Genomic DNA, 258,074 nt, shown 5'->3' with positions numbered 1-258,074 from the left:
TTGCCGTACACTTGACATATCTGACGTTGAATATTCTCAACTTTCCTCTTTCTTGTTGTTGAGAACCAAATGGCTGACCGCATTTCATAGTGGGCGAAGCGATTAGCTTTCTTAAACATTTTAATCTCACACTGCGAAGGGTACTGTAACATAAGCGAGCTTTCGAGATGGAAAATAATCAGACCAGTGGTCTCTTTAATATTTATTTTAAAACTTAAAATTTTTTTTTTAATCTGAAAGGTTTCAAATTTTAAATTACGTCCAAAGGGGCGCCTTTTTTTTTTTTTTTTTTTTTTTTTTTTTAACGTTTTGTGCGTTACCTTTATTTATGAAATATCACGTTCTTTGCACTTAAACCATAAAATTCAGTTCAATAGCAATGTCTCAAAATAATTTTAAAATGAGCGTATCTTTAGGATTTCCGATACACGGTTCCGCGCGCTGGAGATAAAAAGGTCCCCTTCCCCCGGTAGAGTGTTGCCATTGCTCCCTTTTAAATCGTTGAGTTTGTAACTCAAAAATTTGTTAAAGTTTTACAAAATATAAAATCGATCCTAAAACAAATTCCAAATTTCAATTTTGATCTTCCGCATGCCCATATTCGCAGTAGGATTACTTCATTCAAAATTCGATGGCTCTGGGTACCGTTGTTTTATCACAATGCGAGAAATCTACATACATTTATGCAGATTTTTCATTATATATTTTTTTTAAAATATAATGCAGGACTCTAACATTGGGTGGCAACAGTTTGAAAAGTGAAACGGACATTTATAGTGATTCAACGCAAAATCGCAAAACGAAAGCAATAGTCCTTCAGAGACAAAGCCCCTTTGGACTAACAAAGATTTCTGGGTTAAAGTAAAACATTAGCGCAGTTACAGAAAGGAAAGACACAGCTTTGTTTTTCAGATAAAAGCCTTTTTTTACCTTTTTCAATTTCGTTTCAAGGAAAACGCACAAGGGTGTGTCCTTAACAAGTTTATTCCTTGATCACTTTCCGGCTATTTCGGCGGACCCAGTGTTTTTTTCTCAAGAGAACAAGTTTAATATTGTCCATATGTTATAGCACAGACTGACCGGTGAATGCAAATGGCGCCAGATTGTGCCGGGAGCTTTGACGTGCACTCATTCTCATGCACGCGCATAATTTCAACAGGCGCTTACAAAAGGTTTGGTTTGGTTTATTTAATTATGGAAAAGCCCTCGAGGACTATCTTCCCAAGTGAACTGATGCCTTCATGGTGGCCTTCATAATGGAAACTGGCTCGTATATACGTTACACGTAGAGAAAACCACGAAAACGCCCACGCAGCTAGCCCATTCGCCTGGAATCGAGACCAGATCGGAACTACTTGTGTTCAATGACTTTACCGCTCGGTCGTTAGCGGGCGCTTACAAAAGGATCTTGTTTTAAAAAATAGCATATGTAGCTTATTGATCTTGTTACATTTAAAGTGCAGTCCACATTTGCAGTAGGATCCAACTTTATGAGATTTAGTTATTTTTATAATTAAAACATAGTATAGAATGCTAGCTGTATTTAATGTATTTTATCCTTCTTACACGATTTTAACAAATAAGTTAAAGTTAAGTTCATTTATTGTTCCTTTTTTAAAAATCTATAATCTCCTTTCCCAATTAAAACTTAATTTGATTAATCAAACATTTATGCTATTTCCCTCTAATAAAACTCAAAAAGAATCTACTGATACTTGCAACTCTTTTTGTTTTTGCTGTTATTCAATGACATGTGCAGAGTAGGTACTGATAGAAAATAAAACCACGAAACAAAAGTATTGATGCAAATAAATATTCTGAGCAGTCTCATTTTATACTATTCGGCTATTAGAATTGAAATGCCTTTTAAGATATAAATATTTCTTATCACTGAGAGAAAAGCGAGTGCTGTGGGTCATGAAATTTTCTCATGATCCGAAACAAATGCAAGCGTGGGTAATGCAATAATAGCTACTATTAACTTCAACGAACATGTAAAAGCAAAAAATTGTTCAATTTGAATTTATATATTAAATAAATCATGCAACAGCTCTCTGCCTAGGCCTCTGTGAAACACTTCCAGAGAAGCCTTGTATTTACATCACACATAGGGAGAAACATGAAATTCCCCGTGAGCAGTCCCATTAAGAGCCAGGAACATTAAAAAAAAAAAAAAAAAAAAAAAAAAAAAAAAAAAAAAAAGAATTATCGAAATCTTGAGAATTTAGTAAATCGCTGCTGATCAGATTGTAGAGTCATTAGGCTATTTTGAATCAGGAGAGATGAAAAATGTGCAGTCCCATTGCCGGGACTCGGACCTTGGACCTTCCCAATACGCGTCGAGTATGCTTCCAGTTACACCACGAAGGCATGCGAGAGGAGGAAAAAATAACTTTTTTAAGGGGCGAATAGGGATTAGGCGACCCAATCGCCAAATTCTGGTGGCGACTAATTATTGTTCGCAACCTCCTAGTTCAGGCGCCCTTTGGAGAGTCATTAGGTTGTTTTGAAGCAGGAGTACATGGAAATATGCAATGTCCTCGCCGAGACTCGAACCTGGGCTTCTCGAATACGCCCCCAGTATGCTACTGTTACACCACGAAGGCATACTGGAAGGAGGGAGAAAATAACCTTGTAAGAGAGCATTAAAAGCAATGCTAATACCTTAGTCAGTTTTGCGTGATCCTATAACATTAGCAATGATTTTGGAAGAAAGCCAGTTATATTAGCAATGATTTTGGAAGAAAAACTACTATTGAAAGAACTATATTGCATTATTTTGCGAATTTAGATAAGGGGATGCTAGTCTTTAGAATGAATATCTTGACTATTCGCATACTGCTTTCATTCTGAAGAATTAAGAGACTTGATTGAATTGCTTCATCATCAAATAGTACAGCTGATCACAGGGGGTGTTCATTGCCCGTTACTCGGCCGTCATTTAGAAATAGAATTCCTTCTGATTAACAATAATACCCGTAAGGTAAGAAATAATATTCAGTTGGTAGTAATGTTCGTAAGGTAAGAAACCTTAAAATATTGATGCCTCGCGAGCTTAATGATCATTAAAAAGCAAAATAATTCTAAGTTTGCTGAATCTCGCCTGAAAAATAGCAGATAGGAAAAAGATTTACTTCAGCGTTTAGTGACTTCTGAGTAAAACTGGATCTCAGGCGACAATTGCAGATATCCTGCTCAATGTTTAGACAAAAGAAACTCCGAAAAATACTCCGAAGCCATATCCAAAAGAGATATGTTGTTTGGATATAGAGGTGGCTTTATTATACGATGCTCTTCCTAGTGCTATTCCTAGTTCATTATTCCCAAAAAAATGAGACCAGTGCAGAAAATTGGTATTGGACAGATATGCAGAAGCAAAATTTTTCATTAAGCAGCTATTAAATATCTGTCAAGAGACATAATAAATGTTTATTCTCAAAACAAAAAAGACACTAATATTGCTCTAGATTTCCACAGTATGTGGTAAGCGAAACTATGCTCCCTCTTACATATTCTCCGAAGCGTTTACCAATGGATTATTATCGCTTGTCACGCGTTACTTTGATCGGAAACGCTTTGCCAATGACTTCTATCTATCAGTTACATTGAAGTTACCAGGCGGTTAAAAATCCAATGGCATGTATAACTTGTACATCAGTAATAATGTTGTTGATGATTGTCATCATTAAATGAGTTTGAAGCTACTCCTTTGTTTTTTTTGTCAAGCATCTTTAAATTCAAATCCTTTGCATGCATTATCATTTACTTTGCTTTATTTTGCCATGCTTTCCTGCCAGAATGCTAATAAACTAGCTCGCGTGTATTCACATGAGGTAGAATGAAGTGCTAGTTAAAGGAAGTTCTTAGAAGGTAATTTTTAAAGCGTACTTATGCTTGCTTGAAGGCCACTTTGCTATTTTGAATTTTGATTCTGCGGCGTTGAGTGCTTCTAGCCATTAGGATTATTTCTGCCCACTTCTACGAGTCACAGCCTTCTTGGCGTTAAATTATCTTGTGAGCCGTCAGGCTAAATTTACTACCGTTTATTTTAAGTTAATCGTTACCTATTTGAGTTACGCTAGAAGTGTTGGCTTTGTGTAAGCTAAGTGAGGCCATCTGTGTAACTATATTGATCGAGTAAAGAGTTCTTTACACCCTTCTTCTGACTTTCTGTTTCTATTAAGACTTGAGTATAATTCCTTATACAGTCTTGTAGAGCTCACATAGAAGCTTATCTTGTAAAGCACAACATAGAACTTTAAGAATTACTACAACTGCCGTTTCTGTGCAATAACATTCTTATGACTTAGCAGTTCGACAAATTTAGAATGGCCTGATTACTGTTTTAGAAATGTGTAAGAGATGTATTCTAAACGGGAAAATAATCATTTGCGATGAAATGGAAGGGAAGCACGCCAATGTATAATTTAAAATTAGGCTAAAAAGAGTTTTCTTTTGGCCAAATTCTGTCAATTACAAAGCACTCAGATATAGGCCTCGCTCCTTCAGAATTAAAAAATTTGTGAAATGGGAGGACTGACAACCATTTTTATATCGAAGCTTTGTGGATAATTTTTATTGAACCGAAGTCAAAATTGTGACCAAGTAAACCTTTTCTGTCTACTTACATTGCCATATTAAATCCTACCACCCTATTAAAAGAATGGCTTCTTTTTACTGATTTCAAAGTTTGTTCTTAAGATTTTGCCTTCTCGTGAACTCAATTATTTGAAATTGATCGCAATTTCCGGAAGATTTTCCCTCGCAGTCGCTGATACATTAAAAAAAAATTTCGTTTTGCCATCAAAAAATGCGTATAATTTAATATTTCATAGAAGGAAGTCGTGTGGTATTCGCATTAGATTTCTTAATTTAAAAGTCATATTTATTTTAATAAATGTTCAATGATTAGTAAAATATAAAGATTAGTTAGAAATACGAAGTTTTGAAATTTCGAAAAATAATAGATTTAGCCGGGAATTAATCTACTACTGCTTCCAAAAGAGCTGGAAAAGACTTTTTGACAGTTCAAAGGAGGAAAATAAGATTTAACTGCAAGCTAGAAACGTTATAGACTGAAATTTAGATTTTCTTTCCTTCCCAGTTTGAATAATTCATCAGAAGAGTGAGCTATCACTAGAAGTTTCTAAGTTAATAAAAATGTTTTAAAAACATTTCGAAAGCATTCCGAGGAAAATTTTTTAAAGAAGACAGAGTAGAAAAAGAATTTCAAATGAAGTTATGAAGGGTTATTTTTCGGAATAATCCCTATTTTACTATAATCAATCACTATTTAATTTATCACTATTAAATCACTATTTAATTTATGTATGTTTATTTAATCACTATTTAATTTATGTATATTTATTTAATCACTATTTAATTTATGTATATTTATTTAATCACTATTTATATATATATTTATTTATCTGTACATTAAATTTAATCTTTCAATATTAGCCTTTACTTAATATTTCACATTTGTTTTATGATTAATTGGTGTTAAAACTAAAAATTCATTATTTAAGGAAAAAAATTGCACGAAGAACAAAGGAAAAACCATTAAGTCCGTTCTATTCTATGATCCGTATCTAGTTTATGTGAGTAATCTAAAATGCCGCATACAGAAATTTTTAGTTTTAGAGACACATTCTGTAACCTGATAGATTTTCACCAGTTTTCAAATTTCCTTAGTTTAATAAGAGTAGGTACACACTGCGGGGAGGGGGGGATGGGACAGTTCTATATCTTCCGGTCTACTGGGCTGATTGACGAAATTCAACCTGCGTTTTTCATACCTCGAAAGTGCGACTTAGGATACGCATTAGATTTATATATAGCATTGTTCTAATACAGATATTTTGACATAAAATCGGACTTTATCTGAAATGACATGCCATTTATTTTTCCATATTTCGATTCTACGACTCAAATTATGCATAAATATTATATTTTATAACTTCTTAATTTATAGCAACCTATTTTCCCTTCCTTTTTTTTATTGCGAACGAGCGGTTAAAAAGTCATCATTCTTTGTTTCAAATAATTTTAACAAAGTGCGTAAACCACGTTTGGCGTTATTATCGCTTATAAGAAATACGCCACATTTCAAAACGCGCCAATATGTAAATTTACGTATATCCTAGGAAATTTTCGAAAACAAACTCTAATTTTTTGCACGTATGCTTAGCAATAAATCTACTTTAAGATGATTGTACAAATTTATTGGTTATAATTCAAAATTTTTTCGAAAAATTTATAAAAATTATTTTTAAATACAAATTTTAAAAAATAAATCATAAAAAAATGGACGAAATTTATTTGGAGTGAACTTAAATTTCGAATTCTGGAAGAAGGAGTAAAGTAAGTTTAATAAAAAAAGAGAAATTAGTAAGTAAATACCAAATTCAATTAATATGGAGGAGCTAAAATTTTGAAAGCTAATTTTTTAAGAACTACTCGTGCGATGTTTAGAATATTTGGCAGTTTGGCATAATTTGAGTCCTAGAATCGAAATATGGAAAAAAAATTGTCATGTCATTTAAGAAAAAGTCCGATTTTGTGTCAAAATACCTATATTAGAACAATTGCATATATAATTGTAATAAATCTAATACATATCCTAAGTCGCTTTCGAGACATTCAACGCAAGTTGAATTTCGTCAGTTGGCGCAGTAGAACGGGAGATGCAGAATTGTTACATTCTCCCCCCCCTCCGCAGGATACATGTGGAGTACAGCCTCAGTTATCCGAGCTGGGGGAAACCAGAATAAGACTGTATCATCAATTTGGCCAGATAACTCATCTGTCTGTTTAAAAACGGTATTTTTTAAAAAACGTAAATAATATTTATTAATAAATAAGTAATATTAATTGTTCAACTATGTATGCTTTAACTAAATAGAAATTCATTTCCAAACCTTCCCCTCAGGGGGCTCACTTTTGTGAGTACGGGTGTGGCAATCCCGAGGTACCCTAGCCCTTCAGGGGATCATCTTCTTGGTGAGACGGGTGTCACGATCCTGGAGCCCCAGTGATCTATTCTCTTTTCCGTCTCCTCTCCTCTTGGCTGGAACTTTTCCCCTTCCCTTCTCCCTTGTGGTTTCTCTCTACGGAGTTTGGGGCTCGTCACGAGAGGCTGGAACAGACCTTGTTTCTAGTTTTCGAGTGGCGAGAAAACTGCCCACGTGTTTGCCGTGCGTGGAGACCCGTGTCGCTGGAAAGGAGGGTCCTGGTAGTTGAGGGGCGAGGTACTGTCCCCAACACACTGCTTTGGCCTCTGCTTCAGCTAAACGGGAGGCACCTTAGTCGTCCTCACGGGTGTCAATCGGCTGGTCACTAGTCCTTGTGTCAGTGGCTTGGGGTCAAGCTCTCGGGAGTACCTGCTTTCGGGAAAGCCGACTGTGGGGCTTCAGTTTGCGTATAGGTCCGGCTAGCCCTAACACAGGAATCTGTGTTCCCTTGTTGGGCTCCGTGGTGGGCGGGGCCGTCGGACCTGAATTTTTTCTCTTTCAATTATGGCTTCCCTTTTCATTCTTAAAAAACCCGATTTAAATGACACCAACCAAAATATAGAAATCGTTGACAAATCAATTAACAAGAAGATCTGGACCGATGAAAATGCCAAAGATACTGAAACTATTGACAAATCTATTACCAAGAAGATCCGAACCGATACAAATGCCAAAGAATCTACTGATTATCCACGCTTCCTTGTTATCTCTAGTCCTTCTGGTGAACTGCAAAAGATGTCTCCTTTTCTCGTAAATAAATATATACATTCATGTATAGGTGAGCCAAGGAACATAAAGCGTCTCCGGTCAGGAGACCTGCTTATTGATACCATGTCGGCCACCCAGTCTGCTTCTCTTTCCCGACAAACCAAATTTGGAGAAATATCTATAACTGTGTCAGCGCACAAAACACTTAATTCTTGTAGAGGTGTGATCTCGGAGGTCGACCTTCTGTGTGTTTCAGAAGAAGAGTTCGTCTCCGAGTTAGCTGACCAAAATGTCTGTGGTGCTAGGCGGATCAAGATGCGAAAGGAAGGTAAGTTGATCGATACAAAACACGTGATCCTTACCTTCAACACGTCTGATCTGCCTAAGAATATTAAGGCTGGATATCTAAATCTTCCTGTAAGACCTTATATTCCTAACCCTATGCGATGTTTCCAGTGCCAGCGTTTCGGCCATTCTAAGATGACTTGTCGTGGCAGCCTCACATGCGCCCGATGCTCACAGATTGGCCACGATTCCGAAAATTGTACCGCTGCGCCTTCGTGTATAAATTGCAAGGGTCAGCACCCAGCATTTTCACGCCTGTGCCCAAAATGGAAATCCGAAAAAGAAGTACAGACTCTTAAAGTTACCAGGAACATCTCGTATGCTGAAGCCAGAAAACTAGTTCAAAGCACACAGCTCCAATCAAACAAATCTTATGCCAGTGCAGTTAAAACAACACGTAGCATTGCCACCCAAACCTCAATAGGCACGCATACTAAACCAAATAAAACCCAACCGACTACATCCACCAAGAAAACAGAAAATGCAACTCATTTAATACAAAAAAAAAAAAGAAAAAAAGAAAAAAAAAAGAAAGAAGAAAAAAAAAAAAAAAAGAAACAGTCATTCAAAGTAAACCTAAAACTGAAAGTCACAAAATAATTAATAAAAATAGAAGTCCTAGCAATAGCTCTCTTGACGATATGATTTCTGAATCTGCGGATTCAGACGGTATGGAAGTAGAAGAGGGTCTAGAAGTTCCCAGGCATCTACTTCCACGAAAAACCAAACAAGAGCACAGAAAGAACAAAAACCAGTCATAATGGCCACCCTCGTCTCATGGAACTGTCGCGGTTTCCACCGAAATTTGCTCGACATCAAAGCCATAATTAATGCTTATCATCCTGTATGCTTCGCAATACAGGAAACAAATCTAAAACCAAAACAACAGGCAAAACTTCGGAGGTTTTCCTTCGTCAGGAAAGATAACCTTGCAGGTGAGCGTGCCAGTGGAGGTGTAGGTCTCCTCACCTCACTGGATTATCCCTCAAATGTTCTTTCTTTGACGACATCCCTCCAAGTTGTCGCTACTCAAATAAATTTTGATATTGTTGTTTCATTTGTTTCTTTGTATTTGCCTCCAAATGAGCACATTTATCAGCAAGATTTAAATAATCTAATAGAGCAGCTGCCTGAGCCTATTATCATAATAGGAGATTTTAACGGCCACAGTCCGCTCTGGGGTAGTAAAGATACAAATTCCCGAGGAAGACAAATAGAGCAGATGATCGAAGATCATAGCCTTTGTCTCCTAAATAATGGGCAGGATACGTACTTCCATGAGCCTTCAAGGACATTCCACGCTCTCGACCTTGCCATCTGTTCACCATCTCTGTTGCCATTTTGCACTTTTAGTGTCGGAAATGACCTGTACAACAGCGATCATTATCCCATTTTTGTATCTCTTGCACGAAGAGGAGCAAACCCCATGTCGAGACTCCCTCGGTTTATACTGGACAGGGCAGACTGGGAACTCTTCTCTTCCTCCGCAGAGCTCACAGAGGAAATGGTAGAAGATGTGCATATCGATGACGCTGTGGAAGCTGTTACTAATACTATTATTCAGGCAGCTATGCTTTCGATTCCTAGAACATCAGGAAAAATACTAAAATATTCGAAACCGTGGTGGAATCGCGGCTGACATGAAGCACTGAAAAAACAGAAAAAAGCACGGGGTATTTTTCGTAGATATCCTACTCTGCGAAACCTCATAGCCTTTAAAAGAGCCAAAGCAAATGCACAAAAAGTAAGAAGGCAGAGCCAGAGGGATTCCTGGATTTCATATGTGTCGTCAATAACATCCTCCACGCCTAGTAAGCGGGTTTGGGAAAGAGTTCGTAAAGCATGCGGCATATATAAAGACCACTCACTTTCCTTTTTGGAAAAAGATGGCCGAGTGATTAGCTCCATAGAAGAAATTGCAAATACTATTGGTGAGACATTTGCTGCCGTTTCTTCCAGCAGAAACTATTCACCTGCATTTCTCTCTATCAAGCAGTACTCTGAAATAAATCCCATCGCATTCAACTCTTCCAAATCTGAGCCTTACAATAGAGACTTTACTATGCTTGAATTAAGGAGTGCTTTATTGCAGACACATAGGTCTTCTCCGGGTCCTGATGGCGTGAATTACGAAATGCTAAGCATCTGTCCTATAAGTCACTGACTGCCATTCTCACTCTTTACAATAGAGTGTGGAAGGAGCGTACTTTTCCCAGTGCATGGAGGAGAGCTGTTGTCATTCCTATTGCTAAGCCAGGGAAAGACCCAAGGAATCCCTCCAACAATCGGCCAATTGCCCTTACGAGTTGCCTCTGCAAACTGTTTGAAAAGATGGTAAACAGCCGCCTAGTCTACTTCTTGGAAAAAAATAATATTATATCCCCTTATCAGAGCGGTTTTCGAAAGGGAAGAACAACTGTAGATAATATGCTCCTCTTAGAGACATCTATTCGAAAAGCTTTTGTAAGAAGAAGTCACCTTGTCTCAATATTTTTTGATATTGAGAAAGCTTATGATAAGGCATGGAGATACGGTATACTTCGCGATCTTCACGAGAGTGGCTTGCGCGGCAACCTACCAATTTTCATTCAGAATTTCTTGAACCCTAGAACTTTTCAAGTAAGAATTGGCTTTGTTTTGTCAGATGTTATTGAACAGGAAGAGGGTGTGCCTCAAGGCTGTGTGCTTAGTGTAACCCTGTTTAGTTTAAAAATAAACTCTGTATTAAAAGAACTTCCTCCCACCATCTTGGGATCTCTATATGTTGATGATCTGCAGATTAGCTGTCGAGGGGCAGACATGAGATATGTTGAGAGGCAACTGCAGATGGCTCTGAATAAGATCCAAGAATGGTCAGACAAACAGGGATTTACATTTTCGAAACAGAAAACTGTGTGCGTGCACTTTTGTAGGAAGCGTGGTCACCATCCTGAACCTGAGTTATATTTGAATGGTACAATTATTCCAGTTGCGCCTGAAGTAAAATTTTTAGGAGTGACGTTCGACCGAAAATTGACTTTCCTTTCTCATGTTTTAAACCTGAGAAAGAAGTGTCTAAAAACACTAAATATATTAAAAGTGTTGGCGAACACCTCCTGGGGTGCAGAGCGTTGCTCCATGCTTCGCATTTACAGAGCGCTTATCCGCTCTAGACTGGACTATGGCTCAGTTGTTTATGGATCCGCTCGGTCATCTGTTTTGTTAAAACTGGATCCTGTTCACCATCAAGGTTTGAGGATTTGTTTAGGAGCTTTCAGGACTTCTCCTGTCCAGAGCCTGTATGTTGACTGTAATGAACCATCACTTTATCTGAGGCGTGAACAATTGTCCCTTTTGCAATATTTTAATATACTATCCCAACCTGAACATCCCAATAAGCTGTGCTTACTTAATGCTGTGTGTAACGCGTTATTTGAAGCACGTCCATCTTGTGTTCCTACATTTCTTTTAAGAGTTCGTCCTGTCATTGAGGAACTTTCCCTCTCTGATATGCACCCCCAAGCAGTACAGAATTTTGAAATCCCACCTTGGGAAAATGCACGGATTCAGCTTCTTGATGTTTTTAAGTATCATGTGAAGGCAAGCACTAACGAGATTATTTACAGACAACTCTTCGCTGAGCACAGGAACAAATATAGCAGTTATCTTCCAGTTTATACAGATGGGTCCAAGTCAAAAGATCATGTCGGGATGGCATTTGTAATAAAAGACCACATGGAGGGCAGACGCTTGCACAATGATTTCTCTGTCTTAACATGCGAACTAACTGCGATATATTATAGTCTTTTATACATCTCAAGGCTCTGCTACAAAAAGTTTATAATTTATACAGATTCGTATAGTGCTCTTAAATCATTAGAAGCTTTTCCTAATACTCAAAATCCAGTAATAGTGGATATTCTCAAAATACATATAAACTTAATGAATCGTGGATATGAAATCCTGTACTGCTGGGTTCCCGGGCATGTGGAAATAAAAGGGAATGAGCTGACAGATATCACAGCTAAATGTGCTGTTGAACTGTCCGGTCGTCTCATCCCTTTTGCAGACATCTGTTGTGTTGTGAAACAAAAGATCCGAAAAAAATGGCAGCAACTTTGGGATGTTCAGCTTCAAAATAAATTAAGACATGTAAAACCTAGAATTGAGCACTGGGAATTTACCAAAAATCGTAAGGAGGAAGTTCTTTTGACTCGCCTCAGAATTGGTCACACTAGAGTGACACATAGCTACCTTTTAAAAGCTGAAAATGAGCCTGTTTGTTTTAACTGCAATGTTTGTTTATCTGTTCGTCATATTTTAATTGAGTGTCCATGTTTTAATAGGCTTCGCCAGAAATATTTTAATAGCTGTGACTTGCCTCTCGACCGTTTAATCGGAAGAGAGGTCAATTGTGGTTTGTTTTATTATTTGAAAGAGACTGGCTTTTATTACCAAATGTAATTTGTTTTGAAGACTGTGTCTTGAATTTTAATATGTGCTTTTAATTTGTTTCATATGACTTCATCCTCTGGATTTGGTACATTTGTTTACTTGTTTATTTATTGAATTTTAAGTCATCAATTGTAATCATCCCATCTCGTGTTTGGCCCGCTATAATCATCTTTGGTTTTTGCGCCATAATCTCTCACTCACTCACTCACTCATTTCCAAACCTTAATTATTTAATTTTCATGTAAAGTTACATAGTTCAGCTAATGGAACGGATACTTGAGCACAATCTATCCAGGTTAAGTTGATCTCCGCAATGCTTCTGTGCATGTGCGAAAAAACTCGTTTGCAACAAAGAATACTCAGGTTTGTCAAAGACTGAGGTGTTGTCCACTATAAGACAGGCGCCTGGGCGTTAAGCCGCATTCTGAATATAACGCATAGCAATAAACATGGATGGCATTTGTGGCATAACGTAAGACATTTCAAATGTGAAAGAAAAATTTCGTGTGATAAGCAATTATAAGTTCTTGAGGAGTTTACTTCAGAGCTAAAACGTGCAAAACCTGGGCTAGAATGGCGTACGAAACTACTGTTCAGCAAGATGGAAGCAAGCATAAGTACTTGGAAAATGACCATGCTGGTTAGTAGCTTGAATGCAGGAGTTGAAATGAGCTAGAAATCTGGTAAAAGTTTAACCGAAATGCGTCGGTTTATTTCATGTTTTGATAAGATCCTGCCGCTCCAGTTTCTCGTTTTTTAAATGCTATATACTACAAACACAAAATAAATACACACTGGGATGGTAAGAAAATTTCAAGTAAATAACACAGAGTTTACATGAAAGGGAAAAATTTTAGAATCCGTCTTTTCTGTGCTCGGCACGTTTCCAATAAAAGCTTCACTATGAAAGAAACATGGAATATGATAGAGTAGACAGAGTAGAATTAGTAAATGGCAGAACTAGATATTTCATGAGTTAACAGAGATGCTCATGAAATATCTAGTTCTGCATTTACCAATTCTACTCTGTCTACTCTATCGTATTCCATGTTTGTTTGCTAACAGAGATGCTGTTAACTCATCCATGTGTGCTGGGAAAAGAGCCATCGGAAGGGTCGGTTCGAAGAAGCACGCTCGTCATGCTTGTATCTTATTTGCTCACTTTTCTGGGAGACTCTTTGCTGATAACTGCTCAAAAACGTTTCAACGAATTTGGGTGATCAGATATCTTTCAGACGGTTCTAGGAAAAAAGCTCACAAGAATAATGCTCACAGAAAAATGCTCACAGGTATAAATGCTCACAGGAAAAAAGCCCACACAGAAATATGCCCACATAGAAAAAAGCTCACATGGAAAAATGCTCACTTAGAAATATGCTCACACGGAAAAAAGCTCACACAGATGTATGCTCACATGGAAATAAGCCCACTGATAAATAATTCACATAGAAATATACCTACATTAATGAATCAATAATTAATCGATTTGAATATCGTACACCTACTTGAATTTTCTAAAGAAGAGTTATTTAAATTACCAAATCATCTATGGTATATATTTCAAAAACTTTATAACTTATGTGTAGATTCAGTTGCTACACAAGATTAACAAATGGGCCGTTTTGAATTGAAAGGAGAGGAGAAAGGAAGTAAACATGAAACAGAATTATACAGTAAAACATTATTATAATTTTAATTGTTAAAAAAATAAAAAATATAAGCTACACATTTTTAATATAAACATTTAGAATAATGAATAATGAATGAGAATTTAGAATGATTATTTTATTTAAATTACTTAAAATATTTAATTTTATCATCGATTTCATCATTGTTTCTTACATGATTCACCATTACCAAATGTTAAGTTTTTCCTGTGGGCTTTTTTCCTGTGGCATTTTTCCTAGAAACAGAAAGAACACCGTAAAAATTTTTTAAAATGCTGCGATTCGTGAGCATTATTCGTGAGCATTTTTCCATGTGAGCTTTTTTCTGTGTGGGCATTTTTCCTAGAACCAGTAAGAACACCGTAAAAGTTTTTTTAAATGCTGTAATTTTTTAAGTTGACATTACTCGATAGCATTTTGATTTTAATTTGTTGGGTAAAACTGAAAGAAATTCCATATGGAATTCTTTAGAAATTGCCTTTTCTATTCCTTTTTAATCATTCATTTGCCAAATACAATCCATTCAGAAAAAGGGGCAAGGCGATAACGGCGCCAATGTTGATTCCGCTCCGAATCCGTCGCATATGCTCGTCCTGTTACGTGCAACTCTAATGTCCGCAGGCTGTTTCCAGTCATCCTAAATGACTTCATCTCCCGGTGACATCATCCATCTTAACACTTGACATCGAGAATCACTATCGACTGCTCTTTGAAAGGCAAAATATGCATGAAATACACGATACAGAAACTATCGATTCGAGCCAAAAATCGATATAGTTCTGAGAAAATCCATGTCGTTCTCACGGTGCTTCTCACCTTGAAGTTAGTGGATGAAGAGAAGAATTTGAAATGACAGGTAAATTAATTTTTTTCAGCTTTGTTTTCTCATCTTTTTTTTTTAACTCTGTTTTCACGTAGAAAATACGTTTTTTCTGTGTGTTAACTAAATTTTGGAAATGTTTATCAAAAGTTCTTACATAACATGAGAAATTCTAAGATTGCGTTTTTAAAAATATGCAGATTATTTTCTTTTTACATATTTTTATACATTTGGTGACAAAAACTAACTAAATGTTTCTCTTCCTTATTTTTTACACTTAGGAACCGAAAATAGTGTACCATAGATTTAATTTTTGTGGATCTGATAATTAAATTAAATTGAAATTTTAAATGATTTTTTTCATTGCAATGTTAATGTCTTCAGTTGAAAAAAACTTGAAATACGGTTGCCCTACTTGAAATACAGTAACATTACTAGCTTTCAGAGATATTTTTCTTTTACGCTAAACCATTCGTTTGTTAAAAATGTTAAGCCATAAACATATTTTATAATTTAAAATACTACAGTAAGCAAAGACTTCTTACTTCACATTAATTACATTACATCACATTTTATTTTCCTACCTAAAAACCTTACCGTTTTCCCCAACATGTGCGCTTTAAAGTTTCAACCTCAGCCCGCTCACAGCAATATAAAAGTATTTTTAAAAGCTTTCAGAATATGTATTCATAGTTAGTTATAGCTATCAAAATTTCGACAAGTTATTACTTCCTATAAGTTATTATTTTAACAGTTATAGTGAAATTACAAAACGTAAAATAGTTCATTTAATGTCAGTTTAATATTTTTCATGTGATGTTATAAGACATTCTGAATTTTGCAATAAATCTCTTGCAAACAATAACGTTAACTTTGCCGCGATTACGTAGGTATAGAGCTGTTTAAAAGTTTTTTAATGAAATATTTTTGGTTACTTATAAATATTTATTTATAAATGATTCTTCATATATATTCTTATGAATTTCAAAATAAAGTAATTAAAAGTAAATTAAAAAATCCTATGACTTGCGCTAAAGCTGCAAAATAATAAACCAATAATTCATAATAATTTATAATAAGAAAACTTTCCATATCCCATCTCCAAGGAACACAAATTTAAAACCATCAATGAAAAAATTTTCTAGAATTGGGTTGGGTTGGGTTATTCAATTATGGCAAAGCACACGAGGGATATCTGCCTAAAGGGAGGGATGCCTTCGTGGAGGTCTTTTTAAGGGAAACTGGCTCGTATACACTTCTAGAATTGAAATTAGTATTTTAAATAATTTCAACTATCTGTTTAAAAATCTGCAAAGAAAAATCTTAATTGCAAAAATACTAAAACCAAAAGTAAATCGTAAATATTGAAAAAGTAGCTATTGTCATTGATCGCAGATTAATCGACTTTTTATATTTGTGTTCCTTAGAGATGGTATATGGAAAGTTTTCTTATTATAAATTATTATGAATTATTCTTATGCATTCATATTCTTGATATCTAACACCTAAAGCGCATATAAGACAAAGGGATTAAAAAATTTAAAACTAAACTTACAATCAGAAGCTTAAAATTTCTTTCCTTTCTCTCTGGCTTTTTTTCGATCTAGCTTCATTAATTTCCCTTCATGTCTGAATATTTATGATCAGTATAACAACGGATCTGCATTTTGTTTTGAACTATCATAAATTTGTAAATGATGTCACATTTCGTCAAAAAGAAGGCAAAGGAAATATTTTCTACACCAGAAAACTTCAGGAATATCAAATTCAGCTAATTATGTAGCAACCTACAGTGTCTCACAAAAGTGTTCGCAAACTTAGAGAATTTGCAGAAAAAGCGCTGTAACTCGGAATTCAATTTGAATATAAAGCCCAATATTTTTTCATATCATCTCCAAGTGACATTGAATACAGCCAATTTTAAAAAATTCTTAATACTAACTTATTTTCTTTTTCTAAAATTGAAAATATGAGAAGCCACAGATAAAACACGCAACAAGTGTGATCGTACACGGAACATTTTCGTAAAACTTTAGAAATAAAAGTATCGTCTACCATTTTTTTTTTATTTTTGCATTTTGGTGGCGTTTAAAAAATTGTTTGGGTTTTATTTTTGCTTGTTTACTTCGTTATATTTTACTTGATATTTAAATACAGCTCGTAGGCGAAAGGAAACAATGAACAGCATTTGAAAATTCATCATTGTCATCATAAGGATGGAAATTCGATTCGGGATATGGCTAGATTAGTAATGAATAATTACATTATTCAAGTGTAATGTGTTACGCAACTATTACTAAAATTTCACAATATTTATTCAATTTCCCCTCTCTCTATATATATGTATATTTGTGTGTATATCTTTTCATGTATACACGGCTTTCCAAAAATCAAGGAAAAATCACAAAATTTGCAATAACGCATTCAAGAGTAAGCCATTCCGTATAAAATTTCAATATGGTGTCTAGAAAGAGTGGCTAAGTAAGGCTGCATTATGCAAATCAGTGGCGCTGTGATTGGAATATGTCATCTGTGAGGAGCATCAAATTGCATTGAGAGCAAGCTAGCAAATTTCGCTTTGATGCTCAAATAAGAAATGTGGGATAGTAATTTGTAGTAATGACCTCAGGCATCATTTGCCAGAAGAACTGAGATGGAGAGCTAATGGGAGACTAGACGCAGGCAAATTCAAATAGAAGTGGTCAGATGGGTAAATGTGAGTCCTTCTGTGGTTCATAGATTTTGGTAACAATTTCTAACCACAGATTCGGCATCAAAAAGGTTAATCCAAGGACGGACAACCGCTATGACGAGCGTCAAATACTGATATTTGTTGCTATGAGCACGAAGGAATAGAACCTTTTGCTGCGCCCACCTTAAAGCTGGTGTCAACGTCAAACGTGCGTAGAAGGCTTCAAGGAGGTCTGCACGTGAGGGAGGACGACCAGCCATCGGCGTGCCGCTCGCGCCACATCAAAGAAGGGAACATTTGAAGTGGGCACGTCTGTCCACTAGACGGTTGATCAATGGAGGACTGTTCTCTTTACGGATGAGTCCAAGTCTAGCCTCCAAAATAGTATTAGTCGTTATTTGATTTGAATAGAACCTAGAATCCGTTATCAGCCATGAAAAAATCCACGAGAAGATGCGCATACGGAGGAAACAGTGTCTGTGTTTTGGGTGGACGCACAGACCCCCATACCCTTCCACGTTGAACCGTGAATACTCAGGCCTACACAGATGACATATTTGATATTTATGTGTGCCCTTATGCCGGGGTAACAAGTAATGATTTCCTGCTACAGGACGACAACGCTAGACCGCACAGGGCTCGCATCGTGGATGATTACCTTCAGCGGCAAACAGTTCAGCGCAAAGGATGGCCAGCTCGACCACCGGACCTGAATCCCATCGAGCATGTTTGAGATGTTTTAGGAAGATGTATAACTGCTCTCGGTCCTCCTCTCCAGACCCTTGCCACGCTTGCAAATGCTTTGCAAGAGCAATGCGTCTCACTTTTTGCGGAACTGATAAGACTGCATAATTGACAGCCTCACATCATCGCTGTATGTGCTGTATTGCTTCCAGAGGAGATCATACTCCGTACTGAATATAAATTTCCTAACTGATACGTCCAACCAAACTAACACGCCCGATTTTCTCATTTTATACATATGATAATTTCTATAACACCATAATTTTCTGGCAATTTCTTTTCATGTTATTTTATACTTTACTATGTGTTGTATGCTGTGGGTCAATTTCATTAAATTGTACATGTGAACGTTTTTGAGTAATCATCATTTTTGTGATTTTTCCTTAATTAATGATAACCAGTGTATATACATATGACACATATGACACATAAAAAGTCACCCGCATTTGAGGTTGGTTTTCTTACATTATATACAGATACGCAAGAAAACCAATATTACAGGTAAAGAGAAAAATCTCTTAGCCTGAATTTAAATGGAAGGTGCTTGAACTTACAGGGGAAACTATAAAAAATGTCAACTTCATGGTTTCAGCTAAATGTACTGGAAAGTAAAACATAATTTTCTTATCTATAATAATAGTCATAAGCAACTAAAAAGAAATCTTGAAGTAACAATAGCATAATTTAATCAAAACTGTCATAAAGAATTTAAGCGATTTAATGCAATTATTCGTATGGGTGTTATTTCTTTTGTTATGAATTCTGATTAAAGTTCTGTCAGTTGGCCGATACACTTCTTATATGGGTACTAAATTATTTAATTTTTAGTCGAATATCACAGTGAAACAAATTAAACATTTTTTTATACTTATATATATGTTTAAATTGTTTCACTGTGAAAAGGCCTAAATTGATTAAAATTCTTAGAAGAATATTCTAAGAATTCTATGAAAATATTCTGAGAAAATTTTTGGTCTTCTTGAATACCAGATATCCAAACCTAAAAATTATTTGACTTTGGGAGGTATACATAAAATCAGCTTTCAGCAAACAGTACCATCGGTAACACAAAGGATAAATAATGAAGAAAATGTTTATATACAGGAAATATTTAGCCAGAAAATTACAAGCATAATGAATCAACCGGAACTAATTAGAAATATTTCCGTTCGTCGCGGTAACTAAATTACATCTCCATCCACATTATGTTTTGTGGACGATGAATAAAAGGAGTGTATTAACTGTTTAATTTAATTCTCAGGATATAACAGGTATTGTCTTGAGCTATTTGTTTAATTTGTGATGGTTATTTGCATTGCCTGTTAGATTCGGCTGTACAATAACAGTCGTTAAAGTTGTTTTCCATCACATGACCAAAATTAAGAGCATGAGAAATAAATTACATGTTTGAGTTTCAGCTTTTGCTTCTGAGAGAGTTGCTTATTGTTACCGAGAGACGATACAGTGTTTATTATTTTTGCGATATTCAAAAGAAAAAATATTCTACGACTTGTACTGAAATTAAAAATTTAGTTCTTAAAATAAAGGTTTATATTAAAGCTAATCAAAAGTTCTTGCATTCTAAGCATGCATTTGCAATGAAATAATGCATAAAATAAGTAAATTTATTAATTAATAAAAAGTTAACAATAATGCAAAATATACATCAACAATCTGAAAACTTTCAGATTTTATATTACGAAAAATTAAAATCTGAAAACTTTCAGATTTTATATTACGTCCAAAGGGGCGTTTTTTTAACGTTTTGTGGGTTACCTTTATTTATGAAATATCATGTTCTTCGCACTTAAACCATAAAATTCATTTCAACAACAATATCATAAAAAATAATATTATATCATACTAAAGAATAAACGTGATTCTCGCATGAAGATTATTTGTCCAAGTTTGTCTTATTTTTATTCACAATACATCTCATACATAAACATATTAGACTGAAATATAATCCAAATATAATTAATCAGGTAATCCGAGAAAAAGAATAAACTAACCTAGTAAGAAAAAAAAAAAAAAAAAAAAAAAACGTTATATTCCAACTAATGATTCAATCAATGCAATTTATGCCGGAATGTCACTGTGAGCACGCGACGTATCCGGCTCAATGATACTTATGCCGCGAGGACACGTCAATGTGTAAATTCAAGGCCGTTATATTCCAAATTCTAAATATTTGTTTATATAAACATTTATCGCAAGGCCTTCTGGGAAATAGATATCAGACGACTGCAAACGCACGATTGCCCAGAGATCACATGATCATTTTATTTTCAACAGTTTCAAAAAGTGAATCGACGCAAAATGCGAAAACGAAATTAATAGCCTTTCTGGGCAAATTTCCCCTTTGGGTTAAAAATATAAAGAAATACAAGCAAATGAGCATAAATATTTGCATAGGTTAAAACTGCATTACTCCTGCAGTATTAACAGTAGTCTCGTAGGTATCTGTAATCTGTTTTCCTATGTTAAGGGCATCTTCAGTAAATTCTTTCTGTTTATTTTAAGAAAAGAGAACTAAATGATTTTTGTATAATTTGCTGTCATGGTTTCGGTATTTGTACCTCTTTTGCCAACACTTTTGAGTGAGTATATCTAAGGTTAACCAAATACTCCCCTAATTCGAAATTTTTTAAAATTTTGTTAGCATATTAATTTAAATTTTCAGAAAAGGAAAGGAACTACTTGTTCTGAGTCGAAAATGGCGGGCAGGCAGCTGTACGAAACTGCTTTCGACAGCACGGCGAGTCCACTGGAAGCCGAGGAAGAACCTGAAGATATCTTGGAAACCAGCCGACGTCTCTGTAGTCCTGATCCCAACCATGTTCAGATCCAAAGACCATCTCCTGCTTCTTCAAGGTCCAGCACAGACTCGGAAAGAGGGTCAGGGAAGAAGATAATGAGGAGATCAACTCTTCACAGTCCAGTTTTACCTCTCAAGCGCATTTTCACACCGTGGACAGACAAAAAAGCGGATAAGTATGTTGATTTGATATAGCATTTGAATGTACTTTTCCAAATACTGCAGATGCTGCTTGATACGATCACGTTTATTGCTATTTAAATTGCATTAACAGAAAGCTAGCATTAAATAATGAAATAAAGTACCACTTGAAAATGTCAGTGCTATTTAACTTGATTTAAAACACGCAGATGATTAATTTTGTAGAATTTTAATTTGAAATATAATCTGAAAAAAATTCATTAATGAATTCCCTGTAGCTGTTATGCAGCAGTTAGTTTTTTAAATGAGTCCTATTAATGATGTTTGTGGAAATTATCTCACCGATGTTGTACCCTTAATCTCAATGTGCAGAGTTCTTCTCACATCAGAGTATTATCGGGAAATTTCTCACAAATGTTTTGTATTTATACTTGTTGATAAAGCAATTAGAGTTGTCTATTTTTATCTTCAGTACAGAAACTTCACATTGCATATCAGTTGGAGAGTTGGATCTTATTCTTTAACTTCTTTGCTTCTTTATCTATTCTTAGAAAGTTCTTAGTTCTTCTTAGAAAGTTCGCATGCTTACGACATTTCTTTATGGCCACTTCTGACATGATATTCAGGGTACAAATAGGGCGCAGCCCCATCCACCTAATCGACAAGATTTTATGACAAACAAGGGCTGCGCCAAGCAAAAACCACAAACGAGGGCATCCAGCAACCCGGCCATGTCCCGGCAACAGGCAGTAAAATTAAAAACAAACCTAAAAACTTCAAAAACTTCAATTTAAAAACACTATAATCGGGAAACCAAAGGGTGTTAAGAGCCCCGGGTAACAAAAAACATGTAAAGAAAACCAAGAAAATAAACTGGAAAACATCACAATAGGAAAGCAAGAAGAAAGGAAAATAAAAACTAATCAAAATGATGGTTAGTAAAAACAAAATATAAGGAAAGGACAAAACAATTACAAACCACTCATTCTCAGAACAAGCAAAAGACCAATCAGCACACTTCAAATCGATCGATGTAGAGTGTAAAAACCTCCAACCAACAAAACCATCAGCAAAACCGGAAAAATAAAATCACAGAAATCCAGGAACCGCCATTACCAATAATCCGCCTAAATATGACTAGCGGAAGGATCATACCAACAAGCCGCTGTGACACTAGTTATCAGCGGCATAATAAATTAATATATAATAATTACATAAAACTTAATGGCAGTAAGTAATGTTTCAATGTGTACATTAAGGTAAGCGTTATCTAAGAGTTTTCTCTTTCAGTAAAGTAGTATACAAAGTAGTATACAAAACAAGAATTAACATTGGTAATTACTCCATGTGATAACCATACAAAACTATAATAGATTAAATGTGTGGTTGGAAGTGTAATTATACAATAAAAAATACCAGAAGACAAATCATTTTGTTCTACAAAAAACCAGAGCTGCAACACTCTGAAAATTCTTAAGCTTATAAACTATACATTAAAAACATTGATTACACAAGATATATTAAATATATCAAAAAACAATGAAATACATATAAAATAAAAAAATTATATAAAAGCATAAAATACACCACATAACACGCTGAATAAAATTATGTTAAAATTCCATATAAACACCAATATCTCAATCTGAAATTATTGTAACACAAAATTTAAAAACAAACTTTTATCAAATAAAAATACCAACATCAGAGCGATTATTATTTAGAAAACACATAAGTTCCCCTGCAAATTTAAATTCTTTTTCAGCACCTGTAAAAATCTTAATAAAATTATATTTTTTTCGTATGTCATAAGTAAGTGTACATTCTTCTACATAGTGCCTTACCGATCCGACAACTTCACAATTATGACAATATTCATTCTCTTGTATGCCAAATCTTTTAAGATACGCCGGGAAGTGCCCATGTCCAGTAACAATTTGATTAAAATCCAAATGACAAGAAATACTTTTATTAAACATAGGTTTTAAATAATAGGCATATTCTTTTCTTCTATTCGAATTATTCCAATTATCATACCACAAATCAATATAATACTGTTTGATTCTAGTAATAACCATTTTTCTTGAAGGCTGGACAACGGAATACTCCCTGGAAACATCCAAAGTCGCCTCTTTGGCCAACACGTCGGCCCTCTCGTTACCTTCAATACCCACATGGGACTTAACCCATCTAAATTTAATATCATGCAAACCTTCAATTTCTTTATATAAACACTTAATATCCATAACTAAAGAGTTATTACAATCGTAGCTTTTCAAAGCCTGTAATCCAGATAAACAATCACTATAAAGTACAATAATATAACTCTTAGATAGGTTTTTCTTAATCCATTTCATAGCAAAATAAATAGCAGCAAGTTCAGCCTGAAACACAGAATTAAATTTTTCTAACTTTATCTTTGAATAATCAATTTCTATACCATAATAGTAAACAACAAAAGATAGGCCAACACTTTCCCCAAACCTAGAACCATCAGTGAAAATATCAAGTTTACCAAAACAATCAAAATTCATTTCATAATTAACGCTCATTCTCTTGGCTGGGTATATGCAGTAAGGATTAACATTATAAAATGCAGTACAATAAGCTAAATAATCACCATAGCTTATTTAGCTTATTGTACTGCATGCTTATTTAGCTTATTGTACCATGATATTCCACCATAGCTTATTTAGCTTATTGTACCATGATATTCCACCATAGCTTATTTAGCTTATTGTACCATGATATTCAGGGTATATTCAAAGATTGAGGACATCAAAGAAGTTAATTTGCTTCTACACATTTGTTGTGCCACTACACGTTTATTCAAAATTACAAACCCGATTTTAAATGGATTTTTATTAACTTAGAAGTAGAGTGATAAGTAATACATGAAATGAATATAAAAAATCCCTGAATTTTATTTAAGAAAAATTACATGCTCAAGCAAACAGCATTAAGCTGAAAGAAAATTTGTGTCCAGTTTGCTCTAGCATTCATATCTTAGTACCTCTACAGCGTTATTGAGTTTTCAGGTTTATTTAATTAATTATGGCAAAGCACACTAGGGCTATATGCTTAAGGGGAGGGATGCCTTCGTGGAGGACTTTCTAAAGGAAACTGACTCGTATACACGTTACATATGGGGAAAACCACGAAAACGCCCATGCAGCCAGCCCGTTCGCGGGATTCGAACCTCGGACCGAATTACCAGTATTCAGCGACTTTACCGCTCGGCCGCTGGTGGGCTATTGACTTTTCAGAGATCACGTAGAATTGCGCTCAGAGATAATGTGATTACAAATACAACATTTTTAATGCATTTTCAAGAACAAAAATTGCATGATCTTAAGCTGCAACAACGTAAGAAGTTTAGTTTTCGTAATATTTACTGTGACGATTCAACGCTAAAGGAACATATTTTCAATAAAGCAAGCATGGCATTCTACATTTTTGGCTACATTCTAAAATTCTGAGTGTTTTTTTTTTTTTTTTTTTCTTTTTTTTTTTATTATTATTTTATGCATATCGAATTAATACATTTTTGTTCAGCATGAAATGATTATTACCTGGAATCAGATAATCATTTTAAATGTCTGCATTATAATTTTGTTAAAGTTCCAGTTTCTAATTTGATGACATCTTAAGAGCATGAAATGATTATTACCTGGAATCAGATAATCATTTTAAATGTCTGCATTATAATTTTGTTAAAGTTCCAGTTTCTAATTTGATGACATCTTAAGAGATGTAATTAAAAAACATCAAACAATGTGCAACATATAATGGTCATATGCTTTTTTATAAAAAATGCCAGCTATGGCATATAAACAAAGGAAGCATACCGGTATTTCTAATAGAATACTGGGAAGGCAGAAAAGAAGCAGACTATTAAACCGTGAATCGCTGCAAATAGTTCATAACGAAAAAAAAAAAAAAAAAAAAAAGATTAAAAGATTAAAAGTATACAAAAACAGTATGTGATTACGCATGCTTAAGGCATGCATGAAGACATGTTTCTTTTGAGCAGGTGAGAGGTATTATGTCTTATGAAAACATCTTAAATACCATAAAATCAAGATTTTCTTCTCAGTTGACTGCATTGAAATAAATGTACAGCTTCATCGTAAAATATTTCGCCACATTTCTATGTAAATTGCAAGAACATATTAAGAGAAATGAAAATAAAATGTAATTATTACCAGAATTGTAAAAAATGCAAAATAAATTATACTAGAAAAGGTAAAAGGTAATTATTAGTTTGAAAAGATATTTATTTTTAGAGATAAAAAAGTTAATCTTGAAACTTGACACTATATTTTCGCTGCATTTTGTATATCTTTACACTAGGGGATCTGAAACACCAACAGAATGTACGTTACAACAAAGTGGCTCAAATGAAGACAAATCAAAGACATTTTCGCCCTCTGTCGAGTTTAAGAAGCTGGATGTCGCCGACGAGAATAAAAAAAATACAGCTGAATACTTCCCTGCCAATTTAAACTGCAACCAGAGGGCTTCCAATGATGCCGAATGTAACGAAAATATAATAATTGAAACTTTGCCATCCACTGCTCTCAACCACTCGCCATACGGAAGCAGAAGCTTTACCAAATACGGTAAGAAAATTTTACTGCTGTTATTTCTTTACTGAATGAAAATTATACTTTAAGGTAGAAAAATAAACCTTCATATAAATACAGCAGGATGAATACGAAACCCTTGCAATGATGTTTTCTTTCTATATGGCATTTCAGAAGAAAGTGGCATTCTCAAAAAACTTCAATAAATTTGATTTATTATGTTACCTTGCTGATTTTACCCGCAATTAACTTTCGAAATCACATTTACGTGAATTAACCCTAGATATACATTTGATGGAACAAGCGTTAGTTTTAACTTGCTTAACGTGTGTTAAAATTTTGTTTTAAGACTTAAGCAAAGAATTTTAAGTCATTATTGCTCAATAACACCAAAATTTAACTTAATGAAGTTGAGAATTAAGTATTAAAAAAAGAACTTCGAGGTAATATATATCGTGCGAATAGGTACAACGATACTCGTCTCTTGAAAGTGCTCGCTTTTATATTTAAATATTGTAAATTTTTTGGTTATAGACGATAATAATGTTAAAGACGCATCCTGTCAGGTGAATTTTAAAATTCAAATAAGAGGTACATCATTCAGATCGCTCCTTCCAGGGGAAATTTTCAAAAGTTGTCTATCAGCTGGATTCGTATTCAAGAAAGGAAAGTCCTGTTTCAAGTTCTAGTAAAAACATGTTTTACACTATTGTAAATATTCAAAGCAATAGTGAAGAAGAACTTCTTAGAACCACTTCTTAGAAGTGGAATGAAATAAAACGGGGTTCTAAACCAGGATGGAATTTCCAACCCTTAAGGGTAGTTTCATAGTTTCATGGGGAATGTAAGCAGCCTTCTGTTCACCTAGTGATTACTACCTTTGCACTAAAGATACTACTTTCATTTTTTTCCCCCTAACTTTATTAAGAACGTTTTTTGGTGGAAAACTTTCGTTACAACCAGATAATACAATTATGTATTTACCGATACAGTAAGAAATCCGATATTATGTAGAATACCTAACATTCTGTTGATACATTGTACATAATACCAATTAAATAGAAAATTGTATTAAAACATAAAATTTCATTATTTAATCTTAAATTAAGTAAAAACATTAAACGATTTAAGAAATGTGATTAAAAAAAATGTTGAAATAGACTGTTAATCGAACACAAAATTGTGGTATTTACTAGACAATCACTTATCCATTACGCTGAAGTAATTTTGTTGCAGAAGAAGCATTTATACATTTTCATATGCAATGCAAACGTTTATTTAAGTTTTTCGGTAGTAAAAGCTGTAACTAAAACGCATGGTGTCGCAGATGTTAGCACATTAGTCTAATAATTTTTATATAGATTCACTATATGCAAACAGAACAAAATCGGTGAATATGAAAAAGACAGAGAGAGAGAGAGAGCTCTTGGCATTCTTTCCTTGTTATACTCCTATTATAATCCAGCGCTAACAATTAACTTTCTCTATCTTCCTTTCCCTCAGATTGGCTTTGTTTATGCTTGGCTAAGTTAAATACAAACTGCATAAATTTAAAATCAAACATAATTTTATCTTTCAGTGAATCTTTTATGGAAAGTTTTAAGAAACTGGTTGTGAAAGTTGTATCACAAAAAGAATACGAATTACATGCTTTCTGCAGAATAATTTCCTACTTTTGCAGCACAGTCCTTTTCCTTTCTTACATTAAAAAGGACAAAGTCGCTTTAATTAAAATTTAATCTGAAATCTAAATATATATGTAATTTATAAACAGTATGAAATTTCAAAATGGCGGATCCTTATTGCATTCAACATGCTCTCTGAGAATAAGAGAAAATTTCCTTTTAACGGCTTGCTTTTTTTCCGTAATTTTGACGCCGGAATGGCTTTGTACGAAACCGGTAGTTTCATTTCCGCTTCTCCGAGATGGAAGCAGCTCATCGGAAACGGTTTGTATTTCGTTGCTAAGTTCTCACCGTATAATGATGCACTTGTAACCTACATTGTGTATTAAATATTCGAAAGCTAGATAAAAATTAGTTTCTAATTTGGCTGTTTTCTAGCTAAAAAACTACTTCAAATTCTAAACGCCTGAACCAAATAATAATTATAATAAATCTGAAAGCTTTCAGATGCTATATTGCGCCCAAAGAGGCGTTTTTTTAACGCTCTGTGTGTTGCCTCTATTTATGAAATATCATGTTCTTCGCAATTAAACCATAAAATTCAATTCAACAGCAATATCAGAAAATATTTAAGAATAATATATCTTTAGAATTTCCGATACACAGTCTCGCGCGCCAGAGGTAAATTTTTATTTATTTATTTTTTGGTACAGTGTTTTGCAATTGCTTGCTTTGAAATCGTTGAATTTGTTAATCAAAAATTCGTTAAAGTTTTACAAAATATGCAATAGATAACAAAAAAAAAAAAAAAAAAAAAAAAAAAAATTTCCAAATTTGGGCTTTTTGATGCCCATATTCGACTGAAGGTCTAAGCCATTCAAAATTTGATGTCTCTAGGTACCGTTATTTTTTCACAGTGAGAGAAACATACATACATTCATGCAGATTCTTCGTTATTTAATTTCTTTAAATATAATGCAGGGCTCTAATATTTGGTGGTAATTATTTGAAAAGTTAAACGCCGTTGTATAGTGGACGATGCAAAATGCCAAAACGAAATTAATAGCCCTTCTGGGCAAATTGTCCCTTTGGGCTTGCAAGGTATATTTTAATTTTATAACAGTTATTTTAATTTTAAAGACCTTTCCTATCAGTTCTTGTTTCCATTTAGAATTCGCTATGCAAATGAGTTAGAACAAGTTTTTAAGGAAGGTTCAACTAACTTCGATAGAGAGTGTGTAGAGTTCCTCACTTTGTAAATGCTAATTTACAGCTGAACGTGAAGAATCTTAAGAACTGTTAAGCGAATAATCGCTTGAGTTCGTGTGACAAGAAACAACAAGATGAAAGGGTAAAAAACCCTTTATTATTCAAATAAGATTTAACAGAACTCCGTCTTGGAGTGTACAATAAAAGCCGACACTTGGGCTTGAACTTAAGAGGCTAAGAAGTAAACTAAAACCAATTTTAAATTATAGAGATATAGCCGAAGCTATCAAGATTCTACCCGAGTTGGCCTCTTAACTCTTAATTCACTGCGAAGCTATCAAGGCCCTGAGTACGGCCGAGCGTAATAACGGCTTTGAGAGAGAGTAGCCCAAAAGGCGAACGCGAGCTAATCAGAAACTCTGATTCTCTCTTACTCAGCAAGTAGAACTTCGCGGTTAAATACCGCTCTTCCTCATTATGTACTCAGACGTGATTCCAAAACTACGTTCTGGCCGGAAGTAGTAAGTTGAAGTTAAGGATTTGACAGGAAAGGAACTTTAACTCAAAATTTAACTGTTAATAAAATTAACATAATCCTTACAAGTGCTAGGAATCCTTGGTAGCACGTGTTTGCCTTCGGCCTAAGTCACACTTGAAGTGTTACGCGCGGCCGTATTATTACGTGCCTTTTGATATTAGCCGGCTAGTTTAAATTGAGGGCCAACTACGTTAGATACTTGTGTTCAGCTTCGGCTAAGTCTCCTTTAGTTCGTTATAGATTAGTTTCTTATTTCTTATTCTGAGTTAAAGCCCCAGTAGAGGCTTCTTGTAAGCCCGGGAAGGGGCCGTCTGTTATTCTTATTTGAGTGAGATAAAAGGGTATTTTAACCTCTCTCTCTCTACGTCTTTAGTTGTTTGAACTCAACGATAAGTCGCTACATAGTTCACTAGGTTCCTCGACGTTCATTTCAGATAATAGTGAAGAACCCCACAAGCTAAAAGGGGGAGATTTTTATTTTCAAGCTAACGACGTATGTACGGATTTTAGGTAAAACCGTTAAGACTAATAATGACTACATGAATTAATGTATCATAAAAGCAAAATAGTTTCACTATAGTGAGTAATTTCGACTTTACTTTAGAGTTCAGTTATGAGAACTTTCAATTAGTAAAATCAGGCTTGGTTTTATTAAGACAATCTGAGGTCTCAGATGTAATGTTCTTTTTTCTGTTTTTATGTGGGGAAAACTGAATTATAAGGTATTATAGAATAATTTTCTGATCCTTTTAAAAGGGATCCAGGTCTATAGGCCTGGGCGATAATCAGGTCTTGAATTCAGAGATCTTCTGTAATTTTCGTGGATTTAAATATCAGAATTATTCCTTCTTCCGCTAAACAACGGCTATAAGATGTAACAGATGTTGACTGTACTAGGTTTTAATTTTATATTTAAATCCCAACTTCAATGTATGATGTATTCCCCAACTTTTATATATGATTCATATTATTACTTTTCGATCACTGTTCTTAAGACAAGAGATCTTTTCAAGCCACGTACTTGATAATAACAATTATCTGAAATTTTAATGCACGACTACTAAATTCAATTTTGCTTTGGTTAGGCGTGGAATCTACAACATACAGCAACGCAAGACTCGATTTCGAATTAGAAAATGGTGGTGATACGTCCAGCACAACGACAACTTTCCTGCTTGCCAGGGCTTCCAGAGATGATATGAAACGCAGTAATTTTGATTCTAAAACAGGTACAGTATTTTGCTTAAATATTAGATAAATATTTAAAAAAGAAAATTAGTTGTAGTATATACGTCTTAAAAATACATTATCAATATTAATTTACACCATTTTATACTCAATTTGCGTATTATGTTAAGAACCTTTACAATACGTTCAGTCTTTTAAAAAATCATTGCTGTTAAATGATGCTAGTTTCGTTATTTTGTTGATAAAATTGAAGAATTATCTTTTAATACGAGAGGTGCATTTTCTCATTAGGAGTAATAATAATGTATCACTAATTTCCTTTTCTATATATTTGATATAAAACTACTTGGATTTGCGTTTTTAATTTCTTCTAGGTTTAATTTGTGTATCATTTTATCATATTTTAAGTAAATTCAAAAATCAGTCCTTACGGGCCCTGCAGTATCCTAGAAACTTATTCTCATTACAGTGATAAAATACACACTGATACGATTTTGAAAAAGAAGAAGAAAAGCTTTAAAATATTGCATTAAAGATGTGGATCTTATGTCAGAAAAATAGAAATTAATAAACATCTATCTTAGGGCATGTATCTTTGACTCTAACATTACTACTTTTAATTTTTCTTCTGCTAAACTCACCCAGATTACTTTTCAGTTGGTGAAGCAAATTTTTATGGAGTTTTCCACGTTCAATAATATATATATATACTAGAAAGCCCGGCGGTCATACGAAATGACCGCTGTTCTGGATATTATAAACTGTAATTAAAATGATTTATGGAAAGGTGTCTGCTAATTCAAACTGAATTACCCAGGGCAGGCGGCGAGCACGCCCCTTCGCTTACCGCCCCACGGGGTTTCCCCCATCTACTTGCTTAATTGCTTAAAGTTGAGTGCAATTGAGGAAACCACTGACGGTATATTTCTTAAGAGCCACCGCTAGCTCAATAAATAAAGGTGATTTAAATAATAAAATGCTAATTCACATGTCAAAGATCTCTTTGTACACAACATTTGTTGTGTAGATCTTTCCATCATTTTTAAGCTCGCCTTGCAGAGGACCATCAATTATTTTTAATCTTACGTCCGTTCTTTCACGAACTCACAAAGTCTTCGTTCAGTTGTAAACCATTTAAAAAACAGATTGCTAACGCAAACAAATGTTCACGTTCCCCCTGACACGCTCAATTTGCGTTCAGCTGAAAATTCAGTTTAAAATACAATGTCGGAATAAAATCGGACAAAATTTTAAACTCTTTACGCGAAAGGATATTTAGCATAGGAGTTTGGGTAAACCTACCTGATGAGATGTACTACGCACAACTCGTTAGTTGGTTTGGTCTCTTTTAATTTCTCAACGTTGCAAGTTTCTAGATAATTCATATGTAAATATAGTTAAATGCATAATAAGCAACAATTGTATAAATTAAAAATATTTAAATGTTCTTAAATAGCATGATAATTTAATTAAAACAATGATAATTGCATGTATGGTATCAGTGTATATGGACTATTTGAATGCCGTGGCAACTTCACCCCATTGGCTAGTACAGTTACGCAAGCAACCAATAAACTATCGGCGACAAACAGACACTAAAGCCGCATATATATAAGATATATACATATATATAGAGAGAGATTTATAAGAAAACAAGATGTTAAAAACTTAGCTAAGGCCGTAAAGAACATTTGAACTACCTATCTAATTCCTGATATCACATGTTAAACAATGTCAAATCATCTAAATCGAAGTTAAATCAAAATATGTACGCGAGAAAAAACCTATCCAATCTACATATAACAGAAAACTTGCACAACAAATCAAAAAACGTACGCGAAAAAAACCTATCCAATTAACAAAAAATAATAGATATATAAATTTGGAATTTAACAAAGAAAATGTTTGTTAAATTCAAATTTCATTCCTTGCAGCAATGGCACAAGAGAATTATTTAAATTTAATTTTACTTTTTTTTCTTATGAAACATATATATATATATATATTATATGAACAGTTGATACATACTGATGAAACAGAAAATTCTGAACATTGAATACGATATCGGTGGTAGCATTATGCTGTAGAAGACGAAACCGTGAATGAAATTTGACACTACTTCAGTAAATTACGTCCGTGTATCGACCTCTATGATGATCAGTAATGCAGCTTTTCAGATGCCGTGCCATAGTATAACGACGAAAGAATGTCCAGTCATCTTGAGTCCATAAATTATATTAAGACTTGTAGAAAAAGCGATTTGCGCTCATTCAGCGGTCCTGTGCCTTCTCTCTATGTACGACTGATATTACTGATGGTCTATGGAGCTAGTGTAAAGCTGATTACTATAAAGCTGCAGTACTAGAATACAGGACTGGTACAAGGCCTTTAAAGTGATGGAATTGATTTTATTAACCTTGGAATTGTCAGACATTGTCTAATGTGCCACTGTCCTCTACTATTACGATAATATTATGAACATTATAGCATTATTCAAGGGTCGTTTGGATTGGGGTCTATCTGAACTAACGGGCACATCTGATATAGTCGACCCATCTCCAAAACCAGTTTTTCTCCACAGGGGCAGCGAGCTGAAAAATCTGAACTGCAGTTATAGATGAGCTAGACGACACATGGAACTACCTCCGTTAGATCTAATAAACCCCAGTCTAATGATAAGGGCCGTTCCCACTGGCGGAGTCAATTCCACGAGTCGACTAGCTTCGCTATGCCTTCAGTTCACATTCTTTAACTTGTTGGTTGGTTGGTAACGGAGGACGGGGACGCCTGATGTCTAACAGAGGTGCCATATGGGAAAAAAACTGGTTTTGGAGATGGGTCGGCTACGTCAGTTGTGTCCGTTAGCTCAGATAAAGCCCAGTGGAAACGGCCCTTTACTGTCAAGTTTATTTATTCAATTATAAAGGACCGTTCAAACTGAGGTTTATCTGAGCTAACGGAGTCAGTTCCCTTAACGTAGCTTATAACAAGCAAATGAAAAAAAACCGGAAAAAGATGCACAATTTTCATCTTTACGATGCTTGATCAAGAACATCTGATGGAAGAATAACTGTCACAGAGGTTTAAACTGCAAGTTTAGGGTATGTCGAAGAAAATGGCAACAGAAGCTGCAGCGAGATGTGGATGAATCCAACATTTCATCGTTGCAGGTAGTAGAAGAAACTTGGTAAAACATACGGAAGAAAAACGTTTTTCGACGAGAAAAAAAAACTAAATACTCACATTTGGCAGAAAACGTTTTGTCGTTTGTAATGCTCACTATCTTGTAATCATGGGTATGATTAATTCTCGGGATGAGGAGATGCAGATGAGATAAAATGATTGTGATAATTAAAGATAAAAGGAAGCAATCAAGATTTTCGAGATAATGCCAGATATGGTGCGCGCATTTTATGCATAGGATTGCTTTATCGGCATGCCGTCTCTGCAAGACAACAATTGAGCAACGTATTACATGTTTCTCATATACGTTCTTTTTTCTTTCTCCTAGTTATTCCTCAACAACTATTATCCAAACACCTGCCTTCGAAACTGATGAGCACACAATGCTCTGCCATTCAAGTATGTAATGTAACATTATATTAATGTAACATTATAGCAATAACAAAATGCAAGGAAATATTTTTATATTTTTCACCTAAGCAACGAGGCCTTAAAATTATTTGTACTGTAATTATTCATTTTGGTGCGGCTCAATTGTTTTTGCTTAGCAAGCTAAATCTCACAAAAATAAGATAATACATAAATATCTCAAATGGAAATGTTCGATTATTTATTTATTATCGCTTCTAGTATTTGATACATGAGTATTTGAAAGAAAAAAAGGAAAGAGAAGAACATTTTTTTGATTCGAAAAGAATCAGCTCAAACTTCGTTTGGGTCAGTACTTCAGTACTTATGAAGATAAGAGAGAAACCTAGTTAATGGAATCAACATTTTCTCTCACTTATGAATCATGAACATTTTCCCTCATTTATGAATCATGAACATTTTTCCTCACTTTATATAATGAAATTTTTTTTTTAATTTGTGAAACATAAACATTTTTCCTCACTTATGAATCACTAACATACCGGGTGACCATAATTAAACAGACAGTGCTCACAGTGTTCTGTAGCGTGATCTATTTGCGAGAATGACGCCACATTTTGTAGGGAGATTAAACAAGACGGGGGACGAAGGATTCCGCGAAAAAAAATTAGTTCCAAAAGTCACCGCTAGGGGAATATTTGGCGCTGTGTAACAGAAAATAGAGTGTTAACAAATGCAAATTAATGCGGAATAAAATTTATCGTAGGTCTATTCTTCTAAGAGAAAATTACCCCGACAGGACCGGAAACCTGTTCTGTTACCGGAGAGAAATATCGCCACATGTTGAACAGCTTTGTCATTCCGGCTCTTCAACAAAGACAATGCCTGGGGGAAATCATTTTCATGAAAGATGGGTTTGCCTTGGTCCTCCATACGTTGCTGTATGGGTGCAACAGATGCTACGACAGAAATTCACAACAGAAAGAGTCATTAGCCGCTACTTTCCAACTGCATGGCCACCTCGGTCGCCTGATCTTACCCCATGCGACTTCTGGCTATGAGGTTAACTTAAGTCCAAGGTCTATCAAGGAGCGGTCCAGGACCTGGCTACGTTAAAGGATAACATATCACGGACTGTACGGGAGATTCCTGCAGACATGTTACTTTCTGCTCTTGTGCATACTGTGCACAGAATGCAATATGTGGTCCAACAACGGCAGCCACATTGAACCTCATTTGAATGCGAAGTAAAAGGTAATTTCCGTATTGATTTGCATTTGTTAACACTCTATTTTCTACACAGCGCCAAATATTCCCCTAGCGGTGACTTTTGGAACTAATTTTTTTTCGCGGAATCCTTCGTCCCCCGTCTTGTTTAATCTTCCTACAAAATGTGGCGTCATTCTCGCAAATAGATCGCGCTACAGAACACTGTGAGCAGTGTCACTTTAATTATGGCCACCCGTTATTTCCTCACCTATAAATCATGAATATTTTTCCTCACTTTATGAATCATGAACATTTTTCCTTTCTTTAAATCATGAACATTTCTTCTCACTTATGAATCATCAACAAAGACCGTCAGTAAAAGTTGTTGACAATCAATTAATACTAATTCAGAAGTCAAACAACAAAAATCAGCGTTATATTTTCAAATTTTCACAGGAATAGTTTCGATCGTTTTACCGAACCACCATCCTCAGCTGCAAAAACGCAAATGAACGAGATAGGATATGATAATTAGATAAGATAAGAAAGCCTGGACAGAAAATAAGATAGTGGCGCTATCTGTTGATGAAACCAGAACTAAAACATAATTTCTTCAAAGGCCGAAGGCAAAGATGGATTGGAATTAGGATCGTTAACTGGAACAGAAAGATTTTTTTGAATGTGAAATGCCTCTAGAAAATCCAGTTCTCCAATGGAAGATGTTTTTGAATAATTTTGGCAGCAGAATTGAAAATTGAATTGTGTGATTGATTGATTGTGATTGATTGATTGAAAGTGTGATTTTCGGACCAACAATGTTGAGCAACAGAAGACTTCTGTGTTTCCTTTTTTATAACATATGCCTCATGTTCCTTGACGCGAAATTTTAAGGCTCTCTTAGTTTGGCTAATGTAAATTAAACCACACTGGCAAGGAATCCTATAAATACCACAGAATTTCATATCCGGAATGAGGTCCTTGAATATGGAACTCGTAATTTTATTGATGGGAGAATAAACGAAAGTTAAATTTCTGCAAAATATGTGCAACTTTATAGCTAATTGATGGAAAGAAGGGAATGACAACAGAATTTTTATATTCTCCTAAAACAAGAGTGTGCCTTTTAGTGTGTTGAGATGAGAATTTTTTAACTGCTTGATTAATAATGTTGGGTGAAAAGCCCCTGTCAATAGCTATTGCTTTTAAATAATTTAGTTCTTCATCAAGGGATAGTTTGGAGGAGCAAACTTGAAGAGCACGGAAAACATAGGTATAAAATGAAGCTAACTTTTGTTTAATCGAATGACATGATTTAAAATGTGGTGGAAGGCAAACCGATGAAGGTTTACGGTAAACCATTTGGATGTGTTACGTGTGACCATAATGTCGAGAAACGGAAGAGAATTGCAAGTCTCAAGTTCAAAAGTGAACTGAATAGCAGGATCAATAGAATTCATTGTTGAAAGAACTTTATTTAAATCATCTTTATTACTTTCAAACAGAGTAAAAGTATCGTCTACGTAGCAGAACCATACAGGGAAGTTTAAAGTTTCAAACAATTTTTGATTCATAATAATGCATGCAGATATCAGCCAGGATGGGACTGAGGGAGCTTCCCATGGCTAATCCCTCAGTTTGCTTGTAATATTTATTTTGGATAACAAAATGCGTTTGTTTCAAACAGAGTTGAGTGAGAGAAATTAGCTCATCAATTTCAATGAAAGAGAAATGAAATCCGCGAAGTCTGGTTTCTAGACATCTTAATGCACCCTCCATTGGAAACATTGGTGAATAATGATTTTACATCAAAAGAAACAATGAGTAAATTTCTAGGAGAAATGTTTTTAACCTTTTTTACAAAGTCTATTGAATTTTTATGGTGTAAGTGTTATTGTCTAATAGAGTTGAAAATCTAGAAACTAAATATTTAGCTAACAGACACAAGAGAGTACCTAAATTTGATACAATAGGGCGGAAAGGAATACCACTTTTATGAATTTTGGGAAGAGCATATAATCTGGCACAATTCGCAACAGATGGGATAAGCGAATGTTTTAAGTTGCTTAAAATGATTTGTGAAGATTTGATCGCCGTTTTTATTTTTGACAGGTCCAAAGGTGAAGGATCTTTAGGAATCGGATTATATGGTCCTTCGTTTAAGAGTTTAGTGACAATATCTGGCCACCTAAAGGCACACTCTTGTTTTAGGAGATTATAAAAATTATGTTGTCATTCCCTTCTTTCCATCAATTAGCTATAAAGTTGCACATATTTTGCAGAAATTTAACTTTCGGGTTGTTTACTCTCCCATCAATAAAATTCCAACTTCTATACTCAAGGACCCCATTCCGGATATGAATTCCTGGGGTATTTATAGGATTCCTTGTCAGTGCGGTTTAATTTACATTGGCCAAACTAAGAGAGCCTTAAAATTTCGCGTCAAAGAACATGAGGCATATGTTAGAAAAAAGGAAACACAGAAGTCTTCTGTTGCTCAACATTGTTGGTCCGAAAATCACACTTTCAATTTTTCTGCTGCCTAAATTATTCAAAAAACATCTTCCATTGGAGAACTGGATTTTCTAGAGGCATTTTACATTCAAAAAAATTTTTCTGTTCCAGTTAACGATCCTAATTCCAATCCATCTTTGCCTTCGGCCTTTAAAGAAATTATGATTTAGTTCTGGTTTCATCAACAGATAGCGCCACTAGCTTATTTTCTGTCCAGGCTTTCTTATCTTATCTAATCATTATATCCTATCTCGTTCATTTACGCTTTTGCAGCTGAGGATGGTGGTTCGGTAAAACCATCGAAACTAGTCCTGTGAAAATTTGAAAATATAACGCTGATTTTTGTTGTTTGACTTCTGAATTAGTATTTGTTCGGCGTGTTATTGTATCTTAATTAATCAATTAATATTTCATAACAAATCATTTTTCTTCTCTAAATAAATAAAAATTTATATTTATCATTTTGAAATGTTATGTAATATAGATGTTTCTATTTTTAAATAATTTTATCTTTTCCAGCTACAAGAAACAATTTATGGCTCGATTTCAGTCGAGCTCCCAAGCGTATGAGGCGACACTTATGCTTAGACATAAACGGAACACAGGATGATATTGAACCAACAGCATATTTGTTAAAACAAGGGTTTGTATTATAATTTTATTTAGATTTAAAAATTCGATTTTGAAAGCATAAATGATTAGTAAATTTCTGATTTAAAGATTTAATTATAAAATTACTTGTAAGTAAGGAGTTTTATAATTTAGTTTCTTTTGCGCTGTGCGGACATTCGTTGACAAATGAAATACTGTTTTTTCCCTGCATAATTTTTCATAAAACAGTGAAACCTCGGTTCCTGAATTTAATTTTTTGTTGAAGGCCATTCGTCAACCGAAATGTTAGTGAGTCGAAACAATTTTCCCCGCACGAATTAATGTAAAATGGATTAATCTGCTCCTGACAATGTTAAATCAAGATTAATAAATTTGTAATTTTCTGGGTCTGATAACGCCGCAGCTGCTCAGAGCTCGCCATTTACAGCACTTCTCCAAAACTATTCATGGTTATGGAAATCCCTTTTCTTTAACTCATTTTCTCAATTATCTTTAGTTTCTTGCCTTCAAAACCCATTCAAACTTTCCAAAGCCGACCTTTGTATTTTAACTCTTGATGTGAAGTTGTGGTTACCTGCAGTCAATAATCTTGTACAAAAAACTTTGAACTGCTCTTTTGAAGTTTATTTAACTGAGACGTGAAGTCGCTTTAAGATTGAAATTAAGCCTTCACGAATAACATCCATATCCATCCATTTTGTTAAACAACATTTTCATTTCTCCTTTTAGATATGCATTTTAACAAAACAAAAAAAAAAAAAAAAAAAAAAAAAATCTAAAGCATATGTCACGAAAATTAAAATAAATACATATTCTTGAGACATCAGAATCAAATAGAGCTTTAACAATTGCGCTACGAAGTCGTATATTACCTTCCTCTTATAATTTACCTACACTAAAGCCTTCTCTGGAAAGATAACTGATTTTTGGGGGTTGAAAAGTTGGTACTACTACTATACACCAAAAAGAATTTACATTTATAATTTACATATTTTTTTTAAGAATGATAATTACGTTTCTAAATAAAAATAACTTGTATATATATTAGCTAAGAAGTGTTTTCCAGAAGAGATAGGTTGTTCTTCAAAGTGATAGAGAATCATAGAAGAGTAATATAGTAAGAAAATGCTCGCTGTTTAAGTATTAAAGATTCCAAATGAAAATGCTAGTTGATAAAAATTGGATGTATTAAATTATTCAGTTCAAGGCATGAGGTTTCGAATTAATATTCAAGCACCAAAATTGCCACTTGCGTAAATATCAGATGCGTATACAAATTAGAAGAATGCTAATTTCAATACTTGTTTCCTAAAAAAAAAAGTTTCACGATTTAGCTTAAACAACAAAAGAAATATCTTACGTGCATATTTTTGTCTTTTTAATAAAATTTAAATAGTTTTGCTTTTTGCAGATGGTATCATGGTTCGATTAGTCGCGCAGACGCGGAAAATCTACTGCGTTTGATGAAAAAAGGCAGCTTTCTGGTTCGTTGCAGTGAAAAACTGAAACGGCAATATCTACTCTCGCTCAAGTAAGTTTCAAAAATTCTTACAACCTTGTAATTTTTCATAGGTGTACATCATTACTATAGCAATTAAAAATGCTAATTGTTAGGTTAATTAACTCTGCGAAAACATCAGTCTGTACTAGAACTTGCATTGCGACAACTTCGCATTAGGACTAAATTATAAATTAACGTCTGCTACTTGACAATTTTGTTTTTGACCGCGTCTGGCATGAGGGGCTCATCTTCAAGCTTATCAGTTTGGGACTTCCTAGAGAACTTATTCTTCTGATGTTTCCTTCTTACAGAACCACACATTCTTCGTTGCTCAAGGAAATGAAAAATTTACTTCAAGACCCATTAGATCCAGCGTCCCAAAAGGGAGTATCCTCAGTCCAGCGTTTCATCTTTTCTACATCTCGGACTTTCCGCACAATAGTTTGGATAATTATTCTCTGTTAGCATGTTATGCCGATGATACAGCGATTGCAATTAAATATATCAATGCAAATCATGCTATCGACAAAATGCAAAATTATCTTTACGCTGTAGAAGATTGGTGCACCAATCGGCGTGTAAAAAATTAATGCTATGAAATCGCAACTTTTAATCCTCAGCAAAACCAAGAAGCAACATTGTTTTTAAAGAACTCTTCCTTTTCCAAAAACCTGTTCCTTTGGTCACAAAGGCTAAATATTTAGGCATCATTTTAAATCAGACTCACTTGGTCCAACCACATTAAAAGTGTCAAGAGCAAGGCAATTGGTATCATGTGCAGATTTCTCCGTCATTCGAAAATACTCTAATCTTAGCTTGCATACCAAGAGACATATCTATATTACCTTATTCGACCAATACTATGCTATGCTGCTCCTGCTTGAAATACGGTTACTCAAACTCAACTTCATCACCTGCAAGTTGTTCAGAATAAATTTTTGCGTATTATTACTGACTCCCACTATCTTATTCGTAATGAACTTTTGCATAGAGATTTAAAGCTTGAGACAATTCCAGATTATATCAGAAGATACAATGAAAAATTCTTTACCAAAGACGTGCAATGCGACTTCGTAAATTATTCTCAAGTTTTTAATTATGAAATTCTCTTTGAAGATCGAAGCATCCAGCCACTGGCAGCACACAACTTCATGAGCAGAGATGACAACTTTATCACTTAGCTCCTCATTTGTTAGCTGTTTATATTTCTAACTGATTTTGATTGATCAAATTTGATGATTTTGAAGATCTAACTGATTTCTATCTGATTTTGATTGTTGTTTTTCTGCTGTTTGAATGTAGTTATTAGGAATTTTTGGTAGCTGATGTTGTGTTGTATTATGCATATTGTGTTGTAACTTTGTAGTTCAGGTTGTTGTAGTATTGTTGTTTTCAATTTGTGTTGTATTTAGTTGTATTGATTGAGGTAGTATTGAAGATTTTGAGTTTGTTATTGAAGCCAGTATTGTATTTTATATTTCTCTTATTGTTGATATTGAACCTGCATTGTCTTAGATCGTTCTGGAGAACTCTGCTCGCTCGTCACGTTTTAAGAACTTGTCTGATAAAATTTTTTAGCTCCTTTTGGTACTTCTCTTCTCCCCCCTTGCTCCGTTTTTTTCTTCTGAGATTGCTCCACGTATGGATTTTATTATGTTATGTGCCCTAGGGCTTTATTTCAGGAACCGGCAACATTGCTTTTCACAATAGTTCGGTCTAATATCGAGTTTAAGACAATTTTGTTTTCCCGCAAAATGGCACTTTTAAAGAAGCAATGGATAGAAGGTTGTTTGTGCTCTTTCCGAAGAAAATTATTCATATTTAGTTATTAACAAATTGCTGTAAAAGCCACGGTTTTTCAATACCTAAAGCTACGATAGGTAATATTGCACACAAGAAAGGGAGAGGAAGTCAAAGTTTGGCTTCAGTGGAAAAATTGTTCGAAATACATATCCAAGGGGAAAAAAAAACTGAGTGTTTCGAATTTTGCAAAGCAAAGATCTTAAATGCTAAAAGAAAATCCGCCAAGTCAAAGGACATTTGCAAAATTATTAAACTGCTCAGTGTCAACAGTAAACAAAGTGATTAATGCTGATTTGAATCTTAAAATAGAGAAAAAACATAATGTGCATCATCTTCTTCCACGACATATTGTCGAACACTGTATGCGCCGCAGAATTATTTATGAGAAACATTTATCCCGGCAAAAAAGGAAATCCATTGTCAAAGTATATGAACCTTACATGCATTTAAATGACTGCAACAAAAAGAGATTCGTTTGTTTGTGAGATCTCATATTTTTAGCTATCACGCAAGGAAAAGATCTTACTAAGCCAGGCGACTTCTCGCATAAGCGTGAAGAAACAGCACACAGGGAAATGGTTTAAATTGCCCTTTTATTTGATTAAACTCTTTAACAAAAATGCACGTACTTTTTGCTGACAACAACACTGACTACTTACAGTGAGAAGGTTAATTAAGAATAAATTAACAATAACTTAAATGGCAAGGAATAATGCAAGACTACTAAACTAACAGGCTGACCTAGCAACTCACTCCGGCGACAAACTTTAAATAATGGCCGGAAGGCATATCAGCAACTCAAAGTAACAGCAGAAAAGGTAAAATAGCAACGTGTGCTATGCCAAACGAAATCACGCTTTGACTAACTTTCTCTTTTTGCCCTAACTTTCTCTTCTTCATTTTAACTTGATTTGCTAACTTTCTTTTCTTCATTTTAACTTGATATGCATCCTGGTGAGGAAATGCGAGGGGAAATTGAGGAGTTCAGAAAAGATAGCAAAGATTAGAAAAATTTATTATTCAAACTAAGAGAAACCTGCATGTTATCAAAAAGGAGGAAAAATTCTTAAACAAAAATAGTTCAAACAATCTAAAAAAGATTTTTCACAGGGATGTTGCTCACTTTCATATAACAGCAACTTAAAAATGAAGAGAGCAGAGAATAATGTTAAGATCAACTCAACATATTATGAGGAACATATTTTATACCCAATTTTTAAATATGAAATACCTTCTCTTTATCCACACTGCCATCAATCAGTAGAAATGCATCAATACAAAGCAAGGAGGCATAGGCAAAAATTCACTGTTAATTTTTGTAAAAACAAAAACAGATGTCAAAGCCATACCCTTCACTCATATCCCTACTACATCTCCTGATGTGTCACGGACGTATTTTTATGCTTTTTGACTTTTAAAAAGCGGATTTTCAAACGTCGACCTACAACCCTCCCTGGACTTTGGAAATCTGCTCATGAGGAATGGGATAAAACACCTCTTCCAGTACTACAAAAGTCTTCATTGTCTTGGAAATTACAGTGTATAAAGATACTGAAGAATAAGGGTTATCAAACAGAACATTTAAAACACAAAAAAATTAGGTCAAATATTTCTATAAATACAATGAAAATTGTCTAAAAAATGTGCAAACAGCCTCTGTTATTAAGACAAATGCAATAAGATACTTTCGAATTTATGCACAAGCACAAGATTCATCTAGCGTTTATTTCATTCCAACTAATGGCAGGATGCGGTACAACCAGATCAGAAGATTGCATTTAAAATAAAATACCATTTCATAATTTTTATTTAAATTTACTGAAAATTCAAATTATAAGAAACTCTCAAACCCAAAACCTGAAAATTGATGGGTGGTGTGCAATAAAGTGCAGTATTTGCAATATGGAATATGCAAACCTCATAGCTTCTGGTAAAAGGCTATTTATCCTACTTTTATTATGACAAAAATAATACATTATGGTAAATATAATTTCAATGTCAAACATGGTTCTAGGCATGTTTAGTATTTTTCATTAGGCCATATACAACTAACATAATTTTACTACCACCTCAAGAAAGGAGTAGCCATGCACTACACTCTATGGCAAGATTAGATGTTTCATTATTCAAGGTAACTCCATAGACTCTTATCTTGGCATATGCCTACAATTTCAAGCCCGAGATTGAAGCTATTTCGATTAACACTTCAATACCTAAAGTAAAATTTGAACAAGCATGGTTTGCTTCATATATGATTATACAGTCATTATATTTTTCAAAGTGAGAAACATGAAATGGGAAAATATGCAATGCTCTCTCTAAGATTTTAACTTTGGACCTCCCGACTGCTAGCTGGCCATGCGTCCAATTACATCATGAAGGCACAATGTAATAATAAAGATAACACCTTACATTTTCCTCTACTTAAGCACTGAATGGGGAGGTGGGGACTCATTAACCAAACCCTGCTTTTGATGAATTATTGCCTGCCACTTATTAGGTTTGTCAGAGAAAGAAAGGGCCTTTGCTGAAATTCAAAATCGGGACCTCCTGATAACTACACAGACATGCTTCCAATTACACACCACAAAGGCATGCTGCAAGGAAGGAGAAAATATCTTTCACATTAAATACATTATGAAACACAGAAGGAATTTGTTTATTACCATGCTTTGAGTCAAAGAACATTTTTTGTTACTGATTTATGTTTGTAATCATTATACTTTACACCAATATCTGGATGTCAATTCATAATATTTAGATGATCCTATACTTGTTCGTAATGAGTCATCTTCTATCTCGTTTTATTGCAAAGTAAGATTTGAAAAATTTCCTAATTTTCAGCTAGATGTTATGATTATTTAAAATTCAATCAACTATAACCACTTCACTAGAGACAGACTTAACATGTACATCCCAGAACCATTTATTCTGAAATAACAGGGATGGATGCAAACTTTCCTTTGAACTCTGTACAAAAAATTTCTCATTTTCTAATATTCTTACATTATTTCTGCACCTTCTTTAGGCTTTATCTTTCTAATGCATCTTATGATGTTAAAATTATTTAGAACTGTAATATTCAAAATATACAGTTTTATTCAATTATTGAATTATTCAATTAAGAGTAATTTAAAAAACTTTATAATTATTTTATATACTTATCTTTTATAGAAGTTCCAGAGGAGTTGTGCATGTTAAGATTATACAGTTGCCAAATGGAAAATATGTGATAAAACAGCAGACCCAGTCTTTTGATTCAATTCCACAATTAATTCAATATTTCAGTACGCACATACTTAATATTCATGAAATGAATGTGTATTTGTCTCATCCAGTAATAGAGAAATTATTGTAAACATTGTTGTCAATAAAGATGTATATTTCTTTTTATGATTAATTCTTAATATTGTTCCTGCTTTAAATTATCTCATGAATAATTTAATTTCAAAATTGTAAAACTCTGTGAATTTTTAAAAAGAAAATGGTATAATTAATGCAATAAAACCATCAGAAAATTATACAACACACTGAACTTTAATAATTGATGAAATCAGCTTCTATTTTTGGCACTGTTTTTTATTTAGATCATCAAAAAAATATTAATTATTTGATAATGCTGCAGTTAGTAAGTTAGTAATTCCAATAACTGCCAGTAGTTCTAGACAATAAATTCTTCCCGGAATTCATAAGTTGGCATGCTTTTAATCCAGAAATAGCTTTACACCTACCAGTTAAATAATTAATTTCCAGATTTCTTCCCATTACTCTTCCATACTAACACTACCTAATCTCAATACTCCTTTAAATTCGTCTCTAATCCCCCCCCAAAAAACTTAATTCAATCATATTTCCTTTTAATGCTATTATTGATAATACTTCAGGAGAAGCATACTTTGAAAACTGCTCTTTCTAGGTACTGAAATGAACGATTCAATGAGACTCACCAGGCTCTCAAACCATCTTCCTACAACTGCTACTGTTAAAAAAATAAAGTTTAAACAAAAATTAGTTTTGGTAATTGATAATTTCTTCTCAGTCTTACATCTGCTGATATTTTTATACAGTATTCTAAATTCCATTACTTAAAAAAAAAAAAACTGTTTTTTATGTTTTAGCACATTATTAACACCTTACATCTTTTTGATGCTAGGAAAAATATGAAAAATACCTTTTCAATGATGAATAGTGCTGATTCCTCTTTTCAGTTCCATCTTAAAATTAGATTATTCAATTCCTTTTCTTTGACTGTAACAGCACACAATAAATCCACCTTCAATGCTACAGAGCTTATCAAAATGCTTTTTTTAATTTGCTTTCCTCTTTGTATTAAATTTTACAACTTTGTTATGAAATAAATCATTTCCTTCTACTTTGTTTTTCTATGCTTGTTCTTCAAGTTTGCTCAACTTGCTTATTTGGGAACTATTGGCCTCATCAAAGATTTTTCTTATATTACTATTGTTTTCTACTTGTTATTGGCAAAAAAATGTTCACATTTTCCTCTTCGAGTTAAAATACATGACATTCTTCAGTTAAACGTAATCACAGTAATTCACAAAAAAATAAAATCTGAAAGGTTTCAGATTTTAAATCACATCCAAAAGGGCATTTTTTAAACATTTTTGTGTGTTACCTTTATTTATTAAATATGATGTTCTTTGCACTTAAACTATTAAATTCAGTTCAAGGACAATATCGCAAAATAATTTTAAAATGAGCATATCTTTAGAATTTCTGATACTAAGTCTCACATGCTGGGAATAAAAATGTTTTTCCTGTACAACGGTGCCATTGCTCGCTTTGAAATCGTAGAGTTTGTTAATGAAAAATTCGTTAAAATTTTACAAAATATGAAATTGGTAATAAAACAAATTCCAAATTTGGGCTCCTAGATGCCCATATTCGCTGGAAGATTACATTATTCAAAATTTGATGGCTCTAGGTATCGTTGTTTTATCACAATGTGAGAAACATACATACATTTATGCAGATTCTTCATTATTTAATTTTTTAAAATATAATGCAGGGTGATAATATTTGGCGGCAACAATCCGAAAAGTGAAACAACGCTTATAGTGAATAAACACAAAATGCAAAAACAAAATTAATAGTCCTTCTGGACAAATTGTGCCTTTGAACTAATAATCGTATTGTTATCATTTTCTTGTCTTTTCTAATAGCAATAAAATTACATAAACATTGTAATGTTGAAAGTATTTTTTCTACTATTAAAAAAATACTGTAATTCAATCCTTAATGACATCAGAAAAGAATTCCTGGAGAATATACAGCATTTCTTGAAGTAATATTTAATTAACATTGGTTAATGGGCCACTAGAATAGATACTATCTAACATTGCTATGGAATTTCCCACAATATAAATCATCCAACAAAAAAAAAGAAGAAAAATAATACAGTTTCCTTTATTAATGACAGTTAATTTTTCAGTTAGTCTTCTAATTTTTCTTTCTCTAAAATTATCCAAAAGATTTCAATTAGTAACTATGTTTAATTACTTTATTGTAGCATTTATTTTGTTTCTTTTTCAATAAATAATTTAATTCATACTGTTCCCTTACAGAGTTCAGATTAACAGTTTGTGTTGAAATATTTCTGCGCTTGACAAAAGTAGACTCGTACCATTTAAAAAGAATACATTTCACAATTTCTTTAATTAATACTATGACCTCTCACATCAAAACAATATATATGTAATGTACAAATAAATAGAAACCAAAAACTGGATTACTAATATATATTGCTAAATTAAATATACATCTTATTACCAGTGATTGTTAGCATATTAGTAGTAAATCCTTAACCCAAGAGACAAGGCAAAACATGCCAGAGTAAAAATTTACAATTAAGTAAAACAGCAACCTTTTGTTTGATATAGATTTTAATTAAAACTCTACCAATTTCAAAAGCAAACATATAAAGGTCCCTTTTTGTCAGAAGCAAAAAGAAATTCTGTGAAGAAGGGGGGGGGGAGTTATGACCATACCTGTCCCCAAAACAAAGGTCAGAGCAAAGAGAATTAAAGTGTAGCACCATCTGTCCAGGGAAACAGTACAGCAACATGACAAATTAAGATATTAGAATTCTACAAGAATTAAGAAAGCCTGGATTGGAATTAATGTTATTAATTAAACAAGATAACTTTTTTGAATGTAAAAAGCTTCAAGGAAAAGCAGTTCATCAACATTAGAAGCTTATGGATAATTTTTGCAGACCAAAGTCAAAACTGTGATTTGCTTTCCAAGTATGATTAGTTAAGGAAGATTAGTTTATTTCTCCTTTACAGTCCTAAGATTTGTGTTTCTTAATATAAAGTTTTAATGCTCTTTTTTTTTTTCTCTCTCGCTCATATTATTTGGCCATTAAATCTCAAACCACAGTAATACAAAATGATATAAATTTCCCAGGAATTAAAGTCAGAGATGGAACTTTTAAGAAATGGACAATAGATTTTATTGATAAGTTAGAAAATTACTTGAAAGTTGAACTTCTGAGACATCTGTGTAATTTGTAACCAATAAATGGATGAAATGGAATGACAAATCAATCTTACAGTCTTTCATCTTCTGAAATAACATATGACAAAGTATCTACTAATTTCATCAAAGTAATGAAAGTAGCTGTTTCACATGCAGAACAGAATTAATTCCATTTTATTTGATGATGACAAGAATGTAAGGATAGCTTTTTCTTTTTTGTGCATATAATTAACATATTCTATACTACATGCCTTTTCAGAATGTATTTAACTCTGAAAAGATTAATGAATAAATCTTTTCAGAATTTAATCTTTTCAGAATTCCTAATATTTTTTTACAACTGCTGCACTAATAAAAATTAAGTTATTAGAAAAATTATCTTGGAAATCTTCAAAATGTACTGAAATGTTTTAACACTGGATACATTTTCTTAATTTATTTAAAAACTAAATTGCTTTGCAATTTCAAACATTCCTGCTTTGAAATATTTTATTAATTAAAATGAGACAGTACAGAGTGATTAGCCCTCAGTAATTTTCTCTTTTGCTCAATGAAATGCATATTTACTGTTCGAAATTTCTTATCTTTACCCTCCTTTGTCAAGGTTCTCCCCTTTTAAAGGTTGCTATTATTTCTTTAATTTTATTCACTTGATCTTATAGCATACTGCTAAAAAAAAGGGACAGTTCTATATCACCTGTTCTACTGGGCCGATACACAAAATTCAAATTGCAGTTTCATGTCTCGAAAGGGCGACTTAGGATATATATTAGATTTATATATAGCACTGTCCTAAAATAGGTATTTTTACACAAAATCGGACTTTTCTGAAATGACATGCCAATTTTTTCCATATTTCAATTCTACGACTGCCTAAATATTAAAGTTTTTAAAATTTGGTGCAAAATTTATGGAGAAATTAAAAAATTTACATTGGCAATTTTTTTTTCAGTTTGTGCCAAGAATTCCCTTTTTATCTGAAGCAAAAAAATTCTGAAAAGAACCATGACCATATCTGTCCTGAAAACAAAGGTCAGAAAAGGTCACTTGGAAAATGTCTTAATTTATAGCAACCTATTTTCCTTTCCTTTCTTTCATTGTAAATGAGCAGGAAAAAAGGTCATCGTTCATTATTTCAAATCATTTTAACAAAGTGCGTAAACCACATTTGGCATTATTATTGTTAATAATAAATATGCCAAATTTTAAAATGCGCCAATATATAAATTCATGTATATCCTACGAACTTCTGAATAAAAAAACTCTAATTTTTGCAGGTATACTTAGAAATACATCTTCTTTAAGATGATAGCAAAAATTTTATTGGTTATAATTCAAAATTTTTCAAAAATTTATAAAAATTATTTAAAAATACAAATTTTAAAAATAAGTCATAAAAAATGGGTGAATTTTACTTGGAATGAACCTAAATTTCAAATTCTGGTAGAAGGAATCAAGTACGTTTAATAAATCTATATAAAATTAAATTAACATTGAAAGGAGGAGCTAAAATTTTTAGAGCTAATTTTTTAAAAACCGCTCGTGCAATTTTTACAAAACTTGGCAGTTTGGCATAATTTGAGTCGCAAAATCGAAATATGCAAAAAAATTGGCATTTTTTTTCAGAAAAAGTCCAATTTTGTGTCAAAATTGTATAATTACTATATATTATTATAATATATATATTAGAATAATTAATGCTATATATAAATCTAATACATATCCTAAGTCATGCTTTTGAAGCATGTAATGTAATTTGTAAATGTAAGTTGAATTTCGTCAATCAGACCAGTAGAACGGGAGATATAGAATTGTTCCTTTTTTTTTTTACTGCGCAGTGTACATCCTTTTTGATAAACTTTTTTAAGTGCTACTTGTATACAACTGCCGATATACTAGTATTACCAAGAATGGAAAAATAACAATAATGCATAAAGTTACAATTCTGTCAAAAACAGAATTTAAATCCATGTAAAATCTGGCTTTGATATAGCTTTAATGACAACACTTATTAAATTTTTCAATACAAGGTTCATGTTGTCATTTCTGACAAAATCTCTAAATAAACTACCTTGGCATCACAAGATTTGCCTCTTTAGTGGCTAAAAGTTTTGAATAGCTGAATGATATTTGTCCTAAAACAAATTTTGAGAAAGATAAATGAATATATATTTCACAAACCTGGAAATTCCAGAGTTGCAGAAAGTAAAAAGTCATATGATAAGTTCAATTATATACAACTTTCATTTCAGAAGTTTCAGATTTAATTACTGGCTAAGACACAAATAACAGAAACTTGAGTTAATTTTGAGTTAATGATTCCAACTATATCATCTTAGCTATTATATAATTTCTTGCAAAGATTGAATAAATATTTGTAATAATTATATCAATGTCTTTGATAAAAAAAATTTAAAAAAATTATAGAAAAACTTGAGTTACATTAACAAGCAAAAAACAAGAGAAATATGCAATACAAAAATATATTTATTAATGAATAAACTGTAAAGTCAAAAATATTTTATACAGAAGTCTCACGAGTAAATTTATTTACACTGCCACCTGATGATGCAAAAGACTCAGTAAGAAGAGATTTTGTACTTTCATCAGCTTGTGCTGCCTCCTCTAACTGGCTAAGGTTTGATTTATGAATAGCACCCTTTGACTCCAAATTTTTACTTGATTGTATAATACTATAATAACAATAAAATTATAAGAATAAAGAAGTCATAAAATTCAAAACATAACATTTTTAAAGAAAGATATCATATAATAATCAATAAATAAAGCTATTTAATATTCTTTTACTAATTAAAATTAATTGGAGCTACGGAATGCTGTTTAACGTGTTCTTATTTAGTATTAGCAACTTACATCTAATTGCTTAAACATTACTTTATTTGACCTTTCTCAGTAAAATAGATACAGGATGTCTTTAATTTAATAACTTGACTTAAAAAATAATAAGAAAGAAACTTGTATAATAAGTATTAAAAAGCAGTTAACTAGGCATAATTTATTAATTCAATCGCTAAGCATTACAGAAGTGTTCATAGCATCCTCAATACAGATAATGAGAAATGGCTGTATATAAGACACTCGTAAACTCTCTATGAATAGAAACTGATATACTGAGAAGGAGTCATCTATTTGGGACAAAAACTGATTAGTGTAATGTATTTGTACAAAAAAGAAATTATCATTTTAGAAAAATTCAATGGTTAATTAAAGAGCTATCGAAAATGAGTTATCCAGTAAAACACTGGATTAATGCTCACCTCTGGCCTTAACACAAGCTTCTGCCTGGCATAGCACTGAGTTAAAAAAACTGATAGATGTGTTTTCCAGTATCTCTCGCCAAAATATCAGAGTGATTTACTCAAAATCTGGGATGGTGGGAGGTATCTCCCTATCAGCCCTCAAGTGTGCTCTATGGGGGAAAGATCTGAATACCTATATATTTAGTGTGCAAGAAAGGTATTTGGCAAGCACAAAGACTATCAGTAGAAATGCCTAACATGTCCACTCCAGCATTACCTTCTTGAAATGTAAGTCTGCAATGGTACAAATGAAATGGCGTCACAGTGAGTCAATCATAACTCACCAAAGTAAGAAAGACGATTACAGAAGAGATTTGGCTATTTAAACAAACTGCATCCTCGATTGTAACTTCTTGATGTCAACCTCTACAAAATGCAACAATAAAGGTAGAATCCCAGTGCTAGCCTAAGTGTCTTCAGACAATCCTGCAGTGATTAATGAGACTTATCAATTACATAAGATATTAATGAAGACGATTTTTCTCCAGTCTCATGGATCTTACTTTGTATGATAGAAATGAACTGGATGCTGTGACAGCTGCTCAGACAATCATTTTGTCTTCCTGGTTTATTGTAAGCCTTTCTTAAAATATTTGCATTATTTATACCCTATACAATTCTAAAATGAGGTTACAATAATAGATTATTTTTTATATCCTTTATGAAAAGCAAAATGTTCTTATGCTACTTTATACCACAAATGGGAAATCTTCTTATATATGAGAGCCATGTTTTACCCAATCAAAATTTATTCAACTATATAGCAGCAAATGAATATATCTCTCTTCTAGTTTTCCCTCCTACATATTAACAGAAAATAAATCGTAAATAAAAAGGACATAAAATAAAATGTGCCTTAATGTAACACCAAACCATATGCTGTATGAAACAAAAAAAAAGCAGATTTGTTGTTTCATTCAGTAGAAATAAATAAAAAGTTCAAACTATTGAGTATGAAATCCCCACATCTCACCTATATTAAAATGTTTGAAAATAAATTAATTTAAAAGTAAAAAAAAAACTTAACTGAAAGATAAAAGAGCTAAGAAAACCAAACTTACTCATTTTGTACAATATGAAGGAGCTCTCGAAATTGGCAATATGTAGAATACAAAAACTCCTACAATAAAAGAACATAAATTTGAAATGACTCATAAAATTAGCAAATAATTTTTTAAAAAATTTAGTCACAAATTCAAAAATCTAATAATTCTTTATCTATTGAAATAATAATTCTAATATTCTAATATTCTTTATCTAATATTCTATATATCTTTATTCTAATATTCTATATATCTAATATTCTTTATCTATTCTTTATCTGTTGAAACTACATGACCATACGATCATATACAAAAATCATAAATTTTCTTTTTAATCAAAAAATAATTTTTATATCAGGCATCCAATTATCATCATATAAAAAGGAAACAGTTTTATAATTTGTGATGTATACTTAAATTCTGAGAAGTAAAGTTTGTCCAAGCAGTATATAAAATGATATTCTTATGATCAAATGCTTGTGAATTAAATAAATAAATAACTGCTTTTCAGAAAGCCAGAAATTTAAATTACTACGTCACAGTATGTTTGATGGAAATGCATGTAAGTCCATTGCAATGAACATGAAAGCTAGTGCTACAAAAACATTACTAAATTTTAAAACATGCAATTGACTGTACATTGTGACCACATGCTTTTGTTAAATGGTACGTTGAAATATCAATTAACACAATACACTTATAGCAACATTTCTCAAACTTTTTTTTTAAGTGGGGACAACTTTTATAAATTAGAATGTTCAGCAGACCGACCATCTTATTCTTGAGCCCTTCCAAAGCCATTTTTTAGTATGTATTACATTACTGATCCTTTGAACTATTATTGAATGTAATTAATTAAAATTCATTTAATTTTGTATCAATATTAAGTAATTGCATTAACATCAGAAAATTCATATTTGTTTTTTATAATTGACAGTTGTTTGAGTTTGGATAATCTTTATTTTATAAACTAAAAATTAATAAATGTAGGCACTTACATTAATGACATGGATGAGAATGTTGATCCTTGTATAAGTGTTCTGCGTTTGAATGTACACTGATGAACCAAAACATTATGAGCATCCCCACATTTTCAATAAACTTATCTGAATGGCATGGAAGACACATGATTAAGTGGGAATGGTATTATCTGCTAGAGAAGATAAGCAATTTTTCTTACACTTACTCTTGAGAATGACGAGAAAGGCTGCTGATCTAAGCAAATTTGATAGAGGATAGATTGTAATGGCTTGAAGAATCGGAACAAGTATCTCTGAAACTGATAAGTTGTTCATGATCTGCTTTTGTTAGTACTTATGCAAAGAAAGATAAAAGATGGGGAAACCTGCAGTAGAAGCCAAGGTGTTGAAAGTAAATGCATAACCAAAGAAAAGGAGGTTAGAGACTGTCCCACTTGGTACAGCAAAATTGGCACCAGGCAGTAGCTCAGCTGACAGCCCAATATAATACAGGTCCAAGTGCAAGTGTTTTGGAACACACAGTTCAGAGGACACTATTTGGATAGGGGACTGCTCAGCAGACATCCCACTCATGTGCCTCTGTTAACCAAGCATCATTATCAAATATGCCTACAGTGGAACAGGAACATCCAGACTGGACCATGGATAAGTAGAAAACAGTTGCCTTGTCAGATGAATCACGATTTCTCATTCATCTTGTTGATGGTCATGTCAGAGTATCATCTTCCAGGCGAACAGTTGTTCCCCTGCACAGCAGGCAATGCACAAGCTGGTGGTTGTGGTATTATGCTTTGGTGGACATTCTTATGCACATCTCTGGGACCCTTAATTGTGGTAGAACAGACCATGAAAAATGCAGACTATCTGAACATAACTGCGGATCAGTTGCACCCTTACATGTCATCTGTGTTCCTAGAAAAGTGTAGCTAGAAAAGGAATCTTCCAGCAGGACTATGCCCCATGTCACAAGGCTCAAATTCTGTTGGAGTGGTTCAAGGAGCATAAGGGTGAATTCCAATTAATGTCCTGGCCACCTAACTCACCTGATCTTAACCCGATAGTGCACATTTGGGATGTCATGGAGAGCAGCTCAAGAGCTCAAACACTGCCATGTTGGAATATCTCGACTTAGAGTGACCACTGCTTAGACATTGGTACAGCCTGTCTCCAGCCATCTACCAAGAACTTGTGGCATCCATGCCATAACAAATTGCAGCTCTTTTGCAGGGCAGAGGTCGTGCAATGCAATATTGAGTAGCTGATCATAATGTTCTGGCTCTTCAGCTTATACTGGTAAGCTTATGTCTAAGATCCACATATACATCAAAACCAATTTTTACTGGTAATGAGTCCAACAATACCAGATATGCAGTGAAATGATGCAGAGAATCACCTCAATCACGGTGCTTTAAAATCACTCTTCTGTTGCTAAGACTAGATGGGGAAGTAAATAAGTAGAGTAACTGGTAATAAATGACATGAAAAGGTAGGTAAAGTGATAGATGATTACGATATGCAATTTCTGAACTCTCAAATTTTCAGCTATAGTGAGGTATATGCAGTTAATTTGAATTTTATTTTCTGTCAGTTAACAAAAATCTAGGAGGAACATGTTTTTAAGGCCATTTGTAATCTATGAACCACAGATTGAGAAACGCTGCCCTATAGGGTTCCTACAAAAATGCAACTTTTGATTTCCCTAATTTTAAAAGACAAATTGTGAAGAACTAAGTATGGGTGTCCAAGCAACACCATGCATTTACAGAAAGGTAAAATAACCAGAACATTATAAAAATTTAATTAATCTAACTCATTGTTGTGCAGAGAGAAGTGAATAATAGCTCACAAAAAGTGAAGATTACAGTTATGGATTGATAAAGTGATATCAGAAAAGAATGAATAAAATACTTTCTATAAAACAAATATACTTACCAAACAAAACAAAGATTCAGAACAAAGATACAGAAAAGATACAGTTCTAAAGGTTTGCTTTTTTTTAAAGAAAGATAATTTTTGTGCATTGGTTACTATTCAAAACGTGAACTTCCTGCTAACTATTGCATAGTATTTCCTCTTAACTTTTTGGATAAAATTCTGGTTTTCCCTGACTTTTTGAGAAATGCTTATATTTTTGCTTACTTTCCGTGATTTTCCACGTGAGTGGGAATTTTGTCTTATAACAGCTAATATATTTTATTGATCACACACACACACACACACACACACAAAAAAAAAAAAAAAAAAAAAAAACTAAATTATGATATATAGCCAAATGAGATACAATAAACACATTATCCTTCATGGAAGCTTCATCATACCATTTTAATTGAACATAGATAAATCAGTACTCTTCTGTTATCGTGACCAGGTTCAGAAATGTTTGTATGTGTTCATGTATATACATACATAGTATGTGTATATGTTACAGTGAAACACCGAAATCTGGAGAATATCGACTTTCACCGGTGAATGTCAACATTCACATAGTCACTTGGTGTATGTACGAAATACTTTCCAAATATTCTTATTTCTGACTTACACCGCTCAATGTTGACATTCATCATGTACTAATGGTGAATGTTGAACATATAACAATATTACATTTTCTTCTCTGTAATTCAGTCGTGAATAAACGCACTTGAGACTTGAAATAAGAACTTAGGAACATAAGAACCTAAAACACAATACATTCAAAATGAGAAAAGAAAATAATAGAAGTTAAAAACTTACTTAATTATACAGTACGTTCTAAATGAGAAAATAAAATAATAGTAATAAAAAACTTACTAAATTATGTGATTCAAATTTTATTTATTGCAACAACTTAAACTATTATGGCACTTTATGACCTCTCTTTTCGACCTACACCAAAGCATAACTGTGATTGTCGACATACACCAGTGAGGGTCTGAATGTACAAGAATGTAATGCAATATTCGATCTTTCACCGACGTATTTGGTGAATGTTGACATTCTCAGGTGAAAGTCGACATTCTCCAATTTCGGTCTTTCACGGTAACATATACACATACATGCACATATATACATACAAATATACATGCATGCACATTTCTGAATACGGACCCGATATCAGAACAGTGATAAATCTCACATTATCACGCTATTCAGATAAAAATAAAGTTCTGATATTTTTCTTGGGTCAATGACATATGCTTTATATATACATATGTATATGCTTTATGTATACATATGTATATGCTTTATGTATACATATGTATATGCTTTATGTATATATATGTATGTATATATATATATAGAAGTATAATCAGGTCACACATGTAGCAAACTTATGATCATAATGAACAAAATGAACAAAATGTTAGGATGATTTGAATTTATGTATATTCCAGTATAATTGCACTAAAAAAAACATTTATTATATAGGTACGTCACACAAATTTTGATAATCACAGAAACATTTTCTTTTGCTTGGGTAGTCAGAAATGCCCGATCCTCCAATTAATTAAAAATGAAAAACTGACTTATTACCATCTTTCTGAGATCAATGGAAACAAATAGTTTTAATGCACTGATTATTCTTGAAAAAGAATACATTAAATATCAAAGAACTTTTAAAACAAATGTCACTTTTAAGGTTTATAAATGCAGTGATAAATGTGTGGTTTTTAAAAGTAAAAACAAATATATAATTACCTGCATATTAGTAAAAAGCAATATAATAACACATTTTCTACTATATTTCACGTATTTGTTTAAATTAAATGTTTTTATAAGTCACTAGTAATATATCCATTTTTTCGCATGGGAAGAAGCCAGAAGTATTGGAAAAGTAGTTATGAGATATTTAAAATTAGTAATAAAAAATGAAAATCATAATAAACCCAATTTTTCAATATAAGAATTAAAAAACATGAGCATATGTAGGTTGACAGATCAATATCAAAAAAATCACTTCAACATGAAATAAAAAATTTTGAAACTGAAACTGAATAAAAGGGTTTTGAGGTATAATAATCCTCTTCAGAGAATCTATGTTCCAAATTTTGTAGCTCTAGGCTTTTCCATCTTTTACCAATGTAACACATATACTTATTAGAAGACCATTCAGAATTAATTTTAAAATATGTGATTTCCAAGCAAGGTCACACAAAGATTGAAAAGGAGAAAACTTCAGAGATGCTGTGAAATCATAATGCAATATACTAGAAAGAAAATTTCAGAAAAATCAACTAGTAAAATTTGTATTGTCTTTTGTCTAAATGAGAGCAAAAGGTTGGTTTTATAAACATCAAGATGTTATAAATGCCAAAATTTAAAAGTATTAAACAGGCAACGATAAAAAAAATTAAATCTGCCTTAAACTTAATATTAACTTAAAGGAACTTTATTTTAAAGATTATTTTCTAGTTAACCTGATGCTTGAAATCATTTGCATAATGCTTGAACCATTAGATTGTATTAAATGATTATGCATGTAAAACAAATCATTTTGAAATTAAATAAAAAATAGAAAAAAATGATATGGGAAGATCTAAATTGAATTTTGGAAAAAAAAAAAAATGTCCAGAAGTAAGTCTCCCCTCTTATGCAAATACCCACAAGTTCTTTTATTATCAGATATCAGTGGTTCTCAACCTGCCCATGCACCCTTTTTTACTACAGCTAGAAGATCCCCTTTTCCTCATTCCAAAAAAGTTAATATATGTATGTATTATTTTTTAAAGTTTTTTATGAATTAAACAATAAAAAGTACAGAAAATAGTGATAAATTAGTCAAATAACTGATGATTTGCAGGAGGGTTGGGTAAATAATGCAAGAGTACTAGTTATTCTAGCAATGCATCTTTTGTGTTTAATGCGTTGACTAATTACTAAAGTTTAGTAATTAGTACAGTTTAGTAACTTTTTTTTATTGTTTTTGAAGTTTTAAGAAACTGTTCAATCACATGAATATTAATTCTAAAACCATATTCTAATAATTTACAATAATAATAAAAAAGGAATTAATATAAATTATTTCGTAATGTCCTTTATTGTAATATAACAGAGCTCGCAACCCTAGATTCAGTAGGCAACATACACATGCAGCTTATTGTAGACATTAATATGTATGTCATTGGTTGGTTTTTACTGGCTAATTTATTGACATGATGAATCTATTATTATCGAGATTATCAACTGAAAACTCCACGAAATTGTTGAAATTTTTTATAAATACTAGCATTGCAGTAGTTTATATTGATCTTTTACACACAATTTTATATCAGTCAAAGCCTCAAAATATAAAAAAAGTCAAAAGTTTTGTTTTTCCTTAAACTTTGTTCATTAAATAGTGTGCTCTTTTATTTTCTTTAATGGTATTGTGTAAAATCACTGTATAATAAATCAAGATATTGATGCTTGGAATGATTCATACAGCAATTTTATATCATCATGCATTTTAGCTCAAAATAAAATTATTATTAAAATTCTAGAAAACAGTTATAATACAACTAAATAAGAAACTTACACCTGGCTGATACCTTGCTTGCTCATACAGTAAAAGAAATGTGTTTAATGTTTCAACAGTAATAGTGGGGAATGTATCATCTTTATAAAGTCTAAAAAAATATTCCAGTACATCCTCTTGCACTTGACGAGATCTTTTATTACTTGTTGAACTAATCAATTTACCTAAATACATATATAATATTAAAATATGAGTAACATTCTACAAATAAAGCCAAAAATGGCACCAATACAAAATTTCATATTTAACTGAATTTTAAATCATATTTCCCACTGCTGCATTTCAAAAAGAGAAAATACATAAGACTAGTAGAAAAACAACTTAATAACCATTGAACTATAAATTTAAAAAGTATATGCGAAAATTTATCTATTACTCATTGACGCCATGTCATTTCTCAGAGTTTTGGCAAATTTTAATTAAACAATTACTAACCTCTAAAATCACCTACATTTAGAATGTTAGGATCTATCCATGAGAGAAAAGAAGAAAACACCTTTATGATAACATTCAGTTATCTATATACCTTTCCTTCTCTGTGTTCTAAAAAAAAAGTTATGCTACATTCTATACTTGGAAAATAAGTACACAAGTTAAGCACATCTCAAGAATCAATACAGTGTACATGAACACTGAGCCAAAGAATTCTTCCATTCAACTTCTTTAACTGAGCTGTCAAATACAGCTCTTTTCTTCGCTGATATTATAATGGGAATTTGAACTTTTTGCTTTTCAGGGAGAGGGGTAAGCAGGGAGAGGCAATGGATTCTTATGCACTTGAGGCTTATGGGCAGCATTTAATTTCTAAAATCAGAAGTGCTGGATCTTTAAGGAAGACTATTAGGAAGGTAGAAAAAAAAAATAATACATAAATTAAATAATTAAACCAAAATTAAAAGAAATATAAAGAGATAAATTGAAATTTAATAAATTATTAAATTATTTATAATTAGTTATATAAAAAACAAATTACTGGACCTAATCTTATTTAGGGCTTTGGCTCTAATTACAATTCCGCTCAAAAGCTAAGAAGAAGTTCAGCCAATCTCCGTCTGAATTTAAGCCCCAGTTATACGTATAATGTGCTATTTCAAGGGATGATTGATACAAAAACTATTCTTTTTTGCAACACACCAATGAAAAAAGATGAAATAATTAACACACCATTAAGGAGTGTGAATTCTAGAAACAGTATGAGGATATGGAAGGAAGTTTTAACGAGAAATACAGCTTTGTAAATAAAATGCAAGACTACCAAGAAGTCAAGGCACAGATGCCCTGTCGATATGATCTAGCCCTCAAGTAGAAATTTTTCCTCAATATGATTCATTAACATGATAATATACATTACTCCTCTGTACTAGTGACAGTAGTTGTTTCCTGCATTCGGTCACATTGTTCAAAAGGTCTACTGAAGGTCTGCAGTAGGAATTCACTAGCATGGCATGTGCACGACCAGGGTATCACTTTCAGTATTTTCAGAAGCGAAAAATTTACTCGCTCTCATAAATTAGTGCATTTCCTGGAGGATAAGTCTTTAACATGTGAGCGGGAACTTTTCTTTCCTTAAAAGTCTCAAACTCTGTCGAAGATTTGTGTCCGAGGGAAAGACAGACTTGCATTCAGAAGTTAAATAGATTTTGTAGGCATAATTGTTATTAAAATGAAATTTGTCTGTTGAAATTGATGTTTGCTTACAGAAAAGAAGTGCCAGAGCCCTTTAATTTAGGGCTCCGGTGCACTCTGCCTAAAATTATGATTTATCTCAAAAACTGAGAAGGCTCCAGCGTAATTTAAAGCTCTGATTATGGAAGATTCATTTTTCAGGGAATTAATTTTTTTTTATCTTTATCAGGTAGTTTGTTTGAATATAAATTGTTTTCAACAGCAATTCACTATTTTAGATCTAATATATTAGGTTTTGTATGCATGATCCCGTCATCAGCGTGCGAATGAGGTACTAGTAATTGCATCAAAACTATAATAATATATTATTTATTGTTGGTTAAAACTAGTATTTACAAGCTACCAAAGTATCTTTTAAATGAGTAGTTTTGCATTCTTTAGGTTATTTGAAAGATTTATGATATTCTTTATAAATACTATTGAATCTATTTTGGAACCATATGTTTTATGGAAGAAATTAACACACTCTCACTAGACAATAGATAAAACTGATTAGTGACCACTTTTTCCCTTTTTTGAACAAAGGCACAACTTCTCATAATTTTCAACCTAACTCTCTGCATTCATTGTTGGTGAAAATTTACAGTGATAAAATTTCATACCTACTATGTTCTGCATTGAAGGCAATGTCGCTAGATCATACGATTTTTCACAAATTTGCTATTTTTGACAAATTTATACTACTAAAATATGTCTAGTGATTCTGCAAATTGTCAGCAATTCTATTAATTCCTTGTGCTACTTTTCACCACATTTAATTTTTTTAATATACTGTAAAATGCATAAATGTTAATATATCCATTAAAGTTAATTTATAATAAAAAGTAATAATTTATTTAGGCCTTAAATAAAAGTTGTCAACTGACATTCCTTTGATTGTGGCCCAACAGCATTCAGTTTTGAACACTAGTCGCTAATGTTTTCATGTGCTTTATTAATTGCTTTGTTTAATATTTTGGTGACCTGTGAGTAGGATTCCAAAGCTCAAGTCAAATTATAGCTGTGTTAACTAAAGTGTTAATTATGAAATAACATGAAAAAATTCAGCACCACCTTTTTAATTGCTAGACTAAAAATACCCATGTTTGAGAATTTTCTAAAGAGAATGAAAACAAAGAAGACAGCTTATTGCAATTTTTTCTGTATGTGTGAACTGAAGGCACATATTTAATTGACTTAATGAAGCATAGTATTTCTTTACAGCATAGCAAAGTCTCATATTTGAAAACAGAGACAGTGCTCACTGTAATTGTTCTATAATATATTTTATTTCAAATAGCACAAAAATGTGAACAATCCAAAAGTGAGAAACTATCTTAACAATATATGTGAACAAATTAACTGAAAAAATAGCAATATAAAATTAACTGTGAATGAACCAAAAGATTAAATGGAGATTCAAACAATAGAAAATTAGCGATCTAGTTTTCAGATTTTCATCAAACCTGTATATCTGTAGTAAAACATCGAACAACTGAATTATAATCCAAAACTTACGGAATCCATGAAACTGAATTGATGATGACATAACAAATTGTGTGAGCCATACACTTATGAAGGGACAAAAAAATCATGTGATCTCTAGCATCACATGCAACTTTTTTAATCTTCTCTTGCAACTTTCGCTAAAAACTTTCTGACCACACTGATGGAAGGTAAGATGAACATCACTCAAAAAATACAGTATGGATATAACTAACTCAATATCTACTGAGTATAGAACAATTTGTACCATATGGTAAAATCAAGAATCAATTATTTCTGCTCATAAAAAAAGAAAAAAAAAAAAAAAAATTAGATATCGGGGAAAAATGAGAAAAACTAAATATGAGTATGTTAAAAAATCAATGCTAAATGGTTTAGCATTCAAAGAAGCTATGATTTGCCACTATTTAGACAAATGTCTCATAAAAAGCAAATGAACTTTCCAGGCACATTAAAGACTAGCCTTTTTATATTTAAATGGCTAGCAAAATAGGTTCAAGAAGGAGAATATTTCTTCACAAAATATTATGAAAGGATCAGACAGCATTTCAAAATTAGATGTCAAGAAATGGAGTGGGTTTGGAATGATCTCCATTACTTGTACTAAGAAATGGAGTGTATCAGCGTCACTGAAGCTTGGCTGTTCTACAGGATGGTGACAACTCAAATAAAATTTAATGACCAAAAATGCGTTGTTGGAAAATTGCCAAAAATGTCAATCGTAGATTTTACACATAATGAATGCCAATCAGCATCATAGGCTTTATGTGACTGGAAAATCTCAAAAGTAAAGATGCTTAAAAATGTTTACTGTTTCCTATAAAATTAATTGTAAAGCATGGATAATGTCAAAATTGTTTGAAATAAAGTTACCCAAGTAGGATAAAGAACTTTCAGCCACAAAATGGAAGATTCCACTAAAATAATTGGCAAATGGGAATTATGGACTACCAAAGGATTATTTTGCTCCATAACATTTTTTTCAGGAAAGGATATTTTTTTTTTTTTAATGTCTTCTTCAATTGCAGCTCTCTTACTCTTGCTTTGCATTATCAGCCATTTCATTTTGTACTTTGTATTGTAAAATCAAACATTTAAAATTTTGCTAAGTTAATATATATTTACAAAACTTAATTTGCCATTGAATCAACACCATTTTTTTCCCCAGCTCTGAGACCAAGGCCATGTGACTCATGCCCAAATTAAACCATACTCGTGAACTCTGATCACTGATCTAATTGATCATTGTGCTAGTAGGCTGCAGACCTAATGCATAGATGGACATGTCTAATTACACCTTTTCCTGCATAATGCAGTATCTCAGGAAGTGTCCTCACATTGTATGATGTTCATAATTCTGAATATGAAGTTGTGTATCCTTTCCATAACGAAAAGTCATCAATTTGAGAGACCCAACTTCCACTTCCTTTTCTGCTATCTACTGGTATTTATATACAGAGAATGGTAATAGCACTGTTTGAGGTTCATTATCTTACAGTTTAGGCATGACCTTGAAGGTCTGCAGCACTTGAAGACTGAACTAAAGTTTGCAGCACAGAAACTAAATACTACATTTCAGAATCGAAAATGCATTCGTGGTTTTGAAATCAAGAAAGAAAAGACAGCTTTTAATGTACAAATTTTATTTTTTATATTTGAATCAAAATTGAAAAGGTAAACAAAAAATATGTAAAATTATACAAATTTTCAAATTTTATTTAAAATATGATAAATTATAAATAACTTACATAATTCCCGCACATCATCTACAGCTTTCATTCTATAAATATGTGGAGGGGATACTAAAAAAAAGATATTTAGCTAAGAATATTACTTAAAATATTAGACTAATGCTGTTACATTCATAAAATATATAACATCATATTGTACATGGTCAAAATGCACGATTCTGTTAAAGAACATAAAATCATTTATTCAATAAATCATAATCAAGCAATAATTTGTAAAAATGAGTTTTAGTGATCACTTCAAATAAAAACAACATATTGATAATTTTAACTGAATATTAAGTATTTCATGAAATATGCAATTTAATAAAAGATTTAAAAGCAATAACATAAGCATTAAAGAAACATACAGTAAGCAACAAGATCTGGATCTTCAAACTGTTCACGAATTGATTGTTTTAGAAGCCACGGTTCACATCTGATTTTATCAATTACATCCAGCCTTCTTTCAATTTCTAGGGATAAACGCTATATGAAAGAAACAGTCACATTATTAAGAAATTCATTGTTTCACTTAAAATTATAAAATGTAGTTTGTTAACTATTACTTTATTTATGAAAGCTCGATCATACTACAGATTTTTATAAAGGGTTATTCACAAGTCTGAGAAACATTTAAAAATTTTATAACTCATAAATTACATATCAATTTTTTTACATTAAAACAGAGGTAAAGTCAGCAAATTGTTTTACATATTTCACAAATGCTCAACATGTTCATCTTTGCAGGTAAAAGAAACATCTAAATGTCACTGGGAGGATTTACTTACATATACTGGGAAGTTTTTGAATGCCACAACTGAATGAAAACAGTGGTAGTTAACCAAAACACTGTCATTTGAAAAAATATCTCGGTTATAATTTGCAACAAACTATATGCTAGAATAATTTCCTAGAATATCTCAATTAAATTTCCCACTAGCAAGAAGGAACTTCCAAACCTGAACTCTCAATTTTTCTAAAAAAAATTATACATGTGAATCTACCTATAAAAAAATACATAACTATAAAAGGATTACTGCTAATATTCTACACAAAATCTCCAACACATTGATAAGTATGAGATTTTTGTTTGCTAATGATGAACGTTCTGTGTGTGTGTGATTATGGCAAAGCCTCGGGAGCTATCTGCCTAAGGGAAGGAATGCCTTTGTGGAGGACTTTCTAAGGGAAACTCGCTCGTATACACGTTACGCATGGGGAAAACCACGAAAATGCCCATGATAAATGTTCTAATGAAGTTTAAAAATTTTCCAAAATCTCCGAAACACCAATTACTACTACACTGCCAAATACAGTTAGATTTACATATTTTCAACTTCATTTTCATACTGATTCAGCAGTCACTTTAACTTATTTACCATATGCTTCTAAGTGAGAAAAAGCATTTGTAGCTATTGTGTATTGCTTTATTTCTAACAATTTCAATGTTTTATAGAAAATGCTTTTTATGTTTTTCAGTAAATTTGATGCATTTTTAGAAGCAATGAGCAAAAAAATTTAGGGTTGGCAAAATTTTTAGAATTTAGGACCTACAGAGATTATACCAGGTAGCGAAATGACCTGTGCTACTGTGAAAAAGATATAGTTTCAGTTGTGTTCTAATTGAAAGTGCTCAAAGTTTTCAATTATTTCTTGTGAGTTTATATTTTAATTCTGTTCAGATGAAGTCTTTTCATTAAAGTTTTATAATTTCACTTACGTTTTAAATTCTTTGGATAAATAATGTTCTCTTTGTTTAAAGATAAAATTGTGATTTGAATTTTTTACTAAAGTATTTTATTACTTCACTTACATTTTCAATTCTTTGAACAGAGTTAGTTCTCTTTATTTAAGGTAAAAAATTTTGATCAGAATTTACTTTGTTTTCTTCGGTACTGTTCGGTTTTGAGGACCGTAAAAAATCGCACACTATTGTTGATGTCAGTGCTGCCAAAAATAATTGTTGATGCCAGTGCTGCCAAAATAACTATCTAAGATTGATGTTTTAATTTAGATGAAAAGTTAATTGCATATAATACTTTTTTATTATTATAATTTATATAAAAAAGGGTAAACATGACTGAATGGAAGCATAAGAGTAAATAACTCTTTCAGATCATTATTATAACTTATATAAAAATTGTTAAGCATAACTGAATGGATGCCTGCATCACAATTTCACTACCAAGTTATCACTAAAGTATAATTTCATCTCGTTAGTTGTTCAAACATAATTTTCTATAATGAATGACGCCTTTTCTATGAAAAAATTCTCGGTAAAGTGCAGAATCGCCCATTTATTTGTTTGCCGCTTTTTACAAGAATAAAAACAATTGGATTTTTGTCAATTTTCTTTTACTTTTGAAGTGAAAATAGATCGATGTGTACATAGATAAAGTCAAGGGTGTGCGCAGTGCCATTTTTGTGCAATTCTGGGATTTTTTTTTTTTAAGTGAAAATAGGTCGATGTGTACATGGATACCGAGTATGTGCAATCCTTAAAAATGCGTCAAGCATGATTTAAATGTGTGAGCATTTAAAGGAGTAATGATTTTCCCCGATCATGCAAATAAAAAAGCATGGATGACATAAGCGTTAATGAATGATTGGTTTGAAAATCATTTTATACCTGAGGCTTGGCAACATTTGAATTCAGTCGGTTTACCTGATGACTCAAAATTAGTCCTGATTGTAGACAACTGTTCGACTCATACTTCTTAGTTTTAGTTTAAAGATAATGTATTCGTATTATTCTTCCCTCCAAATTGTCTGTCATTCAGCCTATGGATATCGGAATAGTGTGTGCGCTGAAATGCAAATACAAAGTAGCTTTTTTAAACTCCATGTTAAATTTCTTGAACAATGGCAAGACTATTTTTGAAATATTTTAGCATAAAATCTGCTGTGTGGAGCATCACAAGATCATGGAAGGATGTGTCTCCAGATACATTAAAAAGTGCTTGGCATAATTTATGGCCAGCTGCTGTATTTCATGGTGAGGACGATGAAGATGATAGCCGCGAATTTGAAAGTTTTCGGATATCTCAAACTAAAGGTGAAGTTCTCCAGTTAATGGATTTTGTAAAGAAATGTGGAGAAGCGTTAATAAATGAAGATGATATAACAGAAGTCTTTCAATATGATAACAATGCCCTAATCATCAATCAATTAACGGACGGTGAAATCTGTAGTACGGTTCTAGATCCAGAAAATACCGCTACCGATAGTGAAGAAGTGACAGTGAGGTTATTGAAAACAAAAAAATTTCGATTGACACGTTAGTCGGTATTCTCGACAGCAATTACAGGAGTTGAACAGGGGAACTTTGTAACTGAACAAGAAATTATGTCTGTTTATAGAATTAAGGAGAAAGCATTAGTACAAAAGACAAAGCAACTTAAACAACTTACATTGAAAGAAATGTAACAAATAAATACTGAAAGAAATGTAACAAATAAATATTGAAAGAAATGTAACAATTAAAGTAAACAAATAAATATTAATCTTTTTTTTTTCTTGCAAATTTTGATACAGTTTAGATCATAATTGCTCTTTATTTCATATTTTTAATTGTATAATTTCTGCATGCTCTTTTACCAAATTTAAATTGATGATCTATTATCTGGAAAAATCCCAAATCCGGAAACGCCAAAGTCCCAATGAGTCCAGATTTCGAACTTTGTATTGTATTATATTAGCAGCAATTCACATAACTGGGTTAAGTCTACTACAACAATTAGTACATCACAAAACTTCTTTGCAGATACTTTTGACTTGTCAACCACAAAATTGCAAACCTATTTCAATTCATTATTAACAGACATTACAATAAATATAGTAGAAAGTCTGATATCTGGACTCTTTGGGATTTTGGAGATTCCAGATTTGGGACTTTTCCGGATATTAGATTCATCAAATTTAAATCTAGTTAAAATAATATGTAGAAATCATAAAATTAAAAATATGAAAAAGTGGTTTATGAAATCACGAAGCATTTAGAACATTAAGGGAAGCAAATTTACAAAAAAAAAAAAAAAAAAAAAAAAAGCTTAGTATTTATTTGTTTACTTTATTAAGCATTTCTTTTAATGTATGTTATTTAAACTGCTTTGTTTGCTAAAAAATTATCAATTGAAATTTTTTCATTCTTGACAAGTGTCACTTTCTTCAACTATGAGTAACGTTTTCAGGATTTAGAACAATAATATAGATTTCGCATTCCATTAGTTGACTAATGATTGGGGCATTATCATTGTAATGAAAAACTTGTTATATCTATTCAGCTTTTGTTTGTCATATCTGAAAAACCATCAAATTGGCATCTCTCATCATAGAGCTGAACTAGTCACTAGATTCACTATACAGTAATAACAATGGATCATGAAATTGCCAACTAAAGACATGTTGTTCCCCTAAATTTTGTTTTGCTTCTATTGTATGCTGACAAAAATAAGCCTGAATTATACTCAGATTAGTTATTTATTATACTTATGCCTTTCTTCCTGCACATGTTTAAGGCTTATCCGAGTTCTGGATAAATAATTACATATACCCAAAGCCTAGGGCAGTACTAGACCAGTGCAGTTTTTGCAGGTCATAAATTCTGCTACCAAGTGCCTCCCTGAATTCTAAAAATGGTGCATCTTAGTGCATTCACTAAATTCCAAAGATCTTGTCATCCCTTAATTTTATTACTCAGAGCTTCTCCAAATTCTAAAAATTCTGCCTTCCTTAAATTCTACCAGCTGGTGTAGACACATCAGTTCAAGTGACAAGCCTGGGCTTATTTGAATAACAAAACAGTTATTTTCTTTTCAAACAGCACTAAATGTAATTATTTGGCCCCCACATATCATTTAAAAAAGCTATTTTTTACATATAAAAAGAAATCTCCATAAAATTCTTCTCATCAACATACTCAATACTTCACAGTGCAGTTAGCTTAAATCTGTAATCATCGTAAAGCTTAACTTACACATAAAAGGTTATCATGCTCTTTGGTATTAAAAAAAAATTAGACATCGTGAGTCATTTCTCAATCTGCCGTGTGTTGATAGTTATATGGCGATAAAAGCAAAGAATAACGAATAATGATTTACCAGGTTTTTTTCAGGGAATAAATTATTCATTATGTGTAAAATCAATGCTGTTTCGATGTAAAATATTCACTTTGAAATGTACGTCAAGCAAAAAGGAACTACGGGATTCAACTATTGATCACACAGACTTATGCTAATAAATGATTTTTTTCTTCAATATGCCGGTATGTTATTTAGTGCTGAAGTGAAATTAAGAATCATGACTCCCCACATGTGTTATTATGAAAAATTATCAAATGCACATGCATAAAGCATACAAAAGAAATTTGTATAGCCCCAGAGGCCCAGATTTTAGATCATTCCTAATACTGAATATCCGAATTTTGGCCTTTGTACCACCCACCAGTGGCTGTGCAGTAAAGTTGCTGAGCACTGATAGTTTGGTACAAGGTTCAAATCCCACAAAGAGGCTGGCTGCATGGGCATTTTCATGGTTTTAACCATGTGTAACATGTATACAAGCCAGTTTCCCTTAGAAAGTCCTCCACGAAGGCATTTCTCCTTTTAGGCAGATAGCCCTCGAGTGCTTTGCCATAATCAAATAAACACCAAACCAAACTTTGGCCTTTGTACCATATACAATTCTGGAAACTGATATAAAAAATTTACCTTTGGAGCATCAACACCAACCATAACATGAGGACCACATCTAGATTTCAAAGCAAATCTTGTAATTTGTCTTTTAGCAAATATGAATAACAGTATGAAGGTCTGTTTAGGAAAAAATAACAAATAACATAGATATTTTTCAAGAAGATAATTAACTAAACAATATAACAACAAATGCATGCAAATTCTAAAATATATATATATATATATTAAATAAATAACTCAAAACTATTTTAATGGTTGGGCGGTTAATTACAAAGTATGAAAACTTTATTTTCTATACTTGATACTTATATCATTCTCTGAAAATTTATATGATATACCTTGATTCTGCTTGCTGTACTGGATTACTCAATCTATGGACAACTAAATTCACTGTTTTTATTTCAATTACCAAAGTTTCAGGAATTTCACAGCATTGAAGAGTTATTGCCTACTCTTTTACCCCTGACAACATAACCTCTACCTTCTCAGTCAATCCAGCAAGCTTTTTATTTTGCTGGATTTATATTAATTCAGTATCTTATTATTTAGTCTATAGTATCCCTTTCACTTTTGTCAAGCCCTACCACAGGGATGTCAAACTCATAGGTACACTTTGGCCAAACAAACAAGGTTTAACTTTAGACGGGCCGCAAAAAAAAAAAAAAAAAAAAAAAAAAAAAAAAATCAATATTCATAGAAACGTAGATTTATTTCGAATAATACAATAATAAACATACATATATATTTATATAGAAAAGAACAAGAAAAATTTAATGTTTACGTCCTGATACTTGACATCTCTTCTCTGCTATTATCTTTCCTATTTCGGAAGAAATTTTGTTTGCAGTGATAACTTTCAACGCTGACCCAAGGTGAGCATCATTAATACGGTTTCTAATAGGAGACTTATTACCTTTCATGACTGAAAATAACTGCTCTCACCGATAAGTGCTACCAAACATGGAAATAATTTCATATGCGAATTTTCGAGTATTTTCAAACCTGGCTGGTAAATATTTGTAAAATTCAGGCACGCACACTTCAATGAATTTTGCTTTCAAATTTGAGTTGCATTGAATCTCGATCACCTCCATTTGCATATGGCTGGGTACTGAGTCAATACTTATTGAGAAAATCGAAGAAAACAAAAAAAAAAAAAAAAAAAAAAAAAAAAAATTGTCTTCGAAGGAACTAAAATTATTAAACCTCGTTTCAAATTCAGTTGTTAAATTTGCAATTTTTTCTGCATATTTTTGATACGAACAAGTATCATCTAAACTTGATTTGTTCATGCTGCACGTCGGGAAGTGCGTCAAATCTTCATTTTTAAGTTGTTTTTCCCAAAGAACTAGTTGACATTTGAATGCTTTAATTATGTCAAACATGTTCGTAATGATATGATCTTTTCCTTGTAACAATAAATTTAAATCGGTTAAGTGTTTGGTTATATAAACCAAGAAAGATAAATCTTGTATCCATATTGGATCATAAAACAAACTTACATCTTAATTTTTCATTTTTAAAAACTGACATACATCTTCTTTCAAATCTCAGAATTGTTTGAGAATCTTGGAGCAAGATAACCAACGTACCTCGGTATAGTAGGACAAACCCGAATATTCACTATCTAACTCACTTAAGAAAGCAGTGAATTGACGCTGATTTAAACCTCGAGATCTTATAAAATTTATAACTTTTTTTATATATGACAAAACATTCTCCATATTTATTACTTTTGTGCATAGAACTTCTTGATGTATAATACAATGCATATGATGAATGTTTGAACCGTGAATTTCACTAAGTTTTTTTCTTAGTAATGCTACAAAGCCCTTGTTTTTCCCGGTCATTGATGGAGCGCCATCTGTAGCTACAGAATTTAATTTTGCCAAAGGTAGATTGTATTTCTGCAGAAGTTCAAAAACACAAGTAAATATATCTTCTCCTGTGGTAGTACCAGGCATCGGTATTAGTTCCAGTAATTCCTCAAAAATGTTAAAATTCTTGTCACAAGAACGAAGAAACACTGCTAATTGAGCTTTGCCACTAATGTCCGTGCTCTCGTCACAGGCAATGGAGAAACTTTCGAAACTAGATGATTTTGCTTTGATCTGATCACTTAAATTTGCGGCTAAATCAGTAACTCTTTCCGCAACTGTGTTTCGAGACAATGAAATGGATTGAAAAGCCTTCACATTTCCAGGACAAACAATTTCTTCAGCTTTCATTAGGCATTCCTTGATGAAATCACCTTCAGCAAAAGGCTTCGAATGTTTATTTATCAACTCGGACAAGATGTAGCTTGCATGTACCGCCGCTTCACTTTCTTGCAATACTTTACTAAACATGGACTGTTGCTTTTTCACTCCTAACTTGAGCTCTTTCAACTTTTCTTCTCTCATTAATCCTTCGTAATTGTTATATTTCGATTTGTGTTGTTCGTAATGACGTTTAATATTATATAACATTGATACATTAATAGTATTATTACATATCAAGCGGATTATTTTATCTTTTATTTCACAGCAAAAATATTCTAATTCCCATTTTACTTGGAATATTCTATGTTCGTCAGCGATTTTTCGTTTCATTTTACTACCACTTGGTTTTGATATAGACATACTGAATACAAAGGGCTGGAATAAACACGGTTAACGTTAACAAGTTAACAAAAATTCATTCTTTCCACAAAAGATAAATCAAAATGCTGAAATATTTCTTCAAAAATATTCTAACAATATCACAAAATGTTAAACGTTTAGCAAAAATCAATTCAAAACAGAGAAACTAATTCTATCTCACAGCGAAATCGCTACAAATCAATCACAGCATTTAAGTAAACAAACAGTTCGCTAGAACTACAGCTACTACTGAGATGAGTTGTTTATTCTCGGCTTTTATAGGCTTTATAATTAATTTCTCGAATATACTGGAAACATCTATAAATATCTGGATTTTTGTGGATGGCAACAGCAATTACGAGATATTTATTGATTAGGTATTAAATGCACGCGCTTTTCTATTTTAACCTTCGGACGCAGCTGTCTTTTCAAAAATCGTCTGCGTTGCTAAGGCAACATGAAGCAAATCTAATTACAATTCTAAATAAAAAAAAACCCAACTAAATAAATAACTGTGAAATCCGTAACAATATGAATTAAGTAATAATTAATAATAAAGCAAAGTACATGCACATGCATGCACCAATATATCATACAAAACTATGATTGGAAAACTGAGACCATGAGTTCGGCCACATTCGGCTATCAGGGAATGCGTACAAGTTCTGAGTGCACGTGCCCCCCAAAAGCCGAAGGTAGCTGAAAGCAAGCTATTCACACGCATTTGTAATTTAAGTAGTGTGTGTGTCAGCTCGCTGTGAGTAATCTAACAACACTGAATAAATTATCGTTAAGTACTTAGCAGTAAACATTTCATTTTTTTCTTTGTCGATATGTTATTTTATTATTATATTTGCCGATATATTGGCCAGGCCGCAAAAATATTTGTTGTGGGCCACGAGTTTGACATCCTTGCCCTACCAGGATAAAAATTAATATATATATATGCAGAGAATTCTTGATTTTGACATAAAACCTTTTGCACAGATTTCTGTTTAAAAACCCCTCCCTGTAACTGAAACGATTTACTGGCTCCTCCTTCATCACATTATTCTCACTGCCTATTATGCAGTTATGAATAATTCAGTTTAATACTTCATTGTCACCACTTCTAAACTTTCAACTATACTTATGTGACTACTGTTTTTTCAATTTTTGAAGGTGAACTTATATTATGTACATTACCCTTATTCATTTGGGATTTGTACTTATCCTATTATTCTTACTTTTAGTATTATTTTAGATTTAGTGTACCGTTACTTTGGTAGAACTTTGTTACGGTATATGATTTGATACTCGTGATATTAGGGGGAAATTATGCTATATAAATAATTGCTATTTTGCTTTATGGCATTTTGTTGTACAAAACATTCAAAACACCCTACTTTTGCAAACCGGGAGAAACTTGTATAATTTGTTGGCATTTTCTGATTATCCGCACTCTCACGAAAAATCACCAATTAGTGATGGCATTGTTACATGCAATTTTTTAAAGGCAATTAAATGTCTTCATGTTTCAAATGAAAAGGAAATAAAACTATATACAAGCAGATATACATATAAAATTATATATTAGAATTCATACAAAAAAGGGGGTGGGAGTAGCATATCTGTAGACAGACATTCCGTATCAGAAAGAGGAAATTAATTAAACTATGTGCTTGGAAACGGAAGTTAAAATACTTTGGAAGAATTAAACAAAACGTTTTATGATATATTAATGACAACAAAAATCAAAAAGAAAAATTCATCAAAAGAACAAACACGTTCATACATTTGCATACGTATGCAATATATTAAGGATAAACATATTAAACGAATACATACCAAACTCCCAAATGCAATAAACAGAATTACAGCTATCCCAGATAATTGATTAGCCATCAACTGACATGGAAAAAACTACGATAAGCACATAAAGCATTATTCCGATGATTTGACATGTTTCAGGGAAATTAAAGGCATTAACTTTATCATCAGGAACTTTCAGCTAAATACTTTACACATGAAGTAAATAATAACTAATCATGGAGACCTAATTCAAAAAGTAAACAATTTTTAAAAGAAAGAAGTACATAACAAAACTCTGCTAAAATTTTCTTAGTAATGCGCTAAGCATAGGTCTTTCAGCCTTCTGTAATACAGTTAAAGGAAAATGAGAAAAATGTAGGTACCAAATATCATTTCAAATTCGGGTAAGGCTCCTCTAGGTATATAGGAGCTAGGTCGCCGCCCAACCTAGCTCCTATATACCTAGCTCCTATATTGGTTAGTGTTTCTGACTGCCGCGCCGAAGGGTCCGGGTTCGAATCCCGGAGCAGGCATGGATGTTTGTAAATGTTTAATAAAAAGTTGTAAAAACGTTTGTTGTTAATTTCAATATTAACGCTCACGGATTGGAGGAAACGGCGTTCCTTCTTTCTTAAAAAGCAAGATTGATACAGATACAGATTCGGGTCACACTCAACTTAAAATTTACATTGATATCATTAGAACCTACACAGTCGGTCAGAACTCTGTACATGCAGTAATTGAATGGTGTAATTATTTGGTGCATCGATCCCAATCTGTTTCGAAAATAAATGTAAAATTTCTAATTATTTATAGGTCCTATTGATTTAAGTTAATATACTAAATTTCAAAATTAGTTCCCTACTATGACAGTTCACTAGCATAACACTTGACAGGATCCGAAGTTTGTGATTAATTCTACTTTCATGGCTTTAGTGTATAAAATTCTGGGCCTAGTCTGGATACCATCGAGACGGAAGAAGAGTCGTTTTTTGCGATCAACTCGACAGAGAGCGAATCTCGTGTTATCGTTTCGAGGTAAGGCTGAATCACCAACTTTTCTCTCTTGGCGAGGGAGTGAACGCGCTGCCAATTTTGGCGCGTTTATCGCACACGCTGGCTGAATGTCTGCTGTTTTTTTAAAGATTTATTTTATAGACGCGCGGCATTCAGCATATAAACTTTTCGGATAATTTATTAATTCTCGAATAGTATATAGACGTTTTAACTTAAATAAAAATTTCGCGTATATTTTGTAAACATATTCAAAATAACTTATTCTTTAGATGTTTCAGTTTCGTTAGCAGACTAAAATAAATAAGATATGAATAAAAACTTTCAATAGTGTCAAATGGGGAAATAATTAAAGCGTAGAGTGTGCAAATAAATTTATCTTAATGACATTTTAACAAAAATTTCCATAAAAACACTGTAAATTCATACTAAAAAAATAACTTAAGAATATGTTGTCATTTAAGTCTGAGGTATATGGAAATAATTGTGCAAGATTCTGAAGAAACACTTTCTTTTAAATGTGTGAAATATTTCATAACATATATGGAAGAAGAAAGTACAGCATTCTGTGTTTTGGATGCTTTTTATCAAATGTAATATAAATACGAACTAGAAACCGTAATAAAAAGTCCTTCCTCTTCAATCAGATCACCTTTGTGTTGCATTGTATTTGTAATACTTCTAAAAATCCAATTTTTACCTAAATTAAAAAACAGTTATTCCATAAAAGATAATAACTTTGAATGTATATAGAATGAATTTTGTAATTTGAGTTATGTTACAAAATAATTCATAGTTTATATATTTTATACTAATAATTTAGATAAAACCTGTCCAATTTAAGAATGTGTGTTAACCACATTCTTAAATTGTAAAAGGACGACTTAACCACATGTAATTCATTTCAAAGCATAAAAGAAAGCTTATTTTTTATTTTACACAGCAACAGCATTTTCATGCAGTCAGGTTTTTTTAACTGCTAGTTATTATACATAATACTTAATTTTAAACCCATTCTTATTAGAAAGCATAACTAAGAAACTCTTTTTAAAGCACCACAGTGATTGCAAAGAATGTCGTTAAATTTACAAAAGTATTGAAGATATATTGAACAGCATTATAACAAGAAAGTACTGTACAAAATATGTAAATTGCATAACTTCTTTTTTAGTATTTGCATAGTTTCCTCCAAATGAACCTTAATGGGAAGTTATCTTGTGAAAATTTAAAAGTATTAAAATGGCCTCTATTTAAGATGTAACTGCATTTATAATTATTTTGTAATTGCGAATAGATTATATTATTGCAATTAGATTATGCACTTACAACATAATTGCATAAAGTAATGAAATTAAGAGTTCACAGATACAATGTAATATAATTACAATGCAATTACCTAAATTGTAATTATAATCACTTATTTAATACCACAATATTATTACAATCACAATGTAATTTAAATTGGGTACTATATTTGCATACCCTCCACTCAAAAGGAGGTACTGATAAGCCTGGAAGTTATTATCAACAAAAAGCCTGTTCAGGACAGTTTGATGACAATTTCCACCGGGCGAAAAGTACATTCTTAAGCCCAGGCAAATCATGACAATAAAAATCATTTAGTCTTATGATTCACTATATTTTAAACCCTAAATTTGAATTCTGCACCAAATTATTTACCTATATTTTAACATACTTTATGAATTATTAGAAGCGATATGGCAAATATCTTCTAAAAATAACTGTAAAATATTTGTATCCATTAATTGATTCAGATACACACTTTTATTATTTAAGTATATCAAAATAACAGTTTCATGTTCCTGAAATACAAAAATTATGGAAAAAGTTAAAGTAATATTCTTAGAAGCATATGATATTAGTCACCAGATGCAAAATTATAGCTAATTTTTTGCTCTAAATACAATTTTATTACACAGTAGTCAAATGTATAACTTAATAACATGTTATATAAAAAATTAATGATAATAAGTTTATCAGAAATGAATTAATTCTGCAAATAAACTTTCTGCACTTGAAAATTTTCTACACCTGAGGGGAGGGAGAGATCTAGTAAAATTAGATTTATTATAACTTCAGTTGGACCAAACACCTTCTCTCTATATATATGCATCACTAAAGAAATAAATAAAATTATCATGCTTAAAAAACAGATATACCATACCAGTTTTTTTCCCCCTTGTTACCCTTTACATTGAGAAATAACAAACACTGAAAAATACTATCCTTGAAATTTTGTTTAAATGAAGAAACAGACACCATCTTTTTATTTAAGCATTACACTTCAAAAACAGATACACATACCAATTTATTTTCACTAGCCTTTATACTGATGACATGCCATATAAAAATGAAAAGAATTATCCTTGAAATTTAGATAAAATGAAGTAACACAATGGGAAAATTTATGCACACGGACATCTTTTTTCTATTGCATGCTGTCTGACATGATCCACAAGTGCCTAAAAATGTACCCAAAGAAACGCATTTCAATATTAACAAAAAATTGTTTACAGATTAAAATTCATTCATTTCATACCACTATTATAAAGATCATGCATGAAACAAATCTGCTTTCCCATACTTTTAAGTAAAACTTTTATACTGGAAAATAGACTATATTTCTATATATTAGAAACAAGAAAATACTAATTTGAATGTTCTGCTTTCATTTCTAAATCTTTACTCCATTGCCAAATTGTATAATACTGTGATTATAAATAAACTTGCACAATCCTTGCAATTATTGAAGTCAGATTATATATATTTTGTCTCACACTATTCAATTTATTCTATTGACTTCAGATGTCAATGTCAAAATTCTGGAAGTTATTTTAACCAAGAAACAGTAGTGGGCACCGTGCATAAACAACTCATCTAACTTTTTAACAATAGTGATTATAAAATAAAGAAAAAAATTACATATCATTCCAACGATATTGCAACTATAGTATAATGTTACATATATCTTTAGCAAACATTCAGATTTTATCTTGACTTTCCAAATTATTATTTATTTTTTAATAAATTTCAATATGCTAATGATTTTCATGTTACATTACTATAAATTCCACAATTAGCACAGGAAAGCAAAATCCGCGCTTTATATTAGAAGAGAAATTTCTTTTCCACATTCAAAACATCTACATTGGCGATGTTTGGCGACGGGTACATTAACCCTAGACTAATTTAATTATAGCTATTATTACAGAAATTAGCAGATACTCAGGTTATTGTACACAAGAATTTCACTTTACTTGCACATTATAAACATCAGAGAAGATATAAACTCTAAATGAAGGCGTAATTAACATTATACTTACTAAGCAAAGTTCAGCACCTGGACCAGGTTTCCAATTGTCTCTTCGGCAATTATTTACCCATATTTTTCTTCTTTCTTCATTTTTAGGAAATTTTACCAATGTATGACCTTTTCGTGAATGATTTGAACAATTAATAGCTGTACATCCGCCCATTTTACACAAAAAAAAAACACAAAAAATTGTTGCACCGTAACTACACAGCCGCCATTAAATCTCCCACTTGGGAGCGCGAATGCCTGATGATTCAGCCTGGTGTATAGGAGCCTTATTTCGAGGATTTCTGAATAGACGCTTCGACAACTTTTCCGTCAGCTGTGTAGCTGGCATATTCACAAAGTATAGACCATTTCTGCTACGGTCTGCTCTCATTGGATGAAACATCTGCTTGACGGTGAGTTTGGAATGGTGAGTTATCGCCCTGTATGCGTGGTAATTAACGTCAAACAAATCTTGTGGGCTTTCAGTAAAGCGGGGAGAAACAGAAACAGCCAAACAAACGGAAACAGCGTTTATTTCATTCGATATTTTTTTATTTTATGAATGGAAGCTAAGGTGAATTGTGTGGAATATATTTTAAATGACCTACTTATCTTATTAATAGTTTATTTGTATTAGAATTTAAACTATTAAAAATACGATAATTGTTTTTCAAGTGTTTACATGTTTTATTCTCGCGAAAAAAACAGCTTCCTTTTGATCGTTTTAAACAGCCAACAGCCAGCTGAGATGTCCTGTAGAGCAGGATTGAATATTTGTTAATTCTGTTCCTAGGACAGACTTGCTAGTTCTCGTCATTTTACATCATTTGTTAAATGAGCTGTGTAGGGAAGTATACAGTTGTATGTTACAAAACCTTATTCATCTGTTTAGATAAAACATATTCCATGACTATAGGTTCAGTTCAAATAGCATGTTAAAAGAACTGAAGGCTTAAAAAAAAAAGGAGCAGTTAAATTTATGTGCAGATTGAATTATAAATTTATATATATTTTTTATATTAGAAAAATATGGCTAATCTTTGGAATATGGTAACAGGTAGTTTGGCGACATTTTGGTAAGGCGATAAAGGTTATTACGTAGGACTTGAGCAATAATCTGAAAAGTACACAGTTCGAATCACAGATTATTTTGTCTCAGAGAAATGAGAGATCATGAGACATGTCATGTGACATTTTCCGGAAAATTCCGATCGTGATTTTAGCTAATAAGCACTTAGAAACAATTTCGCTGCTAAAGTGCAAAATCGCACATTTATTTGTTTGGCGCTTTTTACAAGAGTAAGAAGAATTGGATTTTTCTCAATTTTCTTTGACTTTTTAAGTGAAAATAGGTTGATGTGTACATGGATAAAGTCAAGGGTGTGCGCAGTGCCAATTCTGGGATCTTTTTTTTAAGTGAAAATAGGTCGACGTGTACATGGATACCGCGTATGTGAAATTCTTAAAAACGCGCGAAGCAGTGGGCGATTCTGCACTTTCTCCCAATTTCGCATCTAATCTTCGTCATGATTAAGCACTTTTGTTCCATAAAAGTTCTAGCATAAACGTTATTCGGCTAGCAGATTGTTGGAAAAAATGTTGAGTAAAAAAAAAAAAAAAAGGCAGTTTTCGGATAACGCTCTTGGCGACCTCGCTGCGGCGGCCGGTGGTGGCGATTTCCGCCAAACCCGGCTACCGACCCCGACAACTTTCTGCTGACATTTAGGTTACTGTAGAATCCGGAGTATCGGGAGGGATTTAGGGAAAACTTCTGAGTGCTCATATTGAAGGTCACGTGACCATTTCTCTTCGCTTCTGCTGCGTGGTTAGAAGTTGAGAAGTTTGTCTCCTACTTGATCGGAGCGTAGGTAAATAAATAATAATGTTAAATGGGAATTAAAACCGATAATTATTTTTGGCGCATTTCTGAAATCCAAGATGGCGGCCAAAAACTCGCCAAATTCAGCCAAGAGCCGGTTATCCGAAATGAGCCAAAAAAAACATGCCTTTACTTCGTGAAAACAAAATGGCGTCCAAAAAAAAACCTAGCAGGTTGCTGTAGCAGGGTTGGTCGCCAAAGTTTCGCCAAGTTACCATAATCCGAAGATTCACTAAAAATATTTATAAATTCATCCATCAATATTATGCAGAAATAAAAAGTACAATTTGGTATAGAAAAAGTTTTGCAAAAATATTTTTACTTCTGTGTATAATCACCCTCGAAATCAATAAAGGTTTTACTCAAAATCTAAGCCAAACTGATGCTGTATTTTTGCATTCGAGTGTTTTTCTTTCATTTAATCATCTGTTACTAAAATTATCTTTTTTAGAAGTGGATAAATTTAGTGTTTAATATATTCCTAAATTCTCCAGCCATTAAATTTCTTCATTGTATCTATATAGATATTGCTGGTTTTACCTAAGACAGATGATTGTGGTCCTGAATAAAATAGCTGAAATTGTGGCTGTATTTTCACAAATCCAGAACCTTCAGATCTGAAAAATTACATGTATATGTTACCGTGAAAGACCGAAATTGGAGAATGTCGACTTTCACTGGAGAATATCAACATTCGCCAAATACGTCGGTGAAAGACAGAATATTTCACTACATTCTTGTATATTCGGACCCTCACTGGTTGACAATCACAGATATGCTCTGGTGAAAGTCGAAAAGAGAGGTCATAAAGTGCCATAATAGTTTAAGTTGTTGCAATAAAGAAGATTTGAATCACATAATTTAGTAAGTTTTTTATTACTGTTATTTTATTTTCTCATTTAGAACGTACTGTATAATTAAGTAAGTTTTTAACTTCTATTATTTTCCTTTCTCATTTTGAATATATTGTGTGTTTTAGGTTCTCATGTTCTTATTTTAAGCCTCAAGTGCGTTTACTTGCGACTGAATTACGGAGGAGAAAATATAATATTGTTATATGTTCAACATTCACCATTAGTACATGGTGAATGTCGACATTGGTGTAAGTCAGAAATAAGAGCATTTGGAAAATATTTCGGACATACACCAAGAGACTAGGTGAATGTTGACATTCACCGGTGAAAGTCAACATTCTCCAGATTTCGGTGTTTCACTGTAACATATACATAATCATGATTATGTACCATGTTAAGCCATATTTATTATGAATAGGTAATCTTGAAGATAAAAGTCTATGATTAATTTTTGATGGTGAGGAAATTGCAAAGATTATTAGGAATTACAGAAAGTTTAATTCATTAAAAAATGTTTAAATATATTCTGAAAGAGGCATGTATAAAATAGGTTAGTTATGTGGGGGAAAAAGACCCTTAAAGAACTCTGTCTGTATCAAATTTAATGGCATCAATCTCACTCTGCATTGTGAAATAACTGCTTTCATTGGTTTGATGAAATAAAACAGATAATTTGCTAAATGTTGTTTCAGCAGATGAAAATATTTCTGTGACAGCAAAAATTTAAAAATTACCAAATAGATAATCACGTTTCTTATACAGAAATAGTTATGAAAAAAAAAAAAATTATATTGTAAACTTTTGGTCTGCTGAAGTACTGAAGCTAAAACAAAATGGAATACAGAACTATGTAATATTGCCATGTTAATTAAATTTGCTTAAGCTTCTTTCCTTGAGCTCACGTAATTTTGGCATGGTTTATCGAGGCACATAAAGAATAATGAGATTCTGAATTAAGGAAATACATAATTTTTACTCAAAGAATCACTACAAAATTTCAACTGCTATGTACCTTTGCTATACCTTTTTTATTGATATCAAAACTTGAATGAAAATGAATATTAAAACATTGCTGCCATTAAATGGGTAACACCATGAAGTCAATGAAATGGCATGACATCAAATGAGAAAATATATATATATATATATATATATATATATATTTATTATTTATTTATTGCACATAAACAGTATGACATAAAGACAAAATGATTTAATTTGTAAGCATTCTGGAGATTTAAGGGGTGCAAAATTAGTAGAAACAGGTAACACACCTGGCAGCTAGAAAGGCCCTTACCCCATTAGGCATGGAGTCAGACTGGGCTTGGATGACAGAAATGGGCAACTCATTCCATGCTACTTCAAGTCTATTAGCTGGAGAGAGGTGGCGGGACAATCTCTCAGCAAATCCATGACCAGATGTTTTCGATGGGTGACAAATCTGGAGACCGGGCAGGCCAGAGCAGCAGTCGAATAACATGTGTATCGAGGAGGGTCAGAACACAACGTGCAGCATGTGGTCTCGCATTATCTTATTGGAACATTGTGTTTGGTGGTTTTGAAGATAATGCACAACCACTGAACATAAGATGTCAGAAATGTACCCATCTACGTTCAAATTACTGTCGATCCGAACTAGAGATATGCTTGGTGTGTACTCAATGGCTGCCTAAACCATCACACCAGGTGCTGGGCCCCTATGTCGATAATGAATGCAAGCAGGTGACATGTGGTCTCCTCGAACACTCTAGGCACGTATACGGCCATTAGAATACTGCATGTAGAACCGGGACTTGTTTGAAAAGGTGACATTGTGCCACTCCTGTTGTCATTTGGGGTACCAGTGTCGGCATCTCGCTCTGTGCTGCATTGTCAAGGGAGGACGAAGTAATGGTCCTCCTGCTAATAGTCCACGCTGCTGCAAACAATGACGCACCTTACGAGTTGATACTGGGTGTGCTGCAAACATGCCCATTTCCTGACTAATGGTTCTTGATGTGGTCATATGATTTTGCAGGGCTAACCTCACAATACGTCTGTTCTGTCTGGCGTCAGTAACGGAAGGGCTTTGAGATACTGCATGTCATTCAGTATTACCCTCAGCATCCATCGGTTCCATATTCACATGATAGTGATTGGATTTCGACCAATGTCAAGTGTGTTGTATGCAAATGTAGGAAAATAACACTTCTCTGACTCTATTTTATTCCTTACAATGATATATGTACTTATTTATAATATTTATTTACATTTTACATGCACATCATCCCACGATAGAATACCGATCTTTGTTTTTCGCGGGGACGAGAAAGTGTTGCCATTCCACTTTAACTAAATTAGAAACTTGACGGAACTGAAACGACGCTACACAGTGCAACCAGCTATATCACGGAACGATAATCTCACTTTTGATAGGCAACAATCCTGCCTCTACTGAATTTCAAAACTTGCTAGTAAGCATTTTTCTCTTCTTATTCGAGACATAACACAATATTCGGAGCAAATTCCAACCATACAAAGCATTTTCTGAATGAGAAATCCCCTACATAACTTTTCTTTTATGCAGTGCTTCAGATGTCATTTCTTTCTACTGCATCGTCTAAATGCGCTGAAATACTAATAACTTGCATATCCCTACCTCTTCTTCCTTTCATGTGATTTTTATGCTCGTCAGATCATTCCTTCCTGGTGTTGCAATTTTAATAGCTAGCAGTGTAGTTATAGGAAAACATAATAATGAAGAATTATTCTTCATTATTATAATAATAATGAAGAATTATTTCTTAATAATAATGAATATAATTTCTATAATAATAATGAAGAATTATTTCCTTGTTAAGAAATAAATATTTTAAGAGTTTCAGTTCCTTTATTGGTAGGAAAATCAAAAGAGAAATGTGGAAGGAGAGTCCTTTTGAATTTGTGCAGTCTATTCTACAGTAGAATCTGCAGAATAAAGTTTCAAATATTGTAACACTGCTAGTTGTGAGAAGAGCTTTTCTAACTGACTATAAATCTTTATTTTGCATTTAAGAAATCTTTCTATATTGTTTACATAACAGTACTGGAGCAATCAAGTAGACTTCTATGATGTTATCAAAGGTTTTGAGAACCAAAAAACAAGCAAAATAATACAATTTTGAAATGTTGGGAATTTTCTTAAAATTCAGATTTTTCTTCAAAAATAAAGAATTTGAATTTATCTTCCTATATTTCATTTTGACACCTTTTTAGTTATTTGTAGTTAAGAGGAGCACCTAATGTTCTAGCAGTGCCACTGACCCACTGTTAAAAGTGTATTTAATTTCATTGGCAATATTTTACTAGAATTTAGAACAACCTTGAGTAGTGATAATCTAAACAAATCTAATATAATAGTGATAATCTAAACATGTATGTAAAGACAGAAATATTATTTATTTTCATTAAACCAAAATAAATGTGGATTAGGAAATCCATCTATTAGTAAAAATGTTAATTTATTGAATTGCCAGAATTCTTTACATTTAATGAACTATTCTCCTGTTAGCAGTTTCTCATCTGTTAGATTCCACGCCTGTTAACATGCATACTTTAGGCTCTAATCTTAATACTTGAAGAATTAAGGTAAAAGTCATTGTCTACATCAAAATGTTTGTTGATCATACTGAACTTTCAACTGTCAGCAAAGAAAAATATTAATGCAGCTCTTCCCAGAATTAATCCCCCCTTGAAAAGCAAGCTAAACTTAGCAATTATTTTATGAATATTCAGAAACCAATAATGTAAGTAAGTTTGTAAAAAGATGTAGTAAAACATATTTTAATATTTAATTAATTAAAAAGCATTATAATTTTCCCTTTGGTAATGAAATTCTTTGAAAATTTGTGTGTACGCATATATGTATGTATATCACATTAATGTTGTGAATCATATGAATTTATGTCGCATTTTTACTCCAAGGTAGTTTTGAGGATTTTTTAAATGGGCTTTGATAAGACCTTAATTAGATAATGGAAATATCGGGTTGTCTGGAAAATAATGCAGGTTTTTGCAACTGTTTATCTTTCCTGTGCATTTTTAGCAACAAAAATATTTTGTTGCTAAAAATGCACAGGAATTTCTTTTATATATAATTTTGAAGCTCTATTTTTCACTCTATATTTCTATAATAATTTTGTTCCAAAATTATTAAAAAAATTATTTACTAGATGTTTTGGTTTAGATATCAAAACAAGATTTTTGGCAAATTTACTTTTATGAGTACAAGTTAGGCCACAGCGCAGCATAAACAGCTCGAAATGTCAATGAAGTATGGGCGAGAAAAGTTTTACTGAATCTACAGTTCAACAGTGGTACCAAAAGTTTCGCCGTGAAGAATTTGACCTGGAAGATCAAGAGCATCATGGATGCTCTTTAGCTGTTAATGACAACGATTTGAACACTTTAGTTGAAACAAACCTGTACAACAACTGTTCGAGAGCTTGCGGAGGAGCTTCGCGTAAACAAAACAACAATTTCTGATCACTTGAATCGTATAGAAAAGTCAAAGGAGCTCGATAAGTGGGTGCCTCACGATTTGAGTGAAAATAAAAAAAAACCTTGTTTTGAAGTGTCGTCTGCTCTTCTTCTCCACAACAAAAATTACCCTTTTCTTGATGGAATTATTACGTGCTATGATAAGTGAATTCTTTATAACAATCGGCAACATTCGGCTCAGTGGTTGGATCGCGGTCAGACACCACAACACTTTCCAAAGACAAATTTCGACCAAAAGAAAATTATGGTGCCTGTTTGGTGGTCTCATTCACCACGGCGTTCTAAATCTGGGCAAAGCAATTACGGCAGATAAGTATTATCAGTAAATCAACGAAATGCACCAAAAATTGGAATACATGTGCCAGATATTGGTCAACAGAAAGAGGCCAGTTTTTCTCCACGACAATGCTCAGCCACACGTGTACGTTGTGCAGCAGACTCTACAGAAATTGAACCAATTGGGATATGAGACTCTTCCTCTTCCCCCATATTTGCCTGACCTCTTGCCAACAGATTACCACTTTTTCACACATCTGGATAACAATCTGCAGAAGAAATGCTTCAGAAGCCAACATGAGGCCAAAAACGCCTTAACAACTTTATCACGTCCAGAACTCCATAATTTTATTCTACCGGCATAAATAAACTTATATCTCATTGGCAAAAATGCATTGATTCATCTGGTGCTTATTTTGATTAATAAAATTGTTTTTGAGTTAAGTTATGATACTTTAAAGGTATAGGCTAAAAACCTGCATTATTTTCCGGACTACCTAATATTAAATAAAGAATAAAAAGTAGGCCAATGGAAACAAAAATAATAGTCTGATACCAATTTAATACACTTATGTTTGTAAAAAGTGCAACAAAATGAAGGAATTGTCGTAAGTGAATGAAATTTATTTCACATATTACTGATAGTGGGAGAAATAAATTATCATATTTACAATAGGAAAAAAAAAAAAAAAGAATGCCAGAAATCAGTACTTTGTGTGTCCACCATGCTGAGCGATGAGAGCCTATACATATTATGATATTGAATCATACAGGTTCTGAATGTAATCCTGGGGAATGGCATTCCATATGGCTTTGACTTGATGCCAAAGTTCAATCTAAGTGTGTGCTTGACCAGCTGTGTGAGTGAATGGCCAACCGATGAAATCCCAGACATGCTCAATGGGCGACAAATTCAGGGAATAAGCTAAGAAGGGCATTTTCTCGATTCATAATCAGATACCAATTTCCAATGCCAAATGACTCAATATTTTATAGTCAATTTTACAGTATGGGTTTTAGCATTATACTGTTGAAGAATCACATCAAGCTTATCAATCAATGCATGTTGTCAGACAGTTAAAGCCTATTTCATATGAAAATCCCAGATGATAACAAGAATCAAGTTGGGTTTGAAAATGATTGGTAGCATATCACCTTAATACAGATAATCAGTATACAATCACACAGCTAACACATAAATGCCGAGATAATTTTTGTTTTACAAAGTATTTGGAAATACCTTGTCTTAATCTGTGCAGTCATCTCTATCATCGCAATTGCTGAAATATACATCTATTATGCAAACATATAAAAAAAATTTAATCAATGAAATATAGAAAATTAGAACTTTCTTCAATAATGATGACTGCTCCAGAGACTTCTGCACCCAAATTTGCTAAACTTCCAAATATATTGATTTCTATTAAGTCATTTTCTATCCATGAATATGAACTGTGTAAAAATTACATGTCAGAAATACTGATTTTAATAAAAGACCATACAGTTCAAAAAAATAGTATTGCCACATATTATCAAAATATTAAAGAAACTGGTAGCAGATTGCAAAGATGTAAAGCAATCCACACACCCTGAAGATATTAGAAAGAAAATGCCAAATGTATACACTCCCCCAAATTTAAAATTTACCCAACAAAAATTATATAAAACCACTAAATGTAAATAAAAATAAATTATCCCAATTTGCAAGAGCAAAAATTTGAAAAAGAAAATTTATTAGACTTTAATTTTGATGTTGATGATATCGATAGAAATCTTCCTCCATACAAAAAGGCAGCAGCTGGTGTATATAAAATCCCTTATCCTTTACTTATGAAATCAAGTTGTGTTTCTGATGACAGGAATTACATATTACATTTTGCTGACATATCTTTAAATTTATTAGATCTAAAATCTTTATATCTTATGATACCAGCCGAAGAAGTTGAAATTTTAAGTGCCATATCTTGCAGTTTTGGAACTGGCTGGTTTTATGATACCATTATAGATGCCTTTTCTAGTATTATTTTAGATTCAAAATCATTGTCTTTTAAATATGGCCACACACAATATATATAGATGGGCAATTCAGTAGTGAATATACAAGTGAAGTTCAGCTAACTATAGTGGAATTAATTTTCATTATTATTAATGTTAGAGATCAGACGACAGAAGACTGGATAATGTCAAGTCCGCCGCCACATGTAAACCAAAATGAAATTATGAGCTGTGATGTGTTTGTATGCTTATCAAATTAGAAATAATCTTGATATAACATGCAATCTGAATATTTTTGAGTTTAGAAGATTTATGTACGATTTGTTAGGAGGAGACTGTTTGGCAGGTGATAAATATGTGCCTGTGATTTAGATTTTGTCTGTGACGTCGAAATTTACATGTCTTAGATAAGTAGTGAACAGTGACACGCAGCATTCTTTCAGTAGGAGGAGATTAAGAACAAAAGACACATGCTGAATATTTAAAAAAATGAACACAATATCTCTAACAAAATTAATGGAGGGCCATCGATCATTTACAAGTGGGCCAAACATAATCCGTTGTAAAGGAAGAGTTAGAAGTTTCTCAAAGTGTCATTTTCAGACTATGTAATCTGTTTTTGAAAATGGAAATGCTCACTGAAGATCAGGACAAGATTGTATGGAGTGAGGATGCTTATTTAAAAATGCGGCCAAAAGCCATACTTAACACTAACGGCCACAAGAAATCGCAATATGAACGCCCCTTTCCTGCAACAGCATTTTCAGAGAGCTACTGTGGTACCAGAGTTTTAACTCTAACTTTTTGAAATCAATTCCAATATGTGGGTTTGTATGCTCAAATATCTATTGTTTGTGTTTTGTTGACACGGGACCACCGTGCTGCCAGTAGAAGTTATCCACAGAAGCATCTCAGATGGGAATGAGATGAGTAGAGCAACATGCTCTTTACAGACGAGTCTCGCTTTAGTGTACAGCTGACAATAGGCGGGTTCTCATCTGGGAAGACCTACCATACAGAATACTCCTACATTTGTGCATTGAAAAAAAATCCTGATTTGGTGGAGGCGGAGTGTGATAATCTGGGCCAGTATTTCTATCCATGGCCGTACCTACCAGCACATGATCAGGAATGGCGCACTAACATCTCAGCGATATAGGGATAAGATCCTTAGACTTATTGGTCTTTTACACTGCACCAATCAGGAATGAATTTATTCTTATGAATGATAATGCCAGGCCACGTCCTGCAGAGTTCTGTTTCGATGAAGAAATCCTTCAAATGCTGGTATACTCATATATAGTAACAATCAATTTCAAAATTTATAATGTGTTATGTTAAAAACAAATCAAAATCTTAAAAAATTTTAATAAATGTTCAAGATTATAAATATTATAGAAAATAACTTCAGAAAAAACATCATTAAAAAATTACAGAATATTAATAAAAAAGGCATTTATAAATACTGAGTAAAAAATTATTTCATTATTTAAAATTTATGTACGATTAATTATTTATATTAAAATCTTTAATATACTAAAAATTGTAAATTTTAGTATATTAAAAAATTTTAATATACTAAAAATAGTCAAATTTTACTAGAAAACTACTTAATAAAATCAAGAAAACTACTTAAATAAAAAGGAATATATAAAGGTCCACAAAAGCCTAATGTGGCCATCATTTTCCCAATTACTGGTCATAGACAATTACAAAAAGTTTCAAATGATGCAAATACCACAATTTGTCATTTTTCAATTAAAAAAATCAATTTTGTAAAAATTACGAGATGTAATTTTTTTATATGTGCCCTCCTCTTTATGTTTAGGAAATATTTACACTCATTATTTAAAAAAAAAAAAAAAAAAAAAAAAAAAAAAAAAAAAAAAGTTTCACTCCCAACATCATAGTATTTATGCTTCTATAATATTAAACATAAATTATGCTTATGTTATTTATTGAAAATGAGAAAAATAATGTTAAATGCAATATTATAGATTTCAATATATTTATTTAAACATTTGATTTTATTTACAATTGGCATAGTAAAATATTATGAAATGCTTCTCAGAAAATGAGTATAACAATCAAAGATGCTAAGATTTTAACCATTTAAAAATATACACACACTCTTTATATAAATAACAATGAGTCACAGAGAAGAAAATTTTTTTTTGTCTTAAAATGGTAATTTATTATATATGATGTTGAATAATGATTATTCTTTAAATGTTACATATTTAAAAACTAATTATTCAAATTAGACAGTAACAAGACAGCTTCATATTTATTAATTCCAACATGCTACTTGATGGCATTATGTAAATCATAATGATTTTAGAATTATTTTTAAATGTGGGATAAATATAAGCAAAGTTACACCTTAAGAGATATACGAACAGCAATTACACTCAATTTCATACATAACTGAGCTTTAGATTCAGATAATTTTAAATTAGGGTTAGAAATAATTTATAAATAACAAAGTTTATACACAAAAAAATTCAAAATTTTTTAATTGCTCACCAGATATCAAATCACCAATAAAAAAGTACACCATAAACTCCAATTTACTGAAAACTACATAAAAGATAATATCAATCAGATACGCTCAAGCTTAAATACTGTATATAACTAAAATGCATAATTTTTTATCTATAATTTAAAAAAGACAGGGAAGTTATTTTATATACATTAAGGCTACTTTGTGTAAATATTAATTTTACCAAAAGTTCTCCTGCAAGAAAATTGAATTACGTTTTTCCTTTATCAGCAAACAAAAAATTTTTACAATTTTAATAACCATCCATTAAGCAGCAGTAATATTTAATTATGCTTAATTATTAATTCAACTGTTGCTCTGAAGCCTGAACATTTAGAATTAAAAAATGTCAGTAATATTGTGTAGGTTATTAAAATAAGATATTTTTAAAATGCTATATAAAAAACATTTTATTGAAAATACCAGGAGTGGTATAGATCTTTGAACACTTACTGTAAAGGCTCTCATTTTTGTGAGGCTTTAATTTTCGCGAGCCCGTCATAATTGTGAAAATTTAAGCCTTGATAATACTTTTTTTTTTCTGCCTCAAATAATAATAAAAATTCAGAAATTTTTCACTTACCCAAAATTTAATGATTTATTGCACAGTTACAAGCTTTTTCTTGACAACTTTCTTTCTTATAACTATTTTTTAAATAATATACAACTATATTTCTCTAATATAAAACAATAAAATTAATAGAAGGCAGCTCATTCACTTAGAATACTATTTATACCAGCTTCTTTGAAGCCATTCAAAATTATCTCATGTTTGGCTTCAATGCCGTTAAATACGTGCACAAGCCTAGAAGCGAGAATCGGTTTCAGTCGTGATATTAGCAAGTTCACAGATTCTTTTTCCTTTAGAAATTGAAGCTCATTAGAATACCACTCAATAAACTCATTCTTGAGCAAACACTTGAACTCGTCATTTACAGTTAAGTCCAAAGGAAGTTTCTTAAAATGCTGTATGCAAAAGATGTACTTTTGGAATTTTTTAATACTCAGGTACTTTTGAAATTTTTCAACTTTTGGTTCTGTTCATATAAAATTCGCGAGAAAATTTCAGCTCATGAAATCACCAATATATTCATTTTTGCGAAAATTACGGCCCGCGAAAATAAGGGCCTTTACAGTATTTAATAATAGCGTATAAAGTTTTCTATGACCTCATCAGTGACTTTTAATCAACAGGTATTTTGGAAAAGCAAATAACAGATCTCAAATTTCTAATAATATTTTATATAAAAAGAATATCACTTAGAATATATATGGTATTAGAAACATCTTTTATTAACTAAACTCGAAATATTCATAAAAAGTATAAGTCGAATATTTTACAAATCAAATCTTCTTTAATTTATATCAGTTAGATATACTACAAACTATAAAGCCTTAAATGATCAAGTGCATTTATTGCTCTTAAATTGTTGATTAAGCAATTAGAGACTGATCAAATTAGAAAGACACCATTTTACAAATCACAACAGTCTGAGAAGTGTTTATGCATAAGGTCACATACAAGACACTTTATATTATGTGCAATGGCATTACTTGTCAAAGGACATGGCAGACAAATGCAGGACAGCATAACATAACAGTCCATTAGTGAAAATTTAGAAAGATCCCATTAATGACAAATATAACACAAAACTATATCAAAATTCACTGGTCACATTTAGAATGAAAACATTTTAAATAATGAACTTAAGAACATCATGAATGAAAATAATACTAATAAATATAATTGTCTCATATTCAATAAGTAACAAATCCCAATATCCTAGTATTTAAAAATAAGATACAGAAAAAATGTTTTCTCATGCAATTTTTTAACTACTTTCAGTTACTCATAAGTTTCATTGTATATTCTTCTTTGTCACAAATTATGCATGAAATATAGAATAAGCATGCTAAATTGATATGAAAGTAGAACACACAAATACATACCCAAGGGAAAGAACTTTCAGTTACAAATTTCATTATTGGCAAATAGTTATTCTACTACAGGAGTATGATTTAACAACTCAAAAATTATTAAAATACTAGGTCTTAAAAACTTGATATTATAGGCGCCATGTGATTTGTATAGATCTTCCTTCGTTTGGCAATCAAAAAGATTTCAACTTGCCTGGATAAAGCTATAGTATACAATGAAAAAAATATCTATATATGATGACTCATAAACAGAAACAGCAATGCTCCTCATATATTAGATAGGATTTTTTTTTATTACAGCACAATACTTGAACAAAGGCTGCTCAAGATCATTTATAAAATATTTGACAGCTAACAGTAAAAATGGATAATCAGTATCTCTTACAATACAATAATGTGTAAAGTAGAGGATTTATTCAGTTTCCAGAAATGGCAAACAACTGTGGTTAAATGATTTTCACAGCATCTTAAAAACAATAATGTTTCTAAATTGCTTGCACTCATCAACAACTAGCATGCATCATTGTTGGTCCACAAATAGTAAAATAATGCAACAGCAGCAAGAAGTGGACCAGCCACAACTCACTGGTGCTGAGGTTAGCAAAGTGTTGTTGCACTTTGTACACTGCATTTTGTACAAAGCAACAGAATGAATTACACACAGGTATAACAATAGTGAAATTAATTATTACCTCAAAAGATTTCATTTTCCTTCTTTAACAAAGGATTACATGATTGCTAATACAACATGCAAAAGATTGAGCATAAAAGACTACCACACTGAAAATAAAAGACCAGATCTGAAAAATCACGACTTCTATTATAACAACTTCTTATTTTGGGCACATGTACAAAATTTTCAAAAGAAGCATTCGCATGTGTCAGACTGTGGAAAAAAAATAGGCACATGAACAAAAAATGGAGTTTTGTGCAACGTTCCTGGGAAACTCTCAGACTCACAAATCAATAATAATACTTACTAGATGAGAACTAGTAATTACGTATACTTCTCTAAGGTTGCTGCATTTTTTGAAAGAAATCCAACTTTTCACGACGTAAATCTTAAATCTATTCAAGCATTTGTGGTCTGAGATGGGGAAGTGCATTTACGAAACATCACCTCAAGCACTTAATTGAATGATTTACAGCTAACATCAAAGTTTCAGGTTTCAAAATGCACCAAATACCAACCAAAATCTCATATCATCCATGTCTTAGTAAAAGCAAAAAGTGACAGAAGACTTGATATTGTTTTTGGTAGAAGACTGTAATATTTTGATTGATCAAAATATGTTGTTTAATATACTCCAGAATTTTGATACTTACCAAGAGATGACAACACTCTTTTCTTCATTTACTTATCTTAAATATAGAATGCTGAGAGTTCACATCCTTCATTTTACTACTTAGTAGGGGAAGCCTTCCTCACACACAATATAAAAAGTTTGAGCATTTATTGTCCAATTAAGAGTTTAATTAAAAATGTCTGAAAAATATTTTTTCAGTTTTATTGTCAATATCAAATGAAAACATCACCGGACTTTTTTTTTTTTTTTAAATGAATTGAATTATTTCTTTGTTAAGAAAAATACAGCACTTATTTCAATTGCAATCATATACTATTTGCTCAGCAAAATGCAGTTAGATATCTAATATTGCAATTCAACCAACTTCAATTTATACTAAAATTCCATATATATGCATATTTTTAACAACATTAATAATCATACAAAGGAAACCTTTATTATCATGAAGTAGGCAATGCACAATTATTAGTGCATACTTTCCAGTAAAATCAAGGCATATTTAGTAATATCCCTGGGACTCTACACAATTTATAACATAATAACAATATCATATCCACAGCAAAATTACTGTGATTTTCAGTAATTATGTAATCTTTAAACAATAACACATTTCTCACTTCCCAAATACTCACATTACCAATAACCTTTTCAAAAATAGTAAAATATTATTTCAATTTTAAAACAACATTTTTATTAGAATCTGGAGCACCACCAATTTCTACAAATCGGCTTTCATTCTGCAGAGCGGAGCCAGAAGTATCTGCATTAAGACCAGGATTGTGCAAACCATATTCAGGAATATCCCCATATTTTCCAACTTTTATAGGAGGAACATCATCAAAAACTTTTAGCATATCAGGGTAAGATTCCTGGAAATAATCTGCTTTCATCTGAGGAGCATATTCTTTATAATTGCTGGAAACATTTTCATCACTCATTTTTCGAGTCAGAGGACTTGAATCTACATTATCTTTAGAAGACAGCAAAACTCGAGAGCGACCTATAGCATAAATATCAAAAATTATACCATATAAAGAAACATTTCAAGTTTAATTAATTGAAAATAATTGGAAAAAATTATTCACTTTCATTACAGAAAAAAATAATAAAAATATAAGCAAGATGCACCATATAAAATTTTTAGATACAGAAATAATTTGTTTTTATTTATTCCCTATTCATTATAGAAAAGTTGTCATCATATCATTTGCTTTTAAGGTAAACAAGTAAAACTAAACTATTTAACTGTATTATTAATTCTTTGTATTATTATGCTATTGCAAAAACCTGATTCTCAATGGAAAACATTTCTAGTATAAGCACTCAATGGATAAGGTAGTATAGTGTCTCAATGGATAAGGGCACATATGCTGAAAGTAATGCAATGTTGACTTGTCTAATAGCATTCGAAGTGGACACCCTGTAGAGTTAGATAATGATGCTTTAAAATCACTGGTGGAAACTGATCCCAAACTGAGTATGCAGGAAATAGCAAACATTCTTCAGGCTACTTGGGCAACAGTACAAAGACATCTTCAAGAAATCAGGAAGGTTTACACACAGGGCATATGGGTTCTATGTCTACTGTCAGAGATGAATATAGAGCAAAGGCATACAATTTGCACATCTCTATTGTGCAGACAATAAAGTGATCCATTTCTATGATGGATTGTTACTGGTGATGAGAAAGGGATCTTATACAACAACAACAAGCACAGGAAACAATGGCTTTCTGCAAATCAACTAGCTATACCCACTCCTAAACCATCCTTCAGTTTATAGAAGGTGTTATTGTTCATTTAATGGGACTGTGGTGGCACAATTCATTTTGAACTATTGAAACTGGAAGAAAAAGTTAAGGCTGAATTGTAATGGCAACAACTAGATATATTACATACGAATTGTTGGTAAAAATGCCAGCTATGGTGAACAGAAAAGGAGTAATATTGCAATACAAAAATGCCAGACCACATGCAGCAAGATTAACCCAAGAAAAAATAAGGCAGATAAATGGAGAGGTTTTACCATATCCACCCATATTCTTCAGACATAGCACCATCATAAACAATTTTCATTTATTCTGATCCATGGAACATTCCCTGAATAAAAATATCGATAATGTGCGAGCTCACCTAGAATAATATTTTTCTTCAAAGCAAAGAAAATTTTATGAACAGGGGATTGAAAGTTTACCAGCAAGATGGCAGAAGGTATTAGATAATGAAGATTACATAATCAACTGAAGATAAATGTAAATATTTTTTGTTGTTGTTGTCTCTGAAATAATTGATTACTTATGGGTACACCTTTCAGTTCCATTTTTGGAGCACACCTTGAAATAAGGAAAAAAAGAAAGGATACAATATTCATCATTATGGACCGGATTAGAGTACCACGTCAAAACTTTTTGTAAAACATGCAAAAATTGTCATTTGAAGAGTCCAGGAGAGAGATCAGACCAGATTTCCATAGCACCTCTCTGAAAACCAGAATTACCTTTTGAAATAGTGAACATTGACATAATTGGACCTACTGAACTTTCTTCTGCTCGAAAACACAAATACGTGTTATGCCTGATAGATCAACATTTTCGATAGCTAGAAGCAATCTCACTGCAAAGCTTGACAGCAAAAGCCACTTGCTATACACTTTTAAAGATATTTATGTGAACAGGAATTCCTAATACAACAGCAAGTGACAATGGAAGCAACTTTGTTTCAAAATTAATTTAAGAATTTCAGAAAAGACTAAGTTCTCATTCTAGATTCTTCATCTCTACTTACAGAGCTTCAAATGTATTGGTTGAAAGATGTAAAAGGTCCCTCAAGCAAATGTTACATCATGTCATCAAGACTGTCCCTTCGAATTGGGAACGACATCCCGTATTTACTCTTCGCTTCTCAAGAAGTAACGAGCTGCACCACCAGAATCTCATCATTTCAGCTGATTTATGGAAGACATCCAAAAGGTCCTTTAGCAGTATTAAAGACTTCATGGTTCAGAGAAATACTTACCGATTAATCTAAGTGGATTGTAAGTGAATTACTTACAGCATTTAAATATAAAGTCCGAACAAGCAGCCAAACACGCCAATTTAATTGCAAGTGAGAAACAACAAAAACATGCTGAGTATTTTAACCGAAGATCAATGCCAAAAAATTTCAAAATTGGGGAACAAGTCTATTTATTCATCTCTTCAGATAACTCATTCTATGTAAGCTGGTTTAAACCAGGAGGAATTGTTAAGTCATTGTCTACCTCATTCTTATAAAGTACAACTACCTGATGGAAAGATACAAGCATGTGCATTCAAATAAAATTCGAAACTTTCAAGTTAGCATCAATGCAGTTAGAATGACTTTGAAAGCAAAGAATTTGGAGAAATTATAAATTTGCCAAGAAAAGATTTCTCAAGCCTGTGGAAGATTTAAAAAAATAGATGAGAATTTGAATTTAGACAATTAAAAGCCCCAGCAAAGAAAGAAATTAATCACTCTCCATCAATCAACACCAAGCATTATTCGACGGAAAGCTGAAAATAGCCAAAATTGAAGCCCATAAAATTAGATTAATACTAAACATAGAACGAAAAGCAACCTTACATCAACTGGATTCCTGAAGGACTGCAAACCAAGGTTGACAAAGAGGTAGAACATTTATTAAAATCAGGACTAATAGAAGAAAGAAATGCCAAAATAGCTCACCTAGTAGTTTGTGTAAGCAAGAAAGCTGGAGATATCAACCTGTGTAGACTATACAGCACTGAATGCAGTGACAAATCTGGACGATTTTCCTGTGGAAAATACTATCCATTTGATATACAACACAGGAAAAGTCATAACAACACTGGATTTACTCAAAGGACATTGGGCTACACCTATGGAAGAATGAAGTGAAGAATACACATCCTTAAAACTCATTGAGGTAAATTATCAATTTAAAGTACTACATTTTGGTCTAAACAATTTTCAAAAGCCTATATTGACAATATGCTCTAATGATTTCAATACTTATCTCCAAAACCCGGATAAAATTTTCACCAAACAAGAATTATTTAAATTTGCTATCAATTTGAAAAATGCTCTTTTTCAAAACCACAAATTAAATATTTAGGACATATAATTGGATAAAGGAAACATCAAGCAGATCCAAAGAAAATAGAGGCAATCAAGACTCTGAAAACATGGAAATGAAGACTCATTTCGGCACTTTTCTGTTTCGCCAACACAAATCTCGCCAATTAGACTTTATTGGTGAAAACACACAGTATACACATAAAAAGTGTTGACAAATGTTAATTCTAAGACTTTTTTATTTTGAAGGTATAAATATTTTAATGTTGTTTAACATTTTGTAAAAAAGCCATTAAATAAAGAAAATAAATTTGTAAAAAGACATTAATTTAAGAATTTACTATGCTTTCATCGTACAACACCCTAATTCGCCGGTTCACATCACGACACCAAGTGATCTCATCTCACGTAAACTACGCTACAAAAATCTAATTCTTTCAGTAATTATCTACATTAATTTCAAGTTAAATCTTAATTTGGAATACAAGTTTAAATGCAAGTTCAATTCTCATTAGAATTGATGAATTTAACCCTTGACTTTGCCTTTTCTATATTTTCACTATCCGGTGAGTGTGTGATTGCATCCTAATTGACTTAATTACCACCTGCGAATGGCCTTAGGGCATAAAATTGAACTATCTGGTAAAAATTCAATGTAATTGTATGCCAGTATTGAAAGAAACAATCAATCCCATAAGAAATGGCTGCAACTTGTTTTGAAAATGTAAAAGTTAAAGTAAAAGGTCACCAGTGAGGATATTTTGTTTGGCATTGAGTGTACCATTATATTGGCGACTTTATCTCCTGCGCCAGCAAAACGGAAAAGTACCCTCATTTCAAAAGCTTTTTCAGACTGTGTAATTAATATTGAGATTACATCGCAAGGCATGCAGAGATTGCCTACCCCCTCATGAAAAAGAAACAACCTGAAATACTCAAATGGAGAGAAGTTCATGAGCTAGCATTTCAGCAAATGAAGGAGCGATTAGCAAAATAGATGGAACTGATCACCCCAACACCACATGATCCATTTGTCATTCATTCAGACACATCACAAGTCTGAGTAGATACATGTTTATCACAGAAAAGGGGAGAGAACAAGTCCCTGTATGCTACGTGAGTAAAAAATTATCAAAACCCCAACAAAGCAGTCAACTACAGAGCATGAAGCTTCTGCTAATGTATTGGCACTGAAAAAGTTTGAACCATGGATATTTGAAGCATTTGATTGTTGTTGTTTGATTTTTCAATTAATGCATGGATATTTGGTTCAGTTGTAAAGACTGCAATGGTGGGCCACAGCATTCCAGAATTCAGAAATTGTGCATTGCCCCAAAAGAAATCTATCTAGTGCAGACCAGATTGCCCCACCAGTGAACTTAAGGATACGTTTAACTTTAGGATATAACCATAAACGTTTACTTACTGTTTATATTTGTACGACATTTAGTATAATTAGTAATTAATCAGTTTTCTGTCCTTAATAATTTTACAGTTTTGTGAAAAATAGATATTTATATAATTTGAAATAAAAGAGAAGTAATTTTTTGTGTAACAGACATTTAAGATAAGTGGGTAAATTTGTTTGAATATTTTTTCAAGGATAACAATTAATTAAAAAAAAATTAATAGAAACTGTTTTAGGATTTAAAAAAAACTCTGCGTGATAAATATTTTTTAATTTCATGTATCTGAAAAGAACACAATTATATACCTATTTAAGTAGTGTGAATAGATAAATTTTAATAATGTTTTTAATAATAATCTTCACACATTGAAGCAGAAGGCTCAATTTTACTTGAAGTAATATTTGCATGGATATATTTTAATATGTTTGTAAAGAATATCACCTCATTTTCTTTTTGTTAAGAAGTAAGATATTGTTATAACAGTATTTGGAATCATTAGTGAAAGTTAAAAACAAGTGTGTATCTATCTACATTTATATAGTATAATGATATGTAATTATACCATTCCAAATATTTAAATGTATATGTAGATTTTTTCTTTCTTTTCTTACTGATCACAAAGAGTTGCTCGATTTTAGTTCACAGATTGATGATTGATTTGTAAACAAAATCAACAATCTTGCAATGGGGATGTAGTATCCGGTAATTGTTTGGCGATTAATAAGAGGCGCTTGGTGCGTTTGCCTCTTCTTCTGGGAGGTTGCAAATTTTTAGGTTAGTTAACTATTTGACATGGGCTAGCCAGGTACTCGATAGCTATATGTTGTAGAAATGATGCAATGCTCCGAGTGACGGTTTTAACATTAAGTTAATAAATATTTTGTTTGTGTTTCATCAAATAGTGCCTTTTAATCGCACAGCCATTACATAAATTCCTTAAAATACCAAACTAATAAAATTGTAGAGACACATAACTTATCATTCTGTCTATCTTCTAATTACAATAATTCCAAGCTTAAAATAAAGGTTGAAAATATATCTAGTTATTAACAGGTCAACCTGACAATTATACAAAACTGGAAACATAACAGAAATCAACTCTGCTGCTCATGGAAAATCCAAAATATAACAGTCAGGTCAAATTTAATATAAAGCTAATATAAAATACAAAGTAACAAAGCTCTGGCTCAATCTTAGCTACTTGCGAAGAAATTTCAGCTTGCTAAAGCCAACAAAGTTTGAATGCAAACAGCAAGGAATTGAAAAAGAGTAACAGTCAACAAAAGCTGCCAAATGTCTTTTTTGTTTCATAATCTCGAGGAGGGAAGAAAAAGCTGATTTTAATACTACAGTGTACTGAAGTACATTTGTAGTATTAAAATCAGATTTGTTATATGTAAACAGAAGCTGAAGAAAATTAAATACTTCCATACTGAAAATTAATGGAAAACTGATTGAATTCGTAAATAACATTAAATTATTCCTATTGCTACTTAAAGAAAGCAAAAATATCAAGTTAACAAAAACAAAAATGGAAAAGAATCTTTTACAAAATTCAAATTTAAGAGTGCATACAACTAATAAGAACAGAATTGCAAAAGGGTTTCCCCCCCTTGATTTTCAAATAGTAGAAAAATAAAGGCAAAAATAAATGTAAAAAAAAAAAAAAAAAAAAAAAAAAAAAAAAAAAAAAAAAAAAAAGCAGACAGAAATAGTTATTTCAAAAAATGAAGCTTATAACAAAATTAAAACTAGTTTAAGAAAATCAGAAATATTTGTGATTTGAACAAAATGAATTACTGACTTATCCTTTGTAATATCAATTTTAATACTAAACGTGATTCTAAAATTCTAGAGAAAACAAGAATTTATGAAAAATTTACTTAAATTTAGTTACATATCTATAGTTGAAGAAATAGTTAAATAGTTACAAGCAAGAGCCATACACAAAATGTGTTACATGATTGTAAAAGACTATTGAAACTGCAAATATTTTGCAGTTTATTTTTCTCTTTAAAACTGTACACAGAACATCAGAAAATCCAGACAAAATGCAAAAATTTTTTTCATTTAAAATGTCAATTATTTTTAAAGACTTGTTTCCACTTTGGGCTTAGGGCAACTAGTTTCAAAATATTTTTAATGAGTTTTTATGCTGTTTCAGCTGCATGCAAGTTTACAGAATATAATAATCAGTTGCAAAGCTTATAATGACAAAATTATTGACTCAGTAGCAAACTCATTTCAGTCATTAACTTGGATAGATATGCTGAAGAATTCACAATTTCTTGTTAAATATTTGTGAAATTATTTATGCATAAAACACTTACCAGCAACAGGTGGTACTCCATTTTTACCAGGCATAAGAACTTTAGACTGCAATGAGCTTGGGAAAAGACTTGGTAAAAGGAACAAAGCAAAAGATACAAGAAGAACCTAAATTACAAAATATATATAGGAAGAAGAATGTAGAAGCCATACAAGATGTTTCATAAATCTAAAATATCAATTTGTCAAATGCTATTTTATTATACTGTGATAATAGAAAAATTACCATAAGACATGTGCTAGTGTGAACAGATTTTCCACTTGAATTTGTTATTATAGACTGTAAATTTTTTATCTGCTCCAATAAAGACCTAAAAAATAAATTTTCATTTTCTTATCTTTAGAGAAAAACATATAACTTCAAAAGAAATAAATTAGCTTTACAATGAAAAGCACATGCAAGTCTTTTAAGAATAAATTATAAATATGTGTGTGAGAAGTCTGATCTCAGATCTCTTACAAGACATGTAAAAAATATAAGATCTGAAAGTTTCCACCCACCTATTTCCCAGCATTTGCTAAATTATTAAAACCGAAGTTATCCTTTCCACCCACAATCAAAAAAATTAGATTTCTTAAAAATGGAAGAGTGTCTTTCATTGTATAATGATGTTATAGAACTCAAAACTCAACACATAAGCTTTTTTGGCTATGTAGGGAACATTAGTATGAACCACAATCACATAATAAAGCAAGATTTGGCATGCAAAGGAGATAGAAGACACAGCAAGAACACTATATAAACAGCAGTGTAAAGTGCTTTATAAGATGAAACTTGACAGTCAGCTGGTAGATACTTGCTACAGTTTCACAACAGGTGTTGCACTATATGAACTGCCAAACACTTTTACAGATACCTTGAATTTCATGGATAAAAACAGCAGCGATGGTGATTCTTTATCATGAGTGCTGTATTAGAAACAATGAGTATTTCATACACAGTGATTTTAAAGATCCCTCACGGAATGAAATCAACACTTAGATAAGACAGGTAAATATAAAGATTATATGATGAAGCTACCATGTCCAATCAAAATATTCATATACATAAAGGGTGAACTGAAGAGCCTCAGAGCACTGGAACAGCAACCACACAATGAGGTGAGCATTGTTCAGTAAAATCTGGAAGAACATTCTACAGAAGTCTAATACTTCTGATTGTCTAATTTAGGTAGTAATAGAAATGGGCTGACCAAACAGTCCAACCACGCATGAATAGTAAAGGATGCTGAGCAGCACGTATCTGCATACTATATGGATTGCCTTGGACTCACAAGTGCATATTGTCGGAGCTGAAGACTCTGATGAAAAAAGTTAATGCTCCTTTCAATGAACAGTTCTTCATCCAGACAACTTGGGAATTCTAGGTTGCTCATATTCTGCTGCAGAAACTACTGTTCAAATGTCATACGTTATAGATAATCTTTCAGCTGCAATACCTGGATATATTACCTGAATTGCTGCAATACCTGAAATAGGTATGAGGCCATAATGAGCACAGTATGCCATATACTGGCTCAAGATGTTTCAAGAGATACAAGTTGAAGCAAGGCTGGCACCTGTGCATTCATCTATGCATACTGATTATTGCCCGACTCTACTAATTTCTAAGTTTCTGCCTTAGATGGAATACTAAAGGAGAACATCCTGGGAACAGTCCAAAGATCTTCCACTTCTCTTTCCCTACCTCCATCAACCTCTCAAAAGGATTTTGGCTTACCATGTACTTGAGTATCCCTTGCCCCACAGATACAGATGCTTATAAACATCCATACCTGTTCCGAGATCCGAACTCATACTCTTCAATATAACAATCAATGCTATTAACCACTATCCATCTGGGCAGCAAAACATTACAACAGCAATTGCATTCATCCTTGTTCTTGGATTACTGCCCCACAGTGTGCAATACATCCTTTTTCAGAATGGGATGTTTGGGTGAATAATAGCCACCTGGCATCATATTCACATATGTTCTGATATAAATGCAGAAACATTTGGCACTGTGGCACACATCTAATAGACTGCTTTACCTAATACATTCTTCTTACCAGAACTCATCCATTACTGCCAGCTACTCCATACATGAATTGTGTAACCCCCCCCCCCCACACTCAGTGTTTTCAAAACTATGTATTTTCTCAATAAAACATTTTAATGAGGAAGACCCAGGTGCTGATGACCTGTACTACCTATCTTTTTCTAGTACTGGTTTCCTATGTGAATGCATTTCATATCGATGTTCTCAACCTAACTCCAAAGTTTGTATATGTAATTTTCAGATACCAGGCAGTACATTACTCACAGAAGCACGAGACTGAGGACTAAAGACGAATCATATGAATAAAAGAAACATATTGGTTTTGAGAAAGCTAATAACATTTATTTAAGATTAAAGAAGTCATGCATGGTTGCAACAGTCATATAAATATTTACTAGCAAATTATCATTAATGGTTAATTCTTAATAAGGAGACATATGGATTCTAAAATTCTTTGAAAAAACAAAATCCTACAATAATACTTAATATTATTTTTACATAAAATAAGTTGTTATATTACGATTACACTGCTTTCCATAAAGTCTAAAAAGAATTTAAATTAAATTTAATTTAATTTGTTAATTAATCAATCTTTAACTATTACGAGCTACAGAAATAGCTTTTTTGATTTAAGTTAAATTTTAAGCATAGTAACATGTGTACCTTTGTTGCTTCTCTAATGTTTGAACTTTTTTCTGTAGTTTGATGTTTTCAGATGTACACAGTTTCACCCTATTTATTAAAAAAAAAAAATTAATATTCGACAATAGCAAATAATTTAAATACATCACAAATGCCTTTTTAATACATAAAAATAAGTAGAGTTTTTAGCAAGTATTTGATTATATTTAAATGAAAAACAAAAAATTAAAATGATTTTTAAATTAAAATTAAGCAAAAATGTAAATTCATTTAACAAGAAAACATACAGTGCAATCAATCATTGTACAGCTTGTGGAAAATAAAGCACAAAATTTCTACCAAATTTCACATAAATTTGGTTTAAAAAAAAAAAAAAAAAAAAAACTGAAAATTAAATGTTTTAAACTTTTATCACATTACATGAAAATAACTGAACTGAAGGAAAAACCACTGCTTCTAGATAAAAATGCAAATCTTGTACGGCAAATACGTAAGCGTACACGTGTGTGTAGACGGAGCCAGAAGAAAAACAGGCTTTATAAGCGCGTGGACAAATTGCGTTCGCTAGCCCACCTCAGCGAATTTCTTGATGTTATCTTGCAGCAATTGGTTAAATTCACATCGGAACAGTAAAAATGAGAACCACTAATGTTTAGATGGTGGAATGAGGTGGCGAATTGTGGGGAGGCTAGAGGCAGGACAATCACAAATTCAGATATGCAGAGAGTTTAACTTCCAGCGTCATGTGGAACCTATGAAAACAGTTCCAGGATACTGGATCCATCGAGAGAAAACCTGGGCAAGGTTGTCCAAGAGCCATGACGGTCAGAGAAGATCGCTATTTGTCCATTTTAGCGAGGCATAACAGAGAAGCTACAGCTTCTCAACTATCTTGGGACCTGTATGCAGTCACAGGAACCTGTGTAACAAAGATGACTGTTTCCAAAAGACTGAATGAGAGAGGGTTGTTTGCCAGAAGAAGGGCTGTTTGAATTCCACTCATGTCTACGGACAGGAGAGTCCGATTAGCATGATGCAGGCAGCATAGTGATTGGAGTACGGAGCAATGGGTGAGCGTTCTGTTCACTGACACGAGTCCCATTTTAGCCTAAACACTGATTCTTGCTGTACTTTCATATGGAGAGAGCCAGGGACCCGCTACCTACCCTCCAATGTACGTGAAATTAACAATTATGGCAGTGGCTGTGTAATGGTCTGGACAGGCATTATATTGGATGGACGCACACCACTCCATGTCTTTCACAGAGGCTCTGTGACTGGTGTGAGGTATAGGCATGAGGTTTTAGAGCCGTATGTTTGCCTTTTCCAGGGTGCAGCGGGCCCCGAGTTCATCTTACAGGATGATAACACGAGGCCTCACAGAGCTCTTCTGGTCAACGAATTTCTCTCGAGGATATTCTCTGGATGGATTGGCCAGCCAGGTATCCAGACCTCAACCCTATAGAGCATGTCTGGTAAGCTCTGGGGAAGGCAATTGCAACTCGCAAGCCCCTCCGATAACCATCCAGGAACTGAAAACAGTATTGCTGAATGAGTGGGACTAATTGCCACAGGCACTGATAAACTGCTTTATTTCCAGTATGGCCTAACGCTGCGAGGCCTGTATGGCTGTAACAGGGCACCATACCACTTATTAACCCTTTTCTTTTGTGTCTTCTGAAATCGCTGTTTCAGACCTTGAGACTCCCATGAGTGTTACACACGAATATGTATGTCTATTATAACTGTTGAATGTTTATTTTGTTTGTATTATATCAACCTATGTTCACACCAAATTTTATTAAAATCTGTCCAGTAGTTCTGGAGATCGTAGATCAAATATGAAAATTCTTTTAATTTCTTACACCAGTGTAGTACTGTTACCTATATACTGCTTCAGGCTCATACCAACGACAGATGCAATCTTGCACTCCTTCCCACAATCAAATTCTTATGATTGTTCTGATTAAGTCAGACAAATGAGATTAGTTACAATAACAATATGACATAGGTTAGCATGAACCTGGATTACTGGTGTATCTGTTTCTATTTCTTATGACTACGATACTACTGAGTTGCAAGATTAAAGAAGTTATACACTGAATAGCACAAAATTCGACTTGCATAACACAAGGATAATACATTTTCTGCTACTTTAGATCTTATCAGGAAAATTAGATATAGCACTAACTTCTATATAACTTACTATAGAAGAAAAAATGTGATGTGGCCAGCACCAATTCCATATTAAGACATGAAACCGGCAGAATAACTTGAGTTTTAAATAAAATATCACTTCCAGTTGATTGTTTGTAAATAAGATATAATTTATTTATAAACTTTATAGATCAATGTTAATTATAAACAGTACTCCTTTTTTATTATTGTACTCTTTCGTATAATGGACAATGATAACTATATGTGCTCATGTACACATCCCCTCTTATGCTTTGATTTGAAAATATTGCATTATCGTAGTATATCAACTGTCCATACTGTGTTTCAGATACACAAAACATTGACTTAATAATTGCAAAATTTTTTAAAGCAGCACATCCTTAGAATCCTTGATAGAGTGTAAAGTATTGCCACATATTTCTTTATATATTCATTATATTATATATATTTGCTATATCATTTCTTTAAAAATAATACATAGCAATAACATTTGGTGGTAGCATCTTTTTATTTGAAAAGTGATTCAACACAAAAGTGAAATGAACACAAAATTGAGGCGAATACATTTAATTGCTTCATAATGACAGCTTTCTTTCTAATGAGCTTATTTTTATAACATTTAGCACAATTTCAAGACTACATTTAGTGCTTATAAATGTAGCATGCTGTTCCTAACCACATACTTATTTTAAATATCAAACTTGAAAGGTTTTGGGTGGTGTTTTTTTTTTTTTTTTTTTTCTTCAAGTACACTCATGTCCAAAATTATGTTTACATGCATAAATTCACGGATTTCTCAGAGACTACGACTTATAATTTAATGAATTTTCGTGGAATTATAAATAACATGATGACACATAAATGCAAAAGAAAAAATTGAAGATCACCTCATATGATATAAAATTGTAGCATGAAACAATAAAAATGGTAATAAAGTGTGACAAAGAGAGTTAAAAAAAGGAATTATTCAGAAAAAGAATTAAGTCTTACGAATTTAATATGGAATACGATCTCCCCTGACTTGTACACACATATCACAATGTGTTTTAAGGCTGGAAATAACGTTGTTAACCACAGTTTGGGGAATTAATCTCCACTCTTCCAGCAATGCCATCTTCAGAGCATTTACATCTCTAGGAGGAGGATGTATACGTGCAATTGCTCTTCCAAGGTAGTCCCATAAGTTCTCTATCGGGTTAAGGTCAGAAGAGTTTGGTGGCCAAGGTATTTGCTTAATGTCTTCACTTTCAAGGAATTCATCAACGAAGTTTGCTCGATGTGGACGGACATTATCATCCATAAATAAAAAGTCAGTTCCATATGCACCCCTGAAAAGTCTTACATAAGGATCTAAGACCTCATCTCGATATATCTGGCCTGTCACAGATCCACTGCTGAACACGTGTAGGGGTGTACGTCCATCGATCATTATTCCACCCCATACCATCACACCTCCACTACCGAAACAGTCACGTTCCACAATGTTCGAGGGATCATTTCGTGTTCCTGACTCCCTCCAGATGTAAACACGTTTAGAATCACCAGTTAAACTAAACCGCGGCTCATCAGTAAAGAGAACATGGGACCATTGATGTTCAGTCCAAGTTTTGATGTTCTTTACACCAATTAAAGCGATCCCTCTTTTTCTGTGAAGACAGTAAAACACAACCCTTGGCTTTCTGGCATAAAGGCCTTTTTCATTAAGCCTTCTGTATATTGTTTGCCATGATGCAACAGTTCCAGTGGCGGCTGCAAGCTCTGAACTTAACTGGCGAGCAGTAGCCTTTCTGTTACGACGGGCAGTTAATGCCAGATACCGATCTTCAGAAGCAGTTGTCATTCGTTTCCGACCTTGTCCAGGTCTCCTTACAACACTTCCATCATTTTGAAACTGTTTCCATAGCTTAGAGACTGTCTGTCTTGTAATATTCAGACATGTGGCTGTTTCCATGATTGACTGCCCTGCTTCTAAACGGCCGATAATTCACCACTTTACAGATTCTTCCAAATGATACTTCGAAGCCATAACAAACCGCTTTGAGTCCCTACACACTGAAATCAAACGCTATGTTGCAGAAATTCACTCAAATATTCAGTTTGGGCAAAGCGCTTGATTCACCCTTGGATGACGTAACGCCTAGATTTGCATATCACAAACCGTTTGATTACTTTTGATTGGATAATGCTAATTAGGCTTGGTTTTCACACATTCCCTGCAAATACGGATCACATTGATTCGATATTTCATTGAATATCATCATTTTTGGGTATGTTAAGATAATTTTGGACATGAGTGTATTACTTCTGGTTTATCAATTTTTGCCAAAATCTAATATATTGTTTCCATGGATATAAAAATCTTAAATATTAAAATTGGAAAGTTTTGAATTATATTTTAATATAGTTTTGCATTAAAATCTGTTTTGGGCTTCAAGTAAAGTACCACTTCTGTCTGCCCATTAAAGACTGTTATGAGCTTCCAGTAAAGTAATCAACTTTTTACATGAATGGAGAAAACTTCAATACAGAAAATAGATATTTTTGAAAGTTTCATATAAGAATTATCATGAATAAAAAACTCATCACACACACACACGTGCGCGCAGACAGAAATAATTAAAAAAATAATAAAAACATGTTTGAAAATCTTAATACATGCTCATTTACTGAATACTCACTATCCAGTTTTTGGATAGAAAACATTACCTCCCTTACCTATGTAACGTAGGTAATGTTAGACATTGGGATGCATCATCATTAATCTGGGACATTTGAGATGCAGCATTTATTTTTAACATCAAAACAGATTTTGACATATCTCACACATCATGAATACAAAATCATGAAATACTCCCTCCCTCCAAAAATATGGTGCATCTTCAGAATTTAATTTTATTTGAAATTAGGCATACATTTACTTCTGTAATTAATACTGAATAAGTCTTAACTGTAATTGATGCAAGAATAGTTACCAGCACCTGAAGGGTTTGGGGAGGAATTTGGTCAGCTGAAATTCGGAACTCTAAAGTATCACACAAATGCTCAATCGGATTCAAATCTGGTGAGTAAGGTGGTCAATCCATTCGAGTGATATCTTCGGTTTGCAATTATTCTGACACCACATGTGCTCAATGAGGCCAAGTATTGTCATCTATTAGTAAAAACTCTGGGCCAACACCACCCCTAAAGAGTCTAACTTGGGATTCTAATAATACCTTGCCCACATATCTCCGAGAACCTCCCTGAAAGATATGCAACCATTTGACATGATTCCTTCCCAAACTATTAAACCGTAGGTGCAGAAAGGGGATATTTCATAGACAGGGAAAAGCAAATTGCGTGTTCATTCCTCTTTTCAGATCAAAATATGTCTAGAATCACTCTTCAGACTATATCTGTACTCATCAGTAAACAATACTCGGGCCCATTGAACCAGTTTGCCAGGACCAGTTTAAACGGGCCCACCTAGAAGCTGGAGTGAATGGGACACAAACCATTGGTTTTCTTGAATATAGTCCAACCTTGTTAAGTCTTCGTGTAGCAGTTGAATGGTTAATTTGAGTTGCTATGGCAACCTGAAGGTCTAAAACCAAATTTCATGTAGTCCATTAGCAGCTTTTCTGAGCTGACAACAGAAAATGGTCTTTTGATGCAATTGCTGCTCTTGTTTGCCCTTCACTAGACTGTTTACCAACTGATCCAGTGCTTAAAAAGAAGCTCCAAACTCTTGATATGACACATTGAGGGATATTCAATCTTGGACGACACCCATTTGTGTTTGAAATTCCTCGATTCTACCAATTATTCAACACTTTTGACCTTCACTTAAATGATACCTTTGAGCCATAACTATTGAATACTAATAACTCTAAGAAAGCACATTCATTTTAAACAACACTACAGACCAAAATTCCAACATGCATCCATTGAGCACCACACTGTCTATCACAAGACCTGCATATTTCCTGTACTAAAGTATGCATGGAAATGCAATTTTGTATTCAATTTTATTTAAGTAACATAAATAATTACAGCATTGGGCATTGGTTGCAACAATAACTTAGTAAGCATATTTTTTTCTCATTAGACTTTAATTTTGATAACCAGTGTAATTTTTGATTTCCTTAACCTATCTCTTCTTAGTCAATAATACAATCATGATACTGAACTTTTAGTGGTAATCAAACAAAAATAACTCGCATTTATCAAAGTAGGTTTCTCAATCAATTCTAATAAACTCCTTTCTAAGGAAAATTTGAAGAAACTGAATTCCTGTTAAATTATATATAATAAACTACACCATGGCCTTTTATTAAAAGAATTAAACAACATATACTTTAAAGGAAACTAAAAATCAAACCTTGTTTCTAAGCCATCCACATATTCTTTCTTCCGTTTACGACTTTCCTGAGCTGATTGCTAAAATTTAAAATACACCAGTTATTTTATTGACATCAAATTTTTTAATTAGAAAAACAAAAAAAATTTAAATAATACAATTATTAATGGAATTATTAAATAATTGTGAACCACAAATGAAATTCATGTAAAAGTATACAGATGGTCCACGAATGAAAACACAGCCCATTAAAATACATTTTGTTCCACATGACTATAAAACAATCAATGAAATCGCATGTTTATTAACTAATTATGAACATTACATGGTAAACAATTGGCATGTCATTTCAGAAAAAGTCTGATTTTGCGTTAAAATATCTATATCAGAACAATGCTATATCTATCCTAAATTGCGCTTTTGAAATATGAAAAATGCAATTTAAATTTCGTCAATCGGCCCAGTAAAATGGGTGATATAAAACTGTCCCCCTCTTTTTTTTGGCACAGTGTACATAGCACTGTTCAGAACCACTTATATTCCTTTTTGGCTTTCCTTCAGTCACTTTAAAATAAGTCTAGTCAGTTTTTTTAATTAACAAAAAGAAATAAATATCATTTTTATACTTAAAACAAAATTTATATACTATTAGATAAAATAATGACTAAATTCATTGTTTCAAAATTCAGATTGTTAATAAATGTAATTTTCACTGAAATTCAACTTTTAATGCACCCAACCAAGCATAACGAACTAATTATCAAATTGCATAAATTAATACTTTTCTGCATTTACTACAAAATACAATAAATAAATAACAACATTATAAAAATTTAATTTATCTAATGCACAGATATGAAACAAATGAAATCAAAATATGAAACACACATTTAAATCATTGAAAAGAAACACAGGATTGTAAAAAATATGTACATCAAATTTTAGAAAAGACCATTCGTTTTACAAAAGAAATTAAGAAAAAGGGCATTTTAGAAAATAAACTGGCACATGTGGTTAGAATGAAGTTGAAAATGAGATAAGATACTCTAAGTTTACATACTGGAACTACATTTAAACATGAATAAAAATAAAGAAACTTTCACAGACAATCTCTACTTCTTCAGATGCAGCAGAAATAGTGTAGTTGGAATACTATTACATGCATATGAGTTTGTAATGGACTGAATGCACACACAGTCAATAACAGCTTGACTAAATGTATTTTTCCAAAAGAAACACTTTACAGTTCTGGAACTTTTCACAAAAGTACTTGTACAGCTCTTCTTTTTATTAACAGAGCACAATCAGTAGTTACCACTTCAAACTACTAATAACTTAAATACAATGCAATGCAAAGTACATCCAAACAACAAAGCCTACATGATCTCAGCATTTCAAACTCAGCTCTGAACTTTAGGAAAAAAAAAAATGAGAACTGATACTTTACCTCCTTCCATCTTATATAGTTTTCTCCTGGCTTCCAGGAAATCTCTAGTACCTCCCATTTCTCGAAATTAATTCAAGGCATATACAGTTAAAGTTACATATAAGGGCCATATACAGTTACAGTTACATATAAGGGCCATATACGGTTACAGTTACATATAGGGATTAATTACAGTTATAAAGGGACTGGGCCTCAATGTCGCCAAGTTTGGCAACTTTTACCAAATTTGCCATAAAAAATTAGTCACAGAAACCATTGGTAATTTAGCGAGTTTTGGCCAATTGGCGATATCTCACTAATTTAGCGAGATAGCCATTTACCTACGTGTTAAATAAACTTGCTCCTGTAACCTTATTTTTACGGTAGAGCTTCGCTTTTTCAAGCATTTTGTTATATTATACAAAAGATACTATAATTTCACTAAAATAATATACATATACACTAAATTCCTATCAAAACAAACAACAGCGAAGTCAATAATAGAATTCAATTTCCTGATCTTTAAATTTTAAGAAACAGAAATTTTCTTCAGACTTCAATCTATGATATACCACTAGTAACCTAGCAATAATCCTGTTCATCCCCCCTTTCATCTGCATAAAACAGTTGCCTTTAACTTGAAATGTGCCAAGGATTTTTATTCCAAACTACAGTTTATGAAACTAAACATAATTACATACTACAAATTGCTGAAAACAATAGAGACCTTTCCCATTTTGTGGGAGAAAATAAAAAAGCCACTAGTCATTTCTCAAAAGATAAAGTTATAAATAATATATTTTATGCATGGGAGAAGGGGGCACAAAGATTACAGTATCTCTTTATTTGACTTTTTTTTTTTTTTTTTAAGACACCAATGAAATGTTTTTGTTACTTCCTTATCTTTATGGCCCTCATCATAATGGTGCGAAGATTATCACCAAGTTTGTGTTTACTTTTCACATAGTTTCTGGTTGCCATATTTCTGTAACTGTTTTTAATGTACCGTCATGAGGATTTTCTCATCCCAGCAACTTTTGCAAGATAGGACTCAAGATGATGAGTCTTGCTTTTTTGCTTTTTATTTCACCACTTAGTCTTTTGAGTTTGAGCAGCTGTTTCTGGATCTACAAAACTGAACTTATGTTTCACAGCAAAGTAAGTATATCATGCCTCCAGTTTCTCTGTTTTATATGCTTGCCAACGGTCTGAATAAACTGTTGATCCCTCTCGTTCTCCACAATATGATTCACTATTTTTGCCATGAGTGTAGTGGTCTTTCTCTAAAAACTTGAACAAGAAAGCATTCACCCAATACACACTATAGATGAAAAATCTTGCAGACTTTGTTTTTCCAATGGACAAGCAGACTTGTATCTATTTCCACAATTTTTTCAGTGCCACTTATGACCAGTCTGTTGACCACAAACTGACCAGTCTGTTGGACACAATCAAGGATAACCGAAATAACGATCTGCACACAGCAGTCGTGTCAGTTGACATCCAAGGGGCATTCGATTCACTCTGGTGGCCAGATGTGATTGAATGTCTAGACCGAATTCAGTGCCCGATTGAAATCCTCAGGACTCTTCGCAGCTATTTGTCTGATCGGCAAATATAGATAACAACGCCAAATAGCCAACTTCAACGACGACTGGTGTGTGGCTGTCCCCAGGGTTCATGCCTGGGCCCAGTCTTATGGAACCTGGTTGCCAACACGATATTTGATCTTAACAATGGTGATGAGACTGTCAAAGTCCAGGCATTTGCCGACGACTTTCTGCTTTTGGTCACTGGAAGACACAGACTGCAGGAGAATGTACAGCGAGCACTGAACCTCTTTGCACAATGGGCAGCCAATCACAAATTGGAAATTTCAGCGTCCAAAACTAACATTTTACTCATAAGGTCCACTGAGGCAGAATCCAACTATAAGATTATTAGGTCATCCAGTTAGGACTGTTTCCCAGTTGAAATATCTAGGTGTCATCATAGACAACCGCCTCAACTAGATTCCACATTTGCATCATATACACCAGAAAGTAGTATCTCTTACCAATAACATGAGACGAACTACTGGCATGTATTGGGGCATTAGACCAGACATATTGAAGATCTGGTATCACACAATAACAGTGAGGGTGATTTTGTACGGGTCTTCAGCATGGGGTATTCATCTCAATGGAAGCCTGAGGAGGAAACTCAATTTTATTCAGCGTCTCCAACTCCTCATGATTACTAAAGCTTATAGGACCACTTCGACAGATTCATTGCAGGTGCTCGCTGGGTTACCACCATTGGATCTTGTCGTGGAGAGGGAGGCTGGACAAGCACGGATCCTACGCATAAAGGAAGATTTTATCTTGTGGGGTAACCATTACCGGGCTCGTGATTACAATGATCATTCCCCTTGTTCTCTGAGACATCCGGCAGACATAAATTATGATAACAAAGTCACCATAGAGCCCTTAATTCCGGCTAGGCACGAAATACGGGTCGTACTTAAATTAAAAATTAGTAATTTAAAAATCTATTGCCGATTTGTCCCATCTAAGTTCAATTTCTTAATAATTTATTCTTCATATTTTTATACCTTACAATAAAAGAGATAGGTTGCATTCAAGTATTCTTAGGGCTTTTTCTAGGTATTTTAATCCTAACATTTTAAAATTCATATATATGAAAATTTCAAATAATTTATTGCATGACATAACTAAAACAAATAACTGTCAATAAATATTAAATTAATAAAGTAATTGGTCTACATAAAACTAAACTAAGTGGTGCAACAGCTCTAGTGGGCCAAGGCCTGCAGGTCTCCGAAATCTGCTTTCTTGACCTTGGGCCCCGGAATGCATCAACATATACCCTGGGCAAGTGGTCAGCTTGTCGCAGGACCCTCGGTGTTTAGTCCCCAAGCGAACTTGGTACTCATTTTATCGACCAATTAAAGGATGAAAGGCTGAGTAAACCTTGCCCAGCCCAGAGATCGAACCCCGGACCTGTGGTGCAGCTGTGCAATGCACAAGCCACTGATTGGTCGACATAACTTTTCAATATAATAAAAATTGTGAATAGTGTTAATAAATTTGCCTATTTTGCTTATGTACAGAAACTTAATTCAGAATAATATATTTAAAACCTATTACTGAACTATTATATACTGAAAAAGCATTTGGGATTTCTCCGGATATTAGTTATTTTTTTTTTTTTTTTTTTTTTCATATTTTCTGGCTTTCTAATTTTTAATCACAAACAAATGTTTTAAGCAAAAGTCAGAAAAGAATAACTTTTAAGATACAAAGTCAGCTTATAAATAGCAAAAGAATTCAAAATACAGTACAGCTAATCTTCATAAAGAAAATTCTACTTCTTAAAATTTACAGAAATAAGCCTAAGGGAATATGCATGCATACAACAGGTTGAAGGAAAAACTGAGAGAGAAACACAAATATCTACTCTAATTAAAGATAGTTCCAGACAGTTATAAACAGTAAACTTTTCTTATGCCTTACAAAGAAAAATGGTACTTTTCCATTTCGCCGGTGCAGGTGATAAATTCACCAAAAATGGTACAACAGATGCCAAACAGAATATCTCTGCTGGTAACCTTTTACACCAGATTTTCAAAGCAAGTTGCGGCATTTCTTATCAGATTGATTGTTGATAATTTCTTTCAATACTGGCACACAATTACACAGAGTTTTTACCAGATAATCCAATTTTATGCCTAATACCATTCATGTTAATTATGTCAACTAGAGTGCAATCATACTGCTTACCCAAGGCGAAAATACAGAAAATGCAAAGTGAAGGGTTAAATTCATCAATTCTAATAAGAATACACTAGCAAAGTAAAGCACTGGAGTTTTATACAATTTCAGAGCAAGCAATTCGTACAAATTGAAATAATTCTTGCATTTACACTTGTATTCCACACTAAAATTTAACTTGAAATTAAATAATTACTGAGATAATTTGATTTTTCTCATGTAGTTTATGTTAGATGAGATCACTTGGGTTCATGCGATATGAAACGCCGAATCAGGATGTTGTACCATGAAAACAGTAAATTCTTAAATTAATGTCTTTTTCCTAATATGACAAAAATGGATGAAAAACCAATGAAAATTTCAGATTTGCCCAGAACACAGGAAGTATCTGTCAGATTCTTTCAGGGAAAAAGGCATTTTGCCTAAAATTGGTAATTGTGATAATAATCCCGAAATTAAATTGTATTTCAGACATGAAATTCAATGGCACTGCAATCTTTCAACATGTTGCAGTAAAAGAAGTATATGGAAAGGCACATGGTTTGCGTCATCAAAATTTAGTTTCTTGAAGTGTGTGAATAATCGGAATAACTACATGCATGAGGTTTGTGTGGATTTTTTGCTTAAACATCAATAACGGAAAATAGGCGGTCCTGGTATGATCGTCAAAGTGGATGAAAGTATGTTCATAAAGTGCAAAAACAATGTGGGGTGGATTCTACCACAAGGAGTGGATCTTTGTTGGAGTTTGCTGCGAAACAATTAGGTCATCCAGTTAGGACTGTTTCCCAGTTGAAATATCTAGGTGTCATCATAGACAACCGCCTCAACTAGATTCCACATTTGCATCATATACACCAGAAAGTAGTATCTCTTACCAATAACATGAGACGAACTACTGGCATGTATTGGGGTATTAGACCAGACATATTGAAGATCTGGTATCGCATAATAACAGCGAGGGTCTTCACGGGTCTTCAGGTTTTGTACGGGTCTTCAGCATGGGGTATTCATCTCAATGGAAGCCTGAGGAGGAAACTCAATTTTATTCAGCGTCTCCAACTCCTTATGATTACTAAAGCTTATAGGACCACTTCGACAGATTCATTGCAGGTGCTCGCTGGGTTACCACCATTGGATCTTGTCGTGGAGAGGGAGGCTGGACAAGCACGGATCCTACGCATAAAGAAGATTTTATCTTGTGGGGTACCCATTACAGCGCTCGTGAGGATCATTCCCCTCGTTCTCTGGGACATCCGGCAGACATAAATTATGATGACAAAGTCACCATAGAGCCCTTAATTCCAGCTAGGCACGAAATTTGTCTTTATACGGATGGTTCCAAAATGGAGCTTGGCACAGGTAGCGGCTTCTGCGTCATGCGAGGCAATACTATCTGCTACACTTGATCACAGAAGCTGTCAGATTACAATAGTGTATTTCAGGCGGAACTTGTAGCAATTAAGGCAGCATTAGATTATATTAAGAAAAATCTAACAGGACCAATCAGAATACTGAGTGATTCAGCATCGAGCCTACTGGCCATTAAAGAACTCAACAGCAAAGCGGATTCTGTCCACATTATTAGGGATGCTCTACTTTAGATTCCATAGTCCCAGCGACCGTACTTGAGCTGGGTTCCAGCACATGTAGGCATTGCTGGAAATGAAGAGGCCGATAGGCTTGCTAAGCTAGCAGCTAACGACCTGAATATGCCTGTAACACCCCTAAAAGCACCAGTTTAATATTTAAAAAAGATTACCGAACTCTGTTAGAAATTTGGCAACAGAGATGGAACAACTCCGCCACAGAACCTTTCGTTTCTTCCCCAAAGTTGGTCTGAATCTGGTCACTAGTAGTGTTCATCTTACACATATCTTTACATGACACGGACCATTTCCAAGCTATTTACGGCGCTTCAGATTAGCTACTTCAGACAGTTGTAGATGTGGAACACTAGGTGATCCGGATCACTTTGCTTTCGAATGCTCTCTCACAATACCATTTCATGAAAAAAACCTTCTGAAGCACACTGGTCCAGGTGGTCAGACACCCTCAAGAAAAGTAAGCCTGCATTTAATCAGATTCATCGAGTAATGGGCATTTGTGCTCGTGCATTCTGTTGAACAGAAGCGGTGTCAACAGCAGCTATAGCAGGCAATTCTATACCAACAACTTTCATAATTCTTACCTTACAAATTTGGTATCTTACTACATACGATAATATTCAACTACTGAAATTAGGACAATTTCAGAGACTAATGGTATGCCATTGTACCTATGTTACGTATATGCATGACAGCCATGTTTAGTGCAGTACATGAATAACTTTGCTAGAACATGTTACCTCCTAGATGCAGATTACCACAATCAATGTCTGTCTATTTGTACTTCAGTGTCGCTTCTATCCATTATTAATCTTTAAATTTTATTGTGTTTACTTAATTTTTGTATTGTATTCTGTGTATTTCAATTTACATATTGTCTTAGTATTGACCTGTTAAGTAGTAAGTGCGTTGTTTTCAAATTAAGTTTGCGGTATAATAGTAAATACATATATAGAGCTCTCGGTAAGTACCATGAAATATTGTGTGCAAATGTTTTGTAACAGTTTCTAGTACTGTGCAAAATGCAACAGTTTCTAACAAATATTCGTGGCCACAGAACCAACTTTCTGATAAGCACATTGTATATTGATTGTTATTTTGTAGTATTCGCCATTTTATTTCAGTGTATGTACAATATTCCATTAAATATCTTGTATAATTTTTTCTATTAATGTGGAGTAAAATAGTTTAGGGTCGTATAATGATAAGTAAGTGTGATGTATAATAGTAGTATTGAACCAGACTTTCTTGGTTGTAGAACTTTGTAAATATGTATTGAAATATTTTGCTGGATTTAATGTTTTGAAATGACTCGTATTCTAACTCTGCTACAATATATTTTCCTAATTTCACTGTGACTGTTTCCAAAGGTTATTGTCTAGTGTTCTTTTGATTAGTTTTAGCGTTACAGTACAGCATCATGTACAGAATTGTCTACTTTTCTGATACGAGCAGTGTATATGTTGTGTTTTATTTGTAGTATCAGCTTTACTATGTCAGTGTGTACTCAGTACTTTTCTGATACGAGAAGTGTATATGGTGTGTTTTATTTGTAGTATCAGTTTTACTATGTTAGTGTGTTGTTCAGTATTATAGTAATATATTGCATAATATGTTGTAATGTGCGGAATTATAATAAGTGTATAATAGTAACTCAGTGTGATGTATAACTGCAGGCTTGAAATTCCAATGTTAGTCTTAAATTTTACTGTTTTTGTTTTACCTTTACCAGTTTTGTATCAATGCAGCTTTGTACTTCTAAGTATTTATTATTTTTTTTAATCTATGCTATCAGGAATGTCATATGTATTCAAGGTAGTCCTTTGTATTCCTTATCTAGATGTGACTCTGTAATCTTTTTTTCTTTTTAATTTAGACTTGATAAATGTCTGCAGGGCGGACATCATACTGCAAGGGCTTGTTCCCGGTCAGTAGTCTTCCTTAGCAGTGTAAAAGTAAAAAAAAAGTGCCACTTATTTGCTTACTTGAATTAAATGTACTTTCATACTACTGTTCCAGTCAATAGTAAAATTTTTGCAAATAATGAGTTGTTTCTGTTCATTGTACCCCCCCCATTACATTGACACCATTAAATTGATATCAACTCCTCTCTCGAAAAGTAAATAAACTACAACATCTTTATCAGTAAATCAAAAATTGCTGACATTATTTTTGGGAAAAAAAAAGAAAAGAAAATGCATTCACATACGGTCTACTAATAACTTTTCTGGTGATGAGTGAATAATTAAATGATTGATCTTGTTAAAACTGCTGATGGCAATTTATCGCTATTCTTGATAGAATTAAATAAATAAATAAATAAATAAATAAATAAAAGCTCTAAAAACCAGTATCTTTTATCTTTTTATTTAGAGTTTACAATTCAACCTACTCAGTAGTATAACCACCCTTATCTGATGAGATTTATTTTGTCACTCTCTCTCCATACATATTAGCTTACAATTTTAAATATTCTGCTTTCTTACTTTACTTAATGATGTAAATATCATCTTAATGAAAATACAGACTGAAATAAGTAACTATGAAAATTTATCCAATAAATGCTGTTTAAATATGGGTCTTTATGGCAGAATCAAAAAGCTCTGCCACTAAGTAAAACATTATCTTTGTTTATCTGAAAGGATTTATTTTTATACATTTCGACTTCACTTTTTAAGAAAGAAAGAAATTTATATTTTCTCTCAATTTTCAAGATTTTCCAGGTAAACAGAAACCTTGAGAATAATTCTGGTAACTTTACCTATATTTTACCATTGTCCTATATCCAGGTCAGTACATATTTGATGCTTGTACAAAAAAGTAATAATGTTTAAACTATTTTTTTCACATTGTATTATTGCTAGAAAGCTGCTTGTTATATTAGCTATTTTGTTTTAAATTTTTACTTTTACAAATCTTTTTTTTTTTTTTTTTCATACAAAAGGGACTAATTTTTATTTTATTTTATTTTTTTTAATTTTTTTTATTTTTGAACGCATAAAAAAGGGAAACAAAGGGTAAAATAAAAAGTGTGGATTTATTTAAAATAAAATAGGTCTCCATTAATGTGAATGACAAAAAATCCAAAAGAAAAATATATTATAGATCCTCATTTTGTTTTCTTTTTTAGAGCATCCTATATATAGGACAATGGTAAAATGCACTATTATATGATGTTAAAACATAATACCACTTTGGAGTGAAATGATTACGTCTGTTTCATCCCCTCGCTGTAAAATGCAATGATCAACTGTTTCTTGTCCTGCATCCCCTTTTGTAAAGAGTTATATTTAGCATCTGAAAGTCGTTTCACATGTTTTATTTGTATGAAAGAAATTTACTTTTGTGAATGTTTAATTTGCAAGGTATATTTATTTTACACATTCAAAATGAGTCGAAAATTTCTAACAGCTGAAGAAGCTTTGGAATATTTTATCACATTAGATGATGAAGATACTGAGCCATAAATGGTAATAATACCACCTGATCCAGATACGGTCAGTGACAATGAAGAAATGGATGATGACTTCACTAAAACTAGACACGGCCAAGCTAGTTGTGATGAAAACGCAGCAGGAACTATAGAAACAGCACGAACTTTGGAAATTTTAATAGGAAATGAAGCTGATGAAATGTGTGACGAACCTTGATTGAAAAGATTGCGTTCCTAAATATTCAGGTGCTTCAGAAATATTTTCTCAAGATTTTAGTCAGTCTCCAACTGATTTTGTTTCTGGAAAATGTCCGACAGAACTCTTTGAGTATGTCGCTAAAAAAATGATAAACAAAGCTGTTATTGAGAGCAACAGATACGCTGGGGTAAAAAATAATCACCGTTTTTTATTGACAAAAAACTCAAGCAATTCTTAGGTATACTTTTTATAGTGGCTACCCCATTTTGCCACGTGAAAAAATGTACAGGGACACGCGCCAGAACTATACTATTTAGTCAAGCAATGCCACGAAATAGATATTCTGAAATGAAGCGGTGTATTCATTTCGTTGACAATAGCCCCCATTGATTCGGACGGCTATTAAAAAGTACGTCCACTTTATGATTTACTGAATGATGCTTTACAACAATTAGGTGTATTTTCCGAACATCTAAGCATTGATGAAAGAATGATGAGTAGTTTCGGTCGACATGGTTGTAAAATGTATATGAAAGAAACTAAAGCTCTTCATCTTCTAGAATATCAACGGGCTATAACAGTCAACTATTTGGGATTATCAATACCTAGGAACATTCAAGGCAGAACATTAGGTGCGCAACAGAGAAATCTGGACTTCTTGAAAATGCAAACTGATCATGTGATTGTCAAAAACCCTGATGGACATTGACGTCATTGTCAATTAAATAATTGCACAAGGAAACCAACAACTATTTGTAAAAAATCTTATATTAGCTAATGTTTTTCACCATTCCATCAAAAGAATGTGCTTGAAAGAAAATATTGTCCTGTAACTTCACAGCACTGGATTTGACCATCATCCTATATATATGACAGCCTGTAAACTCAAAGAAAATAAAAGTTTCATATATTTTTCAATTTATTATCTTTCCTATTTATAAGACAAAATTAGAAATTTTAAACAAAAGTTTTAATTTCTTCAACCATTGGTAAAATATGGGTTAAAATTAACATACAACTGCTAAAGAGTTAAACTGTAGGTATTTTAGTTCATTTTTATTTTATTTATTTATTTATTTTGCAGCTACAAGTATTTATTTCAATAGATGTGGAATCTGTTTTGTGTATTTCCTTACATGTTCTCTATTATAAATATATAATTTTTAAATCTCACATTAACTTTTCAAACTGCGATGTGGTCTTATTATTCACAGGAGCTTGAAACAATTTTTCAAGAAAATAGTATTTGCAAAGTAAAAAAACTTGAAAAACAGAGAATTTACATCACTAGAACAGGCAAAAGATACAGACAAAATAAATTTTAAAATATACACATAAAATATTACTTCAAATTCATAAAAAAATACTAACTTTATTTCTTATTTTTCTGCGAATTCTCTTTAGGTCTCTTTCTTCTTCCTAAATAAGGGGGGGGGGGAAAATCACACTAAATCTCAAATTAGGAAAGCAATATATAATTAAAATGATCTACTTTATAATCAGATAGTCAAATATTTCCCTGAAAAATATTCTGTATTTTTGAGACCCCTAAATTTAGTATTTTTTAACATACTCCACCATTACAGCAAAATAGTGTGAAGGCTGTGTCGCTGATCATGTCAGTGTAGTTCTTTGACGACTGTGTAAACGTGTTATTAGAGCTGTTTTGAATAATACTAGCTAATAAAGTGTGTTATGAAACTTCATCAAGTGTCGTTATTCACACCAAATCCGCATGAACGTCAAAGGAAGAAAAAAAGTAACAGTATGCATAATTATATATTTAAATACTATTGCACATATAATCATTACAATTTTAATTGAAACAATAAAATGTGAGGAGTTGAAATTTTCTTACAATTTCAGACTTAATAGGGAGAATTCACACAATGACTTATTCATCATTATTGGCATAAAATCCATTATTGATGTTACTACCTGTACAACAGGATTTAAGCCATAGCCAATAAAGAGATAATGTTGCACATGTGCAATTGTGCTGCTGACTCAACAAAATCATTCACTGAATATCAGTTTGTGTTTCCTTCATTGTGACTGGTTGGTTCTCATAGCAGATTCACATAAAATTGAACAGTTAGAACATTATGATAAAATCCTCATACGATTCTGTGACTTGGCAAGGTCTCATTACCTAGTAACAAAGTTTGATTTATGCCCGTTGTAACTGAAAAGCCCTCATACGTAAATGCTACATTACAGCTCTAAAAAATTCATGTCAGAAGCACAATAATTCTTCATTTTATTTAGATCCTGTTACACAGGTTATGATATTTTTTTTAAAATTTTAATCAGCTAGTTTAGAGAAATTACACACACAATAAAATAACATTTTTATAAAATCACAACTGAATAAGAAATTAATTTGGAATCTTTAAAGGACAATTCTTTCTTAAAATTAATATACTCATATATGCTAATAAGTTTAATTTTGCTATCGTGTGTAATAATGTATTTGCACAAAGTTTTACAGAATCATTTTATGTATAATTCAGGGGGTTTAACATGAGGAATTTGCTGAAATGTAAATTACCTAGCACTACTAAAGTGGCAAAATATTTAGAATATTTTTAACATAAATCTGGCTCTATAGCAAATTTTTATATTGGATTTGTTCAAAACATTTTTGTAAAAATTTGAATTTGAATATAAAAGCATAAAGATATTTAAAATTTTTAAATCATTTAAAGTTGCTTGATCTCTCAAAGTCATTATTTATTTCAGATTACTTTTAAGTTAGGAAATTTGAGTTATGAGGAGTGAGAATATCTATTGCCACAACAAACACAACTAAGACAATAGATGAAAACTCAAATTAACAAACCTAGCAAAATAAAATGTAGCTGTAGATTTACCTGTTATAGGCATGGGCTTTGTGAGTTCAGATTCCAATACTGCAGGGTTATGTAAACAGAAAAATATTTTTAAAATATAAAAACTTACCTTTGTCAGAGGAAGATGAGTTGGAATGTGTAAGCCTTCCTTTTCCATTAATTTTTTTTCATCTTCTGTTAATTCTACAGCACCTGGAAGCTATAAAACAGACTTTTTTCCCTGATAATTTCTGACAATATACATTCTTAATTAAGTTATACACTACTTCAAAGATATTAACATTTTTCTAAAATGTAAGCCTGACTTCATTCTTATTGTAAATTAACTGCTCTTCATATTTCTGAAATACCAAAGAAATATAAAAATGGAAATTTCTGACATTATCTTAATTACTGTTGCATTTAAAACTGCATTATTTGGGAGAAAAATTCTTTCATAACTATACTGATCATTTGTTTTAATATAAAACCTTCTTTATAATAATGAATAGGGATATGAAACAAATCCCTGAAGCAGAAAACTTCTTTACTCAGTTTTAATAACAGACTGAAATATCAGAAGATTAAAAGCCACAAGTACGCTTTGGATTTTACCTCTTATTACCACTTATTATCTCTTATTATCAAGTTTTTATTTGGGGGGGGGGTAAAAGATCAAATAATTTCCGAGTTTAGAGTTAATCAATATATAACGGAGGTTTCCATATTTTTAGAACAATTTCAAGGTCATTTAATTAATATTTAAATGTGAAGAGTATATTTTTTAAATGTTCGTGCTGACAGTCTTTCTTCTGTATTACAAGTCTGCATCATGATATAAGGGCACTTTGTAAAACTTCCAGGGATATTGATTTTTATGCCTCTTCCATTATTTTCAAGTCTATCAATCATGGTGGGTTTGCATTTAGGAAGAGCTCTTTGCAAGAGACCAAAGGTAAAATAATCCATATATGGAACATTAGGGAATTTCATGAGAATATGCTAAAAAGATATATACACACAATATCTATATCAGTCTTTATTTTTCCAAGGAATGCAATGGGTACTTTTTTGAAATGTGACTTGTTTTGTCTTGATGAAGTTTCACTCTTTGAAAGTCACTGGGATAAAGAACTTGAATTTCTTTTGCAAATATTGTACATAAAACTTTCTCCTAATAGCAGACTTAAACCTATTTTAATATTTTTTCTGCTTTTCTTATTTTCAATTCCCATTTTAAGAGAATTCTGCAACAATTATAAACCCCTTACTGAAACTTTCTTTACATTGACAGAACCAGGTTTTTCACTTTTTTCTTTTCATTTTCAATGATAAATAGACTTTTTTTTGGGGGGGGGCAGTCATACAGATGTATCCATGCTTTACCAAGAGTCTTGAAGTATTTTTATTTATCTCCTGATTCATGCAGATTTCATCAAATTGTTCTGCATTGAGCAACGTGCCTCAGCAAAAGCTGGTGACCATTATACTTTTTAATATTTTTAAGGTGTAAATCTTGGTTTGTTATTTTATTTACTGTTGCTACTTTGCAAGTGATTTCCGCTTTGGTGAATTTTCTCATTAATCAATGATTTAGCATTAGAAACATTAGAAACAGTACACCTTTTTGGGTATTCATCTGAATTCTTTCTATATAGATGTAATGATTGACTGTTTTTCCCTTCAGATTAATAATATTGCTTATTTTGCACTTAGAAATTTTAATCACATGTATTTTGCTATGTTTTTGAATTATGGTATAGAGATATTATTCTTCATAAAGCATAAAAACATAACCTTACACATTTGCCACTGGTGTGAAATGCACTTACCATCTGCTGGAGTTCTTCACTGTCAACACAGTATTTATACCCTGAAATTTCTTAGTTTATTAAAAAAAAAATGAAAATCACTTATGTGAAGGGGCTGAAGTCAATACTCTTCTGACTAGAAATTTGGAAGCAGCTGTGTGAATACACCACATGTGGGTCAGGACTATCATGGAGGATAACCGTACCATCACACAAGAGACCTCAACTACAATTCTAGATGACTTTCTTCAATCTCTAGCATGACAACATCCATTTACACTAATAGTCTGACCCTGCGGCATAAACTTAATAAGAACTAACATATTTCTCTCTCAGAAATGATCAAAGTCAGGACAGAGATGGTTCACAGAGCTTAGTTCATTTTGCAGAAAGAATCCAGATGATGCAATGCCATGGATCATTTAGTCAGGCATATTAGCAGGCAACCTTTTATAAGTGTCTCGTCAAAAGTGCTGATTCAGCTATGTCAGGTTTTTTTTGTTTTTTTTTTGGGGGGGGGGGCTTTTATGTTCTTTGGTAAGCATGCATGGCATGCATCCACTTAATACAAAGCTTCGAGAAGCAATGTCATGTACAATAAATTAATACTAAATTATTGACATCATGAAAAGAGTTTTTTTTCCTTCCAATCTGCATCGAGGTAAAAAAGCAGACTAACTCAACTCTTCTTTTAAGTTCACGTTTCACGTTGTTGTACTTTTGAAGCTTTATTATCTCACGAGATTGTTTAGTGATATCGGTTTTTTTATCCGAATATTTTGTGGATAAATTAAAAATATTTTTTATTTCAGCACTTTTTAATGCAATAATAGATAAGAAACGCACTCGTAATTTTACTGCTTGCAACGTTGAAAAACGTAAACACGTTGCATCGACGGTAATGAAAAAAGTGGAAATTCTGCTAAAAATGGAGGCAGTTGCTACTGCTCGGTTTATAGCAGAATCGTATAGAACTGCCACACGGACTGTGTATGATATACGGAACAATAAAGAAAAGCTGTTGAAATTTTACAGCAACAGTGATTCTAACACTAGAATCTGATACCGAAAATCTTTGCATGAGGCGAAATCGGCAAACCTTGATGCTGTCTAAGGGGAAGTAGAATCATGCTGATTTAAAAAAGAGGAGCAGTGCTGACTTAAAAATAGAGGAGCCTAATGTAAATTAATAATACACTGGTGTGCAAAAATTAAGGACGAGACGGTTTTTTCAATATAACTTTGTACAAAAGCTTTCCAAATCAACACATTTAATACCGTAAGATCCCCAATACGTACGGACATGAGTAATGTAAGCAAAACTTACTAAAAGAGAAATCAGAGGGATAAAAAGAAGCTTTATTGAAAAAGTAGCATGGAGCGCAATGCGACTGAAGGCCAAAACATCCCTGTGATGGATGTCCAGCAAGAAACATCCGGTCTTTAATAGGGTATATGATCTCCCCTGACTGCTAGGCAGGTTTCACAGCGTCTGCCCATGCTGAGAATGAGGGTGTCAATGAGTTGTTGAGGCATTGCTGCCCATTCGTCTTGCAGCGCCAATCGAAGCTCCGGAATCGTTACTGGTGGTAAGGTACGAGCTGCCAAACGTCTGCCTAGAAAATCCCATACATGGTCGATGGGATTGAGATCTGGAGATCGTGCCGGCCAATCCATACATTCAATATCCTGACTCTCTAAGAGCTGTTCGGCAGCTACTGTGCGATGACATGGTGCATTGTCGTCCATGAAAAGGAACTGCGGACCCATAGCGCCTCTAAAAAGACGCACATATGGAAGAAGAATCTCGTTACAATAACGGGTCCCGTTGACTGAACCTGCGTCGAAGATGTGAAGGTCTGTACGACTACCAAGCATGATGCCTCCCCAACCGAGAACACCGCCATCTCCATACCTGTCCCTTTCAATGATGTTCGAGGGATGATTGTGGCTTCCCCGCTCTCTCCAGATGAGTATGCGATGAGAATCGCTACTCAGACTGAATCTGCTCTCATCTGTAAAGAGTACTCGTCCCCATTCTCGTCATTCGTCATTGTCTCTCCAATTCCGGTGTTCCCGGCACCATAAGAGAATGCCTTCTCCGATGGGCAGGCTTTAGAGGTACACACCGTACAGGGCGTTGTGCAAACAGACCACCACCGTGCAGTCTTCTGGCCACGGTAAAACGCGATATCAGTCGTCCAGTCGCCTGTGTCGTGTGTCTAGCGATTTCTCCCGCTGTCTGCCGCCTGTTTCTTCTGGCCTGTAAGGCAATATACCGGTCATCTGCGAGTGTGGGTCCTCGTGGACGACCGCTACTAAACCCCCGGATAGCTGTTCCTGTAGTTTGAAATTGTCTCCAAAGTCGTGAAACGATGCTGTGAGCAATTCCGAACTCTGCAGCCACACTTGTCACACTGCGGCCTTCCTCCAACTTCCCAATGATTCGACCTCGGGTAAAAGCATCCAGATGTCAGCTAACAGATTGATTATTCGCCATTTCTCGCTGAAGCAGCAACTCGGTGTGATTTTAACTACTATACGGCATGTAATCTCTTTACCAGAAATACTGATCTTACACCGACAACATGCTTTATACTACTCAGACACTCCCCCATTACGTCTACCTGCATATCTGCGCATGTGCTACCGTACATCAACTTACTTAATCTCCTGACTGGTCTTTCTGTCCGCTCTGCCTGTTCGTTCAGCTGATATGCTAATTTTTCGACTTCGTCCTTAATTTTTGCACACCAGTGTATAATCAATTTATATATGTAATAATAATTTAATGCATATAATAAATTATTGGGTACTATTCAGTTTCGAGGTCCATAAAAAATCACCAAACTATTGTTGATGCCAATGCTGCCAAAAATAATTGCGGCAACCCTAATAATCGAGGCAAGAAAGGAAGTATAACAGTAAATAACTATCTAAGATTGATGTTTTAATTTAGAGGAAAGGTTAATTTCATATAATACTTTTTATTATTATAATTTATATGAAAAAGGCTAAACATGACTGAATGGAAGCAAAAGAGTAAATAGCTATTTCAGATCATTATTATAATTTATATAAAAATTGCTAAACATAACTGAATGGATGCCTGCATCGCTATTTCGCTACCAACTTATTACTAAAGCATAATTTCATCTCATTGGTTGTTCAAACATAATTTTCTATAATGAATGATGCCTTTTCTTTGAAAATATTCTCGGTAAAACGCAGAATCGCTCACTTATTTGTTCGCCATTTTTTACAAGGGTAAAAACAATTGGGTTTTTGTCAATTTTCTTTTACTTTTTAAGTGAAAATAGCTCAATGTGTACATAGATAAAGTCAGGGGTGTGCGTAGTGCCATTTTTGTGCAATTCTAGGATTTTTTTTTTAAGTGAAAATAGGTTGATGTGCACATGGACACCAAGTATGTGCAGTTCTTAAAAACGCGTCAAGCAGTGGATGATTCTGCATGTTACCCAAAATTCTATTGCCGACTTTCGTCATGGGCAATTCCCAAATTTTTAAATCCATAGGATATATAATAATAATAATAAAAAAAAAAAAAAAAAAATCAAAAGAAGGATTTACAAATTAAACTAGTATTTCAATGGCGTCTTAAGAAATATAGAACTATATAAACTTACGTAATCTGAAATCAACGCGTATGTTAGATTTCGCACACTGTTAAATGGGCACATTTGCTAGATTTGGCGCTTTTGTGCATACATTTTCGCTGCAATTTTTTTACAGCCCTCAAAACAAAATAGTACCAATTATTGTAATAATGTATATAAAAATTTAGTTAAATGTATCTAATATGCCTTATTTATTTTGCACTTTTAGTCTGAATATTATGATTTATCTTTTCTGTCCTGAAATCCATAAAATCCTAAAATCTGCACAACCTCTGGTCCCAAGCTTTGCGGATTTCTGGACTTCTACTATATTAGCAAGCAGAATATTGTAGCATGTATTTCTGTAAACATCTCTTTTGTACATCTTGTATAGATTTTTCTAGCAGTTGCTTGCCCAGTGGTTCTGAATTTTTTTCATCTCATATAACCCTTTCAAAATTTTTAGATGATTATTCCTCTTTTTTCCAAAACTCGAAAAATGTATATACACTGATTCAAATTTAGATTATTTTTGCTTTAATTTACAATATTAAAATAGACAGATCAATTTTAGATTCAGATAAATTTTTAATTTATATTTATTTATTCACTTATTTTTTGTGAAATTGGAATTACTCTACTTTATTAATTGGAATTACCGAAGGGTATATTGCAAGTTCTGAATCAAAATCACAATCTGAGAAGTTTTATTAAATAATAGTCATTGCAACAGTAAATTTAACAAAATAGATGTGAATCATACAGCCTTGTAACTACCAGTTATATAATGATTTCATAATTCCTTATTATAGCAGTCTCCAAAATTTAATTGCTAATCAACCGAGCTGTAACGTGTAGCGAGGTACAAAAGCATGTGGCAAGATGTCTTGGTTGATTAGCGATTCAACATTGGGAGTCGTTACAATAAGGAAGTACCAATTATTTTTAGAAGTTCTACAAATGCATTTACAGTAAAATACACTTCAAGTTATTTCTCAAACAAATACAATTATATCTGATATGAAATCATGCAAATGATATGACATTATTAATTTTTAAAAAGTTATACAATTATTTATTTTCATTAAGAACACTTTTTAAAATTTTCAGCAAAAGATGATGGATGCTAAGTACTTACAGATTTTAAATTGTTATTTTGGCCATTAGATCCAAAAGATCCTTTTCTTCTTTTTTTAGGAGATGGATCCTAAAATAATATATATATTTATGTAACTGAACATGTTAATTTTTTCTCCATGATTAGAAACTTCAAAACAATCCTGCACATAGTTTTGATTGATACTAACTTATAAACAATACATATATATATATGTAAGACAAAATTTTTGGGGTAATAGTTGTACTAGATTTGGGCAGTTGTTTTACTGTAATGTTTGAATGATGCATAAAGAAGAAGAGACACGCCATAACTAAAACAAATAACTGTCAATAAATATTAAATTAATAAAGTGATTGGTCTACATAAAACTAAACTAAGTGGTGCAACAGCTCTAGTGGGCCAAGGCCTGCAGGTCTCCGAAATCTGCTTTCTTGACCTTGGGCCCCGGAATGCATCAACATATACCCTGGGCAAGTGATCAGCTTGTCGCAGGACCCTCGGTGTTTAGTTCCCAAGCAAACTTGGTACTCATTTTATCAACCAATTAAAGGATGAAAGGCTGAGTAAACCTTGCCCAGCCCAGAGATCGAACCCCGGACCTGTGGTGCAGCTGTGCAATGCACAAGCCACTGATTGGTCGACATAACTTTTCAATATAATAAAAATTGTGAATAGTGTTAATAAATTTGCCTATTTTGCTTATGTACAGAAACTTAATTCAGAATAATATATTTAAAACCTATTACTGAACTATTATATACTGAAAAAGCATTTGGGATTTCTCCGGATATTATTTAGTTTTTTTTTTTTTCATATTTTCTGGCTTTCTAATTTTTAATCACAAACAAATGTTTTAAGCAAAATTCAGAAAAGAATTACTTTTAAGATACAAAGTCAGCTTATAAATAGCAAAAGAATTCAAAACACAGTACAGCTAATCTTCATAAAGAAAATTCTACACTTAAAATTTACAGAAATAAGCCTAAGGGAATATGCATGCATACAACAGGTTGAAGGAAAAACTGAGAGAGAAACACAAATATCTACTCTAATTAAAGATAGTTCCAGACAGTTATAAACAGTAAACTTTTCTCATGCCTTACAAAGAAAAATGGTACTTTTCCATTTCGCCGGTGCAGGTGATAAATTCACCAAAAATGGTACAACAGATGCCAAACAGAATACCTCTGCTGGTAACCTTTTACACCAGATTTTCAAAGCAAGTTGCGGCATTTCTTATCAGATTGATTGTTGATAATTTCTTTCAATACTGGCACACAATTACACAGAGTTTTTACCAGATAATCCAATTTTATGCCTAATACCATTCATGTTAATTATGTCAACTAGAGTGCAATCATACTGCTTACCCAAGGCGAAAATACAGAAAATGCAAAGTGAAGGGTTAAATTCATCAATTCTAATAAGAATACACTAGCAAAGTAAAGCACTGGAGTTTTATACAATTTCAGAGCAAGCAATTCGTACAAATTGAAATAATTCTTGCATTTACACTTGTATTCCACACTAAAATTTAACTTGAAATTAAATAATTACTGAGATAATTTGATTTTTCTCATGTAGTTTATGTTAGATGAGATCACTTGGGTTCATGTGATATGAAACGCCGAATCAGGATGTTGTACCATGAAAACATAGTAAATTCTTAAATTAATGTCTTTTTCCTAATATGACAAAAATGGATGAAAAACCAATGAAAATTTCGGATTTGCCCAGAACTTAGGAAGAATCTGTCAGATTCTTTCAGGGAAAAAGGCATTTTGCCTAAAATTGGTAATTGTGATAATAATCCCGAAATTAAATTGTATTTCAGACATGAAAATCAATGGCACTGCAACCTTTCAACATGTTGCAGTAAAAGAAGTACATGGAAAAGCACATGGTTTGTGTCATCGAAATTTAGTTTCTTGAAGTGTGTGAATAATCGGAATAACTACATGCATGAGGTTTGTGTGGATTTTTTGCTTAAACATCAATAAAGGAAAATAGGCGGTCCTGGTATGATTGTCAAAGTGGATGAAAGTATGTTCATAAAGTGCAAAAACAATGTGGGGTGGATTCTACCACAAGGAGTGGATCTTTGTTGGAGTTTGCTGCGAAACAAATTAATGTTTCCTTGTGAAGGTGCCAAACAGATCAATGATTATTATATTAGAAGGAATTATGGAAAATATCAAAAAAAGAACTACAATATATTCTGATTCATGGAAATCATATTGCACTGAAAAACTAGAAGAAGAATGTTTCAAACATTTCAAAGTGAACCATAAATAAAGTCCGAAATTTGGACACATCGGGACTTTGGCGATTCCGGATTTGGGATTTCTCCGGATATTAGATCATCCGTTTAAATCTAGTAAGATGGCATGTAGAAATTATAAAATTAAAAATATGAAATCATGATTTATGAAATAATAAAGTATTTATGATTTAAAGGGTATCAAAATTTACACACACACAAAAAAAAAAAAGCTTAATATTTATTTGTTTGCCTTATTAAACCTTTCTTTCAATGTAAGTGATTTAAGTTGCTTCATTTTTTGTGCTAATACTTTCTCTTTAATTCTGTACACAGACATAATCTCTTGTTCAGTTACATTGTTGAAGTCCTGTAACTGCTGTTTCGATAATTCTGACTAACTTGTCGATCTAAATTTTCTCGTTTTCAGTTAATTTCTCTGTCATTTCTTCACTATCGGTAGCGGTATTTTTAGAACCATACTACAGATTTTGCCATTCATTAATTGATTGATTGATGATTGGGAAGCACTGTCATCACTTCGAAAAACTTCTTTTATAACATCTTTTATTACTGCTTCTCCACATTTCTTTCCAAAATCCATTAATTTCCAAATTTCACCTTTGTTTTGCGATATCCAAAAACCTTTAAAATTAGCAGCTATCATCATCAAATTTAGCTATCCTTCACTATATATATTTGGCTATGTATCAGAAGCTTGCCGATTAAGTTGTTCCGTTAAATTTTATCTTGCTTCTATCACGCACTGAGACAATTAAGCCTGAATTGTAATAATTTAGTTATTTACTATGCTTATGTCTACTTCTTGCACATGCTTAAGGCTTAGTGTTCTGAATAAATAAATTCCCACATAGACTTAAGCCTTATTGAGGGCCGTGCTAGGTATCTTACCGCCTGATGCAGTCTCTGTGGGTCCTAAATTCTGTGACTTGGTGTGGCCATACGAGCCTTGGAGCTGGTTCTGGGCTATGTGAATAACAAATCAGTTATTCTTAATTCAAATAGCCCTAAATGTAACCTTTTGGCCTATGAGTATCATCTATAAAATCTATTTTTAGCATATGGAAAGAAATTTTTGGTAAATATTTCCTCGTCAACATTTTTTAGCACATTTAACTTAAATCTGTAATCATTGCCAAGCGTAATGTCAACTTAAAAGGTTACCATACTCCTTTATTATCCAATTACTAAGATAAAAAAATTGTTTAGGCATCACTAAATGAGTCATTACTCAAGTTGTTATGTTTTGATAAGCATGTGGTGATGAAAGGAAAATAAATAATGATTCGCCAGGTTGGTATCAGATCAACGATGTATCTACGTGGAATGTTTTGGTTTGAGATGTGTGCCAAGCAGATATGCAAGAATGGAGCAAAATTACAGATCGTACAAATTTATGCTAAAATGATTTTTTCTTCAATTCAAACAAGGTATGTTATTTAGTGTCAAAGTGAAATTAAGAATCGGGACTCTCCAGATTTTTTATTATGCACGAAGGGGGGAATCAAATGCGCATGCATAAAGCCTACAAGAAAAATTTTGGTGGTTCCGAGTTCTGGATTTAGATCATTTTGGATAATGGACGGCTGGATTTCGGACTTTGTACTGTACAATTTTATTGATCCAGAAACTGGAACGCACAGGCAGTGCCAAATGGCGAAACAAGAAACACAGAGGAAGGGCATGTCATTATCTGGGAAGTTATCTCGTGGAAGCAAAACAAAAGACCGATTCGAAAAAAAAAAAAAAAAAAAAAAAAAAGGATATTAATGTCTCCAAAGTAAAATTCTTAGAAGTAACATTTGTTAAAAAATTTTTATGTACATATTGTGTGTTGTTGCCAATAAAGTCGGCTTGGCGAGATTTGCACGGGTGAAATGAATAAGTACCAGAAAAATATTACAGCAAATATTTTTTTCTACCAAAATCTTTCTACAAAAGCCATTTTTTGCTGATTCAACACGTAATGGGCCTCTTGAAAACTAGAGTAGTTGAAATGTGAATTGTCTACCCTTCTACCAACATACAAATGAAATTTTAACATTTTGCATATGACTGGGAACCCTGAAAGTAGATTGTCAAAAAGCAGGATAAGCCTGTACTACAAAATATATACATAAAACAAATGATTTTTTTTTTTTCATTTAATAATAAAGTTAACACAAGCATATGTCGAGAAGTTTCCAATAAACAAAGGTATAGCAAATATAAGAAAAAAAAAATATGCAATATTAACCTTGACTTAACATATTTCATTAGAAGGGAGGAAGATAAAATAATTTTGGGTAAAACATACTGTATAAGAAGATGATGACACTTCGCTTTCAGATATGTCAATGACTGAATGAAATAAATCATCATAAGAGGAGACTTCTGAAGTAACAACTACAACATCTGCACCTTTAACATAAAATTATATGAATTAAAACTTATCAAAATCTTCAATACTGAATGACAAAAAAGAGCAGGACCTAATTTTATATGTACAAGAAAATATATGGGAAAACAATAAATATACAAGTCATGTATGATTTAGTATCTAATTAAATCGATAGTTTAAGGATGCAGCTTAAGTTACATTCCATGACTTAATCACTCATTTAATCATTAATTGGTCTCAGCAAGCAAGTTTCAAATAACCTTAAGCAGCTGCTATCGCTCTTCATTGTAACTTATTAAGTCTACCAAAGTCTGATGCATGCTTTACTATAGTGATGGAGAAAAATGATTTAACTGCAAAAAAGACTTGAGGCTATTTGTCTAAAAACAAATGGCTTTAATTTCAGGGATAAGCCCTAGCTCATATTTACATTATTCATAGAAGAAGTTATAAATGTTTCATGCATGCTGACAAATCTATCACTTTAAATAAAAGTCCATAGGAACAGACTAGGTGTTACAGTTTTAACTACTGGCCATTGGTATGTTTAATTTTTTACTTAATACATTTCAAAAATTATAAACAATTTTTTGAACAAGTGAAAAAATCAGTCTCTGTAATCTAAGCGATAAAATAAATAAATAAAAAAGAGAGAAAATCTGAAAGGAGTGAAATTTAAGCATGGCACCAGGGATTTATTAAGGTTTTTTTATGCTCTTGTTGAAACGAGAGCACAAAAAGGTTACCAGTCTGCTCTTGGACTCACTCCTGGTAACACAAATTTTCTTGTGTTTTTAGTTTTTTTTTTTTTTAAATAAAGCATTGTTTTTTTTTTTCCTACTTATGCCACATAAAATTCAAGAGCAAAAATATACAATACTTAAAAGCACTGTATCTTTAGAATTCTATATTAGTGTTAGAAGGAGCCATACTATATTTATATTTGCTGTATTATTTCTTGAAAACTAGCCAAACGAATGGTCAGCAACCTAAAAGAGTTATCATAAAAAAAGAAAATATGTAATGATTTTAATGAGTCCAGCTAGTGTCATTTCATAAAAATATTTAATATTTCTAATTAGACATCTCATGATTTAAAAGCATTTTTATTTAAATTAATCACATTAAAAAAGAGAAAAACTGTTTTTTAAGAACTGTATTTATTGCTTTTCTATCACTCTATTTGCTAATCAGTTATAGAAAGATTAAAAACAGAGAGTTAAATATTTTACACTTTATCGAATAACAACACACTGGTTTGTGGAGATAATAAGTTTGAAGTAGTGGCAACACATTGATTTCAGACAGCCCAATTTGTGGATTTATCTAAGGAAAAGAAGTTTATGATTATGTTATGGTAAACAATGAAAACACATAATGCAGTCAATTTACTCCATCACAAAGAATAACAACTTAAATAGAGATATCAGTTTTAGCCTTTAAGACCAATAATGAGCCAACTGAGACACAGAATGAAGCAATGACGTTAATCCTCTACCTATTTCTGCTACGATACTTTTAATATATTTTCACAAAAAATTGCCATGCGTAAGATTAAACAAAATTACAAAAAATAAAAATCTCATAATATCAATGGTTAAATTCTGTACATTTTGAAAACAGCATTTTTAAAAGCATCAAAATTTTAGCTTGTACTAAAAATATATCACTTTTCCTATTTTCCTGAATGCAGAAATCAAGCTATTTGAATGAATATGAAACTGAGATGCTGAACATTTCAAATTATTTTCTACTAGCAGAAAAATTACGATTACATTTATGAAATTATAAAATATATTATTTGTGCACTTTTAAATACTTTAATACATCATATAAAATACTCTACTAAATATTCATTACAGAAAATAATAACAGCAGGAAATTTTATTTACCAATATCTATATTTGTTATTGAACTGTCTTGGACTGACCCATCATAGCAATGTTCTTTAGAGTGGGAATAAAAATTATCTTGCTTTAGAGAGTTGGAATACTCAGTTTCAATAGTAATTAAATCAGTAAATGTTGATGTATCAACATTTTCACATCCTGATGATGCACTCCGAGGTGACGAACTTTCATTGTAGTGAGAGGGTGAATCAATATCTGGACTAGATGATTTGTCTTCAATGTCACATACATAATCTTCTCTTTCAGCACCTTTCAGAAATGAGCTCCAAAAATCATCACAAGTGATTGTCTCATCACTCTATGAAAGTATATTAAAAGCACTCAAACAGAAATTAAGAACATTATATATTACTGTAACTATAAAGTACTATAATTAATATATATATATATATATATACCATATTATATGAAGTGAAATACCCATTGTTAAAATAATCTGAATGAACCCTTTTAACATTTAGAATTTCTGAAAATTATTCCCTATAAAATCATACTCATTTAAAAATCATTATTCATTATTCATTTAAAAACTAAAACAAAATGTTTAACATTATCTTTAAGGCATGGGTGTCTAAAATTCATTCCAGAATGACAATATATTATATTTGACATTTGCTGTTATGGCAAGATACTAGAAGTCAGTTATGTGAAAGATTTTATGTTTTGCATGACGGCAATACTTGCTAGATCAAATTTATGACAAATGGAACAGCAACCTAATATAATGGCTCACAAAATTTCAAGAGCAACTCCTAAAATATTTATTATGTATATAAAATATATATATGTAAAAAAAAAAAATAAAAAATAAGTAAAAGATTAAATTAGCAACATAAATTTCCCTTCTCAATTTTAAAAATAGTAACCTCTCTTTGCACTGCATCGTTTCCAGAAAAATTTAATTCTGATGTAAATGGAACTGAAACCCAAAATTTAACCAAATGTACAATTATTACATATATATATCATTTTATAAAGTTTCAGCAATAATGAAAATATTGCTTCTCAAGTTGCTTGATAACACTATAAATGAAATATATACTAGCCTCCCAAAACTAAGTAAATTAGCAGTTTTTAAAAGCGTAGTTCAAATTTGAATCGATGAAAATTGCTATGGATACAGATGACAGTATGCAAATACTGTATGCTTGATACAATGATTGATTATCCAAAGACATGTTAACTAAGCAATCCCTGATTTCTGACGACTGGAAATGATGACTGGAAAGAATAGGGTCTCAATTTTTTTTCTTTTTCTGCATGCTTCAAAATTGATTAAAAAAACTGCTCATAAATACACATGCTTCCAAAACAAAATTTCACGAATAAGGAATGTTCAAAAACATCTTTTTTTTTTTTTTTTTTTTTTTTTTAATGTGATTACAACTAAGAACATGAGGACAATTTAAAATTTCCTAGGAAAGTTTGCTACTTGCTAAGAAAGACAAAGCAAATACGTTGCAATGCAGTTTTATATTTTCTGGAAGCATGAAAAATATTCTCAGATCTCTTTCATGTCTTTTTTAATTGGCATGCTTGCAATACAATTTAATTTTAGATAATATCACTGTTAGTTTTTAAAGATTCAGAGGTACTTTTGGATTATCCGCAAACCCAAAGAAAAGTTGCAAACCCATTGGCAACTTTAGAGGACAATAAAAACTTATTGGTGAATTTGGACAGAATTGTTTCATCATGCATCTTTATATCTATTTCAATGATGCAACCAGAACAGTTTTTTTTTAAATTTATTTATTATTATTATTATTATTATTATTTTTACATTCATTAAAAAAAGTAAAAACTTATCTTTCTTGAGAAATCCCTCTGCAATTTTTTTGTGCTGTTATTTTCCCCATGTATACAGCGATCTGTTTTTGTTAAAAATACAGATAACTGTAAAAACTCAGCACTGCACACCAGCCACAATCACCCATTGAAACTTTAATGTGATCAAAATAAAAAAGGACAAAACTTTGCGGTTCTATTATGATTCAATTTAATAAAAACAAATGTCCTCAATGCAAAAAGAAATACTACCCAGAAAAATTATCATTGAATTTCAAAAGTACAAATCTAAGTGTGATATGCACATATCTGGGTTATAACTTGAATAGTTTTTGACAACATGATGTATTACTTCATCATTTCTTTTTCACAGATTTGTGGCGGAAGCATGATCATTAGAAAGCACCGATTCATGTTCATTTCATTTAAGGAAACAGTTATATTTAATGCAAATCATCCAATCACTTTTCAGTTTCAAATTTAACTTTACATGCTTATTACATTGCAAAACCATTTCACTAATTTTTTATTTTAATCCTTATAGTATAATAAAATGCTCTATCATTATAGTTCTATAAAGGTTAAAAAATAAATTTTGAACTACAGTCAAAAGTCGTTAATCCGGACTCGTCGGGACTTCGGCGATTCCGGATTATAGATCATCAGTTTAAATATGGTAAGATGGCATGCAGAAATTACAAAATTAAAAATATGAAACCGTAGTGTATGAAATAAAGAACAATTATGATCTAAAGGGTATCAAAATTTACAAAAAGAAAAAGCTTAATATTTATTTGTTTACTTTATTAAACATTTCTTTCAATGCAAGTTGTTAAAGTTGCTTCATTTCATGTGATAATACTTTCTCTTTAATTCTATTAAACAAACATAATTTCTTGTTTAGTTACAAAGTTCCGCTGTTCAAGTCGTATGATTGCTGTGTCGAGAATACTGACTAATTTGTCAATCGAAATTTTTTCGTTTTCAATAACCCCTGTGTCACTTTCTTCACTATCGGAAGCGAATTATAATGACGAGGAACATGATTTAAATCATATCAAAGACGGAGTACATCGAGATGAAATACTATATTTAGTAAGGAATTATAAGCCAAAAAACATCTGCCCTGAAGATAAGGATAGCGCTGACAGACCAACTTCCAATTCATTGTGTGCCGCGGTGTCCCCCCCCGCAGACCAGCGTGAAATTGATAAACAGATTTCGGAATGGTTAGAGAAACAAAGGAGCCTTTATCCATTTTTTGCAGCAATTCCACTTTTTGTTTAATGGACTTAGAAACATACTTTCGCTTTTAGATCCTTTACATATTAGTAAATATATATCGGAAATTCTATTTGATATAATCGAAACTTCAAGCTTACTTTTATAAAATTGCTCTAACAGTCTGCAAAAAATAATAAGCCAGATCCAATTCGAAGATTAAGGAAAAACGCAATCTGCAACATTAACTAAATTAGATAATTTTAACTTAGCTTATACCGTCTGTTATACATTAAACGTGCATGCGCATATTCGCAGCCGTAAAGGTCTTATGCGCATGCGTCAACACGACAATTTGTAGCTTTGAGGTCCGGATTATGGGTGTCCGAATTAACGACTTTTGACTGTATATTAAAGTTAGAACTCTAATATAGTTCAGAAAGTTAGTTACAGTTTTTTTCGGACTATATTAAAGTTAGAAACATGAAAGAACTATGATCACCAGTTACAAAGAGATATATAAAGCTTGGACTTTAAACTAAAAATCAACTTTTTCATATAAAAAATACCTTAACTCCACATTATGTGTAGTCTAGCAACTATACCTTATTTATTTTTTAATTCCAATCTTCAAAGTTTTCATTTTTTAAAATTAATAACAATATTACTCATTCTAACAAATGCCCTTTTCATTAATATGCAGGAAAATAAACAGAATCACAGATAATGATTGTCATTAAAAAATACAGATACAGATAATGATTTAAGAACATTACATGCTCATTACATTGTAAAACCATTTCACTAATTTTTCATTATGCTATAAGGGTTAAAAAATAAATTCTGAATCTCTTGCACTGGATACACTTGCTATTAAGAATAATGATCACCAGTTACAAAGACACATAAAGCTTGGAAATCAAACTCAAAATCAACTTTTTCATATAAAAAAATACCTTTTAGTCCAGATTAAGTGTAATTAATAAAAAGTCCAGATTACGTGTAGTCTAACAACTATAAATCATTTATTTTTTAATTCCAATTTTCAAAGTTTTCATTTTTTAAATTTAATAGCGATATTACTCATTCTAACAAACATCCTTTTCATTAACATGCAGGAAAATAAATAACTGATAATGATTTTTTGCACTCACTTGAGAAAAAGACTTTTGAATTTGCTCTAATTCTTTAGTTACATCTTCATCCACAAAACAATCAATATCTTTCAGAAGAGGATCATCTTTATCAAATAACAAATCCAGAATTTCTTCACTACTATCAAATTCCATCTTTCCTAAAGCATCCGAACTGCCTACAATTAAGAAAATGTGTTACATAAGTTTCCTTTGTTTTTCAGTGACATAAAAATTCAATTTATGAATAAAATGATTCACATTATTTGCTTTCATGGAATGAATTTTTTTTAAGGAACAATTAATGAAAATTCTTGTCGAGTAGGGGACAATAATAGTCAGTTGTTATATACCATATATATTGCTCCATGTGTAGTTAAAAATATGTTCATTTTATAAAATCATGAACTGGATTTCTTAAAATAAACATTTTTAAATATTATAATTATAAATTTTTAATGCAGTTCCTTTGTACTAGTGAAATTACTTTAACCTTCCAGCATGCACGCTTGGCAATTTTACATGAGCACGCGCGCATCGTATTCTTTACGACATCCGTTATTTTATTGTTTTTAACAAGAAACACAACAGAAATGAGTGAGTATTAATAATAAATGTGTTAAGAAATAAAATATTAAGCTTATTATTGCAAAATACAAATGATATCATGGTGCTACTTTGGTAGACAGTTGCACGGATTTTTGGCAATTTACGTTGGCACGGTTTTTACAATCGTCAGCCATCTTGAAAAATGCTGTTTTTACGTATTTTACGCATAGTAAAGTATTCAAAACTTTAAAAAATTAAATATTGTTAAAAGTAATGGATTAATTTTTTGTTGAAAATGTCATTTTCTAAGATGGCAGGCAAATGTAAAATAAATACATTTACTATGAGTATAAAATACTAAAGTAAGGTTATTATTACTTTCATAAAGCAAAGAAATAGAATAAAAACATCACTATAAAAACACTGTGCCAACGTTTAATCGGATTAAAATATTACTTAAATTGAATATCGAATTAAAAACATCATACCAACTTTTAAAAGAATTAAAATATTAATTAAATTGAATTTAAAACATCATACCAACATTTAAAACAATTAAAATATTACTGGAATTCAAATCCTTTAAAATAAGTTTTATAAGATATAATTATTTAACATTAAAACATGTGGGAATAAATATCTCGACAATTTTTTAAAACAGTGTATTAATTTTTTTAATAAAAATTGAAGTATACAATTATAAAGTAAAAGAAAAATATGTACTTACATTTTTTTGAGTATTTAACCTGTCAAATATGTATTGATAAGTACCACAAAAAAAAAATCAGAATCATTAATTAGATATCAATGAAAAAAATTTGAAAAATGTAATATAATTTTTTAAATGTAATCTAGGGAAAAATTTGAAAAATGTAATCTAAGGAATTCGCAGAGATGATAAAAAAAATTTTAAAATGGTGCGGTAATGCACAAATATTCAGTAACCAATCAGGGAGCTGATTACAGCTCGTTAATGCATAAATATTCTGTAACTAATCAGGGAGCTGATTGCATCATGAATAGAATTAAAATTATTTAAATAATCCTACATATTAAAATCATTTTTAAAAAAATTCAAAATTAAATTGTATTTTAATATTTAACAGCCATAAATAATGTTTAAAACATTAGATTAAATTTATAGATATTAAAACCAACTACTTTTAAAGTAAGGTGGCAACATTCATTACATCATCCACAACATAAAATATCATAAACAATAAAATTTCAAATAAAAATGCAAAATTTAATTTTTAATATTTAGAAGCCATAAATAATATTTAAAATATGGAATTTATGCATAATAAAATGGATTATTTTTTAGGAAATTTATTTCTTACTGGTTACAAAAACTTACTTTAAACTAACTATAATATTTTTATTTATTTCTAAAAAATAGAAATAAAAGAAAATAAGGAATGGTAATACTTGAAATAAAATAGAGTAGAGTAATACTTGAGAAACAGAATTTTAAATATATTTCTCAATGTTCGAAGTTCACATTGCATTCCACGAAATAATGTTAGTAATAGAATGACGTTTGCATGTGTATCTAAAGCATGTTTTGCATTTCACAGATGCTGATGATCTCTTTTCTTCTCTGACACATAAACCGATTGTTCCTCGTTTCGATGAGGACTGCTCAGGCACTTCATCATTAGGAGCAGTATAATTACGACTTAGAAATGTTGAAATACTGGAAGGTAATGTTTGGATTTTGGCACGGGAATGAAGATGCTTTTTCATAAGACTACGAGATAAATTCTTCAGGAAGATCCTTCGACATGGTGCTGTGTTAGCTGGCTTTGCAAGCATGTGCAAAACCTGGGCATTTATCTCAGCAATATTCAGAAGACTGAAAAAGATAGCACAAGGCCACCTCCTTGTGATTCTCGATACTGAATAGGTTGTACACAATTTATCGACGGTGTCCACTCCTCCTTTTGTAGCATTATAATGCATGATTATTTCAGGTTTATTTGTAGTTGTATTAATGCTGTCATTATCATGCATAGTAGAAAGAAAAATTACAGTTTTGTTTCTATGACAGATGTGGGAAACAAGGACTTTGGCTGGAAACTAAATACTGCTGTTCGCACTATAATAAGCCTCTTATTTGGCAAAAATTCCTGTGGCACTTCCCTCATATTTTTTTTCACTGTTCCAAAAAGTATCAGCTTCTTTTGCAGTAAATAATCTGCAAGTGGGATGCTTGTGTGTTAATTATCTGTTGTAATATTTATGCACGAGTTTTTCAGTGGAGAGACCAACCTTTTTACAACATCCATAAGACTGTTGGAAACAGCGTAACAACCATTAGGTTGTGGTCCACAATAAATTGAGGCTAGATGTATAAAATGTTTTTGAATCGCTCAAAGCATACACTTTTATCCCATATGGTTTACTAGGCATGTAACGATGTAATTTTCGATGGTTTACTAGGCATGTAGTGAATCCATTGACAGCAACCTCAAAAGGGATGCAGCATCTCATCAATAGTGACAAACTCGCCCAAAGTGTAGCAATAACTATATTTTTTTAGAAATGTTTCAAAGATATTCCGGATAGCTGCCAATTTGTCCGTTATTCATTTGTCCTGTCTTGTTGATTTATCACGGAATCGAAGACAACTTGTCAAAAATAAAAATCTCTTGTAGCTCATCACAGCTCTTGTTATTTCAATTCCAGTGCCATCACTTGAGAACAATTCTTTTACATTTACATGGTGTCCTTTTTCTATTCCTATCATATATAACAATTCAAAGTATGCCATCATTTCCACTCTTGAAATAACCGCGCAGTGTCTGTCTCTTGAGTATTTGCCTTTTAGCAAACTTATATATTTATTTGTACATTCCAAAATTTCATCAAGCATATTTATATCAATGATTTTCAAAAATGATCCTATTTCATCCTCTATATCCTTGGCATGGTGTTTTAGGCCTGGTAACGCTTTCACAATATTCTTCTTTTTTGTCTTTCAGCAGTTTGCATACTTATGTTTCACCACTTAAAAAATTTATCCTTACCAATATAGACCATATCTTCATCATTCCTTTTTTCTATATCGCTATTATCATCATCATCCGAAATATATTGTTCAGATTCACTGCCGATATTATTTATCTCTATATTTTCCTCACTCAAATAGCTATTGTTCTTCCATCTAAAGGTTTCATTCTTCCTTTTTTTCATCAGATAATTCGTGAAGAATGCGAGCAAAATCAGACGGTTGCACATATTTTTTTGCAATGGAAAACGATATAAAAATTACAGAGCCTAATGTAACAAAATAATACACAGAAATTAATAACATAAAATTAAAAAATATTTGACAAAAAATATTTTCCGAATTTTCACCCATGGCCCCACGCGTGTCGTAACTTTTACGAAAAAGCTAACAGGTAGCACAAAAGCTCAGGAAAAAAAAAGTCAAATGACTTCCTGTTAGCACATTCCATGATGTGGGAAAGGGTAGAAAGGAGGAATAGAAATGACCTTCAGAGGTCTCAGCTTCGATATGCAAAAAATGTGCATTAAAAACAGAATTTGTCGTAAATTTTGTGCATAACGCGTGCTGGAAGGTTAAAAACCAAAACTTTCATGAATTTTTTTATTAACAAACACAATGATTTGAAAGCTAGTAGTAGCAACATTATTCAGAATAAAACATTTTTATATCCAGTACAAACTGTATACAGTCAAAAGTCGTTAATTCGGACACCCATAATCCGGACCTCAGTGCTAAAAACTTTCTGCGCATGCGCCGCGTTGACACATGCACATAGGCAAGTGTGCATGTGTCTTTACGTGTGTGCGTAAGACCTCTACGACTGCGTATTTGCGTGTGATATGTTTTTGCGTGCGCGTTTAATGTATAACGGACGGTATAAACTAAAATTATCTAATTATCTATTTCAGTTAATGTTGATAATTGCATTGTTCCTTAATCTTCGATTTGGATACGGCTTATTATTTTTTGCAGACTGTAAGAGCAATTTAATAAAAGTAAACTTGAACTTTTGATTATGTCAAATAGAATTTCCGATGCTGGAGCTCCCAAAGGATCTACAAAATGAAAGTATGTTTCGATGTCCATCAAACAAAAAGTGGAATTGCTGCAAAAAATGGATAGAGACATGAAGAAGGTGACAGAGGGATTAGTGAAAATGAAAAAATTTCGATTGACAAGTTAGTCGGTATTCTTGGCACAGCAATTACGGGACTTGAACAGCGGAACTTTGTAACTGAACAAGAAATTATGTCTGTTTATAGAATTAAAGAGAAAGTATTATCACGTAAAAAGAAGCAACTTAAACAACTTACATTGAAAAAAAATGTTTAATAAAGTAAACAAATAAATATTAAGCTTTTTTTTTTTTTGTAAATTTTGATACCCTTTAGATCATAATTGTTCTTTATTTCATAAATTACGGTTTCATATTTTTAGTTTTATAATTTCTGCATGCCATCTTACGAGATTTAAACTGATGATCTATAATCCGGAAAAATCGATAATCCGGAATCGCCGAAGTCCCGACGAGTCCGGATTAACGACTTTTGACTGTATTAGAAATTCTAAAGATATGCTGTTTTTAAATATTTTGTGATTTTGCTATTGAATTGAATTTTATGTGGCAAAGAATATCATATTTAATTAATAAATTTAACACAAAAAATTTTAATAATAATAAAGACAAAAAAAAGTTTTGCAAGCCATCTCACTAAGAAAACTGAATACTGATACGATGAACTGAGAAAAGACTTTAAAAAAAAAATAGAAAAATGTATGCCAACACTTAACACTGCATTGGGAATTTTAGACATGTGCTGCTATGCTGCTTTTAAAATTTTTTTAATTTTGCTGTTGAACTGTATATGGTGCAAGTGGAAAGAAAATTATGCTTAATTATAAAGTTAAAAAGGTAAAAAGAAATGGGAGTGAGTGGAACAGCAGACTGATAGACTGTGAGCTCAGCAAGAGCAAAAAAAAAAAAAAAACTTTAACAAACCTTTTGGGTAGCCGTTAAAATCAGAAACCTTTAGGATTTTTTTAAAATTTTTATTTAATTTTCATTTAAATTAACTTATTACACATTTTTAGTGTCTTGTAATATACTAACAAAATATGATATTACATTTATATCTGTTTTTAGTTTGTAATTCATTAGGTTACATGAGGTCCTTGTGGACAAAATACATGTTGCGTGTATCTGAATATAGAGCTTAATAAGTTACTGAGTGCGATACTATATTTATACCAAAGGCTCATACAAAACTAGAACTTGCATAAATTACTAAAATTATACCAATAATCATCAAAATATCAATTATTTTTTCACTTACATTGTTAAGACACAATTTCATGGCATTCTGTTAATGAATATAGCATATTATGACTTTTCAATCAACAAAAAATAGTCACAGTAGTTTGGTACAGAACATTGTAGCATGATACAAAATCTCATAATTTTTACTTTCAATCCCAACTTAACACTTAATGCACTAAAACTGTTTTCATTGCAAAAATATTTATGTTGAATATACTTTATATGAGCCAACAAAATCCTCTTTATATAGTTAAATTTAATTTTATTTAAATATAATGAGCATTGATGAGCATTAAATTTTTTAAATAACAATAAATTTTTAATAAGCTATATTGGTAATGAATATAGCATCTCTCATATGCAAACATAGTATCTATTGCTTTCTTTTATTTATGTCTTAGATGGCATTAATAAAATGCTATTTTAAAACATGAAAATAAAAGCAAATAATTAAGAATACATAAATGAAAATAGTGTCTTAATTAATTAATTACCCATTAATTAATTAATTACCTTAATTAATTTAATTACCCATTAAGTTTTTGATTCCATTAAATTTCTTCCAATTCTGAAAAACAAAAGCAGAAGAGCACCTTTCAAGGGCCATTTTTATGAATCATTCAGCCATATACATTATGAATGTCATGTTCTAGTGAAATAATAGTCATCACTTTTATTAACTGATCTCCATATGCTTTTACAAGATAACGGGGAAGCATTTGCATTTTGGTAAAACACATGTTGTGTAGCTTCATAAAATAAAATATCAATAGTGTTCATACTCAATTGTGCGATAAAATAGCAGGGAAAATAAATGATAAAAATAACAATCAATTTTAGAAATGCTATCTAAAATTAAGCTAACTAAAATGGAAAAGCATATACTAAATCCATAGATTCCAACCTGTAGCAAAACTTGTCAGTAGTCAGTGCATCAATGAATTTTTACAATTTTGAAAATGTGCATGTAACACATATTTTTAATCAATAATTAACCATTAAATATATTTAACTTGAAATCCACGAATTTAAATAATTAAAATAATAATAAAATAATTGAATAATTTAAAATAATACTTCTTGTAACTTACATGAATATTAAATAGAAATTTTCATTTTATTACTCAAGCAGAAATATAACTAAACCAACTACGAGGGTAAGTTGAAAAATAAGTTTTACCTGTCGACTGTGGTCAGAGTTGTGTATGAAAGTCAAAAAATAGAATGAGACATTAAAAATATGACATATCTTTATTTTTCCACGTAGGTACCAAGTACATTGAGACATTTGTCATATTGCTTGATAAGCTTCAAAGAGCCCTCCAGGAAAAAAACAGGGCTTTGCATATGGAAGAAGCGTTGAATGGCTTGTTTCACTTCAGTATTGCTTCCAAAGCGCCTTCTCCCGAGATTTTTCTTCAAAGCCGGAAACAGATGGACGTCGCTTGGTGCAAGATCAGAACCGTATGGCGGATGGTGTAGGCGCTCCCAACCAAGAGTTGCAATATGGTTTTGCGTTGCCATCGCCGAATGTGGTCTGACATTGTCATCCAACAGCAGAACGCCAGATGTGAGAAGGCCAGGCCGCTTTTTTCGAATCGCCTCTTTCAATTTCGACAGGGTGTCACAGTAGTGCGTAGCATTGATGGTTCCAACCTCCAAAAAGTCCAGCAAGAAAACTCCTTGGGCGTCCCAGAAAACTGTGAGGAGCACTTTACCTGCAGAGGGAGTTGTCTTGAACTTCTTTCAGACAGGTGATGACGGATGTTTCCACTCCATAGATGCGACCTTCGATTCTGGCGTGAAATGGGGGACCCACATTTCATCCCCCGTCTCAATCCGAAACAGAAAGCCATTGCCATCTTCATGGTAACGCACGAGATGTTCCAGGCTGACCCCCATGTGTTGTTCCTTGTGTGTCGAGGTCAATTGTCGGAGCACTTATTGTGCTGACACTTTTCTGTATCGAAGAATGTCGTGGATGATGTTTTGAGCTCGCTCATGTGAGATTTCAAGTTCTTCCGCTACTTCATCGATGGTGATATGCAGGCTCGCTCTAATCATGTCATCCACCTTCCTGACATTTGCATCTGTAGTGGCCGTGCGCGTCCGTCCAGCTCTCGGTATGTCCTTCACTTGCTGACGTCCATTACTGAATGTGCGACACCATCTCCGCACCATTTGCTTCGACATCACACCTGGCCCATAGACTTCCACGAGGCAGTTATGAATTTCTGTTCCTGATACTCCACGTGCCCATTCATAGCGGATAACCGCTCTCACTTCCTCCTTTGACCACAAATTCAAAACGCACCTTCTCTCCATACCTACCAGGGCTCAAATGAGAAGCTGGTCTCCGCTTTGCGCAGGCAGCACTGCAACAGCGCCATCTGCTTGATTTGCAGCGACCTCTACCCAATGGTGTATCGGTGACTTGCGCGTTTCCCTGCTGTGTTGCCTTTCGCCCATAGCCGTTCAACGCTTCTCCCATATGCAAAGCCCTGATTTTTCCTGGAGAGCTTTTTGAAGCTTATCAAGCGATATGACAAATGTTTCAATATACTTGGTACCTATGTGGAAAAATAAAGGTATTTCATATCTTTAATGTCTCATTCTATTTTTTGACTTTCATACACAACTCTGAGCACAGTCAACAGGGGAAACTTATTTTTCAACTTACCTACATAATATAAACAGAATTGTGTACTTTTCCGTTTTGCTGCGCAGGCGATAAAGTCACAAATAATGGTACAACTGATGCCAAATGGAATATTCTCATTGGTACCTTTTATGCCTTATCTTCAAAACAAGTCACAGCCATTTCTTATCAGATTGTTTCTTTCAATACTGACATACAATTACATAGAATTTTTACCAGATAGTTCAGTTTCATGCATTAAGGCCCTTCACAGTAATTTAGTCAATTAGGATGCAATCACACCACTCACTCGAAGCTGAAAATATAGAAAAGGCAAAGTCAAGGGTTAAATTTATCAATTCTAATGAGAATGGATTAGCGAAGTACAGCACAGCAGTTTTACATAAGTTCCGAGTAAGCTATTCGTACAAATTGAAATAATTCTTGCATTTTAAACTTGCATTCCAAATTAAGATTTAACTTGAAATTAATGTAGATAATTACTTAGAGAATCAGACCTTTTTTAGCAAAGTTTACGTGAGATAAGATCGCTTGGGGTCACGTGATATGAACCAGCAAATCAGGATGTTGAACCATGAAAGTATACTAAATTCTTAAATTAATGACTTTGGTTGATCTTTAGATTATGGTAACATGGCGATTTTTGGCAAAAATTTGGCGACCAACTCTGCTACAGCAAACCTCTATTTTTTTTTTTTTCACCGTCATTTTGTATTCACGAAGTAGACATGTTTCTTTCCTTTTTATTTACTCAACACTTTTTCCAACAATCTACTAGCCGAATTACACTTATGCTAGAAATTTTATGTAACAAAACTGCTTAATCATGACAAATATTAACTGCAAAATTGGGAAAAAGTGCACAATCGCAAACTCCTTGCACGTTTTTCAGAATAGCACATACACATAAACCATTTACATGTCGACTTATTTTTACTTAAAAAAAAATCCCAGAATTGCACAAAAATGGCATCACACACATTCTTAACTTTATCCATTTACACTGCTATTTTCTCATAAATGACAAAAATTTGTACGAAAATGCAAAAAAAAATGCAAAAATGCAGGAAAATTTTCTGAATTTTTAAACTCTGTAAAAAGCACATCTATGAAATTACCTGATCGCGAAAAAGTATATACCCTTTCCAAGGATGAACATTTCCACGTATAAAATAAATAAAATATCCAAAAACTTTTACCTCTAAATTATCTACTATATTATGAACGTCACCAATGAATTTCTACCGCAAACATTAAAAATGGTTACAAATACTTAGTGTCAAATATTTAAATTATTTCCATGCACGTTTACTTCAACTGAAACGTATACCAAATTGCTACAAACATAAAATTCACAAAATAACTATCATTTAATTAAAATGTAACTAAACCATGTACACGTCGACTTATTTTTACTTAAAAAAACATCCCAGAATTGCACAAAAATGGCATTGTGCACACTCTTCACTATATCCATGTACACTGCTTTTTTCTCATAAATTAGAAAAATTTCACGAAAATGCATGAAAATACTCAACGTATACTACTCAAACGTATTTCAAAATACTACAAACACATAACTCACAAAATCACGATCATTAAATTAAAATATAATTAAATTAAAAAACACTACTTAAAATATAAATAAGCACATCATTAAATTAATAAAAATTAGATTACAATCCTAATTACTTTAAACTAAATCATTGCTAATAACAATTTTCCAATAATACCATATTAATTTATTTACTCCTTACATTTAGAACAATGCATAAAAATAATATCCTCAAATGATTAAAAATACTAACTTACCTAATCTTCTTCAGAATCTTCATTACGTGGCACGCACACTTCCCTACAGAAAGAGTTCCAATCGGCTGCAGTACTACTGCTAATTTCTAAATCCGAAATCCAGTAGTCAACTGGCAGTCTATTCAACACAGTAATAAGAAATTAATAAAATTTCACCCATACTCAAACTACTTTCAGCAAACCACGTACCCTTCCTTACACTCCGTTTCACAAAATACACATTCACCATTTTCACCAGATTTCTTGCACCGCCATTCAAATTTATCTGTAATATCCTTCCTTTCACACAATCTCAACTTATTATTATTATCAGATAAACGCATTAAAAATTTAGAATTAACTTTACATAGCGCCATGCAATCCGAAAATTAATTAACACTATTTCACACAACACACAATGAAGCTTAATTCAAAATAATATAGTACTACAGATATTTTTCCAAATTTTACCCCCTTTTCCGAGTAAAGAACTGTATTTCGTCCATTAATGTCACATGACATATCTCATGATTTCTCATTTCCCTCACACAAAATAATGCGTAATCGGAACTGAGTACTTCTCACATTATTACCAAAGTCCTAGGTAGTAACCTTTATCGTTTCCAAAATGTCACCAAACTACCTGTTACCATATTCCAAAGATCAGCCATGACTTTTTACAAAATTTTAAAAGATATTGAAATGTTTATACCTTCAAAATAAAAAATTCTTAGAACTAACATTTGTTAACATTTTTTATGTGTGTACTTGTATATGGTATTTGTTGCCAATAAAGTGTGCTTGGCAAGGTTTGCGCCGGCAAAAACAGAAAAGTACCCAAAATTGTAATATATCTAAGCATTGTTAGTTTCTTAACTGTTATATTATTCTTTAAAACTAACATTACATCTGAAGGTACATGCGTTGATATAATAATTGAAAACTTTATAGCTAAAATGCACGCACATTTTATTATTTATTATTCATCAAATTTTATTAGTCACATTAGAAAAAAAAAGAATCACTAATCATGTAAAAGCCAAAAACCAGATGACAAAATATCAACAGAACTCCCATCCCATCAATGACACTATCTTCAATGCATGTCCATTTCATCATCCTTAAAACACTGTTTATCCTTAAAAGCTATTGCGTTACACTAATATAATATATTACTGAAACAAAGGTGCTCTTCTGTTACCAGGACCAGATTCAGAAATGTATGCATACATGCACATGTGTATGCATGTATGTACATTTATAAGTACACATACATACACACGTACATACTTATATACATGCATACATGAACACAAACATTCATACGCACATGCAATTTCTGAATCTGGCACTGATAACAGAAGAGTACCAATATTTGAAACTGCAAATAATATTAGAGAAAATTAAAATCCATAATAATGTATTTTTATGAGATATTTTCGATTCTGATTTCTGTAGGGTAAATAAAAATAGTTTAACTTCTAGATAGATACAAGAAATATACAAATAACCATCAACAAAAATTCTTACAATCAATTTATAAATTACGAATGTAAAGCAGCATGCTTCACATGCTTAGCTCTAAATAAGACAATCTTATTCTATAAAACAGTTTTTCATTTCCCAGCATGTTAATTTTTTCAACAACAACAACTTAGTTTTCACACCTAAATTTTATCAACATACAGTTAATTTATTTTTATTTTTATTTATTTATTTTTTATAATAGAAAAATTCTTTCACAAGTTGTATTTAAAGAAGGTATTCTTTTTTGGGTAAGAAGGTATTCTTTTTTGGGTACTATTCGGTTTCGAGGTCCGTAAAAAATCACCAAACTATTGTTGATGCCAATGTTACCAAAAATAATTGCAGCAAGAAAGGAAGTATAATAGTAAATAACTATCTAAGATTGATGTTTTAATTTAGATGAAAGGTTAATTTCATATAATACTTTTTCATTATTATAATTTATGTAAAAATTGCTAAACATAACTGAATGGATGCCTGCATCGCTATTTCGCTACGGACTTATTGCTAAAGCATAATTTCATCTCGTTGATTGTTCAAAAGTAATTTTCTATAATGAATGATGCCTTTTCTTTGAAACTATTCTTGGTAAAGTGCAGAATTGCTCACTTATTTGTTTGCCGCTTTTTACAAGGGTAAAAACAATTGAATCTTTGTCAATTTTCTTTACTTTTTAAGTAAAAATAGGTCGATGTGTACATAGATAAAGGGTGTGTGCAGTGCCATTTTTGTGCAATTCTAGGGATTTTTTTTTTTTTTTTGAGTGAAAATAGGTCGATGTGCACATGGATACCAAGTATGTGGAATTCTTAAAAATGCGTCAAGCAGTGGGTGATTCTGCACTTTACCCAAAATTCTATTGCCGAATTTTCATCATGGGCAATTCCCAAATTGTTAAATCCATAGGATGTCAAGGATACTAGTGCAAAAATGGAATTGTGCACAGTCTTGACTTTATCCGTGTACACTGCTAAAGTCCTAGCTAGTAATCTTTATCGCCTTACCAAAATGTCGCCAAACTACCTGTTACCATATTCCAAAGATTAACCTCTGATGGCTCTAGGTACCGATGTTTTCTTACAGTGTAAAAAACATATATCCATACTTGCAAATTCTTCATTATTTAATATCTTTAAAAATAATACAGGGCAATAATATCTGGCAGTAACAATTTGAAAAGTGATATGCTATTTATAGTGAACCAACACAAAATCCCATTTCACCACTTAATAGCACCTTTTGGGTTAATAACAATAACATTTTTGGTACAACTTTAATATGCGCCCTAATTTCACCAAATGTGGCGATATGTGTTCTGCGCTGGTTTTTGGCACGATTGCATGTTCTATGGCAACCCTGTTGACGTTGAAAAATCTTTCGCTGGAGCTCGTTGATTCGCCTCTGTGTCGAGAAGATGGGAGGGAAAGATAAAATGGTAGTTGTTGAATTGAAGTTCGGCAAAAGGAAATATCATCGTGGCTATCCTGTTAAGAGGTAGTGGGTATTTGAAAGTGTGTAAAGAGGGTCTGGGAGATTATTTTTAATGGCAGTGCATGATAGAAGTAGGGATTTGTGATTTTATTTATTTGGGAACCATAGTATAAATTTTCTGGATAGTGTGTCTGGCTGTCTTGTAAATATGATAGTGATTACATGGCGGCATGTTAAAGGCGGTATGAAATTTATATTTCTGCTATTCGAAAATGCATTAATTCATGGTAAGTGCATTTTATTTTATCCTTGTTCTTATTTTGTAGAATGTTATGTTCATTGGTTCTTTAGTATGAATTTCTGTTGTTATTGTTGTTTTTTTAAATTATTTGAAATTTATTTTAGTTTATTTGTTGTTTAGTGTCTAGACTGTGCAATTCGTAGATGTTTTTTAAAGTTGAAACAGAATGCTGTGTACGTGGTATTATTTGAAATTTATTGTTATGTTATTTTATTAAAGCGAGGAGTGCGTAGATCGTAGATTCCTTCCTTGCCTAAATTGCGCAATTCGTAGAATTTTTTTTAAGTTTAAACAGGATGCTGTGTACATGGTATTCTTTGAAATTTATTGTTGTTATGTTAATTTATTAAAGCGAGGTGTGCGTAGTTTGTAGATTCGTTCGTTGCCTACATTGTGCCATGCGTAGATGGATTCTTGTCAAATATTTTTGGTTAGAAACTTTACGTTTTTGCTATCTAAATTTTTTGTTTTTGTTTCGGATTTTTAGCTAAATTGTATGTTCAAAACGTAGTTTTTGCATGTGCGAAAACCGCGTTTTTGGAGACATTTTAGGCTAAAAGTTCAAAAGGTAGACAAAAAATTTAGATAGTAATATGGCAGCCTGAAGTTTCTCGACAAAAATATTTGGCACGAAATTTGGCAACTTGAGGGCGCATATCAGAGTAGTTCCACATTTTTGTTTGATTACAAAGTTGCAATAATGAACATGCTCTTCATTGAAAAAAAATTGCGGCTGATCTTTGGAATATGGTAACAGGTAGTTTGGCGACATTTTGGAGGCGATAAAGGTTACTACCTAGGACTTTGGGAATAATGTGAGAAGTTTTCAGTTCCGATTACGCATTTTTTTGTGTGAGGGAAATGAGATATGTCATGTGACATTAATGGACGAATCAGTTCTTTAATCGGAAAAGGGGGTATATTGTAAAAATATCTGCTGTACTTTATAGGAGTAGTTTCATTCTATGTTCTGTTAAGCAGTGTTGTTTAATATTTGGATCCCATGGCCGTATATAAAGTAAATCCGAAATTTTTATTACGTTTATGTGTAATTGAAAAGAATTGCTTAATTACGGATAAGTATGAATGTCCAATACATGGGAATGAAATGAGATTGTGTGAAAGGAAGAATATTACAGATAGTTTGAATGGCGGTGCAAGAAACGTGGTGAAAATTCACATTTTGTGATCCGCCATGAACTCAAGATTCTGTAGAAGATTAGGTAAATTAGTATTTTTAATTATTTCAGGATATTATTTTTATGCATTGTTCTAAATGTAAGGAGTGAATAAATTAATATTTCATTCCCATGTATATTATTGGAAAATTGGGTTGATCTTTACAATATGGTAACTGGTAGTTTGGCGACATTTTGGAGGCGATAAATGTTACTACCTGTGACTTTGGTAATAATGTGAGCAGTACTCAGTTCCGATTACGCATTATTTTGCGTGAGGGAAATGAGAGATCATGGGATATGTCATGTGATATTAATGGACAAATTACGGTTCTTTAATCGGAAAAGGGGGGAAATCGGGAAAAAATCTGGAAATTTCGTATTTGGCTTTATTCTGTGTTGTGTGAAACAGTGTTCGTGAATTTTTGGATCCCATGGCTGTAACTAAAGTGAATTCGAAATGGGTATTTATGTATGTACTAATTTAATGTATGTGCTCATTTATATTTTAAAAAGTGTTTTTGAATTTAATTATATTTTAATTAAATGATAGTTATTTTGTGAATTTTATGTTTGTAGGAATTTGGTACACGTTTAAGTTGAAGTAAACGTGCATGGAAATAATTTAAATATTTGATACTAAGTATTTGTAATGCTTGCGGTATGAATTCGTTGGTGACGTGTATAATGTAATAGACGATTTAGAGGTAAAAGTTTTTGGATATTTTATTTATTTTATATGTGGAAATGTTCATATTTGGAAAGGGTAAATACTTTCTCGCGATCAGGTAATTTCATATATGTTCTTTTTACCGGGTTTAAAGATTGAGAAAATTGTCATGCATTTCCGTGAAATTTTTCTAATTTATGAGAAAAAAGCAGTGTACATGGATATAGTGAAGAGTGTGCGCAATGCCATTTTTGTGCAATTCTGGGATGTTTTTTTTAAGTAAAAATAAGTCGGCATGTACATGGTTTATGTGTATGTGTTATTTTGAAAAACGCGTAAAGAGTATGGTATTGTGCACTTTTTCCCAATTTTGCAGTGAATATTTGTCATGATTAAGCAGTTTTGTTTGATAAAATTTCTAGCATAAGTGTAATTCGGCTAGTAGATTGTTGGAAGAAGCGTTCAGTAGATAAAAAGAAAAGAAACATGTCTTTACTTCGTGAAGACAAAATGGCAGCGGGAAAAAAAATAGAGGGTTGCTGTAGGAGAGTTGGTCGCCAAATTTTCGCAAAAAAAAACGCCAAGTTACCATAATGTAAAGATCAACCGAAAATTGTTATTAGCACTGATTTAGTTTAAAGTAATTAGGATCGTAAGCTAACTTTTATTAATTTAATGTATGTGCTTATTTATATTTAAGGTAGTGTTTTTTAATTTAATTATATTTTAATTTAATGATCGTGATTTTGAGAGTTATACGTTTGTAGTATTTTGGAATACGTTTGAGTAGAAGTAAATGTGCATGGAAAGAATTTAAGTATTTGACACTAAGTATTTGTAATCATTTTTAATGTTTTGTTATAAATTCGTTGGTGACGTTTATAATAGATAATTTAGAGGTAAAAGTTTTTCGATATTTTATTTGGTACTTTTCCGTTTCGCCGGCGCAAATCTCGCCAAGCAGACTTTATTGGCGTCAATATACAGTATACACATAAAAAATATTTAAAAAAATGTTAGTTTTAAGAATTCTTTTTTTAAAGGCATAAACATTTTAATATCGCTTAAAATTTTATAAAAAACCAATAAATAAAGACAATAAATTTGTAAAAAGACATTAATTTAAGAATTTACTACGCTTTCATGGTTCATATCACATGACCCGAAGCGATCTCTTCTCACGTAAACTACTCTCTACAAAAATCTAATGCTCTCAGTAATTATCTACATTAATTTCAAGTTAAATCTTAATTTGGAACACAAGTTTAAATGCAAGAAATATTTCAATTCGTACGAATAGCTTACTCAGAAATTATGTAAAACTGCAGTACTTTACTTCGCTAATGCATTCTCATTAGAATTGATGAACCCTTAACTTTGCCTTTTCTATATTTTCGCCTTCGGGTGAGCAGTGTGATTGCATCCTAATTGACTTGATTACCTCAAATGGTCTTAAGGTATAAAATTAAACTGTCTGGTAAAAAATCTATGTAATTTTATGCCAGTATTAAAAGAAACAACCAATCTGATAAGAAATGGCTGCGATTTGTTTTGGAAATGAGGCGTAAAAGGTTACCAGCGAGAATATTCCGTTTGGCATCGGTTGCACCATTATTAGCGACTTTATCGCTTGCGCCGGTAAAACGGAAAAGTACCTTTTATTTATTTTATACGTGCAAATGTCCATCTTTGGAAAGGGTATATGCTTTTTCGCGATCAGGTAATTTCATGTAAGTCCTTTTTACAGAATTTAAAGATTCACAAAATTTTCATGCATTTTCATGAAATTTTTCTAACTTATGAGAAAAAAGCAGTGTACATGGATATAGTGAAGAGTATGCGCAATGCCATTTTTTGCAATTCTGGGATGTTTTTTTAAGTAAAAATAAGTTGACGTGTACATGGTTTAGTGATATTTTAATTAAATGATAGTTATTTTGTGAATTCTATGTTTGTAGGAATTTGGTATACGTTTCAGTTGAAGTAAACGTGTATGGAAATAATTTAAATATTTGACACTAAGTATTTGTAACTATTTTTAATGTTTGCATATAAATTTGTTACTGACATTTATAATATAATAGATAATTTAGAGGTAAAAGCTTTTGGATATTTTATTTATTTTATACGTGGAAATGTTCATTCTTGGAAAGGGTATATACTTTTTCGCGATCAGGTAATTTCATATATGTGCTTTTTAACGAGTTTAAAGATTAAGAAAATTTTCCTGCGTTTTCGTGCAAATTTTTGTAATTTATGAGAAAATAGCAGTGTAGATGGATAAAGTTAAAAGTTAAATGCCATTTTTGTGCAATTCTGGGATTTTTTTTTAAGTAAAAATAAGTCGACGTGTAAATGGTTAGTGTGTATGTGCTATTCTGTAAAACGCGCAAGGAGTTTGTGATTGTGCACTTTTTCCCGATTTTGGAGTTAATATTTGTCATGATTAAGCAGTTTTGTTACACAAAATTTCTAGCATAAGTGTAATTCGGCTAGTAGATTGTTGGAAAAAATGTTGAGTAAATAAAAAGAAAAGAAACATGTCTTTACTTCGTGAAGACAAAATGGCGGTGGGAGAAAAAAAAATAGAGGGTTGCTGTAGCAGAGTTGGTCGCCAAATTTTCACCAAAAAATCGCCAAGTTACCATAATCCAAAGATCAACCAAAGTGGCAATATAATTTCAAAGAGAAATGGATATGATATGTTTGGCAACGCCTTGTATTATCGCGAAGTTGTTTTATTTATCGCCAAGTTGTTGTTTCATTTATGGTAACCCGAGTAGTTAAATGTTCCGTAAATATACTTTTACAGGTTGATCTTTACATTATGGTAACTTGGCGATTTTTTGGCGAAAATTTGGCCACCAACTCTCCTACAGCAACCGTCTATTTTTTTTTCCCCGCCGCCATTTTGTCTTCAAGAAGTAAAGACAGGTTTCTTTTCTTTTTATCTACTGAACACTTCTTCCAACAATCTACTAGCCAAATTACACTTACGGTAGAAATTTTATCAAACAAAACTGCTTAATCATGACAAATATTCACTGCAAAATTGGGAAAAAGTGCACAATACCATACTCCTTACGCGTTTTTCAAAATAACACATACACATAAACCATGTACACGCCGACTTATTTTTACTTAAAAAAACATCCCAGAATTGCACAAAAATGGCATCGCGCACACTCTTCACTATATCCATGTACACTGCTTTTTTCTCATAAATTAGAAAAATTTCACGAAAATACATGACAATTTTCTCAATCTTTAAACCTGGTAAAAAGAACATATATGAAATTACCTGATCGCGAAAAAGTATTTACCCTTTCCAAATATGAACATTTCCACATATAAATAAATAAAATATCCAAAAACTTTTACCTCTAAATCATCTATTTCATTATACACGTCACCAACGAATTCATACCGCAAGCATTACAAATACTTAGTATCAAATATTTAAATTATTTCCATGCACGTTTACTTCAACTTAAACGTATACCAAATTCCTACAAACATAAAATTCACAAAATAACTATCATTTAATTAAAATATCACTAAAACATGTACACGTCGACTTATTTTTACTTAAAAAAAATCCCAGAATTGCACAAAAATGGCATTGCGCACACTCTTCACCATATCTATGTACACTGCTTTTTTCTCATAAATTAGAAAAATTTCACGAAAATGCATGACAATTTTCTGAATTTTTAAACCCGTTAAAAAGAACATATATGAAATTACCTAATAACGAAAAAGTATATACCCTTTCCAAATATGAACATTTCCACGTATAAAATAGATAAAATATCCAAAAACTTTTACCTCTAAATTATTTATTATATTATACACGTCACCAACGAATTCATACCGCAAACATTCCAAATACTTAGTGTCAAATATTTTAATTATTTCCATGCACGTTTACTTCAACTAAAACGTATACCAAATTCCTACAAACATAAAATTCACAAAATAACTATCATTTAATTTAAATATAATTAAATTCAAAAACACTACTTAAAATATAAATGAGCACATACATTAAATTAATACATACATAAATACCCATTTCGAATTCACTTTATTTACGGCCATGGGATCCAAAAATTCACGAACACTGTTTCACACAACACAGAATAAAGCCAAATACAAAATTTCCAGATTTTTTCCCGATTTCCCCCCTTTTCCGATTAAAGAACCGTAATTCGTCCATTAATATCGCATGATCTCTCATTTCCCCTAACACAAAATAATGCGTCATCGGAACTGAGTACTGCTCACATTATTACCAAAGTCCCAGGTAGTAAACTTTATCGCCTCCAAAATGTCGCCAAACTACCAGTTACCATATTGTAAAGATCAACCCTTTTACCTAGAATTGGGTGCTCCTTTGACTTTTTAAGTAAAAATACATTGATGTGCACATGAACAAATTCAATGGAGTATGCAGTGGCAAGTTTGTACAATTCTCAGATGTTGATAGGTTGACGTGTACATGGATAAAGTCAAGGGAGTGTGCAATGCCTAGCCGAAAAATTGCACAATCTCGGTATATACGTACCGGTAAAAAAATACCAAGGGGTGCCCGTAAATATACTTTTACAAAATTTAATTAATACAAAAACTAAAATTTTTTAAATTATAAAATATTACAGGAATTATATAAAATAACAAGTAAACTAACGCAGCATATTTAATGCTAGAAGTTGCAAAACATTATTTTCTTTTCATCAATTGACAGTATGTTTCTAAGCTATTATACAACATATGCTCTTGAGATAATTTTCAAAAGTTTTTTTATGGGATATCACTAAGATTCTCTTAATCATTTTTCCATTTAAGCAGACTGCCTTAAATTCAAAATATGCAATACAATCAAAGATCTTGTGGTAGAGATATTTTTTGTTGAGATGAAAGCTCAGCACTATTAAGTCGCCATAGTGACTTTACATTTTCTATATACTGTTAGGAATTTCACAGGTTTCCTATCAAAGCCCTGTAAATGAAATCCCAAAAACCATTTATTGTTATTACATGTTTTATGGTGAAATGAAATTTTTTGTACCTTATTTTCTCCTTCCAACCACAGGTCCAAAATTGCTTTTAATACTTTATTGTTGCGCTCTTCAATTTTTTTTTTTTTTTGTAACTTTTTTCATATTATATGTTTAGCAAAAAGCAGTAATTTTTCTTAATGCAATTTGTGATATTTATTTTTGCTATTAATCCTTCATATTTTTTTTTTTTTTTTTTGGTTTAACACAAAATTAATTAATTTATTTCAAGAGAACAAGTAGCGCACACAAGCTTGCCATACCTAACTACTGAACAAATGCGACATATAAATAAAAAACTTCAACCTGTTATTATTTTGCCTGTAACATGCACATGCTCTGAAATGCTAATCATCTGCATATCTCTGCATGTTCTACCTTTCGGATATACTTCAGTCTTGTTGTATACACTTTTATACTAAAATTATGATTTTGAATATAATTTAAATCAAAATGTGTTGTTATATGTTAATAAAAATAACTTTCATGAATTTTAGAAATAACTTAATTTATCAATTTATCTACTCAATAAAATGTAATTCATGATTTAAAAAAATTATATTTCATAAATTAAAGGCATGATTATAAAGTTATGCTATCAAATGATGTTTTGTCAAGCAGAAGTGTTGAAATCCGTTTAAGTTCTCTTTTTCGATAATTATAATATATTGAACCAGAATATAATCAAAGTACACTACGTCCATCGATTTAAATAGACCAACACCACCTATGTAAATAACTACATAAGTATCTTTACAATGAAAGTAATGAAAAAATTTTAAATAGCAAAAAAAGCTTAATGTAATAAATTTAATACTGGAGGTTTAAAATCGCATAACTAAATAGTATTTCTGATATTTCGCAAGTAACAGTTGGTGAACATTACACTTAGATGATTTAAGCAAAACATGAAAAGGTATCCGCTTAATAAAAATACTGTTACTTAACATCAATTTCATCAACATGGTCTATCTTTGAAACGTGAACTATAAACGTACCGTAGCACAATTCACTTTTATCACTGCTAATTCTGCGTATATTATATGCAGATCTATTAGACTATGAACATTACTAACGTTTTAACGAAATTATAAAATTTCTCGGAGCTAGGAAATAATATCCGCAAAACACCGGTCACTTCACACAACAATCAAAACAACTGTCGAATGACTAATACGCGAACTTCCAACATCATACTTTTGACGTCACATAACGATTACGTGAATCATTTTTATTGGCCGCTAATCCAACAGACCTTACCAGCAGCTTCGAAACAATTTGGATATTTACCCAAAATCATGTAATAAGAATAGAAAATTCGCAAAGTTTCTCGGAGAGAAAATTTAAAATGTCCTGAAATAAACTCTAAGAATAATCTCTACTTATAATTGGCTTATACCAATGCCTAATGCAGTGAGAATTTGAGTTAGATTCACATATAAAATTTAGAATCTCCTGGTTACATCTAAATCCGTATTCTCGCAAGGTCTGTGACTTGATTACATGTTGAATGAAGGAACGGGATCGAAGTTCCCTTTGCTCCGCATGAGTTACAAAGTATGTATTAAACATTCATCAGTTGATTAGCAAGAACGCATTAAAGAAAACAGCTGAGCAGGTGAGAAAATACCCTAAGGGAGCCTGATTCAAAATTTGTGGTATTCACACTAAGGCAATATCACAGAAAGAACTCGAAATGGATCAGAGACGTGGACTTGAAGTCTTCAAAAGTAAAAGGGTAACAGGAGAACTAAATGATCAAAGTGTTGGCAGGATAAAGGGAAGCTTGGATTAATGGAGCTTGGAATGCACCTCCTCCCTCATGCACAAATCAAGATCGTTACAGTTGTGAAAATTACCTTTTTAATGTCTGTAGGGCTGGGCAAGTCTGTTTCGGAACCTGAAATGCACCGCCTCCCTCATGCAGAAATCAAGATGATTGTCCTAACAATCATGAAAAATAACCTTCATAATGTGTTTAATAATAAAATGAAAGACACTTACTATGCTAACTTCAACCGAGGTGTTTGCTTTTTCATCCCTTGATGGTTTTGGTGCTAAAAAATACAAAATTGACCCCCTTTCTCTATACCTTTCCTTCGCACCTAAGCTTGATTTTCCTCCCATCGGGGCAGAAAGACTTAGCGAGTGCAAAACAAGACATCTGTCTACTTTTTGCCTGTCTGTTTTGGTGCTAACAAATGCTAGATAAAACGTCTGGCATTTTTCCCCTCATTTCTTATTTTTTTAGCATGGTATTTATTAAAATCTACTATAAAAATGCGGGGTGTTGTTCGGAGAACAGGTTCGACACCAAACGATTCATTATAGTAGCTCAGACTAGAGCTTATAAGAGCCTTAGCTCAGACAATGGTTGTCATCCGATGGGAGACAGCCCTGGTGTTTTTCCCTTCCTAAGGGATTTTTTAATAGCAAATAGGGAAGCGTATTTACAAAATACCGTCCGCTTTCCTGTTTGCTTAGAATAAACAGCATTAATTTAAAAATAGCGCATAATTGAATATAATGAAGTATAATTATTGATAATTTAAGAAAAAATATGTGCCAGGTACCTGTTAATATTTATTTAATGCTTATTATGGTATTTATTTTTTGTTATAATTCCCTGTACCCGTCAATGTTCAAAAATGGTTACTTCCTGTATTGCAAGTAATCTATTAACATTTTCTTGTATACCCTCATTGATACCTAAATTACTGTATTTATAGAGTACGAAGAGTAAAATCGTAGTTTGTGATACGACTCTGGCACAATTTTGAAAATTGTCGTTAAGATCAAAATGACACTTTTGAAGCCATCCAATAAATTGCCAGTCGCGAAATCCCGTGTATACGATATACTAGGATCAGACCGCCAGAAGTTTAAAATCTTCTTTCTTGACATACTTAAAAAATAATAATAATAATAATTTAAACTTCAGTTAGCGAATATCGATTACTTAACAAAGTCCAAAAAGCGGACGCCAAATGAAAAATGGAATCCAAAAATTGAGTTTTCTGCAATCTATTTACATTTGAGTTCTAGGTTTTACAAAGGCTTCAATAAAGAAACACTGTACAGTCGGTCACAAAAGTATTCGAACACCGGTACCCTATCAGAAAATGACAAGATGGCGTTTTTTTTTCTCTTTCTCTCTGTGTGTCGTGTTATTCCATCCTAGGTTTTCTTCTCCCCCCCATCTTGGAAAAAACTGGAAAAAATTGGTTACGATCTCTTTTTGAATGGGGAGATGCCATTTTGAGCAAAAGCTGACGACCCTATCTTGGAGAATGAACATGACCGCTCTACACACCCTTTTACTCTCTCTCTCTCTTTGAATTGGGAAGCCATTTTGGGAAAAAGCAGACGACCCTATCTTGGAGAATGGAAATGAACGCCTCTCCCTCTCTCTTTGAAATGGGAAGCCATTTTGGGACCCTCTATTCTTGGGGAGGGAGAAAACTGAAGTCTGCATTTCGCTGTCTCTGAATACGGAAAGCCCTTTTGGGAAAAGCGGACCCTCTTCTTTTGATCTTGGAGAACTGGAAATGAACGCTCTACACGATCTCTCTTTGAATTCAGAAGGTATTTTGGGACCTTCTAATGTTGGAAAACTGAAATGAACGCTCTACACCTTCTCTCTCTCTGAAATGGGTAGCCATTTGAAAACTCCCTAACTTTGGAAAAAAACAGAAATGAACGCTCTACACCATCTCTCTTTGAAAATGGGGGGGGGGTGTCATTTTGAGACCTCCCTCCCCTAAACTTGGAAAAAAAAACTGAAATGAACGCTGTACACTTTCTCTCTTTGGACATCGGTAGCCCTTTGGGGACCCTCTCCTCTTGGTAGAAAAAAAAGAACTGAAGTGAAGGCTCTACACAATCTCTCTTGGAATGGGATCCATATTTCGGGAAACGTGGATCACCTCATGCTGGAAAACTGAAGTGAACCACCAAGATTGGACTCTATATAATATTTTTTTTTAATTGACATCATGACCCTCCTCCCATTTGTTATTAAAAAAAATTTTTTTTGTTTTGGTTTTTATCCCATTTCCGATGTGATTTCAGAAATGCAATTCCATAACAGTTCAATTTCATTCGAGGTTAAATCATCTAAACAGTCTTTGACCCACCCATCCGTATGATTATTTTCTTCTCCTTCCTGTTGCACCAAATTTGGTAAGTCCATATAATCATTCCATACGGGAAGGGCTGGATCCTCACAAGGCTGTCTTGAAACACTTGGAGTCCCTTTGGGATGAGTGGAGGGATCTAGGATGTCTGGACCCGGCTGCAATTCCACCTCCATGATTTCTGGACCCGTTGGAACTTGTTTACCCGGCTGAAATTCTACCTCTACGATTTCTGGACCCGTTGGAACTTGTGAACCCGGCTGTGATTCTGCCTCCATGATTTCTGGACCTGTGGGAACTTGTGGACCCGGCTGACATTCTACCTCTACGATGTCGGGACTTTTTGAAGCTTGTGGACCCGTCTGACATTCTACCTCTACGATGTCGGGACAGGTTGGAGGAGAAGAAGAAGAAGAAGAGGATACTAGAAGAGGTTCTGTCTGTGAGGAGTCCGAAAGAGGTTGCCTGTTTGAACAAGTCGGGGAAGAAGAAGAAGAAGAAGCTTCTGGATTCTGAAGCGGATCTTGCACGCCAGGTAGGTTCCGGTAAGTCGACCGTTTTTTAAGAGGTAATTTTTTTTCTTCCTCCTCATCTTCAATTGTGATGACTTCAATTTCATTCCGTTGCCGGGTCGATTTTGTTTCGGGAAATAACGGTTTGGTCCAGCTCCTCTTATCATCTAAGGAAGGGATGGGTAAAGGTGGCGGAGGGATTTCTTCTTCTTTTTCTTGAAACATCATCGGCGATTGGAAAGAAATCTCCTCTTTCAATTGTTTCCAAAGCGAGTACGAGCACCGATCGACGAGAAAGAGACTCTTCTGGGTTGTGACGATGAGATATTGCGTTTTCGGGGGAACGACATAGTTTTGAAAAGGTCTTAGAATATATTTCTTATATTTCATCCTGTCGCTGACTTTAAAACTTCTTTCCTTCAGATTGGGGGACGATGATTCGTAATAGGCGAGAGGAGCGGCTGTGGTTTGAACAATATGAACTTCGTCCTCAGCCGTCGTTCTCACTCCAAACGTAAAATATCGTTTCGTGAGAAAAATATTCTTCCACCGAAAACTCGTGCGCGGATCTGTATATCGCCGGTCTGTTTGAATGGGCCGTCTCAAAGCTCGATCCATCCGATTCCAAGAGAAGGGAGATTCCTCTTTCGTTTGTTGCGATTCGAATAAATTTCTGTATATATTCTGAACGAGCAGGTTGGAGGATTCGACACCTTGGTTGAAAGAAACGATCGCTTGATGAGGTGGTATATGCGGAATAAATGTCGCACAATGACACGCCAAAAAAATTTTCAAGTTGGAGATTTGCTTTAGCGTCTTCAAATCCTCCCCGTTCGAAATCCGTTGAGTCGGAAAAACGTCTAATAGCGACATGGCTCCCAATGGAAAAGAAATGATCTCGCACAGTACTCTCGTCTTTTTATATATCTATATAGACACACACAGACACACATAGAGGCTCTATGACGTCCGTTTTATTTGTTTTTTTTGTTTCTCTCTCTCTTCTTTCCAAGAAATCTTATCTCCATGACCTCTTTTTCTTTTCTTAAAAAGATGAATGTGTGTGGGAATGAGGAAGTGAAAGTAATAATTTAATAAAAAAAAATTATCCAACCATGACCTTCTTTTTTTTTCAAAGTCAACCTTTCCAATCCAAGGACGTCGAGAGATAGAGGAAGCAGGGAGAGAGGAGGAGGAGGGAAGGGAAGGTCACACTCTCTTTCTCTCTATAAATAAAAGGGGAGAGCCCCAAAGTCGTATTTTTGTCCAAGTGGATCATGAGGAGGCATCCCCAGCTCACTACGTGTATTCCTTTCAAATATAAATATGTTGATCTTTCCTTTTATATCATCCAAGGAGTCGTTTACCTGAAAGCCTCCGATTTTTCAAAATGTGCGGGTTATTATACCGTGGGGAGTTATCAAAAGATGCGGGACGAATTTTTGTCCGACGAAAACGTGTTGATGGCTCGTGACATTCCACCTTTGGATGCACAAATTTTGTTAATGAAACGAGCCAAATATTTTTACACGTCCCACTTTCTAACCGTCTCGCAAATGAATAGGATTATGGATCGTCTTGAGAAGACAAAAGGGATTCTCGTTCATTTTAGTGAATGGTTGCACAAATGTTTGCACGAACCTCTCTCGATCGAGAAGACTGGGAAGAATACCTATTATATTCTTCTCGAGGACTCTCCTCGTTCGTCTCATCATAGAGAGGCCACGACTTTTGAAAAAAATCCTCGAGCAAGAAAAAATAGAATGGTGGAACAACTACCCCATCCCTCTCCCCGAGCATCAAGAGGAGCCTGTTCAGAAGAAAAAGAAAAAAACCTTTCCAAAAGCCTATCCTCATCTTCCTCGATAATGATAGTGATGAGGAGAAGCCTGTTCAGATTCCTCTCCGTTTGTCAAAACCCGTCGAGGATGAAAAACCTCTCCCTTTCTCAAGACCCATCGAAGATGAAAAACCTCTCCATTTATCAAGACCCCTCGAAAATGAGGGACCTCTCGATTTGTCAAAACCCCTCGAGGATAAGGGAACCAAAACTTCTCTCTCTTTCGAAGAGGAGGGACCTCTCAATTTGTCAAGACCCCTCGAGAATAAGGGAACCGAAAATCCTCTCCCTTTCTCAAGACTTCTCGAGGAGGAGGAGGAGAGACCGCTTCATGTCTCAAGACAGGACCCCCCTCTATCTCTTGAGGATCCGAGGGAAACGATTCCTATTGAAAAACCATCTATCGACGATCCCCAGAAAAGGTCTTCGGAGGAGATTAGACTTCCATGTAGAAAACGAATCTGCCACAATCATCATCATCATAATAATAATAATAATATACCCCCTTCTCAACAACAGAATCCTACAACATTTGCAGATAAATGCATTCAAACCAATCCCTTTATAGTAACCCTTTTGATTGGAGAACCTGTGCATTAGCCTCGAAAAAAAAATGAGATTCTAGACTGTTTCTATGACAAGAATGTTAAGCCAATAGATAGGTCTAGCTCAGAATTTTTCTTTTTAAAAGAAAATAAATAAATAATCCAAAGACTATTCGTAAATATAAAAGGTAAAGTCTCGAGTCCGCTGGAAAAAAATTTTCAGAGCTGAGAAAAATTCTCCAACTCAAAAAAAAAAAAAAAAAAAAAAAAAAAAAACTTTTTGTTAATTTTTATCATGTCTTAGACATGATAAAAATTAACGACCCCCTTCCCTTTTCGTCTGGGAATGTTGTCTCACTCTTTTGAAAAACAAATCGTGATTCATTCATGGAATGATTGCCATTAGCGAAAGGATGAGTCATGGTCTATTTTTAGAAAGGGTGAGACATCCTTCCCAGACAAAAAGGGAGGGTCATTAATTTTTATCATGTCTAAGACATGATAAAAATTAACCAAAAGTTTTTTTTTTTTTTTTTTTTTTCATTAGAGAATTTTTATCTCACCTCTGAGAAATTTTTTTTCTCCCAGCCGATTCGAGACTTTACCATTTGTTTTTAAGAATGATTTCTCCCTGATCTATTATTTCAAAATTCCAAGTTTCGCTTCAGAACCATCTGTGCTGTTGAAGAAGTAACGTGATATATGTATTTTTTTAATGAGTTCTGTCAAGATTGAATTGTGCAGGATCGACCTTGCGAATTTCTTCTCTGTGTCTTTAAATAATAATGATACCGAACCGCTTTTTGTAGAGCGCAATGGAAAAAACCTTTTGTATGGTTAGGACAATTCATGTGTTCGATCCCATTGTATTTGAGAATCTCTTGCGTCGATCCCGAAATGCAATAAATGGATCTTTGCAACCATTTCTCTAAAAACCGCCGTTTCATTTCTCCTCGCACCCAAATCATGGAAAAGGATTCCGTCAACATCGTTAACACCCGTGGAAAATAACTGTACGGAATTTCTCCTTCGTACCACGACAAGGCGTGATAATAATCACTCACCCACACAGCGGTTCGTTTTTCTTTCTCGGTGAACATTTGCCATGGAAACGGGGGTTTAAAAACAAATACCCCTCTAGAAGTACCGTCCAATGTGACGTAAGCCAATTCTTTCACAATAAAGGCTCCTTGAGAATCGTAGAAACCTTCAAAGTCGAGGACGAGTTCCATGTTTTTTATTTCTTTTTCTTTCCAAGGTGACCTTTAATATTATTATGATGGATGTGCATTGAGATACGCACGATATTATTCAAAAACAAATATATATACGAATGTGACCTTTCCCAGAATTCATACGACCTGTCACATGCAACCTTCTCTCTCTCTATAAAAGAGGAGACGGCGAGAGAACGCTATCCATTTTTTCCTTCAGGACACACAGCGAGAGAGAGAGAGAGAGAATTTTGTTTTCTTTTTTTCCTCAATTGAAGAAGATGGACATTTTGAGTGCCAAACCTCTCAAAGATTCCTACATTGTTCGGGACATGGAATACTTTCACTGTTATGATCCAAAGACGGGAGATATATGTTTCATCTTGAAAGAACTGGGCTACATCACTTGCGATTTAACCTTATGCGGATCCATGATTTTTCTCCCTCCTGTCCATTACGATGACTTATCGTCCCGCAATCAAGCTGTGGTCAACCAGACTACAAATAACCGACACGGCCTTCAATGGACCAAGGGTCATCTTTCCTACGAGCATCTTCCTACGATCCTGAAAATACTGACCGAAAATGTGGAGGTGATCTACGTCAATGGATACGATAAAGCCGAATTTTTCCGCAAGCTCTGCCAGCGATCCGTTTACGAGTTTCACATCCCAGGGAAAACCGAGTGGCGGAACAAGTCGAAATGCACGCGACACCAATATTTCCAAAAGATGATTCATTGTGCCGAGAACAAGGTGAGAAATTTTCGATACCATTTGATGGAGGGTAGTTACGTTTTCCGGAAATTACATTGTTACCCCTCCGAAAGCAAAGCTGTCGAAGACGAAGAGGAGGCGGAAGAATCTCCCCAGGAGAACTCGTGCGACGATGAGGAGGAGGAGGAGGATGAACTTTCTAATAATAATAATAATAATAATAAATGTCTAAGTTGGGATGCTTTAGAGACCCAAGAATATTGGTCTCAATCCTTATCTCACCTAGACCTGAAAGAGGATCCTCAAGTGTACTCTTTGTGGTGCTCTTCTAAAATTTGGTCTTGGAGAGAACCCTTGAATGTTCATGAATGAAATGGTATGTAAATCCCTAGAGAAAAAAAAATAGAAAAAAAAAAGTTCTTTTTTTTTTGTAATATGTTGATTTCTTTCCAATCCCATTTCTTTTCCTTAACTTCAGCCCAATCGACGAGAAGAAGAAGAATTTTCCAAGTTACACAAGACGAATCTTCCAAGTTACACAAGACGTAGAAAGATTTCACAAGGATTTATAAATCACACGCTCCCACATGATATATGTATAGAGAGAAAAAGACCCTCTGTTCTCTAGCCAATACGTCAAGACTTCCCTAAACTAAGAGAGACCATGAGTACCGAGGAAACCTTAGCAGAGCAAGTGGAAAGAATTTCAAAGAGATTAGAAGAGTTAAGACGGGATAGATTTACAGTTCCGCCGACTAAAGAGGAAACTATCATCGATTTCAACAAACCGCTGTACTTTCATCCTCTACCCCAAAGAATGAGACGAATGGACTCGCCGTTGAACAGTTCCAATGAGATACAAAATGTCACTTATTTGAATAGTCAATTTCAACACATGAATATTTCATAAGTATTTTTTTGTTTTTTTTCCCTAAAGCGTAGGGAGATCGGATCAGTAGTTTTTCCCTTTTCATCGTCGAAAAGGTTGGGAGGAAAAATCTTTCTCAGCTCTCTCAGAAAAAATTTTCAGCCTTAAAAAAAAAAAAAAAACTTTTTGTTAATTTTTATCATGTCTTAGACATGATAAAAATTAACTCTACCCCCTTTTTGTCTGGGAATGTTGTCTCACACTTTCTAAAAATAGACAATCACTCCTCCTTTCCTAAAGAATAGAATTCCAAGAATGGGATCTGGTCTATTTTTAGAAACGGTGAGACCCTATTCCCAGACAAAAGGCGGGTAGAGTTAATTTTTATCATGTCTAAAGTTCAGGGTCCATCCATCTTCTTATGTGAAACGGTGACCCTGACGAGATCGAGATAAACAAGTCCTGTGAGTTGTTTTGTAATCTTGACGCGATCCAAGAAAGACTTTTTATTTTTTTTTGAAATAAGCGGGGGGTGGGGAGAGAAAATATTCTCACGACCCTCAGATATCTTTTCATAAATATATTTTTTATCAAAGTGTTTCTTTCATTCCGATCCTTTTAAGAGGTTGGAATGACCCTGACATTTAGATGGGGTCGCGATCCCGACAGATGTCGCGCGAGTATAAAAGTGTGTGTCCTCCACGAGATTTCTTCAGAGAACAGAAGAAGACGTGAACCGAGCTGGTAAGTCCCTTTGATCCTATGAATATGGTTATCTATAAACTCGATTTGATTCTTTGTTTCTTTTTTTAATAATCATAATAATCATAACTTCATTTAAAAAGAACTCTCTTCTTAACCCTTTGAAAAGAAAAATGTCTCTTTCAAGACGACGACTCTAAAACATTTTATTGTTTTTTTTCCTTTCTAGATCTTCCCTGTTATACATATATACCTTTTCGACTCTTTTTTTTGCTCCTGTTTGTGCAAGACATTACCGTATTCATCGCCATGGCGTGTTCAGAAAACTTTATCGTGCTCGATCTAGAGGGTTTCCAGTCCTACAACCACAAGAAGGGTGAATTTACCTACGTTTTAAAAGAATTGGGCTATGCGACAAAAGATTTTTTGACCGTGGGATCGTTGACGTTTGCTCCTCCTCACCCCTTCCACCAACTGAATGAAAAAAACCAAAAGACGAATGCCTGGCTGACGAGAAACCGGCACGGACTTCGTTGGAACGAGGGTCATATTCCCTACAACCATTTAGGACGCATTCTCCAATCGCTCACTCACAGCTTCTCCACGATTTATGTGGTGGGATGTCAGAAAGCTAAATTCTTTGCTAAAGCCTTGGATTATCAAAAACCCGTGACGGAAATTTATGTGCCAGCTGGAATCATTTGGAAGTATCGGGAAAAATGTGCCCGACATCATCAAAGGATGAAATATTTCCATTGTGCCGAAAACAAAGTGCGCAACTATCGATGGCATATTACGGAAGGAGATTTTCATATCAATCACGTCTATCCAGACGGAACGGAGAAAGAGGAGAGGATTCAGGAGGAAGCAGACAATCCTCTGCAAGCTTTTGATAAGGCCTACGATCAGTTAGAGAAGGATCCGTCCCCAAAAGCGTACGATAACCTCATCCAGAAATGGGATAATCTGTCCTGTTTCCAAGTGATGGAACATCCGGATGAGCATACGCCTTTAAACTTGATGGGCTCTTCTACTTCTTCTTCTTCTTTGTCGTCAACTTCCTCCAATAACTCGAGGAAGACGGAGGGTTGGGGAGACATACCTGAAAATATTCCCCATTACGATCCAGCAGCCTGTTGGGACGAACCTTCCAAAGAATCTCATGAGACCCCCAAAATATCTTCAGAGGATCCAAAGACAAAATCCACTGAGTGTTGGGACAATGAACGGACGACTCATGATCCAAAATCCACTAAGACTATGTCCACTGAGTGTTGGGACAATGAACAGACGACTCATGCTCCAAAATCTATTGAGACTATGTCCACTGAATGTTGGGACAATGAACGGACGACCCATGCTCCAAAATCGACTGAGACTATGTCCACTGAGTGTTGGGACGATGAAACCGAAAAGACGACAGAGAATTGGGATGACCGTTCTCAAAAGTATTTGAATTGATATATACATAAACTCAGGAGAAAAAAAATAAAGAAAAGGTTTTTAGAAATAAGTAGAGAAAGGTTCTCCGCTTTCCCTATATTTATGGAAATGAGAAGAGAGAGAGAGACGAATCAGGAGACCAAAAAAAAATGGGTATTGGAAGGAATTAGTGCAAATACATTCGATTCCTTCCGAGACCCTTTTTTTGGGTCCCTCTCTCATCCAATCTTGGAAAAGAACTTTGTCCTATTTTTCTAGGTCCATTCAAAAAGAAATGAATCTATCCATAAATTTTCTTAAAAGAAAAAAAAAACAAAAAGATCCATTACCTATAGACGGTCCAAAGTCGAGAATCTTGGAAAAAGTCATCCACTCTCTCTCTATCCAGTCAAGCTTCTCTGTAGAAAATCTAGTAGGTGCATCTGCATTCTTGAACACCCGGCAGTTATTATTGGACGCGAAACGTCGAATGCTGAAATAGTTAACAGTGATCCCATTCTTAAAGAAACGGGGATGTTTTATTCATCCAGTCGAGTGCGGAAAAATTTCTGAGAGCCGGAGAAAAATTTCACTGGCTGAAAAAAAAAAAAAAAATACCCCCCTTTTAGTCTGAAAATTGATGTCTTCAATTTTCCAAAAATTGAAGACATCAATTTTCAAATTTTCAGACTAAAAAGGGGGGTAATTTATTTTTCAGAAACTTCAACCTATCGAGTTTCGTTTGAGTTCCGGCCGTGCTGTGGGCCCACCTGGATACAAGTTTTCCCCTTTTGGAATAGAATAAAACTTTACTGTTTTTTAAGAATGTTATTTAATGGATCGATTTCAACCTATCGAGTTTCGCTTGAGTTCCGGCCGTGCTGTGGGCCCACCTGGATACAAGTTTTCCTCTTTTGGAATAGAATTTCCGTCAAGGTAGGCTACGTTTCCTCTTTTTGCATTTTTCATGTCATTTCATTTGTATTACAATATACTGAAAACGGGCGTTCGAACTGATTTCTAGGCTATTTCTATACAAATGGAGCTCGATCCAAGGAAGAAATGATTTCTTTTTTTTATTTTGTGGACTGCCAATTTGTATTGGAATATACTGAAAACGGGTGTTTGAGTCGGTTTTCAGTATATTTCAATACAAATGGAGCTCGATCCAAGAAAGAAATGATGCCTTTTTTTTATTTTGTGGACTGCCAATTTTGTATTGGAATATACTGAAAACGGGCGTTCACGTCGGTTTTCAGTATATTTCAATACAAGTGGAGCTCGATCCAAGAAAAAAATGATGTCTTTTTTTTATTTTGTGGACTGCCAATTTTGTATTGGAATACACTGAAAACGGGTGTTTGAGTCGGTTTTCAGTATATTTCAATACAAGTGGAACTCGATCCAAGAAAAAAATGATGTCTTTTTTTTTTATTTTGTGGACTGCCAATTTTGTATTGGAATATACTGAAAACGGGCGTTCACGTTGGTTTTCAGTATATTCCAATACAAATGGAGCTCGATCCAAGAAAAAAATGATGTCTTTTTTTTTATTTTGTGGACAGCCAATTTTGTATTGGAATATACTGAAAACGGGCGTTCACGTTGGTTTTCAGTATATTCCAATACAAATGGAGCTCCATCCAAGAAAAAAGTGATGTCTTTTTTTTATTTTGTGGACAGCCAATTTTGTATTGGAATATACTGAAAACGGGCGTTAACGTTGGTTTTCAGTATATTTCAATACAAATGGAGCTCGATCCAAGAAAAAAAAATGATGTCTTTTTTTTTATTTTTTGTGGACAACCAATTTTGTATTGGAATATACTGAAAACGGGCATTCACGTTGTTTTCAGTATATTCCAATACAAGTGGAGCTCCATCCAAGAAAAAAATGATGTCTTTTTTTTATTTTGTGGACAGCCAATTTTGTATTGGAATATACTGAAAACGGGCGTTCACGTTGGTTTTCAGTATATTTCAATACAAATGGAGCTCCATCCAAGAAAAAAATGATGTCTTTTTTTTATGTTGTGGACAGCCAATTTTGTATTGGAATATACTGAAAACGGACGTTCGAGTCGGTTTTCAGTATATTCTAATACAAATGGAGCTCCATCCAAGAAAAAAATGATGTCTTTTTTATGTTGTGGACAATCAATTTTGTATTGGAATATACTGAAAACGGGCGTTCGAGTCCTTTTTCCGACTATTTCTACACACATTCCACTATATTAAAATGACGTCATGGTTGAGTCCAAACAGAGTCGTCCTCGGATAGAGCCGTCTCCGGACAAAGTCGTCCCCGGACAATTTTATACCGAATTTGTATAGAAATATACTTAAAATGGGCTTGGAGGGGGGGGCGGAGTCCAAACAAAGTCGTCCCCGGACCATCTTGATGACCAGACATATTGCCTTTTCAACAGCCCGTATTATTCTGAACAAAAAACGTGAAAAAATACTTTTATAGAAAAGAGAAGAAATGAAAGTGAAAGTCAAAAAGCAAAATGGGATCGGCTGGGAAAAATTTCTGAGAGCCGAGAAAAAATTCTGAGTCAGAAAAAAAAAGAAAAAATATATAATATATATATTATATAATATATATTATAAATACTTTTTGTTAATTTTTATCATGTCTTTTAGACATGATAAAAATTAACTCATCCCCCTTTTGTCTGGGTATGTTGTCTCACCGTTTCTAAAAATAGACCAGAACCCAGTCTTTTCTTGGAATTTAAAAGGATGAGTCATGGTCTATTTTTAGAAAGTGGGAGACAACATTCCCAGACAAAAGAGGGGGTGAGTTAATTTTTATCATGTCTAGAAAACATGATAAAAAGTAACAAAAAGTTTTTTTTTTTTTTTTACATCTCAGAATTTTTTTCTGAGCTCCGAAAAATTTTTCCTAGCCGATCCCATTTCGTTTTTCGACTTTCACTTTCAACTCTTCACTTTTCCTATCCACTGTCGTTGGAATTGTGTTCACTGGAGGCTATTTCTTTTTTTGCAATCTCGCTTTTAGTTTTGTCTGAGATTCTTTAGAAATGGCTATACAAATTTCACCATCTATACAGAGATGATGTCCAAACAAAGTCGTCCCCGGACCATCTTGATGACCGAATATGTATAGAAATAGTCTGAAAATGGGCTTGAGGGCCGGTTTCTGGACGATTCATCTACAAATTCGGCCGCATCCAGAAAAACAAAAATACATAGTTTCTTTTTGGGTGGACAGGAGATGATAAATTTCTTTTCTCTCTCTCCCAAGATTGGAGGAGAGAGTGGCCCAAAAAAATAGGTCTCGGAAGGAATCGAATGCATTTTGAAATGCACTCATTCCTTCCAAAACCCATTTTTTTGGTCTCCTGATTCAACTCTCCAGTCTATGGTATAGGGAAAGCGGAGAACGTTTCCCCTTCCTTAAGCGACTGGAGACCATAGCTCATCATCATCATCATCATCACCATCTTCACCATCATCCTCTTTCTGATACTTTTCAACGAAGGCTTGATGTCTCTGGATGATTTTGGGGAGATGATGGATCCCGAATTGAGTGATGAAAAAGAGAGGACTCTTTTTCCTTTCTTGTTCGTCTTGCACAGTCTCTCGGAGGGTGATATACGTTTCCCCGTCCTCCTCAATTTTCGTCAGAGGTCTCATGAATATTTTACACATCCAAGGGAAGAGCGACTTGTTATGCAGGGATTTCGAAGCGACGAAGGCCGCTTCATTCGAAGTGAGGACAATCTGGTTCGGTTGACCCCATTCTTTGGAGTAGTTGTCCAAATCGCCTAGTCGAAGAAAATGGTGTCGATTAGGAAAAAAGACTTGGAGAACACTCGTCGTATGCGAGACGTTCGTAGGCAAGAGAGTCAAGATATCTTTGGCATTTCAGTACAGGAATCCTAGATCCACATACGCGTGCACGTAATAGTCATCGTTATATTCCAGTTTGAGCAGCATGGCTTTTGTATTTTTTTTCCGTTCTCAAGGCGAAACACTCGTCTGATATGAACAAGAGCTCGCTGGCGATCCGTTTATATAGACTCCTCAGAGAGAGAGAGAGAGGGGAGGAGGAACAAGGTTGATGAATTCTAAAATAAAAAAAATGATAAAACATGAGTGTTTGTGAAGGTCATAGAGAGATCATTATTAAGTTGTTTTATTTTTTATTTTCTCAAAAGAAAAAACCAAAAGGTTCCCATTCCATACGACATGGCCTTTGAGAAGGTGACGGGGTCATGTGTCTACAAAGTTGATAAACTCTAGAATAAAAAAAAGCTTCATCACGTAGCTCTCGAGAAGAAAATGACAGGGGTCTCTAGGAGAAGGTCATAGGTAGTATACAAAGGATGGTTGTTTTTTTTTATTCGTTCCTCTCAATCCCATGACCTTTGAAAAGGTGACGGGGTGTCCTTTAGGAAAAAAATAGAAGGTCATAGAGAGAGAGATAGACAAAGTTGATTTTTTTTTCTAGAAGTCAACCGTCACGTCGCCCATCACGTGGTCTTCTCGTATATATAGAGAGGCGAGTGGAAGACAGACTCTATTTCCCAGAGAGAGAGAGACTGCTGTGCGTATCCATATTTCTACTCAAGATGATGATCCGCATCTTATATAATGAGTTTGTGAGCATTCGCTGTTATGTGGATGACGGAAGATTGTTTTGGAACGCTACGGACATTTTGCCTCTGATTCATACTTCCAGTAAAAGAACCTGGGACATTCTCTCCGTGTTTTTCGACGAACACCACGTCTTCAGGAAAATAAAAGATCTTGAGAGTCTCGGCAGTTCTCAAGAGGGATATGTCCTCTCCAGCGAAGAAATGTTACATCTGGCCGAAAATAATCCTAAAAATAATCAGCTTCTGGCCTGGGTGTATAGCATTTTAACTCAGCCGCTGGTTCGAGTTGTACCCAATCAACCCGTTTACCGACTGCTCTATCCGGGGGAGAAATTTCCCTTCATCACCCTCTTTAATCTGGGAGTGCGCTACATACCGCCTCATCCAGGCATGACGGATTCTTCTACTTACCCTAAACAATATGCCAGCGCTTATTGCCAGACAGACCCCCGTCAAGAAAAGGTCGTCGAGACTCAAACGGATCCTCTGGTGGTCTCTTTAAATGTCACTAAAGTTATCACCTTCTAAAAAAAACAACCACCACCACCCAAAAAATATTTGCTCCTCCTCCAAATTTTTTTTTATCTTCTCGAAAGAAAAAAAAAGAAACTTTTCCATCTAGCCTCTTTCTTTCAATCCCTCTTAAGAGAGAGAGGGAGGAGAAAAGAAAGAGAGTTCTGAGGAGGCAAAAGAAATGGGTCTGGAAGGAAACGGGTGCATTGCGAGAAAAAGAGGGTCCTCTTTTCTTTTCTCGAAATGCACCCTTTTCCTTCCAGACCCATTTTTTTTGATCACTTCTTCAAACCAATCTTGGAAAGGTGGGGATACAATAAATTGTGCGTAAAGTCCATTTCGATCAAGACTGGATTTTTTTTGAAAAGAAAACATAATGTTATATATAGATAGCTAAATCTTTATCATGATATTCTTTAAGAATTTCTTAGCCATTTGTCAAAGAAGGGAACTATAATTGAAGAATTTATGAATTTGGGAACATGTCACCCATGACAAATCTAAAATCTTGGAAGTGGATACTGGAAAGCCCCGCTCTGATTATAATTCTGAGTTATAGCATGGGACATTTTTTAGATCAATAAGCTAAACTATTTTTCTAGTCTCATATTCTCTCGTGACTAGGGTTTCAGATTTGGGTAGAGAGAGACACTGTTCTGAACAGAAACGTGGAATGCTTTTATAGAAAAGTGAAGAGTTGAAAGTGAAAGTCGAAAAACGAAATGAGATCGGCTAGGAAAAATTTCTCAGAGCTCAGAAAAAAATTCTAAAATGTAAAAAAAAAAAAAAAAAAAAAAAAAAAAAAACTTTTTGTTAATTTTTATCATGTCTTCTAGACATGATAAAAATTAACTCATTCCCCTTTTTGTCTGGGAATGTTGTCTCCCACTTTCTAAAAATAGACCATGACTCATCCTTTTAAAGAATAGAATCCAAGAAAAGACTGGGTTCTGGTCTATTTTTAGAAACGGTGAGACAACATACCCAGACAAAAGGGGGGTGAGTTAATTTTTATCACGTCTAGAAACCATGATAAAAATTAACAAAAAGTTTTTTTTTTTTTTTTTTTTTTACATCTCAGAATTTTTTTCTGAGCTCTGAAAATATTTTGCCAGCCGATCTCATTTCGTTATCATTTTTTTATTTTAGAATTCATCAACCTTGTTCCTCCTCCTCCCCTCTCCCTCTCTCTCTCTGAGGAGTCTATATAAACGGATCGCCAGCGAGCTCTTGTTCATATCAGACGAGTGTTTCGCCTTGAGAACGGAAAAAAAAATACAAAAGCCATGCTGCTCAAACTGGAATATAACGATGACTATTACGTGCACGCGTATGTGGATCTAGGATTCCTGTACTGGAATGCCAAAGATATCTTGACTCTCTTGCCTACGAACGTCTCGCATACGACGAGTGTTCTCCAAGTCTTTCTTCCTAATCGACACCATTTTCTTCGACTAGGCGATTTGGACAACTACTCCAAAGAATGGGGTCAACCGAACCAGATTGTCCTCACTTCGAATGAAGCGGCCTTCGTCGCTTCGAAATCCCTGCATAACAAGTCGCTCTTCCCTTGGATGTGTAAAATATTCATGAGACCTCTGACGAAAATTGAGGAGGACGGGGAAACGTATATCACCCTCCGAGAGACTGTGCAAGACGAACAAGAAAGGAAAAAGAGTCCTCTCTTTTTCATCACTCAATTCGGGATCCATCATCTCCCCAAAATCATCTAGAGACATCAAGCCTTCGTTGAAAAGTATCAGAAAGAGGATGATGGTGATGATGATGATGATGATGATGATGATGCGATATGGTCTCCAGTCGCTTAAAGAAGGGGAAACGTTCTCCGCTTTCCCTATTCCATAGACTGGAGAGTTGAATCAGGAGACCAAAAAAATGGGTCTTGGAAGGAATGAGTGCATTTCAAAATGCATTCGATTCCTTCCGAGACCTATTTTTTGGGCCACTCTCTCCTCCAATATTGGGAGAGAGAGAGAGAGAAAAGAAATTTATCATCTCCTGTCCACCCAAAAAGAAATTATGTATTTTTGTTTTTCTGGATGCGGCCGAATTTGTAGAGGAATCGTCCAGAAACCGGCCCTCAAGCCCATTTTCAGACTATTTCTATACATATTCGGTCATCAAGATGGTCCGGGGACGACTTTGTTTGGACATCATCTCTATATAGATGGTGAAATTTGTATAGCCATTTCTAAAGAATCTCAGACAAAACTGAAAGCGAGATTGCAAAAAAAGAAATAGCCTCCAGTGTACACAATTCCAACGACAGTGGATAGGAAAAGTGAAGAGTTGAAACTGAAAGTCGAAAAACGAAATGGGATCGGCTAGGAAAAATTTCTCAGAGCTCAGAAAAAAATTCTGAGATGTAAAAAAAAAAAAAAAAACTTTTTGTTAATTTTTATCATGTCTTCTAGACATGATAAAAATTAACTCACCCCCCTTTTGTCTGGGAATGTTGTCTCCCACTTTCTAAAAATAGACCATGACTCATCCTTTTAAATTCCAAGAAAAGACTGGGTTCTGGTCTATTTTTAGAAACGGTGAGACAACATACCCAGACAAAAGGGGGATGAGTTAATTTTTATCATGTCTAGAAGACATGATAAAAATTAACAAAAAGTATTTATAATATATATTATATAATATATATATTATATAATATATATATTATATAATATATATATTATATATTTTTTCTTTTTTTTTCTGACTCAGAATTTTTTCTCGGCTCTCAGAAATTTTTCCCAGCCGATCCCATTTTGCTTTTTGACTTTCACTTTCAATTCTTCTCTTTTCTATAAAAGTATTCCACGTTTTTGTTCAGAATAATACGGGCTGTTGAAAAGGCAATATGTCTGGTCATCAAGATGGTCCGGGGACGACTTTGTTTGGACTCCGCCCCCCTCCAAGCCCATTTTAAGTATATTTCTATACAAATTCGGTATAAAATTGTCCGGGGACGACTTTGTCCGGAGACGACTCTATCCGAGGACGACTCTGTTTGGACTCAACCATGACGTCATTTTAATATAGTGGAATGTGTGTAGAAATAGTCGGAAAAAGGACTCGAACGCCCGTTTTCAGTATATTCCAATACAAAATTGATTGTCCACAACATAAAAAAAGACATCATTTTTTCCTTGGATGGAGCTCCATTTGTATTAGAATATACTGAAAACCGACTCGAACGCCCGTTTTCAGTATATTCCAATACAAAATTGGCTGTCCACAACATAAAAAAAAGACATCATTTTTTTCTTGGATGGAGCTCCATTTGTATTGGAATATACTGAAAACCAACGTGAACGCCCGTTTTCAGTATATTCCAATACAAAATTGGCTGTCCACAAAATAAAAAAAGACATCATTTTTTTCTTGGATGGAGCTCCATTTGTATTGAAATATACTGAAAACCAACGTGAACGCCCGTTTTCAGTATATTCCAATACAAAATTGGCTGTCCACAAAATAAAAAAAAGACATCATTTTTTTCTTGGATCGAGCTCCACTTGTATTGGAATATACTGAAAACAACGTGAATGCCCGTTTTCAGTATATTCCAATACAAAATTGGTTGTCCACAAAAAATAAAAAAAAAGACATCATTTTTTTCTTGGATCGAGCTCCGTTTGTATTGAAATATACTGAAAACCAACGTTAACGCCCGTTTTCAGTATATTCCAATACAAAATTGGCTGTCCACAAAATAAAAAAAAGACATCATTTTTTTCTTGGATGGAGCTCCATTTGTATTGGAATATACTGAAAACCAACGTGAACGCCCGTTTTCAGTATATTCCAATACAAAATTGGCTGTCCACAAAATAAAAAAAAGACATCATTTTTTTCTTGGATGGAGCTCCATTTGTATTGGAATATACTGAAAAGCAACGTGAACGCCCGTTTCCAGTATATTCCAATACAAAATTGGCTGTCCACAAAATAAAAAAAAGACATCATTTTTTTCTTGGATCGAGCTCCATTTGTAATGGAATATACTGAAAACCAACGTGAACGCCCGTTTTCAGTATATTCCAATACAAAATTGGCAGTCCACAAAATAAAAAAAAAGACATCATTTTTTTCTTGGATCGAGCTCCACTTGTATTGAAATATACTGAAAACCGACGTGAACGCCCGTTTTCAGTATATTCCAATACAAAATTGGTAGTCCACAAAATAAAAAAAAGACATCATTTTTTTCTTGGATCGAGCTCTATTTGTATTGGAATATACTGAAAACCGACTCAAACACCCGTTTTCAGTATATTCCAATACAAATTGGCAGTCCACAAAATAAAAAAAAATGACATCATTTCTTTCTTGGATCGAGCTCTATTTGTATTGAAATATACTGAAAACCGACTCAAACACCCGTTTTCAGTATATTCCAATACAAAATTGGCAGTCCACAAAATAAAAAAAAGACATCATTTCTTTCTTGGATAGAGCTATATTTGTATTGAAATATACTGAAAACCGACTCAAACACCCGTTTTCAGTATATTCCAATACAAATTGGCAGTCCACAAAATAAAAAAAAAGACATCATTTCTTTCTTGGATCGAGCTCTATTTGTATTGAAATATACTGAAAACCGACTCAAACACCCGTTTTCAGTATATTCCAATACAAATTGGCAGTCCACAAAATAAAAAAAAGACATCATTTCTTTCTTGGATCGAGCTCCATTTGTATAGAAATAGCCTAGAAATCAGTTCGAACGCCCGTTTTCAGTATATTGTAATACAAATGAAATGACATGAAAAATGCAAAAAGAGGAAAAGTAGCCTACCTTGACGGAAATTCTATTCCAAAAGAGGAAAACTTGTATCCAGGTGGGCCCACAGCACGGCCGGAACTCAAGCGAAACTCGATAGGTTGAAATCGATCCATTAAATAACATTCTTAAAAAACAGTAAAGTTTTATTCTATTCCAAAAGGGGAAATATTGTATCCAGGTGGGCCCACAGCACGGCCGGAACTCAAGCAAAACACGATAGGTTGAAATCGATCCATTAAATAACATTCTTAACAAACAGTAAAGTTTTATTCACATCGAGTCGGCTGGGAAAAGTTTCTGAAAAATAAATTACCCCCCTTTTTAGTCTGAAAATTTGAAAATTGATGTCTTCAATTTTTGAAAAATTGAAGACATCAATTTTCAGACTAAAAGAGGTTTTTTTTTTTTTTTTTTTTTTTTTTTTTTTTTTTTTAGCCATAGAAATTTTTTTCCGGCTCTCAGAAATTTTTCCGCACTCGACTGGATGAATAAAACATCCCTGTTTCTTTAAGAATGGGATCACTGTTAACTATTTCAGCATTCGACGTTTCGCGTCCAATAATAACTGCCGGGTGTTCAAGAATGCAGATGCACCTACTAGATTTTCTACAGAGAAGCTTGACTGGATGGAGAGAGTGGATGACTTTTTCCAAGATTCTCGACTTTGGACCGTCAAGAGGTAATGGATCTTTTTGTTTTTTCTTTCTTTTAAGAAAATTTATGGATAGATTCATTTCTTTTTGAATGGACCTAGAAAAATAGGACAAAGTTCTTTTCCAAGATTGGATGAGAGAGGGACCCAAAAAAAATAGGTCTCGGAAGGAATCGAATGCATTTGCACTCATTCCTTCCAAGACCCATTTTTTTTTGGTCTCCTGATTCGTCTCTCTTTCTCTCTCCTTAGTCCATTTCCATAAATATAGGGAAAGCGGAGAACCTTTCTCTACTTATTTCTAAAAATCTTTTCTTTATTTTTTTTTCTCCTGAGTTTATGTATATATCAATTCAAATACTTTTGAGAACGGTCATCCCAATTCTCTGTCGTCTGTTCGGTTTCATCGTCCCAACACTCAGTGGACATAGTCTCAGTCGATTTTGGAGCATGGGTCGTCCGTTCATTGTCCCAACATTCAGTGGACATAGTCTCAATAGATTTTGGAGCATGAGTCGTCTGTTCATTGTCCCAACACTCAGTGGACATAGTCTTAGTGGATTTTAGAGCATGAGTCGTCCGTTCATTGTCCCAACACTCAGTGGATTTTGTCTTTGGATCCTCTGAAGATATTTTGGGGGTCTCATGAGATTCTTTGGAAGGTTCGTCCCAATAGGCTGCTGGATCGTAATGGGGAATATTTTCAGGTATGTCTCCCCAGCCCTCCGTCTTCCTTGAGTTATTGGAGGAAGTTGACCACAAAGAAGAAGAAGAAGTAGAAGAGCCCATCAAGTTTAAAGGCGTATGCTCATCCGGATGTTCCATCACTTGGAAACAGGACAGATTATCCCATTTCTGGATGAGGTTATCGTACGCTTTTGGGGACGGATCCTTCTCTAACTGATCGTAGGCCTTATCAAAAGCTTGCAGAGGATTGTCTGCTTTCTCCTGAATCATCTCCTCTTTCTCCGTTCCGTCTGGATAGACGTGATTGATATGAAAATCTCCTTCCGTAATATGCCATCGATAGTTGCGCACTTTGTTTTCGGCACAATGGAAATATTTCATCCTTTGATGATGTCGGGCACATTTTTCCCGATACTTCCAAATGATTCCAGCTGGCACATAAATTTCCGTCACGGGTTTTTGATAATCCAAGGCTTTAGCAAAGAATTTAGCTTTCTGACATCCCACCACATAAATCGTGGAGAAGCTGTGAGTGAGCGATTGGAGAATGCGTCCTAAATGGTTGTAGGGAATATGACCCTCGTTCCAACGAAGTCCGTGCCGGTTTCTCGTCAGCCAGGCATTCGTCTTTTGGTTTTTTTCATTCAGTTGGTGGAAGGGGTGAGGAGGAGCAAACGTCAACGATCCCACGGTCAAAAAATCTTTTGTCGCATAGCCCAATTCTTTTAAAACGTAGGTAAATTCACCCTTCTTGTGGTTGTAGGACTGGAAACCCTCTAGATCGAGCACGATAAAGTTTTCTGAACACGCCATGGCGATGAATACGGTGATGTCTTCCACAAACAGGAGCAAAAAAAAAGAATCGAAAAGGTATATATGTATAACAGGGAAGATCTAGAAAGGGGAAAAAAAACAATAAAACGTTTTAGAGTCGTCGTCTTGAAAGAGACATTTTTCTTTTCAAAGGGTTAAGAAGAGAGTTCTTTTTAAATGAAGTTATGATTATTATGATTATTAAAAAAAGAAACAAAGAATCAAATCGAGTTTATAGATAACCATATTCATAGGATCAAAGGGACTTACCAGCTCAGTTCACGTCTTCTTCTGTTCTCTGAAGAAATCTCGTGGAGGACACACACTTTTATACTCGCGCGACATCTGTCGGGATCGCGACCCCATCTAAATGTCAGGGTCATTCCAACCTCTTAAAAGGATCGGAATGAAAGAAACACTTTGATAAAAAATATATTTATGAAAAGATATCTGAGGGTCGTGAGAATATTTTCTCTCCCCACCACCCGCCTATTTCAAAAAAAAAAAAAAATAAAAAGTCTTTCTTGGATCGCGTCAAGATTACAAAACAACTCACAGGACTTGTTTATCTCGATCTCGTCAGGGTCACCGTTTCACATAAGAAGATGGATGGACCCTGAACTTTAGACATGATAAAAATTAACTCTACCCGCCTTTTGTCTGGGAATAGGGTCTCACCGTTTCTAAAAATAGACCAGATCCCATTCTTGGAATTCTATTCTTTAGGAAAGGAGGAGTGATGGTCTATTTTTAGAAAGTGTGAGGCAACATTCCCAGACAAAAAGGGGGTAGAGTAAATTTTTATCATGTCTAAGACATGATAAAAATTAACAAAAAGTTTTTTTTTTTTTTTTTTTTTAAGGCTGAAAAATTTTTCTGAGAGAGCTGAGAAAGATTTTTCCTCCCAATCTTTTTCGACGATGAAAAGGCAAAAACTACTGATCCGATCTCCCTACGCTTTAGGGAAAAAAAACCAAAAAAATACTTATGAAATATTCATGTGTTGAAATTGACTATTCAAATAAGTGACATTTTGTTTCTCATTGGAACTTTTCAACGGCGAGTCCGTTCGTCTCATTCTTTGGGGTAGAGGATGAAAGTACAGCGGTTTGTTGAAATCGATGATAGTTTCCTCTTTAGTCGGCGGAACTGTAAATCTATCCCGTCTTAACTCTTCTAATCTCTTTGAAAGTCTTTCCACTTGCTCTGCTAAGGTTTCCTCGGTACTCATGGTCTCTCTTAGTTTAGGGAAGTCTTGACGTATTGGCTAGAGAACAGAGGGTCTTTTTCTCTCTATACATATATCATGTGGGAGCGTGTGATTTATAAATCCTTGTGAAATCTTTCTACGTCTTGTGTAACTTGGAAGTTTCGTCTTGTGTAACTTGGAAAATTCTTCTTCTTCTCGTCGATTGGGCTGGAGTTATGGAAAAGAAATGGGATTGGAAAGAAATCAACATATTACAAAAAAAAGAACTTTTTTTTTCTCTTTTTTTTCTCTAGGGATTTACATACCATTTCATTCATGAACATTCAAGGGTTCTCTCCAAGACCAAATTTTAGAAGAGGACCACAAAGTACACTTGAGGATCCTCTTTCAGGTCTAGGTGAGATAAGGGTTGAGACCAATATTCTTGGGTCTCTAAAGCATCCCAACTTAGACATTTATTATTATTATTATTATTATTAGAAAGTTCATCCTCCTCCTCCTCCTCATCGTCGCACGAGTTCTCCTGGGGAGATTCTTCCGCCTCCTCTTCGTCTTCGACAGCTTTGCTTTCGGAGGGGTAACAATGTAATTTCCGGAAAACGTAACTACCCTCCATCAAATGGTATCGAAAATTTCTCACCTTGTTCTCGGCACAATGAATCATCTTTTGGAAATATTGGTGTCGCGTGCATTTCGACTTGTTCCGCCACTCGGTTTTCCCTGGGATGTAAAACTCGTAAACGGATCGCTGGCAGAGCTTGCTGAAAAATTCGGCTTTATCGTATCCATTGACGTAGATCACCTCCACATTTTCGGTCAGTATTTTCAGGATCGTAGGAAGATGCTCGTAGGAAAGACGACCCTCGGTCCATTGAAGGCCGTGTCGGTTATTTGTAGTCTGGTTGACCACAGCTTGATTGCGGGACGATAAGTCATCGTAATGGACAGGAGGGAGAAAAATCATGGATCCGCATAAGGTTAAATCGCAAGTGATGTAGCCCAGTTCTTTCAAGATGAAACATATATCTCCCGTCTTTGGATCATAACAGTGAAAGTATTCCATGTCCAGAACAATGTAGGAATCTTTGAGAGGTTTGGCACTCAAAATGTCCATCTTCTTCAATTGAGGAAAAAAAGAAAACAAAATTCTCTCTCTCTCGTTGTGTGTCCTGAAGGAAAAAATGGATAGCGTTCTCTCGCCGTTACCTCTTTTATATATAGAGAGAAGGTTGCATGTGACAGGTCGTATGAATTCTGGGAAAGGTCACATTCGTATATATATTTGTTTTTGAATAATATCGTGCGTTTCTCAATACACATCCATCATAATAATATTAAAGGTCACCTTGGAAAGAAAAAGAAATAAAAAACATGGAACTCGTGCTCGACTTTGAAGGTTTCTACGATTCTCAAGGAGCCTTTATTGTGAAAGAATTGGCTTACGTCACACTGGACGGTACTTCTTGAGGGGTATTTGTTTTTAAACCCCCGTTTCCATGGCAAATGCTCACCGAGAAAGAAAAACGAACCGCTGTGTGGGTGAGTGATTATTATCACGGCTTGTCGTGGTACGAAGGAGAAATTCCGTACAGTTATTTTCCATGGGTGTTAACGATGTTGACGGAACCCTTTTCCATGATTTGGGTGCGAGGAGAAATGAAACGGCGGTTTTTAGAGAAATGGTTGCAAAGATCCATTTATTGCATTTCGGGATCGACGCAAGAGATTCTCAAATACAATGGGATTGAACACATGAATTGTCCTAACCATACAAAAGGTTTTTTCCATTACGCTCTACAAATGCGGTTCGGTATCATTATTATTTAAAGACACAGAGAAGAAATTCGCAAGGTCGATCCTGCACAATTCAATCTTGACAGAACTCATTAAAAAAATACATATATCACGTTACTTCTTCAACAGCACAGATGGTTCTGAAGCGAAACTTGGAATTTTGAAATAATAGATCAGGGAGAAATCATTCTTAAAAACAAATGGTAAAGTCTCGAATCGGCTGGGAGAAAAAAAATTTCTCAGAGGTGAGATAAAAATTCTCTAATGAAAAAAAAAAAAAAAAAAAAAAAAACTTTTGGTTAATTTTTATCATGTCTTAGACATGATAAAAATTAATGACCCTCCCTTTTTGTCTGGGAAGGATGTCTCACCCTTTCTAAAAATAGACCATGACTCATCCTTTCGCTAATGGCAATCATTCCATGAATGAATCACGATTTGTTTTTCAAAAGAGTGAGACAACATTCCCAGACGAAAAGGGAAGGGGTTCGTTAATTTTTATCATGTCTAAGACATGATAAAAATTAACAAAAAGTTTTTTTTTTTTTTTTTTTTTTTTTTTTTTTTTTTTTTTGAGTTGGAGAATTTTTCTCAGCTCTGAAAATTTTTTTCCAGCCGACTCGAGACTTTACCATTTATATTTACGAATAGTCTTTGGATTATTTATTTATTTTCTTTTAAAAAGAAAAATTCTGAGCTAGACCTATCTATTGGCTTAACATTCTGGTCATAGAAACAGTCTAGAATCTCATTTTTTTTCGAGGCTAATGCACGGGTTCTCCAATCAAAAGTTTACTATAAAGGGATTGGTTTGAATGCATTTATCTGCAAATGTTGTAGGATTCTGTTGTTGAGAAGGGGGTATATTATTATTATTATTATGATGATGATGATTGTGGCAGATTCGTTTTCTACATGGAAGTCTAATCTCCTCCGAAGACCTTTTCTGGGGATCGTCGATAGATGGTTTTTCAATAGGAATCGTTTCCCTCGGATCCTCAAGAGATAGAGGGGGGTCCTGTCTTGAGACATAAAGCGGTCTCTCCTCCTCCTCCTCGAGAAGTCTTGAGAAAAGAGAGGATTTTCGGTTCCCTTATTCTCGAGGGGTCTTGACAAATTGAGAGGTCCCTCCTCTTCGAAAGAGAGAGAAGTTTTGGTTCCCTTATCCTCGAGGGGTTTTGACAAATCGAGAGGTCCCTCATTTTCGAGGGGTCTTGATAAATGGAGAGGTTTTTCATCTTCGATGGGTCTTGAGAAAGGGAGAGGTTTTTCATCTTCGAGGAGGTTTGACAATGGGAGAGATCTCTCCTTCTCGAGGGGTCTCTCTTCCTCAAGGGGTTTTGAGGCAGGGAGAGGTTTTTCATCCTCGACGGGTTTTGACAAACGGAGAGGAATCTGAACAGGCTTCTCCTCATCCCCATCATTATCGAGGAGGATGAGGATAGGCTTTTGGAAAGGTTTTTTCTTTTTCTTCTGAACAGGCTCCTCTTGATGCTCGGGGAGAGGGATGGGGTAGTTGTTCCACCATTCTATTTTTTCTTGCTCGAGGATTTTTTCAAAAGTCGTGGCCTCTCTATGATGAGACGAACGAGGAGAGTCCTCGAGAAGAATATAATAGGTATTCTTCCCAGTCTTCTCGATCGAGAGAGGTTCGTGCAAACATTTGTGCAACCATTCACTAAAATGAACGAGAATCCCTTTTGTCTTCTCAAGACGATCCATAATCCTATTCATTTGCGAGACGGTTAGAAAGTGGGACGTGTAAAAATATTTGGCTCGTTTCATTAACAAAATTTGTGCATCCAAAGGTGGAATGTCACGAGCCATCAACACGTTTTCGTCGGACAAAAATTCGTCCCGAATATTTTGATAACTCCCCACGGTATAATAACCCGCACATTTTGAAAAATCGGAGGCTTTCAGGTAAACGACTCCTTGGATGATATAAAAGGAAAGATCAACATATTTATATTTGAAAGGAATACACGTAGTGAGCTGGGGATGCCTCCTCATGATCCACTTGGACAAAAATACGACTTTGGGGCTCTCCCCTTTTATTTATAGAGAGAAAGAGAGTGTGACCTTCCCTTCCCTCCTCCTCCTCTCTCCCTGCTTCCTCTATCTCTGGACGTCCTTGGATTGGAAAGGTTGACTTTGAAAAAAAAAGAAGGTCATGGTTGGATAATTTTTTGTTTATTAAATTATTACTTTCACTTCCTCATTCCCACACACATTCATCTTTTTAAGAAAAGAAAAAGAGGTCATGGAGATAAGATTTCTTGGAAAGAAGAGAGAGAGAAACAAAAAAAAAAACAAATAAAACGGACGTCATAGAGCCTCTATGTGTGTCTGTGTGTGTCTATATAGATATATAAAAAGACGAGAGTACTGTGCGAGATCATTTCTTTTCCATTGGGAGCCATGTCGCTATTAGACGTTTTTCCGACTCAACGGATTTCGAACGGGGAGGATTTGAAGACGCTAAAGCAAATCTCCAACTTGAAAATTTTTTTGGCGTGTCATTGTGCGACATTTATTCCGCATTTACCACCTCATCAAGCGATCGTTTCTTTCAACCAAGATGTCGAATCCTCCAACCTGCTCGTTCAGAATATATACAGAAATTTATTCGAATCGCAACAAACGAAAGAGGAATCTCCCTTCTCTTGGAATCGGATGGATCGAGCTTTGAGACGGCCCATTCAAACAGACCGGCGATATACAGATCCGCGCACGAGTTTTCGGTGGAAGAATATTTTTCTCACGAAACGATATTTTACGTTTGGAGTGAGAACGACGGCTGAGGACGAAGTTCATATTGTTCAAACCACAGCCGCACCTCTCGCCTATTACGAATCATCGTCCCCTAATCTGAAGGAAAGAAGTTTTAAAGTCAGCGACTGGATGAAATATAAGAAATATATTCTAAGACCTTTTCAAAACTATGTCGTTCCCCCGAAAACGCAATATCTCATCGTCACAACCCAGAAGAGTCTCTTTCTCGTCGATCGGTGCTCGTACTCGCTTTGGAAACAATTGAAAGAGGAGATTTCTTTCCAATCGCCGATGATGTTTCAAGAAAAAGAAGAAGAAAACCCTCCGCCACCTTTACCCATCCCTTCCTTAGATGATAAGAGGAGCTGGACCAAACCGTTATTTCCCGAAACAAAATCGACCCGGCAACGGAATGAAATTGAAGTTATCACAATTGAAGATGAGGAGGAAGAAAAAAAATTACCTCTTAAAAAACGGTCGACTTACCGGAACCTACCTGGCGTGCAAGATCCGCTTCAGAATCCAGAAGCTTCTTCTTCTTCTTCTTCTTCTTCCCCGACTTGTTCAAACAGGCAACCTCTTTCGGACTCCTCACAGACAGAACCTCTTCTAGTATCCTCTTCTCCTCCAACCTGTCCCGACATCGTAGAGGTAGAATGTCAGACGGGTCCACAAGCTTCAAAAAGTCCCGACATCGTAGAGGTAGAATGTCAGCCGGGTCCACAAGTTCCAACAGGTCCAGAAATCATGGAGGCAGAATCACAGCCGGGTTCACAAGTTCCAACGGGTCCAGAAATCGTAGAGGTAGAATTTCAGCCGGGTAAACAAGTTCCAACGGGTCCAGAAATCATGGAGGTAGAATTGCAGCCGGGTCCAGACATCCTAGATCCCTCCACTCATCCCAAAGAGACTCCAAGTGTTTCAAGACAGCCTTGTGAGGATCCAGCCCTTCCCGTATGGAATGATTATATGGACTTACCAAATTTGGTGCAACAGGAAGGAGAAGAAAATAATCATGCGGATGGGTGGGTCAAAGACTGTTTAGATCATTTAACCTCGAATGAAATTGAACTGTTATGGAATTGCATTTCTGAAATCACATCGGAAATGGGATAAAAACCAAAACAAAAAAAAATTTTTTAATAACAAATGGGAGGAGGGTCATGATGTCAATTAAAAAAATATTATATAGAGTCCAATCTTGGTGGTTCACTTCAGTTTTCCAGCATGAGGTGATCCACGTTTCCCGAAATATGGATCCCATTCCAAGAGAGATTGTGTAGAGCCTTCACTTCAGTTCTTTTTTTTTCAACCAAGAGGAGAGGGTCCCCAAAGCGCTACCCATGTCCAAAGAGAGAAAGTGTACAGCGTTCATTTCAGTTTTTTTTCCAAGTTTAGGGGAGGGAGGTCTCAAAATGACACCCCCCCCATTTTCAAAGAGAGATGGTGTAGAGCGTTCATTTCTGTTTTTTTCCAAAGTTAGGGAGTTTTCAAATGGCTACCCATTTCAGAGAGAGAGAAGGTGTAGAGCGTTCATTTCAGTTTTCCAACATTAGAAGGTCCCAAAATACCTTCTGAATTCAAAGAGAGATCGTGGAGAGCGTTCATTTCCAGTTCTCCAAGATCAAAAGAAGAGGGTCCGCTTTTCCCAAAAGGGCTTTCCGTATTCAGAGACAGCGAAATGCAGACTTCAGTTTTCTCCCTCCCCAAGAATAGAGGGTCCCAAAATGGCTTCCCATTTCAAAGAGAGAGGGAGAGGCGTTCATTTCCATTCTCCAAGATAGGGTCGTCTGCTTTTTCCCAAAATGGCTTCCCAATTCAAAGAGAGAGAGAGAGAGAGAGTAAAAGGGTGTGTAGAGCGGTCATGTTCATTCTCCAAGATAGGGTCATCAGCTTTTGCTCAAAATGGCATCTCCCCATTCAAAAAGAGATCGTAACCAATTTTTTCCAGTTTTTTCCAAGATGGGGGGGGGAGAAGAAAACCTAGGATGGAATAACACGACACACAGAGAGAAAGAGAAAAAAAAACGCCATCTTGTCATTTTCTGATAGGGTACCGGTGTTCGAATACTTTTGTGACCGACTGTCTGATTATACTGGGAGAACCATAAAATCGGAAAAGCGATGGGTTTCACAGTTAACGAGGCAATCGAAGACAGACTGGGAAAGAGAGATTCTTTTTTTTAGCTGAGAAGCAGATTGCCCTGGAAATCCGTGACTCTGACCATATAATTTCTCCATAGACTCTTTGAACGGTATTCAGGAGACATCCTCCATGAGGGAAAAAAAAATCTCTCCTTCCCCTTCTAAATCGACTGGAAAGAGAATGAGGTGGAAGAGATCCATCCACGAGAGATCATACTCTTGAACGTCAGACAAATATGAAGTCGAATAGCTTAAACAAAAAGTGCTTGAAAAGTCATCGAGTCTCGAAAATCTAGGCCTCTCTCTCTCTGAAGGAAATGAGAAAATGGGAATCTGTGTTTTTCTTCCTCAACGGCTGACATTCATCTGAAGTGACACTCGAAATGCTTAAATAGATAAACGAGAATCCAATCTTAAAAAAATGACGCTGTGTCGTCAATTGGAGAATCGAGTCGGCTGGGAAAATATTTTTGAGAGCCAGGAAAAAAAATTTTTCTAACTCTGAAAAAAAAAAAAAAAAAAAAAAACTTTTTGTTAATTTTTATCATGTCTTTAGACATGATAAAAATTAACTACCTTCCCCTTTCGTCTGGGAATGTTGTCTCACCGTTTCTAAAAATAGACCATCACTCATCCTTTCTAAAAAGAATAAAATTCCAAGAATGGGTTCTGGTCTATTTTTAGAAACGGAGAGACAACATTCCCAGACAAAAGGAGGGTAGAGTTAATTTTTATCATGTCTAGAAGACATGATAAAAATTAACCAAAAGTGTTTTTTTTTTTTTTTTTTTTTTTTTTTTTTTTTTTAGAGTTAGAGAATTTTTTTTTCCCGGCCGACTTTTCCCGATCCATGTCTAGAAGACATGATAAAAATTAACCAAATTTTTTTTTTTTTATCACTCAGAAAATTTTTTTCAGAGCTCTGAGAATTTTTTTCCCAGTCGACTCGATGATCCAAACAACAAGACATCCAAAATTGTTTCTAGAAGAAACTCTCGCTTCTCTATTTAAACCCCTCGCGTTTCCAACTTCAGATCCGTGTGTGCTGTGCACTCAACCTAGAATTGCGCTTCTCCTCCCTCCTGGAAAGAGCCTTTTTTTCCTGAGCTCTTAGCATTTTTTCTCAGCTTCATTTCCATTCTCCAGGTTTCTGTCTCCTCCTTTCTGTTAACACTGCAAAATTTCTAAATTTCTCATTACTCGGAACTTGGAAATCTGTCATCAAAAAAAAAAAAAACATGACATACCTCTGTTTTCAAGGAGTCGGTTTAGATTCGTCAGGATCATGGCTGATTTTCCATGACGGCTCTCCAACCTCAATATTAGAGTTTGAAAGGAATAAGGTAAAAAAGTTCGTCCTAGATATGCAACGAAACGTAAAAAGAGCGACGAGGATCTAAAAAAGCTACGACCCTTTCCAGAAGGGGAGGGAGCAATGGATATTCAGGTGAGTCCACAGCATGGACTGCACGAAAATGAAACGGCTTCCGCAGATAACAGAATGTTCGAGATGTCTGTCGTCGATCAAGTCAGCTGGTAAAATTTTCTAAGAGCTGAGAAAAATGTTCGCATACCTTCACAGAAATTCTTTCCAAGAGGGAGAAGTGTGTATCCAGGTCGAATTCACAGCACAGACTGAACTGAAGTTGGAAACACGAGTGGTTTAAATAGAGAAGGGAGAGTTCCTTCTAGAAACAATTTGGATCTGTCTTGTTTGGATCATTGAGTCGGCTGGGAAAAAATTCTCAGAGTTTGGAAAAGATTTCTGAGTGATAAAAAAAAAAAAAAAAAAACTTTTTGTTAATTTTTATCATGTCTTCTAGACATGATAAAAATTAACCCTCTCTTCTTTTTGTCTGGGAAGGATGTCTCACCGTTTCGAAAAACAAACCGTGACTCATTCTTGGAATAATTGCCATGAGAAGGATGAGTTTTGGTTTCGTTTTCGGAACGGTGAGACATTCTTCCTTGACAAAAAGAGGGGACAGTTAATTTTTATCATGTCTAGAAGACATGATAAAAATTAACAAAATTTTTTTTTTTATTACTCAGAAAATTTTTCCCCCCCAACCAACTCAATGGACTAGACGATAAGTTTTTAAGAATGGACGTTTTGTTATTTATGCAGATATTCCGAGTTTCGCGTCAGGTAAATGCGCGCTCACCTTAGATTGGATTCCCTTCAGACAGGTCTAGAGATTGGATAACCCATCAAGAATTCTTCGACAGGTTTTTGGAAAAAGAAATCGTCAAGTAGTGAGTATTGATTTTGATATTTTCTTTTCAACCTTGGGTCAGTTTCTAGTACATTCCTATACTAATTCCATTGTATTTAAAAAAATAATGTCAGCACGGACTGATCTGACCCGAAACGCTTGCCCATCCAGTTGGCTGCTGGAGGGAGGGAAAAAAAAAGAAATTTGTTTTGTAGGATATGTCAATTCTTTTCTAAAAATAGATTTCTAAGAAAAGAATGAACCTTTGTTGGAAATCTATTTTTAGAAACATGTCTAGACAACATGTTGACAAGAAAAAAAAAGCCTGAGAGTGAAATGATTTTTTTCTTTCCACCCACTTTTCTTATTCTTTGGGAGGAAGGAAGAACTTCCCTTCCCCCCGCCTTTTTTCCTCTAGTATTTATATAGATCCGAGTTTTTCTGCTTACAGGGTTCATTCTCGTTCTTCCTTCTCAACCGAGCAAAACTAAAATGTCGACCGATGCCGTTGCAGTTCTACCTACCCTGGTGGAAATCACGCCCGTCTGTCATCTCGAAGTAGCTGATCAATGGGAACCTCTCTCCCGTTTCGAAGAATGGTTTCGGGACCCGGAGCGTATGGAACAAATAGTCCAAGAAACCATGTGCTATTTATCCTGTTACGATGGAAAAATCCTGCATTATTTTTCGTCCATCGAAGTTTTCAAGCACTTTGCTTTCCAATCGATGATGGAGGCAGGAACCTTTCGCTTACACGCTTATCTGCGATGTGAAAATGTGATCGCCGTCGATGCTGGAACTTTTTTAAAACTGTTTTACGTTTCACCCGAGTGGGTTCATATTCTTCAAACCGGAGAAGCTTCTATCCGTCTTTATGGATGGGAAATGGAATCAGAAGCCGACGGGTATCGTATGATTCCCTATCGACTGCGAGCTCGCTCCGTGTATATTATTCACGGACCTCTTTACTACCAACTCCAATTTCATGACAAGACGGTGTTTGCCGTAGACGCCCTCTCCAGGAAGAAAATGGAGTCTTTACGAGCGTTGCATCCTGAACGGCATTTTCAATTCCCTGCTCGCGAGGAAGAGAGGAGAAGGAAAAGATCCAGAAGGAGGAGACACCTAAAGAGGTACTAAAAAAGAAGTCGGAAGGTAGAAGCATATTTGTTTTTCATTAACGGAAAAAAAAACAGTGGATCATTCTTTGTATATTTCTTGGGAAAAAAAAGACTAATAATCATAATAGAGGGAGTTAGGAGGGACCCTATCTTTATATAGCTCTCTATATAAATCGGAAGCGTCAACAGGACGGTCCACCGAAAACAATCTATCCTATCTTTCTCAGAGCAGAGTGAAAGAAAGGCCAAGATGCGTGGACTCATTGGAAGCAAAAAAATTCGAGTGGTTTAAATAGATAAGTGAGAAAAGATTCTGAGAGGTGTTGTTTTATGGATGGAGCTGGCTGGGAAAAAAATTGGCAAAGCTCAGAAGAAAAAAAAAACTCTTTGTTAATTTTTATCATGTCTTATAGACAAGATGCGTATGCTTTTATTTTACAAGCGTCCTTTCCTGATGACAGTGATCCGTTCTTATCAGCTCGTCTAGCTCGAGAATATGCGAATTGGACGGGAGATTTGAACGTACCCTGCACATTTCCTCTCATAGGGATTCCTGGTATTTTACCGATCCGTAATGTTTCCGTCACGTTACGTATTTTATTAAACGGGATTCGATTATTACAATGCGTGAATGCCCCTTTTCGATCCCAGGCCGAACCTTTTGAATCGTATGAATCGCTCGAACGGTTCATGATCGAATACATGGACGAATACGCCCAGCATATTGAAAAAATCGCCAATGAAGAGAATCACTCCCAAGTCGATAAAGTGGCTCTGCACGCTCTTTTCACCAACATGAAATCGCTCATGGAAAATGTCCATCAAGACGAGGACCAACCTTTCAATTTCTTAAGTTATTATCACAAAGTCCTAGCTCCCTACGTAAAAATATGTGATGGCGACGATGCTTCGTTCCTTCTACCTCCTACTTCCAAGGATGTTGAAAAGGATCCCGCTTATCAATTATGTTTGGAAATGAAAGCCTCGAATCAAATTCGGGCTCGTTATTCTCCTTACACGACCCTATTTGATCTTGTGCACGTCATGATTTATTGCAATTTATGCCGGAACGAACTCAACGTGGTGGCGAATTTCGTGTTTGAGTTTGGAGTTCGCATTTGTCGTCGCCCCTTCTTCTTCAAAGAATCGTTCTTGACCCAGCAATTACGAAAACTGGTCACTTCTTGAATTACGTACCATCGGAATACAGAATTCTACTACCTCCTTCGAGAGATTCAACAAGGCGGCACGTGCGATGCCTTATCACTAGAATTTATTGAAAAAATGAGTCGAATCGAAATCTTTTTAGCGAAAGTGTTCCTAGAAAAAGCGGATGATCGAATAAAGCAGTTTGCGTTCAAACAAAATTTCCCCTACGTCCTGTTTGTTCCGAAAGAAGACGAAGAGACGACGAAAAAAGCCACCCAAATTGATGAGTACCTCGGATATCTTTTCGGGACCGGGTTTATTATTTCAAAGCTCAAAGGTAAAGGATTAGTGAAAGGTTCGATCGCGACGGGTAAGAAATTTTACCGTCTTGTACAGAAAGTGGCCTTGAAAATACACGAATTTGAAAAATCCGACGAAGAAATTTTCTGGACGATGGAAATGGTGAAACTGTTCTTATGTTCCGACGGGTATATGGAAAAAGAATTGAGAATGTTACTCAATGTAGCGACGAAGGAATCTCAAGTTCCCTGTCGTCAAGAAATATGTCAAGGAGAAGGAGGAAGAAGAAACGAAGATGGCGAAGAGATGGATATATCATAATCAAGTAAATCATTGGGAAAAATGGCAGACGCAGAGGAAGAAATCTGTGGAATTTGCCTGAAGGCCTTCAAAGAAACGAAACGCCATAAAGTCTACAATCTCGATTGTGAGCATTCCTTTCATATTAAATGTATAAAGAAATGGATTCGAGAGTATGGTAAAAAGAAATGCCCGACCTGTCGGACTCGTATCAGCCAGGATGATATGCTGTATTTTACCAGCGGAACATTGCAAATGGAACATTTAAGAATAGATTCGGATGAAGAGGAGGAGGAGGAAGAACCAGAGGTGGAAGAACCGCCAAGGCAACGACGAAGACGAAGACCCGAAGAAGAATTAGTCGATCTGGGAGGCCATGGTCTCATTTTTTCAGGGCCTAGTACCAGTCAAACGAGACCCAGAAGACAGAGAAGGTTTAGTGGGAGATTATGCTTATATGGATACACCTAGACAAAGTTCACCTACCTCAGATGATGAAGAACGGGAAGTCAACCCTTATTTTGGTCGACCGAATGCATTTTGGAGAGAAATGAGACGACAAAGACGAAGTAGAAGGAATTAGATGATTCTTAAAAAAAAATAAATACAGTACGCAAAAATGGAAAAGTAAGACACACGACTGGTGTATAATATTTTGTTATCAACAGATCCATCTCCTATACATTGTTATATCAACAGATCTATTTCCAAATGGAAAAGTAAAACCGACCGACTGTTGAAAAATATTTCTCAAAAAAATTTGATAGTAAAAAAAAAAACTTCTTTTTTATTTTGAATGATGTCACCTTTTCTAAAAATAGATTTCTAAGAATGAATCATGCTTTTCTTGGAAATTTATACTTAGAAACATGTCTGGACAACATGTTGACATCATTCCAAACAAAAAGGAGGGTAGAGTTAATTTTTATCATGTCTAAGACATGATAAAAATTAACAAAAAGTTTTTTTTTTTTTTTTTTTTTTTTTTTTTTTTTTTTTTAATATCACATTAGATTTTTTTGAGAAATATTTTCCACCAGTCGGTCGGTTTTACTTTCTTTTTTTGGAGATGTTGATAACGATATATAAGTCGATATATAAGTTTCACTCACTGGGTTCTGATTCATTCGTTTTCGCCTTTGCTTTCACGAGATATCGAGACCGCTTCAGCATTTCGAAGGAAGCTCCTTTGATGTTATACTGTTTGTTCAATCGTCGCTTTAGATTAAATAAATACTGGTAATGATTTTTTCCAAATAGTTTGGATGGAGGAGCATTGAAAAGAAACTGGAATAACTTTATCTGATTTGGATCCTTATAGACTTCTAAAGATTTAGACGCAAACGCTTTTCGTTTCTCTGGATCATCGTTTAGATAGCCCAAGATGTGAATCATCCTCAATTCCGTTTCTAACAGTAATAAGACTATCAGCGACAGTTAATCTGTTTCATAATTGGAGAGACAGTGATTACGGATTTGATCCATCCGCTCTGCTGTAAAAAGTTGGTGTTTTCGACGACGAGGTTTCTTGACCACCACCTCATCTGCAGAAGGTAAGAACCATTTTCGTCGAATAGCATTTAAAGCGTTTGAAATATATTTCGCGGAACGTTGTTTTTGATCGATAAGATATTGGTGATATTCTTGAAGTGTTTCGGTATGATTTAGATCTTTATGCATTTGTAAACACCAAGTTTCATATTGATTTTCATAGAGTAGACTAATTTACTAGTTTTTGAGGGAGACATGATGCTTCTTTTATTTTTGGTATAATGAAGAACTCTTACTTATTTATAATTTTTTTAATAGGTTTTTGAATCAAAAAAAATATTTATAATAATAAGAAGAAACAGTAGAAACAAAATGGCCGAATGTTGTCCAATTTGCTTAGACGAACTCATTGCCGAAGATGTAGAAACCATTTCTACTTTAACGTGTCAACATCAGTTCCACACGAAATGTATTGACATTTGGAGAGAAAAAGCATTGACGTGTCCTGTCTGCCGAGAACCATTTGAAGATGTCCTGCAGAAATTAACTTCTATGTTTCTCCCTTTGCGACGTTCTTTTTTATATGATGTAATTTACGATTATGAAAACCGCATCAGGTTTTCAGACGATGAGGCTGATTTAGATGATTTACTCATGTATGAATTATTGGGACCTTGGGAAACTTCTGAGGAGGAAGAGGAGGAGGAAACAGAATCAATCGAACCTGAGGAAGAAAACCAGAGTGAGGAAACTAATTGAGACTGGAAAAAGGAATCGAGACCATAGATGGGTTTGAGTAAATTAGCCGATGACGGATGTAGGGATTGGACTCGAACCGATGGAATGGATTGGGACTGATATTCATCCCATTTCTTTAATCCCATCCGAAGATTTAAAGCCAATGACTTTTTCATATTTTCGGAAAGAAGGAATCGCCAGGTTTTGGGACGATACTTTCCAACAATCTCGAGAGCGTTTAACATGCTGAGATAGCATTCTTGAGCTGTCCGACACAGTTTCAAATGAAAGACAACATCCATTTCATTCTCGACTTGCTTCCACCATCTCCCAGTTTGATATTTCCTTGGGTACAGCACTTCATTGTGTGGATATATTTCAGCCTCATTTTCAATCCACGGTTTCATGGTACTGGAAGGAAGGTCGTAGGGATCGCCTAAATGATAATTCAGTAACTGACAATTAGATAAATTGAGATGAAGATGGCTCGTGAAAACAATGAGACGATCGGCATAGGCTGGTTTGACCACCGAGTCTCCAAAATTCGGTTCGATCCAGATGAGAAGATCGCAATGCGTGCCGTCGCATTCGTAAGGCGGATCTAACCCGCTGACGAACCAATCGTTGGAATCGTCGAGAAGAATATGGACCGTTTTATGATGTCGAACAAAAAGGGTTTCCAAATGATAGGATAAGAGGGAAGGATGCCTTCCTAAATTACCTAATACAACGGTCACGGGTGCATCTTGACATTTCTTGAAAAGATCTTGAATGGAACCCATGCTGGTTGTTCCGCATACTTGATTCCCGAGACGAGTCAGAAAAGATCCCATGCTTCTTTATTTTTTTAACGCAGCTCGCATATATTCTTGATCTTTCTGGAATTCCGATTCAGGATAAGGTGGCTTTTGAAGACTGGCATTCACTTCATTATGAAATTGAAACCAGACGTGGGCAAAGTGTTCGCCTAAAAACCGTTCTTTATACGTTTTGAGTTTGGATAAGTAATGATACACACAAATCCCGCATCGGAGAGTTCGATATAAAGATTCTGTCACAAAGTCTCTCCAAAGAGTTTTCGCGAGACGAATATCCTCGTCCTGAACTGAAAACGCTTCGGCCATCCAATGTAAAAGCCGCCAGTAATAAGGACCAAAGACCAACGTGTTATGGTAATTGATGTGATGAAAATAATCTTCGGCTGGAAAAGGTTGTGGGGATACGGAAATGCCGATCCGGGTCATCAAGTCTCGAATTGCCTGTCTTTTCCCCTGGAGTAATTCAATCACCGCTTCGTCTAAAAAGAAAAAGTATTCGCTCTTCCATCGAATACGGTACAGGAGCGTTAAGACGCAGTACGTAGTCAATTTAAAGAGTTGAATCCAACTGTATTCGTCTACCCAAGCTCCAGGTCGTAGAAACGTCCGTCCCCATTTATCTTGGTTCATTAAATTGGCCATGAATAATAAATAGGTGACGACGACTTCATCTAATCGTTGTTGGGGCTCTTCTTCTCGGAAAGCGGTCGTAAAGTGGGTGACGTCAATACCCGGAGGAGGAGGTGGAGAAGAAGGGGTTTTGAAGTGTAAAAGTTCATGAATTTTATGAGCCACGAACGGTGAAACACGAGCCTGGCTTTCTTGGAGTTCGTTCGAAACGATCGGTTCATCTTCTAAATAAGTTCGTTTTAAACGTTTAAAGGTTTGAGCATCCATTCTCTTTACTTAAACCACCATTGACGAAAACGGCAATACCAATCTCCCACGTCTTTATTTTGCAACAAACTGCCGAGCAATTCCCCGAAAGTTGTAAAAATCGTCAGCTTGCGAATGTATCCAAAAGCCAGAAAGAGAAAAATGAGTCCGTTGATGAGGAGGAAAAGGAGAAAGAACCAGCTTTGTGTTGAAATGAGACAAAACAGGATCACGAAGGACGTATACGCTCCAGCGACTAAAAGCGTTCCTAATGTTAAGGAATCCATTTGTTTTGTTTTCTTCTTCTTCTCTATTCTTGACCTAATGTCTCGTAATAAAGGGTCCGATACGTAATATTCTGGTAAGCATTATAAACGGGATGGTGGATAAAGAGAAATAATAAAATCCATAAGAGGATCGATACCCTATTTTTGTTTTCTTTGTTCTGAGTCAGAAGAGAAGAGATAATAATAAAGTAACTCATATTAATTAAAAAAAATGGTTCGAAGGGATAAATCCAAATCTGATAAAGCGGAACGAAAATTGCTTCAAATGGAAGCAGCTCCTCCTAATCATGTAGGAGACCCAGTCGTTGACAACCCCCTTAACAATCACCCTCCAAGCAATCCATCTAACCATCCTTCTCCAATCCATGACAATCCTCCTAATAATGATAATGTAGGCAATATTCCCATGGACGTGGATGAGGAAATAATTCGTCGGCATAGGCGAGATCTCCTGAATTACGAAGAATACTACCCCGATCGAATGAAATCAGATAAGCGCTATGCCAAATTGGCTGACGGAAATGAGATTTATGCTAAGAATCGACAAGGAGATGAATTTTATATGCTGGATCCCGATGGAAATATTGTGTTTGCAAAACAAATCTCTCCCATCACCGGTAAAATAACCCCTGTCTATGCCGTCGATCATCTGAACCGTTCTATTTTACCCGTCGACGCCCAAAACCGTCCCGTGTATGGATTTGATAGTGATGGGGAACCCATGTTTCCCATGGAAAACGGAAAAATGGTGTATCTGTTCTACGGAGGAAAAGAATGGTATCCGGAAAATCCTCAGACCAAAGAACAAATCTATGCTTTAGACGAGCACCATCGACCCTATTTTGCCAAAGACGAGCATCAAAAGCCTTACTATGCTTGAAAACTCGATGTCAATCAATTCCCTATCGAATATGCCCCTCTCGATTCCAACGGTCAACGGATCTATATTCCCTTAGAGAACAATAAATTCCAATACCCGTTTAATCTCGTCACAAAACGACCGCTGTTTGAACTCTCTCCGGATCAGGACGAAATGTATTTCCGAAACAATACGCTAGGCGAATATTATCCCGTCAACGAATTCAACGATGAAATTTACGCTCGAGATCGTTTGCACAATGAAATGCCGGCTAGGAACATCGATGGAACCCCTTATTACGCTAAGAGAGCGAGTGGGGACGAATACTATCCCAAGCAACTCAACGATCTCGAAACGTATATTCGAATTGTAAATAGGGACGAACCGGCCTTAGATGCTTTAGGAGGAGGCATTTATGCGAAAGATGAAAACTTGGACGAATATTATCCGAGAATTTACCATGACGACAATGACGAATAAAGCAAAACGATTACCAAAGGATCTTCGATGGCAAAAGATGAGTATTATGCAGTCGACAATCTTGGAAATCAACGATATAGAAAGGATCGAAGAGAATTTGATTTGTCGATCCGATAGGTAAAATTCCGGAACCGTCCCTCCTACATGACCCGTCAAGAGATTCAGAACCCCATCGTGGGTTCGAATATGCCATTTATGTCGATCCATTTGAATGATTTTACGATCAATGTTGGTTCGACTCAGAATGGACGAGACCACATAATTAATGTTGACCTGTTTCATAATGTCTGTGAAAGGACACATGTTTTTAGTTTTATCGGCAAACTGATTCCGAGCATAGGCCTGAATGGAGGACCAGATGGCATTCATCAGGTTTAGAATTTCTATCTGGTGGAATAATATTCACGAGTACTGGCACTTCTTGCCAGTACTCGTGAATATTATTCCACATATAGCGTTGAGGTTTCTTGCAGGAATTGTGCATGGTAATGACGAGAATCGGAAAATATCGCTCTTGAATTCGATGAATTTGTTCCACGAGCTGATCTCCAGACACCGAATATAAAATAATGCCTTTCATGGTTTTGATAATAGCTTCCAGTTTATCTTTAAATTTGTAAATTTTAGGATTGAGATTCGAACCACAAAAGAGGATCGTGTCGAGAGTAAAATCTTGGGAAATGATATCTATAATTTTACTGTTGATTTTTTCTACAGAATCTATGAGTTCGTGAGATTCTAATATCGTACGCAAATGGGATGCGAGTGTATGGGAGGACATTCGTAAATGTTGACACAAGGCACAAAAGACAGGTAAAAAATAGTAACCTTGATTGTACTGCATAATCGTACGAAGGGGATTGGGATCGGAATGCAAACTAGGATTGTCTAACTTGAGAGCTTGATTCACCGTCTGGAATACATCGTTTTCGATGACGATAGAATTTTGACTTTCCCGGTACCATCGTTTTAGAGCCCGGTTATTCGATTCAAAGTCTGAAATCACAAACCCGTTAAACTTGATAAAGTAAAACGTTTTTAACCAATGATGACCTTCGGTTCCAAAATCCTTCCCTTTGTAAATATACATCGGGGTTTTTAGTTTATACACAAACGTAGCCACTTTTTCATCGTCGGGTCCAGCTTCCTCATCTTTGCTAATAAGCGTGGGATACGATACTCGATACAAAGGATCGTACAGTGTCACCACAGGCATCATATATTCATAAAGTTGTTTTTGAATATCCATTGGCTGGAGGTGGAGCAGTTTACGAAAAAAGGAATTGGTATTATCCTTGCGACGTTTAAATTTTGATTGAATGCCTAACAATCGCATGCTGAAAGCATTAGGATTGGTCAAATCTAAACGCCAGGTGGTTTGTTCGTCTACATAAATAATCAACATGGGTTCGTATTTATTCGTATAGGGCTTGGAGGAATTCACAAGCGTCGCATTCGCTAAAACGTCCAACTGGAAAATAAATTCAGATGTTTCGTGATAGAACCGGGGTTGAAGTTGGCTGCAGAATTGAATATAATCATCATGAGCGATCGAAATTTCCGGCAAATGGACATGAATACCACCTCCTGGACGAACAGCCACAATAAAAGTAAAATGCTTAAGGGATAAAAAGTAAAATTTTAAGGTTGAGAGAATAACAGAATCTACATAATTGTAGAGCATAGATGAAGGAAGGGATGCATCGCATTCAGTTTTAATATCAATATCTAGGATAAGGGAATGATGGGTCGTCGAGCAAAGATCCATCGTTAAAAAAAGATTTTCGGCAGACGTTCGAGTATAAAATCGAGAAAATTGTGCGTAGTCTTTTCGGTTACAGTAAAAGATTCCTCCCGACATCTGGTAGAAAATGTAAGCATCGTTGGGCGCATCTCCAACCGAATTAATCCTTGTTAAATAATGGAGGCTCTGCGACATGATTATATATCTTTAACTTGATTAATATTTCTTAAAAAAAATACAAGCAATTCTTTGTAAGTAAATATCCTATAAAATCTCCACGTGCTCCTCTAAAGAATAAATAAACTGAGCACTTTTACCTTCATAAAGTCTGTTCCTATATAATGTTGAATTCACGGCACAGAATGATTTAAAGTGAAATTCGTTTCGCACGTCTTAAATAGATAAACCAGAGTTCTTTCTAGCCAGAGCTCAGAAAAAATTCCAAAGTGGATATTAAAAAAAAAAAAAAAAAAAAAAAAAAAAAATTCTGAAAGGATTCAGATTTTAGATTACGTCCAAAGGGGCATTGTCCCCGAAGGACTTTGATTGTGATTAATGATATGATATTTGTTTTTCAATGCAAATGATTTTTACAATAGTTTTTTTTCTAAGGTCTATTTCAATGGTTTCTTCTTACTGCGGTTGCTTGACTACCGTTTTATTGAGAATGATTACTATTCTATTGTTTCATACAACGGGAAATGGTAACTATATGGAAATGGAGGACAAGAGTGGAGGATGAGAGAGTGTGGATGAGTAGAGAGAGGAGGAGGATTAGAGAGTGGAGGAGGATGGGAAAGCGAGTAGGATGGGAGAGCGAGGAGGATGAGAGAGTGGAGGAGGATGGGAGAGCGAGGAGGATAAGAGAGAGGAGGAGGATGGGAGAGCGAGGAGAATGAGAGAGTGGAGGAGGATGGGAGAGCGAGGAGGATAAGAGAGAGGAGGAGGATAAGAGAGAGAGGAGGAGGATAAGAGAGAGAGGAGGAGGAGAGAGTGGATAAGGATAAGAGATCGAGAAGGAGGTGAGAGTGGATCAGGGTAAGTGCGTTATTTTGAAAAGTGATTCGCCGTCTACAGTTGTCAACGCAAAACGCCCAAACGAAACTAATAGTCCTTCGGGGACAATGCCCCTTTGGACTAAAAAAAAAAAAAAAACTTTTTGTTAATTTTTGTCATGTCTTTAGACATGATAAAAATTAACTACCTTCCCCTTTTGTGTGGGAATGTTGTCTCACACTTTCGGAAAATAGAACATGACTCATCCTTTCTAAAAATAGAACTCCAATAAAAGAATGGGTCAAGGTATATTTTTTAGAGAGTGAGACATCCTTCCCTGACAAAAAGAGGGGACAGTTAATTTTTATCATGTCTAAAAGACATGATAAAAATTAACAAAAAGTTTTTTTTTTCTTTTTTTTTTTTTAATATACATTTCAGATTATCTGAGAAATTTTTCCCAGCCAGCTTTTACTTTTCTAGACATAAACGTCCTTGTTTATGTCCTTGAATGACGTCATCTCTCATGTATATATAAAACATGTAAGTTGGCTCTGTAGACTTATTCCTTTCGAGGAAGAAGGCGAGATAAAGTAAGCTCTGTCATGGATAATGAAAAGTATTACAATGTTTCGGATTATGTGGAAGCGTATGGAAATGTTTATAGACAATATTATTTTATAGCTGTTCGTTTCAAACTACCCATCTTCCATGTCGATACTTTGAAACATTTTAGCCCGGGTCTCGTTCGAGCACCTTGCATTCTCGTGGTCAGTGAAAATGGACTCATTTTCCAAGGAGAAAATTTAGACAAAGACTATCCGTTTCCTCGTGGGTCTTTAGTCTTTTGCGTGCATGGAACAAAAGAGGATCCTCGTTGGATTAACGTCTCTAGAGATACGACCGATCAGTTTTTACAAAGTTTATTTCCCTCTCGAGATTTTATCAAGGTCTCCTATGAAAATAATACCTTATTTGTTTGTTCGACCATCAATCCGTTTTCCTTGTTCTGGAAAGTACTTCCTCGCAATATGGCTTTTCGCGCCTTAAGCGATCTGACGATGACCTACATAAAAAGAGAACCTTTCCAGTTAGAGCATTGCATGCGCCTCCGATTTTTCAAACGAAATACGCACGTCTGGGAATCGTGGTCCAACTGGTATCACTATTTACATCCCATGCTCATCCTTCACTTCATACATTTAACGGGACAAGCTGCGAGTGCTCAATTGGCTGCCAAACTGCATAAATTGTGGAAACGCTCCCTTCCACCTTACCTGCATACGGATTCTATTCCATCGGACTTTTATACTTGTGAAATTACTTTTGATGACACGAAATTAACCGGTGTTTGGTTTGTCGTTTTGAATATGTCTTTAGTGATGTATGTTTCGCCCATGATTGCGTCATTCCATCATGAAACGTTCCTCGACGTGAATCGTGAACAATGTAATTATTGGCTACCGTTTTACCGAAATAATGAATTATGGACCCGAGAAGGATTTAAAATATACGTTTCCCACTTTAGAAAGAATCGTCGCTACTTGAAAGAAGTCATGATTTGGTTATCGTCCCGCTCCGAAGAAAAATATCAATATATGTTGCTCGATTTGAACAAAGTAGCCTACCTTTTAATGATTTAAAAAAAGCAAAAAGAAAAGAATGTTACGAGAACTGGTTCGATGTCTTATTCAATACCAGTCCGACCCCACTTTTATATCTTTAAATGTTGTCGATGGTCTCAAACAAAATCTTCGAGACGACGTGATCGATGCTCTTCTCCTGAGTCGACCTTTACTCCATCTCTATCCTCAACTGTATAAAAAGAGTTCGAGCATCATCGATTTCTTGTTTCGCATTTCGGGCTTGCATTTGGAAGAGATTGTTCCGATGGAATCGCAGGACCTGGAAAACAAAATCGCTTCTTTGGAAACTCAATTGGAGGCAGATCGGAAAGCTTTCGAGAAACAAATCGAGACGCTCCAACAAGAGCACAGGAACGAAATGCGTTATTTTCTAGCGGAAAAAGAACAATATGTGAATACCGCTCGATTCGGAAAAGAGCATTCAGTCGTGGATTTGCAACGACAATTGGAACGCCTTACATGGGAGAAAGAAACCCTGCAGACTGAGTTGGAGCAGTTGAAACGGAATCACGAAACCTTACAAACTCAGTGGGAGCAATTGAAACGAGATCACGAAACCTTACAGACACAAATTCGAACGCATGAGTCTGAAAAAATACAATGGCAGAAGCAAATAGTAGAACAACAACAACAACAACAATTGAATAATAATAATATCGAGTTTCCAAACCGTTTGATGAACGAATGGCAAATGCTCCACCAACGCTACGAAACGGGACTTGAAGAATGGATGCAACGAACGGAAAGTTTAATCCGCCCTTTGCAAATGGCTTTACAAGAAACGATCGAGCAACTGAAACTTCCTCCTTCTTCTACGACTACGGTCATTGAAACTTTACCGCTCGAATCGCCTCCTTCTCAGCAGCTCATGATCGAGTCGTCGCGATCTAAATTAGAGCAATTACAAGAAACCCTCGACCAGTTTTTAACAACATATCAATCGGAACAAAAACAGCACGTCCAGCAATTGAACGAGGAACTGAAAGGACAATTGACCCTTTGTCAAAACGAAAAACGGATATTGGAAAAGCAGTTGGAGCAGGGTCAGAAAGAACGAACCGACCTCCTGCAAAAATGGAAAATCGAGTCCGAAACACATTTCCAGGAAGGTATTCAACGCGTTCTTGACACGCTGCAAAAGAAAAATCCTCATATCGAGACGATTCTTCGAGACGAAATGGCTAAGCAAATGAAGGAGTTCCACGAAACGCAGTTTATGACGTTTTTACAGACGATCCTTCCCCCCTCATTTTGGAAACCTTTAGGTGCGAACCAAGATTGGAAAACGTTTTTCTTCCAACAAATTCAAACGTATATCCAGTATTTACAAAATTGGCAAACCCAGCTTTTGAACCAATTAACACTTCTCGGGAATGCTTTAAATCAATCGCTAACTCCCGACAATTTAGCTCATACCATTCTTCACAGTCTCCCTTCTTCCTCTAAAAGCATGATGGAAGACACGACCCTCTTGCAACGATTGCACGATCTTCAACAATCGATTGAGAACCAGAACGAAGCGAAGGAGGTCCTACAACAAATCCAAGCTCAACTCCATCGGGATCGTAGCCAAGAACATAAAAAATTACAGCAGAGTCTAGAACATGAAAAACGGCAACGCGTCGCTTTGGAAAAGAAACTGGAGGTCCTGAAAACGAATTTGGTAACTCTGATACGGACTAAATGGAATGCGTATTTTGGGGCCACGGATTACGATCAGATTCTCTCGGAACTCGAAAAAGTATTCCATTTCAAAGAAAATCTAGAGAGGACCCTCGAAACGCAATTGGCGCAACTGAAAGGTCATTTACCCGAAATACCGGTCGTTCAATTCGATAATTTGGCGTCGAGCATGATCGAATGGGCTCGACAGGTCGAGAATCGCAACGATTGTGAAGTCGAGCTCCGTAAAACCAAAGAACAACTTTTCGAATTGAAACAGAAACTCGATCAAGTCGAAAGTAATTATACGAAATGTAATGAGTACCTTCTCTACGCCAAAACGAAATTGACCACGTTCCTAGAAACGATCCTTCAGAATGACCCTAGTGATCAAAGAGAAGATTGGCCGCAAGCTGTTGTCCATCAACTCCAAAACGTGATTCACGAGCATCGACAATTTCAAGATCTCGTTTATAAACAAATTGTCACGCTTCGAGCCCAGTTTCCGAACATACCAGATCCCATTGAAGAATTGGCGAATTCGGTGATTTTATATTTCGAGCAGGAACGAGACCTATATCGACGGCAGTTGGAGGAACGTCCTCACATCACCGAAGTGAAAGAACCCACTACTGTACCGGCCATTACGTATCCTACGGATCAAGTGGAGGAATTACAGCGGGAAGTGAAAGATTTACAAAACCAACTGGAAGTGTCTCGGTCTCGAAACCAAACTTTAGAAAACCAACTGGCTAAAGCTCTCGTAGCTCCGCAGGATGTAGAAATGTCCGATACTTCGAAATGTAAATATATGGTTCGAAATATAATGGTTTTTGCTATGTCAGCTGGGAACCCCATTCCGTATAGAGAAGTGAATACGAGAAAGTTATGTGTATATATTTCTTGAAGCAATGACGTCATTTTTAAACAAACCAATAGTGAGCCAGTTTTAAAAAATGATGATTGGGAAAAGGTCGGTTGAAAATCTGGCTGGAAAAAATATGTCAGAAAAATTTACAACCATTAAAAAAAAAAAAAAAAAAAAAACTTTTTGTTAATTTTTACCATGTCTTCTAGACATGATAAAAATTAATGACCCCCTTTTTTGTTTTCAATGATGTCTCAGCACCATGTTTCTAAAATACACCATGACTCACCATTTCTAAAAATAAAATTCCAAGAAAAGAATGAGTCATAGTTTATTTTTAGAAATGGTAAGACATCATTCAGAGACAAAAGGGTGGTAGTGTTAATTTTTATCATGTCTAAAGACATGATAAAAATTAACAAAAAGTTTTTTTTTTTTTTTTTTCCTCCAGATATTTTTCTTCCAGCTCTCACAAATTTTTTTTTTCCACTCGACTTCATCAACCAAACAAGACATTGCAAAATTCTTTCTAGAATGAATTCTCGCTTATCTATTTAAGTCATCCCATTTTCGCTTCAAATCAGTTTGTGCTGCTGAAGAGGTAACATCTAAGGCCAGTAGTCTAATAACCAAGATACTACATTCTACTTTGTTCGAAAAGAAGAAATCTATTGAGTAAGAATGGATTATTCGTTGATTATCAAGAATATTCTTTCTTCTCCCATCCTTGAGAAAGCTATCGACGAATTAAAAGAACGTCAAGGTGCTCTCAACTTAATATGTCCCGACTGGGAAGATGTTTTAAATCACGATCCGCTGTACGAGACACATTGTCAACAAAAAGTTCAATTTTCCAAAGGAACTCGAAAAGATACTGTTCACATCCGAAACATTATTGGTTTACAAAATTGCTATAATGTTCTCGTGGCTGGTTATTGGTATTTGAAACCGGGGGAGAATAATAAAACAGGAACTTCGTTCATGACTCGACTGTGTGCTCCTTTAACTAAAATTGGCGAAAGCATGAAAGAGAATCCGCAACACAAATTTGCGGAGAATTGTCGTTTTTTCATGGACCGGTGCGATCCCGCGTTTTGCTCTGCTTGTAAAGGAGCCCAAGATAAATTTCAAATTCATAGAAATATATGGTGTATACGAAAGAGTCGGATCTTTAATGGAGAGGGTTTAAAAATACTTTTCAGTGTTCGATTGAAAATATGTTTGGTACGACGACTTCTTTTCTAGGTATTCTAAACCTTCAAATTTCTAACCGGTACACGTTCGGAGAAAATTCGTACAAGGTAGGAGGTTTAGTTCATCGGCATTCCCAATTCATATCGACATTCCCAATTACTTCAAACCCGTTACTCATTTTTAAATAAGAAGAAAGCATTTAGAAATGGATTTATGGAAAATCCATCGTCGACATTTATTATCCAAACGACGTTACCGATTTTTTGCCAAGATGGCTCAAAAAGAAATGGATCAACTTCCCTATCTCACCCCTCATAATATGTTTATTCATCGAGGTTTATCGGAATCGCTGTTGAGTAACAGTTTTGTGATTACCGATCATATGCTTTCCAGCATTATACACCGAAAAGATAATATTGATCCTCAGTACAGTCAATATTTGAACAAAATCGTTCCTTGCCGCAATTTTAATCAACCTCTCCTCCTTCAGTTAATAGCCACCTCGATCGCGGAAAAGGTGAAAACGGAACAGAAAGAATTACCGATGGACACAAGAGGACTTCCTAAAGACCCAATAGAGGATCCAAATGCTAGGAAAGTAAGTGTTATTAAGGGGGGTCCAGGAACCTCCACGGAGGATGCACTGAATCAAATGTTTGGCGTAAACAAGTAATTTAAAAAATAATGGACGACCCTGTCAAAATGGTGAAGGCTCAACGAAACGATATGGTCTACAGTGTTCGAAAGTATTTATTATCGATCCAGAATCTACAAACCAAATATAAATTTTTGCAATATTTTGAACAAATAGGGGCCCAACGAGATAATGCCGGTCTGGTGCATGAAGATCGAGGCGATAAAATAAAAGATGTGAACCTCTATTGAAAAAAAGAAGATGACGCTTTGGATATTTCTTCTCGTCTTTTATCTTTACCTGATCATGATCTACCTGTTTCGAAACGAGTCCCAAACGACTACAACCCCTCCTTGGCAATCCATTTCTTACCACCCTCCTCAGCGGACGACGCTTTATTCGACTTGCATTCAAGCAACCGATTGTGACGACGATCAAATATGTTTTCGGGGTGAATGTCTTCCCAAACTCCTTCCCCATGCTACTTGTTCTTCAGCTGCGGGAGAGTGGGTTCTGGTGAATCAAAAAGGATTGAAATTCGCGACCTGTTTTTGTAAATATCCTCATCTCGTCACGCAAAAAGAACGCGGGGGGAATTGTGACGTAGACATTGCTTGCGGACCTCACGGCCGATTAGAAAGTTTAGACAAAGATCCTTTGAAAGAAGGTAAATGTGTTTGCGATTTTGGATACAAGGCGCTTTTGCAAGGTTTCGGGTGTGAAGAAATGACCGCTCACGAACGATTAGCGTTTTCGAAGGAAGAAGAAAAAAACAACGTATGGGATCCGACTGTATTTTCCGAAAAGTATCTCGCGTCTTTCCAAAAACCCGGTTACTTCCAGCAGCCCTGTTCCTTCGATGCTTTTACAGGTCAGCCTTTAAAACATACTTTTTATCATGCAGAATTTGGAAGTTGTGTGTGTGATCCGAGGTATGGGAATATCGGGGTGCGACTCGATCATCCCTATTATTTGAAAAATAACGATAAGGGCTATAATGCTTGCGCGAATATTTTTAAAAGCGAACCCGATTCCCCGATCCATCATGTGAAACTGTTTGCCTATTTCTACATGTTTGATTATTCGCCGGTCGCGTTCATCGAATTTGAGAATTTAGACCCGATTCAATTATCCTATCCTTTCAATTATTACGTGGTCCAATCCAAGAAACACCATCTACAAATCGAAGAAACGTGGCCTTTTGACTACATGCAATATGTTTTTAAGTACCTTCCCTTTACGGTGCATACGCGTCACTGCCACGAAGATCCTGTTTTTCATGTTAAAACGTGCTACGAAACCATTATTCGACAAAACCAGCTCACGCGTTGCCAGTTGATCGAGCAAGAACTGGATGGAAAATTAAGTCAACACGCGAACGCCTACACGCTCCTGTATCGATATCCCGTATGTCTCTTTTCAGAGGAGGATCGACGCGTTCCCGAAATTTATCAAGGCCATGTCGTTCTCAATCCTTTCCATTTACTGTTGAAAACCCTCCCAAACCTTCTTCGATCGAACGGTATTCAGATGAAACCGAATGAGGAAGGCATGTGGCATGTTACGTTCGCTCGAGCTCCTTATGTAGAAACATATGCGGCGACGTTAGATCCAGCCGTCTTTCCCGATATTAAAGGAGAACCCACGAAAGCGTTGGAAAAAGGTCATTTCTTTTAAAGAGAAAGAGAGAGAAAATCAAAATAAAAGAAAGGGAGACATATAATCAAAATAAAAATGAAACGCGCTCATGAAGAATCCGAAAAGGAAATGGACCATGAAGAGGGGGAGAAGGAGGAAGAAGAACCTACCCATAAACGAATTAAAGAGTCGGACGTGTCTCTATTATTAGAGCTTCAAAATAAACACACGGATCCCGGTCAGCAAATGAATCGAGAATTGGAAACGGCTCGCGAAAAATATCTCGTTTCTTATCTACGGAAAGTCATTGAAAAACTGCCCATGAGTAAACACGTTCTAGATTCAACGACCGAAATTCCAGAAGGCTACGAAGGATTTTTAAAAATGTACAGTATCGCTAAAACATGCGTCCATTCGGAAATTGAGTTAAAAAAATTGATGGCGTTTAATTCCATCTTTGACATGTTGAATGGCGTGATCGGAAAAGTCATTCACGATAAATATATCGCTCCATATTTAACGAAACTCGTCACCGATCACGATTTGAATCGGGCTTTTGCCGTATTCCAAGAAACTCTGCAAGCAGACGATACGAACGTATCCACGGAACTTCATTGCGTTTCGTTTTTGATTCAAGACGAATTGTCAAAGAAGGAACCTCTCAAAGTCCCCAATCCTTTGTATAATCGTTTCACGCAGCAAATGTATGCCGTCAGTAAATACGTGACAAGTATATTAATGGCGATCGCAGCGAATCATGCAACTGCATCTACGCCTGACTTTGAAATGATCGGAACACCTAGAAAAGGAGAAAAATAACCAATGAAAAAAAAAGCTTAGGAATACGAAAGTCCATTAGTAACAAAACATGACAATGTCAGTTGGAAAAATTTTCTAAGAGCTAAAAAAAAAAAAAAAACTTTTTGTTAATTTTTATCATGTCTTTAGACATGATAAAAATTAACTCTACCCCCTTTTTCTTTTTTGTTGTGAATGATGTCTCACACTTTCTAAAACTAGATTTCTAAGCAAAAGAATGAGTCATATCGTTCTTGGAAATTTATTTTAGAAACATGTTGACACCTGATTCAAACCAAAATAAGGGGTGAGGGGTAGTAAAGTTAATTTTTATCATGTCTAAAGACATGATAAAAATTAACAAAAAGTTTTTTTTTTTTTTTTTTTTTTTTTTTTTTTTTTTTTTTAGTCAATTCGATGTGGACAAGAAGTTACCCTTTTTTAACCAGAATATACTTTCACTTAACTATTTAAATCGTCAGTCAGTGCTGTGGCCTGGATCCAAGCTTATACTCCATCATAGGAAAAACCTTCTTATTTGGGTCCATATTCTTAAAAGAATTTCTTTTTTTGAATGTTTATTCTCCATTCGATAAACCACGCAACCAACACCAGAAACACGATCCATCGAAACTGAAATATATAGAAGAGTTTAGGAAAGAAATGAAATCCATGGAATATAGTTTCGGCCGCTTCATGATACCGTAAACGCCGATCAAGGTTGACGAGCTGTTTAACCGGTTCAGGAGCGATTAATAATTGTCTGTCTTGATTCACCAGAATCACGGAATGAGCCCAATCCACCTCATTTAAAGAATCCACGTTGAATTTTTCTGCCGAGGGGTAATTGGGATAAACATGTTCCGTTACATATCGTAAATGCGCATCTAAGAGTTGAGCTGTAAAAATAATATTTTTGGGATACGTTAATAACAATTGACTTTTTAGAAATTCTTCCTGATAAGGAATCCAAGCTGATGAACGATCAAGAATCGTTTCCATCATGATATTATTTCATCTACTCTGTTTTTTCCTTCTTTACCTATTCCAATGTTTCATGTACCGAAATTTACTCGTCTATTATTCGTGACAATCGATCCCTTTACATTTCAATCTTCTTCAATGGTATCGACAAGTCCATCAAGAAATCACATAATAAAGGAATCATTAGTGGATAAAACAATGTTTGGTTTTAATCTTCGTTCGACTCTCGCCACAACCATTTTAATATGTCTGGTGACAACACTGGTCATCATGGCCCTCATCGTATATCGTCTCTCCTACGGCAGTGTGGCTTTCGTTTACGATGCTGCTGATCCGAATAAAGTCACGACCAAAGGAACGACAGCGAGCGATTTCTGGGCCAACAATAAAATGTTGCTCATTGCTCCAACGGTTGTCAATGTGATCAATATACTAATGGTCGGTTTATTACTTTACGTGTAACCGAAAAGAGAATAAAGACTAGATTCAAAAATACATCACGATGGATACAAAGGCTATCATGGTAATTATCTTATTAGGAATTGTATTTGTCTCGTTACTCAATTTCGGCTACCTGGCAACAGCTATTTACAGTGATGCGACACCCAAAACATGAGCCGAACATTTTAATCAACGCAACTGGATGTTTTACGGAAATATAATGTTACATATTATAGCTCTGATGCTAGGTGGAGGCATTTTTATGAAAAAGTAATGATTTAATTAAAAAAAATATGACAAGACCTACCCAAGATGAATCCAAAATCTTTCAGAGAAATACTTTCATACATAACGATGAGTCACTCGTATTCATAAACACGTTCAAGGTGATGGACGGGCGTAACTTAAATCCAAGAAGAAATATACCAACAACTGCTTTTATTGACATCTTGCCCACTCAAGAAGGAAGAACAAGAATGATCAGAGTCAGCTAGAAAAATTTCCCAAGAGCTGGAAAGAAAAAAAAAAAAAAACTTTTTGTTAATTTTTATCATGTCTTCTAGACATGATAAAAATTCACTCTACCCTCCTTTTCGTTTTGAATGATGTCAACATGTTTCTAAAAATAGATCTCTAAGAATGAATCATACTTTTCTTGGAAATCTATTTTTAGACACATGTTGACATCATTCAAAACGAAAACGAGGGTAGAGTTAATTTTTATCATGTCTAGAAGACATGATAAAAATTAAAATTTTTTTTTTTTTTTTTTTTTTAATACTTCCTGGAGAATATTTTTCTCAGCTCTCAGAAATTTTCCCAGCCAACTCGATTGACCAGACATCACCATTTTCTTACAATAATGAACTTTCACTTATTTATTTAAACCATCCCAGTTTCACTTCAAATCAGTTTGTGCTTGAATACAAGCTTCTGTTCAGGTATGTTAATAATATATTTTTTGTTTCTTTGGCTTTTCGCGTTTAGTTTATGTGATTCGTCTTTCGCTATAGAGATCCAATATTTTATAATGGAATTTTGATTTAAGATGGTCACCATTTTTGCCATTTTCCGTAGCGCTTGATCTGCTCGAGTGTCCATGTTGCGTCTATCTTCATAAGACATATCTAAATACAGCTCATTGGCGTTCGGTTCAATATTTAGGTGATACACTTCATGATTGCGTTCTTTGTCCATGAGAAACTTGAACACATCAAATTCATTTGGCCGGCGATCTGATTTGAACGGTTTCAGGACTCTCGGACTGTAAAGTCGTTTCCCCTTCGGATCAAAGACGAAACCCGGACAAGGTCCACCTTTTTGAGAACGAACTTCCACCTCGTCCGGTTCGACATCTTCTTCGACCTGTCGGCCATTGTCGGAACGATACTGTAATTTAAACCGTCGCCAATTGTCAATAAACGCGTCGAGAGTATCCTCCGATTCTGGAAAATATTGTCGGTAAAGCGTTTCGGCTTGAGTTTGTTCTTCGGGTAATAAATTGGCATACTCCACATATTCAGTGAACAATTTCCGGAAAATAGGATCTTTCTCACTTAAATAAGTGGCCATTTCATCCAACGTCATTTCGTATAACTGTTCGACAAAATTCATGATGGAAGTGCTTTTTTCTTCTTATTATTATTATTGAATTTTCAAAGCGGACATTATATCTTCCATTCTCTCACATTGATAACGGTATTTTAAATATTTGAAAGATGTGATGGCCATGAGCGCTAGAAAAATGACGAGCGTTATAACCGTGAAATGAAATTTAAAGTGAGTTTCTTCCTCATGCACAATCAACACGCAAATGGAATAGAGTAATCCGCCCGCTAAAGCAAAGATACCGAACGGTTCTAGCTTCGAAATATTCATGGGGATCCTAAAAGCGACTGGGCAACTCTCAAGTTAGTAAATACTTTATTCCAAAATTCTTCGTGAATAGCGAGCGAATTTTCTAAAGAGGCCTGGAACGTTTCGTACTGAGGCAGAGTTCGAGCAAACGATAAAATACAGTCTTTGGGATTCTGCATCGGCGTATGAACTAACCATTCGCGTAACCGGTTCCACGTCTCGGGCCAACATTGAATTTCTTCGTTGAACCGATCGGCAATCGAGGGACCGAACGTTTCATTCAAAAACCAAGAAATGCAAGCTACAGTTTGTTTCATAATCGTTTCTGAATTCATGGTTCCTTATTTTTAAATATTTTTTTTTCATTTATTTCAGAAAAAGAAAAAGAAGAGCAAAGAATGAATCATTTAGACGAATTGTTTCAGTACCTTCTCCAACACAAGAAAACAATTGTGTTTGGGAACCTGAGTCGATTGCCCTATGTGATCAACGATTACATTTCCAAACATTTATCCCACCTCACCATTTTTGTCATTTGTCCCTTTTATACGTACCCGTCTTCCCCTCATGTGCGTGTGATTAAACCGGAAGAATTGAGCACAAACACGTGCGATTTATTATTCTACATTGAACCTTTTCCGCATGCCGTTTTACACCACGACATTAAAACGGCTCAAAACCTCGTCATTTTAACGAGCCACATGATTTTTATCGATCGATACCATACGTGTTCCTATTTATCCTATTTTCATTTCCCGGGAAGTTTAGAAAGGTATATGGAAAAAACCAAACAGCTGATGGATTTGGAACAGACGTTCCTTTACAAAACGGATCTACCCGAAGAGTCCAAGAAAGCTCTTTCGATCGGTCCTAGTCCTACCCTGGATCGATGGATCAGTCCCGAGAATCCCGATCCGACTCCCTTAGAAAACATGTCATGGATTTTAATCGATCTCACGTCCTTCCGGAATACGTCGTCACTGTTATTTCATTTTTGGACAGCTTTTGATTACATGCTGAATCATATTGATCGCATTGAAGGCTGGCAATTGTGTTTTAAAACGTCCGCGGAAGCTCGTGCTTATAAGAAACTCGTTCAGAAATGGATCAATTATCTCTGTTGTAGGGAATTCCAGCACGGGAACGTGTTACAATTGAATGAAATTCTCTCCCTCACGCCTTTTTATCGAGCAGGGACGGTCGATCTTCCCATTATTTTAGAAAAGAAACGATTCGGACCTTTGGAATATATTCTTTGCACATCGGTTCAAGATGCGTATCGAGCTTCTATGCGATATAACTTAGATCCTGTCGTCGGATCCGTGTTTCGATTGAAATAAAGTCAGAATGAATGATCCTAACGAGGATGATGTTTCGAAGGAAATTCCACCTCTTGGAACACCCGAAGTTATTTATTATGACGATATTCTACCTTCACAAATTCAAAACCAAGTCGACCTTCCCGACGATTTCGAACTTCAATTTCCTCTCCACACGTATGCCAAATCCGATGTAACCACTAGCCCTTACATTATTCGACCGTCCGTTTCTCCTTCTTCTCGAAGTTCGAGTCCAAGTTCAAGAAGAAGTCCAAGAAAACGCAGTCCGAGTCCAAGAAGGAGCAGAAGTCCAAGTCTAAGCAGGAGCAGAAGTCCAAGTCCAAGAAGAAGAAAAAGTCAGAGAAATCGTAGTCGTAGTTTAGAAATACGTCATTCTAGAAGAAGAAGTCCTGTAAGAAGAAGTCGTTCGGCTTCCTTTTCATCGTCTGCATCTTCTTCTTCTTCTCCTTCCAATATCAATCGTAGAGGAACACAAAGACCCATTCGTAGAAGACCTATGAGAAAACGTCGAGGATACGTTCTTGGATCTCGAACCGTTCGTGTGGGTCCTAATCGATTGCTTGATAAATATGGTAACCATTCCATTACGTTTGTGACCGAAGGTGGGGCCCACATACGAAATAAGAAAATTCCCAATAAAGCTTGTCGATATCTATTAAGTCATTGCTCACGACGGCATCCAACAGCTCGAGATCGATTGCCACGACAAGCTCGTATTGTTTTGAGAAAGAAAAGAGCTTAAACACAACGAGTTGAAAAAGAAACAATATCCAAGCAATTCAACAAAATAATAAAGTTCACTTACCAAAATGTGTATATAATAGACTTTAACTGAAGCTCTTTCGAGGCTGGTATCCAAAGCACAGACTGATCTGAAACCAAAACTCGAGTAATTTAAATAGTTAAGTGGAAATCCTTTTTCTGGTTTTATCGATCGAACCAACTGGGAAAAATTTCCAAAGCTGTATTAAAAAAAAAAAAAAAAAAAAAAAAAAAAACTTTTTGTTAATTTTAATCATGTCTTCAGACATGACTAAAGTTAACTATCCCCCCATTTGTTCAAATGATGTTAATCTGTTGTCTCGATATGTTTGTAAAAATAGAACATGACTCATTTCACATCATTCCCAGACAAAAAGAAGAGAGAGTTAATTTTTATCATGTCTAAAGACATGATAAAAATTAACAAAAAGTTTTTTTTTTTTACTACCCAACTTTTGCTTCTCCTTTCTACCTCCCCCTCTTTCGTTTCACAGTATATAAACAGCTGGAGCTGAGACGATTTTCTCATTTCATACTGAGGACAAGATGGATCAGGAAAACACTGTAACCCTGGAGCCTTTGACATTACCCTTGAAGGATCGTCTCAAGTACGTGTTGGATGAAGTCGTGCTGGAAGAATTTAATCAATCTAATTTGTTTACGACTAAAACCACCGTTCAGTTGAGAGTTTTAAAAAGAATAGCTAATATGATGATGTTTCCGTGGACCTTGATTCAAGATTTGAAACCTCTTGTACCCGTCCATCGATACTGTTTAAATACCATTTGGCGTTTATGGATGGATGTGCAACAGCAGTTGGTACAAAATAAAACCATCTCCACGCCAGATGAATGGAATATGATCGAGAAAGTTTTATCTAAAGACTATTCTAGATCGACCGATCTAATAAGACTTTCCAACATCTTATTCAAACGACAGGAAATACCTAAGATAGAAGCGTATAAATTATTTGCCGTAGACGGATTGCTGGGCGAGGATCTGCAAAAGTATGATTTTAATCTACAGTACGGAGGAGATGAAAAAACACCTTTAAACGAACAAGAAGCTCTAGATTTTAAAGCAGTTCATGCTCGAATCGTCCGTTGTTTATATCACGAAGTTTCCAAACGATCGGAATCTCTTCTCTACGTGGATGTGATTCGACGTACTATAGAAGAAATAATAAACACTACACCTTCTACCATTGATGAAGTAAGCGAATGGGGTGCATTGTATTTAAAGTATCTTGGAGAGGATCTATTTTCAAATATATTTTACGAAATTAAAGTCTGGAAGACGAAAGAATTGGAACAATACCAGGCGAAAAAGAATCAACAAGAAAATAATTCTCAAAAGAGAAAGAATGTGAGAGAGGATCCTAGAATCAAGAAGAAAAACAGAAATAATATGTCGGACCCTACTTTAGCTTCGAGTGATTATTTCGACCCTTCGATTGTCGATTTACAACCTGTTCGTTATCCTTCTCCCAAGAGTCCACCTCCATCGGAAAAGGGGAAAGAAGATCCTATTTCTCCCGAGAGTCCACCTCCATCGGAAAGGGGAGGAGAAGATCCTGTAGAAGCTTCCTTCGAAAGACTAGAGTGTGAAGACGAAAATGTAGAAACTACAAGTAGTGAACAAGGCAAAATGAACCCCTAGAGACTCGGAACATTTTTTCCATGGCTCTTTAATGGAATATAAAGAGTGGACAGTCCAATAATACATTGAAGGTATGTGGGAGACTATATATATATTTTTTGGAATAGATTTAAATACTTTAGATGCACAAATATTAGACGAAATGAACTTGTTTTTGTCCTTTACAAGAAGAACTACTAACCATGATAAAATGTTTTTCGAATAGCATCCTTTCCAAAATATTTTTTCATCAGGTTCCATCCTCAACTGTAAAAACTGATTTTGACAAGATTTTATAGATAAGATAGTTCATTAAAAAAATTTTTGAGAACTGGTTTTTATCGCTATTCCATACGCAACTGTAAAAACTAAAATTTATAGGATTTTATAGTTGAGACAATTTATTTTTTAATTAAAAAAAATTTTTTTTGGAACTGGTTTTTGTATATGTTCCATACGCAACTGTAAATACTGAATTGAATCTCATTTTATACTTGTTACTATATAAAAAAAGAATCCTTTTATTTTTGTTGTTAAAAAAGCAACAACATCGAACTTTTTTTCAATATATAGGAACAAAGCCCTCCTCCAAGATGAAATGGGATTCGTTTCAAAATAGAAATGAATATACTGTCACTTCTTACGATCTCGATCACGCTATTCGGTATGCTCAAGCAGCGACTCAACTCTATATTTACGAACAAGCTCTTCAAAGTCGGTACGCTTTTATTTTTAAACATACCACCTTCCAAATAAGAAAAGCCGACTCCAAACGGGATTACTACATACCTAAAACCCTCGATCCGGAACAATGTCACGTCGTCGAAAAATTTGTTTTTACGCAAACGGGATGTAACATGATTGCCTGCTTCCCTTTCCAAGAAAATTTAGAATCGTGTTCCCCGGAAGATGAACCGCGATGGATTCGACTCGGAACGGGTTTCAGTTTAGCTTGCCAACCCGCCTGCGATCGTTTATATTCCAACACGCAGCAGAGTATGGACACGGAATATCGAAATGGAAAATGTGTAGCCGTAAATCTCGCCAAGAAATTATTAGCTCTCTTGCCCGAACAAGTTTTCTTTCAATCAAATCATCCTTCTCTTCCTCGTCATCATGCCGGCCTCAATCTCGTCGAGGGTCATTTACGACTCAACCAGCCTTGTTGTGAAGCGTACGGTCTTGTTTTCAACGGGTCTGATTGTGTGACGACGACGGGGCAAGATATTGGCGAATTTTTCTTGGGAAGCAGTATCTATCGATCTATTTCCACTCTGCAAAAAAATCATACGTTACCACCATATCCTCCTCATCTTCCCGACTTTGTACAAAACTGGCCCAAGAAACATGTGAAACGGTCCTTGGTTCATGAATTGGCGATTGATGTAGGGATCGATATCGGATTAGAAGCCGCGCAAAAAATCCTTGAAAAACGAATGCCTAAACTCTTAACCAAATTGAGTATGCAGTCTCTTCCCATTCAATCGGCCATCCTTCAAGCCGTCGTTCGGACCCAATTAAGTACGCTCGCAACACTTTCCAGAATCGCCGCGACAGGATTCTCGATTACTTCCAATGTGCTGACGGGTATAAGTATTCTGTCCGCCGTACTCGATATATTGGATCCGTTTCATTTCAATAAAGTGCTGACCGCTCGAACTCTTTACGATATCGACTGGCGATTAGACGTTCAGTTTTATCAATCGGAAACGGACCATGTTCTAGAAATCACACCCGATCTTCTATGGGACGTGTTAGAAGAAGATGCGAGCGATCGATACCTCTTCTTTGCCGAGAAAGTGCAAGAATATTTAGATGCTATCCATAAAGTACCCATGACCGATCGACCCCAAACGCGAATGTCATTTCTCCAAAAATCACGAACAGACGAAAGAACCCCGAAAAATTGGATTTATTTCACGATAATTGTTTATTTGTTAACAGGATTCATCTTCCTATTTCAACCCTACATGCATTACTTATGCGTGACCATATTTTTCCTATTTGTGTTTTATTTTTATCGTCATTCTAAATGAAAGCTGAAGATTTTTGGAGGGGAAAAAAACGAATGACTTGGAGGGAGAGTAACTAACCAGTGAATAAACTAAAAAATCAGTTAGTACTTACAAATTACAAGATGCTTCTTCTTTCACAGCACAGAGTGATCTGAAGTGGAACTTGGAGTTTAAATAGATAAGCAAGAATCCCTTCCAGAAACAATTTTGACATGTCTGGTTTTGTGGATCAAGTCGGCTGGGCAAAACTGTAAGAGCTGAAAAAAATTTCTAGATTAAAAAAAAAAAAAAAAAAAAACTTTTTGTTAATTTTTATTATGTCTTTAGACATGATAAAAATTAACTACCTCCCCCTTTTGTCTGGGAATGTTGTCTCACACTTTCTAAAAATAGACCATTACTCCTTTCTAAAGAATAGAATTCCAAGAATGAGTCCTGGTTTGTTTTTCGAATGGGTGAGACATTATTCCCAGACAAACAGAGGGGACAGTTAATTTTTATCATGTCTATAAGACATAATAAAAATTAACAAAAAGTTTTTTTTTTTTTTTTTTTTCCCAGCTGTGAGAAATTTTTTCCCAGCCGACTCGATGGACAAGATACCATTTTTTAATAATGGACTCTCGTTTACCTATTTAAGCTTTCCAAGTTTCGTTTCAGATGAGTCCGTGCTGCGGATACTGTTCTCCTGAAGATCTTTCAATAATACCACTTTCTCGGATAAAATTCATCACCATTCGCTTTTTTAGCATAACTTAGATAGATATAGAGAAATTCCTCGTTTTTCTGATCTTTCGGGTAATACTCATTTCCATTTTCGTCTCGTGCATATCGGATGTAATTCGTCTCTGGCTTTTCCCGAATTCTATCCTGTATATAATATTCTTTTCCAATGCTGGATTTAGGATAAATCTCTCCTCCCCTCGCATTGACAGCATACGTTTTCACATTTACATCCAATGAATTTAACGGGTATTCTCCTCCATTGTTTAATTTAGGATAAAATTCGTCTCCGGAATTGGATTTGGCGTACCGACGAGGAAGCGCTATATATTCATGACCCCGATATTCCACAGCGTAATATTCATTTCCATGCTCGTCTTTGGCAAAAATAGGTCGATTGTCATTATCGAAATAATACAGCTCCTGTTTAGGTTTTTTAGGATCTTTTGGATATCGTTCTTTTCCAAATTCATCTATGGTGTAAACCGAAACCATGTTTTTTTCCTTTACCGATCTTGATATTTACATGAGTCACCTCCGATTATCCAGTTATCTTTTGATACATCTTTCGAATCCAGTCTTCAATCGATTGGCCCGTCGTTTTGAGATGTTCGGAATTATGAACGGTCAAATAAGCCATGTAAGCGGCTAGACCAAACGTGAGGACTAATAAAAATAAAAAGATGAGCCGGTTCGTTAAGAGGGTGACTGCGACTAGGATGATGCTGATATAAACCGTAGAGTAAAACAATATGCCTTGACCTAAATAACGATCCATTTTTTTCTACTTTATTCCATTTGAATCAACGTGTCAGCCGAGACCGGATAGTCATCGGTCGTGACGGGCTTTTCGGTCATTTCACCCGTGTACAACAACGTCATGTCAGGATCGGGGAGGGCTTTTAATTTTCGGTCTTCCCAGTAAGCTGAACGAGGATGCGTGACGAGAATTCTAAAAAACAATTTCATGTCGCGCTCGGTCCAAATTTCATAGACTGAGGTAAAGAGGGGGATACCTTCGGGATGCTGCGTCGCATCAAAAACAGCTTCTCGTCCATCTATTTTATATCGCGCTCCATGTTCCGGTACAATACGACTCAGCTCTTGAACTTCAAGTCGAAGGGTTAATCCAGCCGGTAAAATCCCTTCATAGGCTTCTTCTTTGGGTACGCATACGTGATACCCGTACGGAGTGGCTCGAATTCCTTCTGTGGAGGAAGAAGGACAAAAGACAAAAGGTTGACGCCAATTACAAGTGGCGTATAATACGGAATCGGGAATAAATCGTCCCGATCGTATGCGATGGCCTTCACGACACGTTTCGGGAACGCTATAAGTCGAAGCCTGTTTCACGAATCGCTGCGACCAAAATTTCAAACCTTGCCGTCGAACGCGTTCCTTTCGAATTTTTCCCTTTTCGAAAAGTCACATGTGAGGAGAAGTGGGTAAATAAATAGCCGTTTTCAATTGTTTGAGGAATGGGTACGGCGTGCAGTCGGGATGAGAACAAATATTATAGCCGGGAATATAAATTTCTTCGTTGGTTTCGTCACAAGAGGTACGAGGTTCATGATCAAGAGTTGTCCAGGGCCGAATCCAATTCGCAACGATCGATAAATGATCGAATTTAAACACATCGAGATGCCGATACTGAAACGCGCCGGGGATGCGCGGTCGACATTCATTTCCGTCAAAAAATGTTTGAGGAGGACACGTTTGAATTTCCCTCCGAGCGCAATCAAAATATTGATCGCTCGTATCGCCTATCGCGAGTTTCGACGACTTATCCTCACAAGCCCATTCAACCGTATATTGATCCGACACTCGATAGCCTGGTTCTAGAACCGTACGTTTTCGGGTTGGATCACACGTGTAAGCTACAGCTCGATCCAAAGATGTTGAAAATGGATAGGACGGAAGATGTTTCGTATACTCGTGAGCGGGAACGACAGTTTCTTTCGAGCTCGGTTGAACATTTTCACAGAAAAGAGGCGGTTGGCATGTTTGGGACGTTTCGTCGTACACCATCGGTAAATGGAATAAGGCATCGCCGATCCATGTGTCCCAGGAAAGAGGACAGGATATAGTGTCGCGAACCATTCCGTTTTCACAAATCGCGTAACCCGGAGAGTACAGAAAAGATCCTTTTTGGACGATGGGGAGAGGTCGTTGCGTATTATCCGGAAATCCGTCGCAGAGATCAGACACGCATCGCCGATAATGTGTCGAATATTTTTCTCCGGGCGAACATCGAATCATTTTCGGTCGATGGCCACGACACTCGATATACGTCACCTCGTCAATCGGAAAATGTTGACCGTCTTCACGGTAAGATACGAAATGTTTTCGCGAAGTGCAAGCATCGTAGTAGAAAAATGTCTTGGGCGGACAGGCGATTCGAATCGGTTGTTCGTTCTGGCATTCGTAATAAAAACGTCGATTGGTTGGATCGGGTAAAACCGATCCGTCATGCTGATCGATGCAGGGATTGACGGAAATGCAGGTAGAAGGAGAATGTTCTTCTTGACACATGAGCACGTCTAGAACACGACCGTGCCGACATCGATAATAATAATACATCATGGACTTTTCGCGGGGTACAAAACTCTGCGATCGTAATAAAAACAGGTAGAGGTTTTTCCGTTGCGGGGAGCTGAGTATCATCGGCCTGTCCAAAACATTCATCTTTTTCCCAAATCCGTCCTTCCGCGAAATAATATTCGAGTGGGAGAGGAAACGTCCATGTTTTTCCCGTGGAGGTGTGAAACGAAACCTCGTTGTCGTTTGAGGTCTCGATCTGATATTGGAAACACGTCGTTGTCGTCGGAGGAGAAGAAGGAACTTTCGGGGACGGGACCGAAAAATTATAGAAATACAAATAGCAGGAGTATAAACCCAAAACGAATAAAAGTATGGCGAGCATCCAGCCTTTATTCATAAACGAGATGTGCCAATTATGGAAAGAGCAAAAATTTCCGAAAAAGGACGCAGCAGCGTGTTGTTCCAAACCGAATTATCGACATTTTTTAAAACAAGATCGCGCGTTGGATGAAATGCCGGCTCTGTATCGTGAATGTTTATCCTGTCAACAAAAAAGAAAGATCTTGGCGCGATAAAAAAGTAAGTCAGAATGGATTCGTATCGTCTAACCCGACGTTATTTTCGTCAATTGCAACGGCTTCACTTCCTCTCGCAAATGCGGCAACGCGATTGGTATCATCATATCGTCATCCAATACGTGATGGATCCCCAAAAAGGACGCCATTTCACACTTTTTCATCCGGCTATGGATACCCATACAGAAGAGTCGCTGGTTTTCTTTGGAAAACGTCGCTTGTTTCTTACGTTTATGTTGAAACGGATCGTTCACCAAGGTTTGAATGCCGAACAACGGTTACAACCGAACGCGTTATTACCTCTCAAATCGCTCGACGATCCCGTCTATGAAACACAACGCAAGGCTATTCAAAATATTTGGGAGGTCGATGCTCATTGGTATACTACGGAGAATAAAAACGATATTGCCGTGAAGAATACGGCTCCTTTCATCAAAACCGAACCTTAAGCTCTGTAATTTAAAATATCCATCGGATGGGTGAGATGATTCGGATACGACACGATTTCAATCGTATGAGACCATTTTAGCATGTATTTATAATGTAAAAGATCGTGCCGTCTCAGCGTATCGAGTCGGATAGCTGAAATATAGGTTTTTTCTTCGTTGGTTTTCTCGTACAAATAACAAATACCTTGATCGCCGAACACGTAAACGTCTTGAGGAAACAGTTGCAGAAACGACTTGTCCTTGGAAAAGTGTCGAATCACAGTATAATGAGAACTCGTAGGGATCGGAACCGGTTCTAATTTATAAAGGAGGAAAGAAAGAAAAATGATACACCCGACGCTATCATTCTATGCATTGTATTTCTAGTGACTCTCTTGAATCTTTTTTATAAACCCGATCTCCGGATGCCTTCTATTCCTCCCTCATCATCATTAGCCTTACCAGAAATTTCAACCGAGACGTATTGCCCTTTCCAAATCTTTCAGTGTCCCGATAGCCATTGCGATTGTTCTCAGCTCTGTGAAACAAATCCCACGTTTTACGAAAAACTCACTCTTTCTGATAAAACATGGAATCATCTCGAACCGGGTACTTATTGTATTCCCCAAGGAATTCGGACCGCTTGTCTTTCTTCCTCGGAAATTCCTATTTTTTCGGCCTCGGGATGGCTCTGTGCTCCTCGTTCCTATTTCACCCATCCCTGTCAACATCCAGAAGCCCGTGATCCTTCTCTCAATGTTTTAATAGATCGTCGAACCCAACAACCCGCTCAAGAAGTAGCCGATTATTACGAAACGTTAGAAGATGGATCGTTCCGATACCAATGTCAATGCCATTCTTTAGATCGACGAGGTAATCGAATGATTCAAACATCTCCGTGGGTCTGTTCTGTCGATTATTGCGTTCGAGATTTGTGGAACGTGCCCGGACTAGGATGGGCTGCCGAACGACACGTCTGTGAATGTGGACCCTACGTGCATCGAGTTCTGGGCGATCTATCTTCCCCCTGTGTTTTGGAATATACACACATAGACGAAAAGCATAGGTTAACGGGAAAACGAGAATGTATGACCGACCAATCTGTTGAATTTCGACCGATTTATTGTCCAGAGAATCAGTCGGTTTTACGGTTCACAAAACGGGTCTTGCGAGGCAACACAGCGTACGATTATGTCATTGTACATGGAACAAGTGTTCCTAAAATTTCGAGAGGTCAAGAATGACATCTCATTTCAAACGAATCGAGAAAATTTTTCAAACGGACCAAGAATTGAGTCGGTTTGAAAAGGAAGACGAAAGCCCCAAAGAGGAAGGATGGTCGAAGAGACAAACGTTCGCCATTCATTTACTACTGGTAACGGCGGGTCCTACGATACTTTTTGCTTTACTGGGCAACGTATTGAAGATTCATTATTATGTCGTCTGTTTAATTCTATTATTTTACTTTGGAGCTCTGGCCTACTTGATACGATACCGATTTCAGTGGCTATTGCAAGCTTTTAAAGAAAGCCAGAAATATATTCGTTGAATATGGGACTTGAAGAGTGGATTATATAAGAAAAACTTTGAAAAAAAATGAAGAGGGAGAAGAGTAATAAAAAAGGAAGAAGCAATAATTTAACCATGGCGATGGATCCTGTACTTATTCATCTATCTCCCAAAAATTCTGAAGGTAAAGAGTTAGATTTGGAAATATGGATAAACCCCGATGATACGGATGACAAGATTATAGAAATACATCGTCATAATCGCAAAGACAAAACGAAAGAATTTGAACCCTGTTGTCAAAATCCTTTTTTAACTCCCGCTATCCTCCAACGTAGAGAAAATGAAAAGAATAAAACGATAGATAAAACATTAGAATTGACCAAAAAAGCCATCCACATGTTGAAAGAAGTCTTTTCGGGAAATGGAGAATTCAGTACAATGGAATTTGATGCATCGTCCACTCAGGTAAGAGCTGATTTTAGACAGCCGACCAAAGAACCTGAAGTTGAGAAAGCAACAAGTTGTCAAGGTCGTAAACATAAGAAAAGAGTTAATAAAAAGAAATAGTACATTTAAAAAGACCTCCCCATCTTTCCATGAATTTCTTGAACAATGAACTGTTTTCACGAGACTCAATCCACATCTTTGCTGGATCTAAAGAGAATCTTGAGAGAAGACATGGCTTAAACTGTTTCCAGGAGAGTTGAAGTGCAGGCTTTTTCAACAGCACAGAGGGATCTGAAGCAACAGTTGAAATGTTGAAATATATAGAACAGAAATTCCATTCTTAAAAAAAACTGGGATGTCTTGTCAATCGAATCGGGTAGAAAAAATTCTTGGCTGAAAAAAAAAAAAAAAACTTTTTGTTAATTTTTATCATGTCTTTAGACATGATAAAAATTAACTCTACCCTCCTTTTTGTTTTGAATGATGTCTCACCTTTCCTAAAAATAGATTTCTAAGAATGATCATGTTTTTCTTGGAAGTCTATTGTTTACAAACATGTCTAGACAACATGTTGACATCATTCAAAACGAAAAGGAGGGTAGAGTTAATTTTTATCATGTCTTTTAGACATGATAAAAATTAACAGAAAGTTTTTTTTTTTTTTTTTTTTTACTGAAGAATTTTTTCTCCTAGTTCTTAAAAATATTTTTCAACGATATCTCGATACCTCTACCTATTTTATTCCCCCTCTCTTAGTATATAAATGGTTGAAAAAGAAATCGGAGTTCATTCTGTTTCGTAAAAAGATAGCGAACACATGGCAACGGATAACTTAGTCATTTCATGTGAAGAAGATCCCTTTGAGGATATTCCAGATACGGAACCCACTTTTTATGGACCATTTTCACCCGTTTTTAGAGTACCGAAAAAGTCTTCTCCTTCTCCAACTCATTCTTTGGAAATACTGTCTTCTCCTCCCTCGTCATCCACTCATCAGCGCTCTAGAAAGAAGAAGTCCTCACAGACCAAGCTCCACCAAAAAATTGTTGGTGTGTTGGCTGTCACCTCTGATGGATATACTCTTACGAACTGCGTCCGGTTTATAGCCAGAGACCTGAAAACACATACGAAGGAATTTATTCAGCAATTGAATGCGGATCTGGAACGACTTCATATTGAAAAACTCTACGTGGCGAATGAACCCACTCGAGAAAAAATTCATCAAAAGGTACATCTCAAGTTTTTATGGACTGTTATTTACAAACCTCAACATCGTCAGCCACAGCAATGTCCATCTTGTCGATCAAAATCTTGTCATCGATTTATGGCTATGCTAGCGCTCCAACAATTAGTGAAATTTGCTGTTCATAAATGTATTCATTGAGTGGATAGGTAATCAAGGAATTTTTCTATCTTTTTCCTTTTTTCAGATGATCCAGAGAAACAAATACTCTACTTCATATGGTTTAGTGGTAAAGACCTCATCAGGACAGGTGGTGATGATTCATCGAAAAATGCCATACTGTTTTCAAAATTATTTAATTCAGCTTTTAAAAAATAAACGTATCGAACCACCCTTCGATTTGGAAAAAATATCGGTGCTTCAAGATGAATTTGAAAACCATATTTATCCGACTCTCCATCCCAATTTACAAGACGATTATGATCGGTACAAGGCTAAATTAGCTTATGAAGATGAATGGGATTTTCCGCATGGACAAAAGACGCTTCAAGAAAGACGACGACCCTCGATTCAAATGGTTCAGAGTCGCGTATCAGGAATTTGAAGAAGAGTCCGGCTACCGATTCGCCTACCAACCCTCGGACGTGGCTCAGTATCCCTTAATCAAACTGGAATTTACGGGATTAGATCAATGCATTTATACACAATATTTTTTATAGTCGAACATCCTAAACATTTACGCCGTAATACCTACTTTGATAATTATTCTCCTTTCCAATCTCAAGCAGCTTATAGAATGGCTCTCGAACGCAATATCGGGAGTATTGATGATCGGATGGTCTATCGGGGTTACTTAATTAAAATCGAAGAGGCTCTAAAGTATCTAACAAGTCAACAGGAAATGAAAAAGGACGGGAAGGATCAAGTGTTGCTATATTTTTTAGACGGAGATAAATGGAATCCACCCGATTCTATTTGTTATTTAGAAAAGTAAAAAAAAATGGAATAAGATCCCTTAACCACTCCGCATTTCCCACTTGAAGAATCCATCCTATCTATTCTTTTTTTAAATGTCTCGGGATGTCATCCGACGCATTCTCTCCGCCAAAAAAAAAAAAACAAGTTCCTCCCATCTACCCCAAAAAGAAGAAGAAGAGGAAATTTCCCATGAGTCTTTTCGAGAACCCTCCTCCCCCTCTCTCTTCCTATATATAAAAGAAACCGAGAGAAAAGTTGTCTTTTCTTTTTTCCATCTCATCCTCAGGAGAGAGAGAGAGAGAGAGAAAAACCAAACGCCATGGAGTGGTTACGGCGAGAGTCTTTTTCCCTCGCGATTCGTTTCCGTTTCGCCAAGACAATTCCCCTCACGTTTTACTTGGGGTCGGGCACGCTCTATTTTCGAGGATCGGAACTCGTGACTTGCCTTTCCCAGCAAGGGACTTGGATGAGTTCGAAAAGTCAACGGACTATTCAGCAATGGATCTCTCGAGCCCCTTTTCGCCCTTACCGATCCTTAACGACGGATCTCTGGATTGATACGTCGGACCGCCCTAGCCGGATTCTCCGCTATACCCCTTTTACCACCTTCGATTCCCTGGAAAGACTCCTCAACGATTTGGGTCCAGACGCTCTCCTCTTTTCGACCTGGCTTCAGAGTGTGATGAGAGAACCTCTTCAAATCCAAGAAGATTCTCAGACCGGGGAAACTTATTTTAGTCCCGTGGAGAACAAGGTGATGGACTTTCAGTTTCAAAATTTATCGGAACTGTTTCAATGTGCTTTATGTTTTTATTCTTCTTAAAGAGGAGTGGGGGGGGGAAAAGAAAACCTAAAAATTGTAGAATAATCATAAAAAATAATTTTGTTTTTCTTTAAAAAAAATATTGAGATAGTCCAATCGTGTGGAGGAGGTGGAAAATTCAAAATTATTATCTAAAACAGATATGGCGGTCAGTCCATTTCGATCCACGGAGGAGGATATGTGTGAGATTCTCTGATCCATAGAGGGTTTCAGGAAAAAAAAACTGCGAAAGTTTCCCCCCTATCTCCAAAGAATGGGTATCCAGGTTGAATGAAGAGTACAGACTGATGGGAAGCCGAAACTCAAGTTCCTTAAATAGAAAAAAATGAGAGCTCCTTCTAGAAACAATTTTAGATGTCTTGTTTGGATGAGTGAGTCGACTGGGAAAAATTTCTCAGCGCTGTGGAAAAAAATTTTGAGTTAAAAAAAAAAAAACTTTTGGTTAATTTTTATCATGTCTTATAGACATGATAAAAATTAACTCTCTCTTCTTTTTGTCTGGGAATGATGTCTCACCGTTTCGAAAAATAGAACATATCCCATTCTTGAAATTCTATTATTTTAGAAAGGATGATGAGTGATGGTCTATTTTTCGAAACGGTGAGACATCATTCCCAGACAAAAAGAACAGAGAGTTAATTTTTATCATGTCTATAAGACATGATAAAAATTAACAAAAAGTTTTTTTTTTCTTCTGAGCTTTGCCAATTTTTTTCCCAGCCAGCTCCATCCATAAAACAACACCTCTCAAAATCTTTTCTCACTTATCTATTTAAACCACTCGAATTTTTTTGCTTCCAATGAGTCCACGCATCTTGGCCTTTCTTCCACTCTGCTCTGAGAAAGATAGGATAGATTGTTTTCGGTGGACCGTCCTGTTGACGCTTCCGATTTATATAGAGAGCTATATAAAGATAGGGTCCCTCCTAACTCCCTCTATTATGATTATTAGTCTTTTTCTTTTTTTTTCCCAAGAAATATACAAAGAATGATCCACTTTTTTTTTTCCGTTAATGAAAAACAAATATGCTTCTACCTTCCGACTTCCTTTTTAGTACCTCTTTAGGTGTCTCCTCCTTCTGGATCTTTTCCTTCTCCTCTCTTCCTCGCGAGCAGGGAATTGAAAATGCCGTTCAGGATGCAACGCTCGTAAAGACTCCATTTTCTTCCTGGAGAGGGCGTCTACGGCAAACACCGTCTTGTCATGAAATTGGAGTTGGTAGTAAAGAGGTCCGTGAATAATATACACGGAGCGAGCTCGCAGTCGATAGGGAATCATACGATACCCGTCGGCTTCTGATTCCATTTCCCATCCATAAAGACGGATAGAAGCTTCTCCGGTTTGAAGAATATGAACCCACTCGGGTGAAACGTAAAACAGTTTTAAAAAAGTTCCAGCATCGACGGCGATCACATTTTCACATCGCAGATAAGCGTGTAAGCGAAAGGTTCCTGCCTCCATCATCGATTGGAAAGCAAAGTGCTTGAAAACTTCGATGGACGAAAAATAATGCAGGATTTTTCCATCGTAACAGGATAAATAGCACATGGTTTCTTGGACTATTTGTTCCATACGCTCCGGGTCCCGAAACCATTCTTCGAAACGGGAGAGAGGTTCCCATTGATCAGCTACTTCGAGATGACAGACGGGCGTGATTTCCACCAGGGTAGGTAGAACTGCAACGGCATCGGTCGACATTTTAGTTTTGCTCGGTTGAGAAGGAAGAACGAGAATGAACCCTGTAAGCAGAAAAACTCGGATCTATATAAATACTAGAGGAAAAAAGGCGGGGGGAAGGGAAGTTCTTCCTTCCTCCCAAAGAATAAGAAAAGTGGGTGGAAAGAAAAAAATCATTTCACTCTCAGGCTTTTTTTTTCTTGTCAACATGTTGTCTAGACATGTTTCTAAAAATAGATTTCCAACAAAGGTTCATTCTTTTCTTAGAAATCTATTTTTAGAAAAGAATTGACATATCCTTCAAAACAAATTTCTTTTTTTTTCCCTCCCTCCAGCAGCCAACTGGATGGGCAAGCGTTTCGGGTCAGATCAGTCCGTGCTGACATTATTTTTTTAAATACAATGGAATTAGTATAGGAATGTACTAGAAACTGACCCAAGGTTGAAAAGAAAATATCAAAATCAATACTCACTTCTTGACGATTTCTTTTTCCAAAAACCTGTTGAAGAATTCTTGATGGGTTATCCAATCTCTAGACCTGTTTCTCATCGTCTAATCTAAAACTCATCGTGTAGTCCATTGAGTTGGTTGGGGGGGAGAAAAAAATTCTCAGAGCTCTGGAAAAAATTTCTGAGTAATGAAAAAAAAAAAAACTTTTTGTTAATTTTTATCATGTCTTATAGACATGATAAAAATTAACTGTCCCCTCTTTTTGTCAAGGAAGGATGTCTCACCGTTTCGAAAACGAAACCAAAACTCATCCTTCTCATGGCAATTATTCCAAGAATGAGTCACGGTTTGTTTTTCGAAACGGTGAGACATCCTTCCCAGACAAAAAAAAGAGAGAGTTAATTTTTATGATGTCTAGAAGACATGATAAAAATTAACAAAAAGTTTTTTTTTTTTTTTTTTTTTTTTTTATCACTCAGAAATTTTTTCCAAAGCTCTGAGAATTTTTTCCCAGCCGACTCAATGATCCAAACAAGACAGATCCAAATTGTTTCTAGAAGGAACTCTCCCTTCTCTATTTAAACCACTCGTGTTTCCAACTTCAGTTCAGTCTGTGCTGTGAATTCGACCTGGATACACACTTCTCCCTCTTGGAAAGAATTTCTGTGAAGGTATGCGAACATTTTTCTCAGCTCTTAGAAAATTTTACCAGCTGATTTGATCGACGACAGACATCTCGAACATTCTGTTATCTGCGGAAGCCGTTTCATTTTCGTGCAGTCCATGCTGTGGACTCATCTGAATATCCATTGCTCCCTCCCCTTCTGGAAAGGGTCGTAGCTTTTTTAGATCCTCGTCGCTCTTTTTACGTTTCGTTGCATATCTAGGACGAACTTTTTTACCTTATTCCTTTCAAACTCTAATATTAAGATTGGAGAGCCGTCATGGAAAATCAGCCATGATCCTGACGAATCTAAACCGACTCCTTGAAAACAGAGCTTTGTCATGTTTTTTTTTGATGACAGATTTCCAAGCTCCGAGTAACGAGAAATTTAGAAATTTTGCAGTGTTAACGGAAAGGAGGAGACAGAAACCTGGAGAATGGAAATGAAGCTGAGTAAAAATGCTAAGAGCTCAGGAAAAAAAAGGCTCTTTCCAGGAGGGAGGAGAAGCGCAATTCTAGGTTGAGTGCACAGCACACACGGATCTGAAGTTGGAAACGCGAGGGGTTTAAATAGAGAAGCGAGAGTTTCTTCTAGAAACAATTTTGGATATCTTGTTGTTTGGATCATCGAGTCGACTGAGAAAAAAATTCTCAGAGCTCTGAAAAAAATTTTCTTAGTGATAAAAAAAAAAAAAAAACTTTTGTTTAATTTTTATCATGTCTTCTAGACATGATAAAAATTAACTGTCCCTCCTTTTTGTCAAGGAAGGTTGTCTCACCGTTTCTAAAAATAGATCATGACTCATTCTTGGAATAATTGCCTTGAAAAAGGGTGAGTGATGGTCTATTTTTAGAAAGGGTGAGACATCCTTCCCAGACAAAAAAGAAGAGAGAGTTAATTTTTATCATGTCTTAAGACATGATAAAAATTAACCAAAAGGTTTTTTTTTTCAATCTTATCTAGAGAAATTTTTCTAGCCGACTCGATCGACAAGACATGACATGACCATTGTTTTTTTTTTAATAATGGACTTTCACCTATCCCTTTCAACCCTCCGAATTTGGCTTTGGATCCGTGTCCTTGCTTCCACATTCAGAGCTCTTTTCTTCAACATTTCGATGCAGGGGAAGAATCAATTCTCTCACGACGTTTAGATATTCTTTCAGAATGCTAGAAAACTCATTCAAAGAAGAAGTATCTAAGGGTGGAGTTGCCGGTTGAGGAAAATTCACGAGTCTTGGAACCGGATTATGCGAATCCGTCTGTATGCCAAACTGTAAAGGTGAACCACCCGCTTTAGGAGAGCAGATAATAGTAAGATCCATCTTTTTTCAATTTTTGATTTGAATATACTTGTTTCTTCTTACTCGGAACATTTTCCTTTTTCTTCCTCCTCATCCAGGAACTGAATTCCAGGTGGAACGGAAGCATTTGTAATAAACTGTTGTTTCTTGGTTCCACACACCTGACATTTTCCCGTGACCATCGGCCGTCGATTTTTCGACATGCGATAGTGGACGTCGACCGTATCGGTCTTGGTTCGGCATTTCACACACCAAATGGAATACGAAACAGGTTCCGCGTCAGAATGCTCCATTCCAGTAACACACTCTTTATTATTTTCTTCTCTTTTGATAGAGAGAGAGAGATCTTAACCAGAAGTGTAGATATAAAATTTAGGATACGTTTCGGATCCGTCGGCTCTTTTCGCATACCCCACTTCTTCACAGAGGTATTCCGTTTGCTGATCCGCTCTTCGAGGATAAAACTCGTTTCCCCAAGCATCGCGAGCATAACGAATTCGATCGCCGGCCGTTAAACAATATTCGACTCCATCCGCCTTTTTAGGATACATTTCATGCCCCGATTCGTCTTTGGCTTAAGGGAATAAAACAGACGTATAAAGCGAATACTCGTCCCCATTTTGAAATTTCGGGTAGTATTCTCGTCCAAAAGACGTTCGGGCATACCGTCGAGGAGCTAAAATGTATTGGTTTCCGTTTAAATCTACCGCATAATACTCATGACCGTTTTCGTCTCGAGCCAAGATAGGATTTCCTTCAGGATCCGTAACGTATAATTCGTAATGAGGATGTTGGGGGTCGGTCGGGTATCGTTCTTTCCCCGATGCGTCTACTCGATAAACAGACATGCTTAGTTCTCGTCGCCTGCTCCTTCCTTCCTCCCACTCGAGACCCGTTGAGATGAGGGTATGAGGTTGATATCTATAAAATGGGTTGACCCTTTCAAACTATTCCATTGTTTAAAGATGGGTGGGTTAGGAAAAAAAATATTAATAAAAGCAAATATCTGAACGGTTCAACACAACGGGTGAATGGAAAAAGGAATAGTTCTCTCTCTCCACTCACAGGATGGTTTCTTCTTCTTGAACGGCTCACACTCAACTGAAGCAAAACTCGGAACTCGAAATGTTTAAATAGATCATAGAGTCCATTGCAGAAAGAATCCGGAGATGTCTTGTCCATCCAAGTCGGCTAGAAAAAAAATTCTCAAAGCTTTGGAAAAAAAAAAAAAAAAAAAAAAAAAAAAACTTTTGGTTAATTTTTATCATGTCTTATAGACATGATAAAAATTAACTGTCCCCTCTTTTTGTCTGGGAAGGATGTCTCACCCATTCGAAAATTCGAAAAAACAAACCATGACTCATTCTTGGAATTGTTGCTATTAGAAAGTGTGAGTGATGGTCTATTTTTAGAAAGAGTGAGACATCCTTCCCAGACAAAAAGGGGGTTCATTAATTTTTATCATGTCTAGAAGACATGATAAAAATTAACCAAAAGTTTTTTTTTTTCAGAGTAACAGAAACTTTTTCCAGCCGACTCGATCGACAAGACGTCCCCATTTTTTATTTAAGAATGGATTCTTGTTTATTTGAGTAAGCATTCCGAGTTTCGTTTTAGATGAGTATATGTTGTTGAAGAGGAAACATGGGTACCCTCATTTTTTTTCCTATCTGATTTCTAAGATGAATTCAGTGAGTTCACCTTGACCTTTTCAAATTTTGTTTGTTTACTTTTAGCCCAGAGGTCGACGGATAAATCATTCTGATTTTTATATATTTTTTGTGTCGCTCTCTCTCTCTAAGAAACCTATCTCGTTCCAAGTCTTCTCGAAGTGCTATTGGTTCATTTCGAGACGAGGTCATTTCACATCCCCCCTCCTCAAAAAGTGTATGTATATAAATTAAAGGAAGTGATTTTCTATACACACACTTCACCTTTTTGAGTGGTGTCACGATGAGCCTATCCAGTAGAGAACGTCTTAAGGAAAGAATGCGTGAACAGAAACGACGCTGGCGAAGCAATTCAGCTAATCGAGAGCGAGAACGAATACTTCAAAGGGAACGTTATGCTGTTCTTAAAAAAAAACTCCCGACCGCGAAAGAAACATCTTCCTCCCAAGCAGTGGGAAAGCTATACGAATTTGCAGTATAAGGATATGTGGTCCGAAGAAGCCTATCAAAAATGTATTCGACAATGTAATAAAGAGCAATACAATTTCCTGATCTACGTTCTCGTTCGTTTGTACACCTATTACGCGTTACCTGAATCGAAACGTCCCCCTCCTCTGGATATTATTGTGCAAGGATCTGCCGGAACGGGTAAATCTTTCCTGATCCAAGCTTTATACCAAACTCTGATTCGAACGCCTCTTTTTAGCGAAGCGTGCTCTGTTCTCAAACTCGCACTTAGTGCTCAAGGAGCGGTCTACATTACGGGAGATACTTTGCATCATGCCCTGCGTCTTCAAATGAACGGGACTTTTGTTCGACCTCTGACCCAAGAGACTTTAGACTATTACAGACCCCTGTATGCTCCTTTACGGATGGTGATTTTGGATGACGTTTCCACGATCGGATCCAATTTATTTTCGCGCCTCGACCAGCAACATCGACAATTGTGTCATGTGCTGGATAAACCGTTTGGGAATGTGCATATGATTAAATTCGGAGACTTGCAGCACCTCCAACCGATTCGCGACATGCCCATTTTTTATTCTGAAGGGTGGTGGACGCCTCAATCCACGCTCTACTATGAACTAGTCGAATGTATGCGATTCTCTCTGGATTACGAGGAGAGACTCGATCGTTTAACGAGAAATCACTTTTTAGAACCGGACGATGTGGCATTTTTTCAGTCCCGCGTTCGCAGTTTCGACGAAATTCCTCGCGAAGCTATTATTCTCTGTTTTTCGAGCAAGGATGCAGAGAAATATAATATGAAACGTCTCCAATCCCGAGGGACGTACTGTTCGTGTCTGGCTCGAGACGTGATTTATTCCGAGAGCGAAAAATTGCGTAAGAGGATGATGAAACGGAGTCAACATTTACATCGATCTCAGATGGCGAATCTCGAATCCGTCCTCCATTTACAAAGAGGAGCGCGATATCAATTGACTAAAACGCTCGACAGATCCAAAGGATGGATGAATGGAGCGATTGGAACACTACACCAAATAGACCAGGATGAAGACGGAGTTGTGACGCAGGTCTGGCTGAAATTTTCGAATAGTCTAGCTCCTATCGATCGCGTCTCCATTCGTATTGACACCTGTTCGACGAAAACACTCGCATTTTATCTCGAACAGTTTCCTTTGATGTTAGCCGAAGCGATTACGGCTCATAAAGCCCAAGGAGCCACCTTTCCGTCGATCGCAATTTACATGCACGGACCTTTTAATCGATTTCAGCAATATGTCGCTTTTTCTCGAGTGACTCAACCCCAGGGATTGTATATTCTGGACCAGTTTCGTCGCCGCATGAAATTGGCGAGCAAGCAAAAATACGAGGAGGAACTGGAGCGATTGCAAAACATGTCCCGGATTCCGTATGATATGTCGGCTCGAGAAGAGAACCAAGATCCGTACGAGTTTCTCATGAACCTTCTTCAATGTGGGAATCGTCTTTCCTTCCATCTTTCCAATAGAAACATCTCCCAAGAAAAAGAAGTCGTCAAACTAGAAGAAAAACCTTCTTTCCATGTAAAACCTGTTATAAAATGTGAATCTTAAATCTTTTTTTAAAAATTCAATAAAAAGAAATATTCTCCATCAAAACCCCTCCATTCTTTCAAAGCTTCACAAAACGCTCAACAATGTCCACACAACGGGAAGAGAAAAATCGATCTCAACGGTCCACACAACATGTTGACTCCTCAAAATATGTCTCTCCCAAGTGACAGGATGCTTCTCCTTCAACGGCTGACACTCATCTAAAGCCAAACTGGGAATGCTTAAATAGATAAGCGAGAGTTTATTCTTAAAAAAAAATGGCGCTGTCTTGTCAATGGAGAATCGAGTCGGCTGGGAAAAAATTTTGAGAGCCGGGAAAAAAAAATTCTCTAACTCTAAAAAAAAAAAAAAAAAACACTTTTGGTTAATTTTTATCATGTCTTCTAGACATGATGAAAATTAACTCTACCCTCCTTTTGTCTGGGAATGTTGTCTCTCCGTTTCTAAAAATAGACCAGAACCCATTCTTGGAATTTTATTCTTTTTAGAAAGGATGAGTGATGGTCTATTTTTAGAAACGGTGAGACAACATTCCCAGACGAAAGGGGAAGGTAGTTAATTTTTATCATGTCTAAAGACATGATAAAAATTAACAAAAAGTTTTTTTTTTTTTTTTTTTTTTCAGAGTTAGAAAATTTTTTTTCCTGGCTCTCAAAAATATTTTCCCAGCCGACTCGATTCTCCAATTGACGACACAGCGTCATTTTTTTAAGAATGGATTCTCGTTTATCTATTTAAGCATTTCGAGTGTCACTTCAGATGAATGTCAGCCGTTGAGGAAGAAAAACACAGATTCCCATTTTCTCATTTCCTTCAGAGAGAGAGAGGCCTAGATTTTCGAGACTCGATGACTTTTCAAGCATTTTTTGTTTAAGCTATTCGACTTCATATTTGTCTGACGTTCAAGAGTATGATCTCTCGTGGATGGATCTCTTCCACCTCATTCTCTTTCCAGTCGATTTAGAAGGGGAAGGAGAGATTTTTTTCCCTCATGGAGGATGTCTCCTGAATATCGTTCAAAGAGTCTATGGAGAAATTATATGGTCAGAGTCACGGATTTCCAGGGCAATCTGCTTCTCAGCTAAAAAAAAAGGATCTCTCTTTCCCAGTCTGTCTTCGATTGCCTCGTTAACTGTGAAACCCATCGCTTTTCCGATTTTATGGTTCTCCCAGTATAATCAGACAGTCGGTCACAAAAGTATTCGAACACCGGTACCCTATCAGAAAATGACAAGATGGCGTTTTTTTTCTCTTTCTCTCTGTGTGTCGTGTTATTCCATCCTAGGTTTTCTTCTCCCCCCCATCTTGGAAAAAACTGGAAAAAATTGGTTACGATCTCTTTTTGAATGGGGAGATGCCATTTTGAGCAAAAGCTGACGACCCTATCTTGGAGAATGAACATGACCGCTCTACACACCCTTTTACTCTCTCTCTCTCTTTGAATTGGGAAGCCATTTTGGGAAAAAGCAGACGACCCTATCTTGGAGAATGGAAATGAACGCCTCTCCCTCTCTCTTTGAAATGGGAAGCCATTTTGGGACCGTCTATTCTTGGGGAGGGAGAAAACTGAAGTCTGCATTTCGCTGTCTCTGAATACGGAAAGCCCTTTTGGGAAAAGCGGACCCTCTTCTTTTGATCTTGGAGAACTGGAAATGAACGCTCTACACGATCTCTCTTTGAATTCAGAAGGTATTTTGGGACCTTCTAATGTTGGAAAACTGAAATGAACGCTCTACACCTTCTCTCTCTCTGAAATGGGTAGCCATTTGAAAACTCCCTAACTTTGGAAAAAAACAGAAATGAACGCTCTACACCATCTCTCTTTGAAAATGGGGGGGGGGTGTCATTTTGAGACCTCCCTCCGCTAAACTTGGAAAAAAAAACTGAAATGAACGCTGTACACTTTCTCTCTTTGGACATGGGTAGCCCTTTGGGGACCCTCTCCTCTTGGTAGAAAAAAAAAGAACTGAAGTGAAGGCTCTACACAATCTCTCTTGGAATGGGATCCATATTTCGGGAAACGTGGATCACCTCATGCTGGAAAACTGAAGTGAACCACCAAGATTGGACTCTATATAATATTTTTTTAATTGACATCATGACCCTCCTCCCATTTGTTATTAAAAAAAAATTTTTTTTGTTTTGGTTTTTATCCCATTTCCGATGTGATTTCAGAAATGCAATTCCATAACAGTTCAATTTCATTCGAGGTTAAATGATCTAAACAGTCTTTGACCCACCCATCCGTATGATTATTTTCTTCTCCTTCCTGTTGCACCAAATTTGGTAAGTCCATATAATCATTCCATACGGGAAGGGCTGGATCCTCACAAGGCTGTCTTGAAACACTTGGAGTCTCTTTGGGATGAGTGGAGGGATCTAGGATGTCTGGACCCGGCTGCAATTCTACCTCCATGATTTCTGGACCCGTTGGAACTTGTTTACCCGGCTGAAATTCTACCTCTACGATTTCTGGACCCGTTGGAACTTGTGAACCCGGCTGTGATTCTGCCTCCATGATTTCTGGACCTGTTGGAACTTGTGGACCCGGCTGACATTCTACCTCTACGATGTCGGGACTTTTTGAAGCTTGTGGACCCGTCTGACATTCTACCTCTACGATGTCGGGACAGGTTGGAGGAGAAGAAGAAGAAGAAGAGGATACTAGAAGAGGTTCTGTCTGTGAGGAGTCCGAAAGAGGTTGCCTGTTTGAACAAGTCGGGGAAGAAGAAGAAGAAGAAGAAGAAGAAGCTTCTGGATTCTGAAGCGGATCTTGCACGCCAGGTAGGTTCCGGTAAGTCGACCGTTTTTTAAGAGGTAATTTTTTTTCTTCCTCCTCATCTTCAATTGTGATGACTTCAATTTCATTCCGTTGCCGGGTCGATTTTGTTTCGGGAAATAACGGTTTGGTCCAGCTTCTCTTATCATCTAAGGAAGGGATGGGTAAAGGTGGCGGAGGGTTTTCTTCTTCTTTTTCTTGAAACATCACCGGCGATTGGAAAGAAATCTCCTCTTTCAATTGTTTCCAAAGCGAGTACGAGCACCGATCGACGAGAAAGAGACTCTTCTGGGTTGTGACGATGAGATATTGCGTTTTCGGGGGAACGACATAGTTTTGAAAAGGTCTTAGAATATATTTCTTATATTTCATCCAGTCGCTGACTTTAAAACTTCTTTCCTTCAGATTGGGGGACGATGATTCGTAATAGGCGAGAGGAGCGGCTGTGGTTTTAACAATATGAACTTCGTCCTCAGCCGTCGTTCTCACTCCAAACGTAAAATATCGTTTCGTGAGAAAAATATTCTTCCACCGAAAACTCGTGCGCGGATCTGTATATCGCCGGTCTGTTTGAATGGGCCGTCTCAAAGCTCGATCCATCCGATTCCAAGAGAAGGGAGATTCCTCTTTCGTTTGTTGCGATTCGAATAAATTTCTGTATATATTCTGAACGAGCAGGTTGGAGGATTCGACATCTTGGTTGAAAGAAACGATCGCTTGATGAGGTGGTAAATGCGGAATAAATGTCGCACAATGACACGCCAAAAAAATTTTCAAGCTGGAGATTTGCTTTAGCGTCTTCAAATCCTCCCCGTTCGAAATCCGTTGAGTCGGAAAAACGTCTAATAGCGACATGGCTCCCAATGGAAAAGAAATGATCTCGCACAGTACTCTCGTCTTTTTATATATCTATATAGACACACACAGACACACATAGAGGCTCTATGACGTCCGTTTTATTTGTTTTTTTTTGTTTCTCTCTCTCTTCTTTCCAAGAAATCTTATCTCCATGACCTCTTTTTCTTTTCTTAAAAAGATGAATGTGTGTGGGAATGAGGAAGTGAAAGTAATAATTTAATAAACAAAAAATTATCCAACCATGACCTTCTTTTTTTTTCAAAGTCAACCTTTCCAATCCAAGGACGTCCAGAGATAGAGGAAGCAGGGAGAGAGGAGGAGGAGGGAAGGGAAGGTCACACTCTCTTTCTCTCTATAAATAAAAGGGGAGAGCCCCAAAGTCGTATTTTTGTCCAAGTGGATCATGAGGATGCATCCCCAGCTCACTACGTGTATTCCTTTCAAATATAAATATGTTGATCTTTCGTTTTATATCATCCAAAGAGTCGTTTACCTGAAAGCTTCCGATTTTTCAAAATGTGCGGGTTATTATACCGTGGGGAGTTATCAAAAGATTCGGGACGAATTTTTGTCCGACGAAAACGTGTTGATGGCTCGTGACATTCCACCTTTGGATGCACAAATTTTGTTAATGAAACGAGCCAAATATTTTTACACGTCCCACTTTCTAACCGTCTCGCAAATGAATAGGATTATGGATCGTCTTGAGAAGACAAAAGGGATTCTCGTTCATTTTAGTGAATGGTTGCACAAATGTTTGCACGAACCTCTCTCGATCGAGAAGACGGGGAAGAATACCTATTATATTCCTCTCGAGGACTCTCCTCGTTCGTCTCATCATAGAGAGGCCACGACTTTTGAAAAAATCCTCGAGCAAGAAAAAATAGAATGGTGGAACAACTACCCCATCCCTCTCCCCGAGCATCAAGAGGAGCCTGTTCAGAAGAAAAAGAAAAAACCTTTCCAAAAGCCTATCCTCATCCTCTTCGATAATGATGGGGATGAGGAGAAGCCTGTTCAGATTCCTCTCCGTTTGTCAAAACCCGTCGAGGATGAAAAACCTCTCCCTTCCTCAAAAGCCCTTGAGGAAGAGAGACCCCTCGAGAAGGAGAGATCTCTCCCATTGTCAAACCTCCTCGAAGATGGAAAACCTCTCCCTTTCTCAAGACCCATCGAAGATGAAAAACCTCTCCATTTATCAAGACCCCTCGAAAATGAGGGACCTCTCGATTTGTCAAAACCCCTCGAGGATAAGGGAACCAAAACTTCTCTCTCTTTCGAAGAGGAGGGACCTCTCAATTTGTCAAGACCCCTCGAGAATAAGGGAACCGAAAATCCTCTCCCTTTCTCAAGACTTCTCGAGGAGGAGGAGGAGAGACCGCTTCATGTCTCAAGACAGGACCCCCCGCTATCTCTTGAGGATCCGAGGGAAACGATTCCTATTGAAAAACCATCTATCGACGATCCCCAGAAAAGGTCTTCGGAGGAGATTAGACTTCCATGTAGAAAACGAATCTGCCACAATCATAATAATAATAATAATAATAATAATATACCCCCTTCTCAACAACAGAATCCTACAACATTTGCAGATAAATGCATTCAAACCAATCCCTTTATAGTAACCCTTTTGATTGGAGAACCTGTGCATTAGCCTCGAAAAAAAAATGAGATTCTAGACTGTTTCTATGACAAGAATGTTAAGCCAATAGATAGGTCTAGCTCAGAATTTTTCTTTTTAAAAGAAAATAAATAAATAATCCAAAGACTATTCGTAAATATAAATGGTAAAGTCTCGAGTCGGCTGGAAAAAAATTTTCAGAGCTGAGAAAAATTCTCCAACTCAAAAAAAAAAAAAAAAAAAAAAAAAAAAAAAAAATTGTTAATTTTTATCATGTCTTAGACATGATAAAAATTAACGACCCCCTTCCCTTTTCGTCTGGGAATGTTGTCTCTCTCTTTTGAAAAACAAATCGTTATTCATTCATGGAATGATTGCCATTAGCGAAAGGATGAGTCATGGTCTATTTTTAGAAAGGGTGAGACATCCTTCCCAGACAAAAAGGGAGGGTCATTAATTTTTATCATGTCTAAGACATGATAAAAATTAGCCAAAAGTTTTTTTTTTTTTTTTTTTCATTAGAGAATTTTTATCTCACCTCTGAGAAATTTTTTTTCTCCCAGCCGATTCGAGACTTTACCATTTGTTTTTAAGAATGATTTCTCCCTGATCTATTATTTCAAAATTCCAAGTTTCGCTTCAGAACCATCTGTGCTGTTGAAGAAGTAACGTGATATATGTATTTTTTAATGAGTTCTGTCAAGATTGAATTGTGCAGGATCGACCTTGCGAATTTCTTCTCTGTGTCTTTAAATAATAATGATACCGAACCGCTTTTTGTAGAGCGCAATGGAAAAAACCTTTTGTATTAGGTTTTGGTTAGGACAATTCATGTGTTCAATCCCATTGTATTTGAGAATCTCTTGCGTCGATCCCGAAATGCAATAAATAGATCTTTGCAACCATTTCTCTAAAAACCGCCGTTTCATTTCTCCTCGCACCCAAATCATGGAAAAGGGTTCCGTCAACATCGTTAACACCCATGGAAAATAACTGTACGGAATTTCTCCTTCGTACCACGACAAGCCGTGATAATAATCACTCACCCACACAGCGGTTCGTTTTTCTTTCTCGGTGAGCATTTGCCATGGAAACGGGGCTTTAAAAACAAATACCCCTCGAGAAGTACCGTCCAATGTGACGTAAGCCAATTCTTTCACAATAAAGGCTCCTTGAGAATCGTAGAAACCTTCAAAGTCGAGCACGAGTTCCATGTTTTTTATTTCTTTTTCTTTCCAAGGTGACCTTTAATATTATTATGATGGATGTGTATTGAGATACGCACGATATTATTCAAAAACAAATATATATACGAATGTGACCTTTCCCAGAATTCATACGACCTGTCACATGCAACCTTCTCTCTCTCTATAAAAGAGGAGACGGCGAGAGAACGCTATCCATTTTTTCCTTCAGGACACACAGCGAGAGAGAGAGAGAGAGAATTTTGCTTTCTTTTTTTCCTCAATTGAAGAAGATGGACATTTTGAGTGCCAAACCTCTCAAAGATTCCTACATTGTTCTGGACATGGAATACTTTCACTGTTATGATCCAAAGACGGGAGATATATGTTTCATCTTGAAAGAACTGGGCTACATCACTTGCGATTTAACCTTATGCGGATCCATGATTTTTCTCCCTCCTGTCCATTACGATGACTTATCGTCCCGCAATCAAGCTGTGGTCAACCAGACTACAAATAACCGACACGGCCTTCAATGGACCGAGGGTCGTCTTTCCTACGAGCATCTTCCTACGATCCTGAAAATACTGACCGAAAATGTGGAGGAGATCTACGTCAATGAATACGATAAAGCCGAATTTTTCAGCAAGCTCTGCCAGCGATCCGTTTACGAGTTTTACATCCCAGGGAAAACCGAGTGGCGGAACAAGTCGAAATGCACGCGACACCAATATTTCCAAAAGATGATTCCTTGTGCCGAGAACAAGGTGAGAAATTTTCGATACCATTTGATGGAGGGTAGTTACGTTTTCCGGAAATTACATTGTTACCCCTCCGAAAGCAAAGCTGTCGAAGACGAAGAGGAGGCGGAATACCTGAAAGAGGATCCTCAAGTGTACTCTTTGTGGTCCTCTTCTAAAATTTGGTCTTGGAGAGAACGCTTGAATGTTCATGAATGAAATGGTATGTAAATCCCTAGAGAAAAAAAAATAGAAAAAAAAAGTTCTTTTTTTTGTAATATGTTGATTTCTTTCCAATCCCATTTCTTTTCCATAACTCCAGCCCAATCGACGAGAAGAAGAAGAATTTTCCAAGTTACACAAGACGAATCTTCCAAGTTACACAAGACGTAGAAAGATTTCACAAGGATTTATAAATCACACGCTCCCACATGATATATGTATAGAGAGAAAAAGACCCTCTGTTCTCTAGCCAATACGTCAAGACTTCCCTAAACTAAGAGAGACCATGAGTACCGAGGAAACCTTAGCAGAGCAAGTGGAAAGACTTTCAAAGAGATTAGAAGAGTTAAGACGGGATAGATTTACACTTCCGCCGACTAAAGAGGAAACTATCATCGATTTCAACAAACCGCTGTACTTTCATCCTCTACCCCAAAGAATGAGACGAATGGACTCGCCGTTGAACAGTTCCAATGAGAAACAAAATGTCACTTATTTGAATAGTCAATTTCAACACATGAATATTTCATAAGTATTTTTTTCCCTAAAGCGTAGGGAGATCGGATCAGTAGTTTTTCCCTTTTCATCGTCGAAAAAGATTTGGAGGAAAAATCTTTCTCAGCTCTCTCAGAAAAATTTTTCAGCCTTTAAAAAAAAAAAATTTGTTAATTTTTATCATGTCTTAGACATGATAAAAACTAACTCTACCCCCTTTTTGTCTGGGAATGTTGTCTCACACTTTCTAAAAATAGACCATCACTCCTCCTTTCCTAAAGAATAGAATTCCAAGAATGGGATCTGGTCTATTTTTAGAAACGGTGAGACCCTATTCCCAGACAAAAGGCGGGTAGAGTTAATTTTTATCATGTCTAAAGTTCAGGGTCCATCCATCTTCTTATGTGAAACGGTGACCCTGACGAGATCGAGATAAACAAGTCCTGTGAGTTGTTTTGTAATCTTGACGCGATCCAAGAAAGACTTTTTATTTTTTTTTGAAATAGGCGGGGGGTGGGGAGAGAAAATATTCTCACGACCCTCAGATATCTTTTCATAAATATATTTTTTATCAAAGTGTTTCTTTCATTCCGATCCTTTTAAGAGGTTGGAATGACCCTGACATTTAGATGGGGTCGCGATCCCGACAGATGTCGCGCGAGTATAAAAGTGTGTGTCCTCCACGAGATGTCTTCAGAGAACAGAAGAAGACGTGAACTGAGCTGGTAAGTCCCTTTGATCCTATGAATATGGTTATCTATAAACTCGATTTGATTCTTTCTTTCTTTGTTTAATAATCATAATAATCATAACTTCATTTAAAAAGAACTCTCTTCTTAACCCTTTGAAAAGAAAAATGTCTCTTTCAAGACGACGACTCTAAAACGTTTTATTGTTTTTTTTCCTCTTTCTAGATCTTCCCTGTTATACATATATACCTTTTCGATTCTTTTTTTTGCTCCTGTTTGTGGAAGACATCACCGTATTCATCGCCATGGCGTGTTCAGAAAACTTTATCGTGCTCGATCTAGAGGGTTTCCAGTCCTACAACCACAAGAAGGGTGAATTTACCTACGTTTTAAAAGAATTGGGCTATGCGACAAAAGATTTTTTGACTGTGGGATCGTTGACGTTTGCTCCTCCTCACCCCTTCCACCAACTGAATGAAAAAAACCAAAAGACGAATGCCTGGCTGACGAGAAACCGGCACGGACTTCGTTGGAACGAGGGTCATATTCCCTACAACCATTTAGGACGCATTCTCCAATCGCTCACTCACAGCTTCTCCACGATTTATGTGGTGGGATGTCAGAAAGCTAAATTCTTTGCTAAAGCCTTGGATTATCAAAAACCCGTGACGGAAATTTATGTGCCAGATGGAATCATTTGGAAGTATCGGGAAAAATGTGCCCGACATCATCAAAGGATGAAATATTTCCATTGTGCCGAAAACAAAGTGCGCAACTATCGATGGCATATTACGGAAGGAGATTTTCATATCAATCACGTCTATCCAGACGGAACGGAGAAAGAGGAGAGGATTCAGGAGGAAGCAGACAATCCTCCGCAAGCTTTTGATAAGGCCTACGATCAGTTAGAGAAGGATCCGTCCCCAAAAGCGTACGATAACCTCATCCAGAAATGGGATAATCTGTCCTGTTTCCAAGTCATGGAACATCCGGATGAGGATACGCCTTTAAACTTGATGGGCTCTTCTACTTCTTCTTCTTCTTTGTCGTCAACTTCCTCCAATAACTCGAGGAAGACGGAGGGTTGGGGAGACATACATGAAAATATTCCCCATTACGATCCAGCAGCCTGTTGGGACGAACCTTCCAAAGAATCTCATGAGACCCCCAAAATATCTTCAGAGGATCCAAAGACAAAATCCACTGAGTGTTGGGACAATGAACGGACGACTCATGATCCAAAATCCACTAAGACTATGTCCACTGAGTGTTGGGACAATGAACAGACGACTCATGCTCCAAAATCTATTGAGACTATGTCCACTGAATGTTGGGACAATGAACGGACGACCCATGCTCCAAAATCGACTGAGACTATGTCCACTGAGTGTTGGGACGATGAAACCGAAAAGACGACAGAGAATTGGGATGACCGTTCTCAAAAGTATTTGAATTGATATATACATAAACTCAGGAGAAAAAAAATAAAGAAAAGATTTTTAGAAATAAGTAGGGAAAGGTTCTCCGCTTTCCCTATATTTATGGAAATGGACTGAGAAGAGAGAGAGACGAATCAGGAGACCAAAAAAAAATGGGTCTTGGAAGGAATGAGTACAAATGCATTCGATTCCTTCCGAGACCCATTTTTTTTGGGTCCCTCTCTCATCCAATCTTGGAAAAGAACTTTGTCCTATTTTTCTAGGTCCATTCAAAAAGAAATGAATCTATCCATAAATTTTCTTAAAAGAAAGAAAAAACAAAAAGATCCATTACCTCTTGACGGTCCAAAGTCGAGAATCTTGGAAAAAGTCATCCACTCTCTCCATCCAGTCAAGCTTCTCTGTAGAAAATCTAGTAGGTGCATCTGCATTCTTGAACACCCGGCAGTTATTATTGGACGCCAAACGTCGAATGCTGAAATAGTTAACAGTGATCCCATTCTTAAAGAAACGGGGATGTTTTATTCATCCAATCGAGTGCGGAAAAATTTCTGAGAGCCGGAGAAAAATTTCACTGGCTGAAAAAAAAAAAAAATACCCCCCTTTTAGTCTGAAAATTGATGTCTTTAATTTTCCAAAAATTGAAGACATCAATTTTCAAATTTTCAGACTGAAAAGGGGGGTAATTTATTTTTCAGAAACTCTTCCCAGCCGAACTTACCCCATTCTTTGGAGTAGTTGTCCAAATCGCCTAGTCGAAGAAAATGGTGTCGATTAGGAAAAAAGACTTGGAGAACACTCGTCGTATGCGAGACGTTCGTAGGCAAGAGAGTCAAGATATCTTTGGCATTCCAGTACAGGAATCCTAGATCCACATACGCGTGCACGTAATAGTCATCGTTATGTTCAAAGAATGGGGTCAACCGAACCAGATTGTCCTAACTTCGAATGAAGCGGCCTTCGTCGCTTCGAAATCCCTGCATAACAAGTCGCTCTTCCCTTGGATGTGTAAAATATTCATGAGACCTCTGACGAAAATTGAGGAGGACGGGGAAACGTATATCACCCTCCGAGAGACTGTGCAAGACGAACAAGAAAGGAAAAAGAGTCCTCTCTTTTTCATCACTCAATTCGGGATCCATCATCTCCCCAAAATCATCCAGAGACATCAAGCCTTCGTTGAAAAGTATCAGAAAGAGGATGATGGTGATGATGATGATGATGCGATATGGTCTCCAGTCGCTTAAAGAAGGGGAAACGTTCTCCGCTTTTCCTATTCCATAGACTGGAGAGTTGAATCAGGAGACCAAAAAAATGGGTCTTGGAAGGAATGAGTGCATTTCAAAATGCATTCGATTCCTTCCGAGACCCATTTTTTTGGGCCACTCTCTCCTCCAATCTTGGGAGAGAGAGAAAAGAAATTTATCATCTCCTGTACACCCAAAAAGAAACTATGTATTTTTGTTTTTCTGGATGCGGCCGAATTTGTAAATGAATCGTCCAGAAACCGGCCCTCAAGCCCATTTTCAGACTATTTCTATACATATTCGGTCATCAAGATGGTCCGGGGACGACTTTGTTTGGACATCATCTCTATATAGATGGTGAAATTTGTATAGCCATTTCTAAAGAATCTCAGACAAAACTAAAAGCGAGATTGCAAAAAAAGAAATAGCCTCCAGTGAACACAATTCCAACGACAGTGGATAGGAAAAGTGAAGAGCTGAAAGTGAAAGTCGAAAAACGAAATGGGATCGGCTAGGAAAAATTTTTTTTTTCCGTTCTCAAGGCGAAACACTCGTCTGATATGAACAAGAGCTCGCTGGCGATCCGTTTATATAGACTCCTCAGAGAGAGAGAGGGAGAGGGGAGGAGGAGGAACAAGGTTGATGAATTCTAAAATAAAAAAAAATGATAACGAAATGAGATCGGCTGGCAAAATATTTTCAGAGCTCAGAAAAAAATTCTGAGATGTAAAAAAAAAAAAAAAAAAAAAAAAAAAAAAACTTTTTGTTAATTTTTATCATGTTTTCTAGACATGATAAAAATTAACTCACCCCCCTTTTGTCTAGGTATGTTGTCTCACCGTTTCTAAAAATAGACCAGAACCCAGTCTTTTCTTGGATTCTATTCCTTAAAAGGATGAGTCATGGTCTATTTTTAGAAAGTGGGAGACAACATTCCCAGACAAAAAGGGGGGGTGAGTTAATTTTTATCATGTCTAGAAGACATGATAAAAATTAACAAAAAGTATTTATAATATATATTATATAATATATATTATATAATATATATATTATATAATATATATATTATATATTTTTTCTTTTTTTTTCTGACTCAGAATTTTTTCTCGGCTCTCAGAAATTTTTCCCAGCCGATCCCATTTTGCTTTTTGACTTTCACTTTCAATTCTTCTCTTTTCTATAAAAGTATTCCACGTTTTTGTTCAGAACAATACGGGCTGTTGAAAAGGCAATATGTCTGGTCACCAAGATGGTCCGGGGACGACTTTGTTTGGACTCCGCCCCCCCTCCAAGCCCATTTTAAGTATATTTCAATACAAATTCGGTATAAAATTGTCCGGGGACGACTTGGTCCGGAGACGACTCTATCCGAGGACGACTCTGTTTGGACTCAACCATGACGTCATTTTAATATAGTGGAATGTGTATAGAAATAGTCGGAAAAAGGACTCGAACGCCCGTTTTCAGTATATTCCAATACAAAATTGATTGTCCACAACATAAAGAAAGACATCATTTTTTTCTTGGATGGAGCTCCATTTGTATTAGAATATACTGAAAACCAACGTTAACGCCCGTTTTCAGTATATTCCAATATAAAATTGGCTGTCCACAAAATAAAAAAAAGACATGATTTTTTTCTTGGATGGAGCTCCATTTGAATTGGAATATACTGAAAACCAACGTGAACGCCCGTTTCCAGTATATTCCAATACAAAATTGGCTGTCCACAAAATAAAAAAAAGACATCATTTTTTTCTTGGATGGAGCTCCATTTGTATTGGAATATACTGAAAACCAACGTGAACGCCCGTTTTCAGTATATTCCAATACAAAATTGGCTGTCCACAAAATAAAAAAAAAGACATCATTTTTTTCTTGGATCGAGCTCCATTTGTTTTGGAATATACTGAAAACCAATGTGAACGCCCGTTTTCAGTATATTCCAATACAAAATTGGCAGTCCACAAAATAAAAAAAAAGACATCATTTTTTTCTTGGATCGAGCTCCACTTGTATTGAAATATACTGAAAACCGACTCAAACACCCGTTTTCAGTATATTCCAATACAAAATTGGCAGTCCACAAAATAAAAAAAAGACATCATTTTTTTTCTTGGATCGAGCTCCACTTGTATTGGAATATACTGAAAACCGACTCAAACACCTGTTTTCAGTATATTCCAATACAAAATTGGCAGTCCACAAAATAAAAAAAAGACATCATTTTTTTCTTGGATCGAGCTCTATTTGTATTGGAATATACTGAAAACCGACTCAAACACCCGTTTTGAGTATATTCCAATACAAAATTGGCAGTCCACAAAATAAAAAAAAGACATCATTTTTTTTCTTGGATCGAGCTCCACTTGTATTGGAATATACTGAAAACCGACTCAAACACCTGTTTTCAGTATATTCCAATACAAAATTGGCAGTCCACAAAATAAAAAAAAGACATCATTTTTTTCTTGGATCGAGCTCTATTTGTATTGGAATATACTGAAAACCGACTCAAACACCCGTTTTGAGTATATTCCAATACAAATTGGCAGTCCACAAAATAAAAAAAAAAGACATCATTTCTTTCTTGAATCGAGCTCTATTTGTATTGAAATATACTGAAAACCGACTCAAACACCCGTTTTCAGTATATTCCAATACAAATTGGCAGTCCACAAAATAAAAAAAAGACATCATTTCTTTCTTGGAAAAATGCAAAAAGAGGAAAAGTAGCCTACCTTGACGGAAATTCTATTCCAAAAGAGGAAAACTTGTATCCAGGTGGGCCCACAGCACGGCCGGAACTCAAGCGAAACTCTATAGGTTGAAATCGATCCATTAAATAACATTCTTAAAAAACAGTAAAGTTTTATTCTATTCCAAAAGGGGAAAACTTGTATCCAGGTGGGCCCACAGCACGGCCGGAACTCAAGCGAAACTCGATAGGTTGAAATCGATCCATTAAATAACATTCTTAACATACAGTAAAGTTTTATTCTATTCCAAAAGGGGAAAACTTGTATCCAGGTGGGCCCACAGCACGGCCGGAACTCAAGCGAAACTCGATAGGTTGAAATCGATCCATTAAATAACATTCTTAACAAACAGTAAAGTTTTATTCACATCGAGTCGGCTGGGAAAAGTTTCTGAAAAATAAATTACCCCCTTTTTAGTCTGAAAATTTGAAAATTGATGTCTTCAATTTTTGGAAAATTGAAGACATCAATTTTCAGACTAAAAGGTCGGTATTTTTTTTTTTTTTTTCAGCCAGCGAAATTTTTCTCCGGCTCTCAGAAATTTTTCCGCACTCGATTGGATGAATAAAACATCCCCGTTTCTTTAAGAATGGGATCACTGTTAACTATTTCAGCATTCGACGTTTGGCGTCCAATAATAACTGCCGGGTGTTCAAGAATGCAGATGCACCTACTAGATTTTCTACAGAGAAGCTTGACTGGATGGAGAGAGTGGATGACTTTTTCCAAGATTCTCGACTTTGGACCGTCAAGAGGTAATGGATCTTTTTGTTTTTTTCTTTCTTTTAAGAAAATTTATGGATAGATTCATTTCTTTTTGAATGGACCTAGAAAAATAGGACAAAGTTCTTTTCCAAGATTGGATGAGAGAGGGACCCAAAAAAAATGGGTCTCGGAAGGAATCGAATGCATTTGCACTCATTCCTTCCAAGACCCATTTTTTTTGGTCTCCTGATTCGTCTCTCTCTCTTCTCAGTCCATTTCCATAAATATAGGGAAAGCGGAGAACCTTTCCCTACTTATTTCTAAAAATCTTTTCTTTATTTTTTTTTCTCCTGAGTTTATGTATATATCAATTCAAATACTTTTGAGAACGGTCATCCCAATTCTCTGTCGTCTTTTCGGTTTCATCGTCCCAACACTCAGTGGACATAGTCTCAGTCGATTTTGGAGCATGGGTCGTCCGTTCATTGTCCCAACATTCAGTGGACATAGTCTCAATAGATTTTGGAGCATGAGTCGTCTGTTCATTGTCCCAACACTCAGTGGACATAGTCTTAGTGGATTTTAGAGCATGAGTCGTCCGTTCATTGTCCCAACACTCAGTGGATTTTGTCTTTGGATTCTCTGAAGATATTTTGGGGGTCTCATGAGATTCTTTGGAAGGTTCGTCCCAACAGGCTGCTGGATCGTAATGGGGAATATTTTCAGGTATGTCTCCCCAGCCCTCCGTCTTCCTGGAGTTATTGGAGGAAGTTGACCACAAAGAAGAAGAAGAAGTAGAAGAGCCCATCAAGTTTAAAGGCGTATGCTCATCCGGATGTTCCATCACTTGGAAACAGGACAGATTATCCCATTTCTGGATGAGGTTATCGTACGCTTTTGGGGACGGATCCTTCTCTTTCTGATCGTAGGCCTTATCAACAGCTTGCAGAGGATTGTCTGCTTCCTCCTGAATCCTCTCCTCTTTCTCCGTTCCGTCTGGATAGACGTGATTGATATTAAAATCTCCTTCCGTAATATGCCATCGATAGTTGCGCACTTTGTTTTCGGCACAATGGAAATATTTCATCCTTTGATGATGTCGGGCACATTTTTCCCGATACTTCCAAATGATTCCATCTGGCACATAAATTTCCGTCACGGGTTTTTGATAATCCAAGGCTTTAGCAAAGAATTTAGCTTTCTGACATCCCACCACATAAATCGTGGAGAAGCTGTGAGTGAGCGATTGGAGAATGCGTCCTAAATGGTTGTAGGGAATATGACCCTCGTTCCAACGAAGTCCGTGCCGGTTTCTCGTCAGCCAGGCATTCGTCTTTTGGTTTTTTTCATTCAGTTGGTGGAAGGGGTGAGGAGGAGCAAACGTCAACGATCCCACAGTCAAAAAATCTTTTGTCGCATAGCCCAATTCTTTTAAAACGTAGGTAAATTCACCCTTCTTGTGGTTGTAGGACTGGAAACCCTCTAGATCGAGCACGATAAAGTTTTCTGAACACGCCATGGCGATGAATACGGTGATGTCTTCCACAAACAGGAGCAAAAAAAAGAATCGAAAAGGTATATATGTATAACAGGGAAGATCTAGAAAGAGGAAAAAAAAACAATAAAACGTTTTAGAGTCGTCGTCTTGAAAGAGACATTTTTCTTTTCAAAGGGTTAAGAAGAGAGTTCTTTTTAAATGAAGTTATGATTATTATGATTATTAAACAAAGAAAGAAAG

General features: G+C 34.8%; 3 protein-coding genes and 1 long non-coding RNA gene across 9 annotated transcripts; 1 reads left to right on the top strand and 3 right to left on the bottom strand.

The window, feature by feature from the left end:
* The first annotated feature begins 14,743 nt into the window (after nt 1-14,743).
* On the top strand, nt 14,744-45,116 carry LOC118184090 (uncharacterized). The gene is made up of 7 exons (XM_035353731.2): nt 14,744-15,023; nt 21,107-21,417; nt 25,736-26,004; nt 30,426-30,569; nt 38,320-38,443; nt 39,824-39,943; nt 44,891-45,116. Exons 2-7 carry the CDS (start codon nt 21,140-21,142, stop codon nt 45,072-45,074), a joined length of 1,119 nt encoding a protein of 372 aa, XP_035209622.2. The 5' UTR covers nt 14,744-15,023; nt 21,107-21,139; the 3' UTR covers nt 45,075-45,116.
* Nucleotides 45,117-50,686: 5,570 nt separating this feature from the next.
* On the bottom strand, nt 50,687-74,405 carry LOC118184089 (lipid transport auxiliary protein 1-like). 2 transcript variants are annotated; one of them, XM_035353729.2, is made up of 7 exons: nt 74,094-74,398; nt 69,661-69,762; nt 64,321-64,438; nt 63,971-64,024; nt 59,052-59,215; nt 52,599-52,657; nt 50,687-50,910 (listed from the first exon to the last, which is right to left on the bottom strand). In XM_035353729.2, the coding sequence occupies exons 1-7, from the start codon at nt 74,148-74,150 to the stop codon at nt 50,739-50,741; spliced, it is 726 nt and encodes a 241-aa protein (XP_035209620.1). In that variant the 5' UTR covers nt 74,151-74,398; the 3' UTR covers nt 50,687-50,738. The 2 variants fall into 2 exon arrangements, with proteins under 2 accessions (XP_035209620.1, XP_035209621.1); XM_035353730.2 differs by lacking the exon at nt 69,661-69,762 and having other exon boundaries at nt 74,094-74,405.
* A 2,232-nt stretch (nt 74,406-76,637) lies between these two features.
* Nucleotides 76,638-78,734, bottom strand: LOC146996966 (uncharacterized). Its single transcript, XR_015041832.1, has 2 exons — nt 78,416-78,734; nt 76,638-77,554 (listed from the first exon to the last, which is right to left on the bottom strand). It is a non-coding gene; the product is annotated as an uncharacterized LOC146996966 (long non-coding RNA).
* Nucleotides 78,735-90,183: 11,449 nt separating this feature from the next.
* LOC118184088 (uncharacterized) lies at nt 90,184-162,932 on the bottom strand. Of its 5 annotated transcripts, none has more exons than XM_085819522.1 (12): nt 162,815-162,932; nt 141,264-141,421; nt 137,083-137,398; nt 135,107-135,210; nt 130,548-130,616; nt 124,112-124,201; nt 122,522-122,569; nt 110,734-110,792; nt 104,217-104,285; nt 101,739-101,823; nt 101,515-101,620; nt 90,184-94,702 (listed from the first exon to the last, which is right to left on the bottom strand). In XM_085819522.1, the coding sequence occupies exons 2-12, from the start codon at nt 141,396-141,398 to the stop codon at nt 94,368-94,370; spliced, it is 1,416 nt and encodes a 471-aa protein (XP_085675648.1). In that variant the 5' UTR covers nt 141,399-141,421; nt 162,815-162,932; the 3' UTR covers nt 90,184-94,367. The 5 variants fall into 5 exon arrangements, with proteins under 5 accessions (XP_085675648.1, XP_085675647.1, XP_085675646.1 ...); XM_085819521.1 differs by having other exon boundaries at nt 162,687-162,918; XM_085819520.1 differs by having other exon boundaries at nt 162,737-162,917.
* Between the last annotated feature and the right edge of the window lie 95,142 nt (nt 162,933-258,074).

The sequence above is a fragment of the Stegodyphus dumicola genome, chromosome 6, assembly GCF_044657685.1.
Source record: "Stegodyphus dumicola isolate Sdum_Otavi_A_Nest chromosome 6, ASM4465768v1".
NCBI classification, from domain to species: Eukaryota; Metazoa; Arthropoda; class Arachnida; order Araneae; family Eresidae; genus Stegodyphus; species Stegodyphus dumicola.
Note: the sequence above shows the minus strand (reverse complement) of the source record. Positions and strands in the feature narration are given on the sequence as shown.

Coding starts and splice junctions, on each gene's coding strand:
- LOC118184090 (XM_035353731.2), top strand. CDS start 21,140: ATGGCGGGCAGGCAGCTGTACGAAACTGCTTTCGACAGCACGGCGAGT. Junction 30,570..38,319: donor TAATTTTGATTCTAAAACAG/GTACAGTATTTT, acceptor TATCTTTTCCAG/CTACAAGAAACAATTTATGG. Junction 38,444..39,823: donor GCATATTTGTTAAAACAAGG/GTTTGTATTATA, acceptor TGCTTTTTGCAG/ATGGTATCATGGTTCGATTA.
- LOC118184089 (XM_035353729.2), bottom strand. CDS start 74,150: ATGGCTAATCAATTATCTGGGATAGCTGTAATTCTGTTTATTGCATTT. Junction 64,439..69,660: donor TTGGTGTTGATGCTCCAAAG/GTAAATTTTTTA, acceptor TCTTTCATATAG/CGTTTATCCCTAGAAATTGA. Junction 52,658..59,051: donor AAGCAAGGTATCAGCCAGGT/GTAAGTTTCTTA, acceptor CTTTTATTGTAG/GAGTTTTTGTATTCTACATA.
- LOC118184088 (XM_085819522.1), bottom strand. CDS start 141,398: ATGGAATTTGATAGTAGTGAAGAAATTCTGGATTTGTTATTTGATAAA. Junction 137,399..141,263: donor TTCAAAAGTCTTTTTCTCAA/GTGAGTGCAAAA, acceptor ATACTTTCATAG/AGTGATGAGACAATCACTTG. Junction 130,617..135,106: donor TGTCATCATCTTCTTATACA/GTATGTTTTACC, acceptor ATATTATTTTAG/GATCCATCTCCTAAAAAAAG.